The 205369-nt window shown below is 37.1% G+C and overlaps 15 protein-coding genes, 1 long non-coding RNA gene and 1 other non-coding gene across 25 annotated transcripts in view; 9 read left to right on the forward strand and 8 right to left on the reverse strand.

The window, feature by feature from the left end:
• Nucleotides 1-2114, reverse strand: part of LOC137955798 (protein-tyrosine-phosphatase PTP1) — a 7836-nt gene extending 5722 nt beyond the window's left edge. Inside the window, 1 exon segment of the mRNA XM_068802921.1 lies at nucleotides 1576-2114. Within this exon segment, the coding sequence (XP_068659022.1) occupies nucleotides 1576-1953 (378 nt within the window). The 5' untranslated portion in view covers nucleotides 1954-2114.
• Nucleotides 2115-20705: 18591 nt separating this feature from the next.
• Nucleotides 20706-24790, reverse strand: LOC137956881 (uncharacterized). Its single transcript, XR_011113280.1, has 7 exons — nucleotides 23882-24790; nucleotides 22963-23109; nucleotides 22626-22860; nucleotides 21265-21519; nucleotides 21098-21150; nucleotides 20926-21004; nucleotides 20706-20841 (listed from the first exon to the last, which is right to left on the reverse strand). It is a non-coding gene; the product is annotated as an uncharacterized lncRNA (long non-coding RNA).
• A 7312-nt stretch (nucleotides 24791-32102) lies between these two features.
• On the reverse strand, nucleotides 32103-57324 carry LOC137955553 (ABC transporter D family member 1-like). 3 transcript variants are annotated; one of them, XM_068802550.1, is made up of 28 exons: nucleotides 57120-57324; nucleotides 56904-57003; nucleotides 56187-56295; nucleotides 55543-55721; nucleotides 54112-54400; nucleotides 53157-53381; nucleotides 51780-51977; nucleotides 51147-51601; nucleotides 50246-50384; nucleotides 50084-50165; nucleotides 49687-49925; nucleotides 49294-49598; nucleotides 48813-48921; nucleotides 48438-48596; nucleotides 46498-46597; nucleotides 46307-46415; nucleotides 45733-45823; nucleotides 38630-38754; nucleotides 38364-38513; nucleotides 38143-38215; nucleotides 35469-35649; nucleotides 35225-35383; nucleotides 34312-34458; nucleotides 33975-34208; nucleotides 32989-33146; nucleotides 32821-32873; nucleotides 32648-32726; nucleotides 32103-32562 (listed from the first exon to the last, which is right to left on the reverse strand). In XM_068802550.1, the coding sequence occupies exons 4-28, from the start codon at nucleotides 55602-55604 to the stop codon at nucleotides 32476-32478; spliced, it is 4008 nt and encodes a 1335-aa protein (XP_068658651.1). In that variant the 5' UTR covers nucleotides 55605-55721; nucleotides 56187-56295; nucleotides 56904-57003; nucleotides 57120-57324; the 3' UTR covers nucleotides 32103-32475. The 3 variants fall into 3 exon arrangements, with proteins under 3 accessions (XP_068658651.1, XP_068658650.1, XP_068658652.1); XM_068802549.1 differs by having other exon boundaries at nucleotides 56908-57324; XM_068802551.1 differs by lacking the exon at nucleotides 56187-56295 and having other exon boundaries at nucleotides 56904-57324.
• A 3265-nt stretch (nucleotides 57325-60589) lies between these two features.
• LOC137955684 (short-chain dehydrogenase TIC 32 A, chloroplastic-like) lies at nucleotides 60590-63330 on the forward strand. 2 transcript variants are annotated; one of them, XM_068802746.1, is made up of 8 exons: nucleotides 60590-60918; nucleotides 61484-61715; nucleotides 61789-61868; nucleotides 61966-62123; nucleotides 62231-62305; nucleotides 62518-62599; nucleotides 62731-62777; nucleotides 62994-63330. In XM_068802746.1, exons 1-8 carry the CDS (start codon nucleotides 60804-60806, stop codon nucleotides 63168-63170), a joined length of 966 nt encoding a protein of 321 aa, XP_068658847.1. In that variant the 5' UTR covers nucleotides 60590-60803; the 3' UTR covers nucleotides 63171-63330. The 2 variants fall into 2 exon arrangements, with proteins under 2 accessions (XP_068658847.1, XP_068658846.1); XM_068802745.1 differs by having other exon boundaries at nucleotides 61966-62119; nucleotides 62227-62305.
• Nucleotides 63331-66938: 3608 nt separating this feature from the next.
• LOC137956338 (short-chain dehydrogenase TIC 32, chloroplastic-like) lies at nucleotides 66939-72465 on the forward strand. Of its 2 annotated transcripts, none has more exons than XM_068803794.1 (7): nucleotides 66939-67121; nucleotides 67292-67523; nucleotides 67617-67850; nucleotides 67944-68022; nucleotides 68266-68347; nucleotides 69051-69136; nucleotides 72117-72465. In XM_068803794.1, exons 1-7 carry the CDS (start codon nucleotides 67007-67009, stop codon nucleotides 72294-72296), a joined length of 1008 nt encoding a protein of 335 aa, XP_068659895.1. In that variant the 5' UTR covers nucleotides 66939-67006; the 3' UTR covers nucleotides 72297-72465. The 2 variants fall into 2 exon arrangements, with proteins under 2 accessions (XP_068659895.1, XP_068659896.1); XM_068803795.1 differs by having other exon boundaries at nucleotides 69051-69100.
• Nucleotides 72466-73825: 1360 nt separating this feature from the next.
• LOC137956724 (receptor homology region, transmembrane domain- and RING domain-containing protein 2-like) lies at nucleotides 73826-79368 on the forward strand. The gene is made up of 5 exons (XM_068804317.1): nucleotides 73826-74028; nucleotides 74185-74454; nucleotides 75947-76177; nucleotides 76994-77398; nucleotides 78381-79368. The coding sequence occupies exons 2-5, from the start codon at nucleotides 74292-74294 to the stop codon at nucleotides 78953-78955; spliced, it is 1374 nt and encodes a 457-aa protein (XP_068660418.1). The 5' UTR covers nucleotides 73826-74028; nucleotides 74185-74291; the 3' UTR covers nucleotides 78956-79368.
• Nucleotides 79369-80593: 1225 nt separating this feature from the next.
• Nucleotides 80594-106782, forward strand: LOC137955817 (transportin-1-like). The gene is made up of 29 exons (XM_068802967.1): nucleotides 80594-80928; nucleotides 82532-82819; nucleotides 91324-91413; nucleotides 91515-91592; nucleotides 91721-91801; nucleotides 93742-93792; nucleotides 93934-94019; nucleotides 94990-95059; nucleotides 96871-96927; nucleotides 97029-97058; nucleotides 97401-97460; nucleotides 97571-97684; nucleotides 97902-98015; nucleotides 98287-98385; nucleotides 98464-98589; nucleotides 98674-98748; nucleotides 98832-98903; nucleotides 99117-99227; nucleotides 100538-100621; nucleotides 101763-101870; nucleotides 101967-102068; nucleotides 103312-103374; nucleotides 103464-103538; nucleotides 103661-103732; nucleotides 103838-103962; nucleotides 104657-104708; nucleotides 105493-105561; nucleotides 105644-105703; nucleotides 106026-106782. The coding sequence occupies exons 1-29, from the start codon at nucleotides 80752-80754 to the stop codon at nucleotides 106113-106115; spliced, it is 2679 nt and encodes an 892-aa protein (XP_068659068.1). The 5' UTR covers nucleotides 80594-80751; the 3' UTR covers nucleotides 106116-106782.
• Nucleotides 106783-107566: 784 nt separating this feature from the next.
• LOC137956631 (zinc finger transcription factor YY1-like) lies at nucleotides 107567-117457 on the forward strand. Its single transcript, XM_068804194.1, has 6 exons — nucleotides 107567-107784; nucleotides 107954-108012; nucleotides 108891-109090; nucleotides 110169-110258; nucleotides 116135-116278; nucleotides 116756-117457. The coding sequence occupies exons 1-6, from the start codon at nucleotides 107699-107701 to the stop codon at nucleotides 117287-117289; spliced, it is 1113 nt and encodes a 370-aa protein (XP_068660295.1). The 5' UTR covers nucleotides 107567-107698; the 3' UTR covers nucleotides 117290-117457.
• A 7696-nt stretch (nucleotides 117458-125153) lies between these two features.
• Nucleotides 125154-128937, forward strand: LOC137955234 (ABC transporter G family member 25-like). The gene is made up of 4 exons (XM_068802097.1): nucleotides 125154-125219; nucleotides 125616-126438; nucleotides 127806-127955; nucleotides 128072-128937. The coding sequence occupies exons 1-4, from the start codon at nucleotides 125154-125156 to the stop codon at nucleotides 128917-128919; spliced, it is 1887 nt and encodes a 628-aa protein (XP_068658198.1). The 3' UTR covers nucleotides 128920-128937.
• Nucleotides 128938-131076: 2139 nt separating this feature from the next.
• Nucleotides 131077-131661, forward strand: LOC137955236 (uncharacterized). Its single transcript, XM_068802098.1, has one exon. It carries the CDS (start codon nucleotides 131077-131079, stop codon nucleotides 131659-131661), a length of 585 nt encoding a protein of 194 aa, XP_068658199.1.
• A 2611-nt stretch (nucleotides 131662-134272) lies between these two features.
• Nucleotides 134273-145224, reverse strand: LOC137957066 (uncharacterized). Its single transcript, XM_068804767.1, has 4 exons — nucleotides 145024-145224; nucleotides 144824-144930; nucleotides 143489-143523; nucleotides 134273-134646 (listed from the first exon to the last, which is right to left on the reverse strand). The coding sequence occupies exons 1-4, from the start codon at nucleotides 145024-145026 to the stop codon at nucleotides 134579-134581; spliced, it is 213 nt and encodes a 70-aa protein (XP_068660868.1). The 5' UTR covers nucleotides 145027-145224; the 3' UTR covers nucleotides 134273-134578.
• Nucleotides 145225-145576: 352 nt separating this feature from the next.
• TRNAR-ACG (transfer RNA arginine (anticodon ACG)) lies at nucleotides 145577-145649 on the forward strand. The gene has a single exon. It is a non-coding gene; the product is annotated as a tRNA-Arg (tRNA).
• A 2573-nt stretch (nucleotides 145650-148222) lies between these two features.
• On the forward strand, nucleotides 148223-161328 carry LOC137955883 (protein PSK SIMULATOR 1-like). 2 transcript variants are annotated; one of them, XM_068803084.1, is made up of 13 exons: nucleotides 148223-148373; nucleotides 148825-149355; nucleotides 152830-153155; nucleotides 153246-153338; nucleotides 153451-153541; nucleotides 155270-155363; nucleotides 155527-155624; nucleotides 158516-158585; nucleotides 158768-158865; nucleotides 159483-159599; nucleotides 160104-160180; nucleotides 160276-160320; nucleotides 160473-161328. In XM_068803084.1, exons 2-13 carry the CDS (start codon nucleotides 149029-149031, stop codon nucleotides 160993-160995), a joined length of 1959 nt encoding a protein of 652 aa, XP_068659185.1. In that variant the 5' UTR covers nucleotides 148223-148373; nucleotides 148825-149028; the 3' UTR covers nucleotides 160996-161328. The 2 variants fall into 2 exon arrangements, with proteins under 2 accessions (XP_068659185.1, XP_068659184.1); XM_068803083.1 differs by having other exon boundaries at nucleotides 148223-148364.
• A 337-nt stretch (nucleotides 161329-161665) lies between these two features.
• LOC137955781 (dirigent protein 22-like) lies at nucleotides 161666-162649 on the reverse strand. Its single transcript, XM_068802900.1, has one exon. The coding sequence runs from the start codon at nucleotides 162396-162398 to the stop codon at nucleotides 161826-161828; it is 573 nt and encodes a 190-aa protein (XP_068659001.1). The 5' UTR covers nucleotides 162399-162649; the 3' UTR covers nucleotides 161666-161825.
• Nucleotides 162650-163920: 1271 nt separating this feature from the next.
• On the reverse strand, nucleotides 163921-180030 carry LOC137956060 (ubiquitin carboxyl-terminal hydrolase 26-like). 4 transcript variants are annotated; one of them, XR_011113208.1, is made up of 17 exons: nucleotides 179798-180030; nucleotides 177988-178084; nucleotides 177308-177904; nucleotides 174162-174417; nucleotides 173348-174057; nucleotides 172487-172595; nucleotides 169879-170060; nucleotides 168677-168961; nucleotides 168391-168595; nucleotides 167844-167915; nucleotides 167346-167576; nucleotides 166322-166595; nucleotides 165890-166030; nucleotides 165449-165534; nucleotides 165334-165363; nucleotides 164730-164830; nucleotides 163921-164277 (listed from the first exon to the last, which is right to left on the reverse strand). XR_011113208.1 is itself a non-coding variant. In XM_068803365.1 (16 exons), exons 2-15 carry the CDS (start codon nucleotides 178065-178067, stop codon nucleotides 165355-165357), a joined length of 3237 nt encoding a protein of 1078 aa, XP_068659466.1. In that variant the 5' UTR covers nucleotides 178068-178096; nucleotides 179798-180030; the 3' UTR covers nucleotides 163958-164277; nucleotides 165334-165354. The 4 variants fall into 4 exon arrangements, 1 of the variants encoding a protein (XP_068659466.1); XR_011113206.1 differs by having other exon boundaries at nucleotides 163958-164277; nucleotides 177988-178096; XR_011113207.1 differs by having other exon boundaries at nucleotides 163958-164277; nucleotides 164730-164867; nucleotides 177988-178096.
• A 552-nt stretch (nucleotides 180031-180582) lies between these two features.
• On the reverse strand, nucleotides 180583-182738 carry LOC137955237 (protein PHOSPHATE STARVATION RESPONSE 3-like). The gene is made up of 7 exons (XM_068802099.1): nucleotides 182097-182738; nucleotides 181747-181954; nucleotides 181597-181673; nucleotides 181465-181504; nucleotides 181316-181382; nucleotides 181100-181169; nucleotides 180583-180900 (listed from the first exon to the last, which is right to left on the reverse strand). The coding sequence occupies exons 1-7, from the start codon at nucleotides 182736-182738 to the stop codon at nucleotides 180583-180585; spliced, it is 1422 nt and encodes a 473-aa protein (XP_068658200.1).
• Nucleotides 182739-186469: 3731 nt separating this feature from the next.
• Nucleotides 186470-197680, reverse strand: LOC137955546 (vacuolar cation/proton exchanger 3-like). Its single transcript, XM_068802540.1, has 12 exons — nucleotides 197418-197680; nucleotides 196296-196568; nucleotides 195243-195310; nucleotides 195118-195146; nucleotides 194800-195011; nucleotides 192568-192780; nucleotides 192038-192175; nucleotides 191361-191477; nucleotides 191228-191281; nucleotides 190539-190655; nucleotides 188126-188219; nucleotides 186470-186934 (listed from the first exon to the last, which is right to left on the reverse strand). Exons 2-12 carry the CDS (start codon nucleotides 196566-196568, stop codon nucleotides 186924-186926), a joined length of 1326 nt encoding a protein of 441 aa, XP_068658641.1. The 5' UTR covers nucleotides 197418-197680; the 3' UTR covers nucleotides 186470-186923.
• Nucleotides 197681-205369: the final 7689 nt, after the last annotated feature.

Consider the following 205369-nt stretch of genomic DNA (forward strand, 5'->3'; position numbering starts at 1 on the left):
ATACAAAAGGAACAAACAAGACGAGGTAACTCCCCAAGGAATCCCGCATGTCCCCCTCCGCCCACTAGCCCAAAGACAATTTTCTCTCTTCTTTGCTGATTCCATTTATAGGTCGTGCTTTTGCAAGCCTTTCCCACCACTTCTATTCATGACATTTTCAATGTTCCTCTATTTCTTGTAGGTCTATCAAACAATATTGCCAATACTACTCTCACTGATGCGCTACTATGTGTCTATTGAGCATGTGTAAACCATCTTAAAAGATCCACCCGTTATACTCTCACTCATTTGTGGGAGTTCCAAGTGTTCTCAAGTAATTATTTTCTGATTTGGTCCTATTTTTGCCACATATGCATCTCAACATTCACATTTTAACCACTCTACTTTTCTCATTGTCTTTTTTTACTACCTAACATTCTGATCCATTAAGCAAGGCATATCCTTTGCTCTTCGTTGCATGCTCCTTTCACATAGAATTGCATGCACTCATCTTAAGGCTATGACTGGTGATTTCATAGTTGCCATGTTACATCCCCAAAATAGCCCCTTCCCTTTCCATAATTCCCCAAATTGGAAGTCTCTTTAGGTTATGACTTGTCCCTCTTATTTGAACTGGACTCCTTTCCTCTTGGATTTGCCACTTAAGTTACAAACATTCTACCTTTGAGAACTTTCTGTTCCATGGCTTACTTCCATGTTCCTAGTTTCCCAGTCATGCCACTTCTACCTATGATGATAACATCTCTATCATTTATACACAATTTTAAATAAGAAAAATAAAAGCAAATTAATTTTTTGAAGAAATAAATAATGTGAAACATTGAACATAATCCTTCTTCTTTATGAATAATGAATCAACACTAGAACTAGGATGCACAAATTAGTGGAAGAAAGAACGAGCAGTTAAGAAAGAGAGTGCATCATCAGTATGCATTCCCAATTAAGGATAGCTTCCGCAGGTCAACAGCATTCCAAAGCAGACTGTAGTGAGAGAACAAGTTAGAGCTGTAAATCGAGAAGACAGAAATGACAACAAGAAGAAAGATTATTGTATTAAAACAGAAAGAGAACAACTGACGAATGAAATGTGCAGAAAAAGGAAACGCAACAGCTTTCCTTCACAAATTGGAAATATCAGCTCCATAAGATCCGCATATTAACAAAAGAAGAGAATGAGAAGAGGTAATGGAAACAACCACTAAAAATGCCAACCTGGAAATGAATAAAAATTTTAAAAAATGAAGTTCAAAAGACTTTGCAATCTGATGCAGAACCGAATTACAGATGCGCCCATAAGCCACAATCACTAGTCAAGTAAACGAAAGCGAGACATAACGAGTAAGGGCTCTTTTCAGTTATTGTAACGGTAACAACAATTATTGAATCCTGTTAAGCCTGAACTGTTCAAGGCAAATTGAAAAGCAAGCAAGAAGAGAAGAAATATTTGCGTCTAGAAGATCGAGCATCCCATCTCACCGGTTATGCTAACATAGAGAAATCGAAATTCAGAACCAAAGCGCCTGGCAAATCAAGCAAAACAATAAAAAATTAAAAAAACAAAATTCCATGTCCAACCTGCAAAATGTCAAATTCTTCATAAATCGCTTCAGGAGAAGTGAGTTTGGGCTTGAGAAGACGAAGGGCTTCGGAGCAGTAGCGTAGTTGCTCAGAAGTGAGTCGTAGATCCGGAGGATCGAAACATAAATCAATGGGTTTAGAGAAAGGATGCAGAGGAGCAGCAGAGATCCCAGGAGGAGGATCAGGGTTAGGGTTTTCCGCAGAGTGCATGGACGCCCTTCTGGCCCGACGAGAAGAGCTCGCCAGGTTCCCCGTCGCTACTTCGAACGTGAATCCGTTTGAAATGGATCCTTGCCTCGCTTTGCTCATCCGGCAACAGAAACCAGGAATGTCGAGGAACAAAAGGTTCCAATTGGCCAGAAACAAAAGCCTCATGTCCAATATATAGCCATGATTGTAAGTACCACCATCAAACTTTTGCTTTCGGTTTCTTCAAGAAGGTTGTACCTTATTTTCTGTCCTTTTCCACGTTTTTGGTTTCAAAGGGCAGGAGCAGGCAATCCAGCTTGAAAATCTGATTTTCAGAGTAAGATGGATCGAATAGGTTACTTTGAAAGTTATAATCAAATGTGAATTCCATCCAAGTAAACAAAAAAATGTTAGTGTGCGCAAAATATTGGGATGAATTCACTTCCTTATTCCTTCATTAAATAATACAGTCGAAGAGGAGGTTCTCCCCGTGATTGTGGTAATAGTTTGGTTCCCTTGCATTTTTTTGCTGATTGGTTTAAATATAATGTTATTTTTATTTATTAATATATTAATATATTATTTAAATTATGAAATAGTTTTATTTATTAATTAATATAAATATTATATAAAAAGCAGTAACTCATGTGTTTTAATATTTATTTTGTTAAGTAAAAAAAATAATTATGAATTTAGTTCTCAAATATATTAAAATTCAAATTCATGTTATCTAATTCAAAAATTATTTTATATATTTTAAATTAAATTAAAGTATTATATGTTTATATTTGCTTTGTAGCTTCATTGGAAATTTTATTAATATCAAAGTAACGGCGGATAAAATAAAATTTATGTAGAAAATGATTCATCAAGAAATATTTTTTGACAAATTAAATGTTAAATAAATAAATAAACATATATATATATATATTATAATATTTTATTTATTTATTTATTTATTTATATATATAAAGCAACTTTGATGGAGCTCACTATTAACAAGCAATCCATTTTACCAATTCGATAACCACATGTCTTGCATATGGGATATGGCCACAATCGATTACTACTATCTTGAAGATCCTCGAGCCTACTTGTAAGACCCATATTTATTTATATATTTTTTAAAAGGAAAACGTACAACTAAACCCTTAATTTAATGAAAGCATGTAATCTTCCACTCAAAAAATTTCGCAATGCTTATTTTAACTATAATGAGAATGTTAAATTTGATATAAAACATTCTCCCATAATGTAGACTTATATGAACAAAACAAGCACGATTAGAAAGTTCATTACATGTACTCTTATAGACAATCACAAAATACACAATCTCTTTGATAATTATGGAATTGATGATCTCACTTTTTGTTATTCCTTATAATGATTTGAAATATCAATACACACATAAAAACTTGTATAGATAAAATCTTCACATATTATCAAAGATTAGATCTATAATGTTCTGTCTTAAAAAATGGCATTAATTCATTGAGCAAAACATGACTTCATTGATTTCCTTGTTGATGTTGAACTATGAAAATCAATATAAGGTGGGCACATTATGTAACACTTTGATGTTGTTGTTCGAAGTGCAAAGATAATATGAAATCTTTCTTCTTACCATCTTGAAAATGATGCCTTATAGTCAGCAAAATACCCCCCCACCCCCCCAAAAAAAAAATGTGAAACATTTAAGCTCTCTTAATAAAGCAAACAAACCATTGGAGGGTTAAAAGATAATTTTTTATCTAATACTAATTTTTTTTTAAGTGTTTGCAAGTGAAACGATGTTTTATGGAAAACTCATGTTTTTTATGGAGGTGGTGAGTTAAGTGGGTCTCGTAAGTTTGGTAGAAGTCGATTGTCGTAGGTTTTTTATTGGGCTTAGTGCCTAAATTGTAGGAGCTTCAGTCATATCAAGGTTAGTTTTTTTTTCTATTTTAACAAATTAAATTATTTTTTACTTAAGATCAGGAATCCTAATTTAAGTTAGTTTTTTATTCACGTAAAGACAATTGCCCATAATTATATATGTAATTGATCGTGTTCATAATCAATAGACAAAAATTGAGAGGACATACGAACATTTTCTCTTACAAAAGCTTCTCTTTTACTCTTTTTATACTCTCTCTCTCTCTCTCTCTCTCTCTCTCTCTCTCTCTCTCTCTCATGTTCTTGTTCTTTCCCAACATCTAATACCGTAGCAAGAGATCAAAACTCTATTCTTTATTGATTTTGAAGCCCAAGTCTTGTGGAAAGGAAGAAGTTTATAGAGATAACTAAAGTAGAATCAGTAAACCCTAATTGTTATATGGAGGTTGAAGATGACATCCAATTGACTGGATAGTAAATCAAGGAGACTAGATAACAACAAAAAAAGCACAAGATGAGTTTTTGAAAGATCCAATCAACCAAATCATGCAACTACTTGACTAGTCATTCTTATTAGACAACTAGTTTTTCCCTAGGCTGACCAAAAGCCTTCTGAACCATATTTCGAAACTTGTTTCACAATCATCCTAGTTTGATGGTGTCAACTAATGGTGCATAATTTTAGCCTCAAATTCTCAAGTTTGATGGGAATGAAAATTTTAATCATTGGAAGATCCAGATGGTATCACTTGCTAAAAAGAACTTATAAAGGTTGTTAAAGGAGGGCTTACCAAGTTGAAAAAACATGACAAGTTTGTCATAAGAGTAGAAATTTGAGTTTGAGAAAAAGGAAGGACTTCAAAGCCCTATTCATTGTCATGTAGGCAGTTAACTATACAATCTTTGAGAAAGTGTGATAAAGCCCTATTCATTGTCATGTAGGCAGTCAACTAAACAATCTTTGAGAAAGTGTGATAATAAAGACAACAAAGGACACATGGAATAACCTTGTCAAGACATACAAGTGTGCAAGAACTATGCCTGCAAAATTTTAGGAGGAAGTTTGAGCTTATCAAGCATGAGATGTCTTTGACTTTTTTATGTTTGTAGAAGGATTGGTCAACCATATGAAGACCAATCGGGAGAAGATCACAAATAAGCATATTGTCCAAAATTGTCTATCACATCCAAAACTCAATTCATATTGACTTTCATCTTAGAGTTGAAGAATCTGTCCAAACTCTCAGTTGATGACCTGATGGGTTCTGAGCAAGTGTGTGAGCAAAGGCTGTAAGAAAAAAATAAAATCGACAAGTTAGGAGGCATTGTAAAGTTAGTTGATGTTATATGGCCATAAAAACCAATCATCCAGTACTACTGTGTAGAAGAAGTTGTGAATCATCTAAAGGCTAATGAGGCACAGAGAAAGAAACAGTATGAAGGAATTAAGGACAAGTACTACATACAGTGCTTCAACTGCACAACATTAGTACTACTACAAGTCTTAGTATACGAATCGTAAGGGTGAGGGATCAAAAAATATGCTTAACTAGAGTCCTAAGTTAAGCACTATTGTAGGTACTTGAAGAAACTAGAAGATTTATGTTTCAATTTAATTAAGAGAAGGTAAGACCCAAGCTAGTTTCCTAGTTTAGAAAAAAAATTATCGTCGTGGGTCTTTTAGTGGCTTAGTGCCTAAGTTTTAGGAGTTTCACTTGTGTTAGGATTAGGTTTTCTATTTAAGCAAGTTTTAATTATATTGTGCTTAAGATTAGGAGACCTAGTCAACATTAGTTTCCTATTCATATAAAGGTTGTAGTTGCCTTTAAATTATAATTGATATTTTTGAATCAATATACACAAATAGTGAAAACAAATATGCATTTCTCTTTTCCAACGTAAATAAAATCCAATGCCCTTCACTCTCGACACGGCCTCTAGTAGTAAGACCAACACTTCCCATGCTCCATGCACTCATGTCAGTAACCTCACCTTGATCTCTATGAAACTTGGTGGAATGACTGATGTTTTGTGGAAAAACCATTCATTATGAAACTCATTCATAAAACAAAAATTGTAATTTATGAAATTCTTCTTTATGAGACCCATTCATAGTAATTTATGAGGTCTCACCCCTTTAATTTCTAAGTTTGGAAATTGTTGTTATATTTTTGTTTGTGGATGACTATAGTAGATTTGTATAGTTGTTTTCTTTAATAAATAATCATGATGTACTTTTTATTTTTATTAAGTTTAAAAATAGGGTTGAAAATCCATTTATGTTAAGACCAAGACTTTGCAATTTGCTTGGAAAGGCGAGTATCTCTCTTCTATGGTCACTCTCTATCTCACTTAGCATAGTATCACTTGATGTGTTTCTTATCCTTATACCTTCCAAAACAAAATGGGGCGGCGAAAAGGAGTTAAAAGAAGGTCCTCATTGACCCATGCGCCAACGGAAATGTTAATGGAGTGTGACAGATGTCGAGGAAATTAATTGTTTTCTCATGTGCCTCCTGTAATATGAGTGTAAATTACAAAGTTTGGTTGTACTAAGGTTTCCAGAATTATATGAGATAAAATGTTTGGTCACACTAACATTTCTCATGTACCTTCTACAATATGAGTGTAAAAGGTTTAGGGGTATAGATGTTAAAATCTTTACACAGTGATCATTTATATTCAGTTGTGTCTGTTGACTAGACTAAGTATTTGGCCTGAGTACTCAACCAAGATATAGTCCATTGCTTCTTAGTGTGACATGAGTAGCAAATAGAATGTAGTTGGCGATGGAGCAGTAAATGATAGTGATAAAAGGAATACAGTTTAAACAATTGAGTATTTGAATTTCAGAATTCCTTGAATCATTTACATGAGATAAAACCTTTTATAAACAAATCTCAGAAGGTGCTAAGAGAGGACTAAGTCCCATATGTGATTATGTTGAAGTGCATGGAATTCATCTCCGTAAAAGCCTTCCAAGGAAGGGATGCAAGAGCTGCTTTGTTGGACCTAGGTTCAATTATATTTTGAGGTCATAGGGCAGCATTCAGTTGATGGCATTTGGATTTGGTTGTTACAGAGTGAGAATACTAAGTGATAAAAGAGGGGAATGTAGGGGCGAGGGGAAGAACTTCTATATGTCCTTCTTGAGGAGATTGAGGAATAGAAGGTGAGGTAGGTGGGGTACGTTTTGAGTAGGTTGTTGTGATGGGGAAGGAGTTTGGAATGAAAATATCATTCAGTTCATGGACAGGGTTTTGGGGGAGAGAGTTAGTAGAGAGAGGAGGCAAAACATGTAAAAATGTAAGAGTACCAGTAAGAGTGTGAGGCATGGAAAAAATAATTGTGATGGGGAAAACAAAGACATCTGCAAACATGAAGCAAAGAGTAACAGGGATGTTTATTATTAAGTAAGAAGGAGTTTTTCCATCAAGCACCTCGCTAGGTAACCTATTTATTAAATAAACTATAGTTGCAGACACATTGAGCATGGCTTTGATAAAGAAGTGCTTATTTCAATCATGTGTGTGCTTTCTCTCAAAAACACTATTTTTCTGGTGTATGAGCACAAGAGATTGACCTAGTGATGCTCATTCTTGAGAAGATAAGTTACATTAATTAAATAACTCTAAGAAAGTAGAAGTCTGATAATACTAAAATTTCTTCGTGACTATAACTTCTTCCTATGAGCTTCCTTTCTATAAGAGAAGTAAGACTGTTTCATATTTATTCTTCAATCGCAGTTATGGGATTTTATCTCTCACACATTGGAATCTAAAACCAAATCTGTATCTCTTCCGACCAACGTGTAAGCCCCCTTACATCGGTTCGCTAGAGGAGAATTTTTTTTAATCAAACCCAAATCATGTTTTGCATGAAGAGGCTCCGTAAGATCTGGTAGAATAAGTAATGTGAAATAGTCCAGATTAAGGGGGGATCACACTTGTTTTTTACTACAAGTGGGTACCACTTTTGCTAGGACTTTTTACTATTTATGAAGGCTTTTGCCTTTGTTCAATACATAACGATTGAAGCCAAACTTTGGTTGGTTAATCCAATCAGCAAGTACAATGGTCCTAACGATGATCCTGAACATTGTTGTGGTCTCTCTCTTGTATGTTTCTAGCTGTATTGATTGCATCATCTTTTGGTTTAACTAGTTATTTCTTACTTCAGTTATTTAAGTAAGCATACTTACCAGTAGTGAATCTTGTCTATCTAATGAGTTATAGATTGAAAAGGTTAATTCATGTTAATCATGGAGTATAACCTTGCTGTTCAATATCAGTAGAACCCAGTTTGACATGTGTTTTTACAAGATTGTTACCAAGAAAAGAGATATAATTATAAACAAACTGTTGTTATCGAGGAAAAGAGAGGTAATCACAAAACAAAGAGAAGAATTCTAGCAAAAACAAGAGACAGCAAGAGTTTCTGTGATAATCACTTCATTATTGCATGAGAAGATCATTCCATGGCCACACAAGCATGTCAAAATCATTTACCACTTTTGCAAGGGTAGCTACAAATGGAGGCATATTTTAAGATGATACATTCTTAAGCATAATAGTTAGTTTTCTGCTAATAATCAACTATTTTATTTGAACACCAAGTATACTTTGAGGGCATTTTCCTATTGGTTCCAGTTTGGCTTCTTATGCTAACATCTACATATCTAAACTATGCTTTGCATTACTTGTGTATGCGACAATATTCGCATAAAATTGTCGTGTGCTTAACTTTTGTATTTGTCTATGATACATCATAATTCTCAATTCTTATGTGTCATATTCATGGGAGTGAATTGTTGGGATCACTTTCTTACTAGAACATGTTTAACAATTTTTGTGACAGTGACTCAAGAATCATTCTATCAGCATGAGCTGTTTTAGTAGAGTCACAAGTAACAGTTTTTTAAGCAACAATGTAAGATATACATACACACACATAAACAAGTATATTTGGAATACTGATTTTGTGTAGGTAAGCAGAATGGGGTTGATTAAGGATACCAAATAAACCATTCTTCCTGGTATCACAGTTCAAAACTATTGAAGTGCATGTGATGATAGCTAGAAATTTGTCCAATAATGCACAAAATATCTCTAACAACAATTAGTATCAACTAAGTCAGGAGTGTATTTCATCTTTTGAAAATTTCATTCATGGAGAAGATAAAGCCAACTTGTATAGATGTTCAATCAAAATTTAACTAGGCTAAGGTTCTCTTGATAGAATGGCTTTAAATGGGGAAGACGAGAACATTCTCTGAGACACTTCACATAGGAATTGAATTGTCTCACAAATGATGAACGAGCAGTTGTTAAGATTTGTTCACTTTCTTCACTTGTTTTGTACATTTTGATATTCTCCAGGAATTATATATAATACGATGAAAGATGGGCAAATTAACTGTGCTGCTGTTGAGCAGTTTTTCTTATTTGCATTGTTCATGGAGACGATGAAGCCACAGATGAGGGATTAGAGATTGACGGAGATATAAAAGATCCTTTAACGAGAAAGACTAAAATACAATGATAGATAAGTAAATCACTCAGGAGCACTCGAATTGTACTCTGCAAGATATATACCATAGATCACTGATGAGATAAGTCACTCTTCTTATTTTCCTTACCTTGAAGAAAGATTCTGCCAATTTCTACTAAATCAAAACTGCTCAAGATGGATCTGCATCAGCACAGGCACAAGCAGAAAGAGGGTTGTTCAGAGATTTCATTTTCTGATTGAAGAAGCAGCAGAAGATAGATATATTAAGATGATAAATGATTAAGGTCGATTATAAATTTGAAACAAATAACAGAAACATATTTTCCAGTACAACACCACTCTGAAATTTACAGAAGAGACAAGCAGTATCCACAATCGTAAAAAGAAAAGATCACAGGATTCCCTCGAGGAGAAACCCTAACCAAAACACGATGCAGCAGTATAGAAACCCTAGAAAACTAGGAAAGAAAAACGCCGGCATCCAGTCACTATGGCCGGTGGGACCCGGATCCGCTTGCTTCGTGGTCGTTATTCCGAGGCCCTCCAAAGACCAAGGGAGGGATTCTCCGAACCTCCGTCTCCTCAGTTGAGAAATCGTTCTGAATGTTGAGCATCTGCCTGATCTCCTCGGAGTCCTTACCCCTTAACATCTTGACCAACCTATTGATGGCCAGATCCACCAGACCCTGAATGCTCAGATAGTTTGCTGCAAGCAGCAAACCATGAAGAGTGTCCTGGTCATGTAATTGAATGAAGCGTAAGTCCCACCTGTTGAGCGTTTCCGGCGTCTTCCTTCTTCCCCTCCGGGGTGACGCATGCACCTCGCAGTACTCCAGGACCTTGTCCAAGATGTCAGCAGTGACGGTGGGAATGGGGATGGGAACAGAGGCAAAGCCAACTTCGACAATGTTTTTGATGGTCTCCGAGACAGACGCTACGTGTTGTCTGACACGGAAACTCTGACCGTCGCAGCTCTTCAGAGTCACCATCGCCGCCTTAACCTTCTTTCTCGGCATGCTGACGATATGCGAAGACCTAGCCCTAGCAAAAGCTGATGGGAAAAGCTTGCAAACAGCCGCTGAATTTATACTGATACCTGCGGAAACGAACGTTGAAGGTACAGCAAAACTTTTCCATTTTGTGTCAGAGCGACGAGTGAGAAGAGATTACGTTGTACCTCCACATTAATAATTTCGTCCAAAATAAGAAAGTGACAAGGAAAAACGTTCAAAGGCAAATCTGTATTCGTCTTCTTTCCTCATCGAGCTCGTCGCAGCCTTCTTTTCATTCAGGACTTCCAAAGATGCCCATTGCTTCAGAAAAAGAAAATAAAACTTTAGAAAATAAAACACAGCAAATTTAACCTGGATATTGAAAAGAATCTTGACCCACTTCATCTCATTTACGGTACTTCCGATCTTCTCTATAATCCGAAGAGAAACCCATCAAAGGTTTATGAAGTCCAGAAAAATTATTTGGAAAACCTGAAAGCCAAAGGGCTATAGTTCCCGGCCGGCAATCACAATGGAGCCGTGGAGGGGGATCCATGGGGAAGAAGGCACTTTTCATGACTCACCTATGACTGGAAAGAGCGGCTATCAGCTATTTCATGGAAGCAACAGTTCCAACTCCTTTTCCACTACGAAGAGTTACAATGGTAACCCCCGAGACCCAAAAACAAAAAATAGGGCTGCAATTTTACAATGTTATCTGAAGAAGAGATTTTTTTTTCAATATCTCTGTGGTAAACTTTAGAGTTTATACAACTTGAAATTATTTAGATATAGAAATGAAAGGAATTATAGCAATAATGAAATTCTTTTTGTCATCAGATTTGACTAACTTGCTTGCTTTTGTTGTTGTTCCTGCTCCATGGAACAAATTGCCTCAAGATCATCACCCACAAGAGGATCACATTCACGAGGTGTCCTGTGGATGGGGTTCTGTGTTACATTTCTAAAATTATATGCGATGCAAACCAAAGAGTGACACACTGTTTCTTATGTGCTCTACATGTGATATCCATATGGCACGTGCAACCTTCAATAAAAGTGTGAAATCTGCAACCAGAGACTGAAAGTGATAAGTAGTGTGAAACCAGCCAAGTGCCACAATCATGAAAAACATCTGATCACCATGGTTTGAGATTTTCTATCACTACCTAAAATTTATTATAATGTGGCATGGTGAAATTGCAGTTTGAAACCGATGACCAAGAGTGGAATGCAAAGCACACTTTGGGTGTTCTCTATCTACAATATCCAAGCTTCAAATAAATGTTTTAACACCTCAACAGCTATATGTTACTCTAGTTCTGAGTTTCAACATATCTCTTGCCCGCCTTTTGTTAAGAATAGTCTCACACGGATTAATGAGTATAAAGATCTTGAGTTTATTAATTGGAAGAGAAGCTTCTTACCTGGCTAATCATTTTGGGCTGGACCTTAAACACAATTTCACGTGCTATCAAAGCAGATTACCATTCATGGGTCTCCACCCAAATTTTCCATGTGTTGGAAGCACAAAAGAAGATCTACACGTGAGAGGAAGTATTAAAGAATAGTTCCACACGGATTAGTGAGTACAAATATCTTTTGTCTATTAGTTGGGAAAGAAGTTTTTTAACTTCACACATTTGAATGTCATGGGCAACTATGTTTTGGGATCTTCTTACTTTTATAAAGCCTTATGCCTTCTCCAATAAATTTGTATAAATAGGGTGATGGTAAGACTACACAAGTGGCTCAAATTAGTCTAAACATGGTGATGTCAAGACTATTTATGTAAGTTGTTTAATTTAGAAACTAGTATTGGTCAAGTAGGCATTGGGAGATTTAGACAGAGGAAAATAGACATCATGATATGTAATATAGAATGTGGAACCTGAGACGAACTTTGTATTGGTATCAAGATCCCCATTGAGATAAGTTTGAGGATAACAAATACTCCAAGGTACTAATAATATGCATTAAGTATGTTGGACAACTCAAAAGTCCTTGAAGGATATTTTTAGTATCATATCCATTTCAATGACCACAGACTGTCTGAACAACCCATAGATCGAAAGGGAATAAATAACTCTGCCAGAAAAAGGTATATCATCCAAATGGCCTAGCAACACCATTTGACTGAACAAGAAAAAGAAACAAACAACTAGTATAGACAAAATAAGAAGAGTGAAATGGATTAAAGAAGTTAGCCACATAAGAAGAAGAAAAACCATTTCAGCTAAAAAATTGAAGTGTTGAAGTGCCAAGAGTCAAAAGAGTCAAAATAGTCAAGCTCATGTATAGGATTCAAACACTTCAATAGCAGAGAGATAAAGCTATGAAGCAAAAAGACAAGAAACGAGTTGAGCATATAGTAAAGAAGGAGCAAAGGAGTTGAATCCATCATGAGGAGTCAAATCCTAGTTTAACGATTTGACCCAAGAAGATAGGAAGGATTCGAACCTTACTCATAAAAATTTCTAATATTGCACAATATATCTTGAGGAATCTCCAACATCTCATTAACTCACTCAAGCTCAATGAAATTTGAGTTTGCTTCACATATATAGGGGGGGTTAGTCAACATGACTCAGGACATGATCTTCATGCACATTACTCAGTTCATGTCTTGATGTCGTTAGGGAGCGCCAAACTTCATGTCATGTACATGATCATCCATGACTCAGGAGTTCATGTCCTAAGAGTAAACAGAGGAAAGTGTTTTCTCCCCGATTTTGAGAATCATCTACATGACTCACGCGTGGGGCTCTCTCTGGCGCACACTGTCTCGCTCATTTCTACTCATTTCGTTCCCGCACCCCTCTCTCGTTCCCACAGCCCCTCTGTCGTCTCCCTAAATCCCGAGAGAGAAGAGAAGCCGTCGTCGAGGGAGGAAGGCCTCCCTCCCTCTCCTCTCCCTCTCAACCTCCGTTGTAGAGTATGGGAAACCGATAGGTTCTGTGACGGAGGTCGAGAGGGAGAGGAGAGGGAGGGAGGCCTTCCTCCCTCGACGACGGCTTCTCTTCTCTCTCGGCGTTCCTCTCTTCTCCTTCCCACCCCCCCCCCCCCCCCCCCCCCCCCCCCCCCCCCCCGTCGGCCTTCCTCCCTCTCGACCTCTGTGGCAGAGCATGGGAGGTCGAGCATCTGTTGCTGAGCTTCTTGGCCTCCCTCTCGGTGTACCATCGGAGCGCCGCCTCTATCGGCGTTGCCCGCTGCCATCGCCGTTGCCCACTATCCTGTCGCATTTGCCCGCTGGCTCGCCGCTGAGGAAGATGAAGATGGTTTAATTTTTCCTGAGTTAGGAAAAATTAAAATATCGTCATAAAAATCATTAATTTATAAATTTTATTTATAAAAATAATTATTTTTATTTATTTAATATTTTTTATAATTACTATAATAAAATAGTGATTTAATAGTCATAATTAAAATATTTTTAAAATAAATATTTGATAAATTATTTTGGCATAATGATCCGATTGCTATAGTTAATTAAACCAATGGTTTTAAATTTTGTGATAATATATTATTAATTAATAATACATAAAATATATTATGTACAAATATATAGTGTGTTAAAGTTATGATTAGATCAATTTTTTCTCTTAAATTTAGGTTAAAGTATATCATATGTTATTATTAAATTAATAACTCAACGAATTACTTTCGTTTTTGTTATTTATAACGTTATTTATTTATTATTTATAATTAATCATGTGCATATTTCATTGGCTCATGTAATTACCATATTAATGCATAATAAAATATCTAATTAAATTAATAAATATATTAATACATTCAATTATACATTAAATAACTTATTCCTGTAATAATAATGGTTGTTTTGCCTAATTTGGGGTTTAAGGATTATGTTGTAATTAAGTGTACTGTAAGGGTTTAGGGATTCTCTTGTTTTTTATGTTTTTCTCATGTTGGGGCACTATCAATAATTAGTTTAAGTGCATGATCTATCATTTGTTTAATTATTTTTCAATTTTGATAATTTTTTATTATTTTTAACTTTTCATTTTATTTTAATGAGGGATACCTTCATTTATCACCAATTTTGACTTAAGAAGATTTAGGAGGGTTGCTTATACCTAGTTCTCATCTTACTTTAGGGGGGTTAGTGTACTTTATAAGTGTTGGGGGAAAGTGTGATGGAAAGTGAAGTACTTTCCCCAGTGCAAGTAAGAGGGAAAGTGAAGTACTTGTTTGTGTTAGTGTACGCAATGGAAAGTGCAGTGTAAAGTATTTGTTTGTGTTAGTGTGTGCAATGTAAAGTGCAGTGTAAAGTACTTGTTTGTGTAAGTGTGCACAGTGGAAAGTGCGGTGTAAAGTGTAGATAGATTATTTATTAAATAAAATATTTAGATATATCTGACTTTCAAAAAATTAAATTAATATTAGTTAATAAATAAAATATATTAAATATAACAATTAAACAAACGCTTACTTTTATATTATTAAAACTGTAATCAAATTGTAATTTTGTAATATCTAAATATGAAATAATTATATAAAAAGGATATTATAAAATAATTATTAACTTAATATATATTAGTAATATGAAAATAATATTAATTTATTAACATAATTTATAAAAAGTAAAATATTCACACAAATACTTACTTTTATAATATCCAAAAACTTAATGCAACTATTATATTAAAGTTTTTAAATTCTCACTCTTAAACTAACATATATACTTAGTTATATTTGTTTAAATTCATTACCCACCGAACTACGCAAACATCGTAATAATAAAAATAATACAAATATAACTCAATCACCAATTTAATATAAAAAACTACAATTGTACATACAAAATACAACAAAAAAAATATTTAATGGCATTAAAACATAATAGTCAATAATTTTGCCACATCTGAATTGCTAATACATCTCAAAATTACGATGCTCTTGCAGATTGTACTGCAGACTCCGTTTGAGTACTTCTTTAAGCGTCCACATCATCATCAACACCATCACCATTACCACTGTCTTCATTTTTATTTTCATTGTTATCTTCACAATTATCTCCACCAGAATTATCACTTGAATCATCTTCTTCATCTTCAAATAAATTCATGTAATCTTCCATGCGTATATAATTATGCAATATATAGCAAACAATCACAATTTTTACCTAGACATCAAAATCAAAAGGAGGAGCATCTTTTAATATCTTGAAACGATCTTTTAAAGCCCCAAATATACACTCGATAGTGTTCCGTAAAGATGAGTGTCTTCGGTTAATTAATTATCTATCATCCGTAGGAGTATTATCTCCAAATTCTTGCAATTGATAACGAGTCCCTCAATAGGGAACCAAAAACCCTATAAGATTTGCATATCCAGCATCTACCAAATAATATTTGCCTACAATAAGATATATATTTATTATAATCTAATAAAAAATAATAAATTTAAATAGACTATATAGAGAGAAGTGACATTTACCTTCAGGAACATAAATTTTATCTCGTTTGGTTAATGCTGACTTCAATACACGTGAATCAGCTGCTGATTCCTCCCATCCACCAAGTATATATGTGAATTGCATGTCAAATGTACATATTACCATTACGTTCTGTGAGAGAAAACCCTTCATGCACCAGAATCTTGCTTGTTAATCAAACATGATATGTGAATAGGAGTACCATCGATGGCACCAATACAATCCTAATAAAAAAATCAATAATACAAACATATATTTGATAGTAACTGAAAATTATTCATCAAACAACTTTATATTTACCTTAAAATATGGATAATAGATATCATTGTTCAAGATCTTTGAATGAGTAAGTCTTGAAGGTCGCTTGATGTAATCAGATTGTATTTTGATAATAGCATCTAACACCTTGTTAAAATACGTACTAATTATCCAATTTGATCTTTCAAACATCTCTGAGGTGACACTGTACGATTGTTGTTGACCAATAGTGATACAAAAATATGCAAGTTGTTATTCCACAGATATTATCCTTGTATCAAATAAGAGTCTTTTATTTTTCAAAATTTCAGCCAACTTGAGAAAAATAGTTTGATTCATCCTATACACTTTTCAAAATTTAATAGACGATCTTTCTAATGCTTTCTTTAAATATAGCGGACCATCCATATGATAAGAACGTTGTAATTGCCTATTATAATTATTTAAGTATGAATTGACAAGGACAAGTATAGTTGTGTAAGCTGCAATACAAATACATATTTTCTCCCTATCTAGTAGATTATCCACAGGTACCTGCAATTCTAGAAATTCAATAATGAAAACATGATTAAAACACATTCAGTTATTTATGTCTAAACATGTTAACATAACATGCACTATTAAAGAAGTCTCAACATCTACGTATTAAACACTAATAATTTTCAACCATTTTATCATACAAAAAACACATTAAATATTTACCCACATTTTTTCATACTACATACACATTCATTGTTTCCACAAATACTCAATAATCAATGTCATTCATATAAAATCAAATGTGTCTCGTAAATATAGGTTAAAATTGTCAACATCTGTGTAAATCTATTACATTATATTTAATTTAGTCATCAACCAGTCATATTGATCTTCTTGTTTCATCTTGACAAACATATCCTTCTTATCTTTGGTGTCAAGCAACTTTGGGGCACAAAATTCGACTTCTCTGGGCAAGTTAGGTAATGCCTTTATAGCTTCAAACCATGGAAGTTGTACGGGACTAAAGATTTGCAAAAGGGTTGATGACATATTGTTAATGGCCTCAACGACCTTGTTAGTATTTTCAACTAATGGTTTGGATCTCTTCCTATACTGAGTAGAAGAAGTTCAATTCCCAACATTTCTTGGTGTTTTGCTTCTCGGAGGAGCCTCACTTGGAGACCTTATACTATTAGGTAATGAGATTTTTCTAATTGCATCATCTTCATCAATGTCCTCAATCATTGACCCTTCTGCAGTAGTTAGAAGGTTGTCTTCTAACTCAATGCTTGTTTGACTTGACGTCTCCACGGCAATAGAATTTCCAACAACTATAGCCAATTTTTCATATAACTATACTTATCAACTTCTCTGTGCGCCTACATGAAAAATTATTGCTTAAAATACTTAAAATCCTGATTAATAAAGCAAGAAACATAACGTTCTATGTTACGTTTACAAACCTTTATGTAATTTTGCCACATTGTCTTACTTGTGGTGACTTTCTGGGTTGTTGGATCCCACCCAAAGCCGCTAGTGTTGAGGCATGTACTCACGATCTGATAGTTTTTTTTCCAAGTCCGCATGAGGTTTTTCAATTGTTCAATTGTCTTTTGGTTCGTTGTATCCAAATTAAAAAGACAGACACAATCGTTGAAAACATCATGTTTCCAAACTCCATTGGGTAATTTGTTACCCAAATTGACTTGCTCAATGAGCAAATCAAGCATTTTACTATCTTCGTCGCATGTCCATGTGTCGTAGGCTCTCTTTGTAGTTTCATCCATACTGTCTTTACCTTTCATCCTTTTGACCATCTAAAACTCATAACAAGTAGACAATGAATCAAGAATAATTTGTTCTTCAAAAAAAGTAAAGGAGAGGGGAGGAGGAGAAAAAAAAAAGGAAGGGGCAATCCCTCCCCCCTTACCTTGCCACTTAAAAATAGTAAATGTCACTAAAACATGAAGTAACATGAAGTAACATGGTGATTAATAAGAAGAGAAAACATGAATAAAAAATAACCAGTGAATATTTATGATGTTTAAGTCTGAGTAGCAAATAAAATTCCACCTGTGGATGGGAAACAGAGATTAAAGTTAGATTCCTTCAATTGCAAAATGGTAACAAATACAAAAAAAAAAAAGAAATATTTGCTTAAAGAGTCGTAACATTGTTGTCAACTACAGGGAAACAAGTGATTTAATGATCATGATCATGATAAGAAATATGTCCAAATAATATTAGTCTTGCATCTTTATTATTCGATACATCCATACCCCTGGTCAGATATATCTTCTGCAATTCTTATGCCTAGTCCCTCAAACTCTCTCTCTCTAATCCATCAACACATTCTACCACCATAATAAGCAAATGATCAAAATGAAATTAGAATGTCAATGAATTTCACACAGGTAAACATAGAACACAGAAGTGGAGATTATTGCCATACAAATCACAAGAAGATACAGAAAATCTCATACACATTGCAGTTGTAACATGATAAACTCGTTCACATTATTAACATAAAAGGCTAATGCATAAAGATAAAATACATGTTCAAAATCGAAGTAACACTATAAATCAAAATCGAAGGGGATAATTCATGTTGAACGCAGAGGGGAAGGCAACCAAATCAAGAAGAATGATTCCAAACCACGAAAAACGAACCCTAATTTATGTCGAAACACTTGAGAGAGGTTGCAGAGGCAAAGGAACGATTCCAAAAATAGAGCCAAAAATTAAAATGAGAAGTAGAAGAACAATTCATAAACAATAAGAAGAATAACCATCGATTTCCAAGAAGAAGGATTTACCCTAGTTTCTTTTGAATCGAGTCGAAGAGGTTGCAAAGAGGGGAGAGAAGCCATTGAAAGTCGTCGGTGCTGGGGACGACGAGAGGAAGAGAGTTAGCGAGCGCCGGGGAGAGGTTGTAAAGGGGGCGATAGAAATCGCCGAAGGTCACGAGCGAGAGAGGAGCAAAAAAAAATTCTCAAAAAAACCTTTCGTTCGACAGCCCGATGTAATTGATGGAGGGAAAGTGAATTCAGAGCTCAACCCCTCTGAATTCACTTTCCCTCGCATTATGCCTAAAACGGGGGAAAGTATATTATATTTGTAATTTACTTTTCCCTCCCAACTTATAGAGGGCACTAACGGGTTTTAGCACATTTTACCTAGCGCAAGTGAAATACATTTCACATACAGAGGGCACTAACAGGGCAAAGAATTAATCAACCTTGTTACAATGTGGGACCCACCATGGCTACACGAGCTGGTGGGACCCAACATGAGGTCGAGAGATGTCAACAAGGGCCCTCATACAAGTTGGCTCGAGCTAAGGAACATGAACTGGAATTAAATAGAAGATTCAAATATCAAATAGAACCCATAAAGATACCACGAGCTGGTATCTCTATCAACATGAGCTGGAAGATCATGTGGGACCCACAAAGATAAGACCGTGAGCTAGCTTTCTATCTTGGTTCACGTGCTTAAAGAAGAGTTAGAAGTTGAGTTAAATTAATCTCTTAAATAGATAATGTAATCTTATCATGATAGGTTTATCTTAGAGAGTTCTAGTTGGAATATAATTAGGAGTCCTAAGATTAATTGTACATGGACTCTATCACCTCCTCAACTATAAATAGAGGTAATTGTAACTCGAAAATTAATCAAGCAAGCCTCTTAATTTCTCTTCTCTCGTGTGAAGCTCTCTCTCTCTCTCTCTCCAAACCTTTTTTATTTTTTCTTCTTTTCTTTCAACCCGAGAGTCTTTCTTGTTTTTCTCCTCTTCTTTCTCTCTCCCCTTGCTCAAGGTATTATTCATGGGGTCCTAAATTCAACAAATCTTGAATGCTTGTTAGTTGTTTTTTTTTTTTTTGTAGGAACAAAATTAATCTTAATTGTCCTGGTTTGAACCAATTTTGGGATGAATCAGTATTTAATTTCAATATACTTAAAGTGAGAATGGTAAAATAGATTCTTACTTAAGCTAATGACACCCATATTATTACTATAGTAAGAATTTCATTTTAATTCAACCATATTCTTGTAATTGTTGTTCCACCCATAAGAGTTGTATACAACAACTATATACTCAACCTCCTTGGTAGGGAGACTCATTGACCATTGATTATTGGAGAACCAAGAAACTAGCATGTTTCATAGCATTTAGCAACTACTACTAGTATTCTTCCTATCAAATTTTGTAACTGCCAAAATCAGCATCAAAGTACCCCATTAAGTTTATGAATAAATTATTTGAGTACCATATACCTAAGTTTGGTATTCCAAGCAAGTATTTGAAGAGTTTATACAATCACCAAGTATGATTCCCTAAGATCAGACTGGAATCTAGTACATAGGCAAACTGAAAATATGATCTTCAGTCCACTAGTTGACGAGCAAGGTAAAGACTCTATCATACTTACATCTCATCGTTACAAAACGAAGCTACCCTGAAGCTCATAAGTGCATTGTCATGGGCTATGATACCGAAATGATGGTTGTTTATGGCTACATGTTTCAACTAAATTCCTTCGTGTTGCAGTATTTTGAACCCAAATATATTAACGATAAAATTCTGTTTATTATGATAGTTCCTCCCACTCTGACTTTACTAGCCCTAGGATTTTCATGAGGCAATATGAGGCTCATCGATTGGCATTTATTTGGTTTCTCCTCTACCCTCATCTGCCTTCTCATCATCCTCCAATTTCGTTTTTTAACTGGATGTGGCTTCAGTTCCAGAAACCCTAATTCTCCGAACGAAGACTATAATCTCGAATGGAAAGGGCATTAGGTAGTAAACTCATAATGTTTGTGAACAATTATTGATTAAAAAAATCGACACTTGATCGACACAACATACATAAAGAAAGAGGCTCTAATCAAGAATTTTTAGAGGTGAACTCAGTCTTTGATTGAACAAAGCTCCCATCTACCCTCTCCATCAATTAGCCGCAGCTCCATAGAATGAAATGGAATCAAAGCAGGCCTCTGAGAAAACCCCACAATTGAAACAAAAATAAGCATGATGGATGGTTATAAAGATCCAAAATACACCCAAATAGAGACGCTTACTTGAAATGATGTAATGAATGTTATGAGCATCTCACTAGCAAGCCTGTATAGGTGTTCTTCAACATCAACACTTGTTGCACTGCCCAGCATGAAAAGTAGAAAATTAGTAAAAATACGAATAGAAAATTTTTTCCATATCTTTACTAGTAGGTATTGGAAAATTGTCACATACTCGGTGCATTCATCAAGGATCCCAAACCTAGGGTGGTGAAAGAATAAACGAGCCTGTAATGAAAAATCAAATGATCTGAGTACCACCACTTGATAGGTTTCTGCAACAATCTCATACGCAAAAGAACTGGGTAAAACCATTCAGTTAATGTAAATTTATGGCCTCACCATGCCAAGTCTTTGTTGTTCTCCCAGGGATAAGATATCTTCCCAGTTAAGACTAGCATCCCAACCTCCTCCTCTTTCCAGAAGATAAATTAATCGAACATTCTCTAGAATAGTCCTTAATTGAGCATCCAATATATGAAAAAGTAAAAATTTTTTCCATATCTTTACTAGTAGGTATTGGAAAATTGTCACATCCTCGGTGCACTCATCAAGGATCCCAAACCTAGGGCGGTCATGAATAAACGAGCCTGGCGCCTGTAAAGCAAAATCAAATGATTTGAGTACCACCACTTGATAGGTTTCTGCAAAAATATTCATACGCAAAAGAACAGCGTAAAACTCTTCAGTTAATGTAAATTTATGGCTTCACCATGCCAAGTCTCTGTTGTTCTCCCAGGGATAAGATATCTTCCCAGTTAAGACTAGCATCCCAACCTCCTCCTTCCAGAAGATAAATTAATCGAACATTCTCTAGAATTGTCCTTAATTGAGCATCCAATATATGAGAGCTATCAGATTCTTTTCCTGAAAAAGAATAGCTCCTCAGAAACAGCAAACACCTTACATATATCTTTCTATGGATCTTGATGTCATATACATGCAGCTTATTTCCACCAATATTATAATCCCAAACAGGTGATTAAACCAGCATTTTACCCAGCTCCGTTCAAAAAAGCCTTCCGGATAAATGTGCCAAAAACAGAAGTGAAAGGTAAATCACTCCAAAAACAGTACCACATCAGTCCTTTCTACAAATAAAACATTAAATCGTTGTCCTCTTTATCTCTTTGCTCATACATGACATTACAACTAATGTTTCCCTCTTTTGATCTTAATCTTTGTTGTGCAAAACTCTCCTACAAGATTATACCAAATCACTCCAAATCCAAGGACCAACAAAGTAGAGTTAAAGAGTAAGAAACATACTTCATCGGAATTGTTAACTGTTCTCTCTTGGCATCTGCATATGACATCCCCCCATTTTCTATATATTATTTTCCTTTGTCAACAGGGTTTAGATTTAGTACAAAGAGACTAATTAGAAAAAGAGGAAGCAGATTTGGGAGAAAGAAGAAGAATATGATGAGCAAAGTGAGGGAGGACCAAGGCTGGTCTACTTATTTGCCAAGTCGATCAGTCAGTGTAACTAGCCAAAAACTAGCTTGTTATCCGACAACTCATAAATCAGAATCTGAGCTTTTTCAAACCCAGTCAAACATCTGGTTCCAACTGAACACACTGACCGATGTGATCCCTTTTTCAGATCAATTATTTACACATTGAAGAGTGTAATTGTAGCAGAACAGGTTGAAGCAAGTAAAACAAAAAAGTAAAGGCTGACCAGGGGAATGCATCCTCACCTTAGTCCAGATTTTTCCAAAGCCTTGGTTTCTGCTTCTTCACGAGATAAAGGATAAATTATTTGATCCCTCAGTGTTCCTAGACATGTACAAGGCCGTTGAGGGACAACAAATATGCCACATGAGAGACCACATCAGTGACATGTTGCACGGGTCTTATGAGTTTTCCACTGACGATAGGCCAGAGGCCTCGGAGAACTCTAAAGATTTGAGCTTTTTCCACACCCATTGGGCCCTAAATAACCAATAAGGACACCATTAAAGCAGAAAGGAATCAAAATACATAACAACTCCACAAAAACGAGCAAGTAAAAATAACCATCATTATTTCACTAACCAGTAACAAGGAGATTCCTTCCTCGTGTTATACCACATGTCAACTTCCTAGCCAATAATTTTTGGCCTGGAGTAATGATGTCCACTTCAGTGAAAGAGATGATATCTCCATCTGAAACTTTAGATTCCTCATAGCTAGCAGCAGAGCCTTGTATAGGAGGCATAGTACATCCAGCAGTCAGTGAGGAAGATGAATAATTCCACACATAGAACTAGTTACTAGTGACAAACGGAAGGTGAATGTGACAGATGAAGAACTGCATTGGCAATATTACCAGTTGACAGGAAGCAAATGCATGAAGTATATTAACCAGATAATTTTGTTTTTTTTGAAAAAAAAAAAGGATCTTTCAAATGCTCCTGAGAAAATTACAGTGTTTGGAAGTGCAGAAGAAAAAGATATACCAATGTACAGGCAAACCAATAACCAATGCAAACTCGAACAACGCTAAGTGATTTTTAAAAGCCTGAATGCACAAATATATCCAGTGTTCTGCACAGAACCAATCCCATTGCCAAATGCAAGAGCAAAGCAGGTGAAAGTAGAGAACTAAAAGCTAACATTGATGAGATGAATTGAACAACATACACTCAAATACATTAATAGAACTTTGAGAAAAGCCAACACACAAGTTGCAAACAATAGGCTTCTCACATGAACAGATCCTTTTTCTGACAATTTTCAGTGGAGACTAAAGCAAAGAAGCAGAAGGAGCAAAGCAAGCGTCCAGTATACTCAATGTACTAATCAACCAATATCAAGCAATGAATTTTCATCACAGACCATTATGGCTCTGACACGCAATTAAATCTCATGCCATATGAGCTTTAAATACAAAAATATGCCTATACTTCACCCAAAAAATAAGTTGCAGTTAGCTACAATATAAAACTTAATTATAAAAGATCAGCTGACTCACCACTTTGGGCTGCATCAAGAAGCTCTTCCAGCTCAAAAATTCGATTAACACCACCAGAAAGTTCAACATACTTTCTATTTAACTCGAGAATATCCCCAAATGCCAGAAAACTTTGGGATACTACAGACGCTAAGACCCTCGAAGACTGTGATCTCGAATGGAAAGATCATTAGGGAGTAAACTCATAACGATTTGTGAACAATTCTTGATTAAAAAAATCGACACGTGATCGATACAACATACATAACACTAAACCAAACTAAAATCCTGATCGCAATGACTCTGTAACTATCCCTAAATCAAACTAAAATCGATGAACAGTCCGGTTGTTTGCGCAAGAAAAGGCCGCACATTCGATTGGGAGCCGCTGCGGTCACGTCTTCCCCCGCATCAAAGTTTGGCTCCCCTTCGAAGGCCCAGGGGTTGGCTCTCCGTAGTTCCATCTCCTCTTCCAGGGTGAAGTCGTTGACGATGTTAAACATATCCCGGATCTCCTGGGGGTACTTGCCCTTGATAATGCTCACCATCTTCTCAATGCCGAGATCCAAAATTCCTTGAATTATCAAAAAGTCGGAAGCTATGAGCAGATCGACCAAGGTCTGAAAATCCACATCAATGAATAGCTTCCCCCACTCTTCACTCTCATTCTGATCCGTTTCTTTTCCGTTCACCGACGCTTGCTCCTCGCAGTACTCCAGCACTTTCCTCAAAATTTTACCGTGAACGCAGGCAATCGGGATGACGGTATCCGCGCAACCTTGGACAATCATGCCTTCAATCAGCTTCGAAACACGTGCAACTTCCTCTTCAACGTCAAAAATTTCTCCGTCGGAGCTTCTTAGAGTTAACATCATGTTGCCCGAAAGATACAATGAATTGAATGTTGCCCCGAAGAAAGAATGAATTGAAAGAACCTGACATCGTAATTTATAGATTATTAGATAACCTAGAAGGGATCTACCACCGAAAAAAGGAAACTATAAACTCATAAGAATTTTTCTATAACTCCAACTCAATTTCCCAATTTTCCAACTTGCTTATTTAAATTTGTTGGAGTCAGCTTAATAGTCGGAGTCGGAGTTTGAGTCGGAATTAAAGCCATTAGAGTCTGTAACTGGATTCAGGAAAGTATTGAGGCACAAAGAAATTTCAATAGCTCAAATTATTAGATTCGCTAAAAGCCTAAGACTATTATTTCTTCCTTGTTAATATACTCGAATCATATATAAGCAAAACTGAGCTATCAAAACCTATTAGATCAATTTAACCTAATTTTTTTGCTTTTTGTTTCATATGGAATTTTGCCTCCCCTAAACACAAATTAAAACTAGCTACATTATTAGAATCTTCGTAATCATCCAAGTGGGGTTAATTTTGATCGCAAGCTTGGTTGGAGTCATAATATGGATTCTGAAATCCTGGTTGGTCTGGATTCTCTTTGTTTATAAAAATATTATCAATTTTATTATTTTTATAATACTATTATTATCTATATTTTGTTATTAAAATAATAATAATAATTCTAACATGCTTGTTATAGGCAAAAAATATGAGGTTAAAAATTTAATGTTAAAATTTATTGTTCAGTTAAAAAATGGACCATCAAACTTAGACTCACTTATCCTTTGTCTGGCAATACTATTTCTCCAAACCTTAGTCTCACCAGTTGAAAAATCGTTCTGTGTTAAAGAGAAAATATGGAAGGTTCTTAGAGGACTCTCACAGCAAGAAGTTTTACAAATCCAGAATTAATTTGGTGGAGTTTTACAGGAGTCTCATAGAACGAGGTCTCACAGAAAAGTCTCAGTTTGAGGTGTTTTAGTTATGTAAGTATTCTATTTATATTGAGTTATTTAATTATGTTAAGACATATTTTAAGTATTAGAGTTCGGGTGTAATTGAGACAAGGGTAATTTAATTGTAATTAGACTATACTACTTTCTTCTATTATAAATAAGGGTTCCTGTATTCAAATTACATCAAGTCAATGAAGTTTTTCTCTTTTACATAAATCTAACAGTAGGTTATGTGAGTTGACTCGGTCAACCCACAGAAATAATGTAATCCTTTCTAATCTATTACCTCTAGCAATTTAGGTTCGTATCTATCTGTTTGTCTCTTTTTAGTCCATATATTCGTTGTTTTCTTTACGTTTTCATCTCTATACTAAGTTTTTCATATTGTATATTATATATTTACGAAATAATATTGGAGTTTACTTTCCAACGCAAAATAAATTTTAGTAATCAGAGTTTTCTACAAAAAGAATCGACATTTGAAGAAGCGAAGGTCATATCGAAGGAGAGGTTTGAGCAGTAGTAGAAGCTTCAAATTTTGAGTCGGCTTATACCATCAAGAACAAGACTTTACATGGAGAATTATATATTAAGATACATATCTATAAGTCTATTTTCTTACTTCTTCAACCAATTCTCAATCTGAATTTTCTAGATGGAGATATCGATCTTGGAAGAGTCAAATGGTCATTGGCCAAAGAAAAAAGAGTACTTAGTTCTACCAGATTAGAGATTTTGAAATCTATCAGATTATTTTTTTTGAAAATAAATAAATTTTATGAACAAAAAATATACTAGGATGAAAGCTATTGAAGTCTAGTTTCAAAAGGAGAAAATTTTATGTCAATCTGATCTATATTTAAGGAGATATTCGCAATGGACTCCGCAAGGGTCTTAATACGAAATAAAGAGAATCAAATGATCATAAAAGATTCAAGAAAAATACTTTTATGTCAAATTTGATATCAAATTAAAGATATTTAAATTTAGTGTCTTGATTAACAAACCGTTTATAATTCCGGTCTATATTTTTGGAGATATTGATATCAAAAATATTAAAGTTTTATTAGTCTAGGATGGACTCGCAGCGGATTATTTCTTGTGTCCTTATTAAGGACTTTCATTATTTAGTACATGTTATTTGGGCATTGGCCCATATCCGTTGTTGCTATTGTGTCTCTTTGACTGAGACATTATTGCGTCTTCCCCCGCATACAACTTTGGCTCCCCTCCGAAGCCCAAGGGTTGGCTCTCCTAAGTTTCATCTCCTTTTCTGGGGTGAAATCGTTGACCATGTTAAACATATCTCGGACCACCTGGGGGTACTTGCCCCTGATCATGCTCTCCATCTTCTCAATGCCGAGATCAAAAATTCCTTGAATATTCAAAAAGTCGGAAGCGATGAGCAGTTCGACCAAGGTCTGAAGATCCACACCTATGAATCACTTCCCCCATTCGTTATGATCCTTCTTATACGTTTCTTTTCCGTTCACTTGATTCGACGCTTGCTCCTTGCAGTACTCCAACATTTTCCCCAGAATTTTATTACTAATACAAGCAATCAAGATGACAATATATGTGCAACCGTGGACAATCAGCTTCGAGATGTGTGCAACTTCCTCTTCGACTTCAAAAACTTTTCCGTCAGAGCTTCTCAAAGTGAACATCATCTTGCCGGAAGAGAGAAAATGAATTAAAAGGTGGGCTAAATTGCTAGGAATACGGTCAAACCCTAAATAGTGTTAAGTTGCAGGAGAAGTCATGTTGGGCCTATCAGAAACTATTTGGTCTCTATTGTAATAAGTCTATTGTTATAGATTACTGTTGTGTGTCATAAAAATAGTTATATAGGCTGGAAGACTTCCCAGTGCAGAGGTACCAGCTCGAAGAGATATAATCTGTTTTCATTACGAAAAAGCATTGTTCCCAGATGTCACAATGCCACGTCACCGTTTATAATATTATGTATAAGAGAAATTAGTAATAAAAATGGTATCAGTGCCAATAGGAGAGAAATTAGTGATAAAAATGGTATCAAAGCCAAATATTAGCTTTGGTTCTTCTATTTAGATTTACATACTCCCATAACAGTTACGACCCAAAAACATTATTATAACACACAAAAGTAATCTATAACAATAGACTTACTATAATAGAAAATAGTTTCTGATAGGCCTAAGATGACTTTTGCTACTCCTTAATGCTATCCGGGGGTTGACCCTAATCCTGTCAGCTTACCACCAAGTGGGCTAAATCTGACATAATAATTTATAGATTATTACGTACCTACTCAACATCGTATGGATCTGCCACCGAAAAAGAAAACTCCGAATTAATAAGAATCCTTCTATAACTCCAACACAATTTCCCACGACGGGGACTTATTTATTTAACTTCAAAAATCTCTCCGTCAGAGCTTCTTAGAGTGAACACCATGTTGACCAGAAGAGAGAATGAATTGAAGAACCCCTGACATTGTAATTTATAGATTATTAGATAACCTAGCAGGGATCTACTACCAAAAAAAGAAAACTCTGAACTCATAAGAATCTTTCTATAACTCCAACTCAATTTCCCAACTTGCTTATTTAAATTTGTCGGAGTCAGAGTCGGAATTAAAGCCATTAAAGTCTGCAATTGGATTCAGGAAAGTACTGAGGCACAAGGAAATTTCAGTAGCTCAAATTATTAGATTCGCTAAAAGCCTAAGACTGTTATTTCTTCCTTGTTAATATACTCGCATCATATATAAGCAAAATTGAGCTATCAAAACCTATTAGATCAATTTAACCTAATTTTTTTTCTTTTTGTTTCATATGGTATTTTCCCTCCCCCTAATCACAAAGTAAAACTAGCTACATTATTAGAATCTTCGTAATCATCCAAGTGGGGTTAATTTTGATCGCAAGCTTGGCTGGACTCATAACATGGATTATGCAAGCTTGGCTAGACTGGATTCTCTTTGTTTATAAAAATATTATCAATTTTATAATATTTATAATACTATTATTATCTATATTTTTTTTTTAAAATAATAATAAAAATTCTAACATGATTGTTATAGGCAAAAACTATGAGGTTAAAAATTTAATAATAAAATTTATTGTTCAGTTAAAAAATAGATCATCAAACTTAGACTCACTTATCCTTTGTCTGGCAATACTATTTCTCCGAAACTTAGTCCCACCAGTTGAAAAATCGTTCTATGTTAAAGAGAAAATATGGAAAGCTCTTATAGGACTCTCACAGTAAGAAGTTTCACAAATCCAGAATTAATATGGTGGAGTTTTACAGGAGTCTCATAGAACGAGGTCTCAAAGAAAAGTCTCAGTTTAAAGGTGTTTTAGTTATGTTAGTCTTCTATTTATGTTGAGTTATTTAATTATGTTAGGACGTATTTTAGGTATTAGCGTTCGGGTGTAATTGAGACTAGGGTAATTTAATTGTAATTAGATTCTACTACTTTCTTCTATTATAAATAAGGGTTCCGATACTCAGATTACATCAAGTCAATGAAGTTTTTCTCTTTTCCATAAATCCAACAATAGGTTATGTGAGTTGACTCGGTCAACCCACAGAAATAATGTTATCCTTTCTGATCTATTATCCCTAGCAATTTAGGTTCGTATCTATCTTTTTGTCTCTTTTTAGTCCTTATATTCGTTGTTTTCTTTATGTTTTTATCTCTATACTGAGTTTTTCATGTTGCATATTATATATTTACGAAATAATATTGGAGTTTACTTTCCAATGTAAAATGAATTTTAGTAATCAGAGTTTTCTACAAAGAGAAATCGACATTTGAAGAAGCGAAGGTCATATTGAAGGAGAGGTTTGAGCAGCAGTAGAAGCTTCAACTTTTGAGTCGACTTGTGCCATCAAGAACGAGACGTTACATGGAGAATTATATATTAAGATAAATATCTATAAGTCTATTTTCTTACTTCTTTAACCAATTCTCAATCTGAATTTTCTAGATGGAGATATCGATCTTGGAAGAGTCAATGGTCACTGGCAAAAGAAGAAAGAGTACTTAGTTCGGCCAAATTAGAGATTTTGAAATCTATCAGATTCTTTTTTCTGAAAATAAATAAAATTTATGAACAAAATATATACTAGGATAAAAGGTATTGAAGTCTAGTTTCAGAAGGAGAAAATTTCATGTCAATCTGATCTATATTTAAGGAAATATTCGCAATGGACTCAGCAAGGATCTTAATACGGAATAAAGTGAATCAAAAGATCATAAAAGATTCAAGAAAAATATTTTTATGTCAAATATAATATCAAATTAAAGATATTTGAATTTAGTTTCTTGATTAACAAACCGTTTATGATTCTGGCCTATATTTTTGGAGATATTGATATCAGAAATATTAAAGTTTCATTAGTCTAGGATGGACTCGCAACGGATTATTTATTGTGTCCTTATTAAGGACTTTCATTATTTAGTACATGTTATTTGGGCATTGACCGTTGTTGCTATTGTGTCTCTTTGACTGAGACATTATCGCGTTTTCCCTCGCATACAACTTTGGCTCCCCTTCAAAGGCCCAAGGGTTGGTTGTCCTGAGTTCCATCTCCTCTTCCGGGGTGAAATCGTTGACCATGTTAAACATATCTCGGACCACCTGGGGTACTTGCCCCTGATCATACTCACCATCTTCTCAATGCCAAGATAAAAAATTCCTTGAATATTCAAAAAGTCGGAAGCGATGAGAAGTTCGACCAAGGTCTGAAGATCCACACCTATGAATCACTTCCCCCATTCTCTATGATCCTTCTTATATGTTTCTTTTTCATTCACTTGATTCGACGCTTGTTCCCTGCAGTACTCCAACAATTTTCCTAGAATTTTATTACTAATGCAAGCAATCAGGATGACAGTATCAGTGCAACCACAGACAATCATGTCATCAATCAGCTTCGATATGCGTGCAACTTCCTCTTCAACTTCAAAAACCTCTCCGTCAGAGCTTCTCAAAGTGATCATCATCTTGCCGGAAGAGAGAGAATGAATTGAAAAGAGGGCTAAATCGCTAGGAATAGGGTCAAACCCTGAATAGCGTTAAGTAGCAAGAGAAGTCATATTGGGCCTATCAAAAACTATTTGGTCTCTATTGTAATAACTTTATTGTTATAGATTACTATTGTGTGTCATAGAAATGGTTATATAGGCTAGAATACTTTCGAGTACAAAGGTACCAGCTCAAAAAGATATAATCCGTTTTCACTACGGAAAAGCATCATTCCCAGATGTCACAATGCCACGTAACCGTTCATAATATTATGTATAGGAGAGAGATTAGTGATAAAAATGGTATTAGAGCCAATAGGAGAGAAATTAGTGATAAAAATGGTATCAAAGTCAAAGATTAGTTTTGGTTCTTCTGCTTAGGTTTACATATTCCCGTAACAGTTACAACCCAAAAACAATATTATGACACACAACAGTAATCTATAATAATAAACTTACTACAATAAAGACTTAATAGTTTCTGATAGGCCTATCATAACTTCTGCTGCTACTTAACATTGTTCGGGGTTGACCCTATTCCTGCAAGTTTACCACCAAGTGGGCTAAATCTGACATAATAATCTATAGATTATTACGTACCTACTCAATATCGTATGGATCTGCCACCAAAAAAGAAAACTCTGAATTCATAAGAATCCTTCTATAACTCCAACACAATTTCCCACGATGGGGATTTGCTTATTAACTCTGTTGGAGTCGAAAACGGAATTAACACTAATATTATTCCCATTAGAGTCTGAAACCAACTCTTGGATTCAAGAAATTGTCGGATGTACAAGGAAATTTCAGGCAAGAGCTTGCTAAAATTATGGGGTTCGCTAAAAGCATGAGACTGGTTATTTCTTTCTGTTTTTGTCATCTGTAGTGTCGACAGCTAATTGGGTTTAAGATTGAAAAAAAAAACAATATATGCAAAGGACATTTTCTCTTTATACATTAAAAAGAAAAATTACAAATACTTTGATCCAAAAACGAATACAATAACTCTCGTTTAAAAAAGAATTCGGTTCCCACAAACTCATTTGATCTTCCTTCCTCTTATTTGTTACTAGCGTAAAATATGTGTATTATATATATATATATATATATATATATAAATTATCATTTTTATTAATAATAAATTAAATTTAAGAGATAGACCCATCTGCATCTTTAAATGTTTGTTTGAACCCAAAATGTAAATATATATATATACATATATATATATATATTAATTACATATTTATTCTGAGATTCTCATTAATAACTATGAAAAACATGGAAGTCAATTCCAGGTGCGCAAAAGAGCAGTCAAGTCTTAACACAGATTTGTAGCCATCAAACAATTTTCAATGGATATCGAAGACACTTTCTCTTTTTATTGATTCGAAGTAGTGAGGGAAGAACATGAGAATAAAATAAATGTATAACATGTAAATTATACATGCATATGAAAGGCACGGATAGAGCCCCCATGCCGGTATACAAATTTCTTTCTATGTACAGAAGTTTCACCCGATCTTATTTTAAACAATTTGGGCAACCACTGGTACTCTATCCGTACTCATGGATCTCATTGAGCATCATGAGGAATAGATCTTGACGACAGAATTTTCTACCTCCAGCTTTTGCAATATTTTAGTCGTCAAACAAAGTTTCTCGAGCTGCCATATGAAGTATGAACCATATAAAAATGCCTACTTATGGCATATTTCTTGCAAACCTTGCTTCAGCAAAGGCTTAAAGAAAGAGGCTCTAGTCAAGCATTTTTAGAGTTGAACTCAGTCTTTGATCGAACAAAGCTCCCATCTACCCTCTCCATCAATTAGCCGCAGCTCCATAGAATGAAATGGAATCAAAGCAGGCCTCTGAGAAAACCCCACAATTGAAACAAAAATAAGCATGATGGATGGTTAATAAAGATCCAAAATACACCCAAATAGAGACGCTTACTTGAGATGATGTAATGAATGTTATGCCCATCTCACTAGCAAGCCTGTATAGGTGTTCTTCAACATCAACACTTGTTGCACTGCCCAGCATGAAAAGTAGAAAATTAGTAAAAATACGAATAGAATTTTTTCTCCCATATCTTTACTAGTAGGTATTGGAAAATTGTCACATACTTGGTGCATTCATCAAGGATCCCAAACCTAGGGTGGTGAAAAAATAAACGAGCCTGTAATGAAAAATCAAATTATCTGAGTACCACCACTTGATAGGTTTCTGCAACAATATTCATATGCAAAAGAACTGCATTAAACCCTTCAGTTAATGTAAATTTATGGCCTCACCATGCCAAGTCTCTGTTGTTCTCCCAGGGATAAGATATCTTCCCAATTAAGACTAGCATCCCAACCTCCTCCTCTTTCCAGAAGATAAATTAATCGAACATTCTCTAGAATTGTCCGTAATTGAGCATCCAATATATGAGAGCTATCAGATTCTTTTCCTGAAAAAGAATAGCTCCTCAGAAACAGCAAACACCTTCTACTTTACTACAACATACATCTTTCTATGGATCTTGATTTAATATACATAAAGCTTATTTCCACCAATATTATAATCCCAAACAAGTGATTAAACCAGCATTTTACCCAGCTCTGTTCAAAAAAGCCTTCCGGGTAAATGTGCCAAAAACAGAAGTGAAAGGTAAATCACTCCAAAAACAGTACCACATCAGTCCTTTCTACAAATAAAACATTAAATCATTGTCCTCTTTATCTCTTTGCTCATACATGACATTACAACTAATGTTTCCCTCTTTTGATCTTAATCTTTGTTGAGCAAATCACTACAAATCCAAGGACCAACAAAGTAGAGTTAAAAGAGTAAGAAACATACTTCATCGGAATTGTTAACAGTTCTCTCTTGGCACCTGCATCTGACATCCCCCACTTTCTATATATTATTTTCCTTTGTCAACAGGGTTTAGATTTAGTACAAAGAGACTAATTAGAAAAAGAGGAAACAGATTTGGGAGAAAGGAGAAGAATATGACGAGCAAAATGAGGGAGGACCAAGGCTGGTGCACTTATTTTCCAAGTCAATCAGGCAGTGTAACTAGCCAAAAAAACTAGCTTGTTATCCGACAACTCTTAAATCAGAATCTGAGCTTTTTCAAACCCAGTCAAACATCTGGTTCCAACTGAACACACTGACCGATGTGGTCCCTTTTTCAGATCAATTATATACACATTGAAGAGTGTAATTGTAGCAGAACAGGTTGATGCAAGTAAAACAAAAAACGTAAAGGCTGACCAGGGGAATGCATCCTCACCTTGTCCAGATTTTTCCAAAGCCTTGGTTTCTGCTTCTTCACGAGATAAAGGATAAATTATTTGATCCCTCAGTGTTCCTAGACATGTATAAGGCCGTTGAGGGACAACAAATATGCCACATTGAGAGACCACATCAGTGACATGTTGCACGGGTCTTATGAGTTTTCCACTGACAATAGGCCAGAGGCCTCGAAGAACTCTAAAGATTGAGCTTTTCCCACACCCATTGGGCCCTAAATAACCAATAAGGACACCATTAAAACAGAAAGGAATCAAAATACATAACAACTCCGCAAAAACGAGCAAGTAAAAATAAACCATCATTATTTCACTAACCAGTAACAAGGAGGCTCCTTCCTCGTGTTATACCACATGTCAACTTCCTAGCTAATAATTTTTGGCCTGGAGTAATGATGTCTACTTCAGTGAAAGAGATGTTATCTCCATCTGAAACTTTAGATTCCTCATAGCTAGCAGCAGAGCCTTGTATAGGAGGCATAGTACATCCAGCAGTCAGTGAGGAAGATGAATAATTCCACACATAGAACTACTAGTGACAAACGGAAGGTGAATATGACAGATGAAGAACTGCATTGGCAATATTACCAGTTGACAGGAAGCAATGTATGAAGTACATTAACCAGATAATTTTGTTTTTTGTAAAAAAAAAAAGGATCTTTCAAATGTTTCTGAGAAAATTACGGTGTTTGGAAGTGCAGAAGAAAAAGATATACCAATGTACAGGCAAACCAATAACCAATGCAATCTCGAACAACCGTAAGTGATTTTTAAAAGCCTGAATGCACAAATATATCCAGTGTTCTGCACAGAACCAATCCCATTGCCAAATGCAAGAGCAAAGCAGGTGAAAGTAGAGAACTAAAAGCCACCATTGATGAGATGAATTGAACAACATACACTCAAATACATTAATAGAATTTTGAGAAAAGACAACACACAAGTAGCAAACAATAGGCTTCTCACATGAACAAATCCTTTTTCTGACAATTTTCAGTGGAGATTAAAGCAAAGAAGCAGAAGGAGCAAAGCAAGCGTCCAGTATACTCAGTGTACTAATCAACCAATATCAAGCAATGAATTTTCATCACAAACCATTATGGCTCTGACACGCAATTCAACCGCATGTCATATGAGCTTTAAATACAAAAATATGCCTATACTTCACCCAAAAAATAAGTTGCAGTTAGCTACAATATAAAACTGAATTATAAAAGATCAGCTGACTCACCACTTTGGGCTGCATCAAGAAGCTCTTCCAGCTCAAAAATTCGATTAACACCACCAGAAAGTTCAACATACTTTCTATTTAACTCTAGAATATCCCCAAATGCCAGAAAACTTTGGGATACTACAGACGCTAAGAACCTCAATGCATGTGCTAGCTCCCCTGAACAACTCCAAAATGAGTATTACAACAGGAACACAAATTAAACAACAACCATTCGTCATAATTAGAAGGAAATCACATTCACCTAGTGAAGCAGTCGAAGCTGCATCCCCCTTGTGATCCAAAGCATACAATAAACTCAACCCCCAGGTCACATTGTGTGGGAGTTGCTTTGTGATGAAATCGTCCAGTACTCCAAAGAGCCATTTCTTCCTCAAGTGCAACTCGCAGTGAGAAAGCACATCCCTGAATCTTGTATCAACCATCTGTTTTGTACAATGAATAACAAGATCATCAGATAGATGGTCACCCACTCCAAGAAACAAGAAAACTAGCTAACAAAAAATTCAGATCACCACAGTTATCAAAGCCAAGGTTAAAAAAATAAAACTAAGACAACCGGGTCTTCCTTAACTCAGACACTGGAGAATATCTTCTGAATCTAGAACTATTATCAAACCTTTTTTGCACCCCTACAAAAGAGCATTCATTTTCTTGTCATGGGCGCACAACAGAAATGCAACACAACTACCTCAAATAAAGTGATAAGTTAAGTTGCTTCATCCATTCACAAGTAAAATTTTGGAGGTTATAACCACCAAAGAATCACCCAATTTACTTCTTACATTTCGAGAAAGCAGGTTCAAACTCCAATATAATATCTCCAAAACTCATCTGCAAGTAATGCTGCACTGTCTTTATATGCAAAACAATTGAGATGCGTCTAGTTCCAAAATAACTTTTGTACTTCATTTGAACAGTAAATTTTATACTAGGCCATGATGATCAAAAGATTGGCAAAACACCACCTTTGTGTCACCTATTTGATAGGCTGGAAAAGGTTTTGGATAGAATAATACCAAGAGATGGTATCATTGAGGAAAATTTGCTGATCCAGTAGCAATCATTCAGCAAAATGAACCATCTTTCTCAAGAAAGAATGCCTGTCTACTGAAAGTTTCAGAATATCAAAACTAGGACCCAATGCCATGAGGCATCATACAGCACATCAGCAGCCCCATAACATTCGTAAAAAGTTGTCACACTAAAAAGAAGAGTAGATCAGCCCCTGAACAAAAGATGTGGGTAGCAACTGATGCCACTGCCAATACTCTTTGCTCCAGTTTCCTGAAACATAATTAGAGTTGACCAACTGCAGTCAAGGCATCTTTCCCTTTACTTGGGAAACTTTTTTTACACCTACATTCTAAAGAGATCATCTTTCAAGCCATTGACTTGAACATTTCCAGAAAGGGGTAAATTTCTAGTGACCATGCATTGGTCTACAACTACAAGAGGCCTACGGTATGAAAGAAACCAATGAATCTTTCAATGAAATTCCAACATCAAAGCCCTTGTTACTGGGGCATACGACACAACTATCCATTCTTGGGCCTGCAGTTGCAACAGATCGTAATGTCTTCCTGGAAATTTTACTTGACAAAGTCCAAGGCCCATTTTCATGTCATCAAGAACGCAGTCAGCAAGTTGTAAAGTGACTAATTTCACCAAATAACTTTCCAATCGTTTTCTTTTTCCTTTTGGAAACAAAATTCAGTAGCCATGGGTCCATATATGGTAGTGTCTAGGGGTAGGCATCAGGTTGGGTTTCGCGGGGAAACCAACCCGACCTGACCCTAAAACCCGGGGATGGGTTTTAGATTTCACCCTGTGGGTCGGGGATGGGGTGAGGGAAAAAACCAATCGGGTTTTGGGTCGGAGATGAATTTCCCCGAACATGACCCATGCCAAACCTGACCAGTGGGGTTTTATACCTGTAATACCTTTTAAAAATATATGAAATATTTTATAATACAATGATGTAATTTTATAATTTTTTAGGGGTATAACTTGCTGTAGGATTTTTATGGTGTATTGAAATTTTTGTAATTTTATCAAAAAAATTACAATTTTTACAGGTCTATAAAAATTTTAATGGTCCGTTATCGTATGGACCAGGCAGGGATGGCCGGGGATTAATAAAGAATGTGAAGTCTGGGCAGAGACGAGGAGGGGACGGGGTTGAAGGATGGAAGAACAGGGTGAGGACAGGGTTGGTTTCCCAACCACGTTCTGGTTTTTCTTGGGTTCAGGTTTTGGGATGGGGCAGGGGTCGGGGTCGGGGTCGGGGTCGGGGTCGGGTTCAGGTTCAGGGCCAGGGTTGGGTTTTAGGAAACCTGTCTCCAACCTGACTCGTGCCCACCCCTAGTAGTGTCATTCATGGTGACAAAAAATGAAACTCTAAACCTATTAGATTTCATATTCCAACACAGCTAAAGGCTAATGCTTTCTTCATGGAGTCAAGAGTATGGAGTTAAGAGTATAAAAAGCATCTTATTCAGACCGATTAGAATTGATAGAGACTTCTTGAAAGTGATATATCGGCTGAAGCTCCCCTTTAATTTGAGCCTAGCTTGCTGATTTGAATATAGTTTCTCTACTTGAATAACATATTCTGAATGTCGTATGATTCTTAAGTTGCGCATTATTATACAAGTAATTTAGGAGATACCTCTGTAATAATCTGGGGTATGTTTTCTATGACTTTGCTTATTAAAAAAGCCCATATCTTTCAAAAAGGGCTTTCTGCCAAGAAAAGATCTCATAAGAAATAGAAAACTTTAGAAAAACTTTAGAAAGCAAAACCTTATAAATATAACAGTCCCCACATGCAGCAAAACCTTAGAAAAAGTTAGAAACACCAATAGGTTTCACGTACCACCATGAAACAAAGTAGAAAAAGGTCTAAAGCAACTTACATTTTTCTCCCTGGATCCACCCCCAAAGAAAGCAATGGATTCAGCATGAGTTTGGAGCCTTTCATGAGCAAACCTACAAGGAAACAACACAAAATAAAAGCTACTTTTAACCAGACATAAAAAGTAAAGCACATAAATTTAAAAAACAGAGAAAAAATAATGAAGCAGAAAAAAAGACACGAGATAAAAACGGTAGAAGGGAGTGGGCAATTGGATATAACCTAAAGCTTCCCTCAAGTTGTTGCTCTCTACCAGCAAGATCTCCAAACTCTGGTGTAACACTTCTCAGAAAACCCAAACCTAATAACATATAGGCATACAATATAACAACTCCTCTCTGACCAGTCAACAACTTCATTCTCCAAGTGAACCTAATCAATTAAAAATATCAGATGACATGGCAAAGAAAAAAGAAAACCATATTGACATGGGTTAATCTCTCATATCTCACATGAAATGAAAGACAGAGAAAGAGAATATAACTCACCAGACTATATCAACCAAGGGCTTTACCATTCCAGTCACTAGTCCTGCTAGATCAGTAGTTAGTTTCTCCACATCATGTGTTATTCTTTGATCAGAATCAATATTTTGACCAGACAATTGGAACACCTAAAAAGAGGACAAACCACCACCAATTAGAAAACATCTTTGCCAGTAATTATATCATTGTAAAAGTCTAGACTACAATCAGTAGGCCATAAAACCAAATCCTTAATCAACACATGAATGGAAACCGTACATGAATGAATGAGAAACAAAAGTAAGAGAAGAAGTTGCATTCTGGAAAAGAGAATCAGAATATGCAATTGAAGATAATCCTAACCTCTCTTAGATTTTGCAGTTGGTTTCAATTGATCCAAGATGAGACTTTCTCTGTCCTGTTATATTGGAGAAAACTGGACCTCTTCTATCTTAGTTTTTTTGTATTTTCCTATTAGTTATCTATGAGCTACAATTTTCCCCTCACTCTAAAATGGATGTAGTTTAATGGATTCTAGTGTAGAAAATGAAGAATAAAAATTGCTTTTTCAATTTTCATTCATTTAATCACAACTACAATAGCTACAAGACATACAACATAGAAGAATGAGTCTAGACATATCAACATACAATGAATCTTGACAATAAAAGAATAAATCAGGACATATTTCAACAGACAATAAATTTGGACATTAACAGAATGAATCTGGATATATTTCAACACAAAGTTTAAGGGATAGGCTCATGAGGCAATTACAACAGCGGCCAATCTACGGTCTATCGTTCCGCATTCAATCAGGCTTTGGAGCTTTTGACATAATGGCTAGGTACCTAATGTTACTATTCAAGCAGGCACTTCATCACATGTTCAAATCCCGAAGGGTGTGAAGTATGAAAAGAGCTATCTGGTGCCAGAAGGAAAGTTGTCACAAAAATGAAAAAAACCTACCAGATTCAGAGTGAAAGTTGACATAGAGTGGGCCACCGTGGACAACAGCATGGAAGTATGGTAAATTGTGACGATCTTGTGGGGCCTAACCTAGTGTTCATATGCCTTGTTGGGCCAGCTTAGTATGGGATAGGTTTAAGGGCCTACTTTTCTAGAGTTAATGGAACAACAAAGAAGCAGGCCCTTAAACCTATCCCTTAAACATTATGAGGTAGTTACTACAGCTACCAATATGAGAAGCTTCATCTTTATCATCACAGCAATGTTGATTGCTATCTACAGTGGATTCAGCACCAACAATGGGAGAATCATCAAGGAACTCACTCATGCCATGATTGAGTAAGCTGCCCTTCAAAGAGCTTCATCTGGACTCTTAATTCTAACGGTGGTACTTTGTAAGGCAGTGATAGCACTATTAGTAGAGCCCATAAGCCTGCACAGCTACAAGCATCCTGAGCTAATGCTTTCTTGTTATGGTATTGTGGGGCCCAACCCGACTTCCATAAGTCAGGTTGGGCCAGCCTAATATGGAATAGATTTTAGGGTCTACTTATCCGCGTTTAATCAACTCTGGAAAAGTAGACCCATAAACCTATCCTAATAGGTTGGGCCCAACTTGGCATATGGGCACCAGGTTGGGCCCACAAGACCATAACAATTCACCATACTTTCGTACTGACATCTACAATGGCCCACTCTATGACAACTTTCACTCCGGAGTAGTTAGGCCTTTTTCACCTTTGTGACAACTCTCTCTATAGCACCAAATAGACCTTTTTATAGGTCATGCCCTCCAAGATTCAAACACATGATATGGTGTCTGTTTTAATAGCAATAGCAATATTTGTTACCAAGCCAATATGCCAAAAGCTCCAAACCTGATTGAACACAAAAATCTAGGTCCTTAAACCTATCCCGGACTAGCTAGCTCAATTTGGGGTATAGGCATCAAATTAGGCCCCACATGACCGCAACAATTTTGTTGGCCCACAAATAAGAAGAACCCATTGGCATTTAAAGGACCTCGATGCAGGATAGAGAATTTTTTTCTTTATTAAAAATTTGCATGTGAGTAGGTTGAAATATAAAAAAAAAAAAATAGCCCTCTTCTTTTTATTAGAGGATATCTTTCAGGAAAACATAAAGGATATTGTACAAAAATAAAGTGACTACAAGAAAGGGGAGACAGACTGCCAAATAGTATATCAAATAATCAAAACTATCCGTCAGATTGTCAACCACAAGCTTCCAATTGATCATCTTGATTTTTTGATATATAATTATGAGAAGAATTTCAGGGAAACCCCTAGACTCCTCAGAGTGAGCGGAAACATGACAGCACAAGAAGGCATTGAGGGTAGACATGCTCAAGCTTCCAAAGGAAAGGAGAACTTGATTTAGTCAAGCTAGCAAACTCAACCTTCAACAACAAGCAGTTCAGAGAGTGAAGCTTCAAAGAGTTCCCAGTCCTTGCAAAATATCTGGAGTTCTCGCCCAAAGAAAGTAATAATAAGGTTGGTTTCATGGTTATTAAAAACAAATGCAAACCCCAAAAGCCCTGGTTCACTTGCAGAAGTAGTGACCACCAACAATTCTGCATGGCGGCTGATCTGATCTCATTCAGTAAGTCGCTCGTTGGTACCCTTTGCCTGGCCTCGAAAAAGTGATGCTCTCTGCTTGTGCTAGTTTCATTCCGTGGGGCCTTTGGAATGAACGCAATCGAAGACGATTGGATGCAAAAAGTGAATTTGCAGATCGGGTGGCGGACCGAGTGGTGGGTCATACTTGGCTTCTGACGAAGAATTCTTTCTCCTCATTTTTGGGTACCCCTGTCCATGAAAACTAGAGAAATTTGGCAATGATGCACTCTGGGACAAAGGTCCCGGTTTTGTAGGAATGGATTCCTCCTGAACCCGGTTACCTTAAGTTGAACTTTGATGGCTCTTCTCTTGGTAATCCTGGAATTTCTGGTTTCGGAGGGGTTATTTCAGATCATTTCGGTAATCAGCTTTTCTCATATGCCGGCCCTCTAAGCATATCCGACTCTACGTCAGCAAAGCTTCATGGCCTCCTCTCTGGGCTCCATGTTTTCAGAGACAAGTGCAGCGGCCCTCTTCATATCGAAGGGGACTCAAAAGTGGTCATTGGATGGTGTGAGTCTGCATCCCCTCCCCTGTGGCGACATTGGAATATGTTTCAGGAGATTTTAGAAATTACCTCAATTGTATCTTGTATTTGGTCTCACATTCCGAGATCCGCAAATTCGACAGCAGATGTGCTTGCCAAGCAGGGAGCTACCCTACAATCACTGGTTTTAAGGGATCTGCTCCTTCCTCTTTTGCAATTTCTCTTGTTTATATAAATGCATCTTTATCAAAAAAAAAAAAAAAAAAGTAGTGACCACTACTTGAGATAGTAAAGTATAGTATATTTTTCAATAAGAAATGCACCCCACAAACATTTTCCAAGGACACATGTACAAATGAGTAGAATACCATATACAATATTTTTCCTTTAAAATTTTTAAAAAATGAAAAATTTATGTGTTATTTCCTTCAAATTTAATCCAACAATATGTTGAAGAGAAAATATGGAAGAGTCTTACATGACTCTCACAGCAAGAAGTCATATAGAGCCAAAATTAATATGGTGGAGTCTTACAGGAGTCTCACGGGAAGAGGTATCATAGAAGAGTCGCAGGAGGAGGTATCATAGAAGAGTCTCAATTAAAGGTGTTTTAGTTATGTTAGTCTTCTATTTATATCCACTTGTTCAATTGCTTTAGGACCTATCTTTTAGTGTTTAACTTTGGATGTAACTAAGATAAAGGTAGTTTAATTGTAATTGGATTCTACTTGTTCCTCTATTATAAATAGAGGTTCATTATATTCAAATCAAAACAAGTCAATGAAGTTTTTCAATTTTCCAAAAATTCAACATGGTATCAAAGTGGGTTTTAAGAGTTGACTCTGTCAACCCATAGAGATAGTGTAATCCTTTTCTGATCTATCATCTCTAGTAATTTAGGTCCACATTCTATCTTTTTTTCTTTCTTTCATGTCCTAATACTCATTGTTTTCTTGGCGTTCTCACCTCTATACTAAACTTTTCATATTGCAAATTATCTATTGACAAAAAGATCTTCGAGTCTACTTTCTAATGCAAAAATAAGTTTGGCAATCGAAGTTTTCAACAAAGAGAAATCGATATTTGAAGAAGAAAAGGTCAGACTACAAAAGAGATTCGAGAAGCAGTTGCAGAAAACTTCAACTTTAGAGGCGTTTTATGCCATCAAGAACGAGACTTTATATAGAAAATTATATGTTAAAAAATAGATTTATAAGTCTATTTTCTTACTTACTAAACCAATTCTCAATCTGAGTTTTCCAGAGAGGGATCAATATCAGAAGAGTCAACGGTAATGTTGGCCAAAGAAGAAAGGGTACTCAGTTCGGCGAGATTACAGAGTCTGAAATCTATCAGATCCTTTCTCCAAAAGAAGTATAATTTATGAAAAAATATAATACTTGAATGAAAGGTGTCAAAGTCTAGTTTCAGAAGGAGAAAATTTCATGTCAATCTCATCTACATATAAAGAGATATTCACATTGGAGTCGACAACTGTTAAACTACAAAATGAAGAAAATACAAAGGTCATAACAGATTCAAGAACGGAGCTTTTTATGTCAAATTAGATATCAAATTAAAATTCTTTGAGTCTATTTTCTTAAGCAACAAATGGTTTGTGATTCTGATCTATCTTGTGAGAGATATTGATATCAGAAGTACAAAAGGTCAGTTTTGCCGAAAATTGTTTTTTGTTCCTATTTTCTCTCCTATTATCTCTCTATGCATTGTTGTGAATTGAGTTTCCCTTTCTCCTAGAATCCTAGTTGTTTAGCCAAATTTCTCTTCTAATCACAAAGTTTTGGTCAAAATTAATCACTCCATGATGTGCTCGTTCAAGGTATGCAAAATTTTCATGATTCGATGTTTTGGTTGTATATCTTACACATCGTCAACTCCAAAAATTGTAGTCTCCCAAAAAAAGTTATACTTGGTTAAATTTATTATATTCTACCGTTATAGTCGCCCCTAGTTTTTTTCCAAAAAAACAAAAAAAAAGTGTGATATTCTAGATTCCTTTGGAAGTATGAGTGTTGCATAGTCGCCTCCTTCCAATTAAAAGTTTTTTTCCTCTAGTATTTTTTTAGTTTCTTTTCTTGTGTTTCCATCACCCACTACCTAAAAAGTATAGAAGTGTGCCCAACATCGAACTTGAGTTAAGTCTTTTATTTCTTCACTCAATAGGTGATTTGTGTTTGAGCTACCTTAAAAAAGTCAGTAGTCTCTTTGTTAAGCCCTAAAGTTGGGCCTTCTTTTCCACCTTTAAAATTAAACAGAGTGTGTTTTAGACTATGTCCATTTTAACTGGTGTATGGAATTTTGTCGTACAGCTATAAGTAATTTTCTTTTCCCACATTGTGTTTTGTCCAAGCTAGGTCTCTATGTCTTTTTTGTCCCCAGCTTCGAGGGAAATATATTAGAAGAAGTCCAGGAAAGAGGTATTTTGCTCCACATGTTATGGTAATTTTGTGACAAACATATTCAATAAAGAGGGAGAACAAATAATGAAGATTTAACATCTATGAAAAAAAATTGGCCAATGAAGATTGAAGACCAAGAATCTTTTTCATTGCAAATTGAAATTATAAACTCCAGCTTGAGGGGGAGTGTCGAAGAGCAAATATAGAAGAGTCTAACATGACTCAAAAGTCTCATAGAGCCAAAATTAACATGGTGGAATCTTATAGGAGTCACAGGATGAGGTATCACAACAGAGTCTCAGTTAAAGATGTTTTAATTATATTAGTCTTCTATTTATGTTTAGTTGTTTAATTCTTTTAGGACTCGTCTTTTAGTGTTTAACTTTGGGTGTAACTGAGACAAAGGTAGTTTAATTGTACTTGAATTTTACCTATTTCCTCTATTATAAATAGAGGCTCATTGTATTCAAATTACATCAAGTCAATGAAATTTTTCACTTTTCCTGAAATTCAACAATATAAAATCACACAAATTCTTTTTCTAAAAATAAGAACTTTAATTAGGCCAGGACAAGGGAAAACAATGTTGCAAGCATGTGCTGTCTTCATTCCTTGGTTCATTTGGAATGAAAGAAACTCAAGGCATTTTCAGCAAATTTCTTCCTCGTGTAGTTTTTTTACTAAAAAAACTTTTTTTCTCAAATTATATTCTGGTTAAAAACTTCGGAGATCTTTTCTGATATTACAGATGAATTGGTCAGAAGTAATTGGGATGAAATTGCCCTCCTTGCAGTAGTGAAGAATCCAAAATTGGTGGAATGGCAGCCTCCTACTTCATCTAATCATAAAGTTCAACTTAGATTGATCATCTTTGGGTAATCTGAGGCCTTGAGGTATTGGTGGTGTTTTCTGGGATGCTTTAGGCTCTATTTTCGCCTCCTATACAAGTCCTATTGGTATTTCTGATTCTACATCTGCAGAGGTGTGCACTCTTAGACAAGGTCTCCGCATTTTTCAAGATAAATTCCACTCAAGGCTACATGTGGAAGGTGATTCTAAGAGTGCTATTTCGTGGTGTGAAGGACAAAAGAATCCTCTTTGGCAGCATTGGAATTGTTTTTTTGAAATTCAGGACCTTGCTAGTCCTTTTGTTTGTTTTTTGGAAACATGTTCCTAGATCAGCCAATAGCTTAGCTGATTCTCTTGCTAAAGAGAGAATCTCCCTTCAGTCTCTCACTGTAAGATATCCTTCTTCTTGGTGTTGTTCTCTTGTTGCCTTCGGGCAATAATAAAATGCGCTCATTTCCAAAAAAAAAAAAAAAAAAAAAAGACCCATTTTGACAAGAGATTGAAGAGAGAAGCCCAAAAAACTTGGGGCTATAACTATGACTAACTAGCAGGTGCATTCATCTCTAAAGAATAGATCTTTAAATAAGAAAGGTAGTGTTCAGTGATCTCACACACCACCAAGAATCACATTGGGCATTAAAAGTACCAAATATCCATATTGAGCATTAGAAACACAAAAGATACATATTGAGCATCAAAATAGAAGAAAATGAGAAAAATCAAAGCTCAACCCATCTGGCTGCTCTATCATGATCACTTTACCTTGTAAAATGCATTATTTCTCAAATAATTCTTCATAAGATGTTGAGTCAAACGAATTCTCCACCCAAGAGCTAGCATGGCTGTTAAGTATCTGAGGAGTAAACATACTGCTATAAAACTTAATCATAAAAAACTAAAAAATGACCAAGCTTGTACAATCAAGCCACAATTTGTTCACTAAAAAAAAAAAAAAAAAAAAAAAAACGTCAGGTAAGCTCAGTACAACTTGATCTGTAGTGAAGAGTAGAACCATATTGGGAAGTATGTTACCCTATAATACATTTTTTTTCGTTTCTTTTCCCATAAATATATCTTAAGCTAACCTCTAGGTAGAAAAGAACTTCTCTTTTAAGAACACTAATAATTTTTTTACTTCCAAATTCAAAATTTTCAGAATAACAATTTTGACTAACAAAATACACTTTCAAACTCAGTAGTCTGTGGGAAGTATCCAAAAGCATTGAATTGGATTGGAAACCAGAACTATAAACAAGCTATCTTCATCAATTTTTTAAAAATAAAAAAACACTTGCCTTTGTCATTTTCCTGAAGAAAAAAAAATGAATTTAATTACCTTAGTGAAGGTGCAACAATGGAATTTGCCGCACTTTGGAGGATACTGATACCAATTAATCGAATAAAGGCTGCTTTGTCCTGCTCCAGGACGTATTTTACACTGGTTCCTACAAAATTGAGATGAAAATTAAATTGAGAAGAGATCTAATAATTTTCAATGGCATGACTGTGAATAAACTGTTATCACACCATTCAATGAAGCAATCCGATCAGAGATCCAGGTCCTGGATACAACAAGTATGGCTACTGAAAGTAAATGCACACCCTGTTTGTCAAGCAATGTAGGGACCTACACAGAAACCAAGACAAGTTATATCTAATCATACAAATAGGATTTCTATTTCAGCAAATTCAAAGAGAATACATAAATGCAAGTAAAATTAAGGAAAATAGCTTAAATAAGATTTTTCCTTTAAAAAGGAATCAAAATATGAAATTATTAATAAATTTATTTTTTATCCAGAATTATGAAAGAGAGACCAACAGGGCCGAGTTCAACTCAGTCCCCACCCACCCCTGGTTATTAAAATCAAAAACAAATTTACACAGATTTCGACCAATGCTATGAGACCCGGTCCCTCAACCAGTCCTGATACAATCAAATCCTGGGAAACAGTCAAAACACAGCCAACCAACTGTGCTTTGACAGTTACCCAGCTAACCAAACTGACCCAACAAGGCCGGCTCAATGATCAGGCCACATGGGAGATGCACCCCCACTCCCCATCTTTCAGCACCCACACGGGAGGACCCCTCTGCCATGCAGAAGTTCCACAGGGCCCATCCTACAGTGACAAAATAAAGAAACAGGGATACAAAACCCCCTCATCCCCTCATGAGGGAGGGAGCACAGCCACGCCCATCTTCCTTTCGTCTGCTATAAAGGGAGAGACCTCCCCTCCACTATACTGAACTTCCTTCTCCCCCTTCTGTCTACCACCGAGAGAGGGGAGGAAACCTAGTTTTCTCTGCAGGTAAGGGAGAGGCCCTCTCCCGGTCACCATAAGGAGGGGATAAAGGGATACCTCTGCCCCCTTCCCTAGCTTTCTAGAGGCAGAGAAGGCCATCCTCTACACCCATAAACAATTAGGAAGAGGGTAGAGCCCCCGCTTTTTCCTGGTCTCTCTATAATGGAGAGGGAGGAAAGACATAAGGCTAGCTCTCTACCCCAGTATATTGTTAGTTTTTAAAATAATTATGGCTTCTTCTGATGTCAGTAGTGGGTCAACCAGTAATAAGACCTATTGACCCGGGTTCAACCAGACAGTCACCTTTCCTAATCGTGTTGACCTGTGTTTAATAACATTCTTTTGTATCAATGTTAATTAAACCAACCCTATCACCAACTTGGTGAGGTGACCGGGCTCGATTGAACCTGGGACAACCGTATTTGATTGCCAGTAAATCCGGAGTGACGTCATTCTTTTTTTTTTTTTAATAAGAGTAAAGTCATTCTTTAAAAATGTATAATAAAAAAAACTAAGAATCTAGGGAGTATTCTTCCCTAATCTGCAAGAAAAACAAAGGCGGGGGCAGACTTCCACAAGATAGAGGAGAGAGTGCGCATTGTTCCCCTGCCAGAGGAAAGAAGGGAAGCAGGGATGGAGCTCCGACCCTTCCCAATTAAGTTTTTGTGACGTGTGAGAGGCCCACCCGCCCTCAGAAGATGGTGGAAAGGATGGGGCAACCCTCCCCCATCGTTCCGAGGAAAAGGAGGAGGAGTAGAAGCCCCCTTCCCCACACTCGCTGTCTCACCCCCCCCCCCCCCCTCTCCTATTTCTGTGACACCGAGGGAAACTCTCCCATGTGACAATGGCCCAACTGACCAGGCCAGGTCAAGCAGGTTTTGACACTACACTTAAGTCTTATAATCTTCTGATCTTGAAAAAGGGTCATTTCTAGTCTAACCCAGTTCATCTGACCAGTCTGGTCTGGGTTTCGTAACACCAACTTTTTTTTTATCAAGACATAACACCGGCTTGTATCATTCAAAACATAAGCTTGGATCATTCAAAACATATATTGGGGCAGAAAAGTAACAAACAACACAAAAAAGCAAGTAGATAATGCACAAAGCACAGGTCAATTAATTTACTTTGAGAAAATATGAACAAAATAAAATTCTCTACCAATATTTTGGACATTGCAGCTACTCTTAGTGGCAATGGCCTTGAAGCTTTCTGCAACACCGGAACAATCGGCAAAGAAACCTTGTGATTGAAAGGAGGAGATGTCGCTATCACCTCTGTCACATAAGAATGCTCTTTGGAACTGGAGAAATTGGTAGCCTGACATGAACAGATCTGACAATGAATTTCTTTGAAATAGTAGTCAAGCTATAGTAAAAGCAAAAAACAGACGTCACGTCATGCTTGAACCTAAAAAAGCTTTTTAGACAATGGTTTGCTCTTGAAAAAAAATTATTTTTCTTTTAAGTAAAACAAATAATAGATATCGTAAGAAACATGATGCCTACTAATTAGCATAAATATGAACCTACAGACCTTCATGTTGGAAGCGAAAGCTCTCTGAACAGCTATTGCATCATTCTTACGGCCTGTTTCACTTGATTGTAACAGACCAGGGGCATCTTCATACGCTTGGGAACTCTCCCTGAAAGTTATATAAACAGGGAATGATAGATGATCCATTAGATGATAAACGGAGTGCCAAACTGCATATGATTTAACGTGAAGTCCACAAACACAGACACATGCTCGAAAAAACACAACCCATGGTCAACACCTTGTTAAGTCAACAATTAGCAAGGTGAGTCAAAACACAACTCAGGGCCAATTTTGAGTTGAGTCAAAGTAACTAGAAGTTCTAGCTGGAGCCCAGAGCCAAACTGGATGACTTCACCAAGTCAAAGATTGACTGGATGCATTCTAAAAAGTTGATAAACTGAACTAACTTGAAGTTTAGCTAAATGTGTCCACAACAAAACAAAAACGGGAAAAAACTTAAATTAAAAAAATAAGCCACCTCTTGTGCTTAACGCTCCAACCTCCTTCACCATCTAATGACAAAACTATGTCATGAAATGCAACAAGCGCTGGACGATGAGATATGGTAATACATGAAGTCCCCATGGCTCGAACTTTTGTACAGAAACGTTCCTCCATATCAATTGTAACAGCACTGGTACACTCATCAAGAATGGCAAACTTAGGTTTGTGGTAAAATAATCTGGCCATCCCCAGCCTCTGTTGCTCCCCAAGAGAGAGTTCCTCCCCCCAGTTAACCTCCTTGTCAAGAGGATAACGTTCCAACAAATATTCGAGATCAACCTTCCATACCAAAAGCAAAGACATGTTATTTTATACAATTGACTTAAAAAATGACCGTAGCATAAAATTAGAAAGGAAAATTTGTTACATTTTTCAAAAGCTCGACCATTCCACTGGCAGTAAGTGGTTCAGCCTCTTCCTTTGCTGTGACAGGATAAATTAATTGATCACGAAGTGTTCCTACTGCTGTATATGGCCTCTGTGGCACATAAAATATCTCTTTGTTGAGATCAGAACCAATTCCAGGTTTCACAATGTCGCCAGATACTAATGGCCAAAGACCACCCAGGACTCTGAAAAGAGAGCTTTTCCCACTCCCATTTGGACCTTAAGAAAATAAACAAAAGTAAGAAAAGAAGAGAAGAAAACTTGAACTCAATTACGTTGAAGACTATAGTAGACATACATATTGAGTGGAAAGATAATACAAAACAGAATTTTAAGGACAAATTACAGCCATGCTAGTGTCGTTTGAGAGGAATTACCAGTAATCAACAGATTAGAACCTGAATCAACCCTAATGTTCAAGTTGTCCACCAACACATTACCTGTCACGGGTGTAACAACCTGGAAGCACATTTGGACCATCAAAAATATGGAGGAACCAGTTGTCTGAAGTAAAGGAATAATGCAGTAACAAAAGTTACCTTAACACCAGCAAACTCAATGTAGCTTGCCTCACTAACGTAATTTCTATTTGAGATATTTTGTGCAGATGATGTATCATGTGCACCGCTTAATTCTCTTGATACAAGCATCAACTCATGAATCCGATCAGCATAACCACTAGATTCCAGAAAACATAAGAATCAGATAATCCCTAAGGTGACACCAATTCATGATGAATAATCATCAACACTACGGGCTAAAATGTATATAAGCTATTAAGACAATGACAATGAATCAAACAAAGGTCATTTCTCTAATTTTGCTTTCCAAAACACAATTCTCACAATTCTGGACAGAACATCAATATTACTCGCAGCAGTTATTTTCATATTGATAATTGATGTTAGAAATAAGAAGTTAGGGACCCAAGAAGAATGGCTAGACCCATAGCACAAAGACAGACCTAATTGAAATAAGGAAAAGCCACAAATACTAGATTAACTCAACCAAAAGAATAGATATGAAGTCTTGGTTTCATCTACCCTCCATATACAAGGATCTGACCATTGTCTGTTGACATGATTTCATCCATCTAGAAGACATGTAACTCAAGGTACAGATGGTGTGGGACAATCACTACTGCACAAGCTCTTTGCCTGTCACTTTCTCACTCAATTATTCAACTATATATCCTACCAGTCTCTCTAATTATTCTTTCAGGTTTAACAACATGAAATTTCCCAAAAGATTTAAAGAAAGATTTTAAAAGTTATTCAAGTACTTTTCTAAAATAATCACTTCTGTTTTAGTATTACACATGCATGCACCATACAGCAAACCTTAGCACTAGAACTTCTAATGTAGCCAATGAGTATCCACTTAAGATGAGAATACACCCATGCATAAAAAATGGACTGAGATATCAAATTACGCAACAACCTGAGTTTATTTAATTTTCTTGAACTGATAGAGAGAGTCCCCAGTGACTGAAACAAAGATATAATAACACTTGTATGATATCTTAAATTGCTCAACATTTCTGCTCGCCCCATAACTGAACTATCTGGTCTAAGATTGCCAGCAAAAAAGGGCTCAATTATAAGGATAACTCCCACTGTAGCACCTAGGTACTTTAGCAGAAAGTCTTGAATCATCCCAAACCACCAATGATCATGGAGGACAAGATTCATGTGACCAATAAGGTTCCTGAACTTCTGTCGGATATGTGAAGCTTCCCTCTTCTCTCCCCCATAGAATGCTATGCTTTCAGCATGGGTCCGCAATCTTGAATGAAGCTGTCTATACTCCCCTCCCAGTTGCTGCTCCTTGGACATGAGTTTTCCAAATGCAGGAGAAAAGTTTCTCATCACTGTGCCCGCACCAAGTACATAAGCCTGACACATGACTTGCATTAGACACATGAGTAATGACTTGTTAAAAGGCACTGAAAAGGTTTCCTTACCTCTTGGGTTTGAGGATGTTCCTCCCCCTTCACTTGTAATTGCATAATGATTTAATAAAATGTCATCACCAATTTGGAAAAAAACTAATGAATAGGAAGAAAAATATTACCAATATCCACAGAACGTATTTTGGGCTAGCATAAGAACACAAGCGCCACGTATAAAGTAGGCCCTCTGTAACTGCTGTCAAATCATCCTGTACAATTTCACTCAGCTCTGAACAGAATTTTGGAATATCACTTGCAATTCGCTGTTCTGGACTAGTAATACGGTTATCAACATGTGATATTTTGTAGTACGCCATATTCTGCAAACAAGAAAAGCAAAATATTAATACAGGGATTACATAGACAAGAGTTCACCCACAGCTACAATGGTGGATAGTCAGGAGATGTTTGTAACTGGAGAAGTTCATATGATAAACCTATTTTTATTTCATCCTCTCTTTCGTTGATCTTTCACTTTTAATTTTCAAGTCGTATGAACAAACTCAGTTGCATGGCAATCAAGACAAGTTTTCCCAAACCAAAGTTATGAAGTTGTATCCAGTACATAAGTCCATGCACAATTTGACAACTTCCAGAGCCTGATTATGCACTAAAAGCACAGGTCAAACACATTTTTTTATGGAATACTACAAAAAGGTGACACTCATGCATTCCTATACATTTGGGAGATGGCTAATATTAAAAGTGTGGTGTGTGTGTGTGTGTGTGGCGGGGGGGTGGGGGGGTGTGCATGTGCGAGTATGTGCGCTATGAAAAGTGTGGTGTATGTGCGAGTATGTGTGCATATATCTTTATGTCTGCATGATTGTGAATGTATGCAAGAGGGGGCCACAGTACCCATGACCTCAAATTATAACAACTTGATGTAATAGCTACTGACAATAAGTAAACAAAATCATGCTGACTTGTTGTAAGTTACTCGCCTTATGGATTATGTTATAGGAACCCACTATGTAACGGGTTTCACAAAATCCAACACATATCGGACCTTAAACATTAGGTGATGCCTGTATCGCTCCTAGAATATGTTACACTCTACATGTTGCACATTACATGACGCCCTTAAAATCACCCTCTAAATCCAAGACATATTGGACATTAGGCGTAATGTACCGCCGATATGCCCACCATTGGATTAAACTGCCCAAATCAATACTAAAAACAACTTTAAAAGGTAGAACAGCACTTTTTTTTCTTTTTATTTTTTAAGGGTTGATGCGGGGGGGGGGGGGGGGGCGCTGATAGTTAAAACTTTATTTCATTGAAAAAAGAGGGTGACACATGATACAAGGGAATATTCAGAATAGCACAATTCACATTCACTTGCTCCATGTCTCACCTTTTTTTTTTAATGTTGATTACACAGACACAGACACACCCCCTTCACCCTTCTGAGACTTGAACAACGACCTCATTTTCAACATTCAAAAGAATATTGTGACAAAATCTAAAACTTAACAGTTGAAAGCTAAAGATACCTGAAAATAATCACCATGAACAAGATCAGTCAATATCTTTCTGAACCGCAAACTTAAGGTCCCTGTCAAATACTTTGCAGTAGAATACAAAGTAGATTGAAGAAAGCATAACAGAATATTTTCAGCAATCAAGCGAATGAAAGTTGGTGTGCGTCGGAGAAAAGCTGCCCGAAACAGGAATCCTTGTACTTTGGCCAGTCTATTACTCAAAGCAGTTCGTAAGACCTGCAATTTGTGGACTGAAAAGTTCAGTTACCAAACAAAATATATATACGCATGAATGGAAAAAGTAATAACACTACAAAGAATCTTTTCTTTTTTGAAAAGTGACACGACGAAGAATCTAGAATTGCAAATCCAAATGACGCAATGATTGCCTTCACAAGTGGAATGGCACTCAAACGGAGTTAAGAGGATGACAAAAATATTCAAATAAAAATACAATTTTCTTAAATAAAAATTAAAGATATTTTAGGAAGCTCAGAACTGATGAAAATGGAAGAAAATATGCACATTTATATACATTTTATTAATGTAGTAACCAAAGATCTAGAAAGTCAGCATCTGACAAAAGCTGATAAGAAATTATTCCAGTACAAAAGTTTATGAAATTTCCTAGAACTTCACATAACCAGTGCTAATGGTTACAAGAACTAGTTGACATCCACTCACAGTCCATTTATTGAGACAAAGGCCCAGGCAAAGGCTGAATTTTTCCACCATAATCAACACTACTTAATCGAGCTACTTAGAGTACCACACAACAAATTCAACGACTATAATGATCAAAGATGTCTTGAAGTCCTTGAAAACTAGAGTATCAAATCAGGTTTGTAGACAGCAGCATGCAAATATAGGAAAGACCAGAACTCGTGGAGAATAAAAACAACAGGAAGGATATTTTCTATGACTGAAGATAAAAACATGATATAAAAAGTAGCATCAAGAATCTCACCACTATAGCTACTAGCGCTAAAATGTTTCTTGTACCCCTCTGGCCCATTCGTGAAAGTAAAATAGCTGCTAGAACATGTAGAGATCTCAACCGTCCTTTTCGTTTCCCAACTCTTGGTGTTTCTTTATTCTTCGATTTTTCTTTGTCCTCTAACTTTTCATTACCATTAACAGTTACACTGTCAAGATTAAAAGAATGAGACTCGACCAATCTGTTCTGGAATCTTGATTGAATATAAGCAGCGGCGCCACCAGCAACCACCACACCAGTGGCTATAGCCAGGACTTTCCTGTGGGAAGATGGAAAGAGAAATGCACTTTTAGATTAAAAAGAACAGATTAAGAACAAAACTATATCAGTGAACTACATGATTAAACCGATTAGAAGATATACACTGGAAAATAAAGTTTGACATAAAATGCAATTTGTTTTAGAAAATGCAGATATTCTAAATAAGTTACATATCATTTACCTTTTAAAATAGATTAAGTGATCACAAAAAATAGATTCATATTTAAAAGCAATAAAAAAGAACACTCAAACACTGAGTTTAGGAACAAAAAGTTCTGAACTAAATAAAACCATAGAGAAGATACTCACACTGACTGGGAGTATGGAAATTCATTATTTACACTTTTGAAATTACTATCATAGGTGATGTTAAACTTCATAAAAGGTTGTCCATTTTTTCAAACAATTTATTGGGGATAAGGAGAAAGCAGAGGACGGGCTAAACTTTAGTTTTCCGATATAAGAAACTATACAGATGGAAGAAACACACATCTATAAAATAAAAATTTCCTTGCATTTCTGTATTGAAGTTAGTATAATTACTTAAACATTACTAAGTATAGACATATTTTCTTTTGCACAACATTATCCTCTAACAACAAATAAAACATTTCATTTTCATTTCTAACTAAAATTTAAGTTGGCAGTGGCAATCCAATATCTGTCATCCTGTTCTATCTTGAGCCATTCAATAGAATTGCATGTTCAAGTTCCTCCACAGAGTCTTCAACCTGCTCCATGTTGCATTTCCTAATGCTGATACTCTCCATATCACATATTTAAACCACCCTGAACTGCATTTTTAGATTTTACCCAATGGAACTACTCGATTCAAATGTCCTTTCTGTCAACCCACTTCTTGAATTTTTTGGTAACATGGAAATTTAAATTGAAACAGTGAAAGAACCCTCTTCTCCCCTTTCCCATGGTGAGACTCGAACCCAGAGACTCACACTGACCCCCTACACTTCTCCTGTGGCCATAGAGCTAAAAGCTCAATCCACTCTCCTGAAACATACTTGAAACTCATTCATTCTTTGAACAACCATTAATAATTAACAAGAGATACAGTAAGAAAAAATAGCCATGTAAAAATCAAGTAACAACATTCTTGTATTAAGTCAATATAAACTGACATACCTCCTAGAAGATAGTAAGTTCCGCCCGTGCTCAGTCAACTGCAATAGCTGAAGAGATGGCATGATTGGGCAATGATAGATCAAATCAACCTCTCTTACTGAGATTTTCCACCAAATGTGGCAATGGGGAACTTATTAACGAGTAAGGTTCTACCAACTACTGTTCCCCCAAAAAGTAACCTACATCCGAGTGAAAAGATGAAAAAGAAGAAAATACATAAATTACTGTGATAAATAAATATTACATCCGAATGAAAAGATGAAAAAGAAGGAAATACATAAATTACTGTGATAAATAAATATTACATCCGAATGAAAAGATGAAAAAGAAGAAAATACATAAATTACTGTGATAAAAAGTATATCACACACACACACACTAAATAACTCCAAATAAGCTCACAAAACTAAGTTTGATGGACTAATCATCTATAAAATAAAATAAAATAAAGATTTGTTTTTTAATAGAATACAAAAAAAATTAGCTGATAGGAGTTGTACAACACGCCTCCCATTTAAATATGAGAAAGCACACATCTATGTGCCAACAAAAACATCACTTCTAGGGTTTGTTTAAAGGATAAATGTGGATACCAATGTTAAATTTCAACAAAGATATAAGATATGAACAACTTATTATTGTACCTTGTTGAAGCCAAGTGTTATCCATGCTCCTTTATGTAAGGAAGTTGGGAACAAAACATTCTCAGAAGCACTTCATCAGGCCCTTGACTTCAACACTACCACTTTTCAACTTCATAAGAAGGAAAACATTATCAGATTATAATAAAGTTAACAATATGGCACCCTTATGATTCAAGATATCAGCTGGTGATGCCTAATAAAAATAGTATGCAACATAACAACTCAACAGCAGAAAAAACAAACAATAAACCAGTCACATTCTTCAGAACATGAAATCAGAAGAAAAACAACTGATCCTCATGAATCATGAAAGCTGGTCAGAATCAAGTTACGCAAACCTTACCCAGAAAGGTAGAAAAAACTCATAACCCATAAGTGATTTCATGTTTATCATTAGCTCTACCTTCTGCTGTTTTATTTTTATTTTATTTTTCTGAAGGAACCCTTCCCTATGTTGAAAGTCACGCTTTTAGATGCAAATTCGAAATTCTTATTATAAGCATAGTTTTTAAATAGAATTCTGTAAAATTACTAACAATAGCATCTTCCATATTCTTCATTGGCTTCCATTCCGTGAGAAGTGCAAAATAATATAATACCACTATTCGAAATACAAAGTCAAAAATAAAAAATTATCCTTGATAACATTCACGTCCCAATTAACAGAAAAACACTTCAAATAAAAGTCGCAGCGAAACAAAAAGTCACAACACTTACTGACCACAACACAAGCAGTGAAACGCAAACCATAAACAACAACAACAACTCAGGCTGCCGGCTCTTCAGTCGCTCCTCCTCCAGAATCCAATAAAACGATCTTTCTCCGATAGAACAAACCACAAGGGGATTCAACAGGCAGACGACGAAAGCAACTGAACCACACTCCAATAAAAAATTTCAGCTTCAAACTAAAAGCGGAAGCCGAAACCCTACCTGATTCCTAAATGTAAAACTGGAGTAAAAACTAAATAATCGTGACAGGGTATCAAGCAGAGGGAGTGCGATCAATAAAACCTGGAAGAGGAATCTGAAATTCAAATCGAGAATTTATCTTGTAATTAATTGTTTCCTCAGATAATGACACCATTGAAATATGTAATAAAAAAGGAGAGCGAAAGAGAAAAGTTGGCGGGTGAGATATGTCTCTCGCATCTGAACTCTCATAATTTGTTGCGGGTATACGTAACAGCTTAGCCGGGAACGTGCAGCGAGCGACAGCTTTCCGTGGCCGTCGGGGAAGATGGGTTATCGAATCTCCGCCGCACGATCGTCTTAAACGGGCCCATAGAGAATATACTCTGAAAAACGCATTAGATTTCTCGGCAATTTAGATTCTACTAAACTGAATTTATCTTTAATTTATTATGTGAGCCGCATTATGAAACATATAAAGGGTGTTAATTGGGCAAATAAGTAAATGGTTTCACTCGTAATATAAATATTAAAAGTAAATAGATAAATATTAATTTTTTTTCCTAGGGTAAGTAGTTTAGGCCTAGGAATTCTCCATTGGGATAAATATTAATGGTATTTTGTCTTTCATATATTAATATAATTAAATATAGGAGTAAATAAAACCTATAAAATAATATGTAAATTTATTAATAAAATTATAAAAATGTATAAATGACATCGAAATAATATAGTAATATACAAATTTATATGAATTAAAATAATAAAAATTATCTAATTGAACAATTTAATTAAACTACCTCCTATATAAGAAAGTTTACTTAAGAGTTAACTAAATTTATTCGAGTAATGGATATTCATTTGATTTGGTTATCGGTCTACGAATAAAATCGAAAATCGTTCATATCCATTTTGTAGAATTGCCCCCTTAATGGGAGAGGCATCTCCCTTGTTTATTTTCAATAAAAAAATTAGTTAAGGCATCTCCCTCCATCGTCCTAATCCTATGCCTTCACTGTTTATACATCAATTTTAACTTTTAACCTATGTTTGGAATATAGATAAGAGAAAAGAAAATAGTTTTTTTTATCTTGTTTGGATGTTCGTGGAAAATGAAAGAGAAAATAAAATAAAAATATAGTTTCTCTTATTTGGTTATACATGGAAAAAATAAATTAATATTTTAAAATTTGGATGACTACAAATTTATCTCAATCTTCTATTTCTTTTTATTTTTATCCCCAAATTTCATCATTTTCATTAGAGGAAATTTATTTTATTTTATTTTATGTGGGTTCAAAACAAGCACTTAGGGAAAGAAGAAATCGAGAAAGAAAACTAATGTAACTGAAATATAATTTCAACTTGTCAATTAAAGCAACTTCTAATAGTTACATGTGACAACAATTCAACTATTATGGATCACTTTCCCTCGAGGATACCATTACACGTTCAATTAATATAGTTCGTTGGGAATATCTTGTTGGACTCAATTGAATGTATGCAATGAAGAAATAAATGTCATTGCACTACCAAATTGTGAGTGCAATCTTTGGTGGTTAAACCTGATTGATTTTCCCTTAATTACATTATTAGAGCCTCAGCACAACTAGCAACCTTGACTCGAATCAATGCTTCGGTTAGAGTTTACAAAATCTTAATGATAATTAATTGGAAAAGCAAAAAATTGTAATTTTGACTAAGTTTGCAATGGACCTCCGAACCTACTCCATCATATATAAGAATTATAGAGAAAAACTCACATAAAAAATAAATGTCTAAGGCAAGATAGGCTGTCACCTCATGTCCCATTTATGTGGAGGCCCTAAAAAAATAAGTGGACATACACATGCTATAGACTCAATAATGATCATTACATTTTTGTCTACTTAAATTGATTGTTCACATCCCTACACATAACTAGGGTTAGGAATAAGCAATAATAATAATATTAGGTTTACTTATATTCGAGTAAATATTGTCCCATTTTCATTCAATCTCTTATCTAAGGGGCAAATTGGTTGATAGTAAAGTTTTCTCTAATTTATTTAACACCATAGCATAAATGAGTGCTTTGAATACCCTGATAGTAAAACAGAGTAAAAATGATTATCCTTAAACCTATAGGGGTAAGGGTGGCATTGAGCTGAGCCAAGTTTGAGCCTGTATATGTTCGAGTTTGTGCCCAAAATTTTAACTTACTTTGAACTTGACCTCGAGTGGGATTCGAGCTCCGACTAATATTTAAAATTAAAAAAATTAGCAAAATTATAAAAATTAATAAAGAGAATATTGTGATGAACTTAGTACAACTAAACTGCAAGTTATCATAGAAGAATTTAAGATTTTGTAATTGAGCATATTAATATATAATAATTAGCTTAATAAACCTAAAAGAAAGAGGAAACACCTTAATAAATAATATTTATTCTATTGGCAAATAACAACATTAGATGTTGAGGGATCCAAAAGGGTTGAACGATCAATAATCTTTGAGGTTTGAGGTAAATAAGAACAATTATCAACCAACTAAAGAGGAAATTGACGAGAGCAATTAGAGTAAAGAGTATTTTCATAAAAAAATTATGATAACGAGTCGGTTCACGAACTAACAAGCCAAGTTGGGAAAATCTCAAGTTTAGTTTGTTATACTTAATAAGCCTTAAAAATTGAAATGAGCCAAAAAACAATTGAGCCGAGCTCCAAGGGTTCACAAACAGATTTGGCTTGGTGCCACCCCTAGATAGGTGGTTAATCATCTCGGGTGCCCGACTATGAGCATTTCAAATTCCATGGGATTCAGTAGTTGGGCCCTTTCCAATGGAGCTAATTGGTAGGTTAGAAATCCAACCCATCTCAACACCCACTTTAGCCCATCTTGCTGCCGCGACCTGTAGTCTTGACTTTTTCCTTGTTGCGAGCTTCCTCTTTTAAAGTAACCTTATATTTTTGTTATTCAATTGTTATTATTAAATCAAGAAAGGAAGACTCATTGTTAAACCTACAATAATATTTTTTTTATAATTAAATATATTAAAAAGAATAATTTACTATATTTAAACTAAATAAGATTTGAATGAGGTGGCTTATAAAAATAATATCATAATATTAACCTTAATGTAAAAATATATAATCAGGTAAAAATTTAAATTTATACTATATTTAAATTAAATAATTATAAACTAAGCAGATAATCATGGGGCGATGTCTTCCAAAACCCTTTTTTTCTAAGGCTAAAAGTGGGCCAGAGTGTTGTGGGTCGTTGCCTAGACCTTATCCATCGAAAGATGTATGTATTATTGTGCGGGAACCCCACAAAGGCTGCCACCGGGAACATTTTGTTGATGCAGTCCCACCAACTGGACTTGTCGCCACACATAGACAGCCCAGAAGTCCATGGCGGCGCCCATTCCTATCCTATCAGAACTCCCAAGCCCACTTTATAATGATGACACTCTCTTCAAGCCATGCGCACTCAGAAAACAGAAACAGTACTTATCATGATTTTAAAAGCAGGCGATCACGGGGCGGACTAAAAGCAGCTTCAGGCTTCAGCCATTGATTGCGAGAGTAGTGGACGTGGAGGTCCGCCTTGTCTAATGTCTTCACCATCTTCTTTCCGTTTATAAATAAAAATTCATCCACCCGGAGTTGCAGACGATACAGAAGGGAGATAGGAGACGGGGAAAGTGGGGGAGTGGAAGAATGGGGCTCTGGAGTTGGTTCGGAGGTTCGGGTCGTTCTGGGTTTGGGACGTGGTCTACGGCGGAGGAGGTGACGGAGGGGATTGATGCGACCCACTTGACGGCGATCGTCACCGGTAAGTTCCCTCACTTTTCTTCTTCCGGTGGCCGGAATAAATCCCTGTTCGTTTCGGGGAGGGGGAAGATGAAGACGTCGTTTTAATAGATGGACGGTTGTGATCTTCGTAAATGTTCTTTGGTGGGGACCATCATCCTATAAATAGCGTTTGTATGACCCAAATGCTGCCACGTGGTGGAAATGGGGCCAATTACTCATTGCCAGCCAAACAGAAACTTGGATAGGGCCGTGGAAAAACAATGCCCCGGTCGTTCATTTTTTTTCTTTTCAAAATTAAAAGTTTTAATTTATAATCTTTTTTTCTTTTTTTATATGTAAATGTAGCAGAAATCTCTCAAGAAGATATGATTTAATAATATCTAATTAAAATATTTTAATTATATGCTTAATAATTTTAATTTTTTATTTACTGATTTTTATCCCTTGTTGAAAGAGTTGGTAATAGAATAAATTTTAGGTAATCAGAATGGATGATGAAATGAAGGCTTAAATCCGATTCTCATTTGCCGAATTGTACATTTCGCGGAACTGACCGATACGTTTCCATATCGGTTAAATCATAGGGGGAACGAGTGGAATTGGAAGAGAGACAGCCAGGGTGTTGGCTCTGCGGGGGGCCGAAGTGATAATCCCGGGAAGAAACATAGAGAGCGCTCTGCGAGTGAAGGAAAGTCTCCTGAAAGAGAACCCAAGCGCGAAGCTCCAAGCGATGGAGATGGACGTCAGCTCTATCAGTTCCGTCATCTCCTTCGCTCGGGCCTTCAACAGCTCCAACCGGCCCCTGAACATCCTAGTGTAAGTTCTTCTGCTTCCCTCTACAAAAACAAAAAGACTGCACGATTTCCCATTGCTTGTTTTTGCTCCGCAGCAACAATGCAGGGATAATGGCTTGCCCCTTCCAGCTCTCTAAAGATGGAATAGAGCTGCAATTCGCTACGAATCACCTCGGTAAGATTATCAAGAGAGTAAAACTTAGTTTCCTGATTATCAAGAGTTTTATGATGAGCTCCCATTTTTTTTTTACTCCATATCTTCTGAAATACAGGGCATTTTTTACTGACAAATCTGCTACTGGACAAACTGAAATCAACTGCCAAGTTAACGGGGGTTGAAGGACGAATAGTGAACGTATCGTCCATTGCTCATAGATATGCAGACAGCTCCGCTATGGACTTCCATAAGTTGAACGACCCATCCAAGTATCTTCTTTATCTGCCCAGAAATTTGCTATTCATTTGATCTTCTTCTTTTGGCCTTCCCCAGAAACTTTATCGAACGGATCTCTGCCAATTTTCTGATCCTGCAGCTACAAGCCCTATGATGCTTATGCTCGATCCAAGCTCGCAAACATACTACATGCAAATGAACTCGCCAAGCGCTTGCAGGTGAAACTTCACGCTGGACAATTTTCATTTTGATAGGCACCCACAGACCTAGGTTCATCCCCTGCAATAGATATCCCAGCCGCCTTATCAGGGAATAAGTTGCTTTCCCTTCAGCGAATGGTTGTCTCCAGATCAATGGCCCTCTCCACCTAGCTACAAGCGTTTTCTCAGAAGCTCTTCTACCGTTTTAACCATTAGTTTGCCCTGAACAGGATGAAGGGTCGAATGTCACTGCCAACTCTCTTCACCCAGGAGTAATTCCCACCAATATCAGTCGGCATATGAATTACAGAGGTGAGCTGCTGCTTGTAGAGTTACAAGGAATGCGCAGGTTTCTATTCTCTTTTTCCGTCGTTGATCATAACTTGTAAGGTAAGAGCTTGTTTCAGTCGAGAGCCATCTCACATGATCTTCTTCTTCTGCAGCCATTCCGTTTTCTTTGTTGAAGCCTTTTCTAAAAAATGTGCCGCAGGTATGCCATTCAGAAAATCACAGAGACACTTGTCGTAGTTGTTATATAGACCCAATACTATTTCAGTTTTTGGCAGTAGAAATTTAAAAGCTGATTGAGTCTGATATGAAATGACTAATGGGAGGGTCTGCTACGGCGCCTTCATCAATCAAATGATTGCAAGATTCTAGTAATTTGCACGAAACATGTAATAAATCAAATTTGTGTCTGATGCAGGGAGCATCGACAACTTGTTACGTAGCACTCCATCCTGACATGGAAGGCGTCAGTGGGAAATACTTCGCCAACTGCAACCAAACTACTCCTTCCAATCAAGCAAGAGACCTGAACTTGGGGAAGAAATTGTGGGAGCTCAGTCAGGACATACTGGAAAAACTTAAACAACCAAAATAAGAACCTCCTGCGTCCAAGCAAGCTATAAGAAATAGACAGAAAATCACTTTTACAATCAGCTATTTGTGCTTAATGAAAATTCCCTTTTTTTGTGTTCAGTAAAGTTTTTTTTTATTATAAAATAACCAAAACTTTTTAACTATTTTGTTTGACTGACTACTGTAGCCCTTAAGTGAACCACAGATACCGAGTTCTTCAAATTTTAATTTTTTTTAGAAGTGGGTATCTGGATTATTGACTCAGTTAGCTAGTACCGACTTCATTTTTCTCGCCAAACGAATGTCTACAATTCTCTCTCTATTGGTTGCTTGCTCTCTGTAACTCCTTGTGGATCCCCTCTTTTCCTTTCTCAATCATCTATCTTGATTTTTCTTCTCACTTTCTCGCTTTTTGGTCCCTATGAAACATCTCTCACACTCTTCTACTGTTACTGAAGGAAATACACTTGGTAGCTGTGGCTTGGATGAATCCTATCGGATTTGAAAAGTAGAAGCTTCCTTGCCGTCTGCTGAGTGCTGGGTATCTGATTTTAATATGATCTAAAGAAATAATCTGGCTGTCGTAATTTATGAGGTTTTCAGCCGACTAATGTAAAACATGAAATAGCAGAAGAAGCCGAAGCAACAAGAGACGTTTTACCAGAATTCCAATGGCATACCCAAAAATCATCCGTGGAAGTAGTCACAGCGAATATGATGATCACAAAGTAACAGTAATCCAGAGAGAAGTGATAATTTTTTGCTGAAATCCAGTTCGCTTGGCGCGAATTAAAACATGCAGTTTGCCGTTTTCATATACGAAATCAGGGGTAGTGATTATGTTCAGTTTCCATTTCGGGTGTGATTATTTCTCCATATTTCTTTGCAAGGTTATCTTCTAATTTATAATTAGATGACCATCATCAGAGGAAGCCGGCGGAAAAAAAAACAACAACAACCTGTTTTCTCCTGGTAGCCAGCTAAATTAACCCGTTTTATTCCGAGTCTCCTTTTGCATTCCATAGGATGTTTCTAAGGACACATAATCTAGAGATTCTGTATGGAGGCTGAAAATTTTGGCAACTTTCAAGTATATAAGAAGAAGGTTTTTCTGATGTGCCTTGAAGAAGGTAGCTAATAGCCAATGGCAGGAACTTCTCTGCTGTTTCTCTGAGGGTACCGAACGACCTCATCCTATATTCCGGCTTTTACGAGAATGCTCCAGTACTTTTCCGAAAGAAAGGGAGCTGCATCAATGGCATCATAGATGGCAGTGAAGTTTTCGGTGCCATCTTCCGCAACAGTGACGATGGAATACTTGGATTTGGGAGCTCCACCAATGGCATCACCAGATGATTGACTGTTTGCTGAGCCACCTGATCTGACACTTATAGTGGGGTCTTATATCAATTGTAAGTAGGTGACATTTGCCTGCCGGTAATCCTTTCTCCAGTTCAAGTAACCGTGACAAACCCAAGCTACTTTTCCCATGACAGTTACGTATAGAGGTGCAAATCAAAACCATGCAATCATGTAACATTTAAAAGCAGTTGCCGCCATTAATTGCAAGTTAACACGGCAGTGGACTTGGACGTCCCGTCCCTTAATTCCCTTAGAAAACGAAATATATCCACCTAAAGCTTGCATACGATACCAAGAACAACTAACAGATGGAAAGCGCTCGGAGAATGGAGCTCTGGAGAGGGTTTGCAGGTTAGGTTCCTTCTGGTCATGCAGTTTCGCATCATCGCCAACATCGGAACAGGAGACCGACAGTACTGATCCAACCCACTTGACAGCTGAAGTTGCCGGTGAGTTCTGCCTCTTCGGTCTGATCCGGTGGCCGGAAGTTTCAGGTGAACGTTCTACTCATTTTCTCGTAAACCATGAAGCTCTGAAAGGTTGATCCTCCACGAGTCCTCTACGTATGGAGGGCTCAGGGGTTGAATTAATGCTGGGGTCATCAAGAAATATTGACCCAAATGCTGCCACGTGTCAGATTTTTTTGTTTTAGAGTTTTAATGTTTCATCTTTTATATATTTCTGAGGAAACATTAAGATATATCATTGTATATAGAACTCCAAACAAGATTGCAGCAAATTTTAGTGATGACTTTCGAAAACAAGAAACATAAAAGGATTTCTCTCATGAATGTAAAATAAGTTTTATTTGGGCTTCCAAAATGACTTTCTAGTATAACTTTTCTAATGAGAAAATTTGGGTAAATCAAATTTTATCGAATTCAATACCAGTCTCCTTTTGTTCAGGTAGACACAAAGAGTTCTATAATACTTTACCATGATAAGCAACATGTTAACACAAAACTGCAACTTTCCCTATTCTTTGGAAGAATTAAGTGACTTTGATTAATTTCCTATTGCAAGTTTAACTCGCATTATATGATTGTTCTCAGTGGAAGGTTACAAACATGCTACATGTTAATGAAGTGTAAGACTTTGCTGAGCATTTCATTTGTTCAAAATAGTCTCACATTAATGGTAATATGATCCACAACTTAGTATAAGAACTTGAGTTGGGGATTTACCCCTTGATAGTTAGGTTTCCATATTAACTGACCATATTTTATTGTGGAGGATGCACCTTCTCTCCGTTTCTTTTCCAATGAATGCAAGATAGAGGGGGGAAATAGGTGTCCTCCTCTTTGAGGATTTTCATCCCTCCCTAAGGGTCTGTTTGGAACCATAAGGAAAATAAAAAAAATGAAAATTCGATCAGTATTATTCTAAAAAAATAGTTAATAAAAATAATAATTTAATCATTATCTCATTTGCAACTAACTGATTTTCAGAATAATAATGATCAAATTCTAATTTTCTTTTATTTTCTAAGGATTTCGAACAGACCCTAACACAACACAAAGGGTGTTCAAAGAGAAAAGAGAAGAGCCTTGTCTTTTAAGAATTATTTTTATTTTAAAAAGTCATATAATTGAATCTAAAAGACAAACATACCTTTTCCTAAGCTTCAAAGTCATATAATGGTCTAGTTAAAGTTGTACAAGCTTTAAGGTAGCCTTTATGTACAGAAACCAGTTTTCTTTTCATGGTGCCCTTAAAAATATTCAGAATATTGTACAAATTTACCTCATTGTATGTGAACAAGGCAAAAAAATTTGAAACAACATTTAAGAGTGATTGAAATCAAGGGGATTTGTTTTTAAGAAACTCAATTCAGGTTTTGTTATCTAAGTGGTTATTAGGTTTTTTACATCTACCAGATAAAAAATTGTAAGCCTGTTGCAATCAAGCATGCAGATGGCTCATTGCTGGTTACTGTTTCCGGCATTAAATAACTTTGGTTTCTTGTGCAGTCCGTCAACAACTTGCTGGGTAGCAATTTATCCTATCATGAGAGATGATACCAGAAAGGAAGCTCGCCTTCAATGCGGGATGAGGCACGGGTTTAAGGAATTGGTACAGAGATTCTGGAGTTCAGACAGGACCTTATTAACAAGCTTAACAACCAAAATGAGAAGAGCTTCCTGAGATTACAGATTCTGATCATAGCAGCACATAAAAGATCACGTCTAAAATCAGCCCTTTATGGTTAATGAAGAGTTGTCAAGGGAACTGATTCCAGTTTCTGAGTTGTTTAAAATGATGAGATTGGAGAAACATTTATTTTTGTTTCTGTTAATCGAGAAACTCAGAATTAACAACAAAAGGATGATCCAGTTTGGCTGATGGGAAGAAGAACCCAATGAGAAAATTGAATGGCTCCCAACTACCGAAAACCGAAGTGCATTTCCTCTCCATTGATTGCCCCGAGCTGCCAAGGTGAATGTTTGTTTTCCTGTATACCAGCCTATAGCAGCAGCAGCAAACTAACATTTGACAATGGGGCTCCAGAGCTGGCTCCGGGAGTTGGGTTTCCCTGGTTTCGCCTCGTTCTCCACGGCGGAGCTGGTTACCGAGGGGATAGATGGAAGTCATTTGACTGCAATAGTCACTGGTGAGTTCTCTAGACTCTTTTACTGTTTCAATATTGGGCTGAAACGAAACTTAATTTCGTTTGAATTTATTCTTCCGGATTGCTCTAAATGAATTTTCTCTTTCTATTTTGTATTTAACGATGCAAAAAATCATGATCAAGAACCACTGATATGTGGATGATTGATGTAGGCACTACCAGTGGAATCGGCAAAGAAACAGTGAGAGTTCTGGCTCTACGAGGGGTAACAGTGGTAATGACAGCAAGATGCACGGAGAAAGGCCGGCAAGTGAAAGAAAGCCTTCTCAAAGAGAATCCAACTGCGAAGCTCCATTTGATGGAGATGGACCTTAGCTCCATTAACTCCATCATCTCCTTTGCTCGCTCCTTCTACGGGGCCAACCTTCCTTTGAACATCCTTATGTGAGTGTCACTCGCAAATCCAGAAACTGATCGGATTTTCATGAGAAATGAGAACATTTCTTTATCCACTTCATGGTGTCTTCTTCTTCGCAGAAATAATGCAGGGATCTTTGGCTGCCCCTTCCAACTTTCTGATGATGGTGTGGAGCTGCAGTTTGCCACTAATTACCTCGGCCACTTCTTACTTACAAATCTGCTTCTGGACAAGCTGAAATCAACGGCCAAAGAAACTGGAGTGGAAGGCAGAATAGTGAATGTGTCTTCTATTGCTCACAGATTTGCACTGAGCTCCACCATGGAACTTGATAAGATAAACGACCCATCTAAGTATCTTCTGTTCCTTAATTCTTCCCACACTGTGACACAATTTGTCTAGTATATTGTGCTTTTCTATAAAATGCTGATTATTTTCTCTTACAGCTATCACAGGTATGGTGCTTATATTCGGTCCAAGCTTGCAATCCTGCTGCATGCAAGCGAGCTCTCTAAGCTTTTAAAGGTAAGATGATCATAGTTTTCATGCACTATCTGTGAGGTTGTATTCATGTATTGATGCTCCTGGAATCAGATACGTTATACCCGATTGTAAAGATAAGAATTACAGTTTGAGTTGGAGTCTGTCTCGAACTCGATCAATCCCGTATCCCTCGATATGTGATATATGTTGATGATATGGGCACCACTTTTTTGGATGCAGCCTCGGTCTTAAAATTTTGATTTACTCGTTTTTCTCCCCAAACAGGAAGAAGCATGCAATGTGACAATTAACTCTCTGCATCCAGGAATCATTCCCACAAATATCCTTCGAAATAATACCTATTTTGGTAAGTGACTATATCTATAGAAATAACAAACTCAATTACTATTTTTTGTATGATAGGAATAAGATAATGTTTGCTCTTACTTGTATAAGGCCAAACTTGTCCTCTATTCAAGTTAGGGTGATGTCCATGTGATGGTAGGGTCAAAGTTATCTTCATTTTGTTCGATTCCCTATATTCAAATAATGCAAGTTTACAGCAAACAATTAGGATGCAAAAGATATTTATTTTCTTATCTTCTTTATAAGTTTGTATTTTATTTGTTTAATTCAGTCGAGAAGATTATTTTGTACTAAAAAATTTAGCCATTTCGTCTCCAGTAATTTTTTTAACAAAATGACTATTTTGATTGAGAAGTGAACGTAGGGAAATTTAATGGGTTTTGTTACTCTATGTAAGTCGAGGTTAAGAATATCAAATGAATTCTTTGAAAACCCTTAACCTCACTTGGAAAGATAAAGGACATGCTATTGAAGAGAGGTTGCAAAAAGAATAGACAGATTTTAAGCACAATTTGAAGATTTCTACTCAAAACGTAAGCAGTTTAAGTTTTATGTATTTTGCCTAATCTTTGATTTGGATAAATTATGTAGAAATTAGGATTTGATATACTTTAGTAGTAATAATGATGTACATAAGGCATGTGTCACTTTTCTATACATCAACAAAATTATGAGCAAAAAGTAAATAATCCTATGCTTTGCAGATTCTACAGTAATGTTCTTCATAAAGCCTATTCTCAAAAATGTGGCTCAGGTAACAAATGTAACCCACGCTTGGTCCAGTTTTGAGGTTTGTTAGTATATCCAATCATCCTACATTTATCTTTCCAAAGGATAAACTACTTTGAAGTAACCTCTTTATTTTTAAGAGTCTAAAGCTTTACTTGATGATTACTCGTGAATGAGCTATTGTTTCACTTTTAGAGATGCATTCTATGTTTGGGTCACGATACATTTTACAATCTAGGAGCTACTTTATGTTCACATGTCATTGATGAACTTCTCTCAAGGTTTCCTGGATTTTCATAAAACTAATCTTGAAGATATAAGCATTTTTGCTTAGATGCACCACTTAATACATTTATTGAACTAATATTTTAGTTATAATTTCTGATAAATGTATGATCATTGAACTATCATAATGATGTTGTGTCTTGGAGGAGTTTTGTATTTGTACTTAAAATTTGTCTAATAGATAAAATAGTAATGATATTAGATTTTAGACCATGAGCTAGCAAAATGTCACTTTACTATATGATGTTGTTCAAGTGTTGGACATTAGACGGAGGCACCCAATTGGCTAAATGGAGTTTATCACCTCTTCATCTAACTAGATTTAAGCATGTTATTCTTTGGCAATAGAATACTATCACATTAATTGATGTTCTTATACACTAACTACTAAAGAAATTTGTAGTTTTTAAGAGATTAATAAGAGGATTTAGTTGGACTTATGATATCTTTATGGGTAAAACTATAATTTTAAAATTAATTAACAAATAATTAAAAATTATACTCAAAATTGTGAATAGTAACCCCTTATGTTTATATTACCCCGAGGTATCCAAACTTGCTTCAACCACTTTATTGGGACATTTCAAAGGATTTTTGCAAAGTATTAAAATTTTGGGATAAAATTTAAATTCTAAGTATTTACATATTTATACTTTGAGATATGTCAACAATACTTGGTCGAGTACAATAAATTTGTACTAGTATAGTTCTAAATCATTTACTAAAGTTCATATTATTACTTATGGGTTATTCTTTGAAATCAATCGATTGAGTTGTTTTGTATACATACATTCCTAAATTTGAGGCTAGTTCTAAATTTACTTTGAGCCTACATTTTGAAATCAAATCTTTAAGGTTTACTTTGAGTTGCCCATATTTTCAGATCAAGTTGTTAAGTACTATTTAGAGTCGTTGATTACATTGAGTGGGCATATAGGATTAGTGTACCTATTTGTTTATATTTGGAATTGTTAAAATCTGGATATTGAAAGGTTATCCACATTGGGCTATATTCTAAACAACTAATCCTTGCAATTCCATTCGAGTATTGAGTATGCAAGGCCATCCTCACCCTAAAGTATTCGAGAAAAGTTGTTGTGGTTGAGGCTTAGAAGTTGGAATTTTTTGTTTATTACTGCATGAGGCACAAGTCCTTGCATAAACAGGCAGTGTTGAAAATTCATGTGTGGGTCTATGTTGGTGTGCGAGTGAGTTGTTGAAAATCCCTATGGGTCTAAGTTAGTGTGTCAAGTAAGCAGTTGAAAATCCGTCTAGTGAGCTGCTGAAAAATTCCTTTGTGAATCTAGGTTAGTATGCCTAGTTAGTTGTTATAAATTTAAGTGAATGTGCACTAAATGTAAATTGGTTATTGTAATCGAGTGGATAAATCCTTGTGTAGGTAGCATTGCAGTTGGTCTTTAAGCCAATTTATTGTAAATGTTACAGGACAACCCGAGCTTAGTGGAGCCTCGAGGTGCTAAAAGCTCTTTGGGGCTAGACTAGCATCCATAAAAGGATAGTGAATGGCCTAAAATTCTTGTGTATACTTTGTGCTTAATGGCTTCCGAGTGTGCTTTGGTCACTATGCATGAATATAAATTATAAAATTGGTTGTGCACTTTATATTAATTAAAAGGCCAAATACACATATAGGAATTAAGCAAAAGGAGTTAAAAGTAAGAACAAAAGTTAACAAACCTATTCCCCTCTCCCTCTAGGTTTGTTCCATGCAGTATTTAATAGACTTTTTTTTCTTTCAAAGCTATTTGTTATCAATAGTTGACTGCTTTTTCTCCTCTATCTTTATAAAGGGGTCAACTTTTATGCTAAGGGGTTGCTCCTTTGATGGGATCAACTCTTTTTTTACCTTCAAAACTCTAAGTTTCTTTGTACTTGACTCTCTTTCTCTCTCTATCATGCAAGGGGTCGATTCCTTCCACAAAGGTCAACTCTTTTTACTCCATTTTTACAATATTTTTGACTTGTTTTATATTTCTATTTGAGAGTTTCATTTTATTCATTGTCGTGCTTAACTTTTGTGCATGGACTCAACTTTTTCGACCTTTGGCACTTCAACTCTTCAATTTTCTGATTTATGTGGTTGATTTCTTTCTAAGTAGTCAACTTCGTTTCCCCGTTTTACTCTTCTTGCAACTTTTGAGCTGCCTATTTGGAAAAAAAATGACTATTGTTCCGTCAAAAGGAGTTGTTGAGTTTATTGGATAATGTGTCTTCTGGTTAAGAGTTGTTTACTTCCCTTTTTGTATGGACCTTAGCCAATCGATTGGATATGCTGCCAGAACGAGAGTTTTGTGAACTAATGTGCTTAATGCATATTATTGGTAACTTGAGTGTTTTTTGTCATCAAAATTAGCATAGTGTGGATCTTAAAACCAATATATATAATTACAATTTGAAAAAGTCACACTAATTCCTTCCATGCCTCATATGACAAGAGAAACGGCGCATACTGTTGAAGAACAAACCCAAAAGCGATATTTAAACTTTCAACTACAATTGGAGGTTTATTTTTTCATTCAAAGATAATTATTTTTCATAGCCTTAATATTTTGGCAATTATTGTGAAAAGTTAGGTATACCTTTTCAGAGTTTGCATTCAATGATTTTTCTATTAGCCTTTTACATCATAATTACACAATCAAAAGTTACTAGCAAGGAAATTTTGCAAATTTTTGTTTTTACTTTCAAAACTTATTTTTCATTTTTATAAAATATTCTTAATCTACTTTTTGCAGGGTGCATCGACTATTTGTTATATAGCACTGCATCCTAAGCTAAAAGGTATTAGTGGAAAATACTATGCTGCTGATTGTAATGAAATATCTGCCTCCAAGTATGCAAGTGATGAGAAACTTAGCAAGAGGCTTTGGGACTTCAGCCAAGAGCTTATTGGAAATATTATGAAGCCAATTTAAGATCTTTGATTCTCAATAATGCAATGAAGCAGATGTAGCAAGTTCACTAGACAACTTTATTTTACATTTGATTCAACAACCAACTTATAACTAGCCAAGGGGTTGCTTCACTATGTAATAAGGGTTGTGTATAATAGTATTAAATTCCTAATTATGATTAAGGTTTCCAAATATTATTGATAATGATAAACATTAATAAGCAAGGCTTTAGGTATAGATTTTTAAGTATTGTCCATTCAGTGCCACTAAAGTGATTTTTTTCCAAACATCTTGTTGTGTGTCCTTAAAATTTTCAGGCATCAATGCATACAATAAGACTAATGCAATCAAATTCAAACAATATTTAATTATGTATCTACAAGTAAAAATTATTAAATGTCCCACTAAACTTTAAATAGTATTTTTATATATATATATAAATACTTGAAATAACTTATCTCAATAAAATGTTTTTAAATTATAAGTTATTTCTTCTTTTATCCTATAAGTCTATAAGCATATAAAAATATTTCAAGAAAACAATATAAACCTAAATCCATATAAGTGAGGTGCTACCATATCTTGTAAGTAAAAAACTTAAAATTAAATATAATAAGAGTTATCTCTTATAAATAAACAAACCACACTTGATTTATAAATTAATCATTAATTTTGAAGATTTTAATTTATTTAGTTCTAAATTTAGTTATTATCTCATACATTCAGGTTAAATATTCGTATTAATCCTTTATTTTTATTTAATGATAAAAGACACACGACTCTGATACAAAAAAAATATTTAGTGCAAAACATACAAAACGGCTATTTCTATCGTCCAATCATAATCGTATGACCGAGATATCCGTTGATCAAACGGTTGAGATAGTCTTTGACCATGATCGAATGATGCACCAAATGACTTTTCGTATTTGATCAACCCACATAGTCACATTGTTGTTAATATACTTATAGAGTAAATGATTTTTTTGTAAGTAGTAGAATTTTTTAATAAAGGAAAAAATTGAACTTATGTAAATAATGTAATATATATATTTATATATAATGCCTATATATATAGCATATTCTCTTGATACCCTTGGAAATGGACAGCCCGTGGACATTGGGACTCGTAGTCTCCTCTTTAAGCTTAAATAAGCATTTAAATCCAGATCTCTCTCCTTTAAGATAACGGACTTTCCAGGTTGCTCCAAGCAATAGGGTATTTTGGCTCTTAAGAGAAAGACAAAAAAAAGCCCAACGGCTAAGATTGTTGGGCTGCGACCGTGGCTTCTACTTATTTATCGGTTTAGATTTCCTTGTAATTCTACTTCTATCTAGGGGTTGACGATGGAGTAATTTGGTCAGTACTCTTCTGAAAATACTTTAATGCGACAAAAGCCTTACTTACCCAGTTGTCATGGGGGCCAATGATGATCATATTTTATAGATTATGGCTTTTCGTACGATCGTGTTGTATTATTCATATAGTTAAATTAGATAATTTCAAGTCGATTTTTGCGGTGTCGTGGCGGTGGAGAGCGGGGCGGAGGGGTTGGGGATATATACGAGCCCAAAATTCAGCTCCTCTTTGGATTGTTTATAGAACATAAAGAAAAAAGAAAAAAATCTGATGTTTAGAGATATGGAAGCCGACGTTTTGATCCGGACGACCCATCGTGAGGATTCCGGGTCTCCTTCGTTTCTTCCTGCGGTCTTCTTCAACAACAAAATATTCATTCCCCGTGTGATTTAGGTATCAGTTTTTGTTTTTTTTGGTTGTTGGTGTACAGGGTTTTCTTACCTTTTTTCTCGATTCTTCTGCGGCGCTTTGGTGGGTAATTAAATGGCTATTTGGAAAATGTTCTCGGTTATGCTGATTGGTTGTTGGAGTGATCTGAGTTGTTTCCAGGTTTTGGGCACTAGGGGGTTCTAGTCAGCTTGAAAGAGAATTGAGGAAGCTGAATAGGGGAAATTAGGAAAGGCTGGAAATTGGAGTTGAAGGCATCTGTGGGGGTTATGGCATGGAATAGTGTGTTTAGAAGGCCTGGAAGGAGTCCTTTCGGTCTTCTCCTCTTTTTTTGTGGTTTTATTTTTCAAATGGCGGATGAGGCGACGGCAAACGTGGTTGTGATTGGGAGGAATGTGTCCTTGTCGTTCAGTGACATTGAAGCCAACTTCGGTAACACAACTATTTCTTTTTCTTTTCTCGTTTTTTTCTTTTTCTTATGCTTATCATAGAAGGGAATGACTAAATAAGCAAACACGAAATAGTTAGCACTTTCTCCAGATCTGTTTTTTTTTTTTTTAACTTTTATCTGAATAAAGAAGAAAGATTTTTTTTTTTTCTCGCTAAGCAATTAACAATATTGTAGAAATTTACTTACATAGACCGATGATTTTTATTCTGTTGAAATTTTTGAGTGTCCTGCCTTATAGTTATTGATTGATCAATTTGATGTGGTTGTTTTTGGAAAACTTAAACGATTGATTTACATTTCTTTTGAAACAAGAGTTTAGGAATGTGCAACTTGATTCAAATTTTCAGAAACATTTGCAATAGCAGAGTTGGTGTTCCATTGCCGACCACAAATAATTGCCAAGTGGCACTTTTTTGTTTTGTTTGATCTCCCTAGCAATAATCATCATTTAGTTTTTTAATGTAGTCTGCATCTACTATGCAGTTTATATGTATATGGGTGTACAAACTAGGTCAATAATCTTACCTCTATTCAACTCAACCTAAAGAGAGATGGGAATTGAGAACCTCACAAAAGTTCAAGGTTACTAACACTAAGCACATACCCATGGTACCCGAAATATCTGGTACCCTTCCAAGAGTAAACATATGCCATCTCTTGACCTGATATTAAGATATCTATGGGGGAAGATTTTACCAGTTGGATCTGCTACGAGGCTTTTAAAAAATGACTTATGTAAGAGATGAATTTTCTGATTTTCCACATATGAGTAGATATAGGACCTTAATACCCAACAACCTATGTAGCACCTTCTGAGAAAATTCAGGAACGAAGAACAGAGAGCAATGGAACCTTCCTCTTTTGCTCAGAGAAAATTGTTGTATAATTGAATTTTCCCTTTAGAAGTTCTGTTTTAGCTTTTATCTTCAGCGTGTTACTAGAACAGCCATAGTTCCATCTTCTCATGCAAAATTTGAATGAGGTCTTATATCAGCTGTATAAACTTTTAGGCAGAGCCTAGATTACCTTTATCCAATCTCCCAAAACTTGTTGTGCTTTTTGGCTGTCAGAGCTTGTTAGCCTGGTATGTTCTTAGTTGTTATCGACTATTTGGACTTTTTGCGCAATTTTTTTTTCCTTGACACAACTCATGTGGCTGTTAAGCAATTGTATAACTCATTTTTTGCAACCAAAGCTTTAGTTTCCTTTCTTACAAGCCTATCTTTCATATCACAAACTGGTAAAGTTGTTTACTCTGAGAATCTGTACTGAAAGATACAGAAAATTTTAATCTGTTGCTTTAGTGTGTGATTCTGAATTCTGAAGATCTCTTCTTCTTTCTCTGTGTCAATGATAGCAGTTCAAATTCATTTTTTCTACTTACTGCAGATTTTAGGGGGGGATTTTTTTAAAGGAGTGTTTGATTCATATGCTTTATTTTTATGTTAATTTTTCGTATTTATGTGTTGGCAGCTCAATCTATCAAGGGATCTGGCATTTGCGGGGTATTACATTTGGCCAAGCCTCTTGATGCTTGCTCGCCATTGACAAATAAAGTTGTTGCTGGTGGAGGGTCAAATTCTTCATTTGTACTGATTATTAGAGGAGCATGCCCTTTTGAAGACAAAGTACGAAGAGCACAAATTGCTGGATTTAAAGCGGCTATTGTGTACGATAATGAAGATGATGGCATTTTGGTCGCAAGTAATATTAGAGTTTTCTCTGCTTATCTGTTGTAGCTACAAATATGTTGTTCTCCAAATACACTCTCCATGTCAGAAGAGATGTGACATTCTTTTTCATTTGACATTCATATAGAATTAAAATATATATCAATAGTCTGCATTGTTTTCTCTATAGATGATATTATAAAAGAATTACACATGATGCATACTATGATAAGTGTCTTCTAATTGTGGCAATTAAAGGATCTTTGAATGAGCATATAAGTTACACCTTAAGGACCTCTATTTTTTGGTTTTATCTTCATTTTCTAGAAGGATCTAGATACAGACTTTCTCTGCTGCACTTCAAATAACTATTCAAATTGCATAAGATTTAATCAAGACATTTCCAATTTTTTAATACACCCAAGATCATCAACAGTAGAATGGAATGCAAAAAGCTAGTGAAGTGCTGACACTTTTAATTTGAAAAAAAAACAAAGAAGTATAGAAAACTCTACGGAGACTGAACTTGCCTAATCATTGGTAAGAAAGACGGGAATTTTCTCCACGTGTTCTAAAAACTGTCGATAATATTTATTTTTTCCATTTTTTAGTAGTTTTCTGTGTGGAGAACCAGCAGAAAAGTAGGTTAAAATTACCTAATTGGAATTCTAGTGAGATATGAGATTTCTGCCATGATTTGTGCTTCTAGAGATTGAATTTTAAATGATTTTTTTCCTGGACATGTTGAAGTCAGTAAGTTTCTACATTTCAGAAAAAAAAGTCAGTAAGTTTCTTATGCGGTGCTTAGTTGCGTTTGCTGTCAGATTCTTACCTGTCATGTGAACTTCAGTGGCAGGAAATGGAAAGGGAATCAAGATACATGCTGTTTTTGTCTCTAAGTCTTCTGGAGAAACACTGAAAAAATATGTCGGCTTCCCAGACATAGAATTTTGGATTATCCCAACTTTTGAGAATTCAGCATGGTCCATAATGGCCATTTCCTTCATATCCTTGCTTGCCATGTCTGCTGTGCTGGCTACTTGTTTCTTTGTTCGAAGACACAGGATAAGGAGAGAAAGGCCACGGGTTCCTCATGGCCAGGAATTCCATGGTATGAGCAGACGGTTGGTTAAAGCTATGCCAAGTGTTATATTCACCTCCCCTGTGGAAGATAATTGTACTTCTACAACATGTGCTATATGCCTTGAAGACTACAGTGTTGGGGAGAAGCTGAGAGTTCTGCCTTGCCACCACAGTAAGATCTCTTATCAGCTGAGCATATTTACACACACGTGTTATACATGCAATCATTAACTTAACCATGATGTGCACTATTGTTGAGAATGGTTACTTTGGATGAAGATATATCTCTATATGTAGGAACTCAGACAGAACTTTTTGTGAAATGGGTTGTTGATTTTCATGTTCAAACAAAGCAATTGGGCTAACTATAGACTCATAGAGTGGGAGGAAGAGAGAGCTAGGGGAAACCAACCATTGTGATAACCGATTAGAAATCATTTTGCAATTTTCCTGTGTTTTTATGATGTTTTTATGAAGATCATTCAACTTAACATGCAAAATCTCTCAATCGGAAAAGTTTTTATCATATTCGACCAAAACAATTGTTTCATAATGTTAATACTTTGGTATATATCAGAATAAAAGGATTACTTAACTGTACGTGTAAGTTTGATACACTAATTTCTGATATAGTCAGTTATGATGGCCTAAAATCCTTTCCCCTTTTATGTTTTGGTTTTCACATTCTTCCACCTTATCAGTATACTATCTAATTTTTTTTTGTTTTTTCAAAAAAAATGAACTACCTGAAATTTTGACCACCTGAGACCCTATAGTTTGTAGCATACTTATGTTGATTTCTATTTAAGTTTTTTTACTTGTGAATGATAAATGGTTATAGTAGCTTGTTGTAAGCATAATGTAAAATGGCAATCTTGTAAATTACCATGACTTGTCAGACAGAAATCTTGATTGTCACCAAGATTTGGATGGCCTCAAGTCCAGCCTCTGCCTCTTCAATGTACATAATTATTCATTTGAAGAAAGACACATACTTGGGACATACTTGACCATATAGCAGTGGTCTCTTTTTATCACTTGATGTGTTTGGGACTATCAATTTCTTAAAGAATCGTGTGTTTTTTGTGGATATCACTTCTGTGATGAACTCTCTTATTTATCCATGTTATTTATTCCATTTGGGTTTTGCTCAGAATTTCATGCTGCATGCGTTGATTCCTGGCTTACGTCATGGAGAACTTTCTGCCCTATGTGCAAGCGGGACGCAAGGATAAGCTCTGGTCAGCTACCTGCATCGGAGTTCACTCCATTACTTTCCTCTGGTCCCTCATCCCCTTCTTCTTCTGTTGCTTCATCTTTCCATTCACCGTTACCAGCATCTTCTGCCATTCAAATAGGCTCTGCATCATATCGGTCACAGTCAAACTCCCGTCTCCATTCTCTTTCCAGTACACCATTTGTCCAGCAGTCTATACGTTCTTACACCAATTCTCCTGCTGTAAGTGCTAGGAGTTCAGTTGATTTAAGACGCATGTCATCACAAAGGTCAAACACATCTCACCTTGTCTCTCCCCACTCACTAGGCCTTCCTTCTTTCTTATCACCTTTCAATTCTAGATATCAGCTCCCCCCTTATATTCCATCATCAAGTCATGGATCCCACTCTTTTGTGGGGTCCTCCAGCCGGCAGACATTCTTGAGGCATTGTAATGAGTCAGCAGGAAGCATGTCCCCTTTTGCTTCTGCTCAATCCCTGCCAGGATGTTAATGTTCACTGGGAAGTTTGCTTTGTACTTTGAATGGTGAAGTGATGAGAGTCAAATAGAGGTTCAGGCATATGCAGGCTTTCACAGTGATGTCCACATCTGTAAAAGCTGGGTTAAGTGGTTGTGCATGTTTCGTGTCACTGATTGCAAAGAAGTCTCCTTTGGTTGATACAAAGTTCTCCGGGAGTGGGTGCTGCTGCATTATGATGTTGACCCATCACTCTCTTAAGAGTACTAATGTATTCTTGTCAAACTAGCTATGTCTTGTCTCAGTGCTTGGTGATCTACTATTCAACTGAGAACTATTAGTTAACAGTTTCTTTGGACCTAGTTGAGCTCCGGTATTGAGTTTGAATTGAAACGTAGATTGTATATTATGTATATTTATTAATTTTATCAGTAACATTTGCTTTAAGTTCTGGGATATACTGTGGACACTGCCTGCTATGTAAATCTCTTTAATTATAGGCTTCCAAGCATTCAGAAGAGGGAATGTATCACTGCTCTTGATTGATATTCAATTGAGGAAATGTTTAAGAGTATGAGAGAAAGCACTACTACATGTTGCTGAATACTGGTGCTGGGTTCTGTAATCTGTCCTCTTTGCTAAAAGGGTGTAGTTGGTAGTTCTTCGTTTTTCTCTTTGGTTAAACCATGTCTCCTATGACTATCATCCTTCTTTATCAGATAAAGTGATAGTAAATGCTTTTATGTTGATGCAAATAAACATATTACTATTCTATTATATCTCTAATACTAGTAATTAACTAACTAACTAATAATCATATTGTACTATATACTGTAAAAATATTAAGGTTAAACATGTTCATCTAATTAGGGGTTCAAATGGTAAATAAGCTATTTTGTATATATTTCTATTTATATATATGGTATATTTGTACATGCTATTAGAAGAAGTTGTTTTATATACCATTTATTTACCTATTTCTTGAATTCTTTAATCAAATTAAATTCCCTTCTCTCTTCTCTTCACATATCTAATTTTTGTCTCTCGAAGAGAACATATAGAAGAATCTTTGATGAATCTTGTAATAAAAAGCCTTATAGAGCCAAAATTATTATGGAATAATATCACATAAAAGTTCTAGTTAAAAAATGTTTAAGTTATGTTAGTTCTTTATTTATGTTCAATTGTTCAATTTAACTTCGGGTCTAATTGAGATAAGGATAGTTTAATTATAATTGGATTCTATTTATTTAATCTATTATAAATAAATTCTCATATAGTTAAATTGCATAAAATTAGCGAAATATTTATCTTTTAAAAAAATTCAACATTGGCCAATTTTTTTAGGAAAACTTTCTTATGCAATAATACCTCTAACATTGATTTTGATTTATCAAACGTTAATACTCTTGTAAATGGATAGTCATAAAATGTTATAAAAGGCTTGTTTGTGAATTATATATTGGGCCGGATTTGCATGCACATCTCTCCCACTACCCTAGGTAGATGGTGCCGACCATTTGACCTTGCAATCGTGGCCGTCCGATTCTCATAGAACCAATGGCCACAAGCTGGGTGGTCCCGCTCTTGCACGCAATCATTCCGTCCTCTTTCTCTTCCGTATAAAAACAACTCGAACCAGCTAGACAAAACCCTGCTTTTTTCCTCTCTCTCTTCTCTGAATTAACTAACGCAACACACCGCGCTCTCTGCGGTTCCTTGCCACTGCCCACCGTCTCCGAGTCGACTGCGGCCTCTTTAGATTCCATCTCCATCTCCCCTCCCCCCACTCCTCCGAAACCCTAGCATTCTTCGCGACCCGCAACTATCATGGCGGCGCCGGCTCTGTGGCAGCCACTCGACGATGGTCTCAGAGAGATCTGTGGTCTGTTGGAGCAACAGATATCGCCCAATTCCGATCAACAGAGGATATGGCAGCAGCTTCAGCACTATAGCCAGTTTCCTGATTTCAATAACTATCTAGCTTTCATTCTTGCCCGTGCTGAGGTAGTTATTCCGCCTCTTTTCCTTTTTGTTTTTCATTGCATCTTGCGTGTTTTGTGTTTATGCGTTTGTTCATTCTGGTTTTTGAACTTATGGTGTTGATTTTGTTCCGGTGCTTGATCATACTAATTCATGGATGAAGAAAATACTATATTTTTTCCATGTATTTTCCACTTTTAGTGCTTTTCGAGTTCCTGTTGGTATGTCTTGGTCCTTGGCTTTTTAAAAGATACGTTTGATCTTTGTGGTCTACTGGTATCTGTTTGTTGAACGCGTGTTTGATTCATTATCATGGTCCGTGACTTGTCCAGACTATGTCTCAGTTATCCGTTAAAGAAATAAAAGTTCGGGTAGGCTACATGGTGTGAAGTTGGGTCCAAGGCCATCCCAAAATAATTAGACAACTTAGTAAGCCTCTTGCCCAACTAATAAACTCAAAATCTTGATACTCACTGATCCATGTGGGACTATTCTTTAACACATGGATCATCTACCATCCTATTGTATTATTTGGCTTCGCGGTTGATTGCTTGGCCTTATTCAAGTATTTATTCATCATTTTCATTCATCTCCTACTTGTCCTTCCAATTGATATCGACAAAATCCTTTTGTCTGGTGCACCACTAGATGTCTCTTGACCATATGCTAACCATCTGAAACGATTTTTTTTTTTTTTTCCTTTTCTTTATTTGATTCTGCTCCTATTTGTTCCCTTGGATTACTTTTCTGATTTTATGTTCCATAGATACTTACTAAAAAAGGTACTAATGTGATTTGATCAAGTATTGAATGTTAGCCGTATGGAGGATCTGTTTTTGTTCACCACATCCAAGTCATGACTCAAGTGCATATATGGCTTTCTCCTGGAAACTCTCTCTCTATCTCTGTGCCCTCCCTTTTCTCCGTTGGTCTGGGTTAATTATGATAGTCACAAACATGTTAAGAGGACAATCAGTTTCCTATTCTAATATTAAAACTAATGATGAAGGTTTTGGGGTAAAATAGAGAAATATGCTAAATATAGGTAACTTTAACTATTTTGAATTTTTATCTAGTTAAATGATAAGTGAAAGAGAGGTTTGCCACTGAAGGAAGCAAAAACTAAATATAGTTCTTCGCTTTCTCCTATATTTTAAAACCCACTTCATCTTTCATCCAATCATATACCAGAGAGGTTGTCTGGACATCGGTTCACTTTATTTATATGTGTAGAGCAAGAATAAATGGCAAATATAGGTCAGTGTTCTTCAATCCTGAAGACAATGATCAGCATATAGAAAACTATTCATCTAGGATATGCAGGAGACTCAAAACATATTTGGTGAAGATAAGAAACATTTCCTAACAGAAAAAAGGAAAATGCAAATATTTAGTCTGATCTTAATTTCAAGTACATGTCAAAAGATTATTGGTATGGCTGTTTTTGGTATTTGATGAACATTTAAATATTTGAGTTGCATAAAAAATTCTTAGAGTGGAAACTGTGATCTTAGGCACTAATTTCCTGCATCATAACTATTTATCTGTAATCCACAAAAAAATATATATTATTTACTCTGTATTTCTATTTGCAGAGTGAACATGTGCCTTTTGCTACTTCATACAGGGTCAAACAGTGGAGATTCGACAGGCAGCTGGTCTGCTTTTGAAAAATAATCTAAGAACTGCTTATAATTCTCTGGCTCTTGCCAATCAGCAGTACATAAAGTCAGAGCTATTGCCTTGTCTGGGGGCTGCTGACAGGCACATCAGATCCACCGTTGGGACAGTTATTAGTGTTGTTGTTCAACAAGGGCGAGTATTTAGTTGGCCAGAGTTGTTGCAAGCCCTTATGCAATGCTTGGACAGTAATGATGTGAATCATATGGAAGGTGCAATGGATGCTTTATGCAAGGTACGACTGCTATCTATCTTGTCATCTTGATCTGTTAAATTCCGGAAGAGAGGACAGAGAGGTTTAGTGTCAAGCATGAAGGTGCTTACTTTGAGGTTTGTGTTTATGTGGATTGTCTTCATCTATATGTTTGCAACATTCATCTGAGTTGACTCTTGAAAGTAGTTAATTTTCTGATTATCTGTCATTTGATGATCTTTCTTTCACATATGGAAAGTATATGTAATTTATTTCTAGATTTTGCCCTTGTATCATTGTGGAAGTCGTGTGCGCTGTTGTGACAAGCGACCTGAGTTCCAAATTTCCATTGCCCCACATGAAACCACCCCTTTCCAAAATCGTGTGATCTGTACAAAAATTTAAAAAATATGTACATATTGCTGTTTGCTAACATTTACTTGTGAATTTTCTTTAGGATTTATGAATTACTCGAGTGAGTGTTTGCTGTAGTTTCTTCAATTTATTTTTATCTATTACCACAAAGTTATGTACAGAAGCAAAATTCCTTTCCTTGTTTTTTTTTTTCTTTCCTTGAATTGCTTTGTTCTCTTTTGTTTTGTGGGCGTTGTTGACAAAACAAGATCAAGGGACTGATGGAACAGTCCAAACATCCACAATAGAGAGCGTAGCTCTCTGGTTTCACGGCGAAACGAAACACACGAAGAAATCCAAAATTCTTTCCGTTAGGGATTTTCCCCCTTTCATTAAGTATATATCCTTTAGGTTTTCCTGTTACAAAATGGCCCATGGGCCCAAGACAATACCCCCTCATCCCATTAAGCCTAATCAAATAACCCTATATACATATCCCAAATTATACAACAATTATGAATATAAATTATATTTAATATACATTTTAACATATCCTAACATCCCCCCCCCCCCCAAATTGATGATGGTGAGTCAACCAGCAACAATTTGCCAACCAAAAAATTATGTCGGGATTGAGACAATGCTTTGGTGAAGACATCGGCCACTTGAAGATCCGAAGAAATGTACGGTAGAGATATTACCCGACACTCCAAATTGTCGCGGATGGAGTGACAGTCAACCTCAATATGCTTGGTACGCTCATGAAAAACCGGATTGGCTGCAATCTGTATAGCACTTGTATTATCTGCATGAAGCGGTGTAGAGGAGGGCTGAGAAAACTGGAGCTCAGCAAGAAGACCACAGAGCCAAATAACTTCCGAACACGCAGTAGACATAGCACGATGCTTGGCCTCGGTAGATGACTTGGACACTCGATCTTGTTTCTTACATTTCCAATAAATCAGTGCATCGCCTAAAAACATACACCAGCCTGTAGTAGATCGACGGGTATCGGGACACCCTGCCCAATCAGCATCACTGTAGGCAACCAGATATAGTGCGGAGCCAGTAGGAAAGAATAAACCACGAGCAGGGGAGCGACGCAGATAGCGGATGATGCGCTGAACGGCCGCAAGATGAAGGTATCGAGGAGATGCCATAAACTGACTGACCTTATGAACAACATAGGAAATGTCCGGGCAAGTAGTAGTCAAGTAGATGAGACTCCTGACTAGTCGTCGATAGATAGTCGGATCATCAAGGAGTCCCTTCATCTTTCCGATATTTGACATTGACCTCCGTAGGGGTAGCCACCGAAGATGTGTCCTCCAACCCAGCGAGTGTGATAAAATCTTGAATATACTTATGTTGGTTTAAGAAAATACCTTTGAGCGTGTGATGGACCTCCAACCCTAAGAAGTAGGTGAGGCGTCCAAGATCCTTCATATGAAAAGTGGCATGCAACACCTTCTGAAGGGTGGGAATCAGTCCAGAGTCAGTGCCAGTAATGATGATGTCATCCACATAAACCAAGAGAATGACAATGCCTGCAACAGACTTATGATAAAAGAGGGAGGAATCATACTGACTCTGGGTAAACCGGTGGAGGATAAGAGTGCTATGAAATTTCTCAAACCAAGCCCGAGGGGCTTGTTTAAGCCCATACAAAGGACGTCGTAGCTTGCAGACGTGATCAGGAGAGGATGTAGACATACCCGAGGGAAGCTTCATATAGACATCTTCCTGCAGATCACCGTGGAGAAAAGCATTCTTCACATCCATCTGATGCGATGGCCAAGATTGAGAGGCTGCAATGGCTTAGATAGTACGGACTGTGGTCATCTTGGCAACTGGGGCAAAAGTTTCCTCATAATCAATCCCATATTCCTGCCTGTTCCCCAGGGCCACAAGGCGGGCTTTGTACCGATCCAACGATCCATCGGAATGCAACTTGACAGAGAAGACCCACTTACTTCCAAGAGGCCGAATAGTAGGAGGGCAAGCCACAATGTCCCAGGTGTGATTCTCCTCTAGCGCTTGTAGTTCAGTTTGGATGGCCTTTTGCCAACACACATGTGCTATAGCCTGTTTATATCCAGAAGGAATGGAAATAGAAGACAAAGTAGCTACCAAAGATACAGGGGAGGGAAAACCATACTGGTCAGGAGGGTGAGAACTACGTGTGGATCGACGAAGATGGAGGGGAGCAAAAGCAGAGGGAGGATCAGGAGCAAGCGCTAGGTCAGAAGGGGAAGAGGGCAGCGAAGCAGTGGATTGAGGCTCATCAAAGCTCGACAAACTAGACAAAGAGGTACACAGAAGTGTAACTTGAGAGGGAAAGAAATATTGGTTTTCAAAGAAGACCACATTTTGAGAAATACGGACTCGACGCGCCTGAGGATCATAGCAAACATAGCCCTTTTGAGAACCGGCATACCCAAGAAATGCACACATAACGGATTGAGCTGTAAGTTTATGTCGTTCATGATCAGGTAAATGCACAAAACAAACACAACCGAACGTCCGAAGAGCTGTGTAGGACGGAGAATAACCAAATAATTTAACAAAGGGAGAGACATGATGCAAGACAGGCGGTTAATTAAATGGACGGAGGTAGAGAGAGCTTCACACCAAAACCTAGGAGGAACGGATGATTCAATGAGAAGGGTGCGGACCATATCAAGAAGGTGACGATTTTTGCGCTCAACAACACCATTTTGTTGGGGTGTCGAGGGACAAGAACGTTGAGAGATAATGCCTTTGTTTTGAAGATATTCTTGGAATTCTGCCGACATGTACTTGCCCCCAGAGTCAGAGCGGAGTACTTTAAGGTGAGCGGAGAATTGGGTTTCAATGAGTGCAAGAAACCTCTTAAAAATGACAAAAACGTCAGACTTAGCTCGTAGGAAGTAGACCCAGGTAAATCGACTAAAGTCATCAATAAAGGTGACAAAGTACTTAAAGTGTGCATGCGAGATAGCAGGAGCAATTCCCCAAACATCACTATGAATAAGGTCAAAGCAGTGGGAAGCATGCGAGGCATGATGCGGAAATGATAGAGTTTTACTTTTGCCAAGTTTACATGATGAACAGTCAAATAACGTGTCACGAGACGTACAATCTTGATTGCCTAATAAACCCGATTTAAATAATGTACGAAGTACAATCGAGTTTGGGTGGCCTAGACGTCTATGCCACAACTTAGGGCCAAATCCAACAACATTACAAGCAAAAGAAAGTACATGAGAACGTGGAATAACAGTGGATAGAAAGACTTTAAGTGGAAATAGCCTGCCCACTTTAGGCCCCTTCGCGATCACCTTCCCTGACGCTTGATCCTGCACAACATAGCCAAAGTGAGAAAACTGAACATTACAGTTTTTATCAACCAATTGACCAACAGACAAAAGGTTTGTCGACAGGTCAGGAGACACAAAGACATCAGCTAAAGATGGAGAGAGATCACCAACAACACTGATAGGCAGAGTGCTGCCATCAGCAGTGTTGATGTGCAGATTGCCATCATACTTTTGGACATTCGAAAGAGATACCACATTGTTGGTCATGTGGTTAGAGGCACCAGAATCAAAATACCATGGGTGAGTAGAAAGGTTCTGTTTACCTGAGATACCAAAAGTAGAAAAGGCAGAAATGATCATCTGTTGTACCATTTCAGGAGTGAGAGTGGTGGAACTGGCAGGTGCTGGTGGAATAGGAATGATAGGGACCGAAACGGCAGGTGGCAATGTGGTAGAACTAGATGTACCGGTGGGTGCATGATAAGCTGTAGGCTTCCTTCGTGGAGGTCGTGTAGGGCAAACGGTGATGTGATGATCCGACTTCTTACAGTAGCTACAGAATAGAACCGACTTCTTGGGGCAGTCCCGAACAAAGTGACCATAAGCCTTGCAGTGGAAGCACTGAACAGAACTGGTGTCCCGACCCTGAGGCCTTCATTGTGCTACATAAGTTACAGGAGCCGAGAGATCATCCTGAACGCGAGGTGCCATGCTAGCCTGAGTAGTAAGGCGCTGCTCCTCCTGGAGAAGTTCACTCAAACAGGCATCTAGGGACGGCACCGGATGACGATTCATCAAATGTGATCGAGCAATCTCAAACTCGGGACAAAGCTTCATCAAGAAATGATCCCGTTTACTGGTGTCATGGACAACTTGCACAACAGAGAGAGCAGCTGCAGGGACATCCTCGTAAACAATGTTAGTGTAGTCAGCCCATAGATTTTGGAAGCCCGAGAAATATTCTTCAATTGAACGACTGCCTTGGGTGAAATTTGCAAGTTCATATTCAACTTCAAATCGACGGGCCGTGCTGGTTTGACGATAAACTTTGTGGAGGTAATTCCACATATTGGCGGCAGTTTTGTAGGGCCTCAGATTTGGGACTAGGTGAGGCTTAAGTGATCCAAGTATCCAAGTCATGACTCTAGCATCCATGATGATCCATTTTGACAATGCGTCAGCATCGCCAGGTGCCGGATCACTCCCATCAATATGACCCCATAAACCTCTTCCCTAAACAAATAACCGGAACTGAAATTCCCAAGTACCGTAGTTCTTGCCCGTGAACCGAATAGGAACGAAATCGGACTTATCTGCTGACATGATAAAATTGAATCTAGCAAAATTCCTGATGCACCCCCGCAAGATAAGAAATTCCAAATATACCCCCACTTTTCGGAAATTGCAAATAGACCCCTACACTTACAAAAATCCAAGAGTTGCCCCCAAGTTAACAGAAATTTGAATTAGACCCCCAAACTTTCAGAATTCGAGAAGCACCCTCGTACCTTCAGAAATGCCAGAATGGCCCCCCAAGCTTTCAGAAATTGCAAAGCGGCCCCCAAGCTTTCAGAAATTGCAAAGCGGCCCCCAATCTGTCAGAAATTGCAAAGCGGCCCCCAAAGATTTTCAAATTGCAAAATGACCATATGCCAATTAATCACCCGAAACGAACGCGCGGGAGAATTTTTTTTTTTTACATTCGTTCCCCCTTCCGGCGAGTTTCCGCCGAGAACCCCGTCCCGTTGCAGCTTCTCCGGCAACGAAACCACCGATGGAGCTTTTCCGTCGACGGAACCACAACGTTTCCGAGCTCGAAAAATACTTTCTGACAACCCCTTTCGTTTCCCCTTCCGGAGAGCCCTCTACGGTTCGTTTCCCCTTCCGGAGAGCCCTCTACAGTTCGTTTCCCCTTCCGGCGAGAACCCCCTTCCTGGCAACGGAACCCCCGTAACTCGTCCGGCAACGGAACCACCCGACAAGTATTTCAAACAGCGCCCGAAATCAATGCCGAAAACGAAGAGGAAAAAAATTGGTCGGACAACGCAGGTCATCAGACGAGAAATACGTCGGGGTTACTCTTCAGAGCTCTGATACCATGACAAAACAAGATCAAGGGACTGACGGAACAATCCAAACATCCACAAGAGAGAGCGTAGCTCTCTGGTTTCAAGGTGAAACGAAACACACGAAGAAATCTAAAATTCTTTCCGTTGGGGATTTTCCCCCTTTCATTAAGTATATATCCTTTAGGTTTTCCTGTTACAAAATAGTCCATGGGCCCAAGACAATACCCCCTCATCCCATTAAGCCTAATAAAATAACCCTATATACATATCCCAAATTATACAATAATTATGAATATAAATTACATTTAATATACATTTTAACATATCGTAACAGTTGTTTCCTAGAACTCCTATCTTTATCCTTTCCTTCTCTTTCCCATCTCATAATTTTTCTCGTAGAAAAATTAAAAAAGGCACATCACTCTCATTGAATAATATTTTAGTTGAAATATCGTTTTCTTTAACTTGTGATATATATATATATATATATTTTTGAAACTATGCTGAATTTTGTTAAGAGAAACTCAAAAGAGCAGATTACAAGGGGGGAAGCCTTCCCAAACAATGAGAGATTGCTAAGAGGTAGCCAAAAAATTGGCTGATCTAGGAACGAAGTTCCAATTACAAAGAATGAATGACACAATGTCAGCAAGACAATCAGTGATAGGCCAGTGGTGCCAAGGGGGGGAACTATCTTTTGAACACCAGCTGATGACAGTCTTTGACTCTCCTTCAATAAACAACTTGCCATAAAGACACTCGTTGAAGATTTGGAGGCCGAATAGAAGAACACTCACTTCAATAGTATTTGAATCAACAATGCCCACCGGCCCTGCATAGGATAGAATAGGGTCTCCACTGCTGTCTCTTAAAACATTACCTGTTCCAGCTGGTCCAGGACAACCTAAAGCACTGCTATCAAAATTGAGTTTGATGCAGTCGCAAAGGGGAGGATCCTAGGTGGCCATAATTGAAGTCTTGCAAGGACCCGCCATATGCGCGGTCAAACCCCAATTTTCTCGAAGGGAAATACCCGATAGAGAGGCAAACTCCTTTCTGGCATGTAACCAACTCGAGATAAGACCCACTTCATGAGAAGCCGTGTTTACCATGGTGCTAGCATTGAAGTTGAATCTTCGGTTATTATGTTGGCGCCATAAGCACCATGGGACATGCGCAAGGCATGCCAAGAGAATTAACTTGCCCAACCTAGGAAGGTGGATCCCCTTAAACCATCTCATAGGTGCCAAAGAGGTCCTGATGTAGCCCCATTTGGAGTCCAATATTCTGAAAGATCTTCATCCAAACTTGCCAAGAACAATCACAATGTAATAGAACATGGTGGACTGTCTCGTCGCACACACTACAGAGGGGACAAGTACGATCGGGGGCTATGTAGCCTCTGCTATGGAGGTTGTCAGAGGTGAGGATCTGTTCCCTGATGGCCGTTCACATGAACAATTTGATTTTACTAGGCGCTGAGAGCTTCCATGCCAAGTTTACCTTGTGTTCATGCTGTAATTTTGATCCTGATATGAGAGTAGGCGGATGCAACTATGAATCGGCCATTAATACTGGGCTTCCATGTCAGTTTATCAACTGCATGCTCACGGATAGTAATGCTGCTGAGTTTAAATATCATGTTTGAACTGAGTCATAAATAAATGAATTTGTTTAAGACTTTTTAACCCTTCACACACAAAAAAAGGACACGTTTGATTACTCTGCTTTTGTAAAGGAAGGTGTGTGGTTGTAATCCTTTCTTTATGTTCATTATATTTTATTGTTTTGGACGCAACACGTGGTAGTAGACTTATATGTGGTTTTCACCCTCATCCACTTTCCCCTAAATAATAAACTTAAGATAGTCTATGGTCTTAAAATATAAAGCATCAGTGCAACCTCATCCTAGAACTTCTTTTGCTTGGTGATTCATTTTGCCGCTAATGAATTTTCTGGCAAAGTTTTATTTTAGTAATGTTAATATCTGTAAAAGTATGAGATTGAAGAATGGGAGAACAGAGATAAGGAGGAGAGAGAAGAAGAGAGCAGCATTAGAGTGGCTGCTCAATGTTAGAGGTTGAACTAGATTCCTTACAACTTTATATTACTTGAGTAAAAGAGTGACAAAAATGACAGCAATGCGCCATAGTACATGTGTCCATATGACACTGAATATAAAGTCATAAACTAAATACAAAAGGACAGACTTATAAACTAACTTCCTATACTGCTGTCTGACCATTGGGGTTAAATAGCATAAGGGTAGAATTACCAAAATACCATTAATCATATTTTCTAACAATATCTATGAATAATTCTTTATTTTTTGTTTGTACAGGTTTTCAAAGAGGATTGATTGTAATCACTTATATAAAAAAAGGGATTGATTGTAAGTTAAAAGAATGGGCTCAAGTATACATCATTCAGTCATTGGTGTGAGAATCAAATTGCCAGTCATTCACCCCTACATTCCAATGGCATACTATCTCATTCCATTCATTGCCTTCCTCTCACTTGATCTGTGTTCTATGGCTTTGGTTTTTCTGGTTTGCTGTTTCTGGCAATCTGTAATCCTATATGTACACTTTGTTCTTTGGGAATCTCTTTTTTGGAAAATCACATTTCTCATTGTTGTAAAACAAGAAGCAAAATTGCCTGATTGATTGTTTCTAATTATCTTGTGGATATGTTAGTTTAGCCTGAATGTTAGAAACAGTTTTCACATGAGAATTGCTGTTGTAATCATTTAAAAAAAAGAAAAAATGATATACTGTAGTGTTTAATTAATGATGTAAATAATTGATCAAGCGGCATAATACAGATTTGTGAGGACATCCCGGAAGAGCTTGATTCTGATGTACCTGGGCTAGCTGAACGTCCAATCAATGTTTTCCTTCCTAGATTGTTCCAGGTGAATAAAGTTTTTATGTTGTAGTGTGATGTTCCTTCTTTTATTGATTTCTTTTGATTCTGAATCTCCTCTTATGGTTCCTCTTTTATGGCTTGAATCAGTTTTTCCAGTCACCACATGCTTCACTTAGAAAGTTTTCCTTGAATTCCGTGAACCAGTTTATTGTTGTGAAGCCAGCGGTTGGTACACTTTGCCAGTATTTTCATTTTTATTTCTTTCTTAATTAATTTATTTTTACTGCTTATATGCCGTTTACTTCAAGTTGTGTGCTTGCTTAAATGTTCATTGTTCTATCTTTCAAATGCAGGCTTTGCTTCGATCTATGGATCAATTCCTCCAAGGTTTATTTCATTTAGCTCATGACCCTGCTCCAGAGGTGCGGAAATTGGTAAGCACAGTTGCAACATTTATGTATGATTGGTTAACAATCCATTCTTTTTTGGTATGTTGCTCTTCTGTGAAGGTCCTCCACATGGTTTTCAGTTTGGGAACTAGATAGTTTGTTGTATTTTGAATGTGCCTCAATATTATCTTCAAGTTTGCAGCTTATGTCCTTTATGTTGTTTCATCCTATCAATTTGGCTGAAACTCCCAAAATTTTTTCATTTGGATATTTTACTTGAGTAAGATAAGTGATGTTGTGCTTTAGTTTGAAGTGAGTTGGTGGAGACATTTATGACTTGTGTGGGCTAATGTGGGGTGTATCCACTGATAGTGGCTGATGCAGAGGTTGTAAATGTATCTGCCAGTAGTGGCTGATGCACAGGAGCTAAATATGGGATGTGTCTGCCAATTGTAGCCAATATGAAGGCTTGTACAGATTATATCTGGTACCTGGCAGGGTACTTGATACTGATTTGAAAACCAAAGGCAGATACATTTAAAATTTCCATTAATGGTTAATGTTGTTAGAACCTATCTTGCTATTAATTTCATTTTCTCATTTTCTTTTTGAGAAAATAACTTGGGGCATGAGCACACCGACCTATCACAATTCTGGAGTCCCTTTCAATATGGATAGGGCTGCAACATTTGTCATGGTAAATGCGTAGGCCGTGGAGAAGACCAGCAAGCTCGGCGGTTGTCGAGTCAATAATTTCCCAGGGGGCCAGCAAAAGAGATAATGTGGGAGCCAACGGAGTCCTGAATGACGCTACCAAAACCAGCCAAACCAGGATTCTGAGAGAGGAGCCATCGAAATTCATCTTGAGAGTGATGGGACGAGGAGGCTGCCACTCCTGTATGATGTGGGGGGGGGGGGGGGGGGGGGGGAGGGAGGGAGTCCGAAGCTGGGCCAAACAGAACCAAAACCAATTGTCCCGAATAGATGAACCAATAAACGGGGAAAAATCTTTTAGTATGAAGCCAAAAGGAGATGTGACCCGAGATAGTGTTAGCAACACGATCAAGGACTCAAATTTCCCGTGGAAGCGTCTAGAATAGAGTTGTTTGTGCTTTTGATAAGCGGCAGCTGATAGGGATTTTATGGCCATATCTGATCGAAACCATTACAAGTTATAGAGTGTAGCTTGCACAATAATTAGTCAAAAAGACAAAAAACTAGAGAGAAGAAATTGTTAGTGTTTTTTCTTCTAAAACTTCTAATTGGTTCAATTGAGAAAATCTGAAGTGATTATGAGATATTGATGATTATTGATTTCCTTGCTTATCAGTTATCATCTTTAAATTTACTGTAGGATGTTGTAACACATCATTCTTTGTTAAAGTTGAGTGCAGGTCAATCTTGAAATGACTTGCCAAGTTAGGAGGCTATTTCCGAACTAATAACTATAGGATTTTTCTTAAGACTAATCTATACGGGGGTTTTTCCCATGAACACTCTGAACAATGTGCTTGAGATGTGGACAACACAAAAGTGTAGAAACTAAACAGGCATAAATTGGCCAACAGTGTGGCGTCTGACTTTGATACCATGTTAAAGTTGGATCCAGGTCCATCCAAAATGGTAGGAGTTCATTTTCCAACTATTAATTAGAAGATCTTTCTAAGCACTTATTCATGTGGGATTATTCCCACTAACAAATCTCATATTACAAGTGCACAATTGGTGGAAATGATTTTTTTTCTCATTAGTTTTTTTCATTTTTAGTTGAGGGGTTGACTATTTGTTTAATTTTTGGTCATTTCTTAAGTTAATAATTTTGTAAGTATTAATGAGGTTGGTCTTTCTTTAGGATTGTAAGAATTTTCAGCTAATGAAATATTTTGCAGTCAGAGTAAAGCCACAAAGTAATTCTTTGTTTCTATATTTTTTTAGCATGTCTAATGTCTTTTACTTCTGTCATCTTTTTGTGTTTGTCATAATAGGTTTGCACTGCATTTGTTCAGCTGACAGAAGTTTGTCCTTCTGTATTGGAGGTTGGTGCCTCTTTTATCTTGTGCATATTTCTTTTAAATGTGGCTCATTCTAGTGACGCCTTTGTTTATTATATCTTGTATTATTTCTTTTTATTCTTCTGTTCTGTTTATTCCTCATAATGATTCTTTTTCTTGCCATAGCCCCATTTAGGAAATGTAATTGAATACTTACTTCAAGCCAATAAGGATGCGGATGATGAAGTTGCACTAGAAGCTTGCGAGTTTTGGTAGGTGCATGCCCTATGTGTCTTTCAGTCTCTAGTTTAGTGATTCCTTTTTTTTTTTTTGAAATTAGGTGTGAATTTAGTGATTCCTTTCTTGCTGTAAAAAGAAAGAAAATTTCTAACGGGTGCATTAGTTTTCTAACAGATGTGGTAGTGGCAATGGGATCTTGTTACGCATGTAAATGTTGAATTTGTCAGAATATGCATCCTCTATATGTGACTTGCCCATCGAAGACCTCATTAAAAATAAGAAGTCTAGAAAAAGTTTAGTTTTGATCTGTTTCACGTCAAAAAGTTTAGTTGAGTGGGCATTGGCATGTTTAGAGGAACTAGGAAAAACTTGTGGTCCTGACATTTGAATTTACCTTAGTGAACATATTTTTGCTTCCATTCTGCCGCAATAAAAAATATGTCCATAAGCTATTTTGTGAAAAAAAGAAAAGAAAAATGTCTGTAACGATTATGGTTAATATATGATGAAGCTGGGTTTGGTTAAATAAACTTTCATGTCATACTTCATGTTAAAAGTGAAAAATATGCAGAAAATTGAGAGCGAAAGAGAGAAAAAGAGAAGATAGGAGAGTAAGAAGAGGCTGCGTTGAGGAGCACAGCTCTTGTTGGGTCTGAATCCAGACCCCAATTCTTCGTATAACTCACTTAAATTATCATCATACAAAAAGACATGCCCCTCTACACTAATACACTTGTACACTTATATCTCCCTAATTACACATCAGAATGACATGAAAATTTAAGCAAATAGTGCTAACATAAGACACTAGCTAACAGCTAATCTAAGAGGGACATACCAGAGGGGGAAAGACCAAAATACCCGTCTTACATATATTTCAACACTTCATCTTTATCACAAGGAATATAGGTTGCATATGATGAAGCTAGGTTTGGTTAAATTTCTTGTCATTTGATAGTTTATCTTTACCCCTTGATTATCTTCATGGATCTTTTAATGCAGGACTACATATTGCGAATCTGAGCTGCTGCGGCCTGAGAGATTGAGAGAGTTTGTGCCACGTCTTATTCTGGTTTGTACATCCTTGTTCATGAAGTGAATCATTTTCATTATACTTTAGATGCCATTGTATTGGCTGTCAGTCCTTGCTCAGTAAAGGGGGGATGCATGCCTTTGACTGCTGATATGTGAAACACAATTGTGAAATATGAATCCGAATTTATTAATACATGCACTGATGGAACCTGAAAGTTGTGGAAGGGTGGGGTGACCAAATTTGGACAAGAGGAGAGGGTGTGGATAGTGTGTGGATGGGGAAATTCTAGAAGGGGTGCAAGATGCACTGGTTTCCAGCATTTCAGGAAGGGGGCAATTGGTGCCCTCTCCCCAGTTCTGCCCCTATTACATGAACATGCTAAGTGTAGTGATAAAACTAACAAAACTGAATGGAGGATTTATATAATTGATGCTTTGACAAGGCTTTGATGAATAGGGTGATCATTATGATCATGATTTCACTTTGCATTTGTACTTGATTCTGATGTCCTGAGACAGTAGTGCTACTAGTTCAGGATTTGCACATATTGTTGGCTTTTTATGATTTCTGTTGTTCCATATTTTTTAGGGGTCTTTGTTGGGCTGCCTGAATCTCCAAGTTAAGCCACAAAATCTATGGTTTAGTTGGAAAATCATGGTTTTGCAGAGTTGGCTTAGATTAGTTGCAGTCCTGTTTGATTTTCCATTATATTTATTCAATATTCAGCCAAATTGGATCCACTCAGCTTGTTATATGCAACTTATCTAATTTTAAGATGGCTTAGTGGGTCAAACTGAGTTTATCTTTACCTGTTTGGAAAGCCTCAACCATGACAGCATATCATGTGTACAAACAAACTTGGTCTTCTTTTCCAGCTCCAAAGCTTTCTCTCCCCAGTGCTATTGTTATGAAAGATGATCTACATTTTTTGAGAAAATGTAATGTATGTTTAGGCCAGACTATGTCGCTTTGACATCTTTTGCGTAAAAGTGTATGAGAAGGAAGTGGCAGTTAACATCCTGACCAGAAGAAGAAGAGAGAGTAATTGGATTCAGAAAAAAAGGTGTTATCCTTGTAGTGATGGTGGCAAATGAAGAAGAAATCCACATGCTGTCGGAATATTTTACAACATTTTTACCAAACCTCTTTAAACAGCAATCGAAACAGACAGAAAGATGGTCTAAAGTACATGAAGGTTTTTCATTTTTTTGGTTTTGTATTGTTCAAGAAAAAAACCAGCTACATGGCGTCATGACAGTGAAACAGGGAAGCTGATCGAAGCACGTGAAAAATAATTGCAATTGCTACATATTACGCTTGTGAATGCCTTGTGTGGCCATTGAACCAAAGGGCCAATCCACCTGTCAATAAGTTTTGGTTATAGTTTATAGGAAAGGAATGAGCTTAGAGGCTTTTTGACATAATTACTCAACTTCCTAACATTTTGCATTCACTAAAATTTACTCTATTCTCTACCTTTCAAAATGTTTACATTTTTGAATATTTTTGAGGACATGCCTTAAAAACGATCTTAGCAAGAATTTCTATTTGCTGAAGTGTTTAGATCAAATATTGAAGATATGACTGTGATTCATGGTTTTGTTTATCTGTCACGGTCAGGGGAGTCCTAATATGAGATCCTTCAGTGGCACATGTTTTTGGATAAATTCTTGGTCCATTCTGAGATTTTTCCTTTAATACTAGTACTATACATACCGAGTCAATGTTCATTAAACTTGCTTCATTTGTTGGTTGAGTCATTGGCACATCATATCTGATTCAAGGTACCATGTTTTCCAACTATGCTCCATGGGTACCAGTTTTATCTGCCATTTTCACTTTTGTAGGTTCTGTTGTCCAACATGGTTTATGCTGATGATGATGAGTCTCTTGTCGATGCTGAGGTAGACTTTTTCTAACATTTTGTGAGTAATTATGCATGTTCTTTAGAACTTTTCGAAAACTCAAAGGCATAATCACCTCACATTTCATTACATTCATGCAGGAAGATGAATCTTTTCCAGATCGGGATCAGGTTTCATTCTCTTGCTGTTCTTCTTTATTTTATTTTTTTGTTTTTTTTTATTTTGTTCGAATGGTTCCACTTTACTCATTTCCTCTTGAATGGCCCTCTTTGACATTCATTCGGAAGGGCAGGAACTTTATCCGTGTAAAGTTCTTCTTTGGGTCATTGGTTCTTCATATTCATAGATATGCACTACTTATAGTAGAAAAGGTGGAAAAATTGCCATCTCCTTTTACCTTTTTTTTAGATGAACAGGGTATCTGAAATTATGTTTTAGGGAAATTGAACGTCTCTCTCTAAGCATATACACAACTTGGAGTTTCTTCTAAGGTTTTACCCTTTCTACTACAGGATATTAAACCTAGGTTTCATGCGTCTCGGTTGCATGGAACTGATAATACTGAAGAAGATGTAAGCTCACTTGTCTATATTTTATTTAAATTTAATTTTCTTTTGCACATTTTAAAATTTTTTGTCGATTCTTCATTGTTCATTAATTGCTCTGAGCTGCTTTATTTCAGGATGATGATATTGTCAATGTCTGGAATTTAAGGAAATGTAGTGCAGCTGCCCTGGATCTCCTGTCAAATGTATTTGGGGATGAGATTCTTCCAACTTTAATGCCATTACTTGAGGTAAATGTATCATTGCTTTAGGTTTATTATGAGTTTCTGTTGCAGAAGATTCTTGTTTCGAGTTTCTTCTTGGCTGGTTCATGTGATGAAGTATTGACTGTATAAAATTTTTAGAAAATTTTTCTCCATTTTACATGTTATTCGAATCTTGTTGCCTCTTTTGATTTTTCTCCAAAGCGATTTATAGATCTTGTAATGTGTGTTTTGATTTCTACAGAGCCAGTTGACTAAAACCGGAGATGATGCTTGGAAAGAGAGGGAAGCAGCTGTTTTGGCATTTGGGGCTATTGGAGAGGGTTGTATAAATGGTCTTTACCCTAGTTTGCATGAGGTGATGTCTTGGAACTGGATTTCTGAACCTGTTTTCTTCTCTTTCTAGTATTGCAAATTATGGTTGCGCTTATAGTAAAAGACTAATGAGTAGATGTAAATCTAACAAGATACTCTTGCTTCTTTTTATGAGTTTAGCTTAAGTTGCTAATATTTGTTTGCTTTTTCTTTGCAATTTTGTTTGCGATCTCTTTCTTCTTTGTGGCTTTGTTGTATCATCACTTTTCCTAGCAAATTGTTTGATGGGCAAGAATACTGTTTTTTATATACAGATTGTTGCATTTCTTATACCCCTTTTGGATGATAAGTTCCCTCTTATACGGAGCATCACCTGCTGGACAATTTCACGCTATAGCAAGTTTATTGTTGAGGTGTAACTCTAATCCCTATCCTACAGGTTACATATGTCACATTTCTGTTATTACATTCTGTTGATCTCTCATGCGCAGGGCATTCATCATCCTAATGGTCATGAGCAATTTGATAAAGTTCTTATGGGACTTCTTCGTAGAATACTTGACACAAACAAGCGGGTCCAGGAAGCTGCATGTTCTGCATTCGCTACACTTGAAGAGGTTCTTTTGTCTAATTCAATAATGACATGATGGTTATTTTTCTAGTTTTGCTCATGGGGCATTCATTATTTTGTTTCATTACAGGAGGCTTCAGAAGAATTAGCTCCACGGCTAGAAATTATTTTGCAACATCTCTTGGTTGCCTTTGGGAGATACCAGGTGATTGTTTGTCAACTTAGTTTTTGACCATGTCATTTCTCAGGCATTTCTTGAATTCATCTTTGCGATTTTTTTTTTCTCAGAAGAGGAATCTCCGTATTGTGTATGATGCTATTGGTACTCTGGCAGATGCAGTTGGTGGAGAGCTTAATGAGGTACCTTACCTTCTCAAATACATGTTCTTTTGGAAAAAAAAAAGTCTTTTTGATTTTGGTCACATGATGGGAGGTGCAGTCTGGGCAGTAATATTTGTTTTGCTTTTTTTTTTTTGTTCCTTTCTTTTAAAGATGGCATTTGTTTTTTCTAAAATTTTATGTAATTTTAGCATAAAACTCTGGATGCTTATACCCCATTCTGATGATTTGCAGCCCAAATATCTTGACATCTTGATGCCTCCTCTTATTGCAAAATGGCATCAACTCTCAAATTCTGACAAGGATCTCTTTCCATTGCTTGAGTGCTTTACATCTATTGCACAGGTACGTTTAAGTATTATTTTGTTGTTTATCTTTCAAAAGTAATATATACAGGGATCTTTGGAAGTTACTTTCATACAGTCTTATCTTCGGATCATACTTGTGGGTGGACCTGGACCTGGAAAACCAGTTGTGCGATTCAGCCGCATGAACCACATGGACTGGGATTGCTTGCCCTTCTTCTCCTTGCCCTGACCCCAAAACAGAGCAGGGGAGGTGGGCTCCACCCCTTCCCTCCCCATTTCATTGCACATAGATGGGGAGTCCCTTTTTTATTTTTTTTATTTTTTATTTTTTATTTTAGTTATTTTCTTTTATTTAATGTCATTGCTGATTGCATCCCTGGTTTAAATGCCATTTTTTTTCAGTTGAAACCAGATGAATCTGACCTGGCCACCCGGGTTGATGGCTGTGCTGGGTCTGATAACACTGCTTTCGTATGATTGTTTTTTCTTTCAATAAAGCCACTGACCAATGCCTTTGGTGCAGATTATTTCTGTTGTCCTTTTTTTTTTTTTTTTGAATTGGTATTCTATTGTCTACCTCAATAAATGCATGGTTTATGCTGGAGCATAAGAGTTAGGAATACAAAAAGAACACGAAAAAGGAGAGGGAAGGGTAGCAGCCTTCCTTCAAGATGTTATCAGAGATTTAGGGTTGCTTGATTAAAAGTTCTTTACGTCTTTTCTTTACCAGTTTTTGTGATGTAAACATTTCTTAGATAATGTAGACATGGATTTGGAGAATGCTCTGATTTGTACAATTTTGGTTTGTACTGCCCCATCAAGGGCAGCTCTGCATCTTTTGGACTTACACCATTAGATCAGCCAACTTGGTGGCTGATTCTTGTGCTCGTGAGGGTCTGCTTGGTAAAATGACCCTCTTTAGGGTTGTTCTGATTTGGTTTTGCTTTCTTTCTCAACCCTAAACCCTAAACCCTCTTTTGCCTTTATCCTCCTTTGAAGGTTTGGCATTGCTTTTATCTCTCTTCTCTTTAATAAAATTCATTTGCCTTTAGAAAAAAGAGCTGTATAACAGAGTCGGTTTTCCCTTGATTCAGTCTCTATTTCTGTACTTAATGGTCACCACAAATGGATAATGTGGTGTGAAGAATTGTTCAAGACTCTGTTGTGCTGCAGTAGTGAAATGTCTTTACACTTCTTGATGTATTCTCTCTTATCAATTGACTTCTCTTATTAATTGATAGTTCCTTTTACTACTAATGCTCATAGAGCACCAACATATATGGTCTTTTATAAAGAGTTATAATGTTGCAACTGCGCTCTTTAGTAATTAAAATTGTTGTGTTTCAGGCATTAGGTCCTGGATTTTCTCAGTTCGCTGATCCTGTTTTTCAGAGGTGCATTAATCTTATCCGTACCCAGCTGTTGGCAAAGGTACTTGAGACTGTTTATGCATGGGATGCTGCAAATTGACTCAATCCCTTCTACCCTTGTAATAAGATGGAAAAGGACAACTTTGTGAATGCAAAAATATATTGCCGAGGGACCATTTCAAAATCCCCTTTTAACATTGCATCTGTAAACTTGTCATTCAACTAAAACCCATTTTAATTTTTAGGTTGAATTCTATTTGTTGAACCATGGTCAAGGTCTATGGGTGAATCTGGGAGGTTGATTTTTAGTACCACAAAGCTTGCTTCTTGATCTTACTTTAATATATATATATATATATATATATAGAGAGAGAGAGAGAGAGAGAGAGAGAGAGAGAGGCTATTTGGTGCGAAACATGCGAAATACTATCTCAGCCATCTGATCATGATCAACGACTATCTTGCCGTTGATCGGATGACTGAGATAGTCGTTGATTGGACGGCTGAGATAGCCGTTGATCATGATTAGATGGCTGAGATAGCTTTTTGCATGTTTCGCACCAAATGGCTTTTCGTATTGGATTTTATATATATACAAGAGTATGGACCTAAGTCCATTTGAGCTAAGGTGTTCCCAATTTTATTTTTTACCATAAAATTGAATTGGATTACTTCAAAACTGGTATCTTCTTAATCTATATTTCTTTATTATCTGATGCACTCATGTTGATGTTATTTTGAGATCTGTTTCTTATGTTTATCAAAATTTTATGTTAAAAATGAGATAATGGCATTGATGTAATTACAAGTAAAGGACATCCGGTAAATAAAGTAACTTTTCTGAAGAAGAATAAGTTGGGTGCAGCCAATGTTGGCTGCACTTGAGTCTAGCCTACTTTCCCTCATATTTGTATAAAATAAGTATATTTGGTTCAAATTTTTGCCCAGCATTATTTTAAATTGTTTTTTAATTGTTTCATTGTTAACCATCTCAACACATGAAAATTTGAAATGAAAGAATGGATAGATTATTCTGGTTTGGTTGTGAACACAATGAGCTATTTGGTTCACATAGTTTTGTTTTTGCAGTGCTTATGAATTATCGTATTATGTAATAATGAACAAATAGACATATTTATTAAAAAAACTGTATTTTTTATCCTTTTCAATTGTTCACGAGGTAACTGTTTCTCTCTGCACAGGTGGATCCTATTTCCGCTGGAGTTCAATATGATAAAGAGTTCATTGTCTGCTCTTTGGATCTACTCTCTGGACTTGCAGAAGGTCTTGGTAGCGGGATAGAGAGTCTGGTACTTGCTCATATGCCGTGGTTCATGCTATTACTTGTGCAAATTTAAATACATACACTGCTGACACTGATTTGCTTCTTAATTGTGTTATGATAGGTTGCACAAAGTGGTCTGAGGGACCTACTCCTGCAATGCTGTATGGATGATGCTGCTGACATACGGCAAAGTTCACTTGCTCTGCTTGGGGATCTTGCTAGGGTGAGTTGGAAATTTCTAGATATTAGACGAAAATGATATTCAACATTGTTCAGCCTGTCTTATTCATTTTAAATGAAGATTATCATACTTGATTGGATCCTTGGATTGGACTCTATGTGAATGGATTGCACGTCAGTCTTGACTCAAATGGATCAAGTGAAATTGCACATATTTGGTTTACTTTGTGAAGATGAGAGATGGAATTGAGGAAACAGTGTCAGAATAAGAGAACAATGGCTCGGGGTTTTAGGCATATCTAATGTTTGTAACCAACAGAGGCAAACATGAATGGAAGAGTGTTGTATTTCTTTGTTACCTGGTTTAGGCCTTTATTGTAATGTATTGATCCACATTTCTTATTATTAGCATCTAGAATCTATTTTTGAAGGTGCTATACTAGCCAGATGGGATGTTTTTAGCGTGGTGTCTTGGATTCAAGACTCACCAAGGATTGAGAGGTAGTGTAGATAATCAACAATAAACTAAAATGGTGAAATTTTCATTAAAGTGCTTAGGATGGGAGAGACCCCTCTAAAGAAGGCAGATACAAAGAGCAGTTTTATCATAATGCAACCTAATAAAAATAATATATAGTATTATTAAAAATCTAATGAAATTGTTGAAGTTGGGTCTAATGTCAATCCTAAAATGACTAGCCAGTAGGAGGGTTATTGCTCAACCTTATAAACTGAGACTTTTCTTAACATTTATCTTTGTGGGATTATTTCCACCAACAAATATACATGAATCTAGGGCCTTTTTTTTTGGTAAAACGGCTAGGGAGTAGAATTTCTTAATTTTGAATGGAATATCTGTGCATTGGGTATTTAGCTCAATGGTTGCATGGGGTTTTTTCTAGAATGAGGTATTGGGTTTGAGTCTCTCTCTAGGGTAAGGGGTTCAACATTCAAAAAAGAAAAACATATTATGTATTGCTTTGTAATTTGTTTGGCAGTTAAAAGGTGGTGTATTAATGTCAAGTGCAACATTCATAGCTGTTTCTAGTTTTTATTTTTATTTTGAAAAAATAAGAGAAAAAAATTATTTTGAAAAGAAATTACATTTCTGATCAGATTCAACTTTTTAATCATTTTTGTCATTGATGTTACTGTTTGTTATCAAAATTTCCAGAATTGTTTTAAAATTATTTTTGAATGTAAATTCCTATGAGATTTGTTTTTTGTTGGATAAATGTTCCCTTTTTATTGGCATAAGGTGAATCTATCTGTTGATTTGCATTCAGGTCTGTCCTGTATGTTTGCATCCTCGGCTGTCTGAATTTCTAAATGTTGCAGCCAAACAACTGGTAAGCAAATCTGACTGAGAACATTCAGAACCTCTCAACTATATAGGTGGTTGCCATGTTTGTCATGTCGTTGGCATTTCTCTATGCAGCTTTCTACTGAAATAAAAGAAGCTGTTTCAGTGGCAAATAATGCTTGTTGGGCTATTGGGGAATTGGCAGTTAAGGTTAGTATTAGGTGATCGTTTGTCAGACTCTCTTCTTGTGGAATTGATCTTTTGTGCTATTAGTGTGACTCTTTCTTTCTTTCTTCCTTTTTTTTTTTTTTCTGCGGAACTTTGGTAATCAGGTTCATCAAGATGTTTCTCCTATTGTGTTAACTGTTATCTCATGCCTTGTTCCGATCCTTCAAAATGCAGAGGTAAGTCGTCTCCTTTTTATTTCCATTCCTCCCTTCCACTTACAGTTTTATTGTTTAAGATTTTTTCATTACAGATTTCACTGATTTGTTTACTGATGTTGGCAGAGTCTGCACAAATCACTTATAGAGAATAGTGCCATCACGCTTGGGAGGCTTGGTTGGGTTTGTCCAGAACTTGTATCACCACATATGGATCATTTCATGCAGTCTTGGTGTTCTGCTTTATGCATGTAAGATAAATTTTTTCCTACTGCCAGTTGGTGGCTTATGATAATTGTGTTTTCATAAGTAATTGTTTATTCATTATTAAAAAAATTTACTTTTGCAGTAATAAGTTGACCACTTTATGTTTATTCCCTAAACTTGATTCCAAGGTTTGTAGATGTTATCATTGGATAATTATGGACCTTTGGCTCAATGGTCCTTAGTGTTGGCTTCAAGTTGCACCAGGATAATGTTGTCTATGTTAATTGTCATTTTTTTCGAGTCTATTAATTAGGTTTTAAAAAAGAGAATTCTTGTGTAGTTATGAGTTACTTGTGTTGAGTTGGTGGTAGAATCTCTTGGATGTTGGATGAAAGGCCTCCAACTTACAATCCCCCCTTTCAACCTTGAACATGATGTTCTTTTATTTTCCTTATGTGCTGGTCTCTTTATTTTTGGATTGCCATAAGAAGTTATTCATTTAAGTCACGTGATCCTATTTGAGATCTGTTTGAAGGTAAGGATGGTAGAGTTGTTTTGATTGGATAATGGCTTCACATGTTCAGTGATGGATTTGCTTCTTGACACAATTTAATGTAAATTGTTTCTAGTTGTGAACAAATATAAATAGTTTCTAGTTTTGATTTGGTTGCTGCATTTTAGATTTCTTTTGAAAGGTCCTGCTCCCTACCTCCATTAATTTCTTTGTCTTTTGTGCAGGATTCGTGATGATATTGAAAAGGAAGATGCATTCCGTGGTCTTTGTGCAATGGTATGTGTTCTTGTGCAATCTACCAGTATATGGCTATAGATAGCAAATAATTTTGAAAGATAGAAAAGCAATGTGAATAGGTATCTATACAATCTCTTGATATTAAATCAGCATGCTTCTGATTTTGTATCTCTCTCTTTGTTTGGATCTTGCTTTTTTTTCAAAAAAAAGTAAAAAAAACCTTGTTTTGCTGTGAATCTATTCCCATCACTTATGGTAGACATTGTTTTAACCCTGATCCACATACCAGTGTTTGGGCAGTTTATCTTCTCTTCAACAGAAGGTCTGGGAGTTGTTGTGCTCCCTGATATTGTCCCATATCTTGGGATTTTGGAGTGATTTAAGCCAAGGATGAGAATCTTCTATTGGTGGCACCTGATTGTATATGTTTCAGATAGCATGTCTACTCTGTATTATCAGTGATCAATCAAGAGGATTACTGTTAACTATTATATGTTTCTTAGACCAGGAAAACTATTTTGTGACATATAGAGAAGTGTATGAATTTCTGTAAGCTTGTGATAAGGCTCAGATAATGCTGCTGATGATTATAAAAACAAGAATACTATTGTGCACGATATTGTTTAAATTTGTAGTGAATATAAAAATAAACTGATATTACCTCAGTTCTTGGCAAAACAATAATTGAAGGAGGAGAGGATGCTTTGCTCTTACAAATGAATGTCTTTCATATTATTTGTGAAGTGAGCGAATATTTGGGTCTCATTGTGGGTTATTTGTCTGGTTTTGTCTGTGGAAATTAAAACTGTTGTGAACTTTGCAGGTTAGAGTGAATCCGCAGGGTGCTCTGAACTCACTTGTTTACATGTGCAGAGCAATAGCTAGTTGGCATGTAAGAGCAATTCTTAGACCTGAGACTGGCTATTAGGAATTGCTTATGCTTCTTTGCTTACTGATGTTTGATATTTTTTCAGGAAATAAGGAGTGAGGTTTTGTACAATGAAGTATGCCAGGTTTTGAATGGTTATAAGCAGGTAGGGACCAATCTCAGCATGTGAAAATTTAGTTGTAACTGTGTGGCTCCTTGATCCACTTGATAAATCTAGATAAAATAGGTAGGATGGGATTTGGTGCAGCTGAATGGTCTACCAACAGGTTGGGATTCTCACCAGGATTGTTACCAATGCCCCATCTAGGCCTTATAAGTTCCCATTGTGTGCTGTTAGTTTAATTTTTTATTTTTTTAATAACAGCTGTCCTGTTAAATGACATCGAGTATTTTTAATGTCATTGACAATAATACAAACATCCTGATATGATGGTGTGCAATAGATGACATGTTGATTTTCAAAACAGATGCTTCAAAATGGAGCTTGGGAGCAATGCATGTCAGCATTGGAGCCACCAGTGAAGGAGAAATTGTTAGCAAAATATCAAGTTGTCTAGTTAATTGTCATTGTAGAGGTGCTTATGGAAGTGCTACGAAGTTGTGTATATTTCCATCTTGCGGCTCTGCTGATGATGGGTGTTTGGTTTGAAGCATGCGGAAATCAAAATATGCATTACTCATAACTTCTTCGGAGCATAGCGTGGAAGCTCTCTTTGTGAACTGGAAGCAACAGACATCCTCTGCAAAAGGTTGTCCAGGGTAGCAGGTTTTCAGGTTCTTTTGGTTGGTCCAGTCCAATGTCATGTTTGGTTGTAACTGAGGGGGAGTGGGGGCTCGTCAATTTTCTTGCCTATAGTGATTTAGTTTTTCTTTTATTTGCATCAGTGGATTACCTTTTTTTTCTCAATTTCCACTGATTTGGTTGGGGCTGTCGTAGCCTTTTTTTTTGGTTCTTGAAAGGGAATCGGAGGGGAGGGGAGGGGGGAAGGGGGGGTTGATTCGATTTAGGAAGATTCATTATTAGCAAAACATATATATTACAAAGGATGAGAAGAAAGGGTGCTTTTTTAAGTATTTTTCATCAATTGAGGTTTGTTTATGTTGTGCCTGGCAACTGTGTCATTGTTGTAGGAAAATAGAAATGATAGTTGTCTGATTATGTGTTAATTTTTTTTTTTCACTTAATGTATATCGGTAATTCTATTCAAAAAGGATAATTTACAAAAAAACATTCAACTAGTTACATCATTTTGTTCATCTTTGTATTTGTTTATGTAAGTGGCGTTTAAGCCGTTGCGTAAGTTTTTAATTCCGCATGAGTTTCGTTCAGGATAAACTGCAGGTTTATATTAGTTATCTTCATGCATCTCTATCTACTCTAAACCATCGATAGAAAAAAGATGCAAGCAGGCAGATTTACCCAGAGAAAAGCATAAAAAGGCAGACGATGGTGATTGTTTCAGTATGTTACTTGTGTTATTTCCACAACAGAGAGTAGAGCATCTTTTAAAGATTTCCGAACGTTTGTTAACCAGATGCTAGTGCAATAACTCTTACTATCGATGGGGAGGGATCAGGGAAGGTAGGCTTGCCCCGGCTTTCCACACCAAACTGAAAATTGCAATTGTTATCTCAAATTCTGTTCGTCCTTCTTTCTGAAAATTGCACACTTAAAATAATTACCCTATTCTGGAATCTTTTTATCATCAAAGTTAAATTGAATGACTTAAAATTTTATTTCTCTAATTATATATTTAATTTATTATCCTATGCATTCATATTAAAGTTATTTTATTTTTAATTTTTATTAATTTTTTATGATAAAATTGAGATAACGAACCAGTAATTTGATTAATCTCTATAGTTTTATTTTAAAATTACTATCTTATGATATTAGTTGACCGATTTCATGGATTTTCACTTTTCTAGATAAGTTTGCTTTTAAGCCCGATAGGCGTTTGTATTTAAGAAAGAAAAATCAGAATTTTGGCGGGGAACATCAGTTTCACACGTGCTGACTGCAAGCTTCCTTGTCCTTCCATGTCTATTTCTCCCTTGCTCCTCCCTACCTTCTTCTCAACCCTTTTCCTCCTTAAACCCTAATTTTACCTTCGAGAGAGAATCAACCGGAGATAGCGAGATGGATTATCCAACAAATCCTCTTCTCTTCGAAAAACGGCCAATTTTCAAGAGTAAAGCTCCTGCAGTGAAGTGGTTCAAAGAATGGTACGTCGTCATATCTATAATCCCCCTTTTCTATCTATTTTGCTACTTTTTATAGCTTTTTCCTTCTATTATTTTTCTCTTCGATCCTGGATTACATATGGAGTTTCCTTTCTCTTGTAATTTTTTTTCTTTTTCTTTTTTAATCGAGGCTTCGGTTGTGATGGTCTAGGGTTCCTCAAGAGGTCGCCGCAACTGGTGGCAAATGCTATCTTTTTAAATGGGTCACTGGTACTATCTTCATCCTTTATAAATTTTTATGTTCTTTTTTCGGTGTTCGGTTAATTGATTCATCGTTCATTTGCTGTGTGTGTTGATCTTCCGTTACTGTGATCATCTTCTCTCTCTCTCTCTCTCTCTCTTTATGGAATTGGTATCTGAATATGCTTTTTTATTTTATTTGCCTTTGACCTCCCTGAATACCCCCGCGCTTTCTCAAAGGTTGTTGAGAAGAGTTTGAAAGATTTAATGTAAATACTGGATTTAAGTCCTGATCGAGTTTGGCTATATCTCCTTTTAAGTTTATTAATGTCTTCACCCAAATTTGTCATGAGTCACTGTTCGCTGTTCTTTCCTTTTTAGTGTTTTATGTTTTTCCACTCTCTATCATATTTACATTGTTTGCTTTCTGTGAGTTGTGGTCTCAGGTTTAAGTTTATAGCGCTGTCCAATGTGTGTATAATTTGGTGTTGTAAATAGATCCATTCTTAAGCAGAATCAGAAAGAAAGATGAATTGGTTATGTGATTAGAATGCTTTGTTAATCTCTAGGCTATAACTATGGAAAGAGATGGATTGGGAATTTGGTTCAATGACCATATCAGAGGTTTATTAGTTTGCGGTCTGGGGCAAAATTCTCACCAGGACTAAGACTTTGTGTGTGTGGATGTGTGATTAATTTTTTAAGAAAAAAGAAAGAACATGAAAAGGTTAATCTCAGGCAAGCTGTGAAGCTGTTGCTGACATTGATGAACTGTTCTTGCGTCTCTAATTTGATGTTGTCTGTTAAGATATGCATTCAAACCCTTTTTGTTTTCATATACAGAAATCTTGATATAGTCATCTAAACAAAATATGATTGAACTAACACATTACAATTATTTTATTCAGACGACATACTCAAGGCCCTGAAAGACAAACATAAAGATCCAGAGCCTGAAGAGCAGGAACCCGAGCCAACTACTGAGGTTCTTTTCCTCTGCAGTTATGAAAGCTGTGGGAAAACTTTTATTGATGCTGGGGCTTTGAGGAAGCACTCTCACATTCATGGTGAGAGACAATATGTCTGCACCTACGAAGGCTGTGGGAAGGTAAGCCTGACAACTATATCATTTCTGTGCAGTTCTTGATCAGTAGAGACGTGACGCTATGAATCTGCCCAGCTCAGAGGTATTTAGAAAGACAATTAGTGGTAAACAGGATATCATCATTTGTATGTTTGTACTTCTAATCATTTTTGAGAATAGGTAATTTCATAATCTTGTGTTTATTGAAAATTACACGTACATGGGGGAACACCAATTAATTTTTGTTTTTTATTTTTTCATTAAGACCATGGGCTCTCTCGGTGTATAGGAACTCTGGTTATTGCATGATTCAAAGGCATGAAACTGCCCACTTTTTTTGCTTTGCTCAGTTGTTCAATGCTGATTGCTGAATGAGCAGTGGAATACTGGAAAAAGGATGATTTTGATCACTGTATCATTTCAAGTATCTGAATATGTTAAGATGGTCAACTAAGAATATCAAGCAGTGTTTTTGTACTTTAATGTGGAAAATTCAATAATTTATATCCCCTTAGATCATTTACCTTCTTCACATGCGGTCATTGTGGGGGGGGGGGGGGGGCTTCTAGTTTTATCCCATAGGGTGGGATATTTTGCCTGTAAATACCATAGTGATTGGAGCAGGGATGGGGTTAGCCATAAAAATGCGGCCTTACTTGAGGTATATATAAGTATATGATTTATTTCACAGATATATCCCTTATCTTACTTTAAATGACAATATAAAGAGGCAACAAAATGAAATAATAAGATTGCAGGGGCCTTTTATGAGGGGCATTGATTGGGTGCTGTCTAGGATCGGTGAGGTTGTGGTGGGGTTTGCAAGAATTTACCTGGCTTCATGGGGGTGGGGGACAGGGTGAGACATCCAACTCTGTCGTGGCTTTTGAGTGAACGACTTTCTGGATAGGTTCATGGGCAGGGTTGGGTCTATCTGATCTGTTGCCATCCCTGCATCTCACTTCTCATCTGAAAATTCCATGTAAAAGTTCAATGTGGCTTTTATTCTTTGGCGATCTCCAGTTTTGAATTTCGGTCTGATGTTATGTCATGAGCACCTGGCCATGAAGTCTTCTGATCATCCTCTGCTTTTCTGTCACAGAAATTTTTGGATAGTTCAAAGCTAAAAAGACATCATCTGATTCACACAGGAGAGAGATCTTTCGTATGTCCTCATGAAGGTTGTGGGAAGGTAATAATTTCAGTGACTGTAAATTTTCCCAATGTTTTGTTGTGTTGGTTTTAAGAGCATGTTGTGAGTATTGGCTTTTCAGATGAAAGTAATAATTAGGCGTTACCCTACTACCATTATACTGTTTTATGATTTCAGTTAATTCATTTCTTGGAAGAAGAATCATTATACTGTTTCATGATTTCATTTAATTCATTTCTTGGGAGAAGAATCATTATACTGTTTTGTAATTTCAGTTAATTCACTTCTTGGGAGAAGTATCATTATACTGTTCTGTGATTTCAGTTAATTCATCTCTTGGGATAAGTATCATTATACTGTATTTTATGGGCCTTTCTCAAACATTGCTGGTGAATGTGGGTTATAAAATGCTCGCCTTTTGTTGTCTGTTTTAAGTAATCTCTGTCAATTATTGGAAAGAATTGTTATTTGATGAGAAAATAAAAAATATTTTCCTTTATGTTTTCTATATTGTGGTGCTGCAAGCTTCTTCATTCAATAGCTTGAACTGAAGGTTGGGTTTTTAATTTTAATTTGAAAAATTAATCGTGGTGGAATATGGAGTAGCTAAATTATTACAATTCATTGCAGTTCTTTTTCAAATTTATAAATTTCCGAAAAGTGTAGTGTAAGATTTTTCGGGTTACTGTTTTTGGTTAAATTATCTTAAAGAGGACTTCCTCTAAATTTGTACATAGATGCAATTGAAGCACCTAGTTATAGAAAGCTATTCGAACAGTTGACAGTCAATGAAGGTGACTCAAAGCCAGTGAACTTTGGCGTTCTTGATTCATCTGATTCTGGGCTCAAGTTTTTGTAGTTTTTTATCCTACGTAAAAGGACCATGGGTTCCCACTCCATGTGTTTATCAGGTATATGACATGCTGCGAATTTAAGATAAAGTACACAGTTTGGACTGGTTGAACTGGATGCCTTGAGATGCTATAAAATGGTGATTTCTTGAGATGCTCTGGATGATAAGGCTGGTTCTTTGTCCAGTTTGTGAACTTGCTTTAAAATTGGAGATCAGAACTTTTTCATGCCTTTTTGTTTTTGGAAGGTTTCAATGGAAATTAAAGCAGGACGGCATGCATCTGTGGCTGAAGGATCTAGGTTGGGGAGATCTTTTGGATTTTTCTTATTGCTTGATGAAGATGGTACAAGTGCTAGGAATGTGCTGAGCTGGGTATTTGGATTTTTGAGTTGACAGCAAATGGTAAAGTCACAAATTAGTGACTACCTGCATCAGTCTTTATTGTTCTTGGATGGCAAAACCCGGAGAAAAAATTGTGTCTGGTCAGCAGTGTTGCAGCAAACTATGGAAAAATGAAGATTTTGTACTTGAAACCTGAAAGGCTTGGAAGAGAAATGAAATGCCGAAAATGGCTTTCTTTTTTCTAGACGATGGAATGTCTCAATTGCAACCCTAAACAGATATTTAGGCTAAGACACGTCTTTTTGAGCTTGGACCTGTCAGCTTGCTTCTCTACATCTTTCTTTGACTTGATCATTATTGATTTTGTTCTTCGTGTAGTTCACCATATCCAACCTACCTTTATGTGTGTTAGAACTGTACCAGTCTTCACTTGCCAAGTCCTCAATAAAATTGGTTCTGATCATTGGCCGATTCAAATCAACACTCATCCGTCTGCTTGGGGCCGATCTCCGTTTCAATTCGAGAACTCTTGGATCCTTTCAGAATCCTTCATCTCCAATCTTTTGGATGGTGGCAAGAACTCTCTCAGCACCCTAACTTGGGTTGGGCGCTCCCCCTAAAACTCAAAGCTTTGAAGGTGAAGATCCGCCTATGGTCTCTCTATTAGCGCGCTGCTGTTGTTTCTCAGAAAAAATTGATTTGCCACCGCTTATCTGAGTTGGATCTCCTCAAAGAGCAAAGGTCCCTTTCTTCCCCTGATCTAATTCTCAAAAACAATTTAAATCTTGATTTATCAAATCTTCTTCAAAATGATACCTTGTACTGGAAACAACGAGCCAAATTTCGCTAGCTGGCCGAGAGGGATGGAAATACAAAAATTTTCCATGCAATTGTTTTGGCCAGAAGGAGGGCTAACCGTATCACATCTCTCTGTCATGGGGATCAGGTGATCACGGATAGACCCTCCATTGTTAACATTCTTGTGAAGTTCTTCACATATATTTATTCAGAGGAACGCTTCAACCGTCCTACGCTCTACCAGCTTGATTATAAACGTATTTCCTCTTCGGATGCGGACTTCCTGGAACGACTATTCAGTATTGAGGAAGTTGATCTTGTCTCTCTTGGCTTTTCGAATGATAAAGCTCCTGGTCCTGATGGCTTCAACGGTGAGTTCTATCACAAATTTTGGGAGGTTGTAAAAAATGATGTATATGCATTTGTTCAAAATTTTCATCAAGTAGGCATCACTCACAAAGCTGTGGGTGCTTCTTTCATTGCACTTATTCCAAAAAAAACAAACTTTGCCATGCCCCAAGACTACCGACCTAATAGCCTCACCACAAGTTTTTACAAAATCATTGGTCGAATTCTAGCCAATCGACTCAGATTTTTCCTTCCCAAAATCATCAACCCTAGTCAGTGTGCTTTTATTCGTGGTCGAAATATCCTTGATTCAGCCATGGCTGCACATGAACTCTTGGACTCTTTCAAAAAATCCAATATGCCCAGATTTGTCCTGAAACTTGATTTTGAAAAAGCTTTTGATCTTGTGAACTAGAAACTATTTGACCAACTTTTTGACAAAATGGGTTTTGGGATACGCTAGAAATTTTGGATGAGGAGCTACATCTCCAATGTGTCATACTCTGTCCTTGTTAATGGAAAACCTTGCGGTTATTTTAACGCCACAAGAGGCATTCAGCAAGGGGACCCCTTGTCTCCCTTCCTCTTCACTCTCATTGCAGAATACCTGGCATCCATGGTTTGTCTTGCAAAAAATTCCGATTGGCTAAGCCCCATCCCTGATGATCCCAGTCAAGATATTTCCCTGCTTCAATATGTTGATGACACTATTCTCTTTGGTGAAGGTACTTTAGAAGAAATCTCTCATATTAAGGTCCTGTTCAATTTATTTGAACTCTCCTCTGGTCAAAGGTAAGCTAGACAAAATCTTCAATTACTGGCTTTAATATTTATCCTAATGCCATGGCTCATTATTTGGGATGTAAAATTGCAATGTAATATTGCAACGCCTCCCTGTTCATATTTAGGCTTACCTTTGTCACCTACTTTGCCTTCCAAAAGCTCTTGGTATCCTGTTATTGAGCGTTTGGAGGGCTGCCTGGCGTCCTGGAGGAAGATTTTTATCTAAGGCTGGTAAATTGGTTGACTTATTAAGTCTTGCCTACACGGTATCCCTTCTTATTTCCTCTCCCTATATCGATGCCCTACTCTTGTCCGCAAAAGAATTAAACTACTCAAAAGGAGATTCCTGTGGGGAGGACCAAACGGCGAAAGGAAATATAACCTTGTGAAATAGGTTTGAGGTATGTAAATAAAAAATTCTTGGCGGACTCGGGATCTGTGATTCAACTACCAGAAATTCTGTAGTGTTATTTAAATGGATTTGGATGTTAAACTTATATCCGGAACTGATTTGGAGGAAATTGGTTGCTGCTAAAGCAAATAAATTATTGGGTTGGTGGACTGAGGGTGGGCGATGTAATAGGCTGTCCCCGGTGTGGAATTTTTTTGTAATATTGTTACCTGCTTTCAAAACGGCTGTAACATGTTATTCTGGCACGGGTATTGTAACATGATTTTGGTCAGTCTAGTGGACCGGCACCCACAGCATCAACATCAGCCACAACTTGATTTCTAACTTAGCGAGAAATATTGAAGCATCTAGCTCGGATGATCGAACTGATTCTGGAGAATGGAACTTAAATCTCCGAAGATCACTTTTGGATTCTGAGGCCTTGGTGGCATCCGATCTCATCACCATTCTTTCCTCGGTAAGTCTCAAAAATGTGCCTGATACTCTTATTTGGAAGCCGTGGACGCAAGGTAGTTTCTCAACTTCTTCTGCTGCCCCAGCCTTCCACAAACCAAACATCCTATTGCCATTGCATGAACCTTGCTTGTTCCCCCTCGTACTAAATTTTTTATTTGGTCTGCATGTAGGAATAAACTTCTTACATCAGATTCCCTAATCCGGAGAGGTACCCATGTCCCAGACCCTTTATGCCCCTTCTACCAAACTTCCCCAAAAACAGCTACCCATATCCTTTTACATTGCAATATATCCATTTTGTGTGGACCAGCCTCCTCAACAAAATCGGTCTCCGGTACTGCCTCTCTCAAAATCTCTCATCTACCATCCTTTCAGTTACTAATGTTAGCCTCCCAAAACTCGGAAAATTATTAATCTCTTGCTGTGTTGGGCATCTCATTTGGGCATTATGGAAAGAAAGGAATAATTGCAAATTCAATCTAAAATCTATTCCTGCAAATACATTGGTTGAAAAAAGTATTGGTCATGTCGTTGCATGGATCCTTCTACGTAAGGAATTCAGAAATCTAAATGGATCTGACTTTCGTGAGAACTGGAGGATAGTTGCTGGTATGTCTTATCCACCTCACCCCCTGATTATGGCAATTTGGTCTCCTCCCCAAATTGGCCACTATAAATTGAATTTTGACGGAAGTGCTTTTGGATGTTCGGGTCCAACGGGTTTTGGTGGCGTTGTTGATGATGGAAGCGGTGTTATTCTTTTTTCTTTTGCTGGCCCTATTGGAAATTCAGATTCAACCACTGCTGAACTTTCCATGTTACTAAATGAACTTTGGATTTTCAAAAGTCGTCTTATTGGGCCCCTTTGTATTGAAGGAGACTCAAAAATCGTCATCAATTGGTGTGCAAAGACAGAACGTCCTCCTTAGCGGCATTGGGACATGTTTTATGATATATGTAATTTAATCTCTTATTTAAATTGTAATTGGAAGTATATTCCTAGATCAATCTTTTAGCTGATGTTCAGGCTAAATTAGGCGTTTCACTCCAACTCCTTGTTGTGGAGGAAGGCCCTCTTTAGCAAGGTATTGTAATTTCCTTTTTCAATAGCTTATACATCTTCATTCAATAAAAAAAAAAAGAACTGTACCAGTCATCAAGCTGGAAAGGTGGCATATCTGCTTCACCATTGCTGAACAGTGATGATGATGTGCATACCGTCTTATCCTAGCATGTGTGGTTCAGCTTGTTCTTCCTCCCCACTTACGAGTTTATCATTTTTCTGTAGAAAGGACCAGGTGCAGTTGAACCTGTGTCAAAAGGCCACACGTGTCTATTTCTGACTATCAGTAGTAGTCTTATTGGACTTGCTACTTATCTTTTATCTCTTCTACTGCTTCATATTCTATAGCTAGGTTGTGCTTCTTGATAATGTGTCCTTTCTAAACTGCTGTTTCATATCCTGTGCCCACTTTGATTATTGTATTTCTTTAATGTAATGATTGGACCTATATCAAAGTTTCTGTGAGATCATGATTTGTAGAGGCCTGTACCTGTCTGTGAGATGGCATGTGCGCTGGCCCTGTCAGGTTCCTTTATTGTTGGAAACTCCTGTATGTTTCAGCTTTCCAGCTGGGAAAATTTGGCAAGAGTAGATAAATCATGCATAAATGTGGTCTTTCTTTGCAATAGATACTTCTATTTGCATAATATCAGTTTGTATTTGGTGTTTAATGCTTAAAATATTTGTTATCATTCTCATGTAATTCACTTCATATTTTTTAGAGTTGGCATTTGATTTGGCTGTTCTTGATTTTATTATATTTATGATGTTGCACAGTTTTCTATGGCATTATATTAACATCAAACATATATACTTTGAAATAGTTTTCTGAGATTGTCTTTGATGCCATGAAAATGCAGGCATTTTCTCTGGATTTCAACCTGAGAGCACATATGAAAACACATTCTCAAGAGAACTATCACATCTGCCCATTTGAAGATTGTAGAAAGAGATATGCCCATGAATACAAATTAAAAACTCACATCAAGACACACCATGAAAAGGTCAGTGTTTGACATTTTTCTGCTCTTGAGACTTATTTAACTGTCACACTTCTGCATCGTGATTCACAAACTGGTCTAAATGACTATCCATTCAGTTCTTTGGAGGAAAAAGCGACTTGTAACTGATGGCATAACATAATCTTTTACCTGTTGTCTGAGGGAAAGGACTGCATCTTTTTACCTGCGCACCCTTTTGCTGATTCCATCTGACGGATATATATTTTTAAATGTTGCTTAAAAACATTTGTGGTACCTAGGGTAGCGGTTTTTATGGGAAGTAATTAGTACATCATGTGTTTGGTTATAGAATTAATCAGATAATGAAAACTTTAGGAAACTTCTGAGCTGCTGCAGCTTTCTTGCCCAGCAGTTTAGCTGATACATCAACTTGATGGCTACTTCATTTGGGAAGAATTAAGCTATACTCAAAAAAGCTCATGCATTTTTTTTTTTTTTTTATGTTTTTGAATGTGACAGCACATCATGACAGAAACCATGAAAAACACACCACCATCAGAGAAGCCGCACTCAGCACAAAAGACTCCTGCTGTTTATGCTACACCAACGTCTGACCGGCCTTATGCCTGTCCATATGAGGGCTGTGGCAAATCCTACATCCATGAGTATAAGTTAAACCTCCATTTAAGAAGAGAGCATCCCGGTCATAATGCAGAAGAAAATGGGAAACCCACTCCACCTCCTCCTGATACAGATGAAGGCAGTGACCAAGATACCTTTGCTGGGGGGAAAGGTAGTAGTAGTGGGAAGAGCAAAAAAAGAGCGAAACCCAAAGCCCTAAGCAAGATAATGCCACCTTCTAAACTAGCACGGAGGAAGGGTTCCAGTTTGGCTCCAGCAAACTTGAATGTTACCAAGAAACAATGGCCTAGCAAAGTGGTGTATGAGGATGACAGTGAGGAAACAGAGGAAGATCGGGACAATGTTGAAGAAGACGGGTGGAGGTATGGGGACAATAATGATGATGATGAAGACACTGAGTATGAAGATTGAATTCCATGTAATTATAAGCCTATTGAGGCCAATTTTTTTCTTCTTTTTTTCTTTTACATAGTACAAGCACAGATATGTTCATTTTGTATTTATTTATTTATTTTTATAGGAAGAGATGATTGTTGCATAATCCATGGTTAAGCCCATGTGGTATATAATTTTTTTGTACCTTTAAAGGTTCTTTTGTTAGACTCGCGGGTCTGTTTCTACTTTTCATAATCATCTAAATTAGCTAATTGTGTGCACTCGTTGGTGTTTGCCCAGTTCAGGTGAAGTGATTTGGTAAAAAACTTGAAAAGCCTCAGTTAGGTCGGAGTGGTAGGAAGGATGAAAATCTCCCATCGGAAGAAGTATCATACTGTACAGATTATTTCCTATTTCGAGCATTGGTTTTGTCCAGTATTGGCTCCACTCCACACCCGAAAATCTGAGTTGTATTGGGGCCATTGGCCTTCCAAAAAAAAATCGACAATGACACCGTCTTATCCTAGCATGGAAGATAACCAGGAATCGTAGTTGCCAAAACCAAACTTGGGATGTTATTCTTGTGGGTTGATAAGCTCGCTGGACCAGAATTTCTAGGTTCAGTTCTCCTTGGGATTGACTAACATTCCAACAAATACACTTTATATTTGCAGATAAGAATGTTCTTTCTTGTCCATTTGGAGCCTCGAGATGGAAAAGGTCTTCGCGCAAAATTCAGCAACCACCGAAAGAGTAGCAAGTCGCTGAGCAATCTAAAATATAATAAATTAGAAATGGTTGCGACTGTTAAACTATCAGCAAAGTGCAGTGGGGCTCGGTGCTCAAGAATCCTGATGACAATGGAAAGTGATTTTGTGCAGTGCTTCCCTCAAATGGTGCTCCTTGCAATAATTGGGTGTCCTCCATCTACGTATGCCTACAGTGATGGACCCATCTGTTTTCAAAGAAAACGGCCACATTCGTGATAACCAAACAACAGAAAAGTGTTTGTTCAACGGAACCCTTTTTGTATTTACAAGCCAGAGAACAACTCGAAAGATAATTTAATCAAGGCTCACAGAAACAGAAAAAATAAAATAAAATCGAAAGAAGTCGTGGGCTGAGGAGCAGGGAGAGAAGAAAAGAGGGAATCGTCTTGTGCATTGAATCGAACGAGTGAAGCATCTCACATGTGGGTTTTCCGGGGCTGTCAGTGGGATGATCTCCATCATTGCAAACAAGTTTTTGAAGCTTCGTTTTCTTGCGTTCTCAGTGGGGCACTTCCAGTTTTGTCACCTTCTGCTTACCATGTTGAGGCTCTAACAAGCTTTCGAATTTTCAGTTTTGAGACGCGAGGGCCATTGGGAGACGCGTGTTGCTCTCTTCTTCTGCTCTGGGTTGGACCTAACCCATAATGAGCCGACCCTCATCTCCTCCCCTTTCTCACTGTGAGTGTTCGTGTGTTTTTGAGGGGAAGCATTCAAGAGGCTTAATGGAGCAACTTGTTTATTCATTGAAGAGTGATGGGTCAATCAGGAATTCGCTTAATGGTGATCATTTCATTCATTCTCATTTTAACAAACACTTTTGTGGACCAATTGGGTTCCTTATTACTGTCATAAGAAGAAAGAACGGTATAAGATTATGGTTTTCTAATTGATTGTGGCAGCATTATGCCTTCTTTGACCAAACGAAAGCCAAGCCCCCCAAAGGATCAGATAAACAATTCAAACTGGTTTTAACCAATGATTAACAGTTGCGTAGAAGATGAAAACAAAGGGTAAGGCGTTATTGCACAATTAGCAGAGGAAGAATTCATGCATCAGTAACTAACTATAAGTCAACTATGTTTAATTTAATCTTTGTATTGTCTTCGTTGTGTTCTTGGCTCGATCTATTCAGTATTTCTCTCTCAAAAGGAGAGAAATCAGTATTAATTACTGCCCTACACCCTTTTTAGGTTTCCAGAAACTGATATTTCATTCTAAGGGAGCTATCCTTATCCGTTAAGAAAGCAACAGTATTATTTTACTGCTCAAAATGTTTCAGAAAAAAACGAAAGAATAAGTCTTCCAAATGTCTCCATTTTCACTTGCCAAGAGGATTGTCTGTCCAAAGGAAATGCCTTCAGCGCATATTTGTGGATAACTTTCTGCTGAAGCTTACCCACTTTCTGTTAGTGCTTCCCAGTAAGACTCTAAAGCTCCATTTTTGAAGTCTAAAGACAAAAATTGGTGCGGATCTGAGAATTCTTTGAGGCCCTGTCTGAGCTTGGAGAAGGTGACAAAAACTCCTAATACATGCATCAGACAAGTTAATTTCGCCTTCCTTGATTAGACCATGCAAAGAATATGTACCGTTGATTCCATTCCCGTGAGTTCTGTGCTTCCATTGACAAGTTCACGGTGACAAACCATGTTTATTATCTTAAATCATGGGTTTGAAAATGAAAGTGAAAGCCACAAAAGGATGTGCTACCAATCCAATTATTAGGAAACCTATCGAGTTTGCTAAATTATTAAAACGCCAAACAGGTCAAAAGGGAACCAAATAATTCCTCCAAACTAAGGACACTTTTTTCTATTCTGCGGACGTAGTTTCTTATCTCATACTATCTTCCTGACAGAGTCTTTTTCTGTTCGTGCTCAAGAGTTGTTTCCGAGTTCAGTTTTTAGGAATTGAAGTGAGAAACTAAGAATCATGTTGAGTGGCTCTGAATCCTCTTTGGACCGTAGTTTCCCCTGCAATCATTTCTTCTGGTGACAAGCTGTGGCTGCTTCAAATAATGGACGCAGAGAACCACCCAGCTCTACGAAGCCTTCTGGAATCAAATCGTTCTGGACCAATCTTCTCCCCTCTTTGGAAAACATGTTTAGCATTAGTCATCATAAGATTCTGATGTCAAAAAGTTGGAACTGGTCATTCAGCCACCAGTAACTAGATGACTGAAATGCTCACTTATCACTTGATTCAGTAAGGATCTTTTTTGACATTTGAGGAGCAATTGAAATGTGAAGTCTTCCCTAGCATAGCCATTGCTTTGATCCTGACTCTTGACAATGTAGAACACTTGAAGTTCCTGCAACTTTTTCGAACTCTGCATCTGTATTGGTTCAATAACAGTACTACATGTTTGAACTACTTTCAGTAGGGCACTCATTTCTTGCTCCTAAAAGCAGAAAAAAATCAATGGAAACCTAACCCTATGGCAAGGGCCTTTCATGGGTCATTTCAAAAGGTTCTTTAGATGAGAAAGAGGAAAAGCCAAAAAAAATGAGAATTGGTTCTTTGCGTACGTATGGATGCTTTAGTACTGAACAAACAGATGCTGAAATATATTGGAGTCTATTCATGAGTGGAGATATCACAAACATTGTTAAAAAAATTATTTACCCATCTGTGATTTGCCACATTCAATCTTCAGCTGTCCAGCAATTCACTCAGGAAAGAGATGATTGTGGTGAATTGTGTGCTTTGTTAATGAGAAGTGATGAAGAGGCCTACAAAATCTTGAGCTTATCCTAGAGGGGGGGAAAATGTAAGCCTTAAAAGGGTTGAACAAATCCGGTGTCATCAAAGTGAAACTTTGGCCAAATAGATGCACTTCAAAACAGATTAGTTCTCAGTCAACACTAAACTAAGATAATGGACTAAATAACCCAATTAGCCTCACTTTTTCAGTATTATGCTACAAAAATCCATCCTCACCCTTGAGAAGGTCGGCCCTACTTTCGATCGATCATGTGGCCTCTGGTTGATCATCTACTCAAACCGTCGAATAACTATAAATTACCTTTTTTGTTGAAGAAGGATCACCGAGGGTTTGGTGCACCCTCTTCTGTATCTAACAACCAAGACAGTCTTTTTTTTTTTTTTAGTTCATCTGAAAGACTAGTTGGTTCCAAACTGACAGATCAATAACACCTCAAAGAGGACAAATTGACAATGAGTTTTGGAAAAAAATTTCTTCCATAGCACATCATCTCTGCTTCATTTTATTGTTAATCTAAGAGAAATGGTCATTGATTAGCCTCCAATATTACCAGCTTATGACTTGTGTATGAATCTGTTCATATACAAAAGCTCTTCTCATGAATATGGAGGTATTGTTGTCCGTGGGGTTACCTGCCACCATATTCTCTAATATGACTTTATCCTCAATAATTAATCTCCCCTTTGAAGCATAAAGGCACTCCATTTGATGCCACCACAAAGCAAAGAATATATTATTATTATTATTATTATTATTATTATTATTATTTTATTTTTTTTAAGAGAGAGAGAGAGAGAGAGAGAGAGAGAGAGAGAGAGTTCTTGTTTGCCCAGGAGGGATGCCTCTGACAGCCCAACAAATGTTAAAGCAAAAGGGTCTTTTACACTTTTATTATTCTGGTAGTATTCATTGGGTCCTAGTCTTACCCCATTCATCAACATTGGGTGGATTTGTTTCAAGTCAAAAGGGCATAAGATGTTGTTATTTTTGGGTGTGTTTGGGGGTAAGCAATGAGTGAGTGGCATCAGTAGGGATTTTATAGTGATGCCTCACATGGTCTAATAAGCTAGAAGAGAATTAACTTGGAATCATTCCCAATAGATGTTATGAAACCTCTCTTGCCCACCTAAGTAGTAGTGTAAACAGTCTAAAAGGTCCTAAATTTTTTAGGTTTTTCATTAAACTTGGATTATTCTCACAAGCTTCTTAGTTCAAAGGGGAAAAGAACAGTTTCAAAACAGAGGGGGTCATCTCAATGACCTTTGCTGTGCATTGGAGGTTCCTTCTTCACATCAAATGATCTGCAAATCCAGTGAGGGACCCTTGCAATTCAAAGAGTATTATGATAATTGAATTCAGAAACTTTTCATTTGATCTAATGGTGGTGATCGTGTGTGCACCCATTTGCCAGTCAACACAGGCTCCAGAAGAAGATGGTCAAATCTTTTTTCTGCTGGCCATTGATTAAGCCTACTTATTGAAATCTCCTGAATTTAATCCATCAATGGTGGAGCATAATTAGATCATTACTTGTAGTAATTGCATTTCATTGCACATCTTCCAAAGAGAGGATTTTGGTGGGACTCCCCACTCCCCAGTCATATGAGATGCCCACATAACATTTAACCTTATTCCTGCTGCCCTTCCCTGTCTGAGCAAAAGCTACTTTATTTTAATTGTGTGGGTTTCTTTTTGTTATGGGAGAAATCTGCTCCTCTGGGTATCCAAAGCCTTTTTCCAAAAAGTCACAGGGACCTGTGCATGGGTGGCACTTGGACAGATGGCAAAACAGAGATGACCATGGGCTTGACTTTCCCACTCCATCAGAGGCAATAATGCATGGGAGAGAAAAAAAATTGTGAGCTGTATGATCAACTCGTCATTTTCCAAAGTGAATGGCTTGACACCTCTTGCAGACAACCCATCAAAACTTTGGATGATAACTACACTAAGTTCAACCCAAAATGTCACAAATTTGCTCTTGTGTTTTCTTGAAAGCTCTCTCAATAACACAAAGAACCTAGTATGTCTAGAACAATATTTTTTTTCATTTTTCTTTTCACACTTTGAAGACCTTGTCATGGTCTGTTCCACTGAGAGCTACAGTTGGTGCTGTGAAAACTCCTGTCCAGCACCTAAGATACCAGAACCAAATTTCTTTCAGAGTTTGCTTCTTTAAGTGGAAGAAAAGAATGAAAACTCTCACTTCCAAAGTAGTGCTCTTTTATGACTTTCTCATCTTCTTTAATTTTTTGAAACTGATCCATATTTGCACTGTCCCAGACTATCTTATCCCTTCTGAGAAAGTGAGTAAAAACCTGAAGCATAGGCAAGATTTATATAACCAAAACTGGTGGGATGAACCAGACAAGAGCTTAAATTGTTGGCATAAAGCGGTGTGGGTAGCTTGGCTAGTTTGTGGATCATGTCTCCTCCATCCACCAAAAAAGGTCGAAAGGGCGAATAAATGTTCAACATGTAACACTGGTTTCTTTCAGTCTATCTTGCCTTTGACTTTGGGTGGATATAGTGATAAAATGAAGTGAATAAAGAGGCCCTTTTGATCCATACAGTAAGGGAGGGGACCATGATACATGAAATGCAGCATTGTCCTGATTCTGAATCAGAAGGCTTTCTCTCCCTCCTTTGGGTGGTTCATTGCAGGGATACTGTACCCCCATGGTGCCCATCTTTGTCTACCTGATGAGGTGACTTCAGGGTTGCAATGAGATTATACAATGTTGATTTTGTTTAAAAAACTTCTCAAATTTTTATTTTTTTTTAAAATTGACTAAGTATCAAGGAACATGATGGTATCAAAGAAGTTGCTCATGAATCTGACAGTTTTTTGTTGTCCAGAGTATGCTCTGCAGACAATATGTTCTTGATGAAACTCTACTAAACCCATCACTGTTATTTATTTATTTATTTATTTATTTAAATAAGATTCTTCGTACTAACGATAGTACCTGGTGCGAAGTTTTTGGTTTTAGCGTGAAAGAATCTCCCAATCAACCTTGGATCTACTCATCACCAACATTATCAGTTTCCAAGAAGACTTTGTTTGGTTTAGATTCTGGAAACCCAGGAAAAAAAAAAATAGTTCAAGCAAATGATGTTAGATTCGTAGAAATCAATTAAAATAATGGCAATTGGCAAGTAACCAAAACAAAAAATAAAAAATAAAAAAGAATGTTTGGTTTCTGCATCTCTTGGCCATGGCCGTGGATACTTCCAAATATTAGGCTCTACTTACCACCATGAACGCAAGTTTTTCTTTTCACTGCACGAAAAGATTGACCATGGGGAGATGGGAAAGAATACAAAAAAGCAGCGAACAAGAAGAGCTGATCATGTTTCTTTCATGGCGGTATTCGGATTAAGACTAATCCAACTCTTCTTCCGTGCGCGTTACATGTACTGAACGCCGAACCCTTCTGGATGCCGACTTGCACTGGCCATGCAATTCATAATACGTTAAAGTTTTGGTATGGAATCCAGTTCTGTTCTGAAAGAAACGCTACGTTTTGTTTTGTCGATATGTATTGATCTGGTTCCATGGTTTCTATCCTGGTTTATATCACTTTCATGATCAGCTTTGATCTGCACAGGCTGAAACGAAGGCCGTGCACGTTTGCAGAGTACAAGAATAGAAGAAATTGAAAACTTTCCCTTCTAAAGCACATACGCAATCAGAGAATTTTTTACTGAACTCTGGGCAGTGAAATCCACCAAGGCGGCACCATTGAATCTAGCTTATGCTTTCTCACCCTCCGAACTCGGAAGTCGGAACCCCATTAAGCGCAAACAAGGGCTTCCGGCGGTTCTTATTTGCTATTTTTAGAGGAAAGAGGGGTCCCCTCTGACTCCTCTCCCCCCGGCCCTACCCGTGATATTTCATCAATGACGTAGCACCGCGCTGCCCGCCCACCACTACCTCCCTCCCTTCCATGCTCTCTGACCATGACGGACCATGCGAAAAATTAAATGCTCCTTTCACCACCTTTTACAAAAGGAGGCCCAAAAGCGATTTTGGTAATGCGCCACCCGCAGTCGGCTCTTTTTCCTCCGGCCTCTTTCTTCTTCCTACACGTGGCGGTTCAAACCGCCACGTCGCAGTTCATCTGTGGCCCTTTCAGTTTATCGTGACCAGCACTGGAGCCGTCGTCTCTATAAATAGGACTGGCCAACTGACGCCCCGGAGATCTCTTCATCTACTTCATCTCACGTAAATTTCAATTCCCTGTCCCCCCCCCCTCTCTCTCTCTCTCTCTCGCTCTGCGGCCTCGACCTTCTTCCTCCTTGCTTCCCTTCTGTCTTTTCTCTATTACTGTTTTTCTTTTCTCTAGAGGGGGTGAAGAGATAAAAGAAGAAGCTGAAGGATAAGAGGAGCTAAAGAAAGACATCATGGGGACTGAAGAAGGGGATAAGATGGAGTCCCTGGTGTCCTCTTCGTGTCTGATTACTCTCAAGGTAGGATTATGATGAGACACGGAGAACGGATTACTTCAGCTTTTCTTTTCTAATTTGTTAGTTAACCGAAGAGCTTAGAAGAGTGTGCCATTCTCTGCATCGACTATTAATGATCGTAATCAAAGACTATTTCCGATCTTAATGAGATATAGATCTCTCGAGTTTGTTTCTCACTCGCCGAGTCTAGTACGTGAAATATTGACCATGAAATGAAATGATTTCATGACTCTCGATCGGCTGGAATTATCGTCTTTTGCTTTTGGTCAAAAAATGGTTGTTAGATGTCAATTTTATGAACAAAGGACGAGAAACCTGTCGGCTGATCAATTGTTTTTTGACATGAATGCCTGAAATGTTGCTAACGAGATTGATTTCCAATCATTTTTGTTTTCACAGTTCGTCGACGTTTGTCACCGCGTGAAGTATCAATCCAGAACAGGAGCCAATAGTGGCATTGGCAGGGCGCTGAATCGACGGAACGATAAAAGAGTGGTGGAGGAACGAACAGTGCTGAATGGGGTGAGCGGGATGGTTTCTCCGGGCGAGATCCTCGCCATCCTTGGCCCTTCCGGTAGTGGAAAATCGACACTGTTGAACATTCTCGCCGGAAGGTTGCAGGGTAACTACACCGGCACCGTCCTCGCCAACGGACACTCCTTAAACAAATCCGTCTCCAGAAGAACCGGTTTCGTCACCCAGGACGATATCCTCTACCCACATCTTACGGTGAAGGAGACCCTCGTTTTCTGCTCTCTGTTGAGGCTCCCGAAGACACTAAGCACAAAAGAGAAGACACGAGTGGCGGAGTCGGTCATCGCCGAGTTAGGATTGGCTAAGTGCGAGAACACCATAATCGGCAACAGTTTCATCAGGGGAGTGTCCGGAGGGGAGAGAAAGCGCGTCAGCATCGGACACGAGATGCTGATAAACCCGAGTCTGCTCGTCCTAGACGAACCCACATCGGGTCTCGACTCGACCACGGCTCACCGACTGGTCTCGACGTTGGGAGGGTTAGCTAGGAAAGGGAAGACGATCATTTCCTCGATGCATCAACCGTCCAGTCGAGTCTACCAGATGTTCGACTCGGTTCTCTTGCTGAGTGAAGGCAATTGTCTCTATTTCGGAAAGGGCAGCGCAGCTATGGATTACTTTGCTTCCGTCGGGTTCTCGCCATCTTTCCCCATGAACCCCGCGGACTTCATGCTCGATCTGGCAAATGGTGAGTTCCTGAATCCGTTCTTCCAATTTCTCAATTACTCCTCTTCTCGACTCGTCCGAGTCGAGCCGGGATTCCTTCCTCCCCGGTTGTAATGATTCGTGTCGTAGAAAAATCCTGAGTGCACACGCCACTGGATGATTTTCAAAATGGCTCTACACCTACACAGAGGGGCCAAGATGTCATCTAACACGTGTACGGTCTGAGATAGGGACATTGATCCGGTCGGCCACCGTGTGAGGGTCCCACACCAGACTAGTCAACCGAGTCATACATTTTACCTGACCCGTTGGATTACTACTAGGAACAGGAGGTTTCCAATTCTTGACTCCCTTGGACAAAGAGAATATTCCAAAGTGGGCCCATTGAATCCATGACAAGGACATCCCGACCCTACGACTTGCCAAAGCCAGCCCTAGAGCAGACACCGATGAGGACCCTCGGCCTGCACGTGGGTCCACGTATTACCCTAGATGAGATAAATGCTCCTTATCGAGAGTCGGTACTTAGTGGATAAAATGAATTTTGATTCGTGAGAATTCCTTTTAGTGGGAAATGAATCAATTATGCGTCAGTTACCTTCCCACGTGGCTCTTTATTAGTGGTTTTTTTAATCCTCTGATCACTTATTCAATTTATTACTCATGTCCTCGCTTATTCTAGTAATAGAATAATACGCTTCTTTGTGTCCCCCTTTTTTTCTCCATTAAGTAAGCTTTTATCAAAGTGGGATTAGTCTGATCTAATCTTTATTTAAGTAAGCTTTTATCAAAGTGGGATTAGCCTGATCTAATCTTTATTTATAAATAAATAGAAAATGGGAGTGTTTATCATTTACTAGTGTGCTGGAAGTAAGAATAAAATAATGGGTGGACAGTTAGTGGGGGAGCATTTGACAAGTGTCATTTTCTCTATAAAAAATTGTGAATTTTGACACCGAGTCAATTCTGGTGCCGACTCGTGTTCAAACTTTCGTCTTTTTTTTTTTTTATATATATATTTTTTAAATTATTATTTTTTATTTATGTGGGCGCATGATACCAATTAGTGAAGGTGACGAAATATGTTGCGTGGCAGTCAGAAACCCATATCTAAACTCTCATTACCCACGTGGGGCCCAGCTTATCCGTGGGACCCATCTTATAATTCCTATGCTTTATTCAACCTAGTAATCTTCAACTTGACTCGGTTCGTACTTTGACTGAGTCACTTAACTCCGGTCAATCCAGACGGAAGAAGAAAGTGGACTTGAAAATTGCTCAATTTATAGAACAGATTTCTTGTTCAAATCGAGAAGATGATCGTCTTTTTCAGTTTTATGCACAGATTAGGATGCAATTGACGAAGGAGAAATTGGTTTACGTGTGCAGGAGTCGCTCAAGTGGATTACCAGTGCGAGGGAGAGAAACCTAACGTGAAGCAATCGTTGATTTCTTCATACAACAATGTATTAGCTCCGAGGATAAAGGCCGCCATCGGAGCGGACACTGCTGCAAGAGAGAAACCTGTGAAGGGTAAGAGTCGGTTCCGTGTTGTTTCGGTTTGTAATTGCTTGTTGGATCGTTCTCAGTTGATTCCAAAACCCAATTACGTGCGAGGAAACTGATCTGTAATCTGCCTTGATAAAATTTTGCAGGGATGAAGAGACAGGAAGATAAGAGGAGAAGCAGAAACAATAGCTGCATCGGCTGGTTCAGCCAGTTCGTCATCCTCCTCCATCGGGGTCTCAAAGAGCGCAAGCACGAAGCTTTCAGTTCCTTACGAGTCTTCCAAGTTATAGCCGCGGCAATCTTAGCGGGAGCGATGTGGTGGCGCTCCGACATCGGGGACGTCCGCGATCGACTAGGACTGCTCTTCTTTATCTCCATCTTCTGGGGCGTTTTCCCCGCTTTCAACTCTGTCTTCACATTCCCACAAGAACGAGCTCTCTTCACGAAAGAAAGAGCTTCTGGGATGTACACACTCTCCTCCTACTACGTAGCAAGACTCGTGGGAGATCTTCCCATGGAACTCATATTACCCGCAGCCTTCGGAATAGTGTGTTACTGGATGGCTGGATTAAAACCAGACCTAATTTCCTTCCTATTAACGATGATAACTCTTCTCGGGTACGTTCTGGTGGCACAAGGCATGGGACTCGCGCTGGGGGCCGCCATAATGGACGCTAAACAAGCTTCAACCGTCGTGACTGTAACGATGCTCGCGTTTCTTCTCACCGGAGGGTTCTACGTCAACAAAGTGCCTGCATGGATGCAATGGCTCAAGTATACCTCCTTCACGTACTACTGCTACAAGCTGCTGATCATAGTTCAGTACGGTGAGAAGCGGGCCAATCAACTAATGGGTTGCAGCCACCATCACGGCGGTGGCTGTGGCATGGTGGAGGAAGACGTGGGGACGGTGGTGAGCGTGGCGGCGCTTCTGGTCATGTTTGTTGGCTACAGGTTATTAGCTTACGCTGCGCTTCGAAGGATCAAAGCGTAGAAACTGCATAGAATTAGACTTGTGGATCTGTATATGGCTCTTGATTGCTTTGGGAGGGCGCACGCAAGGGTGAATAGCCTGACCATATGATGATCTCTTACTTCATCCTCGTATGAGAAAAAAAAAAAAAAAGAAAGAAAATGAAGTGATGTCGTCGCAACAACAAGAAGGGTTTGCGATGATAGCATTTGCTTACTGAATTATCTAATAATTTTTTGACTTTTAACAGTCGTTAGTGCTGCTACTGTCTCTGTGATTTTCTTTCGATCTTGTGCAGACACGCAAACCAAAGCAAAACCAGGGCATCAATATAGGCCCAACCCATGAGGCAAACCTGATTTCTTGATAAATCAAACACCTAATGCTACTACAGCCCTATATCCCCCCATATGCCCATATCCATTTTCAATCAAAACTTTGAATTAAATATTTACATAAGAAGGTAGATATTGCAATTTTATTAAAATACTTAAACTATAATTAATATAATATGTTAATTAAATATTAAATATTTATAGTAATTTGTTGCTTGTAAATATTAACGTGACCTAAAACTTGGTAAAATAGTAGTTTGGTATGTGTAACTTTTTTTAATTAAAAAATTATATAGAAAATTGGTAAAATCTTTCAATTTTGTAGAAAATACGATTTGTGCAATTCTTTCTGCTCTAAACAATCATCTATCTCACATAAAAATCGGACCGATTCCTAAGATGAAAGGACGAGATATTGGGAGATAACAAGGTTCATGGGTTTGAGGCTCAATTATCCAATATAAGTGGTTACACACAATATTCTATAATGATGTGACATCAAGTTAGTCCATGGTCTTATGCCTAACACTTCATATACAATCATTCAAATATATACAAAACCCTAAGTGAAGTTGCCTAATTTTCACCATTATCAATGCAATGAAAATTTGCCATGGATGGAACTGAATCAAGTTTAAGGTGGATTTCTATAAAAGAAAGAGAGGTGATGACCATGTAGCCTGTGTTTTTAAGAAAATCATTTTTCTTTGACCACTTCTTTAATGAAAATTTCTTTTGAAAAAAAATTGTCTTTGGCCGATTTTCTTGCATTTTATGCCATCATCGGAAACAAAAGGTAGTTAATTATAATGTTTATATCTATATCAAAAGATAAAATTTTATAATTAATAAAATGTAAATAGAATTAAGAGGTAAATAATCAAGAATTAAATTAATGACTTATTTGGAACCCCGTAGAAAAGAAAAGAAAAGGGGATATAAAGTTATTTTCTACTATTTTGCAGTAGAGAATCATTGAGAGAAAATCATTTTTTCTCTTAATTAATAAATTTTATTTTCCTCGACAGAAGAAGAAGAAGAAGAAGAAAAACTTCTTTTCTCTTCCTTTTCATTATTAGACTTTGGAAAATACTCTCCCAAAATTATGAGTATATGCCTAGAGTCCAACAACAAGAATGGAGAGACCCACAAATTAGTGACATGATGAGCTACCCTATCTTCATGTGACACTTGAATTTTGTTACATTAAATGTCTTTCAATCTCTTATCTTCACATAGAGTGCTCTCAAGCTTAAAGCTTAGATTGGAAGAAAGGTATCATCACCCACATCAATTTGGTCAAATATCTATGCCAATGTCCCCTTGAACTCATCATATCTATCTTCCAAAAAGAAATTTAATCATAATTTAAAAAACCCTTGTTCCAAATAAAGGCCACGAGTCAGATCGATCGAGACACCCAAAATTCTTTCTAAGGTTTTCAAACCTCGATTCTACTCGCCCTTCAAATTTCAACCTGATGGGTCCCACTCAGAATGAATCTAATGGTGCACGTGAGAAGCCTCACTTTAATCAGGACTGAAATACCTACCTCGGTCGATCAATTCCATGTTTCATCCGACGGCTAATCATTCATGTTGGGTAAGCAGTTGCCACGTGAATGGTGGACCCGCTTTGTGTTACCTCCGTGATTAACTGGGGCCTACAAAATAAAAATAAAAATCCACATTAAGAGCTTTTAAATCACCTACCGAATAAGAAAAAGGAAATAGCCTATTTATCCAAGAAAAAAGGAAACGTACAATAACCATCATCTTCGGCACTTCCACCCTCTCTCTCCTCTTCTCTTCTCTTCCTCTCATCTCCATCTCTGCTGCATCATATGGAAATCTCTGAAACTGTGCAACGTATTTCAATGTCTCCAAAAGAAGCAGAGACATCTTCTTTAGTTTCGCCAAAACACATCAACCGTCGGTCTACGTCTTTCTGTGGTTCTCCTTCTTCCTCTATCTCCTCACTCGGATCCTTTTGCTCTTCAAACCTCGACTCACCACTCAGTCCAATCTCCCCACTTCAATTCTTGGGAGTTCCTTTCAAATGGGAACAGCAACCCGGAATCCCCAAGCAGCTGCATTCGCCAAAACACAAAAGCCCTGCTCGAGATCTGCTCCCTTTACCGCCCGCCGGAGCTTCTTCCCAGAGATTCATCTCCATCTGGAGGAAGAAGACTCACGATGCTAAATTTGGGACAGACCCGTTTGTTGCGGCACTGCTGGAGTGCTCCAAGCCTGACGAGGAGTGCTGGAAGAGTTCCAAGGTCAGCAGGACGTTGAGTGACCGCTTCGGCTTCGGCTTCATTGATCTCTACGGCTCCTGTAAAAGCTCCTGCTCCGTCATGGAATCCAAGGTCCTGATTCCCCGATCCAGCCGATCGTCCTACCACATGCTGAGTCGCAGGATCGGTTGATCAGTCGGTTCCCCAGGTTGGGATTTTATACAAGTAAATAAAAACTTGGAAGTTTAGTCTATGGGTGTCAATGCATAGTTACTGAAAACCTCCTCCATCAGTTCTGTTATATGTTTCTGATCTATCCTCTTAGCTCATACTAGATGGGTCTCCGCCGACGACTCTCCGGCGGATTCTTGCATTGTATTACAGCCTTCCGTCCTCGAATCCGGCAATTTCATGTTCATGTGATTATTATTTTTTTTAATTTTTTGCTTCTCTTGATTCGATGTCTATGAGACGATTTGCCACGAGAAGTTGTCGTATGCTTTGTGTTGTTATGAATAGTTTATGAATCTGCAAGTGATAATTTTCACGTGATTGACTTGATGGATGAGTACAATTCAAGCAAAATAATTGATTCTCTTTGACGTGTTTTGGTGCATAATGTTTAGAAAATTCAGATTTAGTCTGAATGTAAGAGAAGCTGACAAAGAGGAGTCCGACAGTCCAGTCTGCGCTCCTCACTCTTCCAGTCAGGAATATTATCAGACACTTGGGGAGATCAATTGTCAATACTGAGCAGTCAAAAACTATACAACTAGAACCTCTCTATGAACACAGTTCAATTCAAGGCAAACATCGCGCAGGTTTCAGAAACTGGAAAAGAATATCAGACGGCTCTGAAATCCAGATTAGGAACTTACGCTATTCGCAGTAAGCGCAGGAACTTACTGAAGCACCTACGTTGTATTCGGACGATGGAGACCAATAATTGGGAAATATTTTGGCAAGTTTAAGGGGAGGAGTCATGATCTGAAAGAATTTTTTTTTCTGGGCTGTCGTTGTGTCTAATTAAAGGAGCCATTTAAGACGCATAGGATTTGTAGATTGAAACTTGAAAGAGTTGCCACCATGTTCTGAAAAAAAATTCTCACATCTGCTCCACCTCCACGACAGCACCTGAGATTTAATGTAGCTTTGTTTTTCCTTCTTCCCTGCGTTCCTGAAATTAAACAACCGTCTGTACAGAAATCTGTTTCCTTTCAGATTAAATGGGGGTCGTTTTTGGAATCGACATTCACCATCAATATGTTTCCCCGAGATCCCCACGTGAGGCTTGTTCACGATGTTGAGCTAACCCCATGAAAATCCTTTCGACATCGGGACTGATGCAGGAGATGAGGTCTCCGGTACCATTTGGTCCAGGCGTCCCGAACAGCGTAGAGAGCACGTAGTGAGTGAAAAAAGTAATTTACCGTGAAGTCTCCATCCACGAACATGTAAATTTGACTAGTGATTAGAGCAGGAAAGTACAAGTATGCAGGTAGCAGCACTTCTGGGTTAATTACTGCGTGTCCTACCAGTGAGGTGAGGAAGAGTGGTGAGTGAACCACCTTCATACGTTTCTGCTGTTATTGAATTTTCTTCCGTTTGGCTGCTTCTTAAAGCCATTATCACGGACAGTTGAGTTCATTTACTTCTCGAGTGGTCTGTCTCAACTCCCATGAATTCCTATTAGCCTAAATTTTGAGACATGTGATGATAACTTGGCCTCACTCATTTATCCAGGCTTGTTTTCTGGAAACAATGGAGAAATTCCTTGCATGTTCTGGGGATATGTGAAATTTATTCCTCTCTAGGTAGGGTGGATGAGGGGGTGTCGAAGGCCTCCTTTCATTCTCGGTCCTCCTTTGCAAACAAAAAATGAAAAGGCTCAAAGCAGAGGCCTCCATCAACCCCTACTATTCTTTCCTGTTGCAGAAAGGGAGGATAAGGTAGTGAGGGGAGGCCCTCATTGCTCCCATCAGCCCTATACCGAAAAGGTGGGCAAAGGCTCCCGTCATCTTACGCAGAAGTAGAAATCTTCGTTGTCATCATCTCCCATTTACTATATAGGAAAGACTGTTGGAGGGACCAAAACACACCTACCACATGGCCAAGCGATGTGAAGATGAGGAGCTCTCCACCTGTTCTTTGGAGGGAAGGCCCCCATCACCCCGTTATCCCTTCGTAGAAAAAGGTGGCGAAGGAGGGAAATGGTATCGAATTGTTTAAATTGTCTACAACCCATTTGGAGGCTACGAATTCTTCTTTTAATTCCGTAATCATCACCCAGCCCAACCCCTGATACTAAAAGTCAAGCCCTCAGCTTTCATCGTCGGAAACACGAACCAACCATGAAGAGATGGAGCTAATCACCGACAAAAAGTTTTCTTCTGCTCGGCTAACATCAGTTTGACCAGCAAAACGAAGTGATCTTCTTCGTTAATGCAACAATAGCTCAATATTCCATCTGGTTGGCCGATTCATTAGTTGGTATCAGGACTTTTCACATCCAAATCAAAGGTTGGTCAACATAAATCCCAGAAGCCCTACAACTGTCATATCAATCGTTTGATTTCTTTCACCTTACTGAGAGGTACCTTTGCTGTATCTCCGAAAAAAGTCTACTGAATCGATGAAGTTTTAGTGGCGAATTGACCAATGTTAAGATCTTTTAACCAGATCAGACCCCTTTTCAGTGTTCCTGCAAGCAATTCACAGTTAAAAATTTCAAATCAATTCGTGAAAGATTAAAGCTTGACAATTATGTGTAGACACTACAAATAAACGGAGATGGTAATGACAATTCCTTCAAAATTCCGTCATGATCATAGATTGTTCACTGTCAACTGCAAATTAGAAAAGAATCGTTAATTGTTATGAGATTAGTCAAGAGACAATGTCACTCGAACTATATATAAATGGTAACCAGGTCAGACTAAATATAATCTTGGGTTTCATTAGATTTTTTAAGATTACAGTGCTGCAAAACCCAAGGGCATCATTTCCATTTCACCAGTAATTAACGGCATGGCACACATTAGAATTACTCCTCCGAACTAAGCTTCTGAGTTAAAAGAAGCTGCTGGCACTGTTGTCCATCAACTACTACTCAGAAAACTATCACTGATATGCCCATTACGAAACACGCCATTGCCACCCAAGGGCTCAACCGTTCACCTGGCAAAAATGAAGATAAGGGTCAAATTATACTAAAGGAGCAAAGCACTGGGAACGCAAATTTAACAGAACCCTAGAACCTTGACAATGCTTCCTATATGAAAAATAGCCATGTCATTCCTCAACCACCGGTACCTAGCATTTGATAAGGTTGATGCATAATAGACTTCCAGATGTGATACTATTATAAAGTTATTACCAGCACCACAAGAAAAATGTAGCAAAGACAGGTATCTTTCATTTGAATCTGAACTTCAGTCACACCAAATTATGCAGCCAAAAAAAGAAAGAAAGTATTCTTTTTCGTTTTTAGCTGGATTTACTCTATAGCTGAAGCCAAAATCGTCCATGAAAAAAATAAAGCTAATTACAAATTTGTCTCAATTAAGTTTAGTTTCGCCACATGAATTCCTTCATCCATTAGATCTATCTCTGTTAACTCCATGATTAGGTCAGCCTTTTCTAAATTGCCTATGAATCATCAAAGTCTTTCATGCCCTCCTCTACTTGATCCTGGTCAAATTACTCTATATTGTTATGAACATAATCAGAGCCCTCCTCCAAGTATTATAGGATCAGCAACATTTAGATTTGTCATCTAATGTTTTAATAAGTTTAATGCTGTGGAACATCCTTCAGCAAGCTTGAGTCTGGACAGTTAGTATTAATTCACAAAATTTCAGAAGCAATCAACTGACAAAATGAAACCCTTCTGAGTGGTGCAGGCTTACAACAGACAACCTCCAAATAAAACTCCCTCAAGCGCATCTAGTTCCCTGTTTTAGCTTCTAATTTCAGCATTACAAGCTATTCCACTAGGTCTTTTAATGTTTTGTCAATAGAGGTAATAAGGAATATTACGACAGGATAATGTTGCCCTCCAAGCCTTCTTATAAATAGACTTAAATATGCTTCCAAACTTCCAAGCATAAGTTTCTTCATCACACCTCCATTTATTGGAATCGAAGAACATTGATCTATTAGTTTCTTTACCACAATCTCCACCCATTGGAATCTAAGAGTGATGTCAACATTGATCTAGTAGTCTTTTTTCTAGTAAAGCCTATGTGTCTTTTCTTCATTTGACAAATCACCTTTACATGCCGTTTCAAAGGGAAAAAAATCTTTTTTACATGGAATAAGATACTTAACATTATATGTATTTACAGGAAATAGTAAGTTAGTGTTGCCTATATGCATTATATCGCCAATGAATTCACACAGCTTTTCCCACTGTTAAAATATCAACTCAGGGGTATTTTGGTCATTTTATATATTATGTTTTTATCTTATATGAAGTCTGTTAGGTAGGCCATGTCTTCATATGCTTATGGTTCAACATTCATTCATTTTAGAGGTGTATTTTAGGAGATATGTAAGTTTATGTTTGAGGGGTATTTATGTTTTTTATGTAAAAATCACTTAAAACCCTGATTAAAAGAAAAAGGGTGTCCTTTTTTAGGCAAGCACTCCAAGGCAATAGCTGATGCTCCTCTCCACATGTCAGGTATGTTTTCCTTGTTTTAGTCTATTAATTTGTCTTCTTCATATTGTAGAGTTACTATGGCTGATGGGTCCACCTCTCCCATTCAAGGGGAGGGTAATGTTCACACTACCCCACAGATATCCTTAGACTCAGTTCTATTTGTTCCCAAGTTTCTCCTTAATCTCTTGTCTATGAGTCACATTACTAAATATTTAAACTGTTCCATAACTTTTTATCCTACTACCTATGTTTTCCAGGACTTGCAAATGAAGAAGACGATTGGTTTCGGACAAGAGAAGGGAGGACTCTATATGCTAGATGATGTATCTGTTTCTCGAGCTATTGCACTCTCTACCTACAGATTCATCCTACTTATGGCATCTACGCTTGGGACACACGTCACCAATTAAGCTGCATCAGTCTTTTCCTTCGTTGCTAGCAGATATATCATTTGATTGCGAGTCATGTCAGTTGGGAAAGTTAATTCATTCTGATGTATGGGGTGCACGTCAAATTCCTAGTCCATTTGGTTTTAAGTATTTTGTGACATTTACTGATGATTTTAGTCAAGTAACTTGGGGGTGTATCTCCAACGAGAGAAATCCGAAGTCTTTGATGTATTGCAACTGGTAGCAAAGGGATACACAGACCTTTTGAGACATTCTCTCTTGGAGCCCGACTTGCTTCGATACGTATCTTAATCTCTATAGCAGTTAATAAAGATTGGCCTCTTTTTCAGTTTGATATGAAAAATGTCTTCTTGTATGGAGATTTAAATGAAGAAGTTTATATGGAGCAACTTCCTGGGTATCTTGCTCAGGGGAAGACAAGGAAGTTATGCAAGCTATAGAAAGTCATTTATGGACTTGAACAGAATCTTAGGGTATGGTTTGAGAAATTTTAGTACTACTACACTAATGTAGTTTGGGTTTCACCGAAGCCATTGTGACCATTCTATGTTCATACTTAAGAGGAAGATTGGTGTAGTTGTTTTGGTGGTCTATGTAGATGATATTGTACTCTCTGGTGATGATCTTGAAGGTATTACCAAAGTTAAACAGTACTTGGTCGCATATTTACAAACGAAAGATTTAGGTCCCCTCAAGTACTTTCTTGGTATTGAAGTTGCCCGCAGCAAACAAGGTAGTGTCCTCTCCCGGAGGAAATATATAATAGATATGCTACCGGAGTATGGTTTGTTGGGTGTTAAACCGGTAGATACTCCCATAAACGTCAACCATAATCTTCATGACACACAAGGACAAAACACAATATTGACGCTTGGTAAGTAAATTGATTTATGCTATAGTTATTAGGTCAGATATTTCATTGTTGTGGGAATTGTGAACCAGTTCATGGAAAATTCGCAAAAACAACATTTAGAAGCTGCTCAACGGATTTTAAAGTATTTGAATGGTGCACCTGAAAAAGGTCTGTTGTATACTCAAAAAGGACAGATTGATGTACTTGGATATTCTGATGTTGATTATGTTGGGTGTAAGATGGATAGACAGTCTACATCATGTTAAGTTGTGGAGCCTAATCAACGCCCTACGCTGAGTTGGTACGCGGATCGACCTCGCGGTAAGGTTGTCGTGGGGGTTGGAAGGGGAGCGGGAAGCCCCCCACCCGGTCCACGATATGTTAACTGTTGTTTCATTAAGGGTAGTTTGGGAATTTTACTCTGGTAAAACTGTAGCCCGGGTTTTCTCTTTATATTTGGGGGGGGGGGGGGGGGGGGGGGGGTGCCGCTATTAGGGTTTAATGTTTATCATTCAAGGATCATCAGTTGCTGCCGAGAGAGGTTAGAGAAAAACAACACTTGTAAGTGTGTGTGACCTCTCTTGAAAACTATTTCATCTTCATAGTGGATTACTGCAACGGTGGAAAACAGGACATAGTCTCACCTTGAGGCGAACCTGTGTAAATCTTGTTGTTATTTTTGTTGCTTGTTTTTCCTTCTTTCGGGATTATTATTATTGTTCTCATTAGTTTGGAATTAGGGCGTTTAATTCCTAACACATCAGGCTACTGTTGTTTTGTTGGAGGTAATTTGGTAAGCTGGAAAAGTAAAAAACAAACAATTGATACTAGATCTAGTGCAAAGGCTGAATATCAAGCATTGGCTCACACAACTAGTGAGCTTATGTGGATTAAATTTGTTCTTCTTGAATTTGGTTTCCAATTACTAGGTCGTATGATTATGAAGTGTGATAATTAGACGACCAACTTTATTGCAAGCAACCCTGTATTCCACGAGAAAACTAAACATATAGAGGTGATTGCCATTTTATTAGAGATGTGATAATTCAAAGAAAGGTAGTAATTTCGTATTTGAAGTCTTCAGACCAGTTGGAGAATGTGTTTACCAAGCCATTGGGAAGACTGAACATGTATCCTTCTATGACAAACTAGGGTTATTTGATATCTACTCTCCAGGGGAGTGTTAAAATATCAACTCAGGGGTATTTTAGTTATTTCATATATTATGTTTTTATCTTATATGAATTTTGTTAGGTAGGCAATGTCTTCACATACCTATTGCTCAATTTTCATTCATTTTAGAGGTGTATTTTAGGAGATATGTAAGTTTATGTTTTGAGGGGTATTTTTGTCTTTTATGTAAAATCACTTAAAACCCTGATTAAAAGAAAAAGGAGCGTCCTTTTTTAGGCACACATTCCAAGGCAGCAGCTGCTGCTCCTCTCCGAGCTCTTCTTCTCTTATTTCTCTTCTTTTTCACCCACCATTTCAAATCTTCATGAAAGTGCTTTATTTTCACTTCCTTATTAGTATACAGCTGGAAGACAATCTTGGAAAGCCATTTCATGTGATATAGCATCAGAAGAAACAACTTTTCTTGAGGTTGTGCAGTTGTAATCACTTGGAAAAAAAATTCTGACTTAAAAGTCAAAGTAAAACTACTGTTCAATTGACTCATTGGTTGGGATGACATTTTAACCTCTTGGAGTCAGAATCACATCACAACATGAGAATATCTGTTAATTTGCATGATTCCACTTAAGCAGGGAGGTCATGCAAAGAGAGTGGTGCTCTTCCACAAGAAGGAGATTTGATCTTTACAGATTCTTATCTGATTCCAACCGATACAAGCCAGTTAACAAATGATCTTCTTTTTTCCTAGCTATTATCAACAATCTTGTCACTTAACTTTTTGTTGGAAAGACCTGCATTATGTGATTCCAACTGCACAACTGCAAAAAGATGATGACTGTCCTAATAGGAATGATTTCCATAATTGCAGAGCCCCTTTGACCCCCTTCATGAAACTAAAATGATAGAACTACAAACCACCAATGAGAAATTTTGGCATAACATCACTCTTTGAAATGTACTAGGTTTATTGAACTGTTCAAACAGCAATGTCAGCCAGTAGGAAACATCTTGCTTTCCATGAACACTACTTCCACTTATCACCAAGTCCTTCCATGAGCATCAGTACTGTGCCTCAAATTCACTTCTAGACAAGCCTTAGTACTTATAAACGGATCTCAACAATCACCAAACTGAGCTAAAAGGGAGAAATATACAGTTGGATACTATAGCATGCTGACTACATACATACAGGTGAACCGAGACAAGAAACTACAAGAGATCTCAATTCAGAGAGATACATGAAGAGACCACAAAGACAGCCCATAGCTTTCTTGTTGCCAGCTCAATCAAATATTTTTTTATGAGAACAATGACAAAAAGCATTTATTAAGAGGTCTCAGAAGAGCAGAGGTCATAATACAAAAAGGCCAAGGCTAAGCCCAAAGAAAAATAAAAGAAAACAGCAACAAAAGGAAAAGGGCCATAATGGTAATCAGCTGTCGATAGTGAGGTGATGTCAAGTAGCCCCTTCTCAAGCTAGAGAGTCCACAACACTATTAGCGGACCTAGGAGTATACTGCTAAGTAATGGTCAAGTGACTACATATGACTTATATCTCTTCATAGTACATGAAAAAAAATCTCCCCCGGTGAGTTTTCTTTCCCAAGGCCCACGAGATAACAACCAATGAGTTGCCATTCCACAATAAGAGGGGAAGGCAAAAAGAACAGGGAAGACAAGAAGGCAACGTCCAAAAGAGTCCCAAATGACCTCTCCTCCACCTGACAGCCTAGGATATCCCCTATAAAGTTCGAGTTTCAACCATCCCTCCTGAAGGGGGAACCAAGCAACCATCTTAGTCATATTATGTGGTGCACAGTTAATAATGTACTTCCAACTTCTCCTGATAACAGAGCTAAGGAGATGAGATGTTTGAACACGAGTACTTGCCCAGAAGACAATGAAGTACCTAGTCCTTTCAATGATTCCCCCCAGCAATCTTTGCTTCATTTTTAAAAATCCTATTATAGCGCTCTTTCCGTAAGTTTCAAATAATGGTAGTCAAGGATAATTGCCGAAGAACCTTACTAGTGTTGCCCCAATGGATCAAGAGAGGAACAATCATCGGAAGCAAGGGTGTAAAACCAAATTGGTGACCAAGCTAAGGTTTATAACTACCTAGGTCTACTAAGAGAAAGAGCAGTGAAGGAAGAGATAATTTATTGTTTCAGTATGATTTGCACGGAACTTGCAGTTCAGGTCTTCAATTTGGTTTCCCCTTTTATGAAGTTGGTCTAATTTTGTCTTTTATATCACAATAGAGGAAATGAATAACTTTGAGGGGAGCTTTGAGTTTTCATGTTAAGTCCATTATAGAGTCATTGCTAAAGTTGCAGCCACTAATATGAATGTATCGGGATGCAAAATGAGAATGCACCAGAAGGATCCCAGTTCCAAATTCTTACATCAGATCCTCTTTCTCGCACATACATAATTCCAAGGTGGAGAGGAGATTTTTGCTTTTGAGGCCTTGCAATCAGTTAAGGCCCTTCTTAAGTTGAGGTCCCAAGAACAAATATCATTAGTGAGAGTGTATGAGTTTTGAATAGTGATGCCTCGGTTCTTGCAATCCTGTATATATTTGGATAGGCTCTGGCCCAACTGGTCTCCCCCACCCATGTATCAAGCCAAAAAGAGGTGGAGTCACCACTTCAAACATGGATCATCAACCACCCTACAAAGTGGTGACAGAGCTTACAAATTCTTACTGCACCCACTCACATATCATCAAATGGTTTTTTAAATGGCAATTTTATTGAGGCCCGAAAGCAAAAAGACAACAAAAGCAAGGAAGGGAGTCCCCTAACAACAAGAATGAAGGTTATGTCCACACCTTTCCATTCAGCCACAAGTTTAAATTTCGGATATGGCTAGCAGAAAAATTAATATTATGCATTCCGTAGGGGTATCATCTTTTCTTCTTCTTTTTTTTTTTTTTTTTTTTTTGAGAACAAGCTAAAAAAGATGTTGTGTTTAGTAAAAATAACAAAAAAGAGTACAAAGGAGCCCTATTATAAAGAAATTACAAAGAGAAATAACAAAATGGATGGCTCACCAAATGCTTCTTTTCAAACCCCACTTTTACAATATGATGATGACAGCACTTATTTCTTTAAGAGAATTAAATAATTACTATCAAAGCCCTCGTCTCAATAAATGAGGTGATCCTGAAATAAACGGTTAGGTAGTCTAATTCTACCCTAAATGATCTTCATGTTCCTTACAATTCATTGCATCAGAACCCTAGAGTCATCCTTGGATATAATATGGGTTCCTTTCCTTCAACATATCTTGGCATCTCCTTTCTAAAGGTATACCATCAAAGGCTTTATGTTCCATATTGTGGAAAGATGAGAAAAAACTCTCGACTTGGAAGGTAAATCTTCTAAATCTTGTGGGAAGTGTCACTGTTATTAAATCCACTATTTCTAATCCTACCAATTATTGCCTTTTTCCTTCAGTGTTGTCCCAGTAAAGTGGCTACAAAAATTGAGGCATAGAAGCATCCCTTGAAGATGAGTGAGTGAAAATTTTGGTTTCATTTGACTAACTGGAAAGAGGTTTACTTATTTAAAAAACAAGTTGTCTTAGACATCAAAAGAATCAAATCTTATAAATGATGCCCTCCTTGCTAAATGGTTATTTAGATACGATACTCAAAGAATACAATGTGGAAAAGCATTATTAATCTCAAGTATCATTGTTCTTAGAATGATTGACTTCCTCAAAATTTCATCATACTGCAAGCCTCCAGGAATTGGGAAAGCTATTTGCGGGCTTATGCTTACATCATGCAGAGGCTGCAAATTCACATTAGAAGTGGGGTTTTTGGTTAAATAAGTAAATGTTAAGGCAAATTAACTCGAAATCAAAATGCTTTTGTTCAGAAGTAATACCAATCCAATGTACAAATTACTTGGAATCTTAGGAGAGTTGATCTGATCCAAGGAATTCTGGTAAGGACAATGGTTTGAATTCAAGGAAGAATGAAGTCAAAAGCTTCCTCCAGAGAATATAACCTAGAGTTCAGCAAACAACTAAAAACTACAACCTAAACTCAAATTTGATGGGTAAAACGTGAAGGTCAGATAAAAGGTTTCTACAGCTATTAAGGCAATTAACAAACAGAAGAAGAAGTAAAAAATTAAATTTACTGAACTAGAGCCAACCAAAATTTCATTCACTAAACAAAAGATGACTCCTTACATATGAAGCCTTTGACAGGCACATTCACTCAATAATAGAGGAAACTTTGGCTGTCCTATTCTAGGAAATAGACACTAACAAGAAAAAAAAAACTCCTAACTTGTAGAGCTACTACTAGTTAAGAAACTTCAACACTCTAAACAAAAGCTTGAAACCACAACTTTGAAATGGACTTTGTACTTCAAATTTTAACAAAATCAGCAAGCTTTTTTTAATCAAAATTTCCAGTATAACTAGTTACCACTACTTTAGACTCCGTTTAGGACTTTCCCACTTTAGAAAATCAAACTTAAAAAAGGAGAATCGACTCACTTTAAATTGAGCCTCCTTTCTTCTTCCTTCATATGCTCAATTGATCTTGGGGCAATCTAGTGTCTATAGGTATTCTTAAGCTAATTCTTCAATGTCACCTTCACAAAGAGTATTTTCAGGCTTGTAGGTTGATTAATATTCTTCATACTCAAAATTTTGGCATGTATGTTTTGATAAACTGTTTTGGACATGACATGCCTCGAGAAAATTTACGGTTTCTTTTCTGAGAATTACAGTTTCCTCATATTATTCCTCTGGAACAATGAATAGTTTGAGTGATTTGTTATGTTGTAACCTCAATGATACTAACCTTTTTTTCTTTTTTTTTGAGATGGGATAGTCAATCAGTTTTAGCCCTATAATATGTTTCAGGAATCAAGATAGTTTTACCTTTTAATTTTTTAAACCAAATGCATTAATGAACATAAGATTCATCCTCACCTATTCTAGCAGCCTTCCAGAAGAAACCCCGAAATCTGCACACAAAGAGAGCTTTTGTCAGCAGCGTGTATAGAGAATGAATGGAGTAGATAAAAAGCCATTTAAAGGCCAAGGTAGAGCTGTTTAAATTGATTGAAGACACCCCTATTTAGCTAGAGAATTTGCATTCATCTTTGCTTCCATAGTATCTTGAGACCAGAACACCTCCATAGAGAAGCAAAGCAATCCAATCTTTTCAGAGAACAGAGTTGATCAAAAACCTCAAAAGCAAGCCACATATATCTTTCTCCCATTAAGTGACATAAAATTTCATTTGATAATCAGTGGATACAGGGTCAGCTAAGAAAAAAAGCATTCTTTCAAGCATCACAGGAGCTTCATTCAGTGGAGTCCCAAACGAACTAGGGGCATTTGGACATCCAATTTCAACCAGGACAGTTTAAAGTGAAAAATATTAAGAAGAAGAAAAAGAAAGAAGGAAGAGTTATTTATGCTCCCATGAATTTAGAAATCACAGATCAGATCAAATGCAATATAGTGATACTTCAGCACCAAAAGTGCTATTTGAATGTGTGAGAGTTATTTGGCTCCTGGACACAGCATTGCAATCAAAAGTATACAAATGACAGTTGAAATTTTTCACAAGTTTACCCTCATAACTCTTTGCAAGTTTTACATTTTACAAGAAATTCATAGAAATTTACAGAGATGAAGAAAGAAAATATTACAAGAATAATGTGGATGTGCCACCAATTTGTTTTCTTTAATGCATTTTTTGGTTCTCATGAATAATGAGGATGTAGCCTGTTATTGAAATTTCATTTATAATTGATAGCATTATAGAGGTAGAGGAGTCCAAGTCTGTCCATGAGTAGGTCCTTATTGAACAGCACCCAATCACCATGTTTAAGTTACAATCTCTACATTGAATTGATCACTTAGTTTTCATTCTTTGAAAGACTTTAAAATAACACAAAAAACTAAGAATGTGAATGTTTATTGTTTAATTTACTATCTGTATGTTAAAACTAGTGATTTAGTCCTCGAACCTTACATAAATGAAAAACTCAAAGTACTTAAACCAAAACCAATTTGACTAATTTACGAATTAGGTTATTGATTAAACGCTTACAAATACGTATATACAAGCATAAGATTGTGAAGAATTGCAAATTGTAAAACAGATAAAATAAAGACAGGGAGATCAGAGATTGAGATAAGCTCAAATGATGATAGTACATTAACAGGATGAGCCAGCTGCCCAGAATGATCAAAACCACGAAAAATTAAAAGATCTAAAGGACGAAGCATGCAAAAATAAAAGATCCCGCATACCCGGTTTTCTCCTGAAGAAATGCAGGGAAGTGCAACTTAATATAAGTACAAGTGCAGATTACGAGCAAGACAACCGTCAGAAACGAATGGAAATTGAAGAGCGCCGACTGCCGATTTGAAGAAAACACATAATAAAAAGGGTAAGTAAATTTCAGCTTCGCGATGAGATCTAAACAAAACACTTGTTACTTAGTCCTTACCATGATCGGAAACTCGAAGACGAAATGACCTGATTTCTATTATGCTTTTGTCTTATGGTGGAAGCATCTTCTTTCTGTTAACATAGGCTCTTTTATGAAGTTCTGTACTCGGAGAACACACCGGAGAACTTCGACGGTATTGAGGTAATGAACCCTGCCAATATGAAATTGAAGAGCTATGGATTGCTTAATCAATCTTGAAGCCTCGATTACTTGTTTGTCGATTTTTTAAATGGAATGGAAAGAGCCAAGGGGTAACAGTTAGTTTGTCCCTGGTTTACTAATTACCCATTATGTATAAGAGTAATTCTAATCAATTTTTATTTGAGTAAATATTTGATTAACATAAAACAAGATTAAAATGCTTTTTTTAATATTTTTAAATTATTTAAATTATTCCATTTATTTACTCAATTTACAAGTTCTACCATTCAACAAATAGATAATTGAATGGTATAAGAAGACTTTGAGAGCAATAATTAAGGAAGAAAATTAAAAATGAGATTTGAGTAATGAATAGTAATAGTCTAGATTTTGTTAGATCTCCAAAACGGACTCCATGGCCCAATGGATAAGGCGCTGGTCTACGGAACCAGAGATTCTGGGTTCGATCCCCAGTGGAGTCGGGATAAAATAATGCGTGTTTTTTTAAATCTCATTTTTACCGCTAGCGGAATGGGTCACCTCTCTCAGTTCTCATAGAAGGGAACTTCTCGGAAGTTCCTTGCAACCAACGGTAAATATTTTAATGATTTGCAGAGTCGCTGCAACAACTCTCGCAAACTTCCAATAAAGCAGATTTCCACTTTGATGGCGATTGAAGACCCTCACGGAAACAAAATTTCCCTGCGAGTCCGTGATTCCGTCTCGGACTGTCAGGCGAAGACTTTGAAAGGAGGTCTGCGCTTCTTGTCTCATTCGTTCGCCTTTCCTTCTTCGTTGAGAATGTTCTTATTTTATTAGTTTTTAAGTTTGCGGAAACGGAAGGACAAGTTTACTTGACTCCATCTGAAAGGAAAGTGGAAAGATTCTGCTTCTCCATCTCTTTTCATATTTTGAACGAGGTATGCAGGCACAAGACGTATAGAGCCAGTTCGGAGAGTGATGCTGGTGTAAAATGATGTTTAATTACTTTCTGAAGCTGCAGATTGAGGGGGAAGAAGAAGAAGAAGACGAATGGTGGGTACGTGACGTGAGACGGAACCGACCGCAATTGTCGTCGACACCTCCAATACGCTGGAAATTTTCAGTAGCGTGATGTTATGGGTGTCGGCCTAATCCAGTGACTTTGGATACCAATTGCATGAATCAGGCTTCTAATCCTCTCTCTAATAAAAAAAAAAAAATCACCGTTTCTTCATAAGAAAAATGATTGAATCGGTCTGAATTAACTGGTCCTGATCAAGTTCAAACCAGATCAACCAGATAGGTATTGGTGAGTTAGGCCAAAAACAGATTTTCAATATGTGAGAACCGAAAAAGGGGTCTGATTTCGATTCAATTGGATTGAATGACCAGTTTGGTATGAGAAGTAACTAGCTTGTTGGGGATACCAATAATCTGGCTCAGTGGCCAACAACTCTTTAGGGATTGAGCAATTTGGTTAGAATGGCAATGTAGATCAATTGTATATTACTTGGGTGAACTAAATAACGCAAATGTTTTCTTTTGAATTTTAAATTTTATATTCAATTATTAGATATTCAATATAAAGGATGTTGGTGATTAATTAGATGATATTTATCATTTGGGGTAGAAAAAAAATCAATTTTTAATTAGTGAGCAAGATATTTCCCATCTTTGCTAATTTATTATTTATAAAAGATTATTAGTAATAGGAAAGGGTGGGCACCCGATCAACCTAATCGGAAAAACTGGGGATGAGGTTATATTTTCACCTCGTGGGGGAAAGATGGGGATAGAAAATAAACCCCGTCGGGTTTCAAGTCAAGGATGAGTTTCCCTTAACCCAATACGCAAGTGTTTATTCTTGTAATGCCCCTCTTTTATTTTAAAATGATACAAGGTTTAATAAATAAAAAAATATTTCTTAATTTTAATTGGGGTATTTAAGGAACAAATATTTTATTTTAAAACACTCTTTATATGGACTTTTATATTTTTTATTTAAAAATAAAGATTAAATACTTTTCCTCCATAAAAAAAAAGTTAATTGAGGGTATTTAAGGAAGAAAATATGAAGCTTAGAAATCGAAGCACTTATTTATGGACCAGGTCAGGATGGGTCGGGGTTGGGGGAACGGGAGCAGGGTCGGGGACAAGGTGAAATATTAGGGGTACAAGGTGAGGGGCAGGGACGAGGTGGAATATTAGGGGAACCAGACGGGGATGGGGTTGGTTTCCAAATCATGTTCGGGTATTAGGAAATCCGACCTGTGCCCACCCTTATGTGTTATATCAAAATTAGATGGAACAACATTTCAAGCAAGAACGATCTTAACTGGTTCGATTAACCAGATTTGTTTGCTTATCAATTATTCGTTTATCATTTGAAGTGTTTCTAGATAGAGAAAGGGTCGAATTTAATTGAACACGATTTATTTGATTCGTATAATCCAAATTCAGCAAGAACGATCTTACTCAAATCAGTTCCAGTGGGTCAATTCTTGCCAGAGCCAAAATTGCCCTTCCTTTGCAGATATATGATATTTCCTGTCTGCATTTATCTGTCCATTGACTCCCATTGTTACATTTTCCGCTCGCTCACTTGCCTTAAAAAAACCGGCGACCTGAACAGACATCAGGGCGACCGATTCCCTCCTTTTCTCTCCCATCCAGGACTCTTGCCTCCAAGGTGTGTAAAGACAACCTAAAATTACCCCAGTTATTCAGAATCTCTTTACCGATTAATCTCTCGTTTTGGCCATGGAATATTTTCCCTCAGTGTTGAATCTGATGCCCGAGAGAAACCCCGGTTAGTTTTCTCTGTTGACTGTTCACTCTGAACGAGGGAGGAAAATCGACGCCGCCAGCATGTCCAGAATCCATATTTGTACAATGAACCGTATAAATGCTGTAGAGTGTAGATGGTAGGAAACCCAGAAGTGTAATTGTTTAACTGAAGAGATTAGCTATTAATTAAGGGGATGTCTCCAAGTCTTAACCATGGTTAAACGAAAACGACTGAAGGCGTTTTGACCAGCTGCATCTCCACCTCAGTGCGTGGGGCTGCCTTATTTCGGTGGGTGGACTTGGTGCTGCCGTACCGCCTTCTCTCTGTTTCTTCTCTTTCAGGTTGGAGACACAGCTATGGCTTGAATAATCCGCTTCTCAGATCCAATCCCCTCTGCTGGATGCATTTTTGAGGATGTATCTTGGCGGTAAAGCTGGTTCTGATCGATCTTGAGTACCGATTTTGTATCTTACTGGCTTCTTTTTTTTATGGTTTTCTCTGGAGTTTTTTCATTTCTCATTTGATTCGTGCCTCTTTTTTGCCCCATCTTTTCTCTGATTGGCTGTTTTTTATACCCTGCTTCTGTTTTTCTGGGAGCTTTGATTTGTGAACTGGAAAATTCTTTCCTTCCTTGTTCTTCGGGGAATGTTGCTTGCCTAAGATGATGGGTATTTGATTTGTGCTGGGTTCTGTTTGCCTCAACTTCTTATTTACTTCTCTGCTTTACTCTTTACACTTCGACTTGTCTAATATCCGTTTGGTAGTTTATTCATTAGTGGTATTTCTTATTCTGAGATTTACTTAGATTTGTCACCGAAGTGGTCATGAGTGTTTTATTTGATAATTTATCGTGTCTGGAGCTCTCATTGTTTGGATTTTGTTCCCAGAATCATTTGGATGGATCGAAGTAGAAGTGGGCAGAAGTGATCTCGGTTCTAAAAAGGATTATGTAGTTCTGAATTTGTGCCACTGACTTGGTTGCCACTTTTCCGCGTGATGGTCTGCTTTGCTTGGACGAATTGCCGGATGATTTGGGAAATTCTGAGTCACTGGCGCGAGTCCTTTAGACCCACATAAACTGCAGGAATAAAATGGGAGGCCTTTGCTCGAAGCGATCTACTGTGGATAATTCTCCTGGAGGAAGTGTTCAGCGGTCTAATGGACATATGGGGAATGATTCCATGGCTTACAAATCTGTTGGATTTTCTTCAAATAAGCAAACTAAGATGGGAAGCGATATGAATAAGCAAATAGTGGAACCTTTTGCAGTGTTGGATACGAATGCTCCTGGTGATGGCACCAATAATAATCAGGATGCCACGGTGTCTGACCAGCCGAAGTTATCTCGGGCTTTCTCACAGAAGTCTAGGTCAACAAAGTCAAAGCCTTCTGCGGCTGCAAAGATGAGCACAATCAAGGTAAGCTTCTTTGGGCTTCATTATCGTATTCTCTCTTAACTAAATAAAGACGGAAACGCAACATTGACTATGAATCGCATGTCCTAAAAAACAAATGCTTTTGTTATTATGCGATTTTATTCATTTCATTATTTCATGCATTTAGAATTCTCAGAGAATTTATGGCCAGGCTGCTGAAAGCTGAGGTGGGTCTGCCTTTTTCTCGACTATCTTTATTGGACTTTTTATATCTCTAGCATTAGTTTGTCATGTTTCCACAGAAGATGTTACTTGTCCCATCTTCTGCTTCATTAAGAATTTATTCAGAGTTCTTTTGCCTTTAATTTGTCTACTTTCCAGTGTTTGAAGACTTGGTGTTCTGCTAGTTTTGTAGAGGCTAGATGAACCAGCTTTATTACTGAAACTAGCAGAAAATGGTCATTGAGAAACATTATACTTATGTATATATGTATGCAGAGGAAAATGAGTCTGGTTCAATGGTTAGGCCTGGACTGTTTTGAGGTTCCCCGACATAAATATGAAATAAATCAATGGGGGTGGTTCAGTGAGTAAAGAGATGAATCCCCAAGTGATTAAATTGCAATTTTAAATCAAACATGGTTCTTGACATTGTCGTCAGACCTGGAAGGCTGGACTAATGCCACCCTCAGGTTGGTTGCACCTAACTTTTTACTCTTTAGAACATTATTTTATTTACAAGATTATCACAGTATTTCCAGAGACAATTGCAGTGTCCCCTTCACATTGAAGGGGACTCGAAGGTGGTCATTGGCTGGTGCGAGTGTACTTCCCCTCCGCCGTGGCGCCATTGGGACATCTTTCGGGGATTTTATAAATTACCTCACTACTCTTTTGTATTTGGTCTGACATTCCGAGATCTTCAAATTCGGCAACAGATGTGCTAGCCAAGCAGAGAGCAACCCTGCAATCTCTTGTTGTTAGGGATTTGCTCCCTCTTCCTTTATAAATTCTATCTTATTAATATAAATACATCTTTATCAAAAAAAAAAAAAGATTATTGCAGTATTTCATTAAACAGTTCCTGCAATTTTATTCTTACATTTCAAATTTGAAAAAGTAAAAAATCTTAAATGGCACAAAAACTACTGATACATGAGGAAAAAAGTGTGTAATAGGAGTGCATTGAAGCCACTGGATAACATTGTAGTGGCTAAATTAGAGAACAAGTTCACCTGACCTATATCGAATTGAGTCCATATTCCTTATTTACTATATTTATGTAGTATGTACACATATACATATACATCTATGATTTAGTTACCACATACCCTGGATTATTTCAAAAAATACTTGTTTATCATGGATGTTTAGTTCTTTGAACCGGATATAACTGTGTTCAGAGTTAGCATAATGCATGTAACAGAGTTTTGTGCTTACAAAAGTCAAATGAACATGCTAATCTCAAGCTATTCCACTGACCTCCCATTATAAATGAAGTTTCCTGAGCTGCCAGGCCACCTGATCTTTAAGGGTAGTTGCATCCATTCAGCAAGGGTAAATATGTGTTGCACCCATTCATTAAGGATAAATATGTGTGGCATCCATTCGGTAAGGATAAATATGTGAAAGTTTAGAGCAACCTTTTGATCTGGTGTGAAGTGATTGTTGGATTTGACATTAGAACTGCGTTTCTGGTGTGGTTGCTTGCTATTGAGTTTATGGAATTTCTTTTAAATGCTATAGTGAAAGATCAAGAGATCAGTAAGTTCTAAATTGTTTACATAAATTTGTGGGCCTTTGTTTTGCATCTATAAGAGCAATTTCATAACTTTGTGAAGCCTGCAATGCAGTTAAAAATATGAACCTTAAATCTGACGTCTGGACAGGTGATTTACTTCGTCGGTTAAACTTCAATAGTCTCTTATTATCTTTTCCTCACATTCATAACAAAGTTAACCAAACTTGCTGATGGGAAATAAACCCAGCACATTAATACTATTATGGATAGAATTAGGTGTGTGTTCACCTGTATCCAAAACTTTCCCCAGTATGCCTGCATTCTTCTAGTGGAATGATTTCTAGGAAGGCCTACCAGGGGAAGTTGTCCACTAGTGAGGTTATCTTGCACAGGTTTGGCATGTTTTTGGGATTAAGAAAGGATGCTTCGGGTTAAAGTATTTCCTTTTCTTTGGTCTGGGTGATGTAGTGTTCAGAGGTCAAACATGGCTGCTTGCACCAAGATTGTGTGCTGGTAAATGAAATGGGAAAAACCTTAGATTAAGGGTTGAATTAATCAATTTAACATTAAATATAGGTGAGAGATCTAGAAGCGCTTCCACTGGCTTTTGTCACTGATGTTAGGGTGTCTTGAAATCTAGTCATTGTTCACAGTGGTAGACCAGTATAGTGCTGTACTTCTGTGGCTCATCCAACCTAAAACTGGATGAAAAGTCGATGTCAGAACCAAGTTTTTTTTTTGGAAAAGGTGCAGAAGGATTCATGGCTTCCCAAGAACTGATGAGGCATGTAGCCATAGGACCTCTATGTTGTGCTTTCTCAGATGTTAACTTTTTACTGTCTAACAGTAAGGGCTTATCGAATTTCTCGGATGATCAGGTGTGAAAAATTAAACTAATCTTGTGGTACTTGTACAGAGTTGCATTTGAAAATGATCTTGAAAATTACTCGAAGAGTTAGTTATTTTTAAATTAAAAAAATCGAGTAATTATTTTTAAATTAAAAAAGTTGCATAGTAAAAGTTAAACTTGTAGGAGATGGAGCCCCTCCACCGATTAAAACTATGCTGATAGCATGATTTACATCTAGTCATGAAAAGCATATTTACAATCTGGAATTTGTTTTTTCACTGGCTTGCAATAATTTCTTACTCATGTGTTACTCCTCTTTTATTTATCTTTTAAACTAAATTTAGGCTTCTATGTAACTGCAAGAACATTTATGTGTGGTGGATTTAGTTGTGTACCTAATTGTTTCTGTACCACCCATAACTGATATGTAAGATCAAAAGACTTACGATTGAGGGTTAGATTTCCATCTAGTTGTTAATTGTTATTTCTGTCATTTCTTGCCTTCATGATTCTGCTAGGATGGAGGAGGAAATACTGCAGCAGCTAATAAAATTTTCAACCCTGCTAGGTTTTCCAGCTGTCTGCCATGCAGACCACATGAGTGCCCTTAAAAGAGTAGGTAACTCTATGGAGACCAGTCTTATGTCAGATTGATTCTTGGTTTAGACCATTGTAGAAATTAAGACAATCAAATTTAGTAGTATGGTGTATTTTAGTTCAGACCATTCATATTTGGGACATTCATATATCAATGTTGTTGTATTAGGAGATTTTGTCTTACTAAATAGTTTTTAATTCAATTGATTCCAAAGGTGATCTGGACTTTTTAGAATTTTGGTAGTCCGGCATATACCTGGTGTGATCTCATGGAGTGTGGCCAATTTATCTGTTCTAGCCTGCTTGACAGCTTTGTTTTGCAAAACAGGTTGCTGAAGTTAGCTCACTTCTTGGCCGAGCGGGTACTGTTGGATTTGGGAAGGCCGTGGAAGTGTTGGACACTCTGGGAAGCAGCATGACCAACTTAAACCTAAACAGTGGATTTGTCACTGGCATGACCACAAAATGCAACAAAATTTTAATTTTGGCCTTTGAGATTGCAAATACTATTGTTAAGGGTGCGAATCTCATGCAATCCCTCTCGAAAGAAAACATTAAGCATCTTAAAGAAGCTGTGCTTCCTTCTGAAGGCGTGCAACTTCTAGTTTCCAAAGATATGGATGAACTATTAAGAATTGCTGCTTCAGACAAGAGGTGCATTTCTTTTATGTCTGCACTTTTTATCGAATTTTCCCCCCTGTAAGCTCACATATAATTTATATCATTGTTCTTTGGTTTTTTCAGGGATGAGTTGAAAATTTTCTCTGGGGAAGTAGTTCGTTTTGGAAATCGTTGTAAAGATCCTCAATGGCACAACTTGGAGCGCTACTTTGAAAAGTAACTACCTGATTTTTTTATTTATTTTTAATACTTTTTCTTTTTTGTTTCCTATTTTGAATTGCCTAATCTTACAAGCTCTATTTCCTGACTTTTAATTCTTTTTTTCCAGATTTGCTTTAGAATCAACCCCACAAAGGCACCTAAAAGAGGAAGCTGAAGCAGTGATGCAACAATTAATGACTCTAGTTCAATATACTGCTGTGGGTATTCTGCATTTGAATAAACTTTGGACTCTTCTCTTCAAATTAAGTATTTTAATATTAGTTATGCTTGTGTTATTCAAGACGAGGAAGGAATTTTATTTATAAAAAAAAAAAGAATCAAGAAGCAACATAGCAGAAAGCATGTAGTGGCAACAATAGAAAAGTAGTTAGATTTAGATCTTGTGAGGGTTTGACATGGTACATTTAGAATTGTAGTGTTGAGGAAGTTATTGCTATTTTTATTATTCTTCATAAATAATATTTGTGAGTAAGTAATGAAAAAGTGGTGAAGTTTGAGAAATGCAACTTGATGATATTGTTTTTCTTTTTTGAAATGATAACTTGATGATATTGTTGCAAGTGATTTTTTGAGATGGAGGAAAAAAGCGAGATTATCCTCTCCCAACATAGTTGGACAAATTTTGATAGTGATGACAATGATTGTTACTTTTTTTTTTCTTGCTTTGAAATATAATGTTGATCCTTGTAATCTTGCTCTTTGAGCCTTTTAATATAACTCGGCACTATTTAAAAAAAAAAAAATATATATATATATATATATATAATGTTGATAATCTTTTTTACACATGTTTAGCTTTAAGTTATTTGGGCCACAGCCAAATCACTGGTGATGTCTGCTGTAGCTTGTGAAATTGCAAGCTTATTGCTTATGGCTGTATGCCTTAATTAATGGGATCATTGAATTTTATCATGTTTGAGAAATCTTACTGACAGAAGACCATCGATGGGATGATGCTGAATTGTGGATTTGATTTACAAGTGGATGTAAAGAAAGCTTTGGAAATTTCATGGATTTATTTGGCAGCATTTTTGTGCTTTTAGAATCTTGAATCTTATCATACACCAGAAATCTTAGTTCTCAAAAAAAAAAAAAAAAACTTGGAGAATCTTAGTATAATGCCTGACAGAGCAGTATTTATGGGATAATACGAAATTGTAGATTTGATTTTCAAGTGGATGTATAGAAATTTAGGAAAATGTGATGGCTTTCTCTCATGTTCCTGTCTATTTCTTTAGCACTATTATTTTTTATGATGTAGCTGAAACTTTGTTAAATAGAGAAAGAAATATGTACATGTCTTCTTTCTCAAAAAACTAAAATAAAAAAATGTACAGGTCTTGGTCGGTTTGGGTGAGATTTTTGTTGTATTGATTCAAGAATTGACTTATCAACTAGAATTACTTCATTTGTTGGTAAAATGACTGGATAGAATGTTCTTTATTTGTATGACCATTTCTAGTGATTTAATTGGCTATGGGTCCTAAATCTTTCCTGCTGTTGGCTGCAATTAGGAGTTTGACTAGTACAGATATCTCTCCACAATGATTTCTTTTGAGATGCCAATATGTGAAAAAATATTTAAAAGTGAAAAGATACAGCATGATTGGAAATTTTGTGAGCAGTAGGATTAATTACATTTATTATTTGGCCAGCTTTGATGGCTGTTTCATGTTCTTTTGGTTTTGAAAATGTGCTTGTGTTCTTGTATCCACCCCCAGATTTAAGTTTTACATGGGTCCTTTTAGTCAGCTGCTAAAAAACCCTGCAAGTTCCATTTGGCATATTGGCCTGCAGTTTATTTTGTTGGTTCTGTGCGAAGTCATTTCTTGTCATTTTTTGCTAGACTTTGGGGTATTGGTAAATGCCCTTGATAAGGGATATGAACATATGAATGCGGACCAATGCCTCATTTGCTTTTGCAGGAGCTGTACCATGAGTTGCATGCTTTGGACCGTTTCGAGCAAGATTATAAAAGGAAGCTTCAGGAAGAAGAGAATACAAATACTTCTCAGAGAGGTGAGCTTCTCTACATTTGAATGCTTTTTATGCTTATAATTACTATACGTTTTGCTTGAAATAAGTAATAGGAAAAAGAATTCTCACACTGTTTTTTCTCTAAAAAAACATACACATGGTCATTGATTCTACAACTGTGGGGTCTGCCCTTTTTCATTCGTAGGAGACAGCCTTGCAATTTTGAGGACAGATTTAAAAAGCCAAAGGAAACATGTGAGAAGCCTGAAGAAAAAATCACTGTGGTCTAAAATCTTAGAAGAGGTAACAGACTGGTGCTACTGTAAATTTCTGCTTTCCTTTTAGCTGTCAATTTTCAGCTCTGCTTCTGAATTTTACTCTCCTAAGCCCTAGTTACTGACTGCTCATTAACTTTGTCCAATATTCAATATTCAGTCGTGCCTTGAAACAAGAAGAGAGCAAGACGCCAAATACTTTAAGCAAGTTGTCTGGACTTTGTGGAGCTTGACTGGAAGAGAGGGAGAGAGAAACGATAAGAGGGGTCAACAAGATAAAACTTGAGGAAAAAAGAGAAGAAAGAAGAGAAGAGAGAAAGAGAGGGAGAAAAGAGTGCGTGAGGCTGCAATTGTCAGGCTTAAAATTCAAGCCCCTCTTCTTTATAATAAAATTGCTAAATTGAAATAGAGTAAGATTACAATATCACCCCTCATAACCTAAATTCACATAACTTGATAATTACAACTCAGAATTAAACTAAACCTGAACTTTAAGCTCCTAATATGATAAATAACATACAACTACATCTAGACATATGTACCAAAGAGGGAAACGACCAAAATACCTTTACATATATTTTAATAAGAGGAAAGAGAGAGGCATGTCTAGAAAAGAGAATTAGTTGAGAGAGAATAGGGCTTGTATATCTAGAGATAGGAGCTTGTGGAGGAGAAGAAATAAGGTTTGTCCAAGCATTCTCACACGTTTAATAAATGTTCATTAAGTAGGAGATTAGATAGAGTTTTAAGATGAAATTTAATTTTTATCTTTTCCTAGAACAACTTAAACACCTACTCCTAACTTTACTTGTAAAGGGAAACTCAAACACAGGAACTTACAGTACTCCAAACTGATTAGGACTATGTTAACTGTTTTCTAATTGTTTGGCATTATTGAAAAAAGTAAGAAGAAAGAAGGTCGAAGAGAGAATGAGAGGGAGAGAAAGTGGGGAAGAGAAAAATTGAGAAAGAGACTAAGATAGGGGTCACGTCCCCCAACCTCTATTTATAACTTAGGGTATCATTTCCCCTACTTTAAGTGAAAACCCCAATTCTCTATATCTCCAATGCTACGTGTCCTCTTTACATGAAATTTGGTCCATAGACATAGTTTGACATGTAGAACAAGATTACACCAAGAAATATAAATAACGACAAGGTAAAATGACCAAAATGCCCCTGTTGTTGTTTTTCAACTACTTTTAACTCTGTTGGAAAACCCATATCAAAGAGTCTAATATGAGTTTCATGCAGCACATATCTCACAAGTTGAAGGGAGTCTTAGGTGAATCTCATGTTAAAGAAGTTTTACATGTAGAATTTGTTCAAAGAGGAAGTAAACGAACTAAGGAAGGAAGAGGACATCTAAATGTTTCCCTTTTAGTTATAAGTTTGATTATGTCTCTTAATGTTTTATTTATCAAGTTATCTTTGGGTGTATTTGGGTGACTAGGAAAGTAGAGTTAATGTGTAATTAGGAAACTTCTTTTTATTAATATACGATTGTCTAGAGGAGGAATATGTAACATACGTTCTCTCTCCTCTCATTGTGTCCAAACGTGCTGTCGCCTCTCTCCTCCTACTCTCTCTCTCTCGTTCTCTTCTTTCTCTAACATACCCACCTTATGAAAATTAATATGGTATTGGAGCGGACTTGGTTCTGACAAGGAGAAAGAGAAGAAGATGGAAAAAAAGAAGGGGAAGAAGAAGAAAGATAAGTCTTTCTCTTTCCCTTGAGTCTTTATTGTCCCAACACCCATTCTTTTCAGTTGCGAGTTTGGTGGGTCTAGCTTTCGTTTTAAGTTTAAGCTTTCTTTTTCTTCATAGCTAATTGTTAAATCCAGCATCCTTCAGGTGACCTCAGAAATCAAAGGATTCTGCCTTTTCCAAAACCTGAGTTCTGCTACATCTTTGTCATGCATACTAAGCAGTTATGGCCTCTCAAAAGTGTTTTTTTGCTGCAATGAAAAGTGTTCCTCTAACTTAGGCAACAAATCCTAGCTCTAAAAGGATTTCAATGCCAGTCTGCTTGTTTGAGTCAACTTTCTGGGTTCAGAAACTTTCTCTGGTTTCCTCCTCGTGCATGATTTCCATGGTCTACAGTTGCCGTTTTATGTCCAGAGATTGGTCTTCCCGTTGTTTTATTTTAAATTCCTTGATTCTGCTATGAGCTGAGACATTGATGTGTTTTGGTGTGTGTTTGCTGTTCTGAATTCACTTGATGGAAGTTTTGAATTCTAGCCGAGTCCTAGTTGCTCTTGTTGGTGCAGCAGCAGACATGGAAATTTCTTTTCTCACTGGACTAGGATAGAATGAGGTATTTACGTGTTTCTTTGTTACAAACTCTAGCTTGAGGGGAGTGTTCAAGAAACCATATCAAGGAGTCTAAGACAAGTCTCATGCAGAGCATTCACACAACCTGAAGGGAGTCTAAGGTGAATCTCACATGTGGAATTTGTTCGAAGAGGGAAAGTCAAGTAAGGAAGGAAGAGGACATCTACATGTTTCCCTTTTAGTTGTTGGTTTGATTTATGTCCCTTAATGTTTTATTTAGCATGCTATCTTTGGGTGTAATTGGGTGAATGGGAAAGTAGAGTTAGTTTGTTATTAGGAAACGTATCTTTATTAATATAAGATAGTCTAGAGGAGGTATACACAAAACACGTTCTTTTCCCCTCTTCTCATTGTGTCCAAATGTGTCTCGCCTCTCTCTCTCTCTCTCTCTCTCTCTCTCATTCTTCTCTATTTTTAACATACCCACCTCATGAAAATTAATAAACTCTTAACCTTTTGACTATTTTAGCCCTCTACTAAAGCCTAATGACCCTTCACCCCTTACACTCTGTTTACATTTACATCCTCATAATTAACTACTTTTTACAACTGATTTCTAACAGTACTTCACTCAGTGTAGTACAGGTCATGGAAAAGCTTGTCGACATTGTCCATTTCTTACATCTAGAGATTCATGATGCCTTTGGCAGTGCAGGTATGTGTATGAAATTTTAACTACCTTTTATTTGCCTTTTTGTTTCAAAGATACTTTTTATATGCCTTACAATGCATATTTGCATATTTGTGTATATATTTGTACTTGTCAGAGTATTTTGACATGAAAATGTTGAATCTCCAGAAAGAAGGCTGAACATGTGTATTCACTGGTTATTGCAGATGCCAGTGATAAACCAATGAAGCACAATCAGCAAAGACTGGGGCCTGCTGGTCTTGCATTGCATTATGCAAATATCATCACTCAAATTGATACTCTTGTAAGTTCAAGATTTTGCTCCATGTATTGTGTTGCTGGATTAGATTGGTTGTCTCTGATATTTTTTGAGTAATTCTGGTATTGTCTTTCAAGGAGGTGATTAAAATGTTGCTCGCTGTTTTAGTATTATCCATGTTTATACCAGTATTGGCTGTATGTGCATTTTGAAATCTTTTGACAGCTAACATGGCTTGTAGATCTATGTCTACATCTATGAGGCCTACAGTGTTGGCTGTTCTTTTTTGTAACTCAGTTAACTTAACCGCATAATTTTGTGATCTCTTTACTTTACTGGGTGAATTTTTTTTATCAAATTAATCTATTCATCTGTGAGGCCTATAGCCTTGGCAGTTTCCTCTTTTCTGTGCCTCGGTGACCTTGACTGCTTATTTAAGATCTCTTGACTCCAATGGGTATCACACTAATAAAACCTTGACATCATTTAAACTTGAGAATTGCCTGTCCATGTAAATAATTTCTTGCTCTAGAGTTTGGTTTCAGCTTTATTTTCAATATTTTGGTTTTTACAGATTTCTTTTCTTTGGGTGTTTTTCTTTTATTTTTCTTTGTCTAATTGCATTGTGTGTTTTCTTGATGTTTGATGGAGCATTTGTTCAGGTCTCTCGATCAAGTTCTGTGCCTCCAAATACAAGGGACACGTTATACCAAGGGCTTCCGCCAAGTATAAAGTCAGCATTACGATCAAAGTTACAATCATTTAAAGTCAAAGAAGAGGTATTTTCATGACACCAGTCCAAAGAAATAGTAAAAAATCTTTCTCTTTCATTCATGAGTTTTAACTGTTGGGTTGAGCCAGGTTCCATCCCAAAATGACTAGCCACTTAGGAAGCCTATTACTCAACCTTTTTTCTCGTTCACTTCTTTTAAGATTTCTTAATGTAGGAATTTTACCCAAATCACACTCTCCCTCATGTCTATGGCTTACATGTAACGGGTCTGTGACGTGTCCACGACACAAACAATCTTACTCTCACCTTATGGAGCCTAGAATACACATATAACCTGGGCATCACATATTGGTCCTTGGCCTATGCACTCAACCTGTTCTAATACCACTATTGGGTTGAGTCCAATTCCATCCTCAAAAGACTAACCATTTAGCAAGCCTATTGCTCAATTTTATAGCTCATTTTCTTCTCTTAAGATTTCTCAATGTGGGTTTTGTCCCTACTTCACAAGCTAACATGTCTGTTGTTTCCAATTTTCATGTACTTGTAGATGACTGTCCCACAGATCAAGGTTGAGATGGAAAGAACTTTGCAATGGCTTGTTCCAATTGCCACTAACACAACCAAGTAATATCCATTTCTACAAGCTTCATTGTTTTAATGTGAAAGTTATTTGATAACTTCGACTGATGGACATGATATGAACTTTTTGTCCAAACTAGGGCGCATCATGGGTTTGGTTGGGTTGGAGAGTGGGCAAACACAGGGTAAGCATACTATCCAATACCTAAACCTTCTCACTTTCACCATTTGGTAAAATTTGATGACCAGCAGTTTTGCTGCTCATCACAATCTTAGGAGATAAAAGTTTTGATGAAATTTAGAGTTGTCTATTTTTCACTAAAACACATCATTTCAGGTCTGAGGTCAACCGGAAACCAGCTGGGCAAAGTGACTTATTGAAGATAGAGACACTGCATCATGCTGAGAAGGAGAAGACGGAAGCCTACATTCTCGAACTGGTGGTTTGGCTTCACCATCTTGTAAGCCAATCTAGAGCCCTGGGCAATGGGGGTATCAAATCTCCAATTAAATCCCCACTTCGCTCTCCCAATCAGAAAACTCTTCTGGGGTCGTTGCCCGGTAGCACGTCTCCTGTTCTAACATTGGAAGACCAGGAGATGTTACGAGATGTGAACTTCCGAAAGTTGACCCCCGGAATAAGTAAAAGCCAAGAATTTGACACAGTAAAGACCCGATTGTGTAAGCATAATAGGCTTAGTAAGAGCAGCAGCCACTCTCCCACCAGCGGAAACAATGGAAACAAGAAAGAGTTGTTTGGTACCAGAAGACTGTCATCTGTACCTGTTATAAATTTTGACATTGACAGGATGAAGGCCTTAGATGTCATAGACAGGGTGGACACCCTAAGATGTTTGTGAAGTGCCATTGAGGGTTTTCTCTGTGAGATAAATATGAGCAGTCTGAAATCCACGGAGTGGGATGTAGTGAAGATACCCAAGGCTGGATCTATGAGATATGACCAATGGTGAGAGCCATGAGGTTTTGTAAAAAGGTTGAAAAAGGGGGTATTTTTGTAAGTAAAGTGATAGAGGTGGAGGGGTGATTCTGTATTATATGACGGGATGTCTTTGTTTGCGAGGATGGAAGATGATTGGGTTGAGGAGGATGCCATTGTTTCTACTCTCTACCTCGTGTATGTGCAAGATATGTAGTGATTCACTGAATAATTCAAGTCAATGTTCTTTTGAGTTTCCCTTCGTTTCACAGCTTTTCTTCCAGGAGATGATTGCTTGTGTTGTTGGTAAAGACACAAAATCACAGGTTAGCCATGGAGACTGACCAGGCTATTTCTCTTGCAGATTTTGATATAAACTGGGTCTCCCTTTTAACTCCAACGACAAAGGATGTAAATGAAAGAGACTAGCCGTGATACTAATTTACGGATCAGCTTATCCTAATTCTATGTAAATCATTAAGGTAGTAACACGCGAGCCAAATTTCCCACAACCGTCCAAGCTTAAGAAAAAGTGTTTCTATGTGATTTCCTGCATTTTTTGGGTGGAGGTGTTAGACCAACAGCATCGGGAATCCTTAACGCATGCATTAATCCACTGTCTCAGCCTTTTTGTTTCAGTAATTTGGTTAACTAGACTCCATTAGAAGAGCAGAAAAAGCAAACTAGCAACATTAAAGCGACAAGGAGTCACGAGATCGAAGAAAAGAAGCCAAAAAGCTGAAGTCTCATCCATCAGTAATGCAAGACATGGACATCGTACTCAACGATGGCGTCCCCAGTTGGAGGGTCGAACCAGACGGTGTGCGCCTGCGCATACCCTCGAGCCCACCGGAACTGTCCCGTGCCGCCAATCACCGGCATCTCCCGAATGTTCGACAAGACTGCGTTCCTCCCCATTATGCTCAGCGAGCTGCCGTTGAATTTCCCGGAGACGAAGGCGAAATTCATGACCATCAGCAGCCCTATGTCGTGCTGCGACGCCAGGGAGTAGAATCCCTGAGCTCTTCCGACTATCTTCGACGTGGGTTTCGGTCCCTCGGTTAATGGGTCGTCGATCATGACCGTGGTGCCGAACCCACTGGTCGTCTTGTTCGACATGATGATGGGCACCGCGGATGGGTTGCGCCCGCTGAGAATGTCGTGGAAGTAGAAGTGGAGATGGCTGAGCTTTTCTTTTTGAGTACCGGAAAAAGGATGAAGGCCCTTATTTGATCGGCCGTGTGTTTTTCCAGCACCGGTGACAACGGAGAGGCAGAGGAGAGAGAACAGAAGAAGTAAAAGAACCGTTGGAGAGGAGTATCCCATGGTACAAAACGATGAAGAAACCAATAGATGCAGTGGATCGGAGGGAAGTGGTAACGGTGGAGAATTCTTCTGTGTAGTGGCTGTGAGATGTGAAGCGCTTTCTTCTGCCTTCTATATAAGAAGAGGATTTGGTTGTGGCCTACAGTAGAAGGGTGGGCGAGAAATGAAAAAATGGGGACAAGCAAACACCCGTGGACGACATTATCATCACTGTTTCAATTCTACAGTGGTTCATGCTGAAACTTCCTAATTGAGAAAATGGAGTGTATGAAGCAATGTTGCTTGGAGAGGCCAAAAGCCTGGAAGAAATGATTAAAAGCGTGAGCGTGATTCAATTCAAATGGCCCCAACGAACCTTGTTTGAATTGTTGCAGACACACTTCAGGTGTCATTAGTTATCAGTTGATATGTCTTGGATTTGAAGGGGAGAAAAAAAAAAAAAAAGTAATTAAATGTCGGTAGATGGGGAGAGTGAATGAGATTAGATGCATCAGTAAGAAGCAATTAAGAGGAAGTAATGGGATTGAACATGTACTAGCTCATGATCTTTAATGATTATACGGGAGAAAGATAGAAAATAGGAAAGAAGATAAGGTTTTGGGAAGTGGAAAATTGAAACCAACATAGTAATTCGAATTTTCTCAACAAAATCTAAAAAATGTAGTGCTGATTTGAATCGTAAAAAGGAAAAGCATTCAATTTGCCGGCATCTAGGAAGAGTATTCTCACTCGCCATGGATGGGTCATCCAAGTTAAAAATGTACCATGACCCTACCCAAATCATAACCAAAGCTAGAAAACTATGGCTTGTAACATCTCATATATATTTTTGGAATAATTTTATTATAATATGTTGTTAGAAGTTTGATGAAGACTTTCATAGCATGTGTATTTTAATATTTTTAAGATTCTAAAAAATTTTAGTATGTCTTAACAATTATTAGTGAATTTACCGAATGAACTGTTTTGCCATTCAAAAGTAAATAAGAAAAACAACATACAGAACAACTGATTAAAGATCAAACGGGACTGCAACAACATAAGATATTGATGAATAAAACAGTTTATAATATAACTTATTCTACCTCGATAATAATCATTTATATTTCTAATCTAATGATGAGCTAAGCAGCCCACAAACTGCAACCTCTATGCCAGTACCTACAAGAGCTAAACCGGTACAAGCGCCGAACAGAACAAGTCCTATATCAACTGATTAGTTGGGCATGATACTAACTCCACTGCTGCTGCTGCTGCAAAGAGTTTACTGAATTAAAGATCGTATCGGTCTGGCCTACAGTCTCAGTTCTACAATACACACAATCATATTTACATACCATTTTGTATCCTTCAGGCATTCCAGGAGTGATCACACTATTAATCTCGTATTGCACTGGATGTTGTTTGAAGAGGTCAGTTGGATTAGGATGTAGATGGATGAAGTCAGATGAATACAATGGGAGCTAATGGCTATCACAGTTGAATCGCCATTTGGCTCCCTCGGACACTAGTGCTGGGTATGAAAGGAACTAAATAAACCAACCCCTTTTTAGGAGATGACAGAAAAAGGACCAAATTGATAATTCAGACGTCACCGGGCTTATAGGGATTATACGGCCTATTGAAGCATAATATTTAAGCAGTGGCTAAACCCACAAAAAAAAAAAAAAAACCTCCTGAAGCTCCGTTCCGCATGCATACTGATGTAGTGCTAGATCACATTGCAAAGGGTATAGAACAGCCACTTAAATTACATAAATATGACAAATGAATATCATTATGCACAAAAACTAAGATACATATTCCAGGAGGGTTAAGGTCTGCTGAAACAAAATTTTGTTTTACCAAGCAAAAGGTGACAAAAACTTCAATGGACAAACTGCAATTAAAAAGAAAAGAAAAAAAAGAACATCAGTCAGTTAGGCATGCTTTTTTACTTATCTTTGTTTACTGATTGTTTCTTTTTTATGACTGTGTACATATTTAAGGGCACCTATGTCAGCCATACTCATATGCATTGATTTATTGATGATGAATGATGCACATGAGTACTGTAGTAGAAATTTAGACTTTTTCATCTGATCAATGTTATCCACTAGTAGATGACTCAGAAGTACACAAAATTGGTGAAACTATTACTTGCTACTGTGCAATCCAAATAAATGCGACTCCAAGTAAGCTATTCATAGGCTTTCTAGTTCTAGAAATGATTTAAATTCATAAGGCATTTTCTAATAAACAAAAGAACAATACAAGAGTTTTATAGGGCACCTCTTAGAATGCCTAATGTGCAGGTACTATCTTGTCATACAGGAACGTGAAGAAACCCACCTGTCAGCTGCCTGAAGATATTCTGTAGCAGAGTTCCTCCAAGCCACACATAAAGCTGCTGTGTAGAACTTGGCCCACAATGATGGCCTCCAAAATAATTCCTAGCGTCCAATTTAAGTGCTAAGTTTCAGTGTGTTCCTATATTAAGAAACTTTTTTATTCTTTTGAATCTAGCTGGTCCACATAGCATGTAGTCACATTAAATGCATAAGCAGGCATCTTCAAAGACAGCATAATGTAGCTGAGAAATTTGAAGTCATATGCAACAACTCGGAGGTTTTCTTGCAAAAAGTAGACTCCTCCCCGCACTCATAGACCATATATCAGTGACATAAGATTATTTTTGGGATCAAAATGAACAGCATTGATGTGTAAGTGTTACACAAAAATGTCTGAGTGGAACAGCAAACCTATTGCAACAAACAATGGTTTTTTACTTTTTGGAAAAAAGTGAAAGGAAACAAAGTTTGTTTCATCAACATGACCAAACTAACCTAGAATTATACAGAAGCTAAACGTTTGACCAAGATTTTCTTTAGTTGCAAGCTACACATGATACCTAACTTTTAAGGGAGGATATAAAATAACAAATAAGTGTACATACCTCTAAATAGCTTCCTTGATCTTAGGGTTCCTGCATCAATAACAAGGACAATCAATACAAGCAAGCATATCAACTGCCCTTGACAAAAAATCACACAAAGCATATAATAAATAACCTGAGGCAAGAGATTGGATGTCAAAAGAGTTCCTCGAAAACCTTCTTCAAACTGCTGCTGCTCCAACTTTTGGTTTGAAAGTTCATCTGCATGATACAGTAAGATCATGATCAAAAGAGCTACTAAGGCTTCTTTATTAATGCAGGAGTCATGAAAGCTTTCAGTGACTTGAGACAAAAAAAAAATCATAATCTAGGCTCAAACAACTATATAGATGCCAATCAAGAGCTTTCATTCAACATACCACGGTCTTAATCTAAATAAGTAAAGAGCAATTGACTTTTTTCCCTTCAACACCAAAATTTCAATAAAAAACAGACTTTCACCTGTTCTTGAATAAACCATAAAACCTTCATCGTTCCGGTTAATTAGTAAACTAACCTCTACTAATTATTGACTGCATATGAATTTCCTAATGGTGCATATATGATGCATAAATACCTGCTATATCACGGTTCTCATGAATCTCTAAGTCAGTGACCCACAGGACATCTCCTGGAAATATGTTCATATCAGCCAATGTGGCAGATTCACTTCCTTCTATCTCTATCAAGCCTTTGTGAAGTTTCTGATTCTCCTTAACTACCTGCAGAATATCATGCAGTAAGTTTGCTAAGTAAGACAAAGTACACATAAATCAACTCATAGAAGAGTGGTTTATGGATTTATTCACGCTTCTGAAAATAAACAATACAAAACTAGAGAAGAATCACTACTAGTGTAGTGATACAGCATTCTTGTACTAAGTGGGGCTACCCAATGTACAAACTTTAGAGAAGTTGTTTCAACTTCACAAGTTCCCTTCATATAAAATCAAATTGTGTATGATTCATAAAAAATATTCTTGACCTAATAACACATTAATACAACTACCTACCCCAAAGGATTCCCAAATCATCATTTTCAACTGATACATTGACGTGGTGCCAGAAACCCTCAAGTTGATTGAATTACCACCTGAGGTTCTGCGAGATCGCTTTGAAGCACGGCGATCTGGCTCAAAAAGAGTTCCTGAAGCAGCTTCTAAAACTGATCGGGGAGCTTCCTTGCCACTTGGAACAAGAAAAATACAAATATCCTCATTGCAGTAATTAAGTTTCTGCATCAGTTCACAACTTTCTCTTTCACCCACACACACTTCACAAACCTAGCACATTCAGAGAGATCCAAGTAAATGTCAGAGAGAGATATCCAATGTCATGTGATTCCTAAACTTCCTAAGCTAGCTACACAAAAAATCTTATAACAGAACATTTAATAGTTACATATAGATTATCGTGCCTACAAATTTTAAGACAGTCCCAATTTTCATAAAAGATAACTATCAAAATGTTTTTTTAATGAAAATGCGTATATTGATAAACAAAGGGGGGGGGGGGGGGGGGGGGGGTGTACAGACGTAGCTTTGGGGGCCTGACTCCACAACAAAGTAAATCTTATAACAGAACATTTAATAGTTACATATAGATTATCGTGCCTACAAATTTTAAGACAGTCCCAATTTTCATAAAAGATAACTATCAAAATGTTTTTTTAATGAAAATGCGTATATTGATAAACAAAGGGGGGGGGGGGGGGGGGGGTGTACAGACGTAGCTTTGGGGGCCTGACTCCACAACAAAGTGTTGGAGAGACACACCCGCCTTAGCCTGAGAGTCTGCTAAGTGATTAGCAGAGCGTGGAATGTGGTTCCAAATACAATTTAAACCAGAAGTAAATTACAAATTTCATTGAATATCTATCAAAATGTTACTAAATACAAACGACTTATATGTAATTACTACCTCAACTTTTATTTTTTAACTAGTAATGAATTACTACCTCATTTTTTAAAATAAAAACAACAAATATTTGATTATTCAAAAGAAAAAGGAATACTGCAGTAGTCCAAACATACCTCTGGAAATGTCTTTATTGTAGGTAATCTAGATTCATGCTCAGTGTCAACCTCGTCACTGGATCGACCCAAGTGTGAATCTGAAATAGGCATATCTTCAGAAGCACCAACCAAGGTACTTGTGCAGCTTGGAAATTCAATTTCAGCGTATAGACCTTTTTTAACTGGTGCATTCCAATCTTCACAGAAGAGCTTCCAATCATGCTCTGTGATAATAGTTAAACCATCTGTCTGCAGTAACGGAAAGATGGAGTAAATAAGATTATGTTTGTCATCAAAGTTTCTTTGGTTAAAAATGATTCAAATAATACTTGCTCCACGAATTAAATAGTAAAATCCAGAGTATCACCATTCAGGAAGAGATAAAATGTTACAAACAATAGCCAGTATGCTCATACATATGAAAGCCTAGATTAGCACCAAGTGAAGTACAAATGCAAGCTTTCTGGGGAAATAAATGACATAATATTTAGAAAAAGTTGCAGGCCATTCACTTACAAATGATGTTTTCTGAACTACGACACCACGTTTGCACACGAGTTCTGGAGGCCTTTCTAGGAGTTTTGAATGCTGCAACAAAAAGAAACAAATCTAGAACAATTATGATCTTGCAGGGATCAAAACAAACACTTCCAGTGACAATAAACAAATGAGTGCATCTTAAAAGCCTGTCCCAATAACTCTATAAGTTATAGTGAATGATATATTATAAGAAACTGTTACATAATTAAAACTGTTCAGGTATTCTACTTTTCTCACAATGGTAATTCTTTAGATCAGAAAACACAAGGAAAAGAACCCAGCAAAGGGCAGGAATGCATGAAGTTATACAATATAAAAACAGTTCACAAAGGCTAGCTTATAATGTAGGGGAGAGGTGCTTCCAACGATGGAACTGTCTCCAGCCAAGACCAAGTATCGCCAGCTTTTAGCATATGCTTCCAACGAGATGCAGCTGTTAATTTCATCAAACTGGGCTCACTGGGGTTGGGGGAAAGAGGAATAGCTGAGGCTTGCTATTGGAAAGGACTATAAAAGAGTTTACCTTTTGACATTTGAGTGATTCGATGACCACCTCCAAATTATCAGGTTCTGCAGAAGATGTACTCTTGCCACTAGTTGTAGCATAAGCTCTCCATCTCATCAACCATGAAGAAGGTAATAGATAGTATTTACAACCAGGATTTACTCCAATGCATTTCCCCAAGAACAACTTTTCATGTTTTTGGCGTTGCTGAATTTTGGCTGCTCTGCAGCAATAAAACAATTGTCAATCCCAAGCTTAAAAAATTAAAGCTCTTTATAATATATAAAAAAGTTTGCAATGTTACCTTCGTGAATCCTCCAAGCAAGCAATTTCTGTCAGTTCTGTGCAGCAAACAGCACAAGGTTCTGATCCAACAGGAAACATTAAACAACCTAATGCATCATCAGGCTTTACTTCATTAGCACTTTCAACTAGAAAAAGCCAAAGGCTCTCAGGAATCAATAAACGCTTTGCTGCCGGAGATACTTCTGGCATCAATCCCCCATGAACGCATTGAAGCGAACTTGTTGGTCCCGCATCAGCATCACATGGTGAATCAATATTTTTTCTACGCACCCATTGCAACAACCTATTGAATTATGAAATATTTAGTTGCAAAAAACATAAAAGGCATCAATCAAATAAACAAACAATTACAGAAACCCTGCAAAAATCAAATAAACAAACAATTACAGAAAACCTGATCTGACTGACATAACAAAGAAGTAGCACACTATCGAGATAAAAGTTGTTTAGTTGTAAAAGAGGACAGTACAATGTGTACAGCATCAAGTGTTCAAACAAATTCCAAAAATAGCAAAACATGCTCTTCAGTTACTTCTTTAAAACCAATTTGTTAGGCACAAAAAGTGATTCTTCCACCATAAATGGAGCAGTTACAGTCACAGGATAGCATTTTTGAAAAACACTCATAGAATAGCATTCCATTGTACAAGAAAAGCTATAAAAGTTAGGTCGAGCACCTGAAGATGAGACACACGTCGTAAAAGTTCAGAGTTAGGAGTTTTGATTTAAAAATTGCAATTTGGATGAGAAGTTGCTATCATAAAAATCTTTTTGAGATAGGCAGTAGCCAAATATTAAGCCCCCCTTTCCCTCTGTATATAGTATTTAAAGTTGAGATAATTACATATACAAAAGGCAATTATACACCTGAACAGTACAAATAATAATGCCCATGTAGAGCTTTACATATTTACAACTAGGACCATCTCTTAGACAAATTACAAAATCTTACTAACTTCAACAAATGATCTAAAAATGATCTCAGAGGTCGATAGCATATTGTAGGCAATAATAAATTCATCTCCCTTCTATGAAGGAATTGCTAATCACAAACACATACATGCTAAGGCCAAAAGTAGGCCAACCACCAGTCACACTTCATTGTTTTGAATGGGAATTCATTCTTGCTAAACAAAGAGCACTGTAATTGTGTCAAAATGGAACAAGAAAATGTAAGCAAAAAGTTGTTGCGAAGCACACCATGCCCTGGAGACATAGTACAGATTTTCATCAGGACAATTTCCAGCTAGTGCAGCCTCAGCAATTTCTTTCATGGATAATCTACGGACCCTGTAATTGTCAGCAGAGACAGTAGTCTTTGCCAGGTCCTCCAGACATTTTATGCAATAATCGTCACCAGAGAGTTCTGGCCCCCCTCCATACTATAAGACATAAAAACACATTTCATTAGCCAACCGGGAAACTATGTTGAAGGAAAAGCTGGCGAAGAAAAGAAGAAAGGAAATGGAAAAGATAAAGATGAATTTCAAAAGAACAAAAGTAGAGCAACAATCTTCAACAGGCAATAACCATCACCACAAATAATAGACGGTTTTCATCAACCACCACAACTGGCTTCAAATCCAGAAAGGGATTTTTCTGGATGCTAATATCAACAAATTGGATTTCTGACAATTCAAAAAAAAAAAACACAGAAGAAATTAATTTTCTGTGGAATTGTATAATATATATCACAAGTTCCATCATATTTAACAAGTGCTACTGTATACCTAATATGCTACACATTGCTACAAAATCTACCCAATTATTATTCAGGGTTTTTTTTGGGTTAAAATTGAGCCAATTCTTCACAAAATGACTAACCGAAGTTAGGGAGTCTCTTCCCTACTAATGTAACTTTGTAATACTAGAAGGACCCCACGTGATCATTAGTGAGATGCTTTCAAGTGGGAAATTCCTGCATGCTATGTTTTCAAGCTAAACCAGTGTGCAACTATTCTCCCACACACAACAACTCCTAACCTGAGATGTCGAGTATACATGTTGCTCAAAACTAATGCACTTTTTACCCATCAATACTCCTTCGCACGCCCAAGCTTAAACAAACAACCTGACTCAAGACATGGAAAAGATATACCCTAGCTCTTACTCTCAGACTACTAGCTTAAAATATGGAACACACATACAACATTAGACCAGAGGAATTTTTTATGCACTAACAATTTTTGTACTCAGACCATCTAATTGCTTAGATCCTAAGTAGCTATCTAAGCGTCCATGTACCAATTTTTTTTTTTTTGAATGAAAATGTATAAACTATTAAAAAAGGAAAAAGTACAATACCTAGCTAAAAAAGGTCTTCCTCCACAACAAAGTGTTGGAGTGAAACACCTAATTTAGCTTGAATGTCAACTAAATGGTTAGCTGATCTAGGAATGCTTCCACTTACAATTCATAAGAGAAATTAAATTTTTTATATATATATCAAAAAACATATCCAAGTGCCGCCAGCGGGGGGAGAGTTGACTTTGCACACCAATTAATGACAATTTTAGAATAACCTTCAATACAAAGGGGGCCCACAAGATGGCGTTTGAAAATGCAGCCCATTAAGTAAATCGGAGATTCCTATTGGCCCAGTGAAGGTAAAAAGTAAACAACCATTACCATCATGGATAACTCTACCAAAGCCTGTACGACCAGGGCATCCAAAAGCGCTATCATCGAAATTTAATTTGTAGTGGCCCATCGGAGGGGGAGACCAAATTTCCATAGTCAGGGGACTAGAAGGATAAGTCATGCCAGCTATCAGCAACCAGTTCCCTCTTAGGATGGAGCCGTTAAGATTCCGAAATTCCTTACGCATGAGGATCCATGTGGAAACTTGGTCAACAATATTTTCTATCAGTATATCAATAGGGATAGATTTTAAGTTGAATTTTCGATTGTTTATTTCCTTCCATAAGGCCCAAATGATATGGCCAACGCAGCAAGAGATAAGTAATTTCCCGAGTTTTGGGAGGCTAGCACTGGTAACCGAGAGACTAGTGGATGTAAAATTTTGAGAAGGGCAGTATTGGAAACCAATTTTGTTGAGGAGCCTAGTCCAAACAATGTAGGCAAAGTTGCAAAGTAAGAGCACATGAGAGGCTGTTTCGAGGGAAGTTTGGCAGAAGGGGCGGAAGGGGTTCGGGACAGGGGTCCTCGTTGGATTAAAGAAACAAACGTGAGGATTTTGTTCTAACATGCGCTCCAAATAAACAATTTGCACGAGGGGCAAGCAAGGTCCAGGTAATAGCTGCAAAATGATCGGTTTATGGGGGGTTGGGGCAGCTGAGGAATTTATAAGCAGATGCAGTGGAGAACGTACCTTCTGGACAAGGAGTCCATATGAGTGTATTAGACACATTTCGGGGAGCTACTGAGGAGAGACAAGTATGGAGGTTGGACGCCAATAAGGCCTTTGAGTCCGAAAGGGCTCTCAAGATATTCAGGCTCCAACTAGAACAGGCATATGTGTCATTACTAGTAGGGGAACTTATCCTCCATTATTAAGGTAAAGTTTCCAGTAGATACCAAGAATGAAGCTAACACGCTCACATTGGATTCCCTAAGATGCATACAACTTTTAAAAAAATGAGGAGATATAGTTTATATTAAGAAGACGGCTTCCACAAGACTATAGAGTACAAAAAGGAGCCTAGAATGCATAAAATAATGATGATGATAAAATAATGATGATGATAAAGTAACTAAGAGCACGATTAATGATAAAACACCGGTTCATAAAGCAAAACTAGATTTCAAGCAGATATATGATAAACACTTCAATAATATAAATGCCCACCATAGAGACCAACTTGCGCCAAGCTATCTCTGATATCCTCTTTATGGAGCTAACTTTTGAAAGTGGAACTTTTCCATGTGAACACCGAATGGACTTATTGTCAATAGAGCTGCAATAATTTAATATAGTGTAAATAGCTGCAAATAGAGGTAATATGTATCGAGCTGATATATGGAAGGAGCTAATAAGAACTAAAACAAGGTGCTTAGTGGAATGCTAAGAGACCTATCAAATACCGGTCTTAGAATTTGCAAATAGCACGTAATAAATCCAGTGAGAATGTTTTGGGTGAGTAAATACAATGTGTTTTTTGGGTGAGTAAATACAGTGTGTTCCATCTAGTTTCTGTGATAACTCAATACTGCTTGGGAAAAGGCCCATTTGGGTAACAAATAATTTGGATCAATGTGAAGCTAACCACGGAACATCAATATGTATAAAGTCAACAAAAGTGAATGTTGAAGCCGAAGATCAAACAAAGCCGAGATCTATGTTATTTAGGGTTTCTAATTATTGGCAAAATTGTTTCGGCTCAATCCAAGCAGAAAATCCCAATCCACAAGTATACAAACTGAAAGAGGATGTTCAATTTGCCAACAGAGTTTTGGATGCTCGAGTAAAATATTAGAAATTCACTAAGTAACAAATACCCTTTCTTGATTTCCTAAGAAATATCAAAAGGTGTTGGATACATATATTCTATGCTAAAAGCTTCACATAACCAATACCAAGAAATATCAAACCTAAATGTCACAATGTCATCCTCAACACACCTCATTGCTAAACGCAGAAAAAAGGAACGAAAACAAGAAAACATTCAAATATAGACACCACGTAAAGTGGAAAGAACGTGAAACTCACAGAGGAGTAATGCTGTCTGACCACTGACGCAGCCACTCAGTTGAAATCCAGAAAAATGGATCACCCAGTGATCGAACAGGAATTTCTGAAAGAAGTGAGCGTACTTCCTGTCTACGTTCTGTGATGATACCCACCTGTGTCTCTTTCTTCAACTTATACTCTTCACAAGCGGCAATAGTTGATGCATTTGACGTTTCTACCTCTTCAGAGAGATGAGATGGAAGGAAGTCATTTCTGCTTGCATCCATGTTTGCTTCAACTATACCATTCTCTTTAGGATGCCTCCTTTTATACATCAACATGTATGCATCAGTTGATGAAAAGATCTGAGTATGGTTGACAAGATCCTTGTCTGCAGATGGAAAAGAACCGGTTTCATTATGATCTCCATTCATACAAAGTCCCACTCGCTCAGAATCTGCAGCCTGCACAACTTGCTCAGTTTTCAGACTTGATCCTGACAACCCTTCTCCAACAGGATGAAGACCTAACTTTGACACATGCTCATCATCAAATTCCCACCAAATCCCACTAAACTCATCTTTAATATGTGCCACATAATGGCCACTATCAACAGCAGTGCCCTTATGGATCAATATGGCAGATAGCTCATAGATTAGCTCTGTCAGAGAAGGGTCACATAATCTTTGTGCCATGTTGAGTTTGCCAGGAAAACTGAACACAGAAGTTAATTTCTTCTTTGTTGTGGTCTGAAAAAAAAGACAATTATACAAAGAAAAAAAAAGACAGATGAACATGGAAATACACCACAAATTTCACATAGGAACAGGTCATATACCCCAATAAGACATACCTTAGGAAGAAAAACACAACGTTTTAACTGAAAATTAAGTACTGGAGGCAGTTTGTGAAGCTTAATTGCCCGTGTGGCATCAACTCGTGTTCCACATGATTCACAGAAATACTGATTTTCTCCTTGAAGCTCCTCCACACTAAGATAATCATCTAAACTCTCATTGAGATTCTTCAAACCCTTGATGTTCAACTCAAGCTCATAAAAATCTTCGGTTTTTGAAGATGCTTCAGATTCTTTACCACACACTGAACACCTATATAACAATAGATGAGTATGAAGTCATTTCCTTCGGTAGAGATAGGCAGTTGTCAGAAATTCAGAAGTTATCTATGTATAAACCATGGGAAGGTATTGATAGCAGGAAAATTTACGCAGACAGAGTCCCACAATCTTTTCTTTGTCTCTCCTTTGTGAAGGTGGTTTCACCAGAAATGAATAGACCCTTGAAGAACAAACACTCTAAACCACAACGAGAATAAAGCACCGTGCAAGTAAAATATGTGCACAAGCGCACATGCACTTCTTACTCGCACACACACTAACATATAAATACACAAAAGGAGCAAGGTATTAATGAAATCCAATTTTATCCTAATAGAATCCCATAATATTTTCTACTTTTCTCCTTTGTGGAAGTCTTGCGCTCAAGTCTTTTTTTTTTAAATGATGCTGATTTTTATTAAGACAAAAGCTCAAAAGAGCAATTTACAAAAAAGGGAAGCCTTCCCAAACAATGAGAGATTGCTGGAAAATTCCAAATTTTGCCAATTTATCAGCCAAAGAGTTGGTTGATCTAGGAATGAGGTTCCAATTACAATGAGTAGACGATACAATGTCAGCAATACTATCAGTGATGGGCCAGTAGCGCCAAGGGGGGGAGCTGTCTTTGGAACATCAACTAATAACAGTCTTCAAGTCGCCTTCAAGTCTTAGCACAGGTTTCAGGCGTTGTGTATGTTTTGTAATCAAGCCACCAATAACAAAGGAAATGAATCTCCAACAGCGGAATTACCTTAAATTGGATTTCATAAACCACATTAAAAGCATCGCTGCTCTTGTTATTCAACGAAACATCTAATGGCTGGTAAAATTTTCAATTCAATAATTTCCATCCAGATTCAAGGGAGGCAAGACTACTGAGTGGACACCATTTGGTCACGATCCACCTAGAAAAGAGCAAGGAAGCCTACAACAAGACTAGTCCCAAAACCAAGTATCCAAAACTTTAATATATTACCATAACATATTTCTTGCTGAAGTTTACACGTAATTCCACAATCTCTTCCATAAGCTAGTCCATAGTGGTGGTTCGATGATGGGGAAACCTATTTGTCAGAACAACTATGCTTAGAACTACCAAAGCCTTGCCATATAACCTTAATCTATTTGAGGATTGCCCAGTCTAAAATACCACAAACCATTTTGCCAGAATAGGAGCATCCACATCTGTCTAGTACATTTACTACCAAGAACACCGTATCTTTTAAGTAAGCAAACCTCACTCCAACTGACTAGGTCACACTAAACCTACTTAAAGCTCCCTTCAAAATGAGATCTCATAAGAGAAAATAGTCAGTGACCCAGGTAGATTGGATTCTATCTTTGTAGTCATTCTCATAAGGTTGGATAAGGTAAACCTTCAAATAGGATAATCCTCTTTCAAACCTCTCAAGGTTCTATAAGCTTCCATCAAAGTTCAACATTAAAAATGCTTGAAGAGGTAACCAAAAGTTAACTTTTTCTTTTTTTAATGATTGACTATGTGAATTTTATGATCTCTTGTTGCATCCAAACAATCTCTATTGGTTTAACAACATGGAAAGTCTAACTTATTTGATAAAAAAATCCTACATTGCAATTAAATGATTACTAAAGGAATATCACTTGGTTTATGGAGAAAAAAAGGTTAAAAAAAAATGCAGTGCAAGATTCTCAAACATCAAAAGCATCAGCCCAAAACATGATTTACATGCATTTTTTAAAAAAGAAACAAAAACTAATGCACATTAACAAGGGCTGACAACTGCTTTCCAGGTAAGGAAGGGAAATCATTTTCTGAATTTATAAAAACCAATATATATCAAGAGAAGATTGTTCATTGAAAGAGAGAATATCAAATAAAAATGAATAAAAACAATGAATTAAAGAACATAGAAACCAAAATAAATCCACTTTAAGAAAAAAAGAGTCCCCAAAATCAGGTCATCAATGAACCATGTAAAACAGGTGAGGATAGCCAAATATTTAAGGACTATAACTTAGAAAAAAGTACACAGCTGAATATCTTCAAAGATCATCATGAGAGCCTTGTCCCAAACAATTTGTTAGCACCTAGATTAATCTTTACTATCTATTCTGATCTACAATAAGCCATAGGTTTTGCAGGATATGTTGATATCTATACAATTCCCTTAACTTTGCACCAGCTTTTCTACATCAAGGTGCTTCGTAAAAGCTTTCTAGAATAAGATCATCTTCAAATTTTGTCATGCATAAACCTCAACATTCTCTTGCAAGAGTTGCTTCATTGTTGAAATTAACCACAACAAAAAAATGTGGCCATTCTATCATTTTGCACTCACACTTTATTTGGCATATTAACTGTGCAGGGAAAACTGTAGTATCCTATTCACAACTATCCCATATTCACCCAAAGAGTTGCATTCTGCTCAAATTTTTAAAACATTAACAAAAAAAAAAACTTAGTTTCATCCTTCTCTATGACCACTTTAAATGATACAGCCTAGGAAAACTTTTCAGGTTATACAACTAGGCCTTCAATCTGCACTAGGAGATGCCTTTTTTCATATCCACTAGGCCCATTGGCTAGAACTTTTCCACAGACATTGTAGCCCAGAAATTAAATCACAGATGGATTCACCTTGACACTCTCGAATTCTATAATTTTTTACATAATCATTCTATGCCCGTCGATAAACTTTTAATCATATCCATTTTTTATCAAATACATAAATGCAAGTAACGCTGTATAAGAGCACTTTCATGTAGTGCACACAACTACAAGGTTAAAACTACAATGTTTAAGAAATGAAACAGAGCATAGAAGAGAGAGAAACGGAGCTCAAAGCAGCTTCAGTTACTACTTGCTACCTGCATATTAAAATGGATCACAAGTTTCTTACCGGGTAACATGAGATATGCTTCCACGAAATAGATCTTGAGCAATGGTTTTTGCCTCTGCAACTCTGGAGCAGCTGAGAGACTGTTCTAATAAGGAAAGGAATAAAGTGAAAAATTCGTGGCTATCTTGCTGAGAGCCATTGTCCAATTCCAGAGTCTTAATAAATGGAGCTGAATCAACAAAAGCTAGTTGACTAGAACACAATTGTGCAAACAACCGTGCCAACTGATTCAAGACAGGTTGTTGCTTCAAAAGTTCTGGCTCCACAGAGAAAATGCCAGCTCTAAATGAACTATTCATATAAAGGCACTGAAGTATACTGTTGGCATAGCAAGTAGCACCCAAATTAGTCAATCCAGCAGGTAAATCTACAGAAGAACGAAGATCTTGGCATGGGTCTGGACCAAGATCTTGAACAACTTCTGAAATTTTCTGCCACAACCCAGATTTCCTAGATCCATTAGGAGGTGGGATGAATCCACAACAGCAATTCGGAGAGTCCTTTGAGTTTGCACGACAACCCTGGCAGATGGGCTTTGACATCCAATACAGTTGATTAACGTCATCTTGCGTGATATCCCCAGTTGCATGAATTTTCCTATAGCAGAACAAAAACAAATGCAATAAAACAACAATGGGAAAGTAATAGAGTTTCAATTAGATAAGATGAAAGCCAGATACCTCAAAATTTCAGATGAAGGCACCTCATTTTCATCAGGCCTATGCCTTTTGTTTTTACTTCGAGTGGTTGGCCTACTCATTTTCCAACCAAATGATTCTACATGTCAAACTGGAATTTGATGTAAGAATCTAGAAAATAGATGGTCTACCACAATAATTTCCAACTTAGCAAGTTGTATTGACATATGCAGAACTCAAGCAGCAGATAAAACTGCCAGTTCTTGTAAGAATAATGAAGCTGATAATGAAGCTGATAAACTAGCAAACTCAAACACCGACCCAAACATAACACTAAATAGGAATACGAGTAAATCCCATCACATAACCAAGAATTATCAACGGAAAATGAATGTCCCACAAATTTTACTCATGTTTTGTTAAAAAACAACAGCCTGAAATGTGCTTAACAATCTTCAGAACAAACAGAAACATAAAAAAGACAATGAATGTGAAGTAGTGAAATCAAAATAAATAAATACATGATGCAGATCCACCAAACGGACCTACTATGCCAGTTTCCTACAAAAAAAAGTGGGACCATACGCAAGTGCAACTACTAACATCTTTTTAAATGTAAACAGTTAACCAGCTCAATTTCAGTAAAAGAAGTTCACAAAAGTAGACTACCATGATTTATTGCATGATGGATCTACAAACAATGACAGGCTAGGCACTGATGCCATGATTCTAAATTTCAAAGCATAGATACAAGGACACACAGCTGTTTTTTCTCATCTTAAGTGAAATTTAAAAATAATAATAATACCTGCTGATAAGAAGAAGAATGACAACAATTGGCCAGCGAATCAAACCAAGGTTAGTAACACATGAAAGTATAGTGGATGGCAAAACAGGATCCACCATACATGATTTAGACATAGTTTCATAACAATACATATTAGAAGTTGCTGTTAACTAGAAATTACTAGTAATCACGTATTAAAAAAATTCAAAGATCATTAAGGAATGTTTCAAATAAAACTAAGAGATTGCATATATTAATGTGTTTTTTAAAGGTTATTTTTATAGTAATATACTAAGTCTAAATGTAAAAATTAAAAAAAAAAAAAAAATCTTTAGGTATCAATCCTATTCCAGAAGAAGAGTTTGTGAGAGATGGTGAATTAACATAGAACCTTACCACGTTATACCATAACCTGGTAACTAAGAAAATTGTGAGTGCTCATAAGACTCGGAATTAAGTCTCAAAGTCTAAATTCTGCATACAAATTCTCTAAATGGGACCAAAAACCATAAAAAAGACCTAGCTACCCAGCATGAAGAACACTAACAAAAGGAACAGAGAAAATGGTCCAGCCTCTCTCCCTTCCAACGTGATTTAAAATTCCCCATCATGCAAGTCATATTAACACAAAAAGCACAAACATATAGCTGCCTAGAAATAACAATAAGATGATACAGAAAGAAAGAACAGTAATGTAGGCAGCTGAGCGTATGATTATCAAACAATGCGGGCCTGCAAAAGTAATTCAAATGAAAACTTCATAACTATGCATTTCGGGAAAGAAACTCGATGTAAGGAAAAAAATCGTCTTATGCACCAATAGTTGCGTCTTCCCCAAAAGCACGCAAAGGAATAACCATCAACTCCACCCTTCAATACTTTTTAGTCAATTTCAGCACAATATTCAAATTCACAAAAAATCAATAAGGTATAGTAACCTCTAGGACACGAAACGTAATGCTGAGAGAGTCCGAAATTATCCCAGTGCCAGTCAAAAACCGCAAAAAACGAAACTTATTTAGGGCAAAAGATTGAAAAATAAAGAAATCCAAGAAGAATACTCACCGAGTTCGTATACGACACCGAATTGCAGGGATTCAGCAGTGAATTCGGGAGAATCGTGAACGGGCGCGCTCTGAGCATTTGAGGGTTTTTTTTTTTTTTTTTTTTTTATTTGGGTGGGGAGTCTGTGCCTCTTGTGGCGAGTCGGAACTGGGCGGGTTTTCGGTTTTTTAAGGCAGAGCGGCTAATTAGTACCCGCGAGCGGCAAAAGGAAAAATCGCAACGCCTATCGAGCAACAAACATGTGGCATTCGTGGTATTAAAAACCACGAGGAAAATAGATGAACACATGCTAAAACAACAGTTATTTCAACAGTCCGATCATGATTGGACAGTTAAGATAGCCATTGATCATGATCGGATGACTGAGATAGTGTTTTGTATGTTTCACTCCAAATGGTTTTTTATTAAACAGGGTTTAACGTAACATAATTCCCCGTCGTAGAATCCTTGAAATCAAATTATAGAATGACTTTTACCTTATATTAGTTAAATTTAAGAAATGATGTATGGGTAATCAAGCAATCTACCTAAATCCTTACACAAGTAAAGATTTTATTTTCAGAGTCTATTTGTAAATGAGTACATAGAACAATATAATGGATAATTAATTAGAATTATTAACCCTCAAAGCTGTATTCTTTGATAAGGCATTTAAGTGAGGATCTGCTAACGAAGATCCCCTGCAGTCTTTTGGCTAAACGATTTGCTATAGAATCTGGAAATCCACCCATCACAAAATAGATACCAATTTCTCAAGCAAACTATAACACTACAACAGTGATCTTCTATATCGTATCCCTCACATCAATATCAGCATCCTCTGAGTCGACCCTTATTTTTTTGAGAGATGGAGCTTTTATTTCTATAGTTGATTCATCATCGGAATTTTGAGGTGTCTCCTCGTCTTTTTCAGGGGATCCCTCAACGCTAGCCTCTGGTTCTGCTGAATTGGTAGGATCTGAAGGCGGGTCTGCTTCAGAGGCTGAAGCCAGGGGTTTTTGATTAATAAGCATGAACGCCTGTCTCACTTTGTCTTGCTCCTGTAGCATCCTTTGCAGTTGGCGTGCCATTTCCTCAGCTCGTAGCTGTAGTGTTCTTTGAAACTACGAAATCCAAAATGGAGATTATGATCGAGTTATGGCTGGCAATTTTATTTCGATTCTTTATTTATATTAGTTTACATGTTTGTTCATGAATGGATAAACAAAACAAAAAAAAAAGGTTCTACTTTCTGATTCAGGAAAGTTTACCATTTCACCTTTTTTTTTTCTGAAATGTAAAACCAAAAATAAAGCAACCCACCTCAAGCTGATCATGAAGTTTTTTCTGAAGCTCCCATTGCATACGAAGTGATTCAGATTCATACCCTCCTCTGTAAAGGAGAAAGATACCACAGTGCAAGCAACTTCAATGTCAAACCTCAAATATATCCATTTAAAGCAATGTTTACCAGAGAACTGCAAAATATCTGGAAGATATAGAAGCTAAATTGGAAATAGAAACAAGATCTGAACTTACGTTTTCGGTACTCTGCTTTCTTTCTCAGGTGCACTCTTCCTCTTGCCTTCAGAAGTGGATTTCTTATCTGATTACCACACCGAGGTCAAGTTTAACGAAAAGATGAAAATAATGTATATTTCTGGAGACATTAAAGTTAAAACTCTCACCTTCTTTGGCATCAGGCTGGTACCTCGCAAGCCGGTATTTCTGCAAAAAAAAAAAATCGTTATAGTGAAATACCTTGATGAACTAAGCATCATCTCAGCAGCACGGAATCATATAAAGATTTAGACGAAGACCTGCAAATGGCTTTTCACGTGTATTATGGTTAATCCTTTGACACACATTTTCTTCAAAATACTCTTAGGAGTTGCTCCTACAAGAGCACGATTAATATTTATCAGATAAGAACTCATCACCATGAATCCATTAATGGTGGAAGTACTTACTATCAGGGCCTCCAAGATTTTGAACTGCTTGTACGAAACACTCATGTAGCTCTTGTGTCCATCTCATCCGCGGTTTGTTTACAGTCTCAGGACAAAGGGCGGGATTCGAATGAAACTGTTCATCAGACGATGATTTGTTTCTTTCCGTATGACAAGATTGAAATTCCCCTCCATTGCTAAGGGGTTCTAGAGGTACTCCACAGAATTCCTAGAGAAATCATTGGCAGAGTAAGTAGCTCATAAAATAACGAGATCCCAGCATAAAATCTTCTGCACAGTAGTTGATCATGCTAAGAAAACTAAACCAAGTTGTGTAGTCATATCACCATTCCTGAGTATTATTTACTTACCCCCATCTTCAGATTTTCATCATCGCTAATGATAGCGTCAAGCTGATCGGGTTCAAGTTGCCAATCATCTTCACCAGCAGCATCTTCGTAGTTGCAGACTTCGGCATCGATTGTATTGGCCACTACATATTGAGACAAATCTGGATGATTCTGTGCCATGCCTAGTAAGACAGCATCCGCGCGGACTTGATGAGGCAAACCTCCATCAGGAAGGAACACAGGCACTTGAACTGTCGGCAGAGGAACTGGATATTCTAACATCCCTGGACAAGGAAGAAAGGGAATTTGATGCATTTGGGTATGTCTTAGTGGGAAAGAGGGAGTTGATGTGTGCAAAAGGGTACAAAATTCGGATGAACGAGGCGAAGTTTCAACTGGTTTTGAATAATTTAATGGCAAGGAAAAGGGATAGCAATACTGTGGAGTGATATTATTTTGTTGAGCTGTGAACTCCTCGACATGATGGCGAGGGTGCTGTTGGGTACTAATATCTGGAACATGCGGAGGTTCGGGCATAGAATCTACGGAATTCTGGGAAGCAGTTTGTGACCAGTGAAATTCGGCAGTAGCAGTAGTGACAGGTTGTGGCACTCTAGTTGAACCAGTAGCGGTTTTGATTCTTTTGTTATTATCACGATTCATGGTCACTGCTGATCTGAATGGCGTCCAGTTCAATAGTCACGAACTAAACTTCGAGGAAGGATTCGCTTTACCTGCCAGAGATCATTCTATTACTTACGATAAAGAATTCAGAAAAAAAAAAAAAAAACAGAAATAAGAGAGAGAATCATTTGGCAGTAAAAATCGTCAATCCAGTTCGATAGAGTTAACAAAACAAACTCCGAATTAAAGGACATAAATAAGAGACGAAAGACCTGGAGAGAAAACAGAGAAAGAACAAAGGAAATTCGAGAAAGAGTTAGAAATCGTTGTCAGCAAACATAAACACCAAAAGAAAAACAGGACCAATTACGTCGAATCCAATGTCGCTTTTAGCTTCATCAAGATAAAAACGATAAACATACGAATTAGATAGCAAAAACAAGTGGATTGAACCTCATCAATCTGCCAGAGAATATCCTTCTGTCACTAAAAACCACGAGGAAGTAATATAGGAATGTAGAAGTCTTCCAGCAATAGACAACAGTAACTGCTACAATTTGAAATCCCGTCTTTCATGAAATCTGTAAAAGCCAGGAAGAAAAGAATAGTCTCAGTGAAAGGCAAAACGAACCGAAGCACAGTTATCAAAACCTTTTTCTGTTCTATCCGTAAGAGAAGAATTTGATACCTGAAACAGAGAGTTCAAATCACGAGCTGGAATAGAAACTGAAGAGGAAGAGGAAAAAAGGATGGAATCGAGTAGATAAGAGACGAGGAAGGAAAGCAGGAGGCCGGCTGCCAGAGTGTCAGGACTGGATCCCGGAAGGTTTCTGGCTTTCATAGTTGGGCTGTCGGAGGGAGCCAGTCCGCGGCTACTCGACCTTCCCGCCAAGTCTTTTTAACCTACTCGTATCCACTGGATCTCACGCCCCCGGACTATCCTAACTCGTCGACCCTCAGTGTGGCCGGCCGGGTCGGCCCTTCTCGCAGTGCACCACCGTTTTGTGTGGTTCTCTGGTGGGACCTCTGCCCTCGAGGAATTCGCATTTTACAAACGGTTGGGACAGTGACCCGCGAAATACTCTGCAAATTTGATTAGTCTTTAATTATCCGTAATGAGATTTCTAGATAGAATCGTCATAAAATTAAGTGATTCAAGACCTGATTAAATCATTAAAAGAGGGTTAGTAATAATGGTATCATACTTATGGGTTTCTTCGTCAGTTCATGGCTTTGGTTTCTCCGAGTTGTTTAATGTGTGAAGAAAGATAGCCTGGTGAATGTCTCTTTTAATGTGCATATTGACCCACAACATCTGATGTGAAGAACAACCATTTTTTAAGTGAAGAACAAGGAAATCAGACTAATCATGATAATGTACAAATGGGCAAGACCACTTCTATGATATTGGTTTAATCTCCAAGAAAATATGGTGCATGTAAATGTTCAAACTTAGTTTGATTTGAATATTTTAAACTCGAGATCGAGCCCAAAAAATTTAATCGAGTTTGAGCTTAAACTCGAGTTGGGTTTGAGTTCCAACTTACGTTTAAAATTGTAAAAAAAAAATTGTAATAAACTTAGTACCATTGAACTGCAATCTATCTCAAAGAAGTCTAAGATTTTGCAATGAAGTATATTAATGTGTAATAACCAATTTAATAGACCTACAAAAAATAGCAAATATTTTCATCAATAGTGTTTATTACATTGGAAAACAAAAACACTAGATGTTGAGGAACCTAAAAGGGTTGAACTCGATCATCTTTGAGGTTAAGGTAAATAAGAACAACTATCAACTAACTAAAAAGGGAATTGACGAGAACAATTAGAGTAAAAGGGTATTTTCATAAAAAAAATCTATGCTAATGAATCGGCTCACAAGCTAACAAGATGAGCTTGAAAAATCTCGAGTTTGGCTTGTTCTAATTAAACAACCTTATTTCAAGTTTGAGCTCGAGCAAAGATCAAGTAAAAATTGAACCGAGTCATGTTTTCTTCGAGTCAAGCTCGTACGATTTGGGTTGATGCCACCATGACCTGCACTTCTTTTTAACATAAAGGAAAGAGAAAGAGAGAGGTTAGTCCTTGCATCTCTCTATGCACGGTGGAGCAGTATAGTGTGAAGGTAAACCTCTGTTATGGACTCCATATCATCTAGATTAACTAATCGACAAAGAGGGTAGATTAGGTAATTTGCACTTTTAATTCATTAGTGGGTTTTCTTGTAATTCGGTTGAAACTTATGACCTCTTGCTTGGACCTTTATTGGCGTCATTCCCTAATTCCCTTTATAGGGACGTATGATTAAGGAAAAAGGAAGCATTGATCATAGTTGTAAAATGAGATCAGGTTCTTTCTCTCACGAGGCTTGAGATCGGGTTATCTCTCTCACGAGGCTTAAGGTGCAAACTTCCTTCGAAAACTTGGTTATCTTCATGTCTTTCTATCCGGAACCAAGAAGAGATCGTCTGGTGGCTGATCCATGGAAATGGGGCATATCAACTTCTCCCTTCCCCTCACATGGTGGTGTGAAACTTATCACCAAGCAACGCTGCTCCCTCTTTGCATACAAAGAGGGCCTCTCCTGACCCTATCTGTTCAGAAGCTGGACTAAGGGAGTTAAGGAGGCTCACAGAAAATTAACCTGGATATGAGCCTCCTTGACTCCCTTAGTCCAGCTTCTGAAAGGGAGAAAGCCAACCTGACTTGGACAAACCGAGTCATCCCGACTCCATGGACAAAATCCAACGATTAGATATGTTACCAATTTGAGCTAAATTAATTTACAAATACAGCTAACGATTTCCTTTTGTAGATTTTGCAGCACCTGGCCGGTGCCTTATCCAAATCTGGAGGGTTATTATGAGATAAAATTTAATTTGTTTTCTATTTGAGCACTCCTTGGAGTTGGAACCTTAACAGTTGCGAAGATTACAATAAGAATTTCCGTGTCTGCTTACATACGTTTTCCATTGTCAGATCCTGTTCATTCTACTTGAGCAAACTTCATAGAAACCGCATTAATCTTTTCTTTGTCGAATCAATCGTGTCCTTTTGACTCGTTTGCAGACGAGGATAGAATCGACGAGGGTCCACGCATGAAAGGAAATTATTTGTACGGAATGAGAAATAACAAAACATATAACGTTTGATGATTGCAGGATTAGAATTTAGAATCACGAGTCTCTTTCATGGAAATTACGGAGCTGAAAATTGCTCTGAACGCGTCTCAAATTCCAACGCAAACAACCCGGTAACGCGCTTTTGCGTCTGAAAGCTCGTTTTCATCTTCTTGTCTGGAGCTCGTGGGTGGGAACTAGGAAGATGCAGCTTAAGGATGGGAGGATTATGATGCGACATGAATTCTTTCTTAACAACGGAGGGGATGGTGTTTCTGGAATCGAGTATACTTAACTACTACAGTTGCACTTTGAAATCATTTATTAAGTTCAGATTATTACTCGTCGACTCAAACAATGAAATCATTTGTTTTATTGAGCCTCTTTGAGCCAATCCTAATTATTCAAGCTTTGACTCATGAAGCTGTTATGTTTCTACCTATATGATTATACTTGTCTTTTGAAATTTGCCATGCAAATCTCTCTACTGTGATGATCAGTGGAGGATCCATACACCATAATTGAACAGTCAATAATTATTAATCATACTAATAGATATTACTTTCCCTGACTATGTAACAACTGATAAGCAATAGACATATTGAAATGGTGGATATAAGGAAAAGTGGATAAACAAAAAGAACAAGGAAGCCACAAATGATAACATATTGAAACAGTATTTCACTGTTTCAGTCAATTTTTACACCAGCCTTGTTGAGACAGCACTCGACTCAAATAAATAAAGCAATTAATAGAACAAAAATCAATATATTTTTTTTCTGTGGAAATCGCATGGAAAGTTAAGTCTTCCCTTCGCAGCCTAGAAATTGCACAAAGAAGAGAGAATGCACACTTTACATTTCCTCGTTTCTGGATTTGCTTCACGGAGGCTGTCTGGGATTGAGAACATTTTTCCTCCAAACCCAAAAAATTTCTGCCACCCGAACCAAGAGCAGTCGCCTCTAAATGACATGTGAAAGAAGAAAAACTCCTCTCAGCAGTTAAACATTCCATTGCTTGCCACTATTAGACGGACCCCCCCTTCAATATAGCAAGCTGAGACTGCTCATTGTTCCACTGCATTCTCAACCACTGTGGATTCTTAATCATCATCTGCAGAAAAATAAATTAGCTGTCTAATAGTAAAGGTCTGCTACAAATCTTTGGACGACAGAAATGATTAATTTATTTCTGAAGAAGGATTTTAACGTGTTCCTGTGCTCCAAAAAACATTACTGCCACAAGTGTGAAACTGACAATTTGGGTTTTGGGTAGAAACTTGTACTATCATCACTAATTCATGGCTTTTAAGTTAAAATTGTTCACAATTTGCAAGTGGGCTCCACCTCTGACCACACCCTGCCCAAGCCTTATTCTCCAATGTGTCCTTTCCTTACATAACACAACCAATCTCCTAACATTACCCTTTTAAGGTACCAATCACTAAATCAATAAAGGAAGTGGGGTCCCCACATGGAGCTAGCACTGCAAGAGTAGTCATATCGGTTTTCCAACCGTATCTAATGAAAATGAACAAGAAAAACTTCTTATACAATTGTTTGATTCACAACTAAGGAAAGTTGATTAATTCCTAGAGCTAATCTAGCCTCTAATATAGGAGAGATTTTAGCAAGACAATAAGTGAATGAATCTAAACATATTTCAACAATGAATCTGGACAGATTTCAACAAGACACCCTGAAATCCAATACATATTGGCTGGCATAATCGTGATACATATCAATGATATGCCAATCCCCACTGCACTCCCCTACAAATGTTTCAGGGGCCTACTATGGGTCCAGGTAAGGGTGTGAGGCCCCACGACAAAAATAACAGGTATCATCACTTCACAGAGCTGTCAAGGTTTGAGTGTGTGATGACCCACAGAGGAAATAACTGGAGGTTTCTTGGAGCTCATAAAGCCAATGTCTGGTATGGTACCCTATCCCATGAAACAAGGCACTAAAGGAAATAAAAAAGAAACAGTGGCTAATTTAAAATCTAGTCTGACATAACAAAGAACCCCAATTGTAGCCTCAATTTCATTTTGGAAGAAATAGGTGTGCTCGGGGGCACCTTGATGTACCAAAGACAGTAATGGCACTCTTTGGATCCTGTTACTTAGAGAGGATATTTGTTATCTGAGAGTTAAACAAATAAAGCTTAATATCATCTCTGTATGAAACTTCTGCTTAGTTCCTCTTACTTCCTTCAGATATACAGACATGTTTCTCACCTGCAGTAGTCATTTCTCAAATCTCAAACATTTCAAAACTTGAAGTATCATCAACAATGACTTACTTGATGTTGGATCAACATGGACAAAGAAACTAGCCGCTACAATGAGGTAGCAGAGAATGAGCATCAGGCCCTTGAAATAATTTGCAGTGCCTTCCTGTAAAACATTTCAAACTAGTTTGAGAACAGAAAATTAATTTGAAACTGTACTACAAGCATCAAAGTAAAATTATCTATTTCCTTAGCCACATAAACACATAAAAGAAAAAAAATCCACTTCAAATCTAAAATTCCAGTTGTTTAAAGGATAGTTTTCTTCAAACAGTACATTTGTATTGCTTTCCTTTAGCATAGTGTTTTTTTTTTATATAAAGTGTGTTTATGCTGCACTGTAAACAAGGATTGAATTTTCAGTAAGAAGATTCAATAAATAAAGTATGTTGAATTACAAAAATGATACTCTGTTTTCTCTTAGTCACAATTTTCAACTCTCCCCACTATGACTCTTTCGCTCTTCTTCCTCGCTCTCTTCTCATACATAAAACATAACTCTCTGTGCTCCAAAAATTCATCTCCACTTGTCTCATTTCAATACAAGAAGACCTGAACTGGCAACTACTTAAAGCTGAGTCTAGATCCATTCCAAAATGCCTAGGCAAAATTAGAAGACCATTTCCCAACTAATAACCATAGGAGTTCTCGAAGCTCTTGATGATTGATCCGGGGAGGTTTCAAGTGCTTGTAGTTTTGAGTCATTCTTTCATTTATATATTGTATGGCTCGTACTACTGTATGTACAGTTGCCAAGATTGGCCCGTACTACATTCATTCCTTATATGGCCTCAATGTCGCCTATCTATTTTGAATCCCGGGCCTGGACTTGGGAATGAACACTATCTACATTCTATTCTTTCACAAAGCCTTGAAACTAGAAAGTGGTTTCGGCTGTGGTTTTACAGTCCCTCAAAAGATCTGTAACTCAAAACATGAAGGCTGGACTCAAAAAGGTTTTTCCTGATTCAGATTCTGGTTCTGCTTGCTTCTTGTCTATCCATGGACTATTCCCACCAATATTATTATGCAAAGAATGGAAATTTGATGCAGCAAATGTCAGGCAGCGACTGTAAAGAATAGAAATTCCATGCCGCAAGTGTAAAGCGGTGACAATGTCTCAGCAACCATAGGAGGATTCAAGTAAAAGCAATTCAACTAAGGTAAAACCATTTGGTTGTCTCACACAACCAGCTAATATCTATAAAGACTAATGGTCAATTCAACTAAGGTATTTGGTTGACTCACACAACCAACTAATATCTATCAAGACTAATGGTCAATTCAACTAAGGTAACACCATTTGGTTGCCAACTAATATCTATCATAAAAAAAAAAATATATCAAGACTAATGGTCAGTGATGATTTTAGTAATGTTTGGTTCACTGTTCAACCCAATAGAGCACGCAAAAGTGCAACTATAAGGTGCAAAACCTCATTTGCTGTAAAGAGACTCATACAGCTACTTTGCAAAAAAAACCTGTGCACTGCCTGATTTTAAAGGGTACCTTAGTCAATATGCAAGCCCTAAGGATCTCTATTATGGGTCCTAAAGGACACATTAAGGGAGCAGTGGCATTTTCAATAACTCTGGAAACGGTCTGGTTTCCTGCTTATGCTTCTCAGATCACCACCATGTTTGACACAGTAGTTAGCCCTCAAACACTGGCAAAAAAGGCACACTAGTAAGGTCGTACTTAGATTCAAGTCGAACAAGAGCTACAACTTTTCATAGACAGGCTTCAGTGGTAAAACAATTTTTTTAATTTTTTTTATTTTTGGGTGGGGTGGAGGGTGCACAGGAGCCATATAACAGAAGCTATTGCATTATTGAACACTCTCTGCCTCTTCACGGAAAAGCTGTTATGCGAGTGCGTGCGCCCTTTTACAGCTAGTGCTGCAGTTTGACTTTCAGGTTTAAGGTACAAGTTAACAATTGGTATAGTAACAAGAAATTTAAAAGTTAAATAGCACCAAATATCATAACAGCTCAAATCTGTTATTAAACTATTCAGGTGATGGCAATTGGACAAGAGCAAAAGGACACACTTCCTGAAAAAGGGAAGGATGATGTAGCTCTTTTTGAAGAGAATTGGGGAGTGTCTATGTGTGAGTGTTGTTGTTGTTGTTTTTTTTTTTTTTTTTTTCTTTTCTTTTTTAAATGTTGATTTACACATGCACACTAAACCCCTTAACCCGTGAGGGTTTAAATGTTGGTTATACATGTACACTGAACCCCTTAAGCCAGTGAGACTTTAAACCAAGACCTTATACTAAAAATACTGCCACCCCCATACCAGAATTTGAATCAATTCATCAAATACATTGATGGAAGATCCAGGATGCAAGATTCCCATAATGTCAGTGTTTTCTGTTGTGTGGCAATTGTGTGTTCAACAGGTAATTTGAAGTTTGGGAGCAAACCTGTAGCATGAATGCAACCACCAGGACAGTTATAAAGAGTGTCGCAGTCTCAAACAGCTGAAAGTTCAAATCCATCCGTAGCCCCAAAATCCAACCAACAACCACACAGAATGGAATCTGCAAGTATCACAAGCAGTGCAAAATGATACACTTTCAGTGTGTAAGCCTTCACAAGAAAGCAAATGAGCATTTTGGATGTCAAAAATTGTAAATATTTACTATTTTATCCCTTCACAGTAACTCATTATATATATTTACACCAATAGGCTGAGCTTGGGCTCAATGGTCACATCATGCTTGGTCATAATAAGGAGTTCTTGGGTTTACGCCTCGACATTGAACAATGCAAAAAATCTAAAAAGAAAAAAACTTACCATTTATACAGTGCGTATGATTAATAGGAATTATTTTTTTGCTACAAGAAAATTCATTAACATATTAACGGCTGCTTCCTGGTTTTATTACTACAGATAGAACTGAAGTATCACCAGTATACTATCCATGTCTCTCATTACAAGAATATCATGAAACTTGATCATGGTCAATAAACATTTACCTATTGCCAATAGCTACAACCTGATGGTAGAATTCCTTGAACTAAAAATTAAGGGAGCTGAACTGTAGTTGGATAAGAGCTCAAAGATACAAGATAAAGATTACCAAATGGAGAAGAGAGTAAAGAACATTACCACAAACATTGATATTTGAGTAGATGATCCAATTGCAACACCCAAAGTGATATCCTGCAAGAGAATCAATGATAAATTCTAAACTTTATTCATGAAACAAAAAATACCCACAGACAAAGTACATAGCACTTACAAGTTTGTTCTTTGTAGCAAACAGAATAGCACTCGCATGCTCTGCAGCATTCCCAACAATAGGAAGCAAAATGACACTTATGAAAGCCACTGGCATGTTCCAAGACTCAGATGCTCCCTGGAAAACATACCACAGCCAATTGAATTTTCCAGTCCCTAAATTACATAATCCATTGTAGATTTATATAAAATAAAAAAATAATAAAAGAAGAAGAAAAGAACTGCTGCTACTCAACAAATACCCATTAAAGTCCTTGATTCTAGGGTATAAGAGTAGAGACATATAAAATAAATAAATCGATAAATATTTACATATGAGAAGGAGAGAGAGAGTTTGTAAACATTTGAGATTCCAATAATTGATGTCTTTGGAGTCTGAAATGGGCATTGGACCTCGATGATTGCAATGAAACTATTTACAAAGTATCAAGTTGTTAAAGTTGAGTCGATGTTCGTCCCAAAATGACAGGCCAAAGCTAAGAGACTCTTCTCAAGCAATACAAAAAATCTTTTCTAATCTTGAATCTATGTGGGAGTAATCGAACAGTCCCCTCACTTGTTGGCCCTCTATATGGCTCCTACACGTAGACAATTTTGGGTGGTGACCTACCCACATTAAAATTTGACCATAAAGTATATGTCAAGAAGAAAAGGAACAGGTAGGTTTAAAAAGCTCACCTCTATTGCATCAACAAGGAACCCAGAAAGAACAGAAATCCATAATGTCAATCCAGCAAGCCAACCAATAGCCTCCCACTGAGTTATTTCAGGGACCTCTTCTTCATCAGAGTCGTCTTCACTATTCTCTGGTACCTCCTACAATAGATATTGATGTACTCATCACACAAAACTCAAAGGAATGATTCAACAATTAAAATGGTAGTCATATAGTACAAACAAAAACAATTAAATCAGACATAATTTTTACTCCTAGGATCAAGTTTGACACGTAAGTCCCTCAAAAGCAGGTCAAAGGAAGTAAAACAGAATTAATTTGGAATCCAGGAGAAGCTTGTTCTTTTGAATGGTTAAAAGAATTTCAAACCATGAGCTATCAATCATAGATCAAATCCCGATAGACATTCTGGAGACTACAATGCCACATACCTATGCTTCTTGATATACTAATATATAAGTCATTCAATTTGTAATATCATGAATCACAAGTTATCAGCAATACAAAGCATTAAAATAGAGCAGATACTGACCTCATCAATAGGTCTATACTGAGTTTGTTGACTCTTCAGTTGGAAATACAAGTAACAAGCATAAGCAAGGAGCATAATGCAGCTGCTAAACCTTGAAAGAGCCAACTCCGATTTCCCAAAGTGAACCTCCGAATGAGTAAAATGAAGCACAGCAGGAAACATGATCCCCATGACAGCCATCAACAGTAGCCCAGAATTGACAACTGCAGAAGCCTGTTTTTGAAGGTAGCGAGCTATAATAATAGTTTTCACTTCATTTCATTTCATGCGAAATGAAAAAATTGTTCCACAAAGATGCAAAATTTTGTTTCACATAGACATTTATTAATAGATTCATAGAGAAAAAAGTATCATCTCGTATTTTTCATAATCATCAGCAAAACTTTTCTACAACCCTGTTAGAGTGTGGAACATGAACCCCCATCCTCCATCCATGACATTTTCCACCTCCCTTTGTTTCTCTATGGGACCTGACATACTTTAATGATAATGAGTTCAGATTCATGTTCTAATTTTTACAAAAAAAATTCAATGCTGTCAATCTGGAGCTCAATTACCATCCTTTACAGGTATTATGTCAGGAAGTCATCAACGTTATATGTTTTCTACAGTGAAGGGCATTATAGTACAACGCATGAAAGCGTGCATCTTACATTTTGTTCTTAATGGCAAATTTGTAGTTTGCTATTATAAAAGTGGAAGAGAGGTTGACAAACCTACTCATTTTGTCATCTCTCTTCTCTCCAGTATATCTTTTGTCTCAGTATTTTACTTTCAGTAATTTATTTTAGCTCTATTACCTTGCACACAAAACAAGTCCAAGTCCCATTTTGCTTCTGTTTGTGCCTCGTCTGCTCCCGTCTATTAGTCAGTCCATCATATTGAGATCTAGACATGGAAAGAGGTGATAATGCATAAAACACCCTGAATCAGCTGTCAGTGTTAAAGACAGAGGACTTAACAGTGGGACTAGACGATCTTACACAGAGAAGTCGGGACATGCCTCTTAACGTTACCAACCCATGTTGGGATGGAAGCAGCCAAATTTTCGTAAGGAAATTATTTATTTGACAATGAAGCCGAGTGCATTATTCAGCAATTGGCATGGTCAATTGACTGAAGGAAAAATCCTTGTCTCTTTTAGAGCTTGTATACGTTATTCTAATAGTATTTGAAGGGCACTTGGGTGAAGATTGGTACATTAATTGTAAGCCATTTCTGTAATGAGGTATTATGATGTAGCACATGCCAAGCACAGAGGATAATGTCTAGATTTTGCATATTTATAGAGCAAATTTAGTTACTGGGAAAAAGAGTAAATATCAGACTATAGTAGCATGATCCAGTTTTGAAGCAAAGTGTCAAGCTATAGCTCATGCTGCATGTGAATGTGAAAGAAGTCTATGAATGCAGAGTTTGAGTTCTCAGGTTACGTGATTGTCATGGACAATTATCACAGCAAGTAATCCAATGCTTAATGAACATATGAAGCACATCAAAGTACGTTACTGGTATAAAAAAAAAAAGAAGAAGTCCTCTGAAGTTGCTCTGAGAAATGCAGTTATGAGTGGAAAGATAAGTACTCCACACGTTGTTCAGGAAATGAGTTAATGAATAGTTTAAAACCCATGTTCACAAGCTGTTTATCTTAGGTCTTTTCATTTTTTTTATTTTTTTTATGTTTTATTTTTTGAATGTTGATTACACATGCCAACTACATCCAATACCTCTAGTGAGACTTGAATCCAATACCTAACACTAGTAACCCTCTCATGGAGCCATTGAACCAAAACCCAATAAACAGTTTATCTCAATTTGTTTTGTAATTTCTCTTGTTTTTTAATACATCTTTATATAAAAAAAAAAGTTTATCTCAATTTGTAGCAAGTTGGGTGTCCAGGATATTTGACTTCGATGTTTCCATGTAGTGAAGGGCATGATGGCCTATCACTCAAAAGCACATATTTAATTTTACAGTCAAGTGTCCGTATGATTTATGGTAGCATAAGTGGTTGATAAAATAAGAAGAGAGATCAACCATATTTATTTTTCTTCCTCTTCTCTCTTCTTTCCTAACTCCTATTTTGCTGTTTCACCCTCATTCTTTCATCATATTTTTTTTATATATAAAATAAGTCAAAGCTAACCAGTAAAACTTGCCATTCATCTTTCAGGACAATTTTTTTAAGAACATAAATTGTAAAGGAACTTGAACACAAGAGCAGGGCTTACCTTATTGAAGACCTGATCCTTATTAAATGGATCCTTCTTATGGTGACAAAGCCCACCAATGAAAAAAGAGCATCCAAGCACCAACAACATATTTGATAAGATAGAACCAAGTAGTGACTGTTGGACAACACGAATCATCCCATGTTTCAAGGCATAAAGAGAAATAATCATCTCTGTGGCATTTCCAAATGTAGCATTCAATAAACCCCCAACTGCAGGACACCAAAAAAAAAAAAAAAAATCATATATATATTTGAAACAAGAGAATACTAAAGACAGGAATTAAACGTTGTGAGCAGAGGACCTATGTCTTATTACCTGTAGGCCCGGTGTAAAAAGCAAGCTGCCTATATCACAACAGCCGAATAGTAAGTCACAACATTCTTTGATAAAGACACCAATAAAATGATGTGATTTACTTCAATCTACAAGCCAAGACTTACTCTGTTGCATAACCCAAACGCTCTGCTAAAGGTGTGATTCCAACCAAGCTAAAGAAGAAAACCCATCCCTGCAATATAAATCAGTTGCAACAAGACAAGAGCTAATCAGTTTGACTTTCAAACTTTCTGCTACCTCACCAACATTTAAATCAGAATGCTGCCAGATTATAAATCAAATCCGTTTAGGAAGGACCAGGTGAGTGATCAGACTTCTGATTGAAAAACAGTTAAAAGTATCACACTTTAGCTAGTACAATATTTATTTAAAAAGACACAGAAAGCTCCTAATGATGAGATGAAAGACAGCATACAACCAAAATGCTTAGAAGCTCTTTCTTGTGTTATAAAACATTATTTTTTTCTTAGAAGCTCTGTAAGTGAATAATACTACATTATCACATAAAATGCAATTGATTCAACAAGCTCAAGCCAGTTCAGTCTCAAGAACCTTTCCTTAGTTGGTTGATAAGGTTCCAGCCAATGACTCCACGGTTCTTGAACAAAGTCTTGAAGCTTCAAACACCCAGAAGCTTTAAAACTGACACGGATCTACTCTCACTAAATAAGCTAAACGAGCTACTGTGTGCATTTATCAATGGCCAAAATATCAGCATTACAGCTGTTTATTTGATTTTTTACTAACTGTACTCTCAATTTTCACAAATGCTCATTATTCATTGTGCTTTCTGTATGACAGAGTTCAGCATATTCAACGCAAAAGAGAATAGAAAAGATTTGTATGTTGGGACATATATCGGCTGAATGCATGATAATTAAGGGGTCAAATTTGTTGCATGTTCAACTATTCTACCAAACTCATGACACAAAAACCTAGCTAAAGTTCCATGCCGTACTTTGGTGAGCAGAGAAATTTCTGCTACTACAAATGTCTTTGTTTCGTGCAACTGACATAGATTGATTACAAACTATAGGTTGACTCACCATCAGCTAATGATAAATGAAACCACGATGTATGTTTCATTGCTTTTCTACTGGTTTTCACAACTTTAAGAGGAGAATATCAACTGAAATAGATAAGCAACAGTGGCTTACACTCTTCTTTGTAAGATAGTGGAGAATTATGGCAGCAGGACCAAAAGGTAATAATGCGTTGATCTTTGCTCCTAATACGACAATCTGAAAATTCTGGATCAACCTATTCTGTGTCCGCTTAGGTGGCATCATCATGTCAGACACATGTGATAATGGCCCCAAATCAGAAGGATGAATCTTTTTAGCAAGAGGTGATGAACTATTTGGGGTCCCATGGTCCACCTTCTCGTCGAAAGGTACCATCTGTAGCTCTGTCTTTTTAGACTGGTGCATCTGCAGTTCTTCAAGAAAAAAATACATTAGTCATCTAGACAAAGTTTTTCCAGCTCACAATCATCAACTTCCTATAGCCGAAGAGAACCAGTATAAGAACAAACTGCAAACTCAAATACATTCTGCTATATCATGAATGCACTAAGTTGAAAAAAGAGAAAGAATACCGCAAGTTTATTCCCCACACCCCCGAGTTAAAGAGCTAATTTCACTCCAGAAGGAACGTTCATCACTACAGAGGAGCAAATAGAAAATGCAAAAATTATAAAACTGTGCCTATTAAAACGTTATAATTTATTTCAGATTCCCGCATTCAAGCTGCCCAAGAGTACGATCAATGATCAAATGTTTGCCATCAAATACTTGGTGCTATTACCCCTTCGCTAATCCGAAGGTAAACTAAACCACAGAAATGCCAGAAGCACGAAGAATAGAAACATTTTAAACGACATACACCATAACAACAGCAAATCCGAAACACAAAGTCCATCTTCTGATCATCAGTAAAACGATCACTTGCAAACTCAATCATACAAAATACACCGATCGACCAAACCGAAACGGAAAATATCACTCTACTTAAACGTGGAACACGACATACATAAATTCAAGCAATATATTGTTCGATTAATACACAGATCTCCAAAGCAACCAACGAATTTAAAAACGCCAAAAGAAACAGATTCCGCTCACTAAAAAGATGAAGTTACAAGACATGCAGACGCCCTAATCTCAAAAAAGAACGAAACCAATTCCCCTATTACGCACGAAAAAATTACACGAGACAGTATAATCGACCGTTGGAAGAGCGGGAGAGAGAGAGAGAGAGAGAGAGAGAGCGAGACTAACCGCTGAAGCAGATCGGCTTAAAAGCTAGGAGCAGCAGGCGTGAAGGTAAGAGCACGAGAAATCCAAAACGAAAAAAAGCGTAACGCCGGCAGGCGTGACGTTAACTCGACGACGACGGCGAGCGTCAGCCGTCGAAGACAGAAAGAGAGGGTACGGACGGCGAAAAGGCGAACACGATGATTTTTCTTTTTCTTTCCCAAAACTTGTCAAAGGGTCACAGAGATGAAAAGTAGTCCGTGGTAATGCTGAGTTGACGCAGAGATCACCAACGAAGCTTCCTGGAAGCGCCCACCGATTGAATATTGCGTTCATTTCGCCATATTTAAATCCGCCCGTGAATCGGTGGAGCACGTACCCCGAGAAGCTTGTGAGACGCTCTTCTTACTTTCACTTCAAAAAAAAAGCTGTTTGTGCATAATATAGAAAACCATAAGAAATAGATTTTTTTCGTTCTACCCAATTTTTTAAACAGTAAACAAATATTTTTTATTGCTATTATAAAGACGAAAATCATATTAAATAAGCAATAAAGAGCTCTAACTTGCTACTTCTTACCTATATATCTAATATTTTATTATTCATAAAGATAATTTATTTTATTTCAACTGTAAACACTAGCATTATTTATTAAAATTTTATAAATAAATAAATAAATAAAGCAGCGCTTCTTTGTCCCTTGAAACTTCTCACGGGAATCTTACCGTAAAAAATGCCTTTCATAAGACATTATCTGTTCTCCGTAGATCTAGCGCATGATCGTTCAGCGCAGATTCTAACGCTTCGTTCCCGGTCTATTCGGTGCTGTTATTTTGTTTCACTGACCCGAGTCGGCCGGTCGGTGGCGGAGATATCACTGCACCGTCCACGGCGCACGGAGAACCACGAAGTCGGCGCCTCCGGTCCGGCTTCTCCCGGTCGACTCCCGGATCTTTTCCCGTTCCGCTGGCCTGGATATAGTATGTAAGATTACTGACATTGTACTATATCTTATTATAGAGGTGATCGTATAATAATCCATAGATTACACTGAACTTTATTAACAATGCTTTGAATGATGGGTTTCCCAAGGAGTTTGTATTCACTCAAAAGGGCATCTCCCTAGCTTCCAGATCTCCCAGTGGGATTTGAATTTCATCGACAGGTTTCAACGTCTTGGATTGCGTTGTGTTGATGCCTTCAAACTGGCAGTGAGTCATCAAACAACTCTGGGAATTCATTTGGGTGGTTTGAGTTATTGAGCTAGCCACAACTTGCTTACAATCGCCTAAAACGGAAACATGAATGCTTACTTCCAACCATAGTGCCCAAATTTTACATGTATCTCGTCTATTCAAAAGATGGAGAAGTCACATGCCTCTGCTACACCATATCAGAATTTCTTTTTAAGTCCTTTGTTTTTTCCATAAAAAGAGGGAGGTTAAATTGCATATCTTATCTACATCTAAAGGATAATGGGTCATCACTGAAAAGCAGCAATTGCTAACTCTTAAAGATATAATGAATTTATCCCTGATCCACTTCCTTAATGATGCATTACATAAGTATTTAAGTAAACTACAAAAAACATTATCGTAACTGTAGTTGTTTTAATCTTTCTTCCTGTGTTAGCTAACAACTTATGCTTAAACCACATTATTCTCTCTGGAACTGGTTATCACAGACCTAATTAATCAGGGAAACACCTACCTCCTAATGGAGACATCAACAACCTGAGCCGGTTGAAACAGTGTTAGCTGGATTGAATCTGCATTTCACGACTGGGGAATTAAGAAGCACAGTGTTCCCTTTCCTAACCCCCTGCCTTGTCTCGCTTAAGCAGCCCTCCTCTTCTCTGGCTTCCTTTGCCACTTCTGTAATCTTCATGCACTTACTTTAACGTATCCTTTTACAATAAAAAAACTGATGCCCACGTTCACCACATTACTAAAATTGGAGTCCTTGTCCCAGTTTTCCAACCAGACCATGTTCATTCCCTCTTCTTTAAACCTAGTCAAACTTTCTTACTACTCTTTGAGGCTCCTATATAACTGTAGTTCTGCTTACCACATCGCCGTAAGGGTCTAGCACTTCGGTGTGAGGTCTCTGAACATCAATGGCTGAGAGCAAAGCAAAGTGTGCCAAAGCCCACTCCAAGAGAATGGGCAATGGCTTCTCCAGGAGGTGTGCTGCCCTGGTGGAGGAGCAGCGGGCTCGTATTTATATCCTCCGGCGTTGCGCCACCATGCTTCTGTGCTGGTATATTCATGGAGATGATTAGCCGCGGGGGGCCGGCGACTGCCTCTCTTTTTCTTCTTCTTTTTTCGGTTTTTCTATTCTGGGTGCATGATGCAACTTCCATGGGTGCTGGCCTGTTTCTTCCTCTGGTTATACAGACTTCGTGATATTGCCATTGATCTTCAACTCCCTCCCTACCTCCTTTTTTCACGCAGTCAGCTGAAGGGCTAACTGGGTTTACGGACATGGGAGGAGTTTGTGGCTTCACTCTAGGGTTTCTATCGGACTGGTTGTGATCAAACAACAAGGGTGTAGCAATGGAGGTGTAATTTGCAGGAGGGAAGGGAGAATTACTGTAAAATCTTTTTTTTCCTTTTTGGTATTTTTGACATGGGATGGCATTCCTCATGTTATTATACACAAAAGGTGTAATGCTGTGATTTTAGGTCATAAAATGGATCATCTCTAACTTAGAAGTATAAAGTTCAGTTCCTTCAGTCTCCTTCCCTCTCTTTCTGAACTTAATTTGTATGTGGCACTATGTATCTGTTATGATAAGTAAGTTGTGAAATGCAGATATGAGACAATAATTCATGTTATTAGGAAGATCAAAGCAGGTTAATTGTGCAGCGCTGCTGAAGTACATGTTCATCACTTGCTTCAATTGTATAACATGCTTTTCTTTCGATCATAGGGTCTAGTTTCATACCGTTTGTACTCATAAGCTATTTGTATGCCTATAGGGTCTATTTGGATCCCCTAGAAAATAAAATAAAGGGAATTTTACCAAAATACTAATTAAAAATAACTTATTTATAATAATAACGAAGACCACAAAATATTTACAAAACTACCGAACTTTGACCGGTCCACTGTATATGTGGACAGTCAAAGGTGACACGTAAGCTTTGACTGCTTACGTGTCCCTCCATCATCAGAGTGGTGCTGTAGATGAACACATAGGCTGCCACGTCATTATTATTGACACATCATCTGCCACATCATTACATGATAAAAATTTGAATAAATTTTTAAAAAATTAAAAAATCAAATACACTTTTTATTACCTTATATCTAAAATAAAAAATTATTTTAAAAAATTAATAAAAAATTAAAAAATTAACTCTTACTTATTTAACACCATTTAATAATAATTAAAATATTTATTAATTAAAAAAATTATCGTTACACTTTTTATTTCTTCATATTTTAAAAAATAAAATAAAATAAGTAAATTAATTAGATTTAAAATATTTATAAATTTAAAAAATATAAAAACATTATTTTAGAGTTTAAAAATACAATTTATTTGTATATTTTTATCACCTTATTTACGAAATAATAATATTTACAAATTTTAAATATTTATAAATAGAAAAAATCTAACTCTTACCCATTTATTATAAATTTAAAATATTTATAAATTTAAAAAATCTTACTCTTAAGTCTTTCCCATATATTATCGATTTAAAATATTTAAAAATTTAAAAAAATATACAAAAAACTATTTTAGAGTTTAAAAATATAATTTATTTGTATATTTTTATCACCTTATTTACAAAATAATAATATTTAGAAATTTAAAATATTTATAAATAAAAATAATCTAACTCTTACCCATTTACTATGGATTTAAAATATTTATAAATAATTTTTTTAAGTCTTACCCATATATTATCTATTTATAATATTTATAAATAGAAACAAATTTACTATTAAGCCTGACCCATATATTATCCATTTAAAATATTTATAAATTAAAAAATATATACAAAAGAGTTGTTTTAGTGTTTAAAAATATATTTTATTTGTATACTTTTTATTACCTTATTTACAAAATAATACATTATTAAAAAAATATTATTTATTTAAAAATCTTACAAAATTTTACAATAATTTTAATTTGGCAAAATTTTCATTAACATAAAATCAGAAATTAAACAGTAAATCACAAAAAAATCAATACAGTAATTAAACACCTAAATTCAAATCAATATTATAATTAAATACAATAACTCGATTCAATTAACAAAAATCCTAAAAAATCACCCCCCTAATTTTCAAGGGAAGGGGCGGCGAGAGGACGAACAAAGGGATCAGAGAGGAAGAACGTTGACGGCGAGAGGATGAACAGAGGAGATATAAAAGGCTGAGACGAAGAGAGAGTGCTTGAGAGGGGGCGTCGAGGGCGAGGCCGAGCGGCGGCAGGGGCGAGGCCGAGACAGAGGCAGGGGCGAGGCCGAGGAAGAGCAGCGGCAGGAGGCGAGCGGCGGCAGGGGTGAGGCCGAGGCAGAGGCAGGGGCGAGGCCGAGGCAGAGCAGCGGCAACAGGCGAGCGACCGAGGCCGAGCGGCGGCAGCATGGGCAAGGCCGAGCGGCGGCGGTAGCAGGGGAGGCGGCAGGGGGAGCGACGAGAGGAACCGAGACGAGAGGAGAGGAGAAAATCGTGGAAGAGATTAGAATTAAAAACATATGTGAGGGTTGACGTGGAGGGTGCTTACGTGGCCAGATGATAGGGAAAAAATAATAATTTATATTGATGTGGTAAATTACGTGGCAGATGACGTGTTAAAATTAATGACGTGGCAGCCTATGTGTTCATCTACATCATCGCTCCGATGATGGAGCCACTCGTAAACAGTCAAAGCTTACGTGTCACCTTTGACTGTCCACATATACAGTGGACCGGTCAAAGTTCGGTAGTTTTGTAAATATTTTGTGATCTTCGTTATTATTATAAATAAGTTATTTTTAATCGGTATTTTGGTAAAATTCCCTAAAAGAAAAGAAAAAATAATTTTAACATTATCATTCAAAAAAATAGTTAGTAAAAATGAGATAATGATCATTCATCACTGAAAATTCTTCTTACCATGTGAGTTGTGGGTATCTCTCCATAAAGATCATCCAAGAACTGGGATATCTTCATGTTCACACCAGTTAAAATTCCTCCATGATCGCTACATTTGGTCCAACTGGAACTGGGTTCGATAATGCTCAGAGTTTGGCAAGATGGAATCACTAGATTTGGTCCAATGTCCACAGCTTGGCAAACATAGTTTACACAGGCCCTGACCATGGTAGAATATCTTATCAGAAAACAAGATCAGATTAGCCCAGGAGCAGAGATTTGCGACCAGCCATGTCCTTTGGCAGCTAAGCTGGTTTACTAGAGACAATTTTCCCAAGTAATTAAGGTCATGTGATATGTTTGTTCTTTGGCCTCAGTGGCAGCTACTAAGTAAATGGTTTAATAAGGGGTCAAAGCTGTTACAGAGATCTTGTCCCATTTTCTCTGTGAACAGAGCTGAGCATGAACTGGAGAGGGTCAAAGCTCAAAACCCTTATCATTCAAATCGTAAGCTTTGTCATGTAGATCTTCTGTCATTCTTCTCAGTTCTTAAGCTTTTATATCGTATGCTAGGTGGAGACAGGTAGAGAAGCTTTAATTTAGAAGCTGAAAGGCAACGTTTGGAAGCTGTGTTAGTACTCAAAACTCGTAAAGATTCCAAATTTTCAGCAGCTTCTCCTGCTGCCGACTCTTTGAGTTCACTCGAGGAGGGAAATATGACTATAATCAGTTCTACATTTGAGAGCCTGATGCTCTTTAGAAGACTGGTGAAGTTAGACTCAATCGTGGGCAAAGAACCAGCAAAAAAGTATAGATATTATTAAAATTTAAAAATTTTTAATTTTTAATTTTTAATTTTTTTAATAGATAAAATGTTATACAAGCCTAAGAACTAAAATATCTATGTATTAAAATATTATTAATTGACTTATATTTATCAATTACATTTTTTATTATCAATAATTTTTTATTTATAAATTTATTATAAATAAGCATACTATGATTTAATATTTTTATGAATTTGAATTTGAATGTTTTTTATACTATGATAAAATTTCTCTCATTTTTCTCTTTATTTGATTTTCTCTCCAAATGCTATTTTTTAAAGAAAGTCTATTAACTAAGAGTGATTTTTTCTCTTATTTTCTTTTATTTTAATTATTGTTACTACAAAACAATATAAAATAATTTTATCTCTCCCTGTGTTTGTATGTGGGATCCAAAGAGGCCCAGGATCATTAATTTATGAGTTGGGCGAACTCCAAAGTGCTTAGATTTCCTGCAACGATTACAAAATCGTGGGCAATCAGGATCATCCAATCGTACAAAGACGTGTGTTACTCCAGTGCCTGTATAACCTGTACCAGTCAGCAGCCAAACTGCTTTCGGAAGCTAACTTTATCTTGAACGTGGCAGTAGGTTCTTGATCTGTCACGGCCAAACTTGACTGCATTCACTCCATTCATTGTGTAATGGATCTGAAGAAGATGGCTTTGTGGCTGGATTTGGCTATCAACAACATGTACAGGAAAGTCATTTTAGACAAGGACTGAAAGAGCTCCCTTGTGTAAATTAACAACAAGACTGGTTTTTCACTCTCTGTAAAGAAAATCCTTAAAAGGCATTCATTCAGGTGTTCATGCTTCATAGAAGAGATTGAGATTTGAGAGGCCGTCCATGTGAAATAAATGGGATAGATGAAGTGCCTTCATTGCAAAAGCTCAAATAGTGCAGGTGGTGTAATGTTGATGGGGCCATATCATTGAAAAGAGGATGCTCTATTCCTTGTTTTTCTCTTTCGTTGACATTACCGACATTGCTGAAATCTAATTCCAATTTGAATGCAGAAAATCTGTTTCAGATTCAAAATTATGCTCTTGTCGATTTAGCATTTATGTTTCTACTTGGTACGTAATAGCAGAATATATTGTGTCTTTCCTTCTTCTTCAACCTGTTCACTTTCCCAGAAGAACTACGAATCCTTGACTTGCAGACGTGCTCGAAATGTTACATTTTGGCTGTCTGAAATGACGTTTCTGCTGGAACTTGTTTAACGTTTACATTTTGGATCGTAGCTCAATTGGAAATGGTGTCCTATGAGCTGTTTGAAAAACGTATACCTCCCCATAAAACGTCAATGGCTTGCTTTCATATTGCATGCCTGATGGTAATAGCTAGATCAAAATGAGGTTTTTGGCCAGAATTACCTTTACAAGTTGCCATGAGTAGCAGAACTTCAGTCCACTCCTCTCTCTTGATTATACAATAAATAAGAGAAGAGACGACGGAGTGTGTGAAAGGTTTAAATAATGATCAGTGCCGTAAGAGAATGTTTCTGATAGGACGGCCGTCTGAATCTAAAGTCCCTTTGTTGCCGTCTTGATAGTGCTAATCTCATTCGTTGTCCGCAGTCTCCTTTCCTTGCTTTATCAAAGAAAAAGAAGGAATTGGAATCCTTAAAGAATCATAAAGCCATCAATGTTTTTGTTCTAGAACAGGCTTTGGATTATGCATAAAAACAGTTTTGCATTTATCTTTTCTTTAGTTGCATTAAAGCCTACTTGATCATGCTTTCTATTTCTTTTTAACGTCTTTTTCTCCTTTTGAGGTGGGATTCACTTGTGACCCTTTTTAGGTTCAGTGGTCACTCTGCCAATCCAGAAGGATTTCCCAACAATCTCAAGAAATGCTAAAAAGATAAAAGAGAAATATTGGCTCTGGTCACTTTTTGCAATGACCCATTTTTCCTGCAGATTTGGTTTTTTTCTCCCATGGTTCTAATTTGATAACTGCTGCCAGTTTCAACAACTCACCCACTTCTTCCCAGGTTGCATTGAGCCCAGATTGGTGCCATTATGGTGATTATAACAGAAGCAACATGATGGTGA

Source organism: Aristolochia californica, unplaced genomic scaffold (assembly GCF_029961685.1).
Source record: "Aristolochia californica isolate CCGP_79_NKW_82.1479 unplaced genomic scaffold, dmAriCali1.0.hap1 SCAF_2, whole genome shotgun sequence".
Classification (NCBI taxonomy): domain Eukaryota; kingdom Viridiplantae; phylum Streptophyta; class Magnoliopsida; order Piperales; family Aristolochiaceae; genus Aristolochia; species Aristolochia californica.

Excerpts from the sequence above, each read along its gene's own strand:
- LOC137955553 (XM_068802550.1), bottom strand. The coding sequence starts at position 55,604 with ATGCCATCTCTTCAGCTATTGCAGTTGACTGAGCACGGGCGGAACTTA. Across the intron at positions 51,978-53,156 it reads TTCATGGTGATTATTTTCAG|AATATGGCGTACTACAAAAT; the intron begins GTATCTTTAGCT and ends TCTTGTTTGCAG. Across the intron at positions 38,755-45,732 it reads GAAATAATGCATTTTACAAG|GTGTTCCAATTGTCTGGTCA; the intron begins GTAAAGTGATCA and ends TCCTCTTTTTAG.
- LOC137955684 (XM_068802746.1), top strand. The coding sequence starts at position 60,804 with ATGGGGCTCTGGAGTTGGTTCGGAGGTTCGGGTCGTTCTGGGTTTGGG. Across the intron at positions 62,124-62,230 it reads TGAACGACCCATCCAAGTAT|AAGCCCTATGATGCTTATGC; the intron begins CTTCTTTATCTG and ends TCCTGCAGCTAC. Across the intron at positions 62,778-62,993 it reads TTCTAAAAAATGTGCCGCAG|GGAGCATCGACAACTTGTTA; the intron begins GTATGCCATTCA and ends TGTCTGATGCAG.
- LOC137956338 (XM_068803794.1), top strand. The coding sequence starts at position 67,007 with ATGGGGCTCCAGAGCTGGCTCCGGGAGTTGGGTTTCCCTGGTTTCGCC. Across the intron at positions 67,524-67,616 it reads CTTCCTTTGAACATCCTTAT|AAATAATGCAGGGATCTTTG; the intron begins GTGAGTGTCACT and ends TCTTCTTCGCAG. Across the intron at positions 68,023-68,265 it reads AGCTCTCTAAGCTTTTAAAG|GAAGAAGCATGCAATGTGAC; the intron begins GTAAGATGATCA and ends CTCCCCAAACAG.
- LOC137956724 (XM_068804317.1), top strand. The coding sequence starts at position 74,292 with ATGGCATGGAATAGTGTGTTTAGAAGGCCTGGAAGGAGTCCTTTCGGT. Across the intron at positions 74,455-75,946 it reads TGACATTGAAGCCAACTTCG|CTCAATCTATCAAGGGATCT; the intron begins GTAACACAACTA and ends ATGTGTTGGCAG. Across the intron at positions 76,178-76,993 it reads TGATGGCATTTTGGTCGCAA|TGGCAGGAAATGGAAAGGGA; the intron begins GTAATATTAGAG and ends TGTGAACTTCAG.
- LOC137955817 (XM_068802967.1), top strand. The coding sequence starts at position 80,752 with ATGGCGGCGCCGGCTCTGTGGCAGCCACTCGACGATGGTCTCAGAGAG. Across the intron at positions 91,593-91,720 it reads TTATTGTTGTGAAGCCAGCG|GCTTTGCTTCGATCTATGGA; the intron begins GTTGGTACACTT and ends TTTCAAATGCAG. Across the intron at positions 104,709-105,492 it reads TCCGTGGTCTTTGTGCAATG|GTTAGAGTGAATCCGCAGGG; the intron begins GTATGTGTTCTT and ends TGAACTTTGCAG.
- LOC137956631 (XM_068804194.1), top strand. The coding sequence starts at position 107,699 with ATGGATTATCCAACAAATCCTCTTCTCTTCGAAAAACGGCCAATTTTC. Across the intron at positions 108,013-108,890 it reads TCTTTTTAAATGGGTCACTG|ACGACATACTCAAGGCCCTG; the intron begins GTACTATCTTCA and ends TATTTTATTCAG. Across the intron at positions 116,279-116,755 it reads TCAAGACACACCATGAAAAG|CACATCATGACAGAAACCAT; the intron begins GTCAGTGTTTGA and ends TGAATGTGACAG.
- LOC137955234 (XM_068802097.1), top strand. The coding sequence starts at position 125,154 with ATGGGGACTGAAGAAGGGGATAAGATGGAGTCCCTGGTGTCCTCTTCG. Across the intron at positions 125,220-125,615 it reads CGTGTCTGATTACTCTCAAG|TTCGTCGACGTTTGTCACCG; the intron begins GTAGGATTATGA and ends TTGTTTTCACAG. Across the intron at positions 126,439-127,805 it reads CATGCTCGATCTGGCAAATG|GAGTCGCTCAAGTGGATTAC; the intron begins GTGAGTTCCTGA and ends TTACGTGTGCAG.
- LOC137955236 (XM_068802098.1), top strand. The coding sequence starts at position 131,077 with ATGGAAATCTCTGAAACTGTGCAACGTATTTCAATGTCTCCAAAAGAA.
- LOC137957066 (XM_068804767.1), bottom strand. Across the intron at positions 143,524-144,823 it reads TTTCTTCAGGAGAAAACCGG|ATTTCGGGGTTTCTTCTGGA; the intron begins GTATGCGGGATC and ends CTTTGTGTGCAG. Across the intron at positions 134,647-143,488 it reads CTGGAAGGCTGCTAGAATAG|GTGAACGGTTGAGCCCTTGG; the intron begins GTGAGGATGAAT and ends CATTTTTGCCAG.
- LOC137955883 (XM_068803084.1), top strand. The coding sequence starts at position 149,029 with ATGGGAGGCCTTTGCTCGAAGCGATCTACTGTGGATAATTCTCCTGGA. Across the intron at positions 149,356-152,829 it reads CAAAGATGAGCACAATCAAG|GTTGCTGAAGTTAGCTCACT; the intron begins GTAAGCTTCTTT and ends TTTGCAAAACAG. Across the intron at positions 159,600-160,103 it reads CATTTAAAGTCAAAGAAGAG|ATGACTGTCCCACAGATCAA; the intron begins GTATTTTCATGA and ends ATGTACTTGTAG.
- LOC137955781 (XM_068802900.1), bottom strand. The coding sequence starts at position 162,398 with ATGGGATACTCCTCTCCAACGGTTCTTTTACTTCTTCTGTTCTCTCTC.
- LOC137956060 (XM_068803365.1), bottom strand. The coding sequence starts at position 178,067 with ATGAGTAGGCCAACCACTCGAAGTAAAAACAAAAGGCATAGGCCTGAT. Across the intron at positions 177,905-177,987 it reads CCTTCATCTGAAATTTTGAG|GAAAATTCATGCAACTGGGG; the intron begins GTATCTGGCTTT and ends GTTCTGCTATAG. Across the intron at positions 165,535-165,889 it reads TGAGAACCGTGATATAGCAG|ATGAACTTTCAAACCAAAAG; the intron begins GTATTTATGCAT and ends TGTATCATGCAG.
- LOC137955237 (XM_068802099.1), bottom strand. The coding sequence starts at position 182,738 with ATGAATCGTGATAATAACAAAAGAATCAAAACCGCTACTGGTTCAACT. Across the intron at positions 181,383-181,464 it reads CCAGCCTGATGCCAAAGAAG|ATAAGAAATCCACTTCTGAA; the intron begins GTGAGAGTTTTA and ends TGTGGTAATCAG. Across the intron at positions 180,901-181,099 it reads AACTTCATGATCAGCTTGAG|TTTCAAAGAACACTACAGCT; the intron begins GTGGGTTGCTTT and ends TGGATTTCGTAG.
- LOC137955546 (XM_068802540.1), bottom strand. The coding sequence starts at position 196,568 with ATGCACCAGTCTAAAAAGACAGAGCTACAGATGGTACCTTTCGACGAG. Across the intron at positions 195,012-195,117 it reads TTTTTACACCGGGCCTACAG|TTGGGGGTTTATTGAATGCT; the intron begins GTAATAAGACAT and ends GGTGTCCTGCAG. Across the intron at positions 191,282-191,360 it reads TTGCTACAAAGAACAAACTT|GATATCACTTTGGGTGTTGC; the intron begins GTAAGTGCTATG and ends ATTCTCTTGCAG.